The 288,358-nt window shown below is 38.8% G+C and overlaps 7 protein-coding genes across 27 annotated transcripts in view; 6 read left to right on the forward strand and 1 right to left on the reverse strand.

Annotated features, from left to right (window-relative positions):
- Positions 1-3,813, forward strand: part of phb2a (prohibitin 2a) — a 9,379-nt gene extending 5,566 nt beyond the window's left edge. Inside the window, exons 7-10 of the mRNA XM_056744425.1 lie at positions 1,707-1,810; positions 2,365-2,442; positions 2,867-2,943; positions 3,347-3,813. Coding sequence (XP_056600403.1) covers positions 1,707-1,810; positions 2,365-2,442; positions 2,867-2,943; positions 3,347-3,365 — 278 coding nt within the window. The 3' untranslated portion in view covers positions 3,366-3,813. The remainder of the gene's footprint in view (positions 1-1,706; positions 1,811-2,364; positions 2,443-2,866; positions 2,944-3,346) is intronic.
- Positions 3,814-18,514: 14,701 nt separating this feature from the next.
- ptmab (prothymosin alpha b) lies at positions 18,515-21,698 on the forward strand. The gene is made up of 5 exons (XM_056744494.1): positions 18,515-18,673; positions 20,571-20,636; positions 20,733-20,814; positions 20,899-20,987; positions 21,087-21,698. The coding sequence occupies exons 1-5, from the start codon at positions 18,629-18,631 to the stop codon at positions 21,129-21,131; spliced, it is 327 nt and encodes a 108-aa protein (XP_056600472.1). The 5' UTR covers positions 18,515-18,628; the 3' UTR covers positions 21,132-21,698.
- A 17,208-nt stretch (positions 21,699-38,906) lies between these two features.
- Positions 38,907-125,608, forward strand: dlg1b (discs large MAGUK scaffold protein 1b). 15 transcript variants are annotated; one of them, XM_056744002.1, is made up of 25 exons: positions 38,907-39,563; positions 39,898-40,029; positions 50,814-50,980; positions 80,548-80,715; positions 86,543-86,659; positions 98,449-98,502; positions 101,051-101,101; positions 102,128-102,252; positions 104,693-104,862; positions 106,953-107,089; positions 107,186-107,330; positions 110,572-110,698; positions 111,656-111,812; positions 111,947-112,049; positions 112,720-112,834; positions 113,078-113,254; positions 113,377-113,443; positions 115,575-115,674; positions 117,278-117,319; positions 118,715-118,765; positions 118,886-118,987; positions 122,433-122,605; positions 122,783-122,892; positions 123,153-123,244; positions 123,903-124,955. In XM_056744002.1, exons 1-25 carry the CDS (start codon positions 39,545-39,547, stop codon positions 124,007-124,009), a joined length of 2,808 nt encoding a protein of 935 aa, XP_056599980.1. In that variant the 5' UTR covers positions 38,907-39,544; the 3' UTR covers positions 124,010-124,955. The 15 variants fall into 15 exon arrangements, with proteins under 15 accessions (XP_056599980.1, XP_056599982.1, XP_056599986.1 ...); XM_056744004.1 differs by having other exon boundaries at positions 115,578-115,674; XM_056744008.1 differs by lacking the exon at positions 115,575-115,674 and adding an exon at positions 115,965-115,998 and having other exon boundaries at positions 38,908-39,563.
- Positions 125,609-126,436: 828 nt separating this feature from the next.
- Positions 126,437-127,158, reverse strand: ncbp2as2 (NCBP2 antisense 2 (head to head)). Its single transcript, XM_056744121.1, has 2 exons — positions 127,047-127,158; positions 126,437-126,966 (listed from the first exon to the last, which is right to left on the reverse strand). The coding sequence occupies exon 2, from the start codon at positions 126,957-126,959 to the stop codon at positions 126,645-126,647; it is 315 nt and encodes a 104-aa protein (XP_056600099.1). The 5' UTR covers positions 126,960-126,966; positions 127,047-127,158; the 3' UTR covers positions 126,437-126,644.
- Positions 127,159-131,511: 4,353 nt separating this feature from the next.
- On the forward strand, positions 131,512-142,165 carry tfr1a (transferrin receptor 1a). Of its 3 annotated transcripts, none has more exons than XM_056743808.1 (18): positions 131,512-131,601; positions 133,280-133,330; positions 133,618-133,852; positions 134,535-134,712; positions 134,823-135,042; positions 135,339-135,461; positions 135,538-135,633; positions 135,756-135,895; positions 136,004-136,170; positions 136,263-136,382; positions 136,625-136,710; positions 138,621-138,684; positions 139,054-139,121; positions 139,432-139,502; positions 139,598-139,682; positions 139,794-140,021; positions 140,139-140,291; positions 140,419-142,165. In XM_056743808.1, the coding sequence occupies exons 2-18, from the start codon at positions 133,298-133,300 to the stop codon at positions 140,659-140,661; spliced, it is 2,310 nt and encodes a 769-aa protein (XP_056599786.1). In that variant the 5' UTR covers positions 131,512-131,601; positions 133,280-133,297; the 3' UTR covers positions 140,662-142,165. The 3 variants fall into 3 exon arrangements, with proteins under 3 accessions (XP_056599786.1, XP_056599787.1, XP_056599785.1); XM_056743809.1 differs by lacking the exon at positions 131,512-131,601 and adding an exon at positions 132,627-132,809; XM_056743807.1 differs by lacking the exon at positions 131,512-131,601 and adding an exon at positions 132,909-133,121.
- Positions 142,166-143,538: 1,373 nt separating this feature from the next.
- On the forward strand, positions 143,539-194,481 carry tnk2b (tyrosine kinase, non-receptor, 2b). Of its 5 annotated transcripts, XM_056743848.1 has the most exons (16): positions 143,539-143,759; positions 153,176-153,362; positions 178,592-178,769; positions 180,813-180,883; positions 184,916-185,128; positions 186,031-186,183; positions 186,487-186,764; positions 187,034-187,160; positions 187,311-187,552; positions 187,779-187,973; positions 188,894-188,985; positions 189,224-189,268; positions 189,713-191,097; positions 191,919-192,014; positions 192,420-192,547; positions 193,570-194,481. In XM_056743848.1, the coding sequence occupies exons 3-16, from the start codon at positions 178,607-178,609 to the stop codon at positions 193,574-193,576; spliced, it is 3,195 nt and encodes a 1,064-aa protein (XP_056599826.1). In that variant the 5' UTR covers positions 143,539-143,759; positions 153,176-153,362; positions 178,592-178,606; the 3' UTR covers positions 193,577-194,481. The 5 variants fall into 5 exon arrangements, with proteins under 5 accessions (XP_056599826.1, XP_056599822.1, XP_056599821.1 ...); XM_056743844.1 differs by lacking the exons at positions 143,539-143,759; positions 153,176-153,362 and adding an exon at positions 167,445-167,581; XM_056743843.1 differs by lacking the exons at positions 143,539-143,759; positions 153,176-153,362 and adding an exon at positions 173,252-174,042.
- Positions 194,482-236,468: 41,987 nt separating this feature from the next.
- tmtopsa (teleost multiple tissue opsin a) lies at positions 236,469-273,816 on the forward strand. The gene is made up of 4 exons (XM_056743736.1): positions 236,469-236,917; positions 246,092-246,420; positions 265,238-265,471; positions 273,203-273,816. Exons 1-4 carry the CDS (start codon positions 236,545-236,547, stop codon positions 273,452-273,454), a joined length of 1,188 nt encoding a protein of 395 aa, XP_056599714.1. The 5' UTR covers positions 236,469-236,544; the 3' UTR covers positions 273,455-273,816.
- The last annotated feature ends 14,542 nt before the right edge of the window (positions 273,817-288,358 follow it).

Consider the following 288,358-nt stretch of genomic DNA (forward strand, 5'->3'; position numbering starts at 1 on the left):
GTTTTGTAAGCCTATATGCAATGTGTTTGCATGCAGTAACAAATTATAAATAGAGCTTGTAAGTTAAAAGTATTTGCAAAAAGTTAAACCATTATAGATGTAATTGTTTAATAAAAGGTATGATTTTAAATTAACTTGGTTAAAAAAAATTGAAGTGATCTTCCTCAGGAAAAACAATGTTTGATCGTAAATTTTGAATTGTGGCTTGGTCCAAAAAACACAATCAGCCTGTCTGAATACCACTTTAATTTTATGCTTTTTTGTCTGTTTCCCACAAATGATTGCACCCCTGAGCGGCCAGATGTTTTGGCAAATACTGTCCTCATAAGCGTTAAATGATGTTAGTTTAACCGAACCGCCTATAATTAAACAAATGGGCAAAATATCAGGATATGATCAAGTTTTCTAGGGAAATAAACGTGTAATGGACGTGACAAAAAATGGACACGGTTTTTGGGAGATGACAAACTTTGTAGGATTTCTGTGAACTAAATTGCACAAACCTGAAGCAATTGTACCCAACAAATGGAGAAGAGATGCTTCTTCATAGAACTGAAAATAGTTACTTATTTTCATGTGCCCATTTAAGAGGAATATGTACCAATATGGATGTGAAAATCCTGAAAATGGCGCTATTAAAAATCATGCACTTAAATAAAACAAATGCTTTAGAAAACTTAAGGACATTAGATGGCTATTCAAACCACCAAATTTTTTAATATGCGCTTTCAGTATATAAAAGACTTAATTTTTTATGGTAAGGTTGACATTTTCATAGAATAGCCCAAATGTTTTTTGTCAAGTTTTTTTTTTTTGAAGTGTAGTTTAAATTTTGTTGGTTTGATAAACTGTATTGTGAGATTTCCTCTCCAGCAAACTGTGGGCTTCTTGAAAGACTTGAATTTGGAATATATTATAATTTATGTGTGTAGTTTACGACATTGCATTTCTTATTTACCCTTGTCAAATTGTAATGCACTATATTAGTGATAATACCAGTATCTTGACTGTTTAATATATTCCCATAACAAAAACAACGATAACACTTTATAATGGTTGTATTTGTTAACATTAGTAAATTCATTAATTAACCTTAACTATATAAACCAATAACGTTTTTCTGGATTTATTAATCCTTGTTTACAGTTCTGGGTTCACCATTGACTACCATAGTAGGAAAAATTGCTATATACATGTCTTTGTTCTGTTGAACACAGAAGACATTTTTAAGAATTAAGAAAAGCAAACAGTTCTGGGGCACTTTATAATTTTTTCTATCTATGGCAGTCAATGGTGGCAAGGAACTGTTACTGGTTACAAGCATTCTCGTACTCATAAAGGCGAGTAAATGATGACAGAATTTTTGGGTGAACTGTTCCTTTAATGTCAATACAATTGTTTATGTTAGTACATGGAGCCTAAACTACTGTTAACACAGTGCTGTCCAAACTAAAACAATGTGCGTTAATGTGTTTCAGCATGTTGTTCCAAATTACATTGGCTTATTTTAATACAGTCCACTAGGAGGCGCTCATGTCATTTTATGATTTTGTTCAGTTCTTGCTGTCTTGGCCAAACAACAACACAAAATTGTTTCTGTGGGGAAGCAGTGAAATGCCATGTTGTGTTTTCCTCTCTTAAAAAATTAACATTGGAACATTGTCTGTGTGATGTTTTTTTTAAACCTGTCTGTTGTTGATGTGCAGCCCAGCAGGAGGCCCAGAGGGCTCAGTTCTACGTTGAGAAAGCCAAACAAGACCAGAGACAAAAGATTATCCAGGCTGAGGGTGAAGCCGAGGCTGCTAAAATGGTATGCCCCTTTTTTCTCCTCGCCATTTAACCACAGAAACATTGAAATCATCGAAATAATGTATCTGTTTCATCTGCTGAGGCTTTAACCTTTGCTAAGGGGTTTAACCTTAAATGCATGTATAAGCACCTTATTTCATGTAACTGTTATTGTGTTTTATTTCTTTGAGTGGCAGATCACTGTAACTATCAGATATAAATAATGAATGCTGCTTCTGTGCTATTAAGCCTCTGTAAATTGTTGCAGTCATATATCTATGTTACTTCAAGTGTTACGCCCTCAGTCTTAACAGCATGTCAAACAAACAAAACATTTGAAAGCATTTGTTTTCTTCACTTTCGTGTATCAAGGGCACTTCATCTAATTGTTCTGCTTTCCAGAAGCGTCAGGTCATTTGTTTGTTTGAAATGACTTTGCAGCTAGATTCATTCCTGCTGATTTGATGCAATTGCGTTTGTAAAATGGGCCGCAGGTTTGGCTGTCTGCTGACGGCGAACAAGGTCTCAAGCATGGGTCATTTGTTTTGTTTGTAACTGTGTGTTTTTGCACTCCAGTTGGGTCAAGCTGTGACGAAGAACCCTGGCTACCTAAAACTCAGACGTATCAGAGCAGCACAGAATATTGCCAAAACGGTAGGGCATGCCTTTGTACTTTAATGGCTCACATGATCATTTATGTATTGAGTGATTTATAATGGCTTCATTAAGAATTTTAAACAGTGGTCACATGACTGCAACCAGTTTCATCTTAGTTGTTTTAATTGCATTTTTTTGTTCATCAAATTGGGTTAACTTAAAATATCTTTAACCTGTGTATTCAAATGAGTGAAAATATTGGAAAATGAAACAAATATATAAGAAACAAAACTCCTTTGTAATTGAAATAATTAGGAAAGTAGAGAGCATTTTAACGAATATATCTCATTTCAAATTGCATGGAACATACATATAACTTTTGTTATGTTAATTATGTCAATTTGCTATTCCAAGCATTGCCCTTTTTATATAATCTGAGGATACTTTTATCATGTACTGTAATATATATTCTTGTCACCAGGTGTCAGCGTCTCAGAATAAGGTGTACCTGAGTGCAGACAATTTGGTCTTAAACCTCCAGGACGATTCCTTTAACAAGTAAGATCTTTATTGCAAACTTATTCTGTTCACAGGACATGTTTCCTAACTCCAATCAACCTTCATTTTGAAAAATAATTGAAATACCAATTCAAAAAACAAATCATCTCAGTTGTGACATTTGTCATTCACTGTTCAGAGAGCAGTGCAGGTCAGCTTGCCCTGATCTGCCGAGTTGATGTTTTTCTAGCTGCTTTTATTCTGCGTCACATATCCAATAGCAGTTTCACATGCATTGTTTCTTTCTTCTTATTAAAGTCACAGGATAAACCAAAAACTTAAATTTTCCCATACATTACACAACATGTACAGTATACATTGTCTAAAAGCATTATTTTATATCAAAGCCCGATGTTAGCATGGATGCCTCAATGGTAATGTGTACATTTGTCTTTTGTTGCAGCCTGTCATTGGGAAAGTAGGAAGCATCATTCATGGGCAACATATGCATTCCATATGTTAGCAGTTTGCTGAACCACTGTATTATACCTTCATTATAAATAGGACTGTGTACCCTTGGAAAGACCTGGTTGGGATGGACCTTACGCGTATACCCATTTTACACAGGTGTTTGACATTGAGCAAGGCTTAGTTGGTGAATTCAGCTCTAGATTTGGCTCTATAGTATCCGTTGGCATTAAATGCTAACATTGTTCATAATAATATGTATTTTTCAAAACATTTGAAACAATAAATGGCCATGTCTAAAGACATGTAAGATTTAGGGCCTGTCAGGTAAATAGTTGCTTGTTGACTGTTTACAGAACATACTTTTTTCTAAACAGTTTAATGTGATTCCTATGAAGCTGTTGATTGTCCTATATAAGGTGTGATAAAAGAAAGTTTGATTAAATAAAGTTTTCAAGACTTCTTGTGTCTACTTGAATCATGTAGTGATGTTTGGAATTGAAATACATGGCTTTAGCATATATAGGAAGCAAACAATCAAATATATCCAATAATATTATTAGCGATAAAAAGTTATATTTTACATCATTACAGCCACTCAAAGAATTCAAATTTCAGATGTATTCAACGATATCAAACCTCAGGAGTGACAAAGTCATCCAACAGCAATGCAAAAGACACAAGAAAAAAATAAAAACGAGATGATCACACCATTTTTTTTTAAATACATGTACAAAAATGACTGTTGTGTTGCTTAAAAGTAAATATATTAACTTGTTTTCTTTGCAGAGCATCTTTACTGTTTCTCCAGCTTTCATTTACTGCAAATAGAAAAAAAAAAATGAAATTTGGGAGAAATATTGTTAGTTTACAGGATGTAACAAAAATGTGTTTTACTTAAAAACATACCAATAAATAGTACATTTTAAATTAATAAAAACTGAATTGAATGATAAATTAAGCTTCTTAATTCCACATTGACAGCCTGCAACAAGATGTCAATAATACTGGTCCAGAAGCACTTCCTGTTTTAGTTATTTTCCTATACTCTTATCTCTTAAAGATGTCAGATTCATTTAAACATTTTGATTCCGTTCCATTTGTTTTGTTCTAACACAGAATAGTTAATCTCAAATTAGCATTTTTTTCCTTTAGTTTATGTTTTTCTTAGAAATGCTCAGCCTTTGTTGAAATATGCCGTAAGATACATGAACCGCGCTGTATTGTTTATTTCAGTCAAGTGGGGAATTTTGTATCTTTAGGTTGTTATTCAGTAGAAAATACACTTGAGTCAAGATAACAGAGTTGCCTATTGTGATTCTGAAGAACAAACACCAAATCTGTACTATAAACATTGAGTACACACAAAATGGGCCTTGAAATGTGCATACACTATCTTTTTTATTTGTAGAAATATGTGCACACCCTACAGACGCTATTTACTCTACAAGGAAGAAATCTAGACAAGGTCTTGCATGTTCCTTATAAAAACGGCGCCAGTAGATGGCACCAATATAACGACCGAATTGCGTTAAAAAAATGTCCTCTCCTGAGAAACCAAGGAACTAAATGTAGCAGTGCCAGGGGACTTTTCTCCTGATTCATTTGCTGTCATTGTTTGTAGCTCTGACCAATGGATTTGCTGTAATCTCAAGAGCATGTGTCAACATGAAACAGGGTCTCTTGAGTCTCATCTCTTCAGGAGGGGCTCATATCATTAACCCACTGGTAATGTTTTATGTTTGGGAGGAGATTGTTGAGAGGCGGGGCCAGTGAAAATGAAAAGGCCACTCCTCTTTCTAACAGCCAATAACATTTAGTGGTATTTTTTGAATGTGGCAAACCTTAAAGGGTGTGTGGATGTTTACAGTTTGTGATTTTCCTCATTTGGATAATAGCTTTAAACGCTTCTAATGAACTCCTTTAAAACATTTATTTTATTGTAACATCTTTAATATCCAGTGCATCTGACCTCATTCTCAAACAGGGTAATCCAAAACAGGTCCAGGTTTGATAAGCTGAGCATGCTGCGCTTTAATATGCAAATGCACGCAGACAAGAAGACCGTCACGTCCCACCCCTCTCTTTCCTCAATACCCTCATGCCTTGCCCCTCCCCTCCAGAGCAATGCATAAACAAGAGCTGCTTAGCGCTCAGCTGGTCTGTCTCCATGGAAACGCTGACCTCACGCTGGGACAAGAGATCTGGGCCAGTCACCATGGCGATTCGCCGGGACAGTAGACTTGATCTCTCTTACCTCTAGCACTGTGCACTTAATAGCAGCTTTGCGGCTATTTCTGGAGGTCAGCAGCACAACATCCTTACCTCATGCTTTTTCCTCACCGTTCCATCTGCATATATTTGTTAAGCGCTGTTACCACTGCTGACAAGAACCGTTTAAGCACTTGCTAACTATGGGCTCACGCTAGATGTGTGACCTATATCCCACATCAAAGTCATGATGCTCTGCAGTAAGCGCATGTCTGCGGTGTCCTTGCCTCTCCACAGATCTACAGAAATGCACACTGAAGTATCTGCCTAGTCGTTTGTGATTAACTACGTTTTATATATTATAATTCTTAGCATTTTTTAAGCATGGTATACAGGAAAAGCCAATATCGATGTCATAAAATGAAAAGCGCTCTTATTTAAATCATATAGATCCTAGATTATCCTGCAGTTATACTTAAAAGATATGATAGATGAGATTGAAATTATTACAAAATTGCATTGTTCTAGGTAGCTGTGATATGTGAATACAGGAGTTTTTAAATCTAGAGCTATCCGAGTCAATCCCAGTTAATCCTAAAGTAAGTAAACGTTGTACAACAATACAAAGTATTGCTTGGTTATGCAGAATCTAAAGGTCTCTTGTTTCAGGTTGAATTTACTCCCCTTGAGATGAATTGATAAATTGGTGCTGTCCATAGTCAGCGTAGGCCTCCGCAGTAATTTACTGTGTGGATTTAATTAACCTGTTTCCTTTTACTGGCACCCTCATTATGGTGTCAAAAGGGATTCGGAAAACTTGCCCTAGTTTGGTTAATGTTCTTCCTTTTACGTCTTCGTTTTTCATCATATTGCCATAGTTTGTCACATTGTAGAATCACCTGTTCAGAGATTTGGCCTGGCTTTCGTTTTTCACAATGTATGAGTTCTCTGTACATGTTTTCTATCTACAGTACATTTATGTTGTTTCACATCCGTATACATTTACACTTAGTCATTTAGCAGACGTTTTTATCCAAAGCGACTTACAAGTTGGGTAAACAATGGAAGCAATTGGGGTCAAACATTAGGACAACAAAAGAAATTAGAGCAATAAAAACATGTCTCACAAAGCTTACTGCAGTGTACAGAGCCAAGTTTAGTTTATCTAAGCTTGAATATGGATGCATTTTTTTTGATAATGAAGAAAAGATATAGAAATCAGAAATGATCCCTTTATTATCCCTTTATTAAAGGGATAGATCACACAAAAACTACAATTCTGTCATCATTTCTTCCCCCCATGTCATGTCAAACCTATAGTACTTTTTTTTCTACAGAACACAAAAGGAGATATTTGAAAGAATGTTGATAAATGAAAAACCATTGACTTGCAGTTGTTTATTGTCGATACAATAGATGTCAATGGGGACCGCCAATTTTTGATAATCAACATTTTTCAAAATATCTTCTTTTGTGTTTTGCAGAAGAAAGACCCCTTTAATGTATGTATGTAACATCATGTTGGTTTTGGAACAACTGTAAAAATGTGTCATTATTTATTCACCTTGTCATTGAAAACCTGTATATGACTCTCTATTCTGTGGAACTTAAAAGAAGATATTTTGTGAAATGCGTTTTTGTGTCCATACAAAGTCAATGGGGTCCAGTGTTATTTGATTATCTGCATTCTTCAAAATATCTTCTTTTGTGTTTTGTTGAAGAAAGAAAGTCATACAGGTTTGAACTGACATGAGAGTGAGTAAATTATTATAACATTCTAATATTTGGGAGAACTATCAATTTATGGACAGATTAGTAATTTCAGGTAAACCATATATAGTGGTGTTATTGCATATCCATAGGCTCACAAAAACAGAAAAGGGTGCTATTGTTTTCTCCAACGGAGCATCATTTTTTTCTTCTTCAAAGAAGGATTTCGTTTTTGCCACCTGAGGGAACACTTATGTCTTTGTTTCCCTCCAGAAGAACAGGAAAGCTAAGCGAAATACTGGAAGTGTGTTAACCTCTGGTTCACATGTAAGTGTGAAATTTGAACTGTACCTCTTTGTGTGTACAGCAGTAACTTTCACACTTCATGGAGGTGTAACGCAACAGCGATCCGCTGTGCCGTCTCAAAGCATTAAGAAAAACTGAAGGAACTGGAATTTTGTACTGAACAAAAGCATCCATAGCGGTTCTGAACCGAAAACCATTTAAAATGCAATCTTTCTTGTCCAGTTAAACTTGTCTCTGTCTGCACAACCTGCTCTTTGTAAAAACGCATGTGGGTTTTATCGTCTTTGTCCAGAGCAGTACCAGCAGCTTCCTCTTTCATTGTATGTCAGGAAGCAGACCTTTGGTCCCTTCATGTCGGTTCCCACAGGTGCAGCGTTTGCACATCAGTCAGAGCACATGGCAGGCCTCTGTGAATGTGAAACTATAGTTTTAATAGCGACTGGCATAACGTCTCTACTACATCATCTTGTTTGTAAAACTCCTCACAAAATGTTGCTAATGGTGCTATTTTGGGTCTTAATTTTCCATCTTGCTGAATTTAACTCCATAATGTGTCTCCTGCTGAACAAAATCAAAGTTCCTATTATAGCAGGTTCGCTCAACAGTCATGTCGGCAACGCCTCTGGGTAGCTTCATCCTGTCATTATTTCTAGAGGAGTGCTTCTGTCTGCTCAAACAGGGAAAGACCAGTTTCTTCAGAACTTTTTCTCAACATTAGACTTCAATAACATACTCTGTGTCATTTTTATAAACAATAAGAACAATAACATCAGACAACAATCATATTTATTTTCATGAAAAAAAATAGTGTTAACAGACAAAGTGACTAGCTCTGTCAATTGTTTCTTTAATCTTTTTGTGATGTATAGAATAGGTGTACAGTTATTAAACATCTCAGTTTTATGTTGTTTAGTGGGAAGGAAAAGGACACAATTACATGTCACAGGATCTGTGGTGGTCTCTGGCCTCCCTTATGTTTTGGGTTGAACAGAGCCCTGTGTGTTTATCAGGTTCACTCCCCCTAATGGCTGTGTGTCTGGCACAGATGGTGAGCACTGAGGGTCTCCAGGCTTTGACGTGAGTCAGGGCTGATTAACTTGGTCTCTCCGGGCTCTTCCCCTGTGAGATTACATGGCCTAAAGCCAATAAGCAGGACTTTGCTGTATGATGACTTACTTTACTTTAAACAGAATGGGCATATTAGAGTTGTGCATTAAAACACATTGTACTAATAGGTGAACAATACCATGCTTGACATTTTTGTAATGCAGATGTTCTATGTATCTAAGGCATTAGATTTCCACAAATTACATTTTTATACATTCGGTTATCAAAATTAGCTCTCGGTTCATAAACATGATGACTGTTATTAACACAACACGTCATTCAGACACTAAATATTACTTTTATTTTAACCATGCTGTGTTAATGGACTACCACTTTTGGGATGAATATTTAATGCACGGATCAGCAGGACACTCCCATGCTTCTGTTGCTGGCCCCTAAGGGTTTCCAGTTACAAGGAGAAGGGAGGGGCCGCAAAGGGTGGGAGGACCATAGACCTGAAGTTCTCCATCCTTCATCTAGTATGTTTCATTGTTTGACCATTTGGTTTACACATTTAAAAAGATTTGTGAATGATCACAAGACATGTTTAACATTTGAGTAAACACTTTTGGAAGATTCTTGATATAATATTTGGTGATCAATCTTCGGTAAAAGTCCTAAATAATTATTTACACATCCTGTAAATAAATGATTTTGAAAAATAACAGTTAAGGGATTTTAACAATAAATATGATATATATTTATATTTAAATTATCAAACATCTTTTAAGTTTGAAACTTCTTAAGAGACTCAAACCCTCTGGCAACATCTATGACAACCCATTATGTCTATGAGATGGACTATTTTTCATTGTTTTTGTAAAATATGTGAAAGTAGTATTAAAGGGGTTTAAGTAATGATGACGAACTGTACCATCAGAAACGCCACAGACATCGACAGTACTTTTATTTTAAAAGAAGTTATAAAAAGAAAATGATATAATGTAGCAGGAAAAACAAGGAAAACTCCTCAGGATTTTAAAGCATGTAACAACATGATCTACTGCACCTGTTACATTCCTTTCAACCACTGGTTAAATTATAACTGTAATGGGTGTTGTCAAGCTCACTTAATTGTTATTCAAAAGTGACAACAGACATGTAGGCTACTTTCCACAACGATCAAACGCTTTTGAATAAATAAATTATATCTTTAACATAAAAGCTCAAAATAATAAAGAATAAAACTAAATTTGGTTGGAGGTTGATAATCTCATAGCGGATCCGGATCCATATGGATCGATGACCCGTGATTTCGCGCTTGCCTGCGGTTGTTAGGTCGGGTTTCAGTGTCCTCTAGCTCGCTTCTGTCCGCCATTTCGCGCTCTTCTGCGGGGCTCTTCGCAAGTCGCGTCATGGAAGAACAATAAAGCGTCTTTGTTTCACTGCAGTTGTGACGCCTGGAAGGATTCAAAAAAACGTGTCGCGCGCTATAATAAACGCAGACAAACATCGAAATACATGATACACGGCGAATACCAATAAACATAAACAATATACGCGATTTCTCGTTTTTTTTGTGATTTATTTTGCATCTTCCCAGTTGGGGATTAGACACGGAGCAGAATCACTTTTTCATTACAGTCATTCACATTTATTCAATAGTTGACGCTTTCATCCGAAGACAGAGAAAACGCGAGCAGGAGCCAACAAGAAGCTCTATAGAAATGCCAAATTTGGTTGTATTTTTATTGCAACAGTTCCACATTACAGATTAAATAAATTAAAGTATGCCTATTTAATATTGAAATGTCAGCTAGGACCTTGAAACAACAAATTGGACTAATAATATGTTGCGCCATTCTAAATGCAAGGCAAATCGTACAAATGCCAATGGATGCATACACATACACACACACACAAACACATATATATATGTATGTATGTATGTATGTATGTAGGCCTATCTGTATAGCCTATATACATATAGATATACACAAACACACATATGTTTATATATAATAATGACTATATATATAGATATCCTCGTTAAAGTTCTGTCTCATTTTGAAGCACATCTTCAGAGACATATGGGTGGGACACAATTGCTTTGTCGGGTTGTTAAAGATCCTGTATTGTGTTTTAAGGGTCCAAACCCTAATACATCACAAAAGCAAGGAAAGGGTTGTCTCTATACTTGCATTTAGCATTTCACATGGTTGTATTTAAATGAAAGCTATACAGCCAGACCACATTCTAAGTGAATTGCTTTAATGGCCTTTGCTTTTGTGCAAAGTGCAAGGCATGGAATGAATATTCAGAAGACGTCTGACCATTTCTGAACAAAACTTGATCTTCATTTATCTATAGTCATACTGCTTAACCAGCAGACTCTTACTTTACATGCTTAATGTGGAAGAGATCAGGCAGTGTGTGGTCCCACTCCCAGCTTTACTTTTTGATATCGGTTGACTGCGACCCTTACAACTTTCATGAACGATATATAGACTGGAATTTTTGAATAGTTATTTCTTGGTATGTAATGTCACAAAGATTACACTAGATGGTACTAAACTGCTTTCACGATATATTAACACTTAGGGGACTACAGAGGACATGTTTAGTATGGATGACATTTTGTGCTGATATATGGAAAGACTGATTTACAAAAAACACAATTTAGGTCATAAGTCAATTCACAGATGCCATCTTTTTTTCTTTAAAACAATTGCCATCCTTATATAGAAAATAAAATGTGAAATATTAAATAGAAATTCAACGTTTGGCTATAAATGGTTTTATTCATCTGAGGTAAACAGATCCTTACGGGTTTATGTAGTGTTTCTTATGAAATGGCATTGATTTAGAAAGATTAAATTTATGAATTCTGAGAGTAATTTATCTATTCATTACATTTCTGTAAAAAACTAAAATAAATATTTAGAATATTAAATATATGATTTATTAGGCATATGAATACATTTTAAATGCCGGCTCATAAAGCCAACACTACATCAACTCAGCACTTTACCTTAATGTCTTCATTCCAAAAATGTATAAATATTATTCTTGATTTCTAATTTCCGCTGGATTACCATATCATGGTTTGTTTCATTTGTATTTATATATGTTTTGTAGTTCTGTTATGTTAAACTTCAATTGAGAGTCCAAGACGTTTGGGTCACTCTTGTATGTGTTACTGTATCTGACCACAAGAGGAGGCTAGAGTATTGAGATAAGAGGCACGTTTATATCACAGGGCCAGATCACGGTGAGATTTTTTTATGTCATTATAACTCTTCCTGTGGCAGCTTGTTTCATGCTGCTCAGACTCAACTGTAAGTTAGTGGGAGGAACACTTCAATTCGATACTCATTGGTCACTTTTGCTTGGGTTTAAATCATCATACGAATATGATTAAATGCGGAAACGTTCTTAAATAATTCTAGACTATTAAGAAATAAGCCCCACTTTGTTGTGACTAAGTTTGTATATAGGCTATTGACAGTGAATAAACGGCTGAGATCAAAGTCCAGCTCTCTCTTGAATAACTTACAAAACCTTGCCCACGTGCTCCATTTTGATCAAAGTATAGTGTAAAACTGTAAATATAAAAAATATGTAAAAGAATATTGCTGCGTCCTAATTCGTCTACTTATACTATGCACCAAAAGTATGTAATGTTTTTGTTATGGAAAAGGATATTCATTCTAGTGTGTAGCAAAACAATATGCACTGTCTGGGACAAACTAACAGGAAACGAAAGTGGCTGTTGTTGCCAAGACAAAATTGTGGCCATTAACTGTCACACACATCAAAATACAGCTCTCCTTTCCATTTAAGTATTTATGCATTGTTTCATATGAAATGTTAACTCTGTGCTTACATTTATTAATTTAGTGACTCATCAGTTATTTAATTTTGTGAATGTTGTGGAGCATCACTTACCAGTACATTTTGCTTTATTTTACTGACATTTCTGTTAATGCTAAAATGTAATTTAATGCAGTGCGAAATGTAAAATACAGGTAAAGCAACTGTAAAAAACGAATACGGAAAATTTCTTCATGTTAATACAGTATATTGTGATTCATCTTTACAATTTTTTTAGAGTGTGGAATCCATGGGAATGTTTTTCTTGACCTCAGTTATTGTGTGGAAGACATTGGTGTCAGTGTACATTTTAGAATAATATTAACTAAAGGAATACCTTTGATCCCCTGCTTTATGCATTTCATGTGCTCTTTATAAAAACGTTACAAAACTGTTTAAATAAAGTTATCCTAAATCTGAAATTGTTTTAAGACAGGTCTCTTAACCTTTCTTACACCCCAATTTTCATAATAATCTTACACAGAGCAAACGTTTTAGTGACACTTTTTCCTCACGCTGGTTTGTGTACAAACTATAAGACTGATACAGTGTCACAAATGGTACTACTCTTAAGACATGTATACAATAGACCCAGTTCTTCTCCCCAAGGCCCAATCACTGTTTCTCTCTATTATTTTTGTTCTCTATGTGACTGTGAATGCTTCTTATTAAAGTTGATGAAAAAACACACAAAGTGGCCCTTATCCCTGAAACATTCCTATAGTTTTATCGCACAATGTGTATTGCAGCTGAGGACAGGCCTTTTTTTAACATCATGCGAATGAAAGGAAATTTGTCCATCGGATGAAAATGTTTCATATTTTGATACTGTTTGTTGTGTATTGGTTAGACATGAATCACAGTACAGAAAATCAGCCGAGCGGTTTCAAACGTGCTTTGAGCTCAACAGCTAAATTGTCTTTTCAATTGACCTTATGTGGCAAGATGTGAGGGGTGAACAAATGAGGAAAGTATTTACAAGTGCTGTAAAAAAATCGGGGGTTGAGGATGGGGGAATCAGGAGATCACTCCAGGGGATCAAAAGGCCACAGTTGCTGTGGGAATTCAAGGACATGGTTTTATAGTTTGTTTATAATAAATCTAATTTATAATTTAGCAATTTAGACTATGGAGAATTTAGTTCCCTTTGAAGGTTTCAGCAACAAACATTGATTAGGTCAGTAACATTTAGTATGTAGGCCTACTCAGGGCATCCATAAATTTGATCCCTTTGGCTTCACTTTGAGCTTAGAAAATTTGTGTGTTAATGTCGTATTGTTAAAAAATGTTGTTGTATGTTTCTTATAATTTTTGTTGCAATATCTTTTTATCGTGTTGCTCACTCTTTCCTTGATCATAATTTCTCTACAATATAAACTGATTTATTTGAGTTGTAATACTATGAACATGGGTGACAGCACATCAGTAATTCACAATTATGAAAATAATTCATAGCTTTGGGCAATGAAGCTAATGCTCCATACTATTACTCACTAATGCACCATATATTTATACTCTATCATAAGTATACCCTTATGTTAAAGGGGTCATATGGCACGAACAGGTGTTTTTCTGTGTCTTTGGTGTGTTATAAGTTGCCCATGCATGTATTAGACACGTAAAATTGCAAAAATTTAAGTGTCAGAATATAAGATGCATTCTATCTAAAAGTGAATGCTCACCCAGACCTGCCTGAAACACCTCGTACAACTACACCCCCACAAATCTACGTCAGTTCGTGGTATGATTTGACTAATGCCGCCCAAATGTATACGCAAGTAATGTGGGCATACCTGTCAATACAATTGCTTTTGAACCTGATGTACCAAATATGGTAAGAGGCGTTACATTTCCGTCATATGTTTGCAGTATTCGACCAATCACTACAAACTGGTTAACTGGTCAATCATAGCACACCTCGATTTTTAGAGCGATGAGCTTTGCTTAAAATCTGAGCGTTTAAAGAGAGGCAGGGCAAAGAGGAGATAAAAACATGCACGGTATGTGGAAAATACAGCGTTTGTAAACCTTAAATCGTGTAATCACTAATCACATTGCATAACATCTAAACTAACGATAATATTAGTTTTAGCCGTGACTCCTTTAAAGTACACTATGTTTTAATATACAAATGGAATTTATGATGAAGTAATTTGAGCTTAGCCACTTAAAAGGAGGATTTATACACAATGGAGGCATAAATGTGCAAATTAGCATGTTTTAAAATATAAATGAAAACATATTCCTTTTACCTTTGGCCTTGATTTATACTTTCACCAAACTTTTACTGGGTGCTACCTATCTAACTCGTAATATATACATAAATATGATTTGAATCTCTAGCTGAAAAAGTCATATGTGACGGTGTTAGTGGGCTGTACAAATTAACGTGTGGAAGACTGAAAAACAGAACCGTGTAAGTTTAGATGTCATATATGTTTGGTCCAAATATGTTACCAAACACTGATGGGACTTTAAACAATATGGGGCCCAAATGCATTGAATAAGCATTGCAGTACAGTACAAAGAGTTTTGCCTGAAGTCCTAAACTTGATACATATCAATTACTACTAATACTTTCACAAAATCACTTTTAAGTTACTTCCCGAGTCAAAACGTGCTATAAGAAAAGATGAGAAAACTTCCTGAAGCTATTGCTTTATATCTTGTTTTTCTGGCTGAAAACTGAAGCATCATCAGAAATCTCTGGAGCATTCAGATCCTTCTCAAACCTTTAAATATTGTTTATGTGGTTATTGCTAAAATATTATTGTCGGTTATGTCTTACCTTATAAGCCTATGTAATAACTTTGCATTCCAAGCGACTATCTTTATTGAAAAAATGAATTGCCCCATGAATTGCAAACAAATGGTATCAATATGAAAATAACCCTGCTTACTACTGAATGCATCAGAAGTTAAAATTGAAGAATCATACCTAATTTTGCATTAAGGAAATAAAGACAATAATGTTCTCTTCTAAGCATTTCAAAATACATTAACATTAACCCACTAAACTTATCATCAATGATTATTATTGATTGATAGTTTGTGAGTCATTCTTCTAAAATAATTTACATGGTCTGTATAAATCTGACAGTAGACTCAGAAGTCAACCCTTATTATTTGTTTACAAACCTGCCATACAATCTGTAGAGCTCTGTGTATATTGCTATATATATATATAGTTTATAAGACTTGAAGTATTAATCAAAGATGTGATCATAGTGCAGCCACAGTGATGTGGTCAAAGTTATCTTTAAATGAAAGGGTGTTAAATTATTAAGTATACTTGTCAAAGTTGACATGCACTTTTTAATACTTTCTATTGGTTAGATATTTGAAAGTGACACTCGGTGACAAACAATTCATGACAAAAAATAAAATCCCTAAATATGGAGATCAAGGTTTCAAAAGGATATGTATCATAAAGTACATTGCTGTTCCTAAAATGGTAAGAATATTACAGTTGTCTTCTGAGACTACAAGTCAAATTACTTGCCAATTGTTACATCCTCTCTAAGGAAGAATTGTTAGTCTCTAAGAAAATAATTACTATATATGCAATTGTCTACTCGGGATTACCATTATGTGCGCAATCTTTTGCTCTCATTAAGCTTAAAATACACCAGGCCATAGTTATTACTTTCCAATGAGCATTTTCTCATAACACATTTGTTGAATAACATTCCTGCAGAGGAATTTCAACACTGATCACCCATCAAATCTCATATTGCACTTTACAGGAATACAAAGATAAAATTGTCATCTCCACATCTACCTCATTCAGTAATGAAAATAAAAAGAAAACCTATAAAAGATTAAATTAGACAATGATAATGATATCGCCATAAAGATGAGATGTCAATAGCTGCTATAATATGTACCTCCCACTAGAGGGAACATGTCCTGTTTCAGAATAAGATGTGTTTTATGAGAGAGAAAAATACACAGATGGCGATAAATAACCATATTTAATGAGAACCATGAGAAACTAACAGTTAAGGAATGCACATTGATAGGATTGTGTTCTAAGGCCAGACAACGCTCCATGTAACACTGCTTGCACGTGTCTGGATATCTTGCAAAAGCAATTTTCTGCCATTTCCAGAAGACTGCACTTGTCCAAAGCTCAGAGTGAGAAGCATTTATTTGAGTTGCTTCTTTCACAGCAGTGCTTTCCCCTTCCACGTCTCCCCGACAGGTCCGCACATGCACTCTCCTCACTCCTCTCCTCTCTAACCTTGTACAGCAATATACATCTGCCTCAGGGGAGATCTGCAGGAGCAGCAGGAAATGTGGCCTAACGCACATGTGACTGGGCTGCTCTGGCATGCCCAGGTGCTCTAGAGAAGGGGATGACAGAACTAAGGTGAAGCATTAGGTGTGACATATAGGGTTTAGATTCTGTCTGTAAGTAATTGTAGAATAATAGCCCTACTAATACTGGAAAGAGAGGTTAAATATATGTTATATTATACTAATAAAATTATCAGTAAATGTTACCCAACATAGAATTGTCATGACCAGAAGTTGACAAACTTGTACTTTTGGCCCACTGTCTATGCGCTTAGCAACCTCCATTTCCCTATTTTTGTTAACTAAATGTTCAGATTAACATGGTAGTGGATATTTGGTGACAAACTCATTTTTTTGGCACTCCGTAAATTCAAGTCTATTGTCCTATTTTTGTTAAACAGATGTTTTGGTCCATGTTTTGGTGATGATTATACTGCTTTTCCTTTTGGACACTACAGAAATAGCCTAATATTTCGATCCAATATTTAATGCAAGTTGCGTTAATATCACTGAGGTTTATTTAGCGGAATCCCTTCAAATAGCGTCCCATCGATTTGATCTGCTCTCACACCGCCATGCACGTCCGAAGTCTTCCAAAATCCGTTTGCCGTGCTTTGCTACAAACTCTGGGTCATTTCTTTGATTGACTTCTCTTCCGTCCAATAGTTTAACGCAAAGCGTCAACTGTGGGCCGTGACCGTCTGAGCAGCCAATCAGATGCGCTCGGCTGCAAGAAGCCTCGTCATCAAAGTAGAATTTGAATGTAGGTTATGGTGAACTATCCGAAATTCCCCTCCCCTCTATGTTCTCTGGCGAGGTTATGGCTTCTGCTTTGTTTAAATGTTATTCATCTCGAATAATTAAGCCACAACGTGTCTTTTAATTTCTAAATGTGTTTATTTTCACAAAGCCCATGTTTAAAAGATGTGAACGCATATCTATAAAGCATACGGCGCATTTGATTGGATCTTATTTGCGTGCATCGTGTTGCTGTTTGTTAATGAAATTTGACAAACAACCAAATATAGACGTTTTGTTCTTGTAGGGGTTGTGGTACTAAGAGCTACCTGTCCCGATGAAGATTTCGTCTGGTTTGTGCATATGTTTTCTCAATCTCGTTTCTCAGAGAATAAAAATCGATCAAAAGAGCCGTTTCTGCGTTTACTCGCAGTGCTAAATTTAGCGCGAAATTCACGGAAAGGGGAGGGGCCGCACCTGGCACGAAAACACCGCTTCCCAAATACCGCCCTGTTACCCCGTGCTTTAAAAAAATCGTTCATGTGTCAGTGGCTCGAGCACTTTGGCGTGTAAACTCCTGATCGAAAATGCGCGTGAGGTGTTTGAGGATCAGTAAGCAGTTCATTGACAGATCAAACGTGTTACGTGTTAACTAAGTCTTGAAATGAACTTGAAACAGTGTCACGACTTCTGATGTAAGACTTGGCTTGTCGTAACAATTTATTTGTTGAGGAAACGTGGAATAACGTTGTACAGATACGTCCACTGCGAGAAAAGCGGAGGTTGGAGGTGTGTCTTCTTGGTCGGCTCGGCTCTGTCGAAATACCGGCTGGGGGTGTGTCATTTTACGTTTAGAAATACTTTCCATTGTTCCACTCTAATGCCCTACAGCCACACCTCCTCAGACCCTGCGGACCAATCACAATGAGACGACTGCCTCCAAAACTCCGCCCATAAATCTATATTAAAGCCTCCTTCATCACATGCCGTCGGCATTAGAAAGCTTCATTACAATAGTGTTTCTTGGAGGAGACAGGCGGATTATTTTTGCATTTTTCTCCGTTCCTAATTTTATTGCCACACAATATTAACTATGGCAGATACGAAAGTTGATTCCGCGAAGGAGATCTCCGCAAAGGTAAGATATGCCTTCAGATGAACGAAATCTCCTTCAAACCATTTCTCCGTTTCATTTGTATCACACTTCAGATTTCATGTGAAAGCGTGGGTTATTTTTGGAGGTAGTTTAGCCGGAAAGAGCCGATTCCGGATTATGACGAGTGCGGAGAACGAACGCGGTGTAGCCGTTCAAGTGATTTAAATGTACATTGTTTTAAATTGATACATTGTAATGACTTATTATAGCGCGTGCGGAATTCAAGCGCAGTTTCTCATTGTCCGGAATGTAACAGTCTACGCGCGCGGGTTCTTTGTTTATACAAGCGTGTCGGTTCTCCTTTGAACAGCGGCGATGTTAATCGAGGACGTTACCCGCTTTACCGTAATAAAGCAAGGTTGCTTAAGCGTATAATTCTTTCGCGATGCGCTTCACATGTCTTCTTCGGCATATTAAAGGTTACACAATTTTACTCGTTCTTTCTAACTTCTCATTTTATAGCCTATCTACGTTCTTTAACAACTTCTCACTGCGTTGAGTTTTCGTTTAGCTACTGTACGTCTGTTCATTCATTACCGGCTAGCGTGTTGATAACAAACATTACCGCGGGATTGGGAATTGGTCGATGTTTTCGAGGTTTAAAGTTTGCCGGTTTGTCTCCGCGGCTTCGAGTCAAACAGATTGTTCAAAACTAATCGAAATATGAATCGCTTGTGCACCTGCTGGAATTTTGCACACCAGTTCGTGATCATTTTGATGAAGTGCTGGTCGACTCGGCTTTTAACTACATGTCCGATAATGGATGTTTCTGATGCAGACGATACGCGGAACTCCGAATGACGCCGCAATGCATCCGTTTTCGAATCTAAATGCTACATTTGTAAAGTTTGATCATTTTTGACTTGCACGGAGTAAGGAAATAATGTATTTGAGATCCGAACGGTTTGATAAAAAAGAAATTGTAGTGGCGATGCAGACTTGCACTTCAGCGCCTTTTAAACCAATCACGGCAGGTGAACGCGCAGCGTTCGTCTAATCTGTCAAATTATGTCAGCGGCATGTTGCGACGAGTTAATTTTCTCTATCTACGACGGCAACGTGGGCTCCTTGGTTTATTAGTTTGAAGACAGGCGTCGGTGAAAATGTATGGGGGCGGTCCTAGTTGATGTGCTTGATAAACGGCTTAAGAGCTAAAGATTATATAAACGAATGAATGATAATGTTTCTAAGCGTATAATATATTTAACTTGGCGGGGTAGGGTTTAAATGGACATGCGTTGGGGCGAAATCAAAGAACACATTTTTGCTTCACTTTCCTATTTTTCTGCGACTGCGCGACCTAAATCCAGTTTAACTTGACGGCGGTGATGACTGGCGCACCGAACTCTGTCGTGTTCTGGGTAGGTGGGTGGACGGTGAAAGCCACGCGTGTTCTTCCTTTGTCCTTAGTATAGTTCGGCATCAGCTCACTGACCCACAATGATCCCATGGTTTTTAAATATCTACTTGTTTGGTAGCATAAACATCCCGTTTGGGATTTGCGTTTAAACGAGTACCGAAACGATGAAATATGGTTATGCTTCTAAATCGTTTAAATTCAATATCCACATTAGCTGAATTGCACTAAAGTGTCAGATTACAAACGAGGCCGCTCGGTTAGAGGCGGGAGCAGGAGTCGTTGACGGACAGCAAAAGGCTTTGCTTCAGCCAATGAGGTGTCAATGTCAGACGGTGTCGTTAGAGGTGCAATTTAAACGTGTGCGCATAGGGGGCGTTTTGCTCACGTCAATCGTAATCTTCACTGACACTGCCTATTGGCCACAGATGGCTCCAATCTGACGAGGTTGAACGTTTCGGCACGTTGGTCAGTTAATGTTTACACTAAACATATTTTTTTAATCTTCTATTTTTTTTATAGGACCTGAAGGAAAAGAAGCTTCTTGAGGAGGAAAAGGAAAATGGAAAGGAGACAACTAATGGAAAGGTGAATTATCTACTTGGCTAATTTAGTTCTTATCTACTTAAGATTTTTGTGTTTTGTGTCATTAGAATTCCGATTTAACCCACAATTTATGATCAGGAGAATGAAGAGAATGGAGAGCCAGAAATTGATGATGAGGAGGAAGATGAAGTGGATGAGGAAGACGAAGAGGAAGGAGAAGGTTGGCGAAACATTTTTTTTCATGTGACAAAACGAAGATGTTTGAAAATGTCATAATTGCATGGCTAATGATCCATCCCTGCAGGTGATGAGGATGAGGATGATGAGGAAGATGATGATGATCTCGGTGGAGGAACAAAACGAGCGGCAGAGGATGATGACGAAGATGATGAGGTATGGGCATGAACAGTAAAGCTAAGCAATGCTTTTTATCTTGTTGCGTCGTTAATAAAAGCAATGCACTTTTAATAATGCATTTTTTTCTCCGGTCAGGACGATGTTGACCCCAAGAAGAAGAAGACGGAAGATGATGATTAAGGGAGGATTTCATACTTCTGAGCAGGTGTATATGCCTCTGCTTTAACGCAACCGTTTAAGCCAGTGGCATACAGGACTCAAATACATAAAACATGGTCATTTTCAAGTTTGTCAACCAACTGACCCCAATTCAAAATTTTCTAGAGGATCGACCACAACCCAGATTTGCAATGAAATACACAAGACAAGGATTTGTTTGTATTTTTATTTACATTTTATATTTTTGTACATATTGTGAAGAGATCAGTCACTTTATCATGATCTCCTGTGACCAAAACGGTGCTTCTTTATGAAATTTTACTTGTCTGACCATGTCTCGATGTTTCAAAATAAGACAACATGTAAAAATTTACAGCCATTGAACTCTTGAGCATTCCAGTAAATTTTATGTATGATCTTTAGTTGTACCATAAACTTGTTTTTGTATGGGAGGGCTAGGCCAAAGAAAAGGAGTTTTGGTTTCTTTTATTTTCTTTTGTCTACATTATTTGTTTTACCTGGGCCTGTTTGTTGTATGTGTGAAGTTTGTTGTTCAACAATAAACTTTTATTTTGTGAGTGATAACCACTTTTTGTTTCGGACCTCTGTAAATTATCAGATGCCAAAACTTAACTTGGTTAAAATGAATTATGCAAAGAGCAATACAGATCTAATGTCAGTACTTTAAACTATTGTATAATTCATAGAATCTATTAACATCTGATGAGCTGCTTCCATCAAGTCAATTCATAAAAAGCACATCCTTCCTTCCTTAATGCCTTGATGAGAAGCTCTATACTTGTTGTTATACTCTTTCCTACACCAACCTATACATTTAGAATGTCAAGTAGATGAGGTTCATTAAAAGATGCTTTATTTTAAGGCCACCTAAACAAAGAGGGTATGACTAACATATAACTCAAGCTTTAATCTTTAAGGTCAAGTGGGTGACAAAAACAATACAAAGAATAAAAGTGACTCATCAACTGCTTTTAGGAAAAAGAAAATTCTTCTAAACAGTTTTGTGATCAGAGCAATGTCTGTTTTGTTTGCCAGCAGAAGCCTATGATTTCAACTAGAGGTTTTTCCATCAGTAGTGCTAAATCTCATGGCTGATTTAAATCCAGTTTCTCAGAGGATATTAATTCTGCCTCGAAGCTTTTAACACAGACACACTTTACAACTGCATCCTCATTCTGGTATTTCCTCACAAGACTTTTAAAAGCAATGTAGATGGCTCTGTAAATGTGTACTTAACGTGTATGTTGTCTGAGTAATGTACTATTTTGTGCCATGGCTAATATTTCAGGCTTACACGTCAGAGTCAGTTATCAAGTGAAAGTGTGTATGAGAATAAAGCAACCACATAATTTTTGGACCGGTTTGCTCTCATGGCTGTTTTAATAAATCTTGGTGCACAAGAGAAACAGGAGAAGAAATCCACTCATCTTCCATGATTGAATGTGTACAGCAACAGTATCTTAACCTTTGATATAAAGTGCCTTATTACTCTTTTCCCAAACTCACATTACCTAGTTTTTGGTGTGTAAGCATGCGCTTTGATCTTGATAACAGTTGAGCTGCTCAGTCTAGACCAGATGGCAGCTGTCGACCAGCCTTCACTGAAGTGTATCTCAATATGCAGGCAGCAGCTTGAGTGCGAGACTTCAGCAATACTATTGGTATGTGACAAGAGCAAGACACCAATCTATCAAACACAAGGCCTACAAGTTAATTCATGTCATCATTTTGGCTCCTAATGTTCAGTGACCTCAAAAATATAATTTGGCCTGTCTTGATAGAAAGCTCAGAGAAGACACATATCTTATGCATAAAAACGTTTGTGATAATACAAGAACGTATTTTCAGTAGTTCCACTATGGAGGAAGTGAAAATGAGAATTGTTTTTAAAAACATGCATTAAATAACAGCAGCAAGTTCACACATTCAAACTTACATGAATGAAATTGCAGCTCTTATTTTTCTCCAGCAAACTGTAGACTAGTATAGATATAATTATATTTGATCTAAATCTTAGGTTCAAGTAATGAGATTAATTATATTGATTAATTCTTCTCTTACCAAAGACGTTGACATAATAAGAGTCCTGTGGATCGATGGATTCCCCGTTAGCTCTCCTCAATCCGTTTACATGTGTTCCGTTGAACAGAAATAGCCTATAACATATACATATCTTTGTTTAATTTAAAGTCGTCTGAAAAATGACGTTTAAAACAGCCCACCATGTCTAGGATCGTTTTATAACAATTCAATCACATCGATGTGCAGACCGCATGTGTTCTCGGTTGATCTGACAGCAGAATGTGAAGCTCTCAGTTGTGGAAACACGCGCTGTTTGATTCCTTTCTCACGTCCTCTCCTCCCGCCTACTGGTGATCTTTGGTATTGGACAGTAACTAAATTGAACCAGATAAATACTCTGAATCAGATTAACAGTGAGTTAATTCGCCCAGTGAGTGCACACAAGGCAAGGCAAGGCAAGTTTATTTATATAGCACATTTCATACACAAGGGCAATTCAAAGCGCTTTACATAAAATGATTGACAGAAAGAAATAAAACGTTTCTTTAAAATGCAAATGATTTAAGATCACAAATACTTTAGATTTTAAGAAACAATAAAACAGCAATAAAATTGATTAAAAATGTGAGTGTATATATAAAAAGAATAAGAGCAAAATACACAGAAATGTGTTGTGGTCCCAGGAGCTATGAGTCGAACAAATGAAATAAAATATAAAATATATAATAGGCAATACAAACATTTATGCTATTAAAATATATAAATAATAATAGTTTAAATTAAGATATTATAAAATAAGCCTAATATTTAATAAGAAACTAAAATATTTTGCCATTTTACTGTATGGAACCAGTTGTAAACACACACGTTTTACACAGAAACAAATGGTTCATAGTTAATTAAGCACAAATTGAATAAAGCACAGCTAGCTAGTGTCACTCTCTGATAGAAAACCTGTTTTAATAAATAATGAAGATATGTTTATTTTCAGATTGTTGTATATTTAAAAAAATTGGTTTTAAAAAGAAGATATCTGAATTTAAATAGACATTATAAGTAATTTAACCTTAAAGTGATAGTTCACCCAATATAAAAATTCTGTCAATTCTGTTAACACATGTAATTTCAGACCTTTATGACTTAAGTTCATCCACATAGCATAATAAAAAGATATTTAGAAGAATGTTGTTAACTGGCCGCCTTTCATTTGCATTGGTTTTGTGTCCATGCAATAGAAGTGAATTGGGACCAGTGCTGTTTGTTTACCAACATTCTACAGACCACGATACAATGATTTTCAATCTATTTAAAAGGATACTGTGGTATCAATCTATTTAAAATAACTTTTCTTCAACATTCACATGACTTCTACCAAACTTTATCATCAAGCAATTGTTAGTTTAACTTTACCTTTCATCAATGGTAAGTTCCAAAGCCATTTTTTTACACCCTATACAAATGCAGGTGGCCGTTTCCCTTTTTAAAATAGAGACATGACCAGCTGTACCCATTGGGGCATTGAATTGGTCATTTAAAAAAACACCCAGGAAAAAAGGAAACTTTGGGGGTGGGGGGGTGTTTGAACCCACCCTGTCGCTGCCACCACCCCATTGACCCCAGCACACCAGCTCGCCTTTTGTTACCTCACCTTTTAAAGCAAAACAAGATTTTGCTTGGTAACGTATATAGTCAAGGGACATCTTGTAGTGGATACGGCAAAAGCCACTGAGAGCAACACCAGGGGACGATATTAATTGCCCCTGAAGGCAATGCTGTGTCTGCTTGTCCAACCCAATGAGATTAATTGGAGCGAGTGTCCTGGGAAAACAAGATGGGTTTGAAATAAGGTCGAGATGTACATCTCTCTTGTTTTTGGGTCCCCTTGTATAAGTGTTAAAGGGATAGTTCAGCCCCAAATTAAAATTCTGTCATCATTTATCACTGTGTTGATCAACACCTGTATATGATTCTTTATTCTGTTAATTTAGATATTTTGAGAAATGTCTCAGCAGTTCTGTGTCCATAAAATGGAAGTCAAGTACTGTGTGGTTGCCAGTGTTCTTTCAGTTTTGTATTCTGCAGAAGTAAGTCATACAGGTTTGGAATAAAGTTACTCCATTGGGATTTAGTGGTTTCAACAAGTTGCCATTGGTTTCCATTTGCCATCAAAATAAACCAACACATTACCAGTACAGACCGATGGAGACTATTATAGATTCCAGCAAAACTAGCAGTCGTAACCATTAAATCCATTAAAATCTCTCAGATTTTTTCTGAAGTGTACAAAGAATGTGTTTAAATAAAAAGTCAGTCTTCCGCTCCGTTGGCTGTTGAGCCTCATCGGTTTTGTATCCTGTCGCCATATGTGTGTTTGTCCACTAGGTGACACATTTGCACAGCAATCGCACTTTGACACAACGTATCAGAATTTCTCGGGACGCTCCACATTTCGGCTTCTCTTGATCCATATGTGCGTGCACGGAGGGACAATCGCGGCGGATGACGCCATCTCCTCCCACCTCTCGACCACAGGGAACGACTCTTGCTTTCTAATATTAGCTTTTGGTAGGATTCCAGAGTGTGAGTCTATGTGTGTGTGAGCTGATGGTGAAGAGCGCGTCTCTAGCAGTGTCTGTGCGTGCGACAGCGGCACTGATCCTATTCCAAGCTTGGCTGTTAATCGGCTTAGATATCCTTGTATGTCGTGTCTTCCTCCATCCTTCTTCCTGCGTTTGTCATACCTCTCTGTCAGATCACAGAGCAAAAAGCATCATCTACTGCAGGTAGAAACTATAACCTTCAAGTCAGCACCAATCGTGGAGACGATTTATTAATAATAAAATACAAAAATGGCATAATAATGGCGTGAAGGAAATCAATTTGGGAAACATATTTATTGAGCCAAAGGGGTTTCCCTTTCCATAAAGGCTTGTCTGACATGGAGTCTCTGGTGGTTTTTTGTCCTTCAGACCACCGTTGGTAAATTTTCACCATCGCTGACCTGGAGTAGCTCACTGGTCTTATCTCAGAGATACTCAGACCTTGACAAAATAAATTGGCCTTTGTCAATTTTGCTCAGACCATCAGATCTATTTGGGTTCTAATATATGGCCTTGATAGGAGATACTCTACACTGTAAAAATCCCATAATTTTACAGCTTATTTATAAGAAAAACAGGTAAAACATTTAATTTTACCCGTATTTTTTTACCGTTTTACTGCCCCAGCTGCATTTTTTACAGAATTCTTTTACAGTCTACTTTTTGAAATACGGTAAAAAACACCAAGTTACAGAAAAGACTAGAAAAACCGGGGAAGTATCATTTTAGGTGAAAAACAGTTAATTTATGGAATATTTACCATAAAATGTAGTTTTTTTACAGGATTTTTTATAGTGATTCACTTCACCTGTAAATGGTTATAAGGATTTGTGTCGTGACATATAGACAGTGACTGTGATCTTAATAATCATTTTTACTGATATTACTGATGAAGTGTAGAATACTACACTTGATAATATCATAGTAATTCAGTGGCAGTATTTGGCTGACACCTCAAGTTAGAACCAGTTTTGTATTGAGTCAAAATCATAACATTCGTATTCCTACATTCAAGATGAATTGGGAACGATAGCATTATTAATTTATTAAAAAAAACTCTGAATATTGCAATATCTTTATCATAAATTATTTTGGCCACAATAATCACATAGTGTCAGCCCCAAATCTATAATTAGGGTAGTGTTAGGTTAAAGCCCAACTTCAAGTCTACCTTCATTAAATAACTTTTTTGTATTTTTGGCTTTGGAACTAGTTTTACAGTTACAGTTTATTTTGGATTTTTTTTCTTTAAAAGTTTTTACCGTATTTCAAAAATAGTCTTTAAAATAAAACAGTTAAATGATTTAAATTGTACAGTTATTTAAAGTGATAGCTTGGGTCTAGTTTTTGGCATTTTTGTCACCCATCAGGTGAAAATGATAAGTCAAGTTATAACACATGTGATGAATGATGTGTTAAAAAGAAGTATGAGCAAAACATAATGATATTTAACAATGTCTCAATAAAAAAACAGACTGCTGTTGATCTTGATTTAACAGACGTTCAGCATAAAGCTAACAGATGTCCTTTATCTCCTTAAAGCTGCTCAATAAAACATCCTGTGAAATTCAATAATTCAGTTTGTGAAGGGCAGACAGATATTTCTCTGTTCACTCCTTGCTGTTCACCTTATCAGACTCCCCCACACATACGATAATCTGAGAGACAGAGATTGAAGATCAGATCCCGATCTGAGTTAATTAAATAAAGGAAAAGATTTGCTAGGAATTTGTAAACACAATGACAAGGTGGACTTGGTAACAGTCAGTTACAGTAAGTGCTATTTCCTACGCTGTGTATATTTTCAAGGGCAGTGTACCTGTTGTGTGAGAGGGCTGTTGATCCAGCATGCTGTGTGTGTATAATTGAAGAAGCGGGTTCCAGTTGAATGGGCAGAGTCCTCAGTAGCAGGCCCATAGCCAGGGGAGGTTTGGGTGGTTGGAACGACTGTTTTTTTGTGATGAAAAGGTGTCCTTATATGTCCTTAATGTGCCCTAATAATTGCCAATAATTAGAATCATGGGCATCGGAAGCACAAAAAATATTATTGCAAAAGCGTAATTGCTATGTCAGTAGCTTCAGTGGCGCAATGAGCAAGTCGTATGACAAATACAATTAGTTTTGACGCTATCAACAGGTTTGAATCCACCTTTCGCCAAACTAACTTGTACATTTTCACATCACATATCATATCTATAAGGCATTTCTTTTTCAACAACGTATGGGAACATTTTCATTTTTATTTTGAGCATTTTTAACGATACATGATCTCACAGCATGCCATTGTCAGCTTTAGTCACATAAATCATAAAGACAGTGAAACTGCGGGGTGGCTAGTGTAACAGAGACCAGTGAGAGAGAGTTGTGCAAGTAAACATTACTCCCCGACTTCAAGAGTTGTTCTATCGACAGATGCTTCCTCTTTGTTAGAGTGCTCGTCTCCTATAGAAAATGTGAAGCCGACGTCACGCCCTATGTTGCATGTTACGGTGGCGCTGCCATCTTGGGAGGATAATACTCTACTGCTATTATTGTTTAGATGTGTACCGTTACGTGTTCTTTTTTATATATGGAGAAATCGAAAGTGAAATTACCATGGGCTTTTCCTGAATGACTCTGCGTAATGCTATTGCAGTTTTTTAACGGCTCTCCTGTTTTTGCCAAGTGGTTGATATTCTTCAGACAACATCATGTTGAGTCTGGGACAACATTTAAATCAACCAATCAGATTTCTGAAGTAATTTTACAGTTTATTTTAAGTTTAATCTTCCAACCAGGATTAGGTGCTTCTAGACCATTGTTTTTCACTTACCATAACCCTCTGATTGTAGGGCTAAGTTATGGTTAGGGTTGGGATTTGATGTGGGTTTAGGTTTTATTTATAAAAAAATTGTCCTTAGGTCAATAAAATATGTTGTCCTGGGTACATCAACCCATTGGCAAAATCAGGTCAAGCTTTTTTAACACAGCAAGACCGACCTACCATAGTTATTTTTCCTAATCAAACAAGAAAAACAAAACACTGCATTGAACACACTTACAGCCTTCCTCCCAAGATGGCGCAACCTTCAACATGGCGTGTCATTGATTAACAAGCTCTATACCGGACAGACACTGGTTCGAGACCCGCTCGGAGCAATTAGGCATTTCGTAAAACCACTAGCCACAGTATCAAGCCTTGTTTATATTAACATAATAAGTTTATCATTTGTTAACTTTATTATTCATTACATTTGTTAAAGTTGAACGATTTATAGCATTTATCGGTTAGTTTTAGGTATAATTATTGACACCCCACCTGGCACGTGAAGAACGTAGGAAATGCACCGGAAGCCAGACTGTCATCATGGCCGTGTTGCAGGACGAGGAGCTTGTAACGTCTGCTGTGGCCATGGAGGAGGAGCCAGGGGAAACCACTGAGGAGCCAGGGGCTCCAGCTCTGGTGGCTGGCCATCAGGCTCTGAGAAGTCCATAAGCATTAGCAGGTCCACCAGGCGAGCCTGGAGATCTCGTGCTCTGAGGGGCTGGGTAGCTCAGGAGCAAAGAAATTCAGAAGGTCGGGGAAGTTTTGGCCGTTTTGGACCTCCATATTCTCCCTGTGTCGAGGAGCAGACTTTTATGAGTGATGAGGCGCTCGCTTGGGCGAGCAACGAGGCGCCGGCTTGGGTGACAGCTGGGTGGCGGAGGAGTGAGGTATGAACCCGGGGTAAGACGGAAGGAACCCACCGTTAACGACTGGTGCTGGACGACCATGGCTCAAGTCCCCATCAGCCCTCCCGACGCAGAATTCAGAGCCATCCGCTTGGAGGACTTGATTTATGAAGTCCTCCAGGGGATACTCATCTGCGTAGGGGAGCATGATGGGGACAGGCAGATCGTCGTCCAGAACAGTCAAAAACACACGTTTGAGTGTGGTATAGTACCAACTCATCCGGAAACACACCTCAATGGACTCCTCCATGTGGATCTCCACAGGCCGTCCATCTTGCCGCAAGTCCATGTAAATGGCCTCTGGAGAGAAGGTATAGGTATCCACTTCTAAGGTCCACTATTCTGTCACGTGTAGAAATGTAAGCTTCAGTGCAAGTTCCATCAGGAAGACTCCTCACGTCATAATTAATTACTGGCATAATTAATTACTGGCAGGGGCTCCGCCTTATCTTCTGGCAGGAACTTCTAGAATCATTTTACTATGATACCTTCATTGGATAGGGTCTACGCCCAAAATCTCTTAACATTATAATAACATCTATTGTTGAAAAAATATCATTTATCGTGTGTTTCCTGAGACTTTCTGGTAGAATTTAGGAACTATCAAAGAGCAGTATCTCCAGAATAGGTTTTTAATAAGAAATCCAATTGACAAGAGCCACACGGCACTAGAAACCCACGTAAGCAAAACAATAGCGGACAATAAACAAAAGGGACAGAACTTACTCTGCAGGCTCTCTATCTGTCTGTATATCTATCTATCTGTATGTCTGTGTTTCTGTCTATCTATCTACAACCATTAAATTGAATGTAAATGCAAGACCATAAAACATGTACAACTGTAAGTATGATAAAGCAACTTCGTGACCTTGATATCATAGAATTTGATCAGATGTATTCAAATGAGGGCAGGGGGTCAGCAGAGCTCAGTGCAGCCTCGCCAAGCCATTGATCTTTCATGACATGTCGTTGTAAAGTGTGGTTGCCCCACCCTTTCAGAAAGTGCAGTGGGAACTGAGAGCTGCATTATGGGTAAAATGTGGTTGTGTGGTATGCTAATAATACTTCTGTTGCTGTGTGCTGAGATCTAAAGCATGAACTATACAAAGTTCTTCTAATCTTGATCGCTGTTAAATTTGAAGTGTACTATAGTGTTTCTTTATTCTCTATTTTACATTTATATTATTTGCAAGGTGATCTGATTAAATGTCAATATCTTTCCTTTCTGTAGATGGCTCATCTTTCTCCCAACCTAACCCATATCAAGGGTGGAATATTTAAATGCAAGTTTCTTCTCTATTTTCCTTAACTATTAAGGAAAAGGTTCACCAAAAATACATATTCTGTTAAAATATGCTTCTCATGTTATACAAAAAAGTGGTAATGCACCACAATGACCTTATTATATATGGAGATGGTGGTCTAGTGGGTTAAACCACTGAACTGGTAAATCAAAGGTTGCTGGTTCGATCCCAGCAGCCACCACCAGTGTGTCCTTGAGCAAGACACTTTACTCCATGTTGCTCCAGGAGGATTGTCCCTGTAATAAGTGCACTGTAAGTCGCTTTGGATAAAAGCGTCTGCCAAAAAAAAAAAAAAAAAAAAAGACTATTCCCCTCTGCTACCCACTTGAGGGGCGCAATCCATTTTGGGAACCCAAACCTCTGATCTTAAGGTCCCTGCATCGCACATCATGGCCACACTGTAGAGGTAAGGGATGTTTTTACACGTGTCCTTACAGAAACCCCCAAGGGGTGTTTTTCCAGCTCTACTTTTTACATTTTCTATTTAAAGTATTGCAACATATCGCAAATGTGTATCGTATGGAAATACAGAGCAATATATTGTAAAAACACACCACAGTAAAGAGACTGTCTGGCTTTTTAAACTGAGAGCACAGGGGTAACTACACCCCCGTGTGGTTGCCAAATTCAACTTGAAAGTATAGAATAAGACCTTGGGCCTCATGTATAAAACTAAACAATTTTATTATTTAATCTTTAAATTTAACGATTAAAGATTTTATTCTTTTAAAGTGTGTATACAAACAGCCAAGAGTGTCTGTACGTTGTGTGCATACTAAATTTAGTTTTTAAAATCCTGATATGTGAAAAATTGCACACATTTTAATCCCCATTTTGTGCATTATCAGTGTCCATTTGAAACCTTGGATGTCCAAATTTGCTGTCTAATAATGATTCATGGCAAAAAGACTAAAATAAATAAAAGTCACAAGAGATACAAGAAGGACAGCAGAGATATATCCATTAATCTTTAAATTCTAAAAATGACCTGTTAATCATGACAATCACAAAAGTCATACATATGTATAACTTTAAATTTAAAGGCCCAAATTAGGGTCCATTGAGACAAAACATTTTGGTTTGCTGCTCTTAAGTGAAAAACAATACACTAGAAGAGGATTATGATGTTTCTGTATTCTGTATTTCTTCTTTTCTATCATCATCTGGAGGACTTCAAAGGCAAGCTTCAATAGGATAGAGCAGAAGTGCTTGAAGAGAATGTGCACAATGAATAGCTAATTTCCCGCTCAGGAGAAAATAAGGCATAGGCAATTTGGGATTAGCATAACCAAAGGCTACATCAAACGGCTGGTTCTGCTCAAACAGGGCAGGTCAGATGAGAGCAAAATCTGGACATAAAGGGTGTTGTTCTGTAAACATTGGTGTGTAATGTGTAGTTGCAACAAACCTACTTAAGTACAACCAAATGGCATCTGTTATCAAACAATACTAGACCTTTTAGGACAAACCTTCCTGTTCTGAGCCCTTTTGAAAATTACGGGCTCCTGGTTTTGGTCATCTTATTCCATGGCATTCGTACATTTTTAAGTTTGTTTTACTGTAAGTGTCCAAATACGGGGGACCACTTAAAGGGACAGTTCCCTTCTTTCGTAATTTACTCTCCCTCCAAATATGCATATATCTCGGCATATATAAGATCTTTGGAAGAATGCTTGTGACTAAAACAGTTCTTGCCAGCATTGACTACCATAATAGGAAAAATTACGATGGTATTCAGAGGTGCCTCAGAACTGCTTCTGTCCTGCATTCTTCAAAATATCTTCTTTTATGTTCAACAGAACAAAAATTATATAAAGCAATTTCCCCTTCTATGGTAGTCAATGATATAGCCAAGCACTGTTTGGTTACAAGCATTCTTCCCAAAAAATTCTCTGTGTTCATTAGAACAAAGAAATGAACCTCAGAGTGGGTGTAAATAAAGACATTATTTTGATGTTTGGCATATATTCGCTCACTCCTCTCCCTACCGTTTGAAACTTTACAACGGCTGACAGAACATGGCGAATTATATGCAAGGGGACCCGCGGGTGTATTTAGATAGAAATAGCTCATTCTAAGGTAGTAAAAACCTAACGCTTCATTGTGCAAGTTCTTTTTCTACCTCTGAAGACATAGTAATGTTAGGAATAATTAATGATAGGCCGTATAAAGTAAAACACGTCTGTTACTGAAGCCGCTGGTTAGCTTGTTCAGGTGTGTTTTATCAGAGCTGGGCTCTGTTTAACTGAAAGTTAAACCAATCAGATTGAAGCATTCAACAGCCCCACGGTATAAGTATTTTAAATTTCTGAAAATAGATCCTCCAAAAAATGACACACTGTACCTTTAAGTATTTTAACTAAAATGTCCACAAAGGAAGATAAATGTTATCTAATCTAAAATTACTTCCTGTAACACAGGCCCACCCCACCTTTTCCCCATTAGATCACATTACTGGAGTCACTCACGGATGGCTCTGTTTGAGAAACAGGCTTGATGTTTCCCCCACCTTAGTGTGCTACTGTTTCAGGGCATCTCGGTCCAAATGTATGTGCAGTTCATTTCCACTTTTCTTTAAATGCTTCCCAAGTTTAAGTGGGAATTGTAATTCGTGTTAAAGTTATGCACTAATCCAAGACAAGGATTTTAATCTACAGAACAATTCAGAGACTGCGCTGAAAACTTGCTTAACAGGTAAACTGAATGGATTCATAAACCACTGAAGGGTGTGTTGGTACGTATTGTGTTCGGGTGTCATTGCGCATGCTTAAACAAATATGTGTGCAGTGCAGCACAACCTCTCGCACTATAACACACTCTTACATTCACACAATGGGGCCTTCCCTCTCAGCTCATTGTACTAAACAGAAGGAGCTTTTGTACAGCCTGGTACACGGTGGCCGACCCGAGAGTGCCAAAGAGGTTCCACTGTGCTCCTTCTCTTCTATTTTGTTCTTCAATTCACTTTTTCTCAACAGCAACCGGACACCAGGGATCTCTGTGCCTTCCATTAGTGGAAACCGCTTTCTGACCAGAGCTCATTCACTGCTGTTTCTGGCACAAGGCCCCATTTCTCCTTATGTGGGATATGGGCATAGCACCACAGACCTGGTCAACTCCCAAAGCACACTCTCACACCACACACACACGGATCTGAAGAACGTAGACTCATACTTTGCTCTGCCTCTCTGGTTGGATTAAATGTGTTTTGGCTAGACTGCTTTGTATGCATTGACCTCAGTGGAAAGTCTAAGACAGAGCAGACTAGCCACAGGAATGCAGCGCCTTTTTATACACCAACCAACTATTTAAATTTAAATGAATAATGTCTTTATTTTTTTTATAAATGTAAGTCTAGATACTGTCTACTTTTTTACATGATTTGTTTAAAATGTCAAAAGGAGTTTAGTCATACTTTACATGATATATTGTCAAGCAATGCCAAGTTTTTGCAACAAGTGTAAGGATTATTGTTAGTGTTATGATTTAACATTTTCTCCATTACTTTGTCATCAAAAGATTTTGAGAAATGTCTTGTCTTCTCCGAGAAAACACCTCTGCTGTACAAGAATGTCTAGCCGGTTTGACTCCCTTACTGGGATTGACTCACTTTTACTCATAATGAGTGTTCTGTGTCTGTCAAATGTATGAATGCAAATGTTATTTGGTGGCCAGCAGATTCAGACATCTGAACACAGACATAGCATGCCATTAAGGGTCATGGGCATATGAAGGTCTGCTAAAGACCTGATGATGACATGACGTGACCTTTTTGATGTTAACTTTGTATAAACAATCATGTGCATTTTGTATGCACACAAACACACTTACACAAATGTGTCCAGTCACTTGAATTACAACACAAATGCATTTTACAGACACATGTTCTAAATATCATAATGCTAGAGGTATTTTAAAAGAAGACATTTCTAATTCTTATGGACTCTAAAGAGAACTTGCGTTACGTAAAGGAGTATCCAGTATGTCCTATCAGATGAGTGTGTTTATTTTGAAGGATACATACTGTAATGAAACTGATATATATATCCTGTCAGCCCCTTGAATGGAGTCTAGAATAAAAAAACAGACAGCTCTGACCCATAAATATATCAGACAACGAAACTGATGTGAGGGAGTGAGTGAATGTGCTGTGCCAGAAATGGATCTTATTTCTTACAATAGCTTTTTCATGTAGTCACTCTGCGTTAAAGACCCAGTTTACTTTTCTAGAGCAGTTTTAAGAGCAAAATTACTGCCCAAATACTATTTTCCTTAATACAATGTCTTTGGTGCACACATACATGGTTACATGTCTATGGAGTCCTATATACAGTACATTTAATCCAACATTGCACATCTGTTTTATGGCATTAGTTTATCTTCTATTGATGTGTTCTCTGTTATTCTGGGATTAATCCCTGAGGTCAAAGAAGCTAATTCAAACCATTATCTGACTGCCGCTGGGATGTGTCCAAATCAAGAGCAAAATCAAGCGTGCTCAGATTATACGGAAAAAAGGCAGGCCTGTCCCTGACCATAATAAATTGTTTCCCATTATGAAAAACATAATGGGGCAACTAAACATGATTATTATTATTTCTAACCTTTGAAAGATACCAACATGACATTTATCCAAACGAAACGATCAGTAATAAAGGCTTGATTTACAATTTTTAAGTCACACCACTTCTGTAGCATCATGGTTGATTTAAAGTCCTACTGAAAAACCAACAGGTCAGTGTATAATTTTGTTGCTGTCGGGCGGAAATCTTGCATCTCCAAAACCATTTCAGTTTTTTGTGGAAATGGAAGAATCACTATTCTTTAATTAAACACAGAGTTGTCAAAATCTAGAGATTTCTGCAGACAGCCACAATATTGTATATGTTCCAATTTATAAACTGTTTATATATTTCTCTTTATCAGCATTTTCTGTAATTCAGCACATGGAGTATTTGCAAAAACATTTTTTATATGTTATGAAAATTGACAACTGATGGACGTCTTACGCCGCACAATCCAAGCATTGTGAGTAAATAACATGATGTTTGTTTTTCAGTATATGTCTGTGTCAGATGATCAGTGTTATATAATGCCATAATACAGCTATTGTCAAAACATCATTTTCATGAATATTGGTTGACAGATAAGCAGAAAAATATAGTCAAGAAAAATATAATTGTATTGCAGTTATATTTAATAAATATAATTGTATTGCGATTTTCTAAACTAAATTGATTTTCATATTCGTCTATAGCATATTCAATTTACAATCACTATCTTCCACTGAAGACTAGCTTTTGGTTTCATAAATTGTTTATAAAATGTGCTTATGTTTTCCCCATTGATCTTTCTGTTTTCTCTGTACTTGACAATATGCTATCTGTCGAATTATCTAGTCTTATCTTGTGATTTTTCTTGTATTCTACTTGTGAATATTTGACATTCTGTACATTGCTGTAATAGCTGAGCTATTTGAAGGTGCTGTTACCACTGCTTGTGTACTGTAGGTTCACAGTGCAGAATGGTGGCACTTGGCACAGCAACCCATCCACTTCAATCATTGTGTTTTGGTTTGGCACATAATATTGCACAATGCATGTTACGGCTCTCCTCTCCCTAGTGCTCTGTTGGGGATGCTGGGATGTAGATAAGATATACTGACTTGTGTATTAATACTGCTGTGGGAGATTACATTAACAGACTTATTTTATGATGTAAGGTGAGATTTGCAGGGTGCCATCTGGCCATTCACAAACACCCTAAGCCCCTTCCCCTATCATCTAATCATAAACATGATCAAGGGGCTTGAATAGATTACAAGGAAAACTCAGCTCACTCACTATTAATGCAGAGGACTATCTATCCAAGTGAAATCACAAAACTTTATGAAATGGTTCAAGTGGCACCTTGAAAAATCTAAATGCTAAATGTGTCTATTGAATGATAACAGCTTGAAAATGAATCCATTTATTTACTAGTGCAATGATGTACTGTAAAAATCACAGCAGATGATTTATCATAGTATGACATAATCTTAATAGGACAAGTGTTTTTCTTATAACTGTTGTTACTCACATTAAGGAGGGACCGCTAAGATGCTGCACGTACGGTAGACAAGCTCTTACTCAGGATCGATCATGTTCTGGCATCCTGACAGGCCGCTGACATTACGCCAAAGATTTATTGTGTTTACAGGCTGGGATTTGTTTAATAGGCCATCATCACATTATCAGAATAAATTTAAATTACATACCACGCTGCCGTACGATTACCATAATATAAAAAGGATTGATGCTAATAAGTTGGGCAATATTGGCAATCATGATTTCAATACAGCATCCGCAAATTATCATCATCATGAACCAAAAACATTCAAATTAAACAGTTAACACCGTTTGTGTTCGCAGAGGAACTGCTGCTCCCTTTGAAATCTCACTTCTAATAACAATGTCCCTGAACCGTTTTCATTTCATGTCCCTTGTTGTTGACAAAATTTCATGTCACTGCTCACCAACGCTGCTGCCAAAATACTGATTTATGCCAAGATTAATTGTGAGCAATTTGTCCAGAGATGAAAGCAAAACATCTGCTATAATCACTGTGCAATATGAGAGAGCCAGACGGGATGGACATGTGCTGGGAAGAGCCAATGTTATATTACTTACAAATCCACATTCTGTCATAGATAGTGTGTCCAGTTGCAAATATTAAAACATGTTGATTACATCCACAGAGTTCATTTATATAAAACACAAGGAATTTGAACCAACAACGTATTAAATAAGACACCAACAATCTAACTGCCAGAAACCCAACTCTACAAAGGGGAAATGTCTATGTTCATCGCCAATATTGAACGTATACGTGTGAACAAAGGTCACTATACAAGACCAACATCAAAACATAAATACACATTCGCCAATCCAGTGATGCAATGCAAACCTGACTGCTTGTGTTTGCTGTGTTGAAGAGGAGGTTGCCTCTACGAGATCAGAGAGGGTCATTCATAAAACATGATCATCTAAAAATAAAATCCGCTTTTACCATGACGACTTTCTAATCTGGGCCACCGCTTTGGTTGTTTGTGTCAATTCATGTTATCTTTTATTTGACATGTTCTGTGTACAGATGATCCATTGACGTTGGGGTGTAAACTTTCTGGTACGGAAAAGGGATAGAACACAAAAACTCAAATTCTGTATATGACTCTTTCATTTTCCGTGGAACACAAAATATATCAAAAAAATATCTCAGTGGTTTTTTGTTCAAACTATGGACCAAAGGGGGCAATGGGGGTCAATGTTGTTTGGTTATACATTTTTTGAAGAATATTTATTTGCATTCTGCAGAAAAAAGAAAGTCAGGCTCAGTAAACGATGAAAGAAGTTTAATTTGGGTAAACTATGAAATTAATATTGGAAGAGTAATTTTGTTTATTTTATTCATGTTTATGTGTTGTTCATGTTATTTCCCAGTCTTACATTTTTGCAATAGTTAATAATTTACTGTATAATTTATAGTACCTCCGTCTAACTTATTACTATTACAGCTATTATATGCCGTTGCCCTGTGCAGACAATTCTTTTTTGATTTTAGTGCAAAAAACTATTTATAAATTTAGCACCTAATTATACATTTCATCCAAATACAACACCGGCATAAATTAAGACCAAAATCTGTGTTTCAATATCACACGTCTGCATATTCTAAAATAGAAATATCCTATAAGGTTGAACATTAAACCTCTGGATTAACACAGACAACATCGTTCAGCACCCAGGATCAGGTTCTGCATAGCTTTACATAATGCTCCCTCAGTTGAGCTTCTAGGTGAAAAGCGAACTTCTTGGCAGTGGAGTGGTTTGGTAATCAGATCTTGTGTATTCACACTTCAATTGCACTGAACGCATGGGAAAGACTTGACCAGAATGAAGCAATACGTTTATCAACCCCTTTAATTATTTTACGACTAATGCCTATATCCTGGTAAGGACCCGTTTTATACCACCTGCCTACTAGAACAAGCGAGTCTCCTTTAAGGAAGTGTCAAGTCTCACCTTCCCAACCCTGAGCTGAAAGGTAGCTCGGTTCCATGATTGGGCGGTCAAGGGTAGGGTCTGGAACCACGTGACATTCTTCCAACCCTGGGACGCCATTTTGGAGGAAAGTTTGGAATTTCTGACACATAGGAAGAAAAAAGAGGAGGAGATAACGCAAGAAGTTTGACGTTTAGGAAAACAATCTCCGTTCCTCCGAAGAGGGAGAACAATGAACTGCGGACGCGTTGATTTGAATCGCCTGTGTTTACGCAGAGCCCGTGCAAGCGATTGCCAGTGAGGTGTATATTTGCAGTTTGAGGAGTTTTTTGAAAGCCCCCCTGCAACTGGCGGCGGCGGCGTTTGTGCAGTCTTTCCCCCGCAGGCGCGGAGGCTGAATCTCGGCGTCTGTGTGTCTTCTGAATGGCAGCGCAGGGCTGTCAGCGGAGTACAGTTCAGTACTCTGGTGTCGCGCGACTGTCAGCTTGAAGAAGTGCAGCAGCTTGCGCTCGACTCACACAATCCAACGGCTTGTTTTCATATCAACCCGGACTATCCTGTTGATTACCGGGTAGATATTTGAGTTTCATGCCAACTGCGTCCAAGTGACCCCTCTTTTATACTTTGGAAGGACTCGTGCGGAGGTAACGTTAACGTTAGGAGTGCTTTATTATCGAGTGTGTTGTGGGTTTGCGAGCTCCGCGGGACCGGTTATTGTGCACGAGCCCAACCGAAACATGCCAGTCAGGAAGAAAGGTAAGAATGATATTTAAAGAACTCAGCAAAACTCATTCAAACTCATTAGGACATTATCAACAAAACTCTTATTTAAACTTATTCAACCGTGTTAACTGCAGATGTAGTTTATGTAATAAGTTAGTGCGACTTTGTTGTTCGTTAGACGCTTCTTTCAGGATTTTCAAAACAAGACTTGTCGAAGTATGAAAAATATAAGTATGTGTTATTCACCTTCCTGGTTATCTAGAGATGCTGAATGGAGAAAAAAGCGTCGTGTGCTGTCATACGACATTTGACGTTATGCTTGCTGCAGTATGAAACTCACGACGACTTTGATGTGTGTTTTGTATAGATGCACAGCGGGCTCTGTTACTGCTGGAGGAATACCGGTCCAAACTAGGTAACACTGAAGACAGACAACTGAGAAGCTCCATCCAGAGAGTCATTGACATCTTCCAGAGTAACCTCTTCCAGGCCCTCATAGGTACAGTAATCTTACCTACTCAAAGTGAAAGTACTGTGTCATGCTGCAATTGGTATCACCAGCTCTTCATGGTAGCACTTCATATACTTAGTCACTCTGATGTCATGTCTCTATCGATTTGGTTTATGGTTTTGTATCAGGAAACGTTGTATTTACAACACTAAACTTAACTAAACTAAAAGTTTTGAGGTCTGTATGAACTGCCATAATTGGGAACATAACTTTCCCTCCAGGAGTTTGGTGGTGGCTTGTAATTGCACTGAGGTGTTTAGTTGTAAAAGCCAATCGAGAGCTATGTGTTACTTGAACCATCCTGTCATTTAATAAGAATGGCCACAGTTTTCAGTTAAGTGAGAACTTACTGACATACAGTTGACCTCAATACAAAAGCTAACTTCACACTAAATTATGTTGGGTTACATATAACCCAACAATCAACCCAACTATGGATTGGTATAGCACCTTCCCAACTGTTGATTATTTTAACCCATTGAATTGGGTTGAAAGGCAGCTGGGTTAAAAGTTACCCAACTATGGGTTGGTGTTGCACCTTCCCTACTGTGGGTTGTTTCAACCCAATAAATTGGGTAATGTTTTCTACTCAGCCAGTTGAGTCAAAATTATCCAACAGTTTTTGTATTCATGTCATTTTCTTTATTAACAAAAACAAATTGTATTCAAATTAAGATAATTTATTTCAAGGACAATTAGTATGTTTAAAAGTACAATAAATGTTTTAAAAAGTGTATTTTAATGACAAATATTAACTAATAAGGCAACATAAATTCAGTAAAGTTTCTGACTACAAATCCTTGAAAAATAACATAACAATATGTTTATTTCAAGAGTAACGTTACACAAAAATGTAACACAAGAAACAACCATTCCAGCCCCATTTAAATTCAAGTATTGAACAATGTCCACTCCACGTGACGGGTTTCAAACTCGGATCTCCCAATGAGGCATATACGTTACCGTACTAAACACTGGACCACCTGCAATTTTGAATCACGCCTGTTAAACAAGAGAAACACATTGAACATAATTTAAACCCTTTTAAAGATAAATCTAACTGCATATGATGGCACGGTTGGTTTCAATGACTTCGGGCAGCTTTTTATAACGTGTCACACTTGCGTCAAATTTTTGACTAACAAATAATGTTATAATAAATAAACAGTAAAAATAACTCAGATGTAGGTCACATTTCAGATGAAAGCGTTGAATTTCGAATATAGGAAATCTTTTCATCGTAATATAACTTCGACTCGTATAACTGTTTAGACTATTACAGACCAGCAAACCAAAAGCTGACGAAGCTCGCATTACTTTTAATAACGAAATTCAATTCAAATGATCAAATTTTCATGCACAACGATAGATGATAGGTAAAAATATTGATAAAAAACTAATTTCTCCTAATAAATATAACAATTTGTCATAGTTGTAAGCTGCTCTTTCCTGAGACGATTTAAATCTCCCACGTCAGGTGTGCGTCAACTGTCAGTGAAAATGACCCAGCCTATAACCCAGCGAACTGGGTTACACAAAAAGGCTGAGGAAAATAACCCGATAAAATGACCCAACCTGTAACCCATCGAACTGGGTTAGACAAAAACTACCTAACGCTGGAAAAATAACCAAATAAAATGACCCACTCGATTGGGTTAAAAATAACCCAATGATTTTTACTGTGTTGTTTCTACAATTTGTACTTTAAAGGATTTTTATACGGTGTAACTATTACTTAATTTTGGATTTCTGGTTGTACATACATTTATTTCTAGCAGTTTATGGTGAGAAACAGCAGTACAGTGTTTCTTAGTTCTCTCAGGTCTGCCGTTAACAAACTAGGCAACCACAAGGAATGTTGAACAGCCTGTTTGAGTTTCTCTGGGGTTGACTGGCGGTGTGCCAGTGACTCCATGTTTTTGACCCTAAAGGTTTGGAGGCTCCCTCTTATAACTTAATCTTGTACTTTCCATATAAAAAGCATTGAAATTTATCTTTGGCTTATGTTATCTCGCTTTCACCTCACAGTAAGTATTCTCAAACGGAGCTGTCACTTAAGGTGGAAGTATTGTCCGTCCATCCGCATGATGCAATTTTCGTCATCAGAAGGGTCCGCTGGTGTCCGCACTCCCCGTCCGGATGCAGCCCGTTTTTTGGCAGTTTTTCGCATGTGTTGAACTTTAGACAAACCGTCACAAACTGTGTCGGTTTGTGCGCAAGACGGACACGGACGCGGAAAGTCAAGTATGCCCGCGGCTTTATTCAGATATGGATAATCTTTCCTCAAATATTAGCACAGAAAAGGTCAAACAGTTAGCAGATTCTCTATTTAGATGCTGAGTTGTCTTGCATCTTGTAGAATTCAGATTGAAACCCCAATAAAGCCTTATTCAGACGGTAATTGTTTCTCATAGGAACGTAAGATATTTTCACCATTTACAGGAGTCCATTGGTGATTTTATTGCCATCCTAATCCAGAATGTCTGTGTTTTTTTCTCCCACGGCCTGTAGAAAAATCCCCAGCCGGAAATCCAAGGTTGTGTGGTTATTTAATTGTTGTCCGAATCCACATCTCCTGAGTTTATAACCGGTGTTAAATCCAAAATACCCGTTTGTAAATCCATTCTGACCACTTAAAAGCACCGTATAGTGTTACTCTTCAGATGGTTCATAGATTACAGTGTCTGAAGCATTAAAAAATGGCAGCATAAACAGCACAACATGACTCACATAACGTCACATCACACGCGCACCTGAAGTGCTTCAGAGAGAAGGCAAAAAGTGCACAATGTTGTGTGGTTAACGTGGATCTACACAAATAAATGTAAACTCTTTACAGCTTCGAATGACATCATATGTGTCTGAATGATAAGTTTTGGCTGTTAAAGTGATCGCGAAGATATTCACACACAAACACAAGTTCACATAAGTTCTATCTAACTTGACCGATAGATCAGGATCGCTGCTTCACTACACAGAGTGGGAGAGGATAAGAACAGAAAGAAGACAACAAAAAACATCAAAACCTTAGAAATTGGCATTTTAAAATATCGATTTTATTACATTATAATTATTATATACGTTCAAATTGTCATGTGACTAAGCAAGTGAGTAGTGCATTTTCAAGTTTCGTAAGATTACAAAATAAAACCGCCACTGTGAATTTATTTCTGTCAGAACACATGAGTTTTATCACAGAGGAGCCATGCAGAATTATTTTTATAGACGTCCTCATGAGAAGCAATTACCTCCCGAATAGGGCTAAAGTCTCTAAACTAAGTCCTAGAGACATGCGCCCTTTACTAATCCTTTTGCAGATTCTTGGTGGTCTGGGAGAAATATTACAAACACCTTAATTGGTTGTCACAAGACCACATGTCATATTTGCTCTCATTGTCCAGGCTGAAGCTCTACAGAGTATTGTTATGAGTGTGTCTCAGCAGTTTCTGTTCTTTCTGTTCAGTGTTCTGTATCTTAGAAAGCCATCTTATTCTAAGCTGCTGTAATGAATCGTTGTGCTCCACATTGCTGGATAAGTTCATACATCATGCATGTGAAGGAGTACACGCTCTTACCATTTCAATCGTGCTTTCAAACTTGTGTCCAGAAATCCATCTACTTTTGTGTCCTGCATGCACACATGTTCTCCTTTGAAGTGATAAAAGCATTGGCATGACGGTTTCCAATTTGACTTCCTCAGATATGCATTCTAAAGGACAAACAAAATATACATTTACATTTATTCATTTGGCAGACGCTTTTATCCAAAGTGACTTACAAGTAGGAGAGCATATAAACATTTTGTCAACATGCTAAACAGTACTGTTAGTTTACAAGGCCATGCTACTAGGAGGATCAAATCTGGAGTAAGCAAAGGAGAGAATGAACAACAACAATTTTTTTTTTTTAAACATACAGACAGACAGTCAGACAGTTGTAAAATCAAATTACATTGACAAATGTAATCCGTCTGTTGACATGATTACCCCAGTTCTAATCCTTTGGCTGATGATTTACGGTGGTTTCTCTCGGAGAGCAGTAACTGCAGACTCAGTGCGTGTCTCTCAATGATTAGAGCCTTAAGATCCCTCCCAGGATACCAGGGAACAAGAGTTAACCAGAGCAGTGCAGGTCTCCTGCATGAGAATGTGGGCCACAAGGTTTACTCTTGACAGAATTCCCGCTTCAGGAGTTTCCAGTCGAAAATGAGACTCTGAGTTGGGGTTGAAAGTTTAAATCACATTATCTAAAGTAGATAATAGCAAGGTCTCAGTTCACACACAGAAGGACCTTCTTTTATAAGCTCTTAGTGCTTAATAAAGAGTAGAGTGGTGAATTTGATATCTTCAGGCTGGTATCCTCCTAATCTTTCTTTTTTGCAGTCCTGCTTGGAACTGAATATTTAGAAACCATTTCTTCAAATAGATAGGAAGCTTCCCCTAAATCACATTGTAATCACTCAACCAGCTTGGATGAGCGGCAGGCCAGCCACACAAAAAGATAAAACAAGCTATAATCTTTTTTGTATTAATGATTTCATCATTCGGCTGATTGTTGTTTTGTAAATGACTGCAATCTCTAAAGTTGAGTCAAAAGTGTGTAAGAGACCCATCAGATAATGAAGACATGTTTTTGAGGTAAAGAGAAGTGACAGGCACTGTGCAATGCAGAAATGTTATCCTGTGGCTATGGAGGTCTGTTAATCAGATATCAATACAGCACTCTGTTTAGAGACTGCTTTACCACAGACCTCATTCCTGAGGGAGAAGAGTGAATGTGAGACTCGGAGAAACCTGGGAATTGGCTGATAGTTACGGATCTGTTTTGACTGTCTCGGTGGGAAGGATTTGTCTCGGATGATCTTTGAATATCACAAATTTAAGGAGAATAATTCCAGTCAAAGGTCTTTCACTTTTTTTGATTATTTTATTTTGATTTAGTTGTGTCTGACATTGGTTACTTGAGGTGCAAGAATATGTTTGGTTAGTTAATAATTAATGATTAATAAAATCTTCTGCAAGGATGATTTGTCTTTATCTTATCATATTGCTTGTTTTTTAATGATTGATGTATTATTTGTTTTAATTTTTTGACCTAGCAAATTTTCAGGTGGTCTTTATGGTTTTATTGTAAAATAAATTGTAAAGACACCTACTGTTAACCCAATATTTAAAACTGAAACCTCGTAGTATTTTTTCTTGTTCTTAGTTAAATGATTGTCTGAGCAGTCCTCATGCAGTGAAAGTGGAAATGGATGCAATAAAATGACAAAATAAAAGCATGCAATTAAAAATGTACAGCTTTGCGATATGTTATGTCTTCTGATTTGAGAACACTTGAAATAAATATAGTGCAGCCTTTTTCTGCTCCTTGCCATTACAAGTTCTCTTCCACTTTCATTGTGTGATAAAGATGTTTTTGGAACAAAATTTGATTTTTATAGGTAAACAAGGCCTATCCCTTTAAGTGATTTGTGACTGAAGCCATCGTTTAGCTTTCTTCTAGGCAGGATGAAGATTTAATGAATATTTTAAACCTAATTCTAAAAATACATTTAGTTTCTGCATATTGCATTTTATGATGTGTACCTATTTAGACTGTATATCTGACACCTTGGGGCTATTATGATATTATAAACATTTTGTAATGTGACGCCAGCGAGACCATTTGTTTTAACAACTGCCTTGATGTGTCGTGGTAGTATTACTAAAATAGCCGGAGATTAGAAGTGTTTGAGTTTCAGTTTTATCATGCACATCACATTGTGTACTGAGTGACACAAAAGATCGAGTCACTGCACTGACGTAAATTAACAGCACGCCTTGATACCATTTCTATCACAGTCAATGAAGTGCATTCAGTATTATCCTATTATAAACTGATTCTCAAATAATGACTAAAACTCTTTGTAGCCACCAAGAGGCTGCTGCCTGATGTGTACTCATTAATAGTTTGCCTGAATCATAACCTCATCTAATGTCACACTGATTTGCTCTAGAGACCGGATTAAAGATTGAACTCACAAAGCTGCCTCGCTGGTTATTACTTTTCTTCATCGTATGTATTTTTTTATCCTGACTGACCAAAAGCTTGTAGGCAGGCATGCTGTTGTCCGCACTGTTTAATCTGATGGAACGTGATTTTGAAGTCAAAGGCCTGATGTAGAAAACCTATAGTCTGACTAGTGTATTAAATTGCATGAAAGAGCACTCTTTTCATTTTAAGATCATGTCTGCTTTACTATGTTTGTTCTTTGGTTTTATACCAGGATAGTCTACACAAAGTTTTTTTTAAGAATATTAAAAATCAGCATAGCGGTATATGAGAGATTTGCTGAGAGTTACACATATTTTTTGCCCGTCTGCTTTTTTTATGCACTTCAATGAGATTTAAAAATGATGTTATGAAATATTCTTATTAAAATTAAATCTATCCTGGTGTAGTGGACAATGTGTGAATGCATACTTTTATATGATGCATTTTAAATGTCTGAGTCATGATGATTCAGGATTTCAGAAATTACATTTTATCATTAAAACCACCCAACTATAGCTTCAATAAGATGCATTGATTGGCAATCTATTTTTTACTTATTTTTTGACATCTTTAAGGTCCTGACACAAGTGTTGTGTTTAATGATGATGTGACATACCTTTAAAAATATGTTTTAAGACTCCTGAATTCACTCCCAGTGGCCGCCCCAACCACAATACAAAACATATTCCTAAATGTAATGGTAGACAACAGTTTTGGCATTGCCATTAATACTGAGAGCATACAGTTATTACTATTTATTATAGAGCCAAATAGAAAACTACACAATTCAACTCCAATTACCCTGCAAATTCAGTTAAAAGAACTGTTTAAAAGAACTCCTTCGCTGGCGGCGAAGGAGTTAAGGGCTGCATATTTTTCGCATATTTTAATTCCAAACTGAAATTTGTAGTGTATGTGCATGCAATTCCTTCTTCCCTGTGTATAATGAACACTTTTGTGTTGAAAAAATGGCAAAACATTTTAAGACTGTCATAAGACACATACTATAATAATTTACAGTATACATCGTTTTTATTCTTGACATGTTTTCAAATATTCCTCTAATTCAGGAGTGTGCAATTAATCCCGAGGGGCCACATGAGAAATGGGACAGTTAATTTTCAATTCTGCTCAATATTGAATTTATGGCTTTTAAAATGCATATAAATATCTGATCTGTTCTAACTCTTTTATATTTTAAAAAGAAATGCCACCGCCATTAATACTTTCCTGCACCTCTCTCTACCCTTTGTGCATTTCATGGGTTATACATGTACATACTAGAAATCAGATGTGTAATATTCAGTTTTAGAAATAAAACATTGTAATAATACAATGCGAGTTAGAAATTTGGCATTGCAAATCTCAAATTAATCTATATTGTATCCATTGTGAGCCATATTTACAATTATTCTGGTTCTCGAATCTGATTGGCTTAGAGCCATGCCATATTTCACCCGTATCACTACGGGAACTATAGGAACTATGACGGGAACCATTTCACAAGTCAGGCTTATAATAAGTGAAAGTAAAAGCAGTCTCTCTAATAGCATTTCACAGCAATAGTGACCGATTGCAGAACAGCAGAACCATATATCACAGCCGTATCTCTTTCTCAGCGCTCAGGACTGAAGTGTCTCGACACACGCTTTTGATAATAGAGATTGCCATGTCATGCTATAGTAAACCAAAGCTCACAACACACGTCCCCCCTCTGTGCTTCAAAAGACACAAGACGCGAACGCAGCGGTTTAACCTGTCCACCTAGCTAGCGCAATAGCGCATCTCTCCCTCTCTTTTCATTTTTACCTACGTGTGCTCCATTGCAGATTTTTTTTGTATTACATCAAATTAGTAATTTTCACTGGAATGCAATGTTATTGAATACATTTAAAAAACGCCTCCCGGGCCGGATGAAATTGCTTGGGGGCCCGGATGTGGCTCGCGAGTCGTAGTTTGCCCATTTTTGGACTAACCGCTCTCACAAGCCCTTCGCTAAAGTGACGGTGTTGCCAGATCTTCATCGAAAAAACAGCAAACAAAGACAAGCCGAAAATAAACGTAAAATATCCCAAAAAATTACACATGGTGCAAACATAGTGCAAATATACATTAAGATAAGGGTTGTAACAGTTCAAATTACCCACGGTACGGTCAGTGTCACAGTTTCGGTTCGGTTTGTGCTATGTTCAGGGAAAAGTGACTACTGACAAATAAAAATAAGAACAAATAATCAAGCTACAAGTAACAGCACCAATAAAACAACAGAGCAAAGCAGAAAATAAAATAAAATAAGATACTGTATAATATACCTTTTAAGGTATAAATGGATTAAAGTTATCAAATAAAACATAACATTGCATATGTACAAATTAAATAAGATGAATCCTTACTGAAGTTGCAGAAGCTAGTAAGTCACAAGAAGTGAGTGATTTCCTTGACTTTTAACAGACAGCAGGAATATGCTGCTGTGGCTTCAAGAGGAATGAAACATATCCAGTACACTGATACTGTACACATGCGTTGTTTTTGTCTGTTTCGTCCATTCAATTAAGACATAACCTACTATGTTGATTGAGATACTCGACAAAAGGGGCATGTTGACCTACTTCATGTGCGAATTTGTCAGTTTAAGCGCTTCAAAGACAACTCAATATTTGAGCAATGTCTGAGACTTTCCTTGTGCGCACTTCGGATCTTCTAACAGCGCTCAAGAAAGTTCTTGTGCATCATCTTGCACTTAAATGTTTAAATTAGCAAGGCTTGAATAATTTTAGTTTAAACAGCATTACCCGGGTGATGATAGCATAAATGGCTGGTCTTATTGCAGCATCCGTCAATCCTATTGAAATTTGTCTACATTATTTGATTTGCTCTAGGTATTAAATGTGTATCTAACAACAAAAATACATTAGCTGAGCTTTATCAGTCTGTTTTACGCAATATAATTAATAATTATAACGAACCATATTAAAAAATGCGTCGTCAGATTTAAGATGAGCCGCTGTCCAAGCATGTTGGACCACGTGCCAAACCGTTGGTGGAGAACCTTTCGATTCATTTTTGTTTACAGAGAACCGTTACACCCCTAATTAAGATTCAACAGTTCCAAGAGGGATCATCGTAATAATCATATTGCATTATTTTACATGTAAACCTAACTTAATAAGAAAAATGTATAGTGATTGATCAACATGTAATCTAAAGAAAAGGCTAAATTTAAAGCAGAGCTATCATGCTATGCCATGGTGTAAAGGAGATGAGGAGGTTGAGTTCGTATTCTACAGTACATAACTAGTTTATTTTATTTTTTATGGTGCTACGCCAATTTCCATGTTGATTAAATAATAAAATAATAATAAAATTATTAATGTTTAAAAAAAATATTTTTGGTTGTGGGCCAATGGGGTGGCCAGTGTTTTTTGGGGGGTAGCCACTGTTCCCTCCCACAAGCACATGTCAGATTATAGTCCAGGAAACCTCAAACGGCACAATTACACAGTGCTTTCCCAAAACGGCAACATCTCTATTTGAACAGGCCATTGTATTTTTGTTAATAATTTCATTGTGTAGTTCACTAGATAGATTCAGTCTTTGTTTCTCTCTTTTGTTTTGTTTTGGATTTGCATGACCGAGAGGTCAGTCAGATTTGTTGTGATAGCCTCAAGCCTTCTCTAAAGACTTAGAAGCTCATTTCAGACCTAGGAATTTAAAATGCTTGGTCTAAATTATAAATGGTCAAAGAACAAATGCCGACTCGGTTCCCTAACAAGCCTGCAATCATTTTTCAGATGAGGTGTGAGGTTTACTAGGCTCAGTTTTTCAAAGGGAAACCAGAGATGTGGGAATCACCCCCACCAGTGTGCATTATAAAAATATTTATTTTCATTTCCGTGGAGCTCCATGTGATACTGCGTGTATTTTCAGCCCTGTTACCCAATCTCTGCCATGCATAGAAGATTTATATCCCTGCTATTTTCTCTCTTGGCCAAATGTTGAGCAGCATAGCCATCCACAACACTGCACACACTGTCATTTCCCCTTTGCTTGTGAAAAGGACTGCTTCCCTAAATTATTTTAAACTGTTCCTCTGCATTTTGCTTGTTTTGCTTTCTGTTTGTTAAAGTATAAATAAAAGTATAAACAAAGTTCTTGGGGGGTCCTTCTGTTGTTTTATTAGAGAATGCTTGTTGACATCTGTATCATATGTAATTGTGACCTGTTGTAACAGCTGTGAACAACCTTTATAAGCTTCAGTGACCTCTAACGTTGGTTTACTCCTTGCTGTTGTTAATCATTTTTAAACTGATTTTCACTTTTATAGCCATTTATACTCCTTCATTACATCTGTAAAGTGTGAATATTTGAGCATTCATATCACATTTGTGATTTATTTCAATTATATTTAATATTTCCTTTATATATTCATTGCCTTGCATTTTTTAAGTATATTTGGATTCATTGGAACTTGAGTTTTCTAAATAATTTCCTTGATTATTCCCTTGACCCCTGGTTAGTTTATAAATTGAACCTGTTGATTTAACGCACTTGCAACATTTGCTTTTTTTACATGAGAATTATGTATTAAATTAAATCGTTTTAATCTAATTCTAAATGTTTAAGGGCTTAAGTTTCTACATATGTTTAAAGGCCACTGTAATTTTTTGCTTTTTGCACCCAGACATGCATGTTGCAGAAATATTTGCGTTTGAAAGTCTGTCCTACTCTTTTAACAGATATCCAGGAATTTTATGAAGTGACCTTATTGGATAATAATCCGAGATGTGGGGAATCTATCAAAGTGCCCGATGCAATGCTTCCAGTGAACCTGTGGGATTACTCCAGCATTCCAAGCACAACTGTGACTTCAGACACCCTGCCCAGTCTTAGCACCAGCATAGAGGTAAGAGTGCCCCAACCTGTGTGTGGATTTGGCTAGCTGACCAGCTCATTTCTTATTGTCAGAATTAGATAACTGGTGAACAGTGCTCAGTATATGGTTTGATTTTATATAAATTACAATTTTATAGAAACTTTTTTTGTTTGTGTCGAGACGATATCATGCTGTCCAATGCCTGCTTGAACATTTTCAGCAACTCGCAAACATCTCGCTTGGAAAAGAAATGAAAGTGTTTCACATTGTTTATTGGGGACACATTGCAATCTTAAATGAAATGGTATTTCTTAAGCAGTGCATTTGTTCAGTAGGTGCGCCAAAGTGTCATTGAATCATGACTATGTCTCCACTATGAAGCACATATGCTTGTGTTTCACACCCTCTGTGTAATCATTAGTCAAGCCTTCTGAGAAACCGATATCCTACTCTGCATGTTATCAAGACAGGCCTCATTGTGCTGCTTTCTTGTAGTTCAGTGTAATCTTGCATAGCATACTTGAAGTCATTGCAGGCTAATGCATTATATTCACAGAAACGATCTGTAAAGACTCTGTATCCTATCCTCATGGATTCAGAGAGAGGGCATTTATGGCTGGCTGGCTTTGCATGACATGCTGAGAACAAATACGACACAGGAGTCTTTACTCCATGTGGCACTAACACGCAGAGACCTTCAGACTATGGCTGCCCGATGTGTGTTCATTCAATCTTCATTTAAGAACTTCGTTCGATAACACATTTAAAAACTAGAAGAGTGAAGAACTGTGATTGATAGGGTAAATGCTTGAATGTATAGAGTTTTGAATTTAACCTATTATATATCACGTTAGAAATTGAGTGTAGCTCCAAATATTCTACATTCAGTTTCATTCAAGTTAGATTTAAGTTTGTAAACATTTTTGCCCCTTTGTAAAGCTGAATAGGTCTTTTTTACCTTATTGGAAGGTACTATATTTTGATGGGCATCTGCTCAGATTTTCAAGTGTAGCTTGCAGTGTAGACATATCATGACAACATAGACTGTCACATTTGTTTATTTATAAAAGGACAGATTACTATATCTTATTTTAGCAAAGCAGCATTGCATCCAGGAATAAACGGCATAATGGTGGAAATGACCCCCTGAGTGACCAGTATCTTATCAACAGTAATGGAGTACAACAGGTTTTAGACCAACAAATCCAGACCCAGTTAAGCCTGATTTTACTAAGTTTGAACAGTGTTTATTATGGCTTAAGAATGAATTTATAAGATACTAAAAATACCTTTACCACCCCCTAATCTTAGCCACAGGCTGAAAAATTGAATTATTAGAGACTTGGTTACATCAATGCAAAAATCACTTATTCTGTATAATTCCGAATTGTCGTCAGCTCTATTTGACATTGTTTTCTAATATGTTGTTATAAAATAAACAAAAAATGAATAGTTGCACATCTTCAAGCTTTTAGTGGAATGTAGGTTTATTTTAACAAACTGTCCTCTCTGCTGTATATTTCAATGTCCTCTCTCTTTTCCCTTTTGTTTCTTTCTGTGTTAATAATCGCCACTTTCAGGACTCTCCCCTCCTAAATGAAATTCTTCATGTGCTCGCTAAAGCGAGATCTTCCTCAATTGAGCTGGAACAAGTAAGTATAAGGCCGGCACGGGTCTGGTGGGTTGGGCATACCCCATGGCCGCATGTCCTGGCCGCTCATTCCCCATGCCTCGTCAGTTGGGTTTGTTCTAAGAATAAAGGGACTTGTGTCATTGTGCTCCATTCATTTGGGCATGTCTCATGGGTCTTGGGTCTACTGTGGACCTAGATCACAGCATCATGAGTGGAATATCATAAGATTTGTCAGGTTTTGGTGACCAGCTTCTGAGTGGCATTTTTACAATGATGATTTCAATGATGTTTTAGCAGCCTCACTTTTATACAGGCCTAATTATGTGAATGTGATCAGCCTGATATTGCTGATAAGAATATATAATTGGTTTTCGTATTACAACTTGAAAAAATATGTTATAATTACCAAAGATTTTTCCAATTGTGAAAATGCCAGTTTGGTAACACCAATATTTAATGGTCTTAACCCACTAGGACTATATGATAACATTCCTGTTAAAAATATGTAAGCTACCAGCAGATTTTGTATTTTTGCTTGTTTCAAGTTTCCTATTATAAGCACAATTATTGTTTTATAAAACAAAACTGTTCTGGAAAGCTTCAAGTCTATTTGCATGTTTGATACCAGGCAGATTCATTGTGTAAATTGTTACTCATTTTGTTACTCAATGTTTGCATTTATTTGGTTCATTTAAGATTCTCAGAGGCTGAAAGGTTTGTGTCATCGCTTTGTGATAATTGATTTAATTGTGGATAGGCATTAGAGATGTTTATTTCTAGTTTTGCTTTTCTTTGATGCTTTTCCGTTCGCGTTTCCTTGAAAACCTCCATGCCACTGCAGCGTGCCCAAGTACAAAGCCTTCTTCTAAAGGGAAGTGCTAATCACTGTGCAGTGTGCACATCAAATATTTATTATTACGCTGCATTTCAAAGAAATCTACCATTCACTACAGTATGAGCTATATTAAGCTTGCTTTTACACCGTCTGTTCAGTGTTAAAATGTGTGTGAGGTGACTGATGGTGGGACTGCATTTGCTGGGATCATGCTTCAGATTTGCAAAAACAGTTTCTCTGTTGGACATGAGAATTTTGAGTTGTCACTTTCAAATCTGTTTCGGTGTCATTTTTTTGGAAGATGTGGCTCAGTTGTGCATGAATTGCTTAATGGTTAATGTTCAGGAATTTACTACCATTAATTTCAAGTAAATTAAACTTTAAAGAGTATTGAAGCTCACCACACTGCATGGGCAGCAAAACTTAAGGTAACATAGCAGATTTGATATCGTTTGATGTTATCTGATGCTGACAAGCGGTCAAAGATGTCACAGACACCTGGGGATGAACCCAATAACCTCAACGGACCCCCGCCTTTCTGCATTAGTGCTGCATAAACACAACAGAGGTCATGAAGTTAAGGTTGTTTTGAAGCATGATGCTTTTGTAAGAAATCAATTTTAGCCATCTCGATGATACAGATCCAATTCTTGCGGACAATAAGTCGTTGTTTGCGTTAACGAAGCAATAGGATGCAAGTGTTGCCCGGTGTAAACTTAAGTTAAATTATGGTTGTGTTTGTAAACTTAAGTTGTGGTGTGATGGCGCATGCTCTCAGTCTTAAGCAATTCTCTGTTTTCTGTGAACCGAAATGGCCAACATGGAGAACAAATTCAGATAGATAGTCTTAATTTTTCGTCGTATAATGAGGAGTATTAGGGAGCCACGGATTTTTTCACTTTGATTATTGGGAGATGCTCAGAGCTGCGCTTTGAGATGCTGAGGGGCACGAGGTCGCGATAGGACAGGATGGATTGCATTTATATTGTAACAACTAAGATAAGCGCATTTATTCACAATGATTTATTTGCATTCTCTGTGGCATATTCCGCATCTGTTAGGGCATTTTTTCTTAGTTTGCCTTATTGCATTAAGCTTGTATACAATAAATAACGTTGTTGAGACAGTGATTAACACACTTTCGTTTATATCAGAATAAACTGAGTTAAAGTTTAAAGTAGTTAAAATCATGACCCTTCCGCCCATATTGGTTTACCATCTCAGAATCTATTTAACTTCCAAATGAATTAATATTTTGTTAAGCAATGTTTTTTTAATATATATATATATATATATATATATATATTGATAATAACCCTATCATTTCCATATTTTAAATGCTGCCAGACACCTGGGCTCTACTGAGGCTATATTGTCCAGAATCTGCTTTATAAGTGCAGAATATCAGCTAAATATCAAGTTTTATTTCTAGAATCCCTCATACCACAATATTGTGAGAGTTCCTTTTGAAACCACTGATTACATTACCACTGATGTGATGTCACAATATTTATTTTAGTACTTCATTCCACTCTGGATTCTCACTGAATTTATAGGAATCTTAAATTTCCATATTAAAGTATTTCATTATCTGTTCATGGAGTACTGAACACAAAATGCTGAATGGCAATTTTTTTCAAGAAAGGCTGCAACCGGTTTTACATCCATCCATCCATCCATTTTCTACCGCTTATCCGAACTACCTCGGGTCACGGGGAGCCTGCGCCTATCTCAGGAGTCTTTGGGCATCAAGGCAGGATACACCCTGGATGGAGTGCCAACCCATCGCAGGGCACACACACTCACTCATTCACTCACGCACTCACACCCTACGGACAATTTTTCCAGAGATGCCAATCAACCTACCATGCATGTCTTTGGACCAGGGGAGGAAACCGGAGTACCCGGAGGAAACCCCTGAGGCACGGGGAGAACATGCAAACTCCACACACACAAGTCGGAAGCGGGAATCGAACCTCCAACCCTGGAGGTGTGAGGCGAACGTGCTAACCACTAAGCCACCGTGCCCCCCCGGTTTTACATAATCTGGCAAATTGTGTTGAATTATGCTTCAATAAAACATTTTCATGTCACCCTTGTGATTTCCAGCCGGGAAATTTGGCCATGATATATTATACTGCATGTATGATTTTGTGCTCTGACACAAAATCTTACAAAAGATTCTGATCACACAGGTATGGCATAAACTACTTTTTTGGTATAAGCTTGATGGATATATTAACAAAGTGAGACTATTGAGAAAAGTGCAGTGCAAAGAGTGCGTGGTCCAGCTCCAGCAGTCTGTATTAATGCTTTACCTCCAAATAGTGCTGTAAAGTTCTCAGCAATAATCATTTTATTAATCGATAGTAATATGCATAGATTGTACTGTACTTGGTGACCAAGGAATTCTCATTTTGAAAATTAACCTGGCTCTGTTGTCAGAAGTGTTGCTTCTGCTCAAAGGTTTTTTTAAAGTTGTGTGGGAGTTCACGTTATCTCTTTTTGCCTTTTCATAATCCCTGAACCCTGATACTCCCACCCTTCGATCAGAGAGCCTGGTTGTGAGTTGTAACGGCTGTCACAAGGCATGGGCTCCAATTGTGCGCAGTGACTGCATGTTTTCTGCATGCATGACTGCCCATGCTTATGTCTCCTCTGGTTGTTGCCTTCTTGAGGCTTGTCAAAGTTGCAGTTCAAAACACATAGATTTCCATCTGGACTGCACATCGACTTTGCAGTAACAGGGGCTCAAAGATGGAAGAAAACTATTTCTGCATACATCAACGTTTCTTGAAAAAAGATCCAAAGGCACACAAATGGCTTGTAGGTACAATTATAATAATCTGAATGCTTACTTACTATGTTAAATGACCGCCTACCCTTCACCTTCGTCGCCAATATACATTCTAAAAGGTATTTATCATAAATCCTCAGGCCCGGTAATCTCAGCAGTGCCAAAGACCTCTAAGAAATCTGTATAAGATCTGTAAAAATCTTAGACCAGCCCGGGGGAATAAACAGACACAAGTGATTCAACTCATTTGAGCATGTGTATAAGCTCTTTGAATATTGTTTAGTAGGCCTCATTGAGAATTGCTATAACAAAGCCTCAATCAAATGTCATTCTACACATTATCTCCATCCACACAAATGACTGACTCATTGGCTCTGATCTAGACCATTCCTCCTCTGGGCATTAGAGTCTACTCTAATCACTTCAGTCAAATAAATTACATCTCATCTGCCAGACTATGAGTAGTTCTTCAGAAATATTTACATTTACATTTATGCTTTTGGCAGACGCTTTTATCCAAAGCGACATTACATTGCTTTATCCTATACATTTTACATAGGTATTTGCAATCCCCTGGGATCGAACCCACAACCTTGCTCTTACCACTGAGCTACAAGGAATTGATTCTGAGGCAGAAAATAAACTATACCTCGAAGTTTGTACTTTTTGGAGTAATAATATCCTGAGCGGTCTCAAAACATTAATATTAAATGCTTTGCAAACAACCATGAATGTAATTTTTATATGAATGCAAAGCTCTTAACAGTACCATGTAGTTGAGGTCTCTCAGGTCCCTGCTTGCCAAGTCATTATGTACATAGGGATGAAGGATTTATTTTTCTTCTTATGCATTTTGTTGCTCAGAAAACAATCAAGTCTTATCTAAAGTAAAGAGTTTGAGGCCAAGAACCTGCTGGTCAGCTCTGAAAGTTCACTCTTTTATTTATTGACAAGATCAAACCAGGTTAAAGGTGGGGGGAGTAAATATTCAAAGGAGCAAACTGTCATGAAAGTACACTGACCTTTGTGTTTCAACTTATTGTGTTAGTTCAGATGTTTCAGAGATGTATAGAGACTGTATTGCTTTTGGTTTGTAGTAAATATAATGAAAATGTGATGGTCAAAACCAGAAATACAATGTTTGAGGTGTTAAAAGGTGCTTAAAAACATTTTTATTTACATCAGTTGGATGGGAGTGCTGAAGATAAAAATGACCGCATACTGTAAATAAAGAATATTAAAATGATGTTGTCAAAGACACCCAATAGGCATTTTGAAGAATCAGTCTTCTAAAAGAATCTGTGATATGGGATGGTTTGGTTTTCACCAAATAGATGCTAAACAAAATTCGGTAACAGATGCCCTTGTGACACGTTACATGTATTTACTTCAGTATTACCTAATTATGCATAAGTACATGTAACTGACCATGAACCAAACCCTTATCCTAACCTATGCCTATATTAAGTACATATAGATAACTTCTATTACTCCGTACTTAAATGTATAGTAACACTGTAACACAGGCACTGTAAAATAAAGTGTAACCCAAAATTCTATAAAAATATTTTAAGTGGAATTATGGTATTCGTGTATCTAATCCTTGTCTGATATTTTTCCTTAAGCAAACAATTTCCCCGTGATCTCATGATGTCATTCCTGCTGAGTTCTTGTCATGTTTCAACTATTCAACATGCAGTGTTAGTCTGATCGGACATAAGAAAAGTGCAGCTTTCCTTTGCTTTGTTTACCAGAGGGCTGTTGTAAATGTCATGGGAGTGGAGTGGATTGGAATGAGGAGTCTCATGTGATCTTTGCAGTGCAGATGCTGACACCTCCACAGGGATCACTGCAATATCTTCCCTGCTTTCAGATCTGCTCACAAACAGAGTCATTGTGAGATCTGTCATGGGATTTCAGCCACGTACCACAGTTAGCTGAATAGTAATTGTAGGGCTTTGTCTCTCCACTACCTGTGAATCAGTCACATGGAGGTTTCATTCTTACTTTAGGACAGTGTTGCAAATTTAAAACGTCATTGTTTTTCCTCGAGAAGCAGTTGACACTTCTGATATTTATACAGCTTTGTTAGTGAGGACAATTTAGGCAAGACTTTTGAATGAATTTGATTCCCTCTCCTTGCATTATATGACTAAAATTTCATTGACAGCAGATGATGCAAAATAAAGACTCAGTGTGGTCATTTGAGCTGCACACAGTTTCTAGAAGTAGGACCACAAAGAAACAATTTTAGCACCACTTTTCAACCTGTGTGACTCAGAATCTCTCTGTGTTGTCTGTAAAGGGCTCAGTGCATGTTATGTAATAGTCTGACGATATATGCAAATCCCAAACCCATAGCATTCTGTTCATGAAGTATAGATTTAGTCCACAGGGGGGAGCTGTGTGCATTTAATTCACACTCCCCAAAGGGATCCTCATGGGCACAGCTCACTTATCTGCCCACCACTGCAGATCTAGCGCAGACTGACATCCATGGAGGTGGAGATTTGCAATTAAGTCCATGATTAGTTCTGTGATCTATTGCTCACCATGTAAGAATAAGAATGTGATTGAAACAAGAATTTGATTATCGGTAAATTTGGTCTGAATGGAGGGTAGATATTACTGGCTGAAACCGAGAATTTGTATTGTTGTTTTGGTACACAACAGTCTGTACCATAGTAACAACCTAAATGAAAGTGCATTTCAGGAAAATATCTGCTTGAGCCTGAAAACAAGATGAACTTTGATTCTAAGTTAAGATCAAGATTTAAAAAATGTGTCCAATGTTACCAATCACAGTCGCCCAGATGAAAATGCTTTTGGTTAAATTTGATGGAGAAGTTTGATGTTCTTTTTAGCTCCTTTGCTATTTCTAGCAGTTTTGGTGGTTCCTTTTACGCGGTTACAGATTGTACCTTTAAAAAAATACTGGAAACAGAAATCAGTGAATCATAGACTAGAGCCACAGATGATGTTAGCAAATTTAATATTTGTGGAGCTCTTATGCCCATTCCCAATTCTATTTTATACCCCTTCACCCACCCATCGCCCCTTGAAACAGAGTGGCAATGGGAAGGGCTAAAAACATTCCCCTAAGACATGGGACACCATTATGACACTGTCATGCATCATAATAATACGTCACTGATCCTACATAGATGCCCAATGTTTATCACACACTTCCAAGATGCAACCGGTGCAACGCACAGCTACCGTTCCCTCACGGCCCTCGTCCCGCTCTGCTTGTCACAATCAGTTTCATGGATTACAGCCGAAAAAGTGACCCAGAACTTTTTCGTCAAAAGCAGCTCACCACACACCCTCCATTCGCCGTTTCCGGTGTGCGGTCGAAAGGGCCGGGGAAGGTGTAGCGCGTTTTGCTTAACCTGGTGATTGTGTGGATCTCTCCCTCTGTCCATTCAGGCAATCGTAGGGCGATCGCGAACAGACAACCCGGTCTGTTCGCAGCATTGGTCGGAGGCTCGGAGCGCGTTCTGCTTCCCCTGGTTTGTGATTTCATCCAGAGACGGCCATGGTTACAATAACATTTTTGTATTTGTATGTTTCTGTTCTATCGTGCATCAGTAATGTGTTACGTTAGCAAAATGTAGCTACTTTTTATAAACACTTCAGGTATTCTAGACAAGAAACTGAAGACAACATTAAATTTAACATAAACAAGATTATTATTTGTTGTTTAAATAAAAAAATAAAGGCTTACATTATACTCGCATGAGCAGCCATGTTGTCAAATGTTACACCCCTTTGTTTGAAGTGAAGTTCGTCTGTTTCGTCCGTTCACTTAAGACATAACCTACTATGTTGGTTAAGATACTCGACAAGAGGGGCATGTTGACCTACTTCATTTGTCTGTTTAAGCACTTCAAAGAAAACTCAATATTTGCGCCATGGCTTTCCTTATGCACGCTTCGGATCTTCTCGCAGTGCCAAAGCAGGTTTTCTTGTGCATCATCTTGCACTTAAATGTTTAAATTTGAGTATAGTTTAAACAGCAACATGTGCTGTCCAGGTCTCACCTGCACTTGTTTTGCAGCAGAGAGCGAAGATTTTACCTTAGTTTTTGCAACTTTACAGTCTTGTGCCACATTGTCCGTCCATTTAAAAAACCTCTCTGTCTTTCCTATACAGTGGCGTGACATAATAAGACAGAAAGTAAAAAAAAACCCTGACAGAAAAGATAAAGGTTTAAGTGTCCTACATTTTACTCATACATAGATATTTTTGTTTGGAAAATGCTTGAAAGCACAAGTGTGGACAAAGAGCGTTTTTAAAAGGAAAACTCTGATTTTAAATGAAAACATTTTAATGTGGACATGGTCTAAGATAACGTTTAAAGAGTGGCCCTGACGTGCATGGGTCATGACCCACTAGTGGGTAGCACATGTGAATAAGATGGGTCGAATGGGCGTTTCATGCATGCTCTAAACACGTGCCAGCCCATTTTTATATCAAAGCGCACCCACGCGCTGACTCTCGCATGGCCGTATGGACTGTATATGACGTAAAGCGTGATTAAAAAAATATCGATAGTAGAGGTTGGACTATCGATACACTATTGTGAAAAACAATATTGCGATAGTTTGCTGTGTCGATTATTTTGCAAAGCCCTAATACATTTGTGCTATTCAAAGTGAAGGATGCCATAATCGTCTCTGTGACATAGCATGCATACATTAAGATGATCTGTATTCGTGAGTAAGGTTTGCCAGCATTAGTTGCGTGTTCGCACTGAGTGACGCAAGTGTAATCGGAATGGCAGGATCTGACTCACACTTGAATAGTGAGACACGCAGACAACCAAAGTAACTTTAAATGCTGTAAATGGTGCCAGGAGTTTAACTGGCACATTGACTCACTGTAATGTGTAGATTAGTGTGAAAAAGGAACTTAATATGGCAAAAAATGATTGCAGTAATATTTTTTACAAGTAATATTGCTGCGCTTACCGAATATAGTGCCATTTAAACACATGTTGTGATGACTGAATATGAAGTGGATCTTAATAGCTCCTCTTGGCTTGACTGCTGTTTTCCTGAAGCAAAGTCATTTGAGAGATGTTTGTCATTGGAGACCATCCCCCATGTTACTATGCCCTACTGCCCAGTGGTTTGTCTTGTGGGACTGTTCCACGAGCATCTTATTATAGATAATGAAAGGAAAATGACAAGAATAATTGATTTAAAAGAGCACATGAAGCTTTCTCTCTTGTAATGCTATAGACTGTATTCTCCATGTCGTATGAAAAAGGTCAGAGAATGACTGTCCAGTCAGCTGCCAATGACATTCTGTGGTCTTATTGGCCAGATTCCGAGCTTCCCCTCCCCCCTTTCTCTCCTCCGTGCAAACATCCATGAAGTCACTCCATTATCGCTCCTCCTCCATAGATGGTTATGAGTTTGTCCGTTTTCTGTTCTTCCGTCTCACTGGTAACCGCTACAGATTTTTCTCTCAATGTATTAAATGATGTAAAGCACCCACGCTGAGAATCTCAACCCAACTCATGTTTAACGGAGCCCATGTGACAAACCCCACGCGCTGCAAAAGCTTAGCTTCCCCTCCCACCTTCCCCTCTCATCTCTCCTCCTCTTCTCTTGCTCTCCTCACTTCTCTCCGCTCATTGTGCTCGCTGTGGCATTCTTCATCCCTCTTTTGGAAAAGAGCCGGGTGCCTCATGCGCGTCTTGCGTGATGGATAAGCGTCATGGATAACTGAAAGAGCTAAAAACTGGACGTATACTCGCTCAGACAGACAGCATGGCTCCAACGGGGCCTCTGTGTAAACATCTCCACTGTGACCGACAGCTGTGAGTTCGCCTGTCAAGAAGGTGAATAAGGGAGCGTAGAAGACCAGTAGCAGCACAGAAAGGCATTTTCCATTGTGAGCAAGTGAAGCAGAAGACGACCAAGAGACATCAGACGAAAGGAGCAGTGGCAAAGGAGAGGGGAAAGTGTGGACAACTCGCTGGATGAAGGAAGCAGACTGGCTGTCCCTTCCCTGGCGTGATGGAGTGAGACAAGGAATGAGGGTGGATGGTGAGAGCGGGCAGCAGCAGCAGCAGTGGAGGGGCCGGAGGAGGAGGTGCAGGGGGAGGTGGTGGAGCAGGAGGTGGCCGGAGAGGCAGGAGCAAGTATCGCTCGAGGAGGCGATTCTCCGGCTCCTCTGTGGCCGAGCGGCTCAGCTGCAATAGCGGCGAGAAAATGTCGCCCAGCATCAGGAAGTTAGACTGTTTCTCGCCCATGCTGTGCCACTGTAAAGTGGCCTGTACGAACAGCACCATCTCGCTCATGTTTGGATGCAAGGTGGGTGGCAAGAGTTGTTGGCAACAGTTTATTCTCACCAGATGCAAGAAAAGAGACTGAACCGCAAGCCACACGTATAATCAACTTGATGAGATAAGAGTTGTCTTAGAGACCTCTTCTATAGCTAAAGGTAGGGATATATAAGTATGTATAGTAGTTGGAAGTGTTTGACTGGTGGTATTAATGCACTTTGAGCACCCTGAACCAATAGCTATCAGTGCATATGCCAGTGATGTCTTTTTCCAATTTGACAGATCTTTCTCTTTTAATCAGTCATTGGCTTATCTCTGCTCTGACTCTAGTTAACACTCTCTGCTCTCCAGTAAGCATTCTTTTTATACTGATGGAGATTGTATGCATTTCATTGTATGAGCTCAGGGTAAAGCCCGTGGCTCATTAATGAGAGTGTGTCACAGTAATACTGTATGTTAGCTCTGGCATAAACACACCAGAAGAACTTCCTGATTAAAAATTTCACTGGGTTAACTTGCAGAATTACATGTACGAAACACCACCATGTTATACTGATCCATTGGACTGAAACTGAAATGTCATTCCTTACAATATTCGATTTGTGCATTGGTTCATATACATTGATAGGGAGAGACTGTATTTTGACTACACATGTATATTGTACAATATGTAGATTTTGGTTCCAAAATGAGATAACTCTGTTTAAAAAAAATAAAAAATCATGTTTTTTATTATGTTATCATGTTTTATTGTGTTAATTAGCTGTATCTTTTGAGTTATTGTGGCTCAAATCAAAACAAAGCACCTGCCGTTTGATTGATATTAAATGGAATGTACAATGATAAAAAAAGATTTAAGATTTTCTTTTAAACGGAGTTATCTCGTTTTGGAACCAAACTCTTCATATGTTGAAAGGGACAGTTTTGCCAAAAACAGATATTCATTTACTCATCCATGAGTTGTTCCAAATCCAGTTCCATTGAAAGATATTTGGAAGAATGCGTGTAACCAAGCAGTTCTTGTCCACCATTGACTACCATAGTAGGAAAAATTACAATGGTAGTAAAGAGTGCCCCAGAACGGTTTGCTTTCCTACATTGTTCAAAATATCTTTTTTTGTGTTCAACAGAACAAAACAATTCGAAATTTTATTTTTCTTACTATTGTAGTCAATGGTGGCCAAAAACTTTTTAGTCACAAGCATTCTTTAAAAACATGTTTCTCTGTGTTCATCATAACAAATAAATTTGTACAGATATGAAACAACTTGAGGTTGAGTAAATGATGACAGACAAGCTGAGTGATGCAAACAGTGAAATGATACAGTGCTGAGAAATCTTGGCACACTTTGGTCTAGTTTCTAAACCAAACTAGAGGACTGTGGCAAACTGTTCTATAAGTTGTGTTGTGATGGCATTGCTGTTTGACCTTTGTAAATCAGCGACACGTTGTAGTGGCTGATAATGGTTAAGTGTTTTTATCAGACTCTCAAATATTTCACTTTTGCCCACACTTATGCCTGATGATTTTGTATTTATTCAAATGACTATTTAGTCACTAAAACTAGAAGTATATTATTGGAATAACATTTGCAGTATTTAACTATAGGGTCCTTTTGGCTTCTGGCGTGATTGCTGTCTGTATTTTGCCGTATGGTGTCCAACCATGCCACCTCGAATGATGGCGTTAACCTCATAATCCGTAATGCACAGACCAAAGGATTACATGTCATCTGCTCTGCATGGGATTTATGTTCAATTAGAATTCATTATTAATTTATTTGATCTCTCTAGAACGTGTTAATCTTTTTGTGCAATTCTGAAATGGAGCAAGATCATTGTGTGTAGATTTTTTACAATAAAAAAAAAAAAATTCACAGCATTTTTTTAACCTGAGGTGAAAACAGCAGTGTGACAGTGATGCATGAAAGCATCATCCTTTTCTTGCCTTTGAACCGCTGCACTCCTAAATACTAATTTCTTAGTCAATTGTCCTTTGTTCCAGAACACACTGGCTGAATGTACGATTTCTATTTTTAGATTCTTAAAGAAGATAGGATTTTATGATAGCTTTGTTTGCCTTCTTGTCTCTGTCACTTTCTGTCTTGAGACTTCGATTTAACAATGGCGAGACTTGGCTACATACCCCATTTATCAGCAGCACATCAACCAAGTTGACATGTATGAACAAACAGTTAGAATCCAAAAGTAGCACTTCTCAAGCACCATAATAGCAAAACCTGAATTTGTGAGTAAATAAAATACAGTGTGCAAGAGACCACTAAATAATCATATTTTAATAGAGACCAAATCATATTTTGGAATTTAAAATCATTTTTTATCCCCAATTTTTTAAAATAAAGTTTGAGAAAAGTATTTTAGCATTTAGATTTTTAACCCTTTCGTAATAAGCTCATGAAAGATCAGATGAAAAAACCTGTTAATAGGGCCTAAAGCATATTTTACATAATGCTATAAAAACCATTAATAAACACTTAGTAGGTTGTTATATGATCATCATATTTATATTGTTTACAATGTTTTTGTTGAGAAAAACATGCACATAAATGTTCAGATGAAAGTTTGAGTTAGTCTGTCAACAGTGTCTGCACAGAAACCCTTGGGCTTCTTCGCAGCGCAGCACGATTACGGCAGGTGCACACAGCCTTGTTTTAAAGGTTGTTTAGCGATCAAGTTTATCAAAGGGCTGTGTTTCGTGTTAATAGTTTTGATAAAAGTAATTTCAAGTTTAAACTGGGTTCGAAGCAGACAACGCTATTCTCGCATTTGACCTTAAGATTGGTGATTAGGACTCTTGCATTCATCGATGATTTAGCTAAAGACAAATAGTAGGCCTATTTTTAGTTTTTACATTTACTAATGAACAAATATTACTCGCTTAACTTTATTTGTTTTCACAGCCAAATTATTTACGATTTATTATAGATATTTGTCATCACGGCATTGTTTCTGCCCTTTGTTCACACAGGGTGCTTTTCGGGACTGATCCTGTTAATGTTAATATAAGGGTTGTCACGGTGCCATAAACATATCTTACGATACTATACCTTATGAAATATCACAGTACTTGGTAGTATTGCGATGCTGTGTCATTTTCAAAAAAACATGCACGGATCAAAAAATGAAACATGGTGTATTTAGTGAACTGTATTATACTGCACACTACAATATTTGTAGTCTTACCTATATTAATTGTATAATTTTTACCAAATACTGTAATATACTGTAATATGTACTGTGGTAAGATTAAAAAACACTAGGGTCTAGTAATTTTAGCAACATTTACTGCAGTAATTACTAAATAATATTTTTTAAAAGTTTTTCCATGTTTTCAAAGCTTTGATTGTGTTTTTTGGCTGTTTAACAATGGATTAAAAAAAGTTAAACGGAGTTAAATGGAGTTCAATTTTTTTTTATATTTCACATATTTCAAGTCTATCGTCCACAGCTGTCTCTCTTCTCACGAAACGACTTCTTTTCTTCTGGTTTCTTCAAAGTACCGCCTTCCGAAACCCTCTGATTGGTAAAGCTGACCAGGTCTGTCGTGATTGGTTCAAAAGTGGTTAAAAGTGTGTGAAGATGTCCCATCCATACCATCTCAGCGAGTTCCGCTCCTCAAGCTGTTGTGATTGGTCGGTCCCCCTCTCAGTGCACGTGAATTCATAAGCTTTGGCTTTTAGCAATAAACAGTAACAATTGCGTCAACTTCACTTCATCAGTTAAAAACATGCGGATCGATCAAAGTGTAACAGAGGTCTGCTAGTGCATACTCAAACAATCTTTGTTAGAGATCACGTTTTTTCTAATATGGCGAGGGAAATTACACCGGTCCGAATGGCGTCAGGCCGGTTATCACTTATAACAGAAACGTTAGTTTTGCCTTTTTATATTGGACCCGAGTTGGATAATAAACCAAACAGATTGACTAGGAGACTGCAAGCAGGACTTCAGAGGACGTTTTATAGAAGTGTTTTAGACAGAAGGATGCGCACACACACACAATATCAGTGTATTACACAGAACAGCTTTCACAGCCGATGTTAAAGGTCTTGGAAGCTGTTATTTGATCCTTGGTTATATTAGAATTTGTGTAGCTGAATTCTTATTACCAGCTGTAGGACTGTGATGAAAGTGAAAGTAGTTTAGCGCATAGCTCAGTCAAATGTTCACAATATCTGATAACCGAATACTACTCCAGTTCTTCCTCTTCTCTGAGGAAGGCCTCGCCCCTTTTTTGGCGTATTCCTTCAAGTGGTCTATTCCATTGGGTGGAGGTTATTAAAAGTACTCGGAAAACTGACATCATGTACCCGGGAAGTAGAGGGGTGTTGTCAATTCCAGCCGTTCTCTGTAGTCCTTTAAAAGGGAATTCTGTTAAAGACAATATCTCGCTTGGGATTTAACTTTGAGCTTTATCCTTCTTCAGGTATCATTTATGCTATAATATCAATATTACACAATAACAAAAGTTTGAAAAATGCGATCGCGGGTAATGGCCGCTATAACATTGTAACTAATTCAATCAATGTGCAACAAATTGCATTTATAGCAATGCTGAAAATGGAAAATGTTAGGCTTACTTTAAATGTGACTAAAATGGCTATTAGGTGGCGGCATTTTGTTTTTGTGTCAGTGAATCATTCAACCAAATCGTTCAAAACAGCCGATTCATTCAAGAATGAAGCAAGTGTCTTGATTAATGACTCACTGAATCATTATCTCCGAGTCAAAAAGACGGATGAAAGTGTTCAAATGAACGTAAATGCGCATATGCAACATCAGTTGCGGCACTACGATACTACCGATTGAAAAACAGAGCGGCATGCCACCGTAGCACCATTACACCCTGCAACCTTAGTTAGGTCCATTTTCTGGAATCACTTTTTGGATTATTCCGGGATGCCTTTGCGTTCACAAAGAAGGCATTCTGGCAATTTTCCGGGATCAGCGGTCTGTGTGAATGGGGTTTATGTATAGAGGCGTTTTATCGCTACACTGTAAAACCGGATAAGTTAATATAACTCAAAAAAATTGTTGAAACTGATTACATCGAAAATTTTAAGTGATACTAACTAAATTTTATAAGTTAAAGAAACATAATTTTTTTAAGTAAATGGTACTAGATAATTGTAAGTTATATTAACTAAATTGTATAAGTTAAAGAAACATAATTTTTTTGAGTAAATGGTACTAGGTAATTTTAACGGGCACTTACTTACTATTACAAGTTAATTTAACACTATTAGTTAAGTAATTTTATAAGGTGTTTATGGGTTCACATTACCTATTAAAATTAATTAAAGATAACTTAAATGTTTATGTTACAATACAATTTATTTTACCATCATAAAAACATTTTAGTTTTTATTTTACCTTCATAAAATGATTTTAGTTTTAATATCTCAGTAACAAATTACTCACTTTATTCATTTTTGTACCTTTTTAGATTTACATTATCAAGTAATTAAATTGCTAACTATAACACATTCTGAAAGAAAAATAACGGTTAACAGACAATTTAAATGCGAGTTACTCTTTTATTAAGTAATCACAAAGCATCAACATCAAAACATGTCTGTCAAATGGAAATACTTCTATACAGTGCAAGGCCCTTGAGAAATGGGCTGAGATAACAATCACTTTTAGAAGTGGACAATATGGATATCTGGATATCACCCAGCTCTGGGCCTTAGCTTCCCATCCTCCAGACCCATCAGGACTTTCTGGGTGAAGTTAAATGTGTTGGCCAGTTCTTTTGGGTAACTTAGGTCCAAGGCGTAAGTTAGCCCAAAAAGCATGGCAAATGCATCAGCCAATGTGGAAAAATCAATAACCATGGTACCCTCAAGTACAACTGCAATCTTCTCTGGGCAGAAGAACGTGGCATCTGATGAATTGCCACTAATGGAGAGGAGACCAAGTGGTACTGCATCAATGTCTGGTTCATCAGATTGCTCAACCTGAAGACAAGAACAGAGAACTGTTACTCTAAACTTCCAAAGGATGATTGCTAATAAGTGACATATATTTACATCTATTTCAAACCATTCTATCCCATACAGTAACTACAATTCTAATTAATATATTAAAAACATGGAACTAGAACCAGGATGACATCTGAATGGTAAGGGAGATTATTGGTAATAATCAGCTTACATCCCACGTCTTGAGAAAGTTGGAGTCGTCCTCTTGTAGATAGGTGGGGAGAGCACGGAGGACGGCAGCTTGTCGTACATGGACGTCCACGTTTTCCTTCAGAGAGAGAATTAGAGACTGGAGTTTGAGAATCTTGATTTAACATGGAATAAAATCTGCACAGCAACACAATACTATGCATCTACCTCTCAAATGTCTGTAAGTACAACCAAAATATTTAAAAACCCACTGCAGTTTCTTTATCAGGCATCAAGAAGTGTAACCAACTGACCTGGAGGTCATATATCCTGAAGAGCTGACTCAGTACTTCAGACACTTTCCCTGTGCGAGCAGCTTTCTTTCTGAACAAGCTCAGAGAGATTGAGAACTTAGTTAGGTTGTAATATTTGCCAAAATACTAGGAAAAATATGTGAATACACACAATGCTAAATCAGTTATGTAACTTATTAGGCATTATGCTCAGTCAAACAAACCTTTAAATATTTTTTTTAAACTGCACAATTTGCTTTTTGAAATGTCAAATTTTAAGCAAGAACAAAAATGTCTCCGCTAAATAACACAAGCTACTGGTGTGGCTTGGGCAATAAATACCTTTCCTTACAAAATTTTTTTACAACACATGGAACAAAGTGCATCAAATTATTGTCAAACCTCTATGAAAACCACTAGTTGTCTATTCATGCGTGCCAATTCACAGCCCGCCATTTTGAGGTCGTTAAAATATGTTGCCCGAAAACGATTTAATGTGAAAACCGATGCTGATGCAAAAAGACAGACTTTGATATATTTTTAAACACGAAATACAATTCAATCCATTTTACCTTTAGTGAGGCAGGATAAAATGTCTCGAGACATTCTTACTCAAATGCATAAAATACATTAACTGCTAAGACACTAAAACTTTGCAGCAGGAACTTAAAATTTGCTTTTTGAAATGTCAAATTTTAAGCAAGAACAAAAATGTCTCTGCTAAATAACACAAGCTACTGGTGTGGCTTGGCCAAACTATTTAAATAGAATTTATAAATACCTTTCCTTACAATTTTTTTTCCAACACATGGAACACAGTGCATCAAATTATTGTCAAACCTCTATGAAAACCACTAACGTTAGTTGTCTATTCATGCGTGCCAATTCACAGCCCGCCATTTTGAGGTCATTAAAATGTGTTGCCCGAAAATGTTTTAATGTGAAAACCGATGCATTAACGGATGCAAAAAGACAGACTTTGATAGATTTATATATTTTTAAACACGAAATACAATTCAATCCATTTTACTTTTAGTGAGGCAGGATAAAATGTCTCGAGACATTGTTACTCGCTTTGAAAATGCATAAATTACATTAACTGCTAAGACACTAAAACTTTGCAGAAAATAAAACCAGGAACTTACCAGATTAGCGTGCCCAAAAAGAAGAGGAATAAAATGGATGGCAGCACAACGAAGAAAATCTTGTCACCAGCTGGTTCAGAAAATTGCATGGCACTTTTCTCATCAAAGGTCCTCACAGACAACACCGCAGCAAATTCCCGATCGAAAAAGATCTCCTCCTATGCTATTTTTATAAAATAAGATCGAGTTATTCACGTGTTGCAAACTTAGATTTATCAAATTGTCATCATAAGCAAGTCAGGGAAGCAACAAAAACATGGCGTGTTTTCGCGAACTTGCAACTGCTACTAGAGGGAGGAGCACGTACGCACGTGGGTGACGTCAGACGGGAGTATAGTAAAACTATTTGAGTGCACTGACAAAAACAAATTAAAGCATTTGAGTGCTGTACACTTAGAACTTCACTTTCGTTTTAATTACACAGAAAATTAAAGGCGAATGAACGTTTTTATTTTTTTGAGTAATTACAACCCATTTTATTTATCTAAGTTTTACTGTTTGGTTTTACAGTGTACTGAGAAGAAAAGACAAATAAAGACATTTTATGTTCGATGTTCCAAGGCTTAAATCAATCATCATCTGCTGTCTTTTTGTTACATCAGTGACACCGAATGCCTCCCTATGTAATGGAGGACAAAATAATTCTGTTTACTGAATGTCTTTATCCTAATCCTAAAGGATAAGTTTATGTTTTAGTGAGTGGGATGTTGCCAGTGTAATTTGGAAGAGACCTTTTGAGAAACATTTAGAACTTATTTTAATACTAACGTCTAACTTCACTTTTTTCTTAAATTGCAAACTGATACATGATGAAAGCTCCAAGCTTGACTAGGAAATAACTTATTTTTAATCTTAAAAAGTTTCTTCTGTACAGTACACGTTTTAGTGGAAAAATGTCTTGTGTTTAGCATTTATTTTCAGAACAATTCTTTTTTTGTTTTTATACAGATACCTGGCTTTTTGCGTTTACATTTGGTAGTAATAGAATCCTTTATATTTTGATCATGCCTGTGACGAGTCTCCCTTAGCACAATCAGCGTCGCCATGGAAACAGAGGGTTTCATTGAGGCGCAGCTGCCGGTCGTTAGGAAATAATGAGAGGCAGCATAAAAGCCTGACAAACCCAAAGCAGAGGGAGGTACGACTCCATGGTATGCAGGCTTTAACGTGTCTCTTCCCTTTTCGTAAGCAGGCTCGGACTAACGACCGGCAGTTCGCCTTGGGATCGAGTCACAAAGGAACACGGGGAAGAACACACACCAGCTGGAGATCACCACGAGCTTTACGAGCTCACCTCACCTCTAAACCTCCCGGACCGAAGTCACCCAGTCACGGACACCTGGGAGATCCTTCACGGCCACGGGAACACATATTCCTTTAAATAAATTCCCCTCCGGAGTGTGTGTGTTTAAGTTCTGGTGTACGTGTCATTTCTCCACCCGCCACACTGGTGGAGAATGCGGGCGTATTGGTGAGAAAACGACACGTACCAAACCATTAACAACTCTTTTCGTGGTTTGTTTTTCCAGATCGGTTCTCTCTCCTATCACCTCTGAATTATGGAAGACCTTGCCCGTCGACTCACGGAGATCAGTGTACGACAGCAACAGCTGGTCGAGGTTCTCACCACGAGACAAGACCGTACTGAGCGGGCCATGGAGAAAATGAGTGAGTGTATAGCAGCGCGGGTACCGTTACCAGAGGATCGGACCAATGCTCACCGTCTGCTAACCAAGTTGACCGAGCAAGATGATGTGGAAGCATACCTTCATCTGTTTGAGGTCATCGCGACTCGGGAGGGCTGGACTCGGGCAAATTGGGCGAAAATCCTTGCTCCATTCCTCGCGGGAGAGGCCCAACGTGCATACTACGCTCTACCGACTCCCGCCAATGAAGACTATGATACCCTCAAGGCGGAAATCATGGCCCGAGTAGGATTATCTCCGATTAGTGCGGCCCAGAAGTTTTTTCAGTGGACGTACGAGGAGCAGCTCCCGGTGAGACACCAAGCCACACAACTTTCAAGGATTGCTCACCTATGGTTATTGGCGGACAACCCCTCGGCATCTCAAGTGGCCGAAAGGGTGGTAGTGGACCGTCTCCTAAGAGCCCTCCCTAGACGTCTACGCCACGCCGTTGGCATGCGAGGACCCACCACCATGAAGGAAATGGTGGAGTCGGTAGAGCTTGCCGAGGCATCAGCAGGCCGTGAGGTAGGAGAGAGAACAGGACCACCACCCCGGAGAATGACCCCGCCATGGCGACCATCGGAGGGCACCTCTCGACCAGGCAACAGACCGGCAAATCTTAACCCAGAGGACGAACCCATGCCTACAGACCGAACCCAACCAAGCGCTCGCTCCTGGCTGTCGGGATGTGGACAACACGGACCCACCCTCCCTGGAGCTCCCAGAAGAATTGTCCACATTAACGGTCAGGCTATAACCGCCACCCTAGACTCGGGGAGTTCGGTAACGCTGGCCCAACCAGGAGTCCTTCCGGCTCAAGCTAAGAAGACTACAAGAATACCAGTCATGTGCGTCCACGGCGATATTCGACAAGTCCCAAGCTACCGAATTACATTGTCTACTCAACAAGGAGCCTGGGAGATGGATGTAGGAGAGGTCGAAGACCTTCCAGTGCCAATATTGCTGGGCCGGGACTATCCTGCGTTTGACCAGCTGCTGGCGGCATCCTACAAGAACGCCGATAAGGGGATGGGTCGTCGCCACCGTCGCCAACGACCGAAGCCGAAGGAACACCGAAAGGCGCTACTGGCTACGGAAAGCGAAAGGGAGGGTAAGTGTTCAGACCCTAACCTCTTCTCTACACTATTCCAGCAGATAACCGGAGGAGGATCCTTTGGTAAGGAACAGAGAGAGGATGACCGGCTGAGGAACTGCTGGAACCAAGTGAGGATGGTAGAAGAGGAGGTTCGATTACCGGGTCCCCACCCCCTCCCGTACTTCATTGTCCGGAACGGTCTGTTGTACTGTGTCGCACAAAGACGGGGGGAGGAGAAACATCTACTGGTGGTACCGAAGGGGAAGACTGATACTATCTTAGAACTGGCACACACCCACCCCATGGCCGGCCACCTGGGACCCGCCAATACAACGCAACGTATTCGAGACCGATTCCATTGGCCCGGCCTGGAAGCCGAGGTCAAGAGGTATTGCCAGGCCTGCCCAGTGTGCCAGAAGACTTCCCCTAAGAAACCTCCCCCCAGTCCCCTCATTCCATTACCCATCATCGAGGTGCCCTTCGAACGTGTGGGAATGGACCTGATAGGACCGCTGCCTAAGTCTGCCCGGGGACATGAACACATCCTAGTCATTGTCGATTACGCCACGCGGTATCCGGAAGCCATACCGCTGAGGAAGGCCACCTCTAAGGCCATTGCGAAGGAGCTATTTCTTCTTTTCAGCCGGGTGGGTATCCCCTCGGAGATCCTGACTGACCAGGGGACTCCATTTATGTCCCGGTTGATGGCAGACCTCTGCCACCTACTCCAGGTGAAACAACTCCGCACCTCAGTTTATCACCCTCAGACAGACGGCTTGGTGGAGAGGTTCAACCAAACCTTGAAGAGGATGCTGAGGCGGGTGGTGGCAGAGGATGGGCGCGACTGGGACCTTATGCTCCCGTACGTGCTCTTTGGAGTGAGGGAAGTACCCCAAGCATCCACTGGATTCACACCCTTTGAACTGCTGTTCGGCCGACAGCCAAGAGGACTACTAGATGTTGCCAAAGAAGCCTGGGAACATCAACCAGCCCCGCACCGAACCCTCATTGAGCATGTACAGGAAATGAAGACGCGGATAGACCGAGTGATGCCCTTGGTCCGGGAACACCTCTCCGAGGCCCAGCGTGCCCAACGAAGGTGGTATGACCGGACTGCACAGCCTCGAGAGTTCGTACCTGGGGATCGAGTGATGTTACTTCTCCCAACGGCGACTTCTAAATTTCTGGCATCCTGGAAGGGACCATATAATGTCGTCGAGAGGCTGGGGCCGGTCAACTACCGGATCCGTCAACCGGGACGCCGCAAGGAGGACCAGTTATACCATGTCAACTTGTTGAAGAAATGGGTAGCACCACCGACCCAGACGGCGGCGTTTGCGGAGTCAGGACCACCGGAAATACCCATGGGGGAACATCTATCAGCCCTTCAAAAACAAGACCTCAGGTCCCTGGTCAGTCAGTTTGAGGACGTTTTCTCCGAGAGGCCCGGGCAGACAAGGATTATTCAGCATGAGATTCGGACACCCCCCGGTCTCATAGTCAGGCAGCGTCCTTATCGGGTCCCTGAGGCTCGTCGGCTGGCGATAGAGGAGGAGATCACCAGGATGAGGCAGTTGGGGGTTATAGAGGCATCCCGCAGCCCTTGGTCGAGCCCTATTGTGATGGTTCCCAAGCCCGACGGCACCCTCCGTTTTTGTAATGATTTTCGTCGATTGAACGAGGTATCTAGTTTTGATGGGTACCCCATGCCCCGGGTGGATGAGCTTCTGGAGCGTCTGGGAAAGGCCCGGTATATCTCCACCTTGGACTTGACGAAAGGGTACTGGCAGGTACCTCTGGCTCCAGAAGCTAGGGAAAAGACAGCCTTCAGTACGCCCTCTGGACACTGGCAGTACCGGGTACTACCGTTTGGGCTCCATGGGGCCCCTGCCACGTTCCAGAGGATGATGGATGTCCTTATACGTCCTCACCAAGCATATGCCGCGGCCTACATAGATGATCTAGTCATCCACTCGGAGGCATGGGAGGACCACATAGATAGATTACGGAGGGTACTGGTCGACTTAAGGAAGGCAGGGTTGACGGCGAACCCACGGAAGTGTCACCTGGGGCTCGACGAGGCTCAGTACCTGGGTTTTCGAGTGGGAAGGGGTCTGATCCAACCCCAAGAGAGAAAGGTGGAGGCGGTCAAGAAAGCCCTCCGACCTCAGAATAAGACCCAGGTACGAGCCTTTCTGGGGCTGGCGGGATACTACAGATGCTTCATCCCCAACTTCTCATCAATCGCCAGCCCCCTGACCGACCTGACCAAAAAGGGACAGCCGGAGAAGATTCTATGGACGGCAGAAGCGAATCAAGCCTTTCGAGCCCTGAAGGAGGCTCTCTCGTCGTCCCCAATACTTCATGCTCCCGACTATAGCTGTCCCTTCATCCTCCAGACCGACGCATCGGACACAGGCCTAGGCGCAGTGTTGTCTCAGAACTACGGGGGTGAAGAACACCCGGTGGTATATATAAGTAAGAAACTCAACCCCGCTGAGACACGCTACGCCACGGTCGAAAAGGAGGCCCTGGCGATCAAGTGGGCAGTCCTGGAGCTCAGGTATTACCTTCTGGGAAGAAGCTTCACTTTGGTTACAGACCATGCCCCACTTCAATGGATGGCCAAAGCAAAGGACACAAATGCGCGGATCACTCGCTGGTTCCTAGCGCTCCAGGACTTCCACTTCACTGTGATACACCGAGCCGGGGCCTCCCATGGCAATGCGGACGGTCTGTCGAGGATGTGGTCAGGTTGGACATCCCGGTCAGGTAAGCGACATCCACCCCCCTTACAACCACATTCTTCCATGGACAGGAGGTCCCGCCGACCCATGACAACGCTTAGGGGGGGGGGATGTGACGAGTCTCCCTTAGCACAATCAGCGTCGCCATGGAAACAGAGGGTTTCATTGAGGCGCAGCTGCCGGTCGTTAGGAAATAATGAGAGGCAGCATAAAAGCCTGACAAACCCAAAGCAGAGGGAGGTACGACTCCATGGTATGCAGGCTTTAACGTGTCTCTTCCCTTTTCGTAAGCAGGCTCGGACTAACGACCGGCAGTTCGCCTTGGGATCGAGTCACAAAGGAACACGGGGAAGAACACACACCAGCTGGAGATCACCACGAGCTTTACGAGCTCACCTCACCTCTAAACCTCCCGGACCGAAGTCACCCAGTCACGGACACCTGGGAGATCCTTCACGGCCACGGGAACACATATTCCTTTAAATAAATTCCCCTCCGGGGTGTGTGTGTTTAAGTTCTGGTGTACGTGTCATTTCTCCACCCGCCACAATGCCTTAGGAATTTTTGTAGTTTAGTACATTTCTGGTTTATTTTGATGTTTTCAAGAATGAAGGTACATGTAACACAAGACACAAGTTGCATTTCCTGTTAGTTAACACAAGGCCGGGTGAATTCATCATGTCCTATTAATATGAATAAAACATTTTTTGTAAATAATTTCCTAGAAATTATTTTCCTGCCAGTCACAACTATAACTTTAGTAGGATCAGGTGTTTCATATATTAAATTCTGATGAACTGGGGCTCTTTATTATTTTTGATTGTAATATGAGGTCTACTTATCACGTTTGCATGGTTTTTACGTCCAAAAACATCAAAATCAATAAGTAATAGGCTATTTTCAGCACAGGTTTTGAGACCAGCTCTGCAAATGCAGAGTGTGCCGCATTGAAGACACTTGGAAGTAAACGGCCACCGCTTTGATTGGATAGCAGTTTGCATAATTGGAGCCTTCTGTGAATTTGGTTCGAGACTTAACGTTAGGTTACACATTAGCACCATTCAAAGTTTTTGCATGGCATTAGTATTATCTGGATACCACCTGTGATATTTCATGTGATGCATTCGCACAGGATGATTTTACTCAAATTTAATGACTTATTTCCCGGATGTGATGACAAGGCTTTGCGTATTATTTATATTGCCTATACTTTGACAGTACCTGTCCGCATTTGAGACCAGGGATCCCGAACTGGACAAAATAAACCACAATCGCGGGTCTCAAATGTTATGAGAGTTTCCATGATAAATAAACAAACAGGTGACTCCCTGTAACTTTTGGAAATCACCCAGCACCCAAAAATAATACAAAATACTTCAAAACAGCCTCAATTATTCGCAAACGGTGGATAAAACCTTGAAAAATTATATATGAGCCCACCAAATCACAGAGATCCCAATTCGCACAGGCTTAAGATCACAGACTGCCTCTGCAATTAATACAAATGACTGGAGGTCCCTATGTGATACTAATCTCGTGCGAATAGTGCTCAGGGCACATCAAGTGATCTCTAACAAAACATAGTGACGTATAGTACAAAAATGTTTTACTCATAGGAGATTGCTGTGCCATTCCTATTGGATCCAATATTGAACGCACAGCACTGCTTTTTAATTTTCAACTCTCCACAAATTCAATATTAAGTGCACTGGACATGCCTGTGCTTAAATAGGGAGCTGATGTTAAAACCTGTGAGCAACTACTCGTAAGCAACATCCCACCTGCCAGTATGACCAATAAGACCTCGCTCTGACAAGCATCAGTTAAAAACAGGTTCTTAGAGTGCATTAGAGGTGCATTAGAGAAATGAGAGAAATTGTTTGTACGTCGTTTTTTAGGTTGTAATAGACAGATTCATTGGACGGCATGCTTTCAGTGTAAGAAGGCAATCCTTTCTGTGTATTTCTAAAACAACCAGGAACCTCCGAGTCATATTTGATGAACAGCTGTCCTTCAATCATCACATTGCAAATACAACGTGGTCATCAATACGCCTTATTCAACGTTAGAAAGGTTAGACCCTATCTTACTGATCATGCGGCACAACTCCTTGTCCAGGCCCTGTTAATCTCAAAGTTGGATTACTGCAATGCTCTCCTTGCTGGTCTTCCTGCAAAGGCTATCAAACCCGTCCAGCTGGTTCACAACACGGCAGTATGCCTCATCTTCCAACATCCCAGATGTGCTCATGTGTCTTCCCTTATCATCTCTCTCCACTGGCTACCGGGTGAAGCCTGTATCAGATTTACGTCACTAATGCTTGCCTACAGGGCTATCACTGGATCTTCTCCGGCATACTTTCACACACTCCTACACCCTATCAAGAACCCTGCGTTCAGCAAACCAGCGGCGTCTTGTATTGCCTTCTCTGGGGGCAGTAAATCGCTATCCAGCTCATTCTCCTCCACAACTCCTTTTCTGGTGGAACATTCTTCCTAACTCAGTCCGGTCAACCAAATCTCTCACAACATTAAAAATACTACTTAATACCCATTGCTTTTGTGAATACTTGACAGAAAAAGAAAAAAACTAACCCTCTCTCTTTCAACAGGTGTTGATCTAGCTTTTGTTGAAACTAGTAACTTTGTATTAGCACGTATTGTATTATTGCTCCTGTATGACAAATCGCTTATTGCTCCCTGAACTCTCTGTAAGTCGCTTTGGATAAAAGCGTCTGCTACATGACTAAATGTAAATATAAATGTCTTCAGCCTTCGTGTCTTTCAGCAAATCAGATGGGCGGTGGGCGGGCATTGCTCTAGGCCAGGGGAAAGAGTGGTGTGTTACAACAGAGGAGAGTGCATTAGAGCCAAATAGCGTGTTTCAAAAATAAATAAATGTATCTGCAAATCAGCTTTGAAATTGGCAATGAAAAAGTCTAGAGCAACCTCTGGTGCAGCCTCATGTTGAGCTGTGGCTGTTGGGATTTTTTTATCGGGATTCCAGTCCTCAGTGCTGGAGTATCAGGTGTTTCCCAGAAAAGCCTCAGATTGAATAGTGAGCTGCCTACCTCATCCACAGAGGACCATGAGTCAATTGTGAGTGGTCGTGGTTGCCAGGAGATCCTCCTCCTTCTGTGCTCAGCAGGGAAGACTGAGAGTTCTTCCCTTCTATCATGTGCATCCTCCCACCTGCTCTATACACTGAACACCTCCAAAACAACCCTAATGATAGGAATTCTTTATGCTAGTCTTACCAATAAAACCATTAAGGGATGTTCAGGGGGCATTGTATATCATGGCTGTATTGTAAGATAAAACATAACCTCCTGAGCTCTGTGGACATACATTAAAAATACGTGTATTTTAGAAAACCCTGTGACTTTAGATTGTTCACTAGGGTTAGTGACAGGGTTTGGTTACTTAATGTCAGTTTAAAGAAATATTTCAGTTAAAACTGTTTAGAAAATAGCATTCCACTGGCTTCAAAGGTTCCAATGAATCAAATGAATAATTTGCTGTTCTTCTAGTCAGCTTATGCATCAAGGGGATTTATAACAGTATATCAGTATTCCCATCATGGAGTGGATACCCATTAAAATCAAAGTATATTACAGAGCAGCCCATACTGTTGATCATTGTCTTCACACTGCATCTTAAATGTGCTGTTTGTCATGTCCAAACATACTTGAAGTGAAGGTGATGCATCCCACGTAGGCCTGTACATTTAAGAAGGTTAATAGAATATGCAGTTGAAAAAACTCGCTTTGACAAACTAATGAAGTTATGGTACGTGTTGGCATTTGCACACATTTTGCCAAATGCACAAATGCAAATACGCTCACTAATTATACATCAAGCAAATGCTTACAGCTGGCTTAGTGAGCTGGTCCAATAATCCTGGTGTCAGCTCTAAATAAGAGCTGTTGAATCATAGGTTCACCTATAGTGAGTAGTCAGTGTCTGATAAGCCTGTTGCCATAGCAACTGTGCCCATCCTCTGCCTGGGTGGAAACAACTCATCAGCTACCTTTCTGTGTAAGCAGATACCACTGTATTACTGAGGCAGGGGAACCACCGTCTTTGTTTTAGGCCGGGGGAATTCAGCCAAACCCAAAACATTGACATTTTACATGTCTTTTATGGTTGTGGATTGTCATTTTTGGGAATGGGATAAAATCCAGAAATAATTTACTCAAGCTTGTTTCGTTTTATTTGCCCTTTATCAGTTTATTTAGTCTGTATAAGCCCATTTCTTGAAACTACATCTGTTTACCAGTTACATATTTCCTGTTTACTAGGGATGCAACAATACATCTCACCCACGATCCAGTACGAACTCGGTTTGGTTATGATGGCTTTGCACATTAAAAAGTTTTTCCTTTGTTCTATGCTTATGTGACAGGAACAGTAAAAAAAGTTAAGAAGAAATTGTTTTTTTTACTGAAATTCTCAGTAAATTCGGCATGACTTTCATTAAACAGACTTTGTCATGCAGTTGTAGACACTCTTTCTGCATGTGCTTAGAGCAATGTGAACGTGCTGCTTTAGTATACAGTTTAAAAATACATTCTTGATGTGCCAAATTCGGACATTATCACTTTAGTACAACAGCCATACAATCTAGCCAGACCGGGTCTTCTCGTGCTGCAAGCTCCTGGGTTTATCTATATCACTGCGCAGACATACAGAGAAACACAGACAGAGTCAGTTCAGAGTGTAATTAAACTGGAAATTCACTTGACGTGGATGTCGTGAATGAATATAAGTGAGATAATGAAATGTGTGGAGATTCTTTCAGACCGTCATATTTTTTCTTTCATTCCGATATGTGTACCAGTTCTCACAGAGAATAAGACTAAATTCTCTAATCTGTAAATAAAATTCTCAAATCTCAGTTGTTTTATCTGACACGTCTATTGTTCTGTGCAGAAGTACAGGCAGCATGATGAAGATACAGGATCTCCACAGGAGCAGAGTTCGCCTCAGCTTACCGATGAGGCTCCTGAGCCAGAGCTGGTCCAGGTGGCAGAGAAAAACCTCTCCCAGATTGAGAATGTCCATGGCTACGTGGCACAGGCACATATCTCCCCAATGAAGGTATGCCCCCAAAGCCTTGAAATATGGATTTGCAGTTTAGTTTTCCTGTTTCAACATTTGCCATGTTGTCAATCACATCGTTGTGTAAATTCTTTGCCATACTTTTTGTTTTAACTCTTGTGTGCCTCAGCCCTCTCTCTCATTTCTCTCTCTCTCTTACACACACACAAACACATTTTAGAATGTCTTATGCTTTCATAGGTCCCTTAGTAGTATTTCTATTTGGTCAGCCATTTTTGCTGCATGCTACGAGTGCATTTTGCTACATTACATTATTTGCTACATTCACATAATCTATTCTACTGTATATTCATTATTACTGGTCAAATTGCTCAGTACTCAGTAAAGATGTTGTAAATGATGATTACGTGGTCATTGTGTATCATGTTTCGATTTTAAACCATAGTGCACTGAATGGTTATTTTTTCAGATTAGGGATTACTAGCCACATGTGTGTCTATGGCTGGGCGGTATGTTGTTTTCAATCCTTTTTATTGCTATAAAATTATCTAAAGACTTGTAAGACATTTTTTTCGGCGTTCATACCCCTTTTTCTGCCGATGCCGAGTGGACATGCAAATTCACTCCCTGACATAGATGGACATAATGAAAAACAGAAATACCATGATACTCAAGGTGGTGCTGCGCAACTTCATGCTGCTGACACGCTTTTACGTAAATATATTATTTGCTGACGAAATGATTATGAGACTGTCACGCTGCACAACCAAACAGCACGGAGACTGCCATTATCGTTTGGGGAATACAGACTGAAAACTTAATACCCCTGCGTATGACGTCATCTTTTTAGAAAACGCAGAGTTACACGGAAACGGTCCACCCTTTAGATTTATGACCTCGCAGCTTTTCCCTCAGTCCTGATCTGAGTCTATGCAAGCAGCACACACAGATTTCAAATAGCATCTGCCACTACTTATAACCTTCACTGCTCACACTTAAATCTGTTACTTTTCATTCCTCAAGCCCACATCACAACCCATCATCCATCTCAGACACACCTTCACCAAGTCAATACGGTTACGTCCCAGACTGTTGTGAGAGTCACCATGAAATCTCCTTATAGAGCCTTTAATTAGCACTTTTACCCTGACTTTAGCTATACTTTACCCTCCATATTCAGAATAATGAGCAATGTTTTCTATTGGTCTTTCAAAGTTTGGTTGCTTTCTAAATGTGATTTAGCTGTCTCTGTTCCTTAAAGCAATTGACCCTTCGCAAAACCCCGTCCCGCTTCATTTCTGTTGCTATGTCCGACAAGCTTTCGGTATCAGCCATGTGCTCCCAATGTAAATTTCTGTACTCTTTGGGAAAATAGGGAAGAATTTATGGAAAAATGACATGTTGATTTCAGACAGAAAGGTCTGCAATATGCATTCGAGGGATACATTCAGGATTTGAGATAACTGTAACAATGAGTATACCTATATTTGCATCCACACCAGCTGACAATAACGTTACGTTAAATCTAAACTCGCTGCAGTATGCTACTCCTGTCACGCTTATGGATGTATAGCTAACCTAAATGTGGTGTATTAAGTGTTTATATTTACTACAAAATTTTGATTTACAGGCATGTAAAAAGCTTCCAAATAAAAAAATCTACACGATTTCGCCATTAATACGCAACTCAGCGCTTAAATATAGGGCCTAATAAATGCATAAAAATGCAAACCAAAATATTTATTTATCACTACAAATAATTTAAAATATATATCTGTCCGTTGATTTTGTGTTGATTAGTGACACAAACTATTATTTTGAAAGAATAAAAATATGCAAGTACTTACGAGGTCAAAGGTCAACAAAGAAGATGCTCTCTTTAAGCACACGCATGGTAAAGCATCATCGGTGTTGCTTTGGTTTTTGACTTTATGAAGGATTTTTATTGGAAAAAAACATGTTTATCGGTATAATGTATAGATTTTGCATTCTAGTTTTGAGATGACTTTTGGAAAAATTTGCCTTTCATGGGAATTTGTCACTGGTGTTACACCAATGACAGAAAACTAAATGCAAATAATAAACAATTAAATAATGAACAAGATTCAAGTTGCCCATTATTATTGGTAACAATGTAATCATGCCGGTGAACACTAATCATACAATTTTAGTCATGAAAACTGAATTACTTTATTTTACTGTTTGAAGTCAGAAAGTCACTGTTTTTTGAGAATGAACCAGTAAGGACAATTTTAGAGAGAGAGTTACTTCAGGCAGAGTTTTGGTCGGCCTTGATCCTTCTTTTTTGAAAACGAAAGTAAACCTAAATATTTGTTCAGTAAAGAAAAGAATTACAGTCCATCAGTGTTATTTGCTTGCTCATACTTGTTAGTAATATATCAATAAGTATTATATTTCACCTTAAGGCCTGATTCACATTTTGCGTCTTTTCCTCGCGCATATTCGTTGTTTTAACAATTTTCTAGGCGCGTTGGCGCCACATCGAGATGGAAATAGTTCAACTTTTCGGAGTTCGTTTTCCGCACAGTTTTAGAGGCGAAATGTAGATCGGGCCTCGAACACCACTTCCTGAACGCTTCCGTCTGTAATAAATACATTAATGATTCCAACAATATTGTGTCAGTGACTGGAGAGATAGAGAAAGACCAAAAAGCTGTTGGATGCTTAAACGTTTATTGAACAAAAGGAACAAACTAAACAATTGACATCCGAGGCGGGACTCGGGTAGTTAACAGGGCAAGACCACATCTGGGTCAGACAGGCAGAGGTCAGAGTGAGAGCGCCAACTTGAGAACCGGACAGGCAGGGGTCAACCGAGGCGCGGATGTTACAACAGGAGAGAAAGGCAACAGGGGTACCATGCAGGCAGAAGTCAAACCGCTAAAGCAGTCCAGGTAGCAAAAGGCGGCGATCACCAACAAAGGAAGCTGCGCACACACTAGGCACAAAGCAGCAGAATCCGACTAGGCAAGATATATGTGAGTCCTGGGCAAGGCAAAAAGCAAAAACAGCAAAACACAATAGCAAAGGGAAAAAGAGCAGAGGGGAATATAAAGGGAAGGAATTAATGAGGAGAAAACGAACAGGTGCGCCAGAGAGCGTAATGGGTGAGTGAGAGCAGCTGTGCAAGAACGCACATGGAAGTGACAGCCAAACCAAAACAAAAGAAAATAGAGAGTTAGCAAGGATCAAACCCGAGTCCTGACATATCGTGTCTTTTATCTGTATTTGTATAGTTGTAATGTGACTCCGCTATACTCCTTCATTTAGAAAGATTTTATAAGAAGAAGCTATAACTTTTTTTAAGTTTATCGTTATAGTGTAAATTTCCATTAAAGCTGGTTATATATCTCTCCGTTAACTATTACAATCATAAAAAATAATTTTTTTCCAGGGCTGAACAATTAATTGCATTTGCGATTAAATCACAAATTGATTAAAAAAATTCTAATCTCAAAGAATGGGATTAACTACGGGGATGTACAATTTGATGCAACCCTGCTCGGAGAAGACCGGTACCATCTCAAAAGCATTGAAAATCCAATGGAAATGCCACGCGGCTTTCTCCAAAAGTATGCGGGACGGGAGCTTGCTCTCTCGTGGTGACTGCTTACGAGTGAAGAGAGCGCGCTTCCCGCGCGTCTGCATTTAAAATAATGAATTTGTACATTGACCTGTTATACAATGCCCTCAGGCTCGACAGAACGTGGCAATGTGGCGTCAGTTTTGTGGTACTATTTTGGCTGAAATGTTTGGATGATGATGAGCAGTGTCGGGTGTTGTGTGTGCTAATATTAATGCTACCTCAACGGGCAAGACTACTAACGTCATGCATCACTTACACAATCATAAAAGAAAATATATAAGATGTATATTAATAGTTTACATTTTAATTTATTATTTAAAGATTGTCTAGTAAGTAAACTAAAGTATTTTAGTTTTAATCAACATGTTTATCATATGTTTATGACAGTGATTCTGCATTATCAAATTAATGAGTGTGGTAAAGCCACAGTTATGTTTTATTTCTGTAATCTGCACTTTAGTTTCTGAGATTAATGATTAATGACTCATGTTATACCAAGTTTATTTGTCACTGATTTTTGTCATGATAATTAGGTTTGTCGTACAAAATGCCGGTCAGTCACGGAGGCACATAATATCGGCGTTATGATTGGTCAGATCGCCTGTCAATCAAACTACTTGCGAAGGGTCAATTCCAAGGTCATGGGGTTTGCATCCCAAGCAGAGGTTGCGCTAGACTTTTTCCATTTTCCCTCATTTTGACGGAAAAAGGCTCGTAAAAAATCTGTCATAATCTTTTTTGATCCGTCACTGTGGTGAAAGGTGACATTACTTGCTAGTTTGCATGTTTGTGACGTCATCGCGACGTACACGTTCTTTGAACTTACTGTATTTTAATACCCAATAAAGCTGACGTCGTTAACATATTTAATGTTTCTAATATCAGACATAAAATACTAGTTATTGACAAATGTTCATACGTCCAGGCAGTAACAATGACAAGTGCTTAGGCCGTTTTGTAATCATTCATTCACTCAATTACAAGTAACTTTAAGCTGCTGTTAGGAGAAGACGAAGAGGAACATTTTTCCACTCACTGAAAATTAAGGTTTATCCAAAATGACGGTAGTCGCTGAAGGAAAAAAGCCTGTAAACACCGCAACACTGGTTTAGTTGCCTCATTTATAAGAATTTTTTTACGGGCCCCGTCTGTCAATTTGCAACGACGTTGCACATAACTGTACAGGGGTTGTTTACTCGGGTGCGTTATCAAAATGTTGACGCGTGTCAATCGCCCTCAAATACTATGGCAGACCCCAAGGGAGTGTGAACTCCCAAGCGACAGAAAGAGGGAGTAAGTGACGCAGTCAGAGTTTTGCACATGTTTTTACATGCGACATGTGAACGGTCCTTACATATATATGATAATACAGTTGTCAAACATTAAACATTTATTTACTTACATTGCGCTCGTCGTTTGTTACACTCTAAAAAAAATTCTAGGCCCATATGCAACTGCATACCTATCATATACAGACGCTACGCCACTGATCCTAGGATGTCTTCTTTCACTGTAGCCGAGTCATTTTTCAAGATATTAAACACCTGAGGTGGAATATAATATATTAATAATATTCACATAGCTCTGAGTTACAAACTAGAAGATAGCGCCATTCCTAGTGATTAATCACCTGCCATTTTTTGTTGTACTAAGTCAAAATTATATAAAAAAAATTGTAGATTTGTTTCTTTCTTTACCCCTGACAGCAGCGGAGGGTTCTGTTGCCACCTTGTGTTACACTGAAATCATTGCAGGTGCAGACCGCTCAAGCTCATAGTAAGGGTGCTGTATAAACAAAAACACATTTTCCTTATCTGGTGAAGTTCAAAGCTGACATTCTATATTCATATTAATGTATTTACATTGATGTTATGGCGTAAGTTTGTCTTTTGTATGTTATAACAGCCATCATAGTCCACACCGTTGCCACGTTGGATTAACATTTCCATCTCAGTGATACATTAAGTCTATGGTTCGTCCTTATCACTCTCCGTTTTGCCAACTCTAAAAGGCTGTGTCTCAGACCTAGTGAGCTGCCTACCTATACAGCATTTTTTTATATCCAAGGTATGTTTGCGTATCATATGATACATTTTGGGTAGAATTTGTATCACCTAAGAACCCCAAAACACTGTGTACAATGGGTAGGCAGCCTACTAGTGTAAGTTTTAAAATATTATTTAATATGCTGCTTATAGACACTTTTAACCCAAGTTCAAGTCTGTATTGTAATTCGCTGAGTTCAATGCCCCTCTGTAGGTTGAATCACTGGAATGCATCTTCGATGGGCCGTCTACTGTAGTGAATGAGGAGAGTACCCCTCCTCCACTTACTCCCCTCTCCAACCCGTACCCTCAAAGTCCTGTGACCGTCCAGGTAACAGTCATGCCTCAAACATGCCAAGCAGCATTCGCCATCTCCGTGTGTTACTGGTAGTTAAGTGCAGCCAAACTGCAGCTTGCCAGTTCTGTGTTTGTCATATGGCTGTCAGTCATGTGCGGTCTAGTGTTGGTCATCTCTGTGAGATTAGCGTGATCAATCAGCTTCATGATGAGTCGCATATCTTTTAGCAGGCAGGCTTAATGCTCGCGCTACAGTGTGATATCACCCCATCACACTATGTACCCCCTTTTTCCTTTATTTACGTGCATGTTCGTCTAGAGTCTGTAGCGTCTAAAACTATCACCATGTATTAAATGCAACAGGCTGTGTTTTGTTGGGGCGAAAGCTGTTGACCCTGCTTTCTTTTGGTGCCTGCTGTCATGCATTGAATGCTCCTCTGCTTCCATACCGCATGGCTAATGTTTATTTACATTTGGCCATTCGCCTCTATATATCATGGTCGTCTTATCATCACCATATATACTAACTGGCTTTGTAACTCTGTCTCATAACTCTGTCTCCTCTCCTGCAATAAACTGGTGTGTGGTGGGGGTTCTGGTGCAATATGGCTTCCGTCGCATCATCCAGGTGGATGCTCCACATTGGTGGTGTTTGAGGAGATTCCCCCCTTTCAGTGTAAAGCTCTTTAAGTACCCAGAAAAGTGCTAAATAAAAATGTGATGAATTAATATTATTATTATCATCCGTGAAAGCTATGTATTCTAGTTCAAATCTGATGCCTGTAAAATGTTACGCTGGAGGTGGTTCTGTATGATCAATAGCAATTCCTTTTTATCGTGGATTTTGGCATTAGGTAGAATTAGGTTATGACTTACTACTACTACTACTTATATAGTGAAAGTTCATATTAGAGGTCGACTGATTGATTTAAATTATGTTTTATTAACAAAGTTCGGGAGGAGCATGTGCAGATAATTAACTCGGCTAGCTTTCGATTAACAATCACAGCAATTATCCTAACAGCCTATAAGTAGTCAAGCCACCTCACCTCCTTTCTCTCGGACGTTTCGCAACATCCCTCATCCACCTCGACTCCACACCACAAGCCCATTTTTACCTCCGCATCCTACATTCAGCTTTTTTTATCATTTTCACTTAACTTTAGGCCCACTAGCCAAATGAAGTAACCAGTCTTACTTAATGACAGTGGTGTAAAGTATTGGAGTAAATGTAATTAGTTACTGTACTGAAGTATCTTTTTGCCTACTTTGTAGTTGTACTGAGTATTAAAGATATTAGCAACTTTTACTCTCTAACTTACTACATTTTTTAACAAGTATCTGTACTCTTTACACCACTACATTTGTAACGACGAATGCAATACAATTACTATTTTAGTTTTGCGGCACCTATCTTTTTTTGCTGCAGTTTATTTTTGCTACAAAATAATTAATATTGCCATTTACAGAGCATTGAAGGTACTATAATCTTGTGGATTTTGCACTAACTAACTTAAACTTGTCAACATGGCTTCTTTATGTCAATACGAGTGCAGTATCAGGTAGTTGTCAATCGCTGGAGGGTTTATATGTGAAATGAGGACATGATTGCAGCTGGCGATGAGGCCAAAACCAGCATGTCCAGTGCAAAAAGCTTTGACTTTTTAATTCTACTTAACTTTATTTTATTTATCCATTATATTGAAGAGACATTTTGAAGGAGTTTGGTTTACTTATGAGCACTTGAGCTAAAATGAGTCTTGGGTGTTTGTAATCGACGTAGGTTATGGTGTCAACCATGATTGGTTGCAATTTTGAGGTGTTCAGTCTTATTATGATTTAAGAAAATAAATAAGACTGTTTCTTGTTTTTCACTAACACGTATCTTTTCTGTTAAGGACTAGTGGTTCTTTGAGCCTACATTCAGTATGAGTAAAATACTCAAGTACTGTTAAAATCAGATACTCTATTACATAGGTATGGTTTTCAGGTACTCAGGAAAAACCCTTATAACACTGTGGTTGCCTGCTAACTATTTAACTACCTGATAAACTACCTGATAACTTCAAGAAAATGGTAAGACTTTAATTCTGTTTATCCTTCGTTCTTAGTCTAGCCTTGTATATTTCATTGATTAAATATGATGGTACTTGAGAATGCGAGTAACTTTTTGGAACTCTATTGTTATCGGTCATCGGCTGGCCAGATTTAAAAAAAATCGGTATCGGTTGACCTCTAGTTCATATCCAGGCCTACAAATGGTTTGCAATTTCTTCCTATGGACGTATAAGAAAAGGCAGTGTCGTTATGGATTTGTGAGGATTTGTCCTTCAATCACTGTTCTTATACAAATCACGAGTCTTGCGCTGATTCCCGTCAGTGACGTCAGTCCTGATGTATCTCCCCACGAGCCGAACTTGAATGGCTTGATCACACATTAATGAAATCATCAGACGAGCGCGTCACATGCGAAAAGGTGGAAGTGCCAGAGCACCGTCTCTGGAATCTACTGCATCAGAAAGGGATTTCCACAAGCGCAGGAGACGATGCTGCCCTGCTTTATTTCTAAAGCAGTATGAAGAAGAAGGGGAAGGTCAGCACTGCCAAGTGATAAAAGAGAAGACGAGACATTCACAAGGAGGCACAGGCACACTGCAGCCGTTTGTCAGAGAGGTTGAAAGGCGTAGCATCGGAGTGTGCGCTGCGTCGCAAGCCTCTGGAGTTATTTCATTCAAGCAATCAGAGAGGAGCAGAGTCAGTGTCAGCCGAGCCAAGCATCCAGTCTCGCTCTCTGAGCTTCTTGCTGAGTCATTTTGAAGAGGCGATCGCAGGCACCTGCAGCCGTCTGCGCTGCTCTGCTCTGAGCTCACATCCCAGCACTGCACAGCCGCGATCAGATCAGCGTGCCAGGAGCTGCATAAGCCTCGGCAGTGAGAGAGGGAAAGAGAGAGAGACGAAGAAGGTGAACCGAGGAGCGTGTTAGGGGCTGCAGAGATTGTGAAGCACTTGAATTCTGCTGCAGTTTTGCATGTGTCAGGCAGCTTCAGTCTCTGTGTTTTCCTCTGTCTCTCTCTCTCTATACGCCCAGATACCTGTGAGTTTCCATCATCTACAGGCATGAAATGGGCAGAGACTGGCTTTGAGATGCCTGCGTGAGTAAAGGTGGAGGGGGCAGGTCAGAGTCGGGAAGGGAACGCTATTTCATCAGAGCGTGAACCCCACGCGCGCCAGCCTCAGCCCACAATGCTCAATTCTGTGTGGTATGCTAAAAAGATGGGTCGGCGGATCATGGGAACCCTAAGAAGAACCAAGAGGCGGCGTCTGCACTTGTTGGTAGGTGTGGAACTCCGCAACAGGAAAACACTCAGACGGCTGCGTGTCAATCATTGCGCAATCATCAAAAGTAAAACTGAAATGATATACGCTTATACTTTGTTTTCCACATCGACATAAGTTAGTTAATTTTGTGTTGTGTATCTTATTAATCTATTCAATAATTGTTTATTATATGCTAGCTCACGGTTGTGTAGTAGTTGCGTCAGATTACGTAGAACATGTCTTCTCCAATTTAATATTTATAAGACTGTTAGCTAAGGCGTACCTTAACAAATCAGAGGTGCGTCACTTTTTGGGTGGTACTTTGTAGTGGCACTGATTGACATGCTGTTTGGTAAGGCCTCTGTAAGGGGCTTTGTTATAAACAAGCATTCATCTGGGGTACATTGCAGCATTCACCTGCTTGAATGTGATGTCAGTGTTTTCCGCTGAGGAAATGTGAAAGCACATATCTCTTCCCTCTGCTGCCTGGCAACCTGCGTGCCTCTGTCATGCAGCAGTGCTCACAGCGCCTTACACACATAGTGCACGCTGTGGAAAGTACATGGTACAGATGTGAATAGCAGCAGTGCTTTGCCACCGATGCAATTGTGGTTGCTGGACACCCTGGAATGCTTAGTTTGATTTACTTTGATGGTCCATAGTTGCTAAATGATGCATGTTAAATGCTATCAAAGGCATGTCATATGTTGTGATTACCTATGATAGCAGCGATGTTGCTGGGTTTACTTTTTGTTGTGTATGTATATGTAATGCCATGCATCAATATTTAGTTTCTGATGTAATGTAGAATGTCCTTTATACACCGATAAAAGACAGTATATATATATATATATATATATATATATATATATTTACAGTAAATAGGAGTATTTAATATAGAAAACAGTAAATCAGTTAAAAATAAAGGGATACTTCACCCAAAAATTACTCCAGATTGTTTCAAACCTGTATACATTTCTTTGGTCTGCTGAATGTGAAGGAAGTTATTTAGAATTATGTCAGTAAGAGATCTCATCCCACCTTGACTCACATAATGTTTATTTTCCCTACTATGGGGCGATTCACATTTTGCATCTTTTGTGCGCACATATTCATTATTTTAAATGTAGACACGCGGCACGTGCACTCAAATAGGGAGCAATGCATTCGGGACATTCAACCAAATATCTTCCTTTGTGTTTAGCAGAACAAAGAAATGAATACCGGTTTGGAACAATCCGAGTAAATGATGACAGAATTTTTAGTTTTTGGTGATCTATCCCTTTCAGTGTTTAGATAGACGCCCACATTGAATCTGCACCCGCAGATTCAGCATATGGCATCATGGATTTTGGCCAAATTGATATGTTCATCATTAAAAAAATTCAATACCAAGAGTTTAGAATATAACTTTTTCTTTGACTATTTCAGCATGTCTACATTTTCCAGAAAACTCATAATTCAGTTCTCAAATCCGTAAAGAAAAACAATTCAGATGTCCAGGCCAGATAGGAAGACGAATCTAAATTAAACAATTCGGGCACAACCTTGAAACAATTTGTTTGTAGAAATTTTTAATAAATCTACTTTAACCACTAAACATCTACAGATCATAAACTCAATGATTTATTTTGAACCATACCATACATGTGTTGGAGTTGGAAACCTGTGAGACAAATCTAATTTGCAATCGATCCATATATTGATGGATTAATGATTTATGGGTCACAGTATTGTGCGAGGACATTATTAGTCGCTGTACTTTCATGTTCTCGAAACTGAATGAGCTTTTATTAGAAGACTGAATAAGGGGAATAAACAGTCACAGGAATAGCTAAAATGACATCAGTAGATCATGACTTTACTTTCATTATCTATTTAGAAGGTGACCAGCAGTCTGACCTCATCAATGACTGGCCCAATTTGTCTGCCTTTGTGTGGCCTATGGAAGATTTGAAAGCTAATATCCCACGCGAGGTGCCCATTCAATGAGCACAAAAGTTGGCATGACTAATGCTTGATGTTTCTGTTGCACCAGCACACATGCCTTTCGTTATCTCATTCTTTTTACTCTTTACAGACACTGAGTTGTCTGTTCTAGCATGTAACCTTTCTTTATGTCCATGGAGTTCCTGCAGCACTCTGTGTTACAGTGTGATGGTCTTTTTGTCAATTAGCAAGATGACAGGATGCCTCGGTTCTGCGAGGTGACTCTAAATGGGTTTTCGGGTGATCTCTTTAGACATGCAGACGGTGTGTTCAGAGGTAATTTTCTAGGTATTATTGATGTCCTGCCATATCTACTGGAATAGCTTCGCAGGGAGGAGGAGCTTTGGTGGTGTTTTGGTGGCTAAAAGCCGATACTTCAGTGTAAATCAATGGTGTTGACATGCAAAAAAGGCCCTTTATCTGATTATCTGAGGGTCCGAGACACTATCACAGGTCTTGAGCCAGCATGGTGTTAACACTCGACTGACAATGTTTTCGTACCATCCAGTCCATGCTGTAAGCTCTAGTGCGCTAATGAATATGTCAACAGATGATGCTGAATTGCGTGTTTACTGTGGCTTCTGGTGCGAGACAGGGGACCGGAGCCTGCACGGGAAATCCTTCTGGCTCTTTTAGATGTGCGAGCAGTTGCCATGGCTTTAAGCTCCCAGGGGAGTGGAGGCAGAGCCTGGTGACAAAATCAGCCAACTCATCCGGCACCTGTGGCACATCTACGAAGCTGTTGAACGGTTGTGGTTTCTTTGGAGAGGGTGCGGGTAAAGATCGGGCGCTACATGCACACCATCTGATCTGGCCATGTGGAATACTCTGTATGTTTACACACAAACTCACTTTATGGGTTTTGTAGCTGTTGGTAGTTTTTTTTTGGTGGTCTCAAGTTATTATTGACAACTTATTCCTCCAATGTTTTTATGCGCATCCAGTTTTTCACTTTGTAGCAAGTTTTTTATGCTTGAAAGCAGTGTTGATTGGGCAGAGAGACATTTCCAATTGGACTTGGACAGGCAGCTGTTATTCTTTCGATGGCCTTCAAATTTAGCATCTTGAAGGCAGAGAATTGCACAGATGGCTTCAGTGAGACAAAGTAGTGCCAGCACGTAATTTGTCCAGCCAGTGATCACCATCTTTGACTCTGCTCCCCCATCTACTCATGACTGATGAAAGAGCAGCCTACTTTGCTTAGAAATATTCACTTTCTTCTTCGCTTGGAATGTGTTCAGCGGTGGATCTGCTCCGATACCACGCTGGATGGTTGTTAACGTTTCACAGATCAAGTTTTGTATGGACACGGCACACTTAAGGCTTTGTTCAGATGAAAACTCCTGATATGCCCAGCACAGGAAGCCACACTCATAATTAAGGAAGTTGTTTGGAGACGCTCTCAGACTCCAGCCCGACTTGTTTTCCTGTGTTTGTTATCGACACGCTTCTGAGAGCTGACTGCGTACATCAACAGTTCATCTGCAGCAATGAACTACATCTTCGGTGGAAACACCCCGTATTCCAGGGGAAGTCGTGGCAGCAGTAACAGTTCGGCCCATGGTAGCTCAGGTGGACCCAGGTTTAGGCAGTGGTCCATACGTAGCTCTTCTGAGGAAGCTGCAAAACAGAGCCCGTCCCGCTGGCATCGGGTGCTCACTACCCTTACTCGCCTCAATACCTTCACCGACTGTATTGTGTCAAGAGCAAGTCCGGTAAGTTTTGCAGCTCATGTAAAAGGTGCCAGATTTTACAGTGCGCAAGGCCGCTCTGTACTGTCAGTAATTTTGTAGATGTAAGGTCAATAGAGGTTTTTTATGGGAGTATAGAAAACTGTTGTTTCATTTTACAAATCATGCAAACCGTAACAAATATACATATGGAAGAATGGGAAATGTAAGGAAAATATAAAAATATACTGCAGAAATACTATGTGAGATATTGGCTGGCTTACGAGTTACAGGCTATTCAGAATGTTTAGTAATTCTAAATATTTGTTTATGTCTCATAAAACAAGTATCTTAAACATAGAAAAAAGGGAAAAACCATCTCTAAACAATGGGGAATTCACAATCCCAGTTCTGAAAAGCAAAACATTTCCTTTGAAATATTCTAATGTTTTTCAGGGACAGTCTTTACATGTTATCATTTATGTTGATCTATCTTTAATATGTTTGATAAATGTTTACATATTTTTCAGAATGTACAGTGTGTGTGTGTGTGTGTGTGAACCATGTACGAAGGCTGGAAAGTACACATCCAGGTCGTGTTGTATTAGAAAAATACTACCATTAGCAAATTTTCCATTGGTTTTAGTTCATTTTTATCACAATTAAAAAAAAATGTAAAATAATATGAAAAGGTAACTAGAATCATCTAATTTGGACCAAGTATAGATGTACTTTATATAGTTCAAATAACAGTCAGTTTCAACATTTCAAAGGGACTCTTTGATGCAAATTTGTGTTGTCCATTTATTATTGTTGGTCTTTTGTAATTGGTCAAGATCACTAAAGCAAAATTGAGTGCAGTGTATAGTGTATGTCCAGTAGGTGGCATTGGAGTTGCAGTTTTGAGTGACAATTCTTTATACTTGCAATCCACTGTGACATGTGCAATTGCTCATAATATGGATATATATTTTCATTCATATTTAAGGGACCCACGATTATCGTGATATTATCATCTTTATTGTTTAATGAAGTACAAGCAAATAGATAATGTTCACCCCTCCGTGCAGAAATCTGATTTTACAGATTGGCAGTGTAACACAAACAAGGGTTTAACCTGCTGATTGTGTGGAAGTTCATCAGAGCAGATGCAAATGTTGAAGCAGTGCTCATTAACAGCCCAGCAGTCTCAGGCTTATCAATTTAAATCCACTTATAAAATCAGCCTCCAATCCAATCATCCGGGTTGTCATGTCAACCCTGCTATTCTAGATCATTTTGTATAATTTATCTATTGGTAATAGATTTCCCAAAGGACAGATCCTTGCATTCATACTCTATTTCATACCATCTGTCGCAAAGTGTTCGTATGTAATATGCATTAGTTTCTATGCTATTTCCAATGTTTCTTTCCAGTCAGTGGCCCACTTAAAACAAGCCTGCGTGTTTAGCTCATCAAGATCTAATTTACTTTAATATTAAATTATATTAGTTTTAGATGTTATTACATTCAACCTGACTGTGAAACCATAGAACATGAGATAAAATCCCCCCACATTGTTGTTTAAAGGATGATGAACCCTTCTCTTTCATGATAAATATCGCAAGTGCCATCTTTGGATATGTAGGTGACAAGGTGTTCACTATATGGATCTTACTCATGCTAGGATAAAGACGCTGTCTCTTGTTGGCATGGTTTCTGTGGGCTGGCTTTGTATGTGAATCGGAGCTCAGCATTGATTATTCATGCCAGGAAAAAGCCCCTCCACGCCTGATGGCTGTGCCCATTGGAGCTCTCTAATTGGCATGAGAATGCGAAGAGTTGAGAGGAACGGTGTACTAGAGATGCAGAGAGCAAGAGGGTCGATGTGCACATGACTGCCTGGACTAAATTTCCCTGCACAAAGCCAAGGTGCTGTACCAAAACACCTCCTCATCGTCGACCTCGTGCTTGACACCGCTGCATCGCATTTTGTCCATGTGATGAAAATGACAACCTTCTACTCCGGCCACGAGTACGCCGGACGGAGGGCGGAAAGCTGCGAGAGGTCCATTCAAGAGAAAAGGAACGCCTCGCATCCACAAGTCAACTTCAGGCAGAACGTGCTGCCCGCCTCAATCCTCAAACAATCGCATCTCCAGAAGATTGTGACCCCGGATGGCTACATCCACCCAGCCAGCTACAGCTCCTGCACCCTTCCTTCAAACATAGCAAAGACCAGGACCAAGTTCCTTAATTTGCGTGACAGCGTGAAGAAAAGTCCCACCAAGAGCACGGCTAAATCTAGCGGGTCGGGGGAGAGGTTTTCGGGCAGGGTTGACACTCTCAGGGCCCTGGTTTCATTTGAAAAGGTATGTTAAAGAAGTGAGGAAACGTGTTTGGACATTGTCTTCATTGATCATTGGGTCGGCTTCTTTTCTGCTGTCTGTGGTGTCATCAGAATTGTATTCCTCCTTTGATCTCAGGTTTATGATTGGTATACGAAATATCTTTTTAGTGGTGGTGCTGATGTTATGCTTTTGCAGTGGTTGGTTTTATTCATCGGCGTCTGAATTTGATCTGCTCCACTTGACATGGAAGTCACTATCCAATATTGTTATAGTCGCTCTATTAAGCTTTTATGCTTAATTTCTTTGCAATTTGTCCAGTGTTTTTATCATAAACATGAGTTTTTGTATATTATATGTGCATGGAATCTTTTCTCAAACGTCATGTATTGTCAGCTTGTTTTTCAAGCACATCTGCTGATGTAATGTTTTTCCATGTTAATCCATTTAAAGCAATTAATCCCACAATTAAAGGTCTATAGTGGACGGGTAAAGTGGGAATCCAGTCGATGCTATTGACAAGCTCTAATTTTAGTCTCTGTGTGTTTGGGGTTGAGGTACTATGACAAAGTGCCTAGAGTATTGTTCTCGCCTTCAGTTAGGGTCACGCTTAATGAAGGTTTTTCAACAGACCTTGCATGTGTGTATCGGTTATTATTATAAGCCTTTTTATTTGTCTCCGCATCATTTTCAGATTTTCATAGTGATTTCTCTGATTTCACAATAAATATTACAGTGTGCCGTGTCTAAAATAAATATAAACATCGTTTATTTGCATGGCCTAAAATGTTAAAAGATATTTTGCCTTTAGATAGTATATGTGAGCTGCAGATACATTGTCCGGGCAGAATGAGCTGTATGTCTGATAAAATGTATTCACTTGAAAGCACAACAGAACCCTTCTGCTGTCTTTATCGTAACATGCATTACATTCAAGAAACTTGCGTCATTTTGAACATACAGTACCTCGACAAGCACCTCAAGAAAGAGTTTTTCCTGTACACACCATTAATATGTTTTTTTAAAACAAACGTTTTCATTTATTCTTCTCAGGATTCATTTATCTGTTCCAGGCTATGTGTGACAACGTCTGTATATTTTACATTGAATTCAAGATATAGATAGGTCGAATATCGATTCTTGATTTACCTCAAGGCATTTCTTCCAGATAGTTACAAAGTAAATTCATGAAGTCTATTCATGTTGTTCATCATTGGCTGAGGTGGTCTAAGTGAGGGGTGAGTGTGGGGGCCAACCAGAAAGACAAACTCTTCCAAGCCCCTCCTTCCAGACTGCACTGTATGTCAGAGTCTGACGTGGACATCTGCCCTGTCATAGTGATACAGTATGTGAAAGCCCATGAGTTTGTAGAGAAAGCTTCTGCCACTTGTCTTTTCATCTCACAGCTCAGTAAACAAGCAGCAGGAGTTATTTTCACACAAGTTTACATTCATGCATGTAATTTGGGATTCCAGCTTCATACCATCTGCATCTACTGTATGCAGAAGTAAGTGTTGCGAATTTGCACTCTTGCAGCGTGCAAGGCTTTTATGATTTACCATGAAACAGGGAAGACGTTTCCCCCAAAACACTCAAATAACATTAGCAGTAACAACCCTTACATTTACATTACATCATCTCATTTTCATGCTTTTTTCTATTTTCCACTCATCTGTAATTCTTAGATAAATGAACGGAGCATCTTTCAGCTCCCCACTGTGACCCCTCAAGTTTTCATTCATACAGATACCCACCTGCACCCATCTCATCTGGGGGTCCTATGCAATTCTGTGCTGTTGTGTTGTTGTGTGTGTATGTGACCTGACCTCTCCCCTTCCATGCTATTGTTCAGCAGACAGATGCTGTCCCACCCTCCACTCTCATAATCCCCGTGATCCCAATCTCCACTGTCCCCGCGGAGCCCGCTGTCATCCCTCCATCGACGTCACAGGTCTTTTTTTTGTCTTTCTCTATATTCACTCTCCCCCCTCCCCTCTTTTTTGCTCTCTTTCTGTTGGTCATTTTTTGATCCCTGCCATTCCACTGCTCGCTGATGGGGCTGAAGGATTATCAGCCCCAGAGTCGGGTAAAGTATGACTGCTTTCCTTGACTAATAGCATCTGCGTGTCGACCAGCCGGAGGAAGTGGAAAGCCCCAAAGAAAGACAGACAGACCGATTCGAGCGAGCAAGAGAGGGAGCTTGAGAGGGGTTTAATTTTAGGCTACTTTGGGCACGTAATAGCATTTATGCTTCAGCATTGCATGTCCTGCAGTCTAAAACGGCATGTACGTACGTATGCTGGCTGCGTTGTATTAATCTGGTGCGAGTGCCAGTGCTGGTATATGTAGCGTCATGTGGAGAGTAAGTGAATGTACCTTTGCTACGTAGAACGCTGCAAGCTTAACACTTTGGCTTTTCTTACAGTAGTTACTGCATCTACTAAACACATTTGGCTCTTGGTGCAATTTGGATGAAACTGAAAATATGATGCGTTAACTGGAACACTTTCTCTTACAGGCAAATCCGCCTCCTGTCGTGGTTAATACAGAGAGTTTGGATTCAGCCCCATATGTAAGTGTCATTTTGTCTTTTCATTTACACCTATTTTCAGATTCATGGAACTCTGAGAGTTATGTCTGTTGTTGGAAAATTGGAAAAAGGTTTTGCGGTGGGACTTTTAAGTCAACACAAGGCAGCATTCCCACCTAATTTTACTGTAAACATGTTTACTAGCAACTTGACTATCATTAAAAATGTACGTCGGAACGTGGATAGTTCATCCGCAGTAATTTCTTGTGCTAGTTTCTCCATTATAAAGTCGCTGACCCCTAGTGTCTTAGGGTTTAACATTAGCGAAACGCTTTGAATATCATTTCCGAGGTCCATTAGTCAAGTGTGGCGTTCATTCAGCACTGTGCTGAAATGACATCTCCTTCATTTGTTTTCCGCTTCATTTCCCTTGAGTCTGCCCGTGGAGTAATAAGGTCAGTAGTCTTGATTGTGGCACTCGGGGGCACCATGTCTGTTTTTCTGGCCCCTCACACACAACCTTCACTTTAGCTCATGCTGCCTCAGCAACGGCGCTCACTGTGAGGAGCATACGGAGCCTCGCGGGACTCGCTGCCGCTTGGTCTTCTGTGATCGGGGAGGGTAATTGACTCCATGTGGAAATTATGTTGTGAAGGCAAGTAGGGAGGGAATAATGTTTGATGGCGGTGTTGGAGAATGAAATCAGACGAATGTCTATCACTGAATTTATTGAATTACGTAAAGGTCTGAAGATTGATGAGCTATGATGTAGAAAATCAATAAACACCAATGAATCCCCATCAAATTAATGATTAATAATGTGCTGTACCTGTGCAAATGAAGTCAATGTTCAGATTGGCCTTTGAAATGTGGCACTGTCCATGGTGCTGAGACCTGTAGCAAACCGGACAGCTACAGCGCTAATGAGTACACAAGGCCAAATTCCTGTATACAGTACATTACGTAATGAAAGCTGAATTATAGAAAATTACTTTGACTGCATTCATTGCACCATCATTGGATAGACTTCAGTTTTGTATTTTTAAGTTTGTCGCTGTAGATGTACACAGGTATGTGTCTCTTTACTTTATTCTAGAACTAAAGTATATATTGATATACATTATGTCATTTATGAAATGTAACACTAAAACACTAGAAGCAATTGGAACAACATAAGGACAAAGCAATAGCAGAATAGAAGAATAGCAGCACAATATTTTGGATGTTCTCTGCAATCTAGTAGTGTGCATACTTTCTCTTAGGACATCAGATTTGAATGATGCGTTATATGAGCCATCAGGGAGCTTAATTGGACATATATGGATATATTTCACCACCTTGACATGTCTATGTTTATCTTTTCTTAATGTATTTTTTGATTTACCAACTGTTTATCGGTTTGAAAGTTATATATATATATATATATATATATATATATATATATATATATATATATATATATATATATATAACAATATTATTAACAAATTTCAAATAAATTTGTTGATTCTGTTTGAATTTATTTGCAGTAAATGAAACCTGTTTCTCCAGGTCAAGATAACATAAAAGATGCTCTGTATTTTTTTTATACCTCAAATACTGCAAAGAAAAGTTTTATTTAAGGAAAAAATAGTAACGTTTGTACATATATTTAGGAAAGGTTAAAAAAATATATTGATAACCTGGATTTTTATCATATTTTTCATGTCTTGTCATTTTGTCAGTCTTTCACATTGCTGCTGGATGACTTTGTCACTCCTGAGGTTTTATTTTGTTTAAATTCAATAGACACTGGACTGGAATGACCACAATACATTTAGAAATGATGATTAAATTAAAATTTGGAATGGCCTCTTAATTTTTTCCACAGCTATATATAATGCACAAAGTTACAGCTGTAGGTCACTGTTCTCTGAGTATCACACGTACTGCGTTTCATATTAGCACCCATTTTCACAGGTTACAGTGTTAACAGCAGAGGTGTGAACCACGCAGTGTTCAACCCTAGAAGCATCCTATTTGCTAAGCTGATTATGCAGTTTGTGTGAATCAGTCTTTATGCACGGCTCACAACGTAGTGTGAACACCTTGATCGTGGTCACAAAATTGCACAGGCGTGGGATTTTCATTTTAATGTTATTTTATGAAGGAGATTAATTTATTGTTGTCCTTTGGTTACTGCCGAAGAGACAGTCCGTCTTGATGAAGTGTGTTTCTATGAAACACGTGCCACATTATGGTTGTATGGACAGTGTTGGCTTTCAAAGTAACCAAATGTGTTTAGTTTTACCAGCTGATTCGAAATTGTAATCATGTGCCGTTTGAGTAGCTACCTAACATATAGTATATGCTTCTATTAAAAAAAAAAAGAAGGGAAAGCAAATCAGTGTTTGTGATTGAAAAGGGTTACAGCAGATGGGTCTATTTGTATTGATACGTTTTTATGAATGAACATCATGTCTGTTTTGAATCCAACAGACAGCATTTCACACTTATCCATGACTTGATCTTGTTATAGTATAGAATAAATGACGGCAAATGTGACTTTTAAAATACACAATTTGTGCCTGATATTTTGTTTTGTTCACAGGTTAACGGTACAGAGGCTGACTTTGAGTATGAGGAGATTACGCTTGAAAGGGTGAGTGGTGTTAATTTTGTTCTCTGTCGGTGTCTTTGCTGTAATACAGATCAGATCACTAATAAACAGCACTTGTCTCATGGATGGACCGTGGAATCTACAGTCTGAAACAACGGTTTTAATCCTTTCTTAACAGTTAGTGTTCAACACAGACTCTGATTACTCTGTCTGTACATCTCCCTCTGCCATCCTAAAGTACATGCAGCAACACAGCACATGCTTGAAATACTCAATTGAGTTAGAATTCATGTACTAACTCAAAGCATGAATAAAATGCCAGGGCCATTAGCAGACGAGATAGAACGAGAAACGCTCTCCGTAGAGTTACCAGGGAGCAAAAATGAGAACCATCTTGCCTTCCACAGTCAAGACTTAATCCCCAACTCTGCCTAAGGCTCACCCCCTCCATTCTCATCTGCTTTTTGTGACCCAGTTCAGCGCTGCTCTGTACTGCACATTTATTAACTCTGCATAAATAAACAAATCTTCTCCACAAGCTGTCGCCAGCTCAACTTGATGCCTGCTTCTTTTTGCCTTGTTGGCTAAATGCACAGCTGAGCGCACGTAGTCTGCGCTCATTCATCTCTTAATGTTATTCGTCTTGCACGATGACTGAAAGTAGTTCATTCGTGTTGCCTGAAAATCCAGATTATAATCTACTCTACTGAGTTTTGTTGAGTCTTGAGTATTGATCTGCAAACAAGTTTTGAGTGGTACGGTAAAAGGTAGAAACTAAATTAGTCTTTATTGTATTAAGAGTATGATGGGTAATATCTGCTCTTTTTAAAAATGCTGATGCATCACTGTTTATTTTAATAACATGCTGTACATTATTTGTGATATGTAGGTTATACTTTAGCAACAGTACTGATGTAGAGTGTTATGGTTTATCGATAATCAAATGTGGCTTTAAATATCATATTAATATATTAATTTAAGAAACATGACAGATGAGTCAGTGACAAATTGGATGTTGATATTTTGAAATCCCAGCCTCTGAGGACAGCTTTCTATTTCCATATACAGGGAAATTCAGGGCTGGGCTTCAGTATCGCTGGTGGCACAGATAACCCTCACATTGGTGAAGACCCTAGTATATTCATCACTAAAGTCATCCCTGGGGGCGCTGCAGCTCAGGACGGGAGATTACGGTAAGATTCAAACTCATGTTTCCTGTTACTGTTCTACACTGCAAAAGATTTTAAAACCACAGAACTACAAAAAATAGTTTTCTTGCTTACTCAACTTTTGATGAAGTAGTCTATCTCAACTAAATTTTCCTACTGATTACAAAAAAAAGAAAAATCAGCTGAACCAATGTGAAATAATTTATAAGATTTCCACCCAACCCAAAATATGATTTTTTCTTATATTATTTGTATTACGTTATAGACATGCCCTGACATAAGTCTAATGAAGACAGACCAAAACATTGGTTCAATAATTGCTCAAGCAGTTTGTGTTGAATCAACTTTCAGTGGTTGGAGCACGGGGTTATGCACTTAGACCTCAGCACCAGTTACACGAACATAATTCATGGTGACAATCATGAAACATCATTCATTAAAACACAACTGTTAATACAACAGGCAGCTACATAAATAAAGTTAGCAAACACTTAAACAATTTAATAAAAATGTGATTCAAAACTGAACTAAATATGCCACAATGCATGCTTGGAACTTTTCGTTGAGTTTATATCATTTTGCAAGTTTTGGACAAAAACTTGAGTATCTACATTCTGTCAACAAGATAATCTCTGTTAGCAACACGCTGAGGACAAATTTTCTTCAGTACACACAAAATATTATATTGGCTCCTTCTACAAAAAATGTATTTTACAAGTAACCTAATGACCTTTGTAAGATGAACATATTCAAGTAAAAATTTTTACAGTGCTGTATTCTATATTTTTCTATCAAATGGGAACCAACGACAGAAAAAGTATGACAATGACAATCTTAATGCTATTGCAAACGATAACATTTGATAGACTTTTCTGTTTCAGCATGATTGCTCATGTACACAAACCAAGATTCATAAAGAAACATTTTATTGCATTCTAAAATGGAAGACCCCACACCTGAACCACACTGAACACCTTTGGGATGAGTTGGAACGCTGGATGAGAGCCAGGCGCTTTTAGTTCATGACCTCACTGAGGCTCATGTGTCTCAATGGGATCAAATGCCCACAAAATTGTTCCAACATATGCCATCCCAGAAGAGAGAAAGCTGTTAGGGAAGAACAACTGCCCATAAATAACAATGTTTTGTCAAATAACAAGCAAATCTAGATGTCACATTTTGATGTCTACATTCTTTTGATCCTATCACAAAAAAAAAATTTGGAATGGTTTTGCTTGATGTGATTTTGTCACATTTAAAACAGGTAACAACTTGGTTTCATATTTGTACAGTGTATGTAATGAAATGGCATTCATACATTGAAGAGTTCCAATAATTTTGAGGACAGCTGCATGTTTATAGTACAGGAAGATGCGCTTTAATAAATGCTTTTTTAACTGTCAATTTAAATCAACTAGATATGTATTGGCTTTTGATTGAAGTTGTAATGCACTGACCATGCATTGTAATATATTTCCTCATGCATTGTACTGTGTATGAATGGATTTGTCCTGTTGGAGTGGTGTTACTAAGCGATAGAGCCCTCCAGTATTTCAGTGCTGTCAGAGGCTCATTAAAGCAGTCCTGCTGACTGCATCACACTGACAGGCAGAAAGAGAAAGAGAGTAAAGAGTCAGCCCTGCTGCTGGGTCCTCAATGTATTTCCTCATTCAATTATGTGTGTGAGAGAGAGTTAATGAACGCTTGTCATAAAGGCTATTGAATACTTTACAAAATGTATAATTTGTATCATTTAAGTTTGCTTTGAACGGCTTATTAACTTATTTTTACAGTCTGCGGACAATATGTTTTTTCCCAGAATGACAATGAGTCACTGAGGGTTGTGTGATGAATTACGGGTCACTGTTTGTGTGATTTTTGTGTCAGAGTGGTCAATATACTTAAGATATTCGGATTCTGACGTGTTTGTACAACTAGGATATGTACAGTGTGTTTGTGGTAAAGCTGTAGTCATTCAATCTTGATTTATTTTTATGGATTGGTATGTCTACATAAAGTAGAAAAAATTATTAAGAAATTATAATTATAACTTGCATTTTAGGACACAAGATCTTGGAAAGTATGAAATAAAAATTGACACTGTTCTCTTAATATATGTTTATGCTTCATTGGTGCTGTAAAATAAAATCTTAATCTTATCAAAATTTACTAGTTTGCTTCTCCTCTTATCAGCTGATATCACCATTCCCTCTTACTTGTTCAACCCTGTCCCTGTAACCGCTTGTCCATCAAAATGTCAACATGTTTTACCCTCCACTTAAATCCCAGCTCATTCGCTTTCTTTTACTCATTTCACTGACTGTCAAATCACTGAAGATGGTAATGACTCGTTTTTATGCCCTGTGCTGTTTCAACCGTTCTGGGTTGGTTAGAAATAAATAAACGCGTAAACTTGTCCAAGTTAGTATCTGTGTCTGTAAAACCTGTGTTGTTCTTCACACAGGGTGAATGACGTGATTCTACGAGTGAACGAGGTGGACGTCAGGGACGTGACCCACAGTAAGGCAGTGGAGGCCTTGAAGGAGGCAGGGTCACTGGTCAAACTGTACGTCAGGAGGAGAAAGTCTGCGTCAGAGAAGATCACGGAGATCAAGCTCGTTAAAGGACCCAAAGGTACAGTTATACCACCTCACTCATTTCTGTCACTGAACAGCAACGCTTCTGATTGGTATATTGTATACCAAATTGTACACCCAACATTAACTTGAACTAGAAGCATTTACATCAGATTTTGAATTTTACACTTGAAATAGTTAATCTGGGCTATTTTAAACCTGGATTATCTTGCATTTTATTGAACACTGTTAATACTTCACATTGGTTTAGTAACTTTGTTGATAAATAAATAAATATGCATGTTTTCTTGTCACATTGACATTGTTAACTGTTTTCCTCAGAGTTGCAGAAACTAAGAGTTTGAATGTTTTTTTACTCATACATTCATAAATATTATTTTTGATTTTTTAAAGGGCCGCTTACCCAGGGGTTTTCTGTGATGTAAAAATAGAACAAGGCATTAAGGTGCCTTGTTCTATTTGCCTTGTTCTCAGAAAGTTACAGCTCACAATACACCACATATCTTTCATAACAATATTTTGAACATGGCCATTTGTGGCTGCAATGGAAAACGCGCCGTTTTTAAATGCAAATGAGCTTCTGCTTCCGTCCCCGAATGCAAAATATGGTTGAGCGCTTACACATGTGCTTTGGATGACATCAAGACAAGCAATATGGTGGAGAGCGCTATTACATCTGTTAAGCCTTGCCCAACCAAAACCATACAGTAACTGCAATACAAATCACCTTAATGCCTTGTTCATAAATACAAATTAATTGGAAAAGACAAAAACACAGATAGAACAACATATGCTGACCCTTTACTGTATGAAATAGCCATTGATGATTAATCATGTGCTTGCATAATACTAACAGACATAAACACGGATATATGGATATTTATGCATTCAGAGTACTTGTATATGACAGAAAGGTATGTAAAGATCAGCTACCAGGTGTTATTACGTTGTGAGTAGCAATTTCTGCGTAACCTTATTGTTTTACAAATGCAAAATCTGTTTCTATTCGCTCTAAGTATTGTCACACTTAGGACATACAAGAAAACACTGAACTCACCTAGAAAGACACTGCTATAACTTTCTTTCGTTGTAATGAATAAGCTTTACAGAAATTACGTCGCTCACAAGTCTTCAGAACCGATGTGATCGATACGTTTACCACTAACGTTTCAACATAACACCTTTCTTTGGACCATGTCTCAGGTTTAGACGCGAATATGTAAACAACAGCCGCTAACATGCAAAACACATTATTTAAGAAAAGCGATTTAAAAACGATGTGTTATAAATCTTCATCTAGAGATGAAGCTTGATCAGCTGGTACTGATCCACTCTTGAGAATTGTTCTGTTTGGCGAAACCCATGCTACTGACAGGCCACCGTGTCCCGGAGCTAAGATTTTTCAACCTTTTGTTAACAAACAATGTTAAGACATCATGTCATCATGGCCCATTAAAAAAGTCACGAACAGGCAATTTAGTTTAATCATTTGTAAATATAATGTCATATATGTTACTAAAAGACATATTTGTATTTAATTTGTCAAATGTGTTAATTAACCTGGACAAGAATCAACAGAATACATTTTTCAAATGAAGTTGACAGTGTAGCTCCTCAAAAATAATAGTTTTGGTTACATCAGATGAAATGTGCAGTTTTCGAGGTGTTCATTTATTGTTGATCTGAGCCTTTAATCCTCAGTGTAATGCAGGGAAGGCAACAGGAGTGCTGCTAAATCACTTCTTGGATTTCATATCTGATCAGAGTAGAGAGCATACAAATTTTCAGCTCACATGCCTTTAAAGAAAAACGTACACGTATATCAGGAGTAACAGGCAAACACATGCACGACCGGGCTATTTTCGGACCAGCCACAACATGCCGCAGTGTTCTACACAAAAACTGTAAAGACTTTAAGCTGCTGTTGCCATGGAAACACTCCCCTCCCTTGGCTTCAGACGGTTTTCTCTTATAATTTATGCAATAATTTGGCTCTCACTGACTTTAAAGATAGTGATTTAAAGTTGATAATGTTCAGAATGGCAGATGTTGTTAAAGTCGATATTTAATTGATAACATTTTTATCCTCATCATTTTTTTCTGTTGTTTTTTCCTTGTGTATCTCAGGTCTTGGTTTCAGTATAGCAGGAGGTGTTGGAAACCAGCACATCCCCGGGGACAATAGCATCTACGTGACAAAAATTATCGAAGGTGGAGCCGCACATAAAGATGGAAGACTACAAATAGGAGACAAACTTCTTGCTGTAAGGAGGACTTGCTGTTTTTTCTCATTCATGATAATGTCATGCATGGTAACATACTGTATATTAAATAGTTATGTGTGCGTTGATTTGTCTTAGGTGAATAGCTTCTGCCTGGAAGAGGTTACCCATGAGAATGCCGTGACTGCCTTGAAAAATACCCCAGACGTGGTCTTCTTAAAAGTGGCAAAACCCAACAGTGTCTTCGTTAATGACAGTTTCGCCCCACCTGACATCACCAACTGTGAGTTTAACCACCCATGAGCTCCCATAAAGTGAATCACTGCCTGTATTGATAGGGATAAAATTAACAGTAACCACAGTGTTCATCCTCAAGTGATTTTCTATAAACATAGTGTGTTTGATGGTCGTCTTTCTGAAGTTTGGGGATTTTTTTCGACTGTTAGTAGTCTCACTATTATTTGTATTCAGTTTTCGCTAACATGGAATTGCAGGACATTCACATGTAATGCTAATGTAGTGATATCAAAGCAATCAGGGAAATGTGAAAAAAAAACAGGATAAACTGTTTGTACAGAGCACTGTGGTGTGAGGCCGGGCAGTGAGCGTATTGATCTGTGCTCTGTTCGTTGGCCTGCCAGCGGGAGCACTAATAGCCGCAGAGGGGGGACTAAACTACTATCGATTACTCCCGCCTGGCAAGCAGCCATCAAAGTCTACATCGTGTCTATCTTAGTGCAGGGGAGGTGAAGGTACAACTGCACGAATGCTCCGTTGTGTGTCTTCCTGGGGAAACGAGTCAAAATAATGTCACAGGCTGTGACCCGGCTGGCTCTGCGCAAGTGTCTTTTTGGAAAACATTCGTTTTGTGTGATATAGTGATTTGTCTCTTTTTATGGAATAGTCAGGGTGAACACAGATGAAAATTTCCTCAATGCCTATCAGCTGTGCCAGGGTTTTCCTATGCATTGAGCTCTAAACGTCAAACTTAATCCATTGATTGCAGGTCATACTCCATTAGCTGCTGACCTTTTTAACTCTTTCGCCGCAAGCCTTTAAAAATAAAGTTGCCAGCGCCAGCGTTTTTTAACATTTTCAATAAATTTCGATGGCTCACAGTACATTTTCTGTAATTAATTTATATCAAATGAAAGAATAGAGTCTCAGCTTTCAAAGAAAAAAAAACTATTCTTCTATATTCATTTGTTCTTTTTTATCACCCCTTAGATGTGGGTAGGTTTCTTCAAAAATGCCTCACTTTGATTAAACAGCTGAGATATTTAAAATTTTTTGGTCAAAGATTCCACCCAGATTCCACTCAGAACAATCATTAAAAACAGACAAAACATATATGTTCAAGGTTCAGAGCTTCTGTACTTTTTCCAAAGGTGTTTAACAGCGCCACCTTCTGTATAACAGTACAAACACCGATTGCCGTAAAAACTCGTCTTTGGCGGAACGGACTCATCCTTGGTTTTAAAAATAGCACATATAAGTTGAACAGCAATTATATTAATAGACCCATCTGATTGGTCCATTGTTTTAAACTACATTTACCTGCTAGCAAGAGTGAAAAGCAGGCAACAGGCAGATGTGGAAGACGCATTTCTTCATAGACCAACAAATCAATGTAAGAGCAGCAGATGTTGGCGTTTAGAGATCCATTGCCTGATAAAAGCCATGTGAAAGAGACTTTAGCTTTCATGGCCCCACAAATTTTGACCTCTAGCACCCTGTACCTGTAGACATTTAAAGATGAGGACGTGCTTGTCTCTCTTGTATAAAATTCCTGGTAGGCTTGTTTTGAGAGCCACTTTTGAAAGCTGAACCTATCCGGCCCATTGGTGCTCTCTGTGCATATACATAATCAAGCACTACACTCCTTAGCACTCCAATGACTCCTTGACCCCAGAGGCACCATAAGACACAAACACACGTGATACGACAGCACTCAGTTAGATACAGTTTCATCGTAAGGGGCTCTTGATCTCTCTGCATCCACAGATATACCCTGCAAAAGTCCCTTTAGACACACTTGCCTCTAAGCCTTAAACAGGCATGTAATAACATGAGGGTGAGTCAGTAACGACAGGATTTTATATCTAGTGGAACTGTTTATTGGAGCACATGGACGCATGGAGCAGTGAAGACACATCTACAATAGACACAGTTTAATGTTGCTAGTAAACACACACAGCAACCCTGACACTAGCCCGGTGGAGTCAGGAGACAAGGATGCTTAGCTCCGCTTGACTTTTAGGTGTGAAAGACCATTTGCAAATTCAATCTTGGCTGGATTCATATGGTCAAGCCAGAATTGCTGATTCAAGCAGCAATATCCTAATGCAGGGGAGAAGGCAGCATGTGGAACGATGCCACAGCGTCCGCAGAGAACCAACCCGAGTTAATGAATGAGAAATAATTCCTTTTAAGTGAGCTCATCGACCAGCAGTCCAGTTCAAAATAAAAGTAAGGCTTGTTAAATACAACAGAGGAAATTCTCTCACTCAGTGTCTATATATTTTTTCTTTTTGTCTGTTGGTTTGTATGGAGGGGTATAGAGGAGTCATTGTATCCTTAGATTCTATTTGTGTTGCTGTGGAGAGCCATAAAGCATGCATTTCACCATCTGTTGGCCGTTTTTATCGCACCGCTCTGCTCTGCCTGGAAGTGAAGAGAGGTTTCTGCAGCTAAGCTTCACGTCAGAGGACACAGTACAGTACTGTTTGTGGATAGAAAGTTGCTGCTCTGGGACACCTGGAGCTAAATAATTATCTCACAATCATCATGGAGCTCATAGTGATCGGTGCCTGGAACAGCAAAATAAGATCAGGATAGACTTAATAAAACATTAAAAGATAAAAAAATGAGATTTCTAGATTTTTTTACATCATAATGTTATTCTCGAAGTAGATGCTATATTGTGGTATTTGATACTTATGCTCTGAGAGCACATATTAGGTCTGATCGCTTCTGATTCACTGTTTTATCTGATCACATGTCAGAGTAGTGTACAGTGGTAACTAGGAAGAAACCACTTTTTCTCATAGGTTTGTATTTTTGAAGCATTCATTTTATAACGTGAGGAGAGGAGATTTGAACTACTTTGCGAATATAATGTCTATTTCATCATTATACAAACAAAAACGACGCTTGCTTAAACCAACCGGGCGCAGTGGTCCTGTAATCTTTTTGCCATGAGCCGAGATGACGGTCTGCTTAGAGAGACCCAGAGGTCACCTTAGAAAAGTTTAGGCTCCGTTTCATCATGACCCCCAGGTCTTTTTCTCCCACATGGATGTCTGTGTAAACAGAGCCTCTGGGGAGGCCCTGGTGCTAAAAGCACAACTCAAGATATCATTTACTGTCAAAGTGCTTTAAAACCTATGCCACCTGAAGAGCATGTAGTTGTGCAGGTTAGTATAGTGGACAAGTTTAACCTGGGACTTGAAAAGCTGTAAAAACAAGCAAGAAATGCTTGTTCTTTGAATCGTCTTCATGTTGATACCTGTTTTCTGTTCCAGCCTATTCCCAGCACATGGAAAATCATATCAACCCCCCAACCTATCTGAGCCAGCCGCTGCCCCCTGTGCATTCAGGACCCTATTCCCCGACCCCAAAGACCATGGTGGGGGATGATGATGTCACCAGGTACGGTTTTGCTTGGTTGTTTTGTTATTAATTGGCAACCAGAATGTTTTTCCTTGCTTCCTCATCAATGCTCCATATTCATCCTTTATTCCCGGCCTGCATAATGCTCCGGAGATAAATGATGTGAAATGTACAGGTGCTCACCCATGGTGGAAGCAGCTCGGTGTTTGACATTCTTCAGCATATCTCTCCTGCTTTATATCTCCTCTGTTGCTCAAGGTCTTTATAGTTTCTCACTGAATCCTGTCAATGTGAGATATCACTCACATAAAGCAGCATCCTCTGCTGTGAACTAGAAATGACAAAATGAAAGAAAAGTTCTAGATAAATTGGTCATCCTGGATGGGAGAGTTTAAAAACGGCATATAAAAACATTTTATGCAAAGCAACGCAACACCAGACCTTTAGACAGATAGAAAAATCTGGCAAGACACGTCATCGCCGATTTAGCGATTTGATAAGCTCCAAATTTAGCCTGTTGACTTCATGCGTCGGTTCATTTTTGTTAAAACTAGGATGCATCATCAAAGCCTCTTAGGCGGTCTGCCAGAAAATGAATAAACAAGATTGTCGTAATCCAACAGAACAAACGATTCTATTAATCTGTCCATTTAGATGCGAATGAGGATTTGAAATTAGATCAACAATCAAACATCCACAAAGTAGCCTCAAAAGGAGAATGTGTGCCATTCTAGATGCCATTGTATTTTAGTCGTGTGTAATGGTCCTTAGACAAGGAAGCTAATGTGATAAAAATGGCATTTGACCTTATAGTGCTTATATTTTCAGTTGCAAGATGTATTACAGAGCTGAGTTAGAACAGCAGTGCCTCCAAGAGGCCAGATAAATACACTAATCCTGTACTCTTGAATAAAAAAACGAAAAGACATTATTGCCTTTCATTGTCTGCACCGTACCTTAACGCACAATTTGGATTGGTATCTTTCTGTGATGCAGGGAGCCCAGGAAGGTTGTACTGCATCGGGGCACCACAGGACTCGGTTTTAACATTGTGGGTGGTGAGGATGGAGAGGGCATCTTTATCTCCTTCATCCTTGCTGGAGGCCCTGCAGACCTGTGCGGAGAGCTCAGTAAAGGAGACCGTCTGGTGTCTGTGAGTATCCAGGACAGCCCACGAAAATCGTACTTGAAATCAGAGGGCTGTTTTTCACCATACACAACAGACGTTCTTAGCTCAGCATTCATGTGATATACATCACTGTCACTGCTTGATCTCTTGATGCACAGGTGAATGGAATAGACCTCCGCGGTGCCACTCACGAACAGGCAGCGGCAACCCTGAAGAATGCCGGACAAACTGTTACCATTCTGGCCCAGTACAGACCAGAAGGTAAGTCGCTTTTACGGTTGGGCGATGTCACCGTCAATCATTTTGAGAGCTCATTCAAAATAAATAAGAAATCAATCATTTGACTCATTTCCTAAGATCAGAGTTAATAAATAAACCTTGTTTTCTTCGTTCTTGTGTGTTTGGATATTGAGTCATCTAAAGTTGATGATATAACCTGTACTTACAATACATTATTGTGCTGTTACACATACTTCTTTATGCATCTCCTGGAAAAACGTTCAATATACTTTTAACTTTAACAGCAGACATGTTCATATTAGCTATTTTAGGGACAATGAAGTTCGATAAAATGGTCTTGAATGCTTATTACATGGGGCTCGGGAATGCTTGATTCCGATTGGTCAGTCACATTATTCTGAGGTCACTCTTTTGTAAAACAACCACTACCCACACAGAAAGTTTCCTAAATAGCTCCTACATGGAGTCAATGTTTACATTTACCTGAGTAAATTTCTTTCAGATTTCTTTCAATTTCCAATAAATCAAATGTTTACATATATTTATTAATTCATTTTAAAGTAATTCATTAACAAGATAAGATTCTTTAGTAAGTCATTCTCTTATAATAAACAAAGATTAGATCGTCCTGTCTGGGTTTGTGATCATGACCAGCAGCAGAACACTGGACATTGATGTTATTTTTTTATAGAGTACAGCCGATTTGAGGCCAAGATCCATGACCTCCGAGAGCAGATGATGAACAGCAGCATCAGTTCAGGCTCAGGATCACTGAGGACCAGTCAGAAGAGATCATTATATGTTAGGTACCAGATTGACACTGCACGACACTATACAATAAACACAAATATGCCAATTCCGTAATCAGATTTAAAAAAATGATATGACTTACATTTACAGTTCAGTAAGTTTATGTATTAAGTCAGAGATTTGTGGCCATTTTAAAAGCTTTTTCTCTTGCTTTGCCACATGTGCTTAAACCTAAAGTATGAGAGTTTATAATCTGTTAAATGGACCCAGTTTCGACTCTGCTCACTGTGTTTTTGCAGGGCACTGTTCGATTATGATAAAACTAAGGATTCAGGGCTGCCCAGCCAAGGCTTAAACTTTAAGTTTGGGGACATCTTGCATGTCGTGAACGCTTCAGACGATGAGTGGTGGCAGGCACGGCAGGTCACTCCTCAGGGAGAGGTGGAGGAGATGGGCGTCATTCCCAGCAAGAGAAGGTGGGTGAATAAAACAAAAACACTATAAAAAAAGAGCAAGTACCAGTGTTTGCAATGTCATACATCTCAACTTTGATCACATATTGTTTCATTAAAGCAATCATAACATGTTTTCATTCAAGGGTGGAGAAGAAGGAAAGAGCCAGGTTAAAGACAGTCAAATTTAACTCCAAGTCACGGGAGAAAGTAGTGAGTAAAGCATTCCTGCATGTTGTATAAATACATACATATACTTACATAAACAATAAGCTATTGATAATATCACATATGAACAGTTTTATATAATATAATGAAATCTCAGCTCAGTTCCAAAACTTATTGAGATGCTCATATTGACATCTGCTTTCCAAGCAGCCCTAACAATTAAGTCTATTTAGTTTTAAAGTTTGGTGCAAAGACAATGATGGAGTGCTTTGAACATAAAATAACATTGCACAAACAAAGAAAGAGTTAAACAGTCCACTTTGAATTATACTGAAGTGTTGTTTAGATCAGTAGGCCACATAAGAATGTGGATAGGCTCTATTAAAATCTTCCATTGTCTAGCTAGGCAACTCACAATTTTTTGGAACGTTGCATTGTAATATTATAGATTTAATGTCCATTAGAGTAAATATGATATTTTCTTCACTCTTGAGAAATTGTTACGGCATTTAAAAAACATTATGCCTTTAAAATCAGTTTAAAATAGCAAATGGTAATGTTCCTACCTCTGTGAGAGTTTGACCATTTGATATTAACCCACATGTAATAATGCTCAGTCAGTATGTTCAGTGGAACGGTAATGGACTGGATGTCATGAACTAATAAGTCTTCCACGAACGATCCGATCGTAATTAACAGCATGTGTAACTGCAAGTGCTGCAAGCCCGAAAGGGGCCGTTCTGTAACATATAACCGTACTGTAAAGCATCAGTAACTCATTTTAAGACATAGAGGTCGAAAGACCAGACCTTTAGCCACAGCACATTCTGTCTAACATGCCAATGAAAGCAATGCATGATAGGAAAACGAAGGACAAATACGCTTGCCATTGATGTTTGACTGCTTGTCTATCCGAATGCACCCTTACCTCTAATCTGTATCCTCACACTTTCCTCCTTTTATTAACCACGCAATCCCCCTTCCTGTAGCGCAGCAGGTAGAGCATCAAATTTATGGGTTTGAATGCCAGGGAATGCACGTTGCATTGTAAATTTAATGGAAGTCACTTGCAAAGAATGCAAATGCTCATAAAAACACCTGTAACAGATTTACAGCCATGTGGTCTTATTTATCCAAACAGACATATGGTCTGAATTGCATTTCCTTGCCCTTGTACAAAAAAATCCAAATGTTTTTTTTGTCCTGGTGTTGCTGCAATGAAGAAAAGAACAACTACAGTATCAAAGTATTCACATGCGTCCACATGCTTCTGGCACACTCACAAAGCTTCTTACCCCGCATGCAAATACTGCCACCCTATCTGTCTGCTTTCAGGAGCTTTCTCTCTTGTGTTTGAGATTTCCTGCTGCTAGATGCTTCTTTTGGGTCTATGGCTCAAATCTATTTGTCCATTCTTCATGCATTCCAGATTCAATTCTGACTTTGTGATGTCATCCAACAGTTTACACCATCTATTAGAAATTGACAATTTTGTGATATTGCTTTTATACAACAGTGTTAAAGTGATAGTTCATCCAAGAATGAAAATACTATCATTTCAAACCTGTATGACTTTCCTTCTCTCACAGAACACAAAAGGAGATATTTTGAAGACTGTTGAAAACTGGCACCCATTCACTTGCACTGGTTTTGTGTCCCTACAATAGAAGTGAACGGGTGCCGGGGCTGTTCGGGTACCAACATTCTTCAAAATATCTTCTTTTGTGTTCTTCAGAAGAAATAAAGTCACACAGGTATGAAATGACATAAGGGTTACTAAATGCTGACAAAAAATCTTCCAAGCACTTGCTATACACTGACATGAAACTGTGTGAAGTAGAGCAGCTTTTTTCTTTCTGTTCAGTTTTATTATAACTTTGATCCAATTCCACTCCAGTAAAAAAATTTAGATAATGAAACATCCCAGTGCGGTTACATTAAATATCAGTTCTCCTTAAAAAAATGACTTGTCCTATCAAATTAAGCAACCAGAACTGTTGTATAAATGCATCTTGAATCACATATGATGACAGTTGCCTTTGACCTGAAACTGTACGAGCTACCAGAGGTCCACAAAGCCCAGAGCAGAACAGTCATCTTTATTTTCTCCATACGGACATTAGACAGCCCACTTCCCTGCCCTTCTTTTCTTTTGCCCTGCTCTTCTCTTCCTCAGCAGTCCCTCAATGACAAGCGTAAAAAGAACCTCTTTTCCCGCAAGTTCCCATTCTACAAGAACAAGGAGACGAGTGAGCAGGAAACGAGCGATGTGGACCGTAAGTACAGACAGTCCTGCTGCTAAAAGTGGCACCACAGCTCAATGCTGGGCAAGAATAGGGTAGAAGGTCAGAAAGACAGAGGTGGGCACTACTCCACTGGGCACAACAGGCATCAGATCTCTCTTTAGACACAACAATAGTAGGTTTTGAGCATCAGATAACAGCGGACTCCAGAGCTTTGTGTTTTGGTGCCTGCTGTGCCTAGTGGCTGGAACAGGCCTGCGAATGTCTCAGTAACCTATGTACTCTTGTGGTTGTTGTTTTTCTTGTTGCTTCCTTGCTGACAGGACAATCCAGACGACATGCTTTCCAAAGGCCAGAGTAAGTGTTTCACCGCAGATGATCGCTTGGTCAACTGTGGACCAGATCGCCTCTCTGTTTCTTTCACATCTCTCAGTCCATCACATAGCTCATACTGATTTCTTTTCAGAGAGCACATTTAGTTTGTCCCAGAGTCCAAAAGCTTCTGTATTTGTTTGAAACACCAGACACACTGTTCTCTATTTGGTGGCATTGGTGTGGGTGAAGGGTTTTTGCTGTCTGTCCCATTGTGGTTGTGGAATCTCCTGTCAGTACCTGAATTTGATGTTACAGTATTCTAAAAATATACAGACGGGGAAAAACATAAGATACCATTAAGAACTATTTGCAATTTTTCTGAATTTACTATTTATAGGTATATGTTTAGGTAAAATTTTCTTTTTTGTTTTATTCTGTGTACTACTGACAATATTTCTCCTGAATTTTAAATAAAAATATTGTTTCTATTTGCATTTATTTGCAGAACATGCTCTGTATTTTTCAGACCTCAAAAACGGCAAAGAAAACAAGTTAATTTTAATTTATAAGCCATAAAACAGTTATCTTAGGACATGTATTAAGGAAAAGTTCAAAAGCAGTTTTTATGTGAAAACCCGTGTGTCTTTCACATTGCTGTTGGATGACTATGTCACTCCTGAGATTCGATTTTGTTGAAATTCATCAGACACTGGACTAGAAATGCTGTTAATTCAAATTTGGAAAGGTTTTTTTATTTCCCCCCGGCTGCATATATAGTCATATATAACTGTACTGCCATATAAAGTATTTATGGTGTCAAAAGTTTTGAATTTTATTTGCTATTATATATTCTAGATTTCAGTCTCATCAGAATATTCAATGAAAACTGTCATTTACTCACCATCGTGTTTCTCAAAAACATGACTTTAATTTATATCTGCTTGTTTGTGTAGAATGTTGCATGGTTAATTTGATTGTTTGGGGCTTAAAACCTTTGGTAGCTGCTTTTATTGTATGCAAAAAATCTCTTTAAAAGTGAAGTCAGATGTGTTGTGAGTTATATGAGGATGAGTAAATGCATGACCATATTTTCATTTGGTAGTGTATTGAGCCTTGAAACACCTTACACTGGATTGTACACACTGTATTGTGCCCACTATACTGTACACTAAAGTGTGCTGTGACCCTCTAGTGGAGTGTGTGTGCACTCCTCCATAGTGAAAGTCAAGGCTGGTATTTCTCTTTTTTTGTAGTCACTTCATAAATCATGTTCTGCAGTTTTTGGTTTTCAACATCCATTTTCCCTCTGTTATGATTTCAGAGCATGTCACCTCTAATGCCAGTGATAGTGAGAGTAGTTACCGTAAGTTTTTCCATTCACTGAACGCTTCGTCCGTCGTTCCCGTCTGTTTTCCTTCCACGTATTTAACACTGTTATGCTCTTATATCTCTTATGTGTACGAAGGATCTGTAGTGCATACACAATAACATATTATCCCTCTTAAAATGTGGTAAAACATACACCGGTGTTAAATAAAATAACATCAAGCAGTGTTATTCAGGGCTTCAGAAGAGTTTACATTGCTCAGCAGATGCCCACCCCTCTTCTATCTGAGCAGCACTGCAGTGAGACAGACTGGGTTATGTTCCTGGAGCCACACAGATACAATACCAAAATCAATCAGTGAGCCCTCCGCCAGCCCCTGGCTCAGTCTCCATGGCAACCGTGCACCCCCATCACCTTCCAGTCCTTGCCCCTCTTTCTCTCTCTGTCAGAGACAGTTAGAGTCACAGCGGTGCTATATCTAAGCCACTCTAAAGATATTACTATACCATCTCACGGGAGTCAGATATTACACACACAACTGCAGTGCAGACAGTAAGAGAGGGCTGGGTATCGCCAACCTCATCGCCATACGATACAGATGTGAAATGCATGTCACGATTTAATACGTCATGGCGCAATACAACATCATTATTATAATGTAGCAATGTAAGCTGTGTAAAATGTGCGAGAGAGACTCGATCAGATTGATCTCTCATTTTTGTCCAAAACGTCACTCCATAGAGTTGCTTTAACTACCCTGAGTATTACATCATCTAATGTAGACTTGTGTCTTATGTTTTACTTAGTAATATATCGAAAAATATATAAATGCGAACATTAAATGTTGAGAAAAGCAGAATATTAGCTAGTTAATCATTGTGTCGCACGTGATTTGCGTTCTAACACTTATGACCTTGTTTTGCTGGAATGTATAATGAATGAAGAACGAATGTATTAATAAGATTTTGTGCTTAAAGTACTCTGCATGCTAATATGCTCTATTACATCACAGGCCCTTATGAACTCTATTCTAATTTAAAGAACATTGTTCATTCATTTAAAACAAACCAGTATCTGCCTCTAACCCATAATGCACTGACGGGCAGTCAGGCCTGCTGAGATCCGCAGAAAGAGCTCCACTTTAATCATTATGACAGTCTCGCACCAACCGTGACTGAGGACTCCGTCACTTTAACACCATACACGTGTGTAGCAGAGAGGACCTCTAGCGGCCACAAAGCTGTTGTTACAATATCATAGGTTTAAACTGCATGGAAAGAAAAATATAACAGCCTTTTAACACTGCATCATACTCAGGAAGTGTAATGTGCTTGGCCTCATTCCTTTTTCACATTATGATACTAACACAAACCACACTCAAATGTTTTCTTATTCGGGGGGCTAAACTGTACATGCCTGTTTTTTCATCAGGTGGTCAAGAGGAATATGTGCTGTCCTACGAGCCAGTCTGTCAACAGGAAGGTACAATGCTAAATGAATAAATCTGAATATCTAAATGATTGAAGAGATGAATGAATTTTCATTATAATACATAAACACGGTTTGAGTCGGCTTGTTTACTCTGACGCCCTCTTTTCTCAGTTAACTACGCACGACCCGTGATCATCTTGGGTCCGATGAAGGACAGAGTAAATGATGACCTGATATCAGAATTCCCCGACAAATTTGGCTCTTGTGTTCCCCGTAAGTATCTGTACATAGTGTGATGATCATCAAGTCGGAACGCATCATTATAGTTGCTGTAACAAATATTGTGTATTTACAAAAATATCAAGTGTAAAAGACACCCCAGGCTGCAGGTTAAAGAGGTCATATAGGGTCACGAGTTCCACTTTTTCTGTCTTAATTTTTACATTTAGTAAACACAGGTTGTCTCTCAATTTTCCTGTGACGTGACAGCGTGGCGCATTGTGATACTTCACAGCTGGTATTTATCAAAAACAGGCAAATCCACTTTAATTGTTAAATACGGTCTAAAATTCAAACAATGTAGCAACTCATAATGTAAAAACTGCACATAATGTAATAAGTATTACATTATTACTGTAATAAAATGCTCTTAATGTGATCATTTTCTCAAAACGCAATCAAATCTCGAGCTCATAAAATAAAGACAGGTTTAAACTAACTACGAAATGCACCAGACTTAAGTATTCATGCAAAAATAAGAAAAGTAATAAGAATAAGAATAACTATTAATATTATTATCATTGTACATGAAATTAGCAGTTATATAGAATAAGTAGAGTAAAGATAAACTTTAGGGAGGGGACATTGTTTCTCCATGGAGTTCATCGAGTAAATGGAAGTGTCTGTGTTTGGCTACACTGTTCAACAAATGTGTTATTATTAAAATTACAACTAAGGGTTTTCGTGAGAGTGTTAAGAGACAATAAACTGTCTTCCTTTTTGATTTAAAATGTGATGTTACTTAAATAAAGGAATAGTTGACAATCCTACTTTACATGTTTTAAACAATTAGATTATGTTCATACTATAGCCATGCATTAAATGCATGTCCATGACTTAGTGCAGTTTGCCAACTTGTCAGGTAATGTCAGTGGTATGATGACAATGACAGTGGTTAGTTACATGTAAAGATATTTTAGTTTTTTTGTCAAAATTATTGCAAGGAACAACTGAGTTGAACCTACATAACTCAACTTCCTTGAATTGAAGGCATTTTTTATGAACAAATGTAAAAAAAAAGTCTCAGGCAATGGCAGCACGGAACTCGGGTTAAATGAACATTTCTTCACTTTAACAGAAGTTGTAACATGAAGCTACATGAGAGGATACATTGAAAAATAAAGCACAACTAACAATCACCCATCATTTCTGCGCCTAATAAACTGTTTCCTCCAGGACAATCTTCTGTATAACAGCCTGTGAAGAACTTGTCAGCTACAATGTTTACATCACGTTCACCTCAGGAAGATAAAATTGTCTCTATCAGGGATGTCAACAATTAATCGATGATCGATTTTTGATAAAATATGTATTTGATTAAAGCTATCAATGGTCTATCAAGCAATTTTAATATGATGCATTTTAATATGCTTTTATTATGATCCAAACATTAAAAGTACATTAATACAGAAACAAAACCATGTCATTCAACATAGAAAGTAATAGAAATTTAGTAATAACTAAGTCATGGTTAATTATAATTTCCCCAGATATTTTTTCATATAGTGCACTGCGCTTTGACAGAGCTGGGGGACACGAGGAGGAAATATTTCATTCCTACAACTTGTTAATTCATTACTACAATTTAGTAATTTGTCAAATGAGGAACTAAGAAAAATCAGGAACGAATGAATAAGTCATAGGAACAAGTTCTTAATTCATGGCAACAAAACATTTTATTTTCCACCCACAGACCACAGTAAGGAATGCAAATACAGGGATTAAAAATGAATGACAAGAAAATAAACCTGCGAAAATAAAGAGCGAGTCTAAGAAAATTTGGGAAAAGAAACTATAAGTATTATAAAGTTTGTGGAAATTTCTGACCAACTGGCAAAACAGAACACAAAGGCATATTACAAAGCAGCTTTACAGGAGAAAATAAGAAAAACAGAAAATCACAGAAAAGGTATAAACACAGGGCATGGTGTTTATAGACAAAGCAAGATCATTCTAATTAATAATATCTAATAAAAGCAGTGTCACCATGAGCAAGCTAACAGGGCAATGTGGAGAGGAACCCAAACTCCAAGATAAATAAATGGAGTAAAAAACCTCCGGGGAAACCGGTCTCAGTCAGGAGGGCCAGGTCTCCTCTGATGCGTCACAGCTGCACGCAGTGACTTAGATTAAAAGTTACGGAGTCAGTGTTTATAAAAAATACGGAGATCTTATTAGTTGTGATTTAGGATATTACATTTGTTGAAACTGTATAGGTCTAATTTTGTCTTATTTTGTGATCGATATCAGACAACATAGGAATGTTAAAAGCAGGGAAAATGGCATAGTGTAACTGAGTGCTGCTATAATTTAAAGTACCTGTATATATGAACCAATATATGAATTTAGCATGTTTCTAAATGTCTACGAACATATTAAGGAATTGTTTAGATCTAATACTGTAGAATTATTACATACAGCTAATTTAAAACTGCTGTCATGTGATGTAAGTTTAGTTCTAATACTAAGTATTGTAAAATAAACATTAATGTGACAGGTAGTCCGTCTTTGCTCTTGGTTGGGGATGGAATTGCCTGAAACTGGAGCTGTGGTTGTCAATTGGAGTAATCTCTAGTTAGGGATTGCCATATGATGTTCATCTGGGCCTGGCGTAATCTCTACATTCCTCGGGATAGGTGGGGCAGGAAGGCAGAAAAAGAAGAATTAGCATAGCTGCTCTTCATTAGTTTTTTGTAGTAATTTAGTCCATCCATTTAAATTGTGAGAGTGTGTCTGACCCTCGAATGGTATAGAAAAGGCTATTCCAGAGTTTAGGTGCTGCGTATGAGAAAGCTTGACCCCCTTTGTTAGATTTAGTTATTCCAGGTGTTATCAAAAGTCCGGAGTTTTGAGATCTTAGAGAGCGTGATGGGTTGTAGTGTAATAGAAGCTCTATTATGTAGGTAGGGGCTAAACCGTTAGGGCTTTAGAAGTAATTAAAATAACTTTAAAGTTAATACAATCCTTTATGGGTAACCAGATAAAATGGGGGTTATGTGATCGTATTTTCTGAACCTGGTTAGAACTCTGACAGCTGGATCTGAACTAACTGTAGTGTGTTTATTGATGAAGCAGGGGAACCACTAAGTAGTGCATTACAATAGTCAAGTCTTGAGGTCACAAATGCATGAATAAGCTTTTCTGTGTCAACAACACGGAATTAGCTTCAGTCATCTTCAACCCTTGAAATGTTGCCTATGTTTTCTAATAATGTTGTCAAGGGATGTTATCGGAGGTCCTCAGCCTTTGCTGCTTAAAAAAAAAAATCTAAATTTATTGAAACTAACTTTGTTCAAGTTTCAGCCGTTTGAACCTGCAACCTCCCTTACAGAATCTCTGGATTAAAAAATAAAGTTCAAAAAGTATAAAAGCATGTTTGTATAATAATGAAGTTTGTAATACATGAAACAAAAATACAGCATGTGCTCTCTTGTCTCAGATACAACAAGGCCAAAGCGTGATTACGAGGTGGACGCCAGAGACTACCACTTTGTTGTGTCTAGAGAGCAGATGGAGAAAGACATACTGGAGCACAAGTTCATTGAGGCGGGCCAGTACAACAATCACCTGTATGGAACCAGCGTGCAGTCTGTCAGAGAGGTGGCCGAAAAGGTGAGATCAAATCTATTTATCTTCATACAGGATTTATTACCCATTCTAACGTAATTGTGACCATTAAAACTACATGCTGAATATAATATAACTGTGTATTCTAGACTGCATTTGAGGGATGTAGCTCAGCTATATATTTTCGAGTGTAAAACATGACTTTTTATGTGAATTCCTCAGGGCAAACACTGCATTCTAGATGTATCAGGCAATGCTATCAAGAGACTCCAAGTGGCTCTGCTTTACCCCATCGCTATTTTCATCAAACCCAAATCAATGGAAAACATCATGTGAGTAGAGAATAAAGACCAAGCTAGTGCTTTAACAGAAGATATAATCCAGAAAAACACTCTATCAATGACTAATACATTACTTGTGTCTTTCTAGACTGCCCATTCTGCTGTCATTGTGTCATATACCATAAACTGTCGAACCCATAAAGTCATGGCCAAATCTCTTTCTCAGACTTGCTCTTAACCGCCAGCTATGTAACACAAGACAATGAAATAAGTGTAATGTGTAATTTGGGTGCGATGTGCTTGTTCCTCAGGGAGATGAACAAAAGATTCACGGAGGAACAAGGCAGGAAGACATATGATAGAGCAATGAAGCTGGAACAGGAGTTTATGGAGCATTTCACAGGTCTGTCATGTCATGTCTGAAATACAAACAATACATTACATATAGACCTGCTTTATGATGTATGTTGGCTGGACACTATGGATGTGCACAACTACATGTATAAAACCATCGTAGTCCTCAAAAATTGGGATTATGCGTAGTAGCATTGCTCAAAGCAGCTAAAAACTACATGAGAAATTAGAATTTGTTTATATTTATTTAGATTTGCTAGCTGGACTGTATGTGCTTCACAGGGATTACATTTAGATACAGTAACTATACAGTAACTATACCAAAAACAATAGCATCATTATATGGTTCTTGGAGGATTAGTAGATCCATCCTAATTGTAAAAGTGTATCGTCTTTATATGAAGAGTTTGGTTATAAAATGAGATAACTCCATTTTTAAATTTGTTAAAAAAATTGTATTGTGCATTACAATTATTATCAATCAAACAGCAGTTGGTTTGCTTTGATTTAAGCCATAATAACTCAAAAAATACAGCTAACCGACACAATAAAACGCTATAAAAACATGATAACCTAATAAAAAACATGATTTTTGAAATATTAAAAAAATGCAATTATCTCATTTTGGAACCAAACTCTTCATATATTTCATTGCATGTTTTCGTTGTCAATGATGTTACCTCACGGTGATCATCTCTGGTTTGCAGCCATTGTTCAAGGGGACACTTTGGAAGAGATCTACGATCAAGTAAAGCAGATCATTGAGGAACAGTCTGGACCATTCATCTGGATACAGTCCAAGGAGAAACTATGAACACCTTCAGGAGTTTGTCATCCCTCTCTCTTTGCCTGATTTATTTATTGATTCTGTCCTCTTTTTTTTTTGTTAATTTTTATTTTTCATAATCTCAGTTGGGCGTCTCCAAGTGACATGCATTCAACATATTAATTCCAGCATACTTCACTCTCTGTTTAGTCCTACTTCTTCACCTCCTGACTTTGAGCTCCTCCAGTAGCGGTTTAAAGAAAAGAGGATCAACCTTTTTCAGATCTCAACTGCTTCCAAGCTTACAGAAAGCTACAGTATGTTAGACCAGCATCTGTTATCCAGGGTTTCGGAAACGGTACAGTTCCTTAATGTTTAAGGGAGGTTACTTTGTAAGGAAAAAGAGTGGATTTTGTTTTCTTTCGTTGTTGTCTTTTTTGTGGTGTAAGATTGTGATATGAAGCTTGGGTCTCAGGCATTGGACTTGTAAAATGGTGAATAACACAAAAAGCAAAACTTTGCACGTTCTAGCTATTAGGACCAGGTGTTCTTTGCTCTTTCTTTATTGTCGTTCATTTCCATCATAATCCACTATGTTCAGTACTTTAATCTTATTCTCTTTTCCCTTTATTGTTGTATTGGCATGCTTATTGTTCTCCTCATTCTAAATGTCTGCGTTATGGAGCCGTCGTGTTTAGATGATGTCCGGCCGCACGGAGGCAAGACGTGGGCCGCCGTTGTTTTAGAATGTTGGAGTCTACAATCAGTGTCTTACACGGAGTACGTGTTTTCAACACTCATGATTTACATTTAGGAAAGTCTGCCATTTGTAAGGAACTGATATTTTTAAGAGATGTCTTCACACATCCTTGGCAATAAAGTGCCAGCGCATATGTGGAAGAAATTTATTGTACAATGAGATCTTAACAGATATTTAACCCTCCATAAACTGCCTATTTTGTTATAATAAAAGTCTATATTGAGCTTTACTTGAGCACGATTATGATGGGAGTTATTTTTTTGGCATCGTAAAATGTATATTAGAGCAAGAGATTTAAAAACAAAATAGTAGGAATATATTTTTTCCTTTTTCTGTTTCCACCCGCTGTTTATTTTAATAAACTGCAAGAGATGGGAGAGAGGGGACCACATCAGTAGATTGGAAATAGAGACTAGCAGATGATGAATGCGATATTTCAGTGCCGTCACATTCCGACAGCTACTTCTCGCACTTCCTCCTCTCTGTCTGCCCACCACTTCAACGTAATCTGCTCAAGTGTGCTACATCAGAGTTTTAACAGGGTGGAGGAGAATGCTCTGTCTGATTCCCCCTCTCAGACGCAAACCGATTCAGAAAGATGAAAAGCTTCTCGAAGCTGTCGAGGCAAACTGAACGCACCACAGAGACTCATTTTTCTAAACTTGTCCTGAAGAGGGGGACGTCTGCTCTTCCCACGGCATTATTGTTTTCTATACTAAGACTGCTTGTTGTACCACCTCACCACCTCTGCTTTTTAGGGACATTTTTGGACTGGCATAAATGAAACATGTAAATAACCTACTGATCTGATTCATTCCATTGATCCAAATGAACAAGAGGAGAATGGTTAATTCAAGAAAATAAAACAAAATGTTTCTCATAATGCACAGTGCTAGTGTGAGTGTTCCTTCAGATGGGGGATGACGTATATTTAAGTGCTGCGCTATCTGCAGTGCAGTATACTGTGTAGCTGTTCTAGGATCAGCAACTGGCTTTCCTTTTTGTTCTTACTGACCACAATATTGTTGTGTGACCATTAATTCACATGGAAAGTTGATTAAATCAAGGCAAAAAGTGAAATAGTGTCTGAAATTTAGCACCCCACCACCAATGCAAGTATGACATTGATTTTTCCAGTTCTCTTACACACTTTGATGTCATTTGCAAATAGTACCGTTAAAATATGTGGATTACAAATACAAGTATTGTACAAAAATAAAGAATGTGATGTTTTTCAGAGGATGGGGTGCTTATAACAAGTGCTACAAATACTTTAAAAAACATTTTTTTTAACAGGGACTCTGTTTTACACCAAATGTTTTGTGAGCAAAATTCTAGGGATAGTTAAATAAAATAAAAATTCTGTTATTTATTCAAAACCTGGATGACTCCGTGAACTCGGAAGATATTCTGAGACATGTCTCAGTGCTTTTGCATCCAATGGAAGTAAAGGGGGGCAATGTTGTTTGGTTTGTTTTGGTCTGCAAGAGAAAAGTCATACAGGTTTGGAATAACTTCGGGCCGAGTAACAGATGAAAGAATTGTCATTTTGGTGATCTATACCTTAACACAGGTTTCCTATCGGTTCTTTATATATGGCTTATGGGACAAGTGCGTGTAGATTTTAAAAATGACTAAATTAACTCTCCCTAAGTAGACATGCATCATACAAGCCTAAATGTTTAAATTAAATAACAAATTGACTCGTAAGCGTATTTATATAATCCCATACTATTTATTATACAAATCACATGGCACTTACACAAACCATATTTTTTCATATGACAGTGTTTACAGTAATAATTTAAACATGTCTGTCGGGCAATAAAACATCATCTGCTGATGCAGCTGACAGAAAAAACATTCTGAATGGAGTTCATAAATTCACAAATAGCAGCTCGTGGTCAAAGTTGACTTTATCGGTCACTTTTTGTCTTTGATCTGTCTGCTGGCGTCTCTCATCCCGTCTTTTACTTCCTTTACAAACGTGTTCCGAAGCCTTGTTGCTCTCCGACCCAATTCCTGCACATCTCTTGGCATCTTTGATGACTCTTCTCGTACCTGGCGGACGGTTTCTGACCTCAGCAGCTTAGTCGACGCTTCTTTCCCTGCGATCTGTGCTTTAGTTATGGCGAAGGCCGTGATCTGGGCTGCCCGTCTGATGGGTCGAGACTCGGCCAGTTTCTCAACCACTTGAGCGTTATTTATCAATGCGTTGAAGATCCGCCTAAGCACCATTTTGAACCTGATATAAACTTAACGTTAATCCGGTTTATTTTTCAAATACAGTTTAAATGAGCTATTTGTTATTTAATAAGAAAGTACCTCTAAGAAGTTCAAGGTTGAAATGTATGTAATCAAATGGCTGGCTTTCTGACTCTAGCGAGCACCCGTACTGAACTGTCCTTCAACGACGCCTGGTATCAGTGGGTACGGCACGACAGCGCCCCCTAATGCCGTGGAGGAAAATCATTTGAAAGACAAAACATCAATGAAAGATGCAATTAATCCGTGTTTATTTTCATACTTTATTTATACTTTAATCTAAGTTTAGTGAAAAACACTACACTAGGAGTCAGTAGTGATCTAATTTCAGGTTTTATTCAATCTAATAATAATTCCCATCATGCATTTCATTTTGCATTGCATTGTATTAATTGAATTCATAAAAGAGCCGTCTTTGTGAGTTTGGTCTGTAGAGTGGAGATAGTTTATCTTCCGGGAACATAGTTAAACACACATGTTCAGTATGATGCACTTTCAATTGCATCAGCTTTGGGGGTGTGTCATTTTAGATCAGGGTGAAGTGAATTTATGAAAGATTCTTCACTTCCAACATTGGAGGCTGATTTAGTTTCACATCTGAGTGTTTCGTGTTCTTCACAATAGAACGTTATTGTTTTTGTTTATGTAAAGCTGTTCCATTTGTTGTTTCCTTAATGCCCGGATCTCTTAATACTTGAGGTTTACAGCAGCTTTGGGCTTCAGTGAAAAGAGAGAATTACAATTCACTTGCGCCACTGCGATTTTAAGACTCTACAGATCTGACCTGCTCATGGGAACTCTAAAGTCTCTTTTTGTAAAGAAATGTATGTTATTCATATACTAACCTTAATACCACTTATTGTTGTGAAGAAATACCAAGGATGGACAATCCTTTTGAGCTAAGTATTCAACTAAGAACTACTACAGAAATATACAAAGATGGGAATCATTCATGTCTAGAGCTCAAATAGTGAGGCGCCGGTTACAGCACTGTTTAATATTTTATACTAAGGTGGACTTTTAACAAATCAGCTGCAGCAGTCAAACACAACAACTTTAAAATATGCGTGATTTGAACGCTGTCTGAATTGACATGCTCGCAGGCACTTTCCATTAAACTCTATGAACTCTGTGAAGGAAGACCATTTCAAAGTGTTCTCACAATGCTTGCTGCTGAGAATAAAACAATCACTGAGCTTCACCTCTGACCAAATAAAACATTAAGGAATCACTATGTTCTTCAAAACACAGTGTGTCCTGCTGAAATCTCTGCTATCACTTACATTGACGGTGCAGCACTGTTTCATATTTCAACCTAATGAACTTACTTTTTAAATAAGTTAAAAAACAGAACTTTTGTGTGAAATGTAGACCTGATTTTTTTTGGAAAAAATAAATATTTTCCAATTCTGTTTGGTGACACTAGTAGTGCAGAAATTATATACAGTACTTTGGCTATTCTAATTTACAAGCGCAATTTTATCCAGACGTTTGACTTACAGACTGTTTTTTTCTCTGATCTCACCCCTCTGGTGTGCCAAACCTCTCCCCCCACGTGCGGGACACTGATAACAGGATCTTCTGAGAAAGTGAGGAAGTTTTTACAGACTTTGGGTGTGTTCCTGTAAAACGACCAACAGAAAGTAGCGGGAAAGACTTATGTGCATAGAAAATGCTCATAGTGGAGGTGTGCGGCCATGAAGCTGAATCTTCTCATTGCAGGTCACAGTGTTCTTTTACCATGTCAGCAGGGTTTGGTGCCCATGAAAACAAAAGTCCTTGAACAGAATCAGACACAGCTGTCCCTCTCCTGCAGTACAAGAGACCGCAGTCAGACTACAGCAGCTTTCAACTGGTCAGTAAGACACAACGAAGATGTTTCAATTGTACAGCCAAAACGTTCAGGTTATGGTTTGCGCTGAACTTTGAGCCAATAACCGTGGGATGTGGAATAAATAATCTCACACTGTAAAAATAAAGGTTCTCAAATTCTCTTTAGTTCCTTGGATGCCACACTGTTAAAACCCCATTGAGAATCTCTAGCCAACCTTTCAGTTTTGTGTGAGTTCCTGTAAGAGCTCTAATGATGGTCTGTGGTTTCCCCACTAAGGGAAAGTTATAAAGCACTTGATGTATATATTGGAGTTCCTCGAGTACATATTTGAAACGCCTTTGAAGGGTTTTGAGAAGGAATGCTGTGTGTTGTTTTTAAAATAAAAGTTCAGCCAAGAATGAAAATTCTGTCCCCATTTACTCACCTTCTTGTCATTTCAAATTTTGATGAATTTCTTTCTTCTGCGCACCGCGATAAAATATTTTAAGGAAAGTCGGTAACTGATCAGCACTTGCCCGCATTCACTTGTATTGAATGGACACAAAACGTGAGTGAAAGGGTTCCACTTAACAACATTCTTCAAAATATCTTCTTTTGTGTTCTGCAGAGGGTGAATAGATGATGACAGAATCTTCATTTTGGTTGAACTATCACTTTAACACAATACTGAAGGATTCCTTCCTAGGCATCTGACATGAGTTTTTCAAATGCCAGAATTCAATTCTGAGGCACCGAAAACAACAATTTTCATATAATTATAGTTTATGGTCAAAACAGACTGATGTTCTCATGGAAGCTCTGGTAGATCGGTGTGTGGCCCTGCACAGGTGGATGAGGCTGATCATGAGTTTCTCTCAGACTCAAATCCTGTTGTAAGTGTTTACAATTAAACACAGATGGCTGTATCGGGGGATTTGTTTGTTTATGAGCTTTTATCTGTTGAACTACTTCGATACAGCAGACATGAGAAACATCTTGCGGGAACAAAGAATCACTGTGAAATGACAGTGAGAATGTATGAAGCGCTTGTATGAACATGAGTTTTATTTCATGGGAAAGAGGTGAGGAGCAAACGAGCTCGCTTTGGTAACCATTACACTGTATGTGTGATTTATTCTATTTAATTTGCACAGCCAGGTCAACAGAAAATGCTAACGGCGTGTTTAATGAACCTGTGGTGTACACATAAATAACCTTTTATTGTCTGAGTCCAAAGATACATCTGTTCCAAGAACATTTGCTTTCCTATTTTCAACATTTCACTGAAGACTACACAAAAAACATTGTAAATTGTTTTAATGCTGATGTTCCCATCAAATCACACACTATACAGAAACATATGTTAAAATCTAGATATTTAACACAACTGTGCCAAAATACACAATATAGAAACAAAACATCTGTTTACCAGCTAGTCTTAAATTTTTTATTAACGACTAAATTTACTGTACTGTATTGGAAAGGAGGGTTTAATTTGTATCAGTAAAGTAGTTATAGTGGTATCAGAGACCACCTGTTGTGTCTTGAAAAATGTTTTTTTTCAATGTTGACAATAGAGTTGTGAATAAAAGCCTTTGTCCTTGTAAACATAAAACACTAAACTGTAATCGGGCATTATTATTCCATAAAAGATCATAAAGGGGGTGGTACTGTTTTGGTTCCAATATTATCATTGGGCCCTTGAGCAGGTTCCTTTAGGACTCATGCTGCCTGTGAGCTGTTTTGACTAAGAGGTTGGTTTAATAAGTAAATTATCTTCAGTCCCAGTTTGAACTTTATAAGTCAACGACCTGCACGGATTTATACATTTTATGAATGCATTATATTACAAAGATTCTACTGATCTAAATGCTTTTTCATTTAACACTGTACATTTTGCAATGTGCATAAGCATCATTTTGAACAAAAAAAACGTGAAGAATATTTCTCACGATTTATGACAACAGTGATGATTTCCTATAGGCTTAATAGCTACACCGCTTCTATAACGTCATCATATATACATATGCATGATACATAAGCTTCTGCATTAAGTAGAAAGTGCATTAAGTCTCTCAAACATTTACAGACACAGTTTAAATCAGCTTAAGTTACACCATTTAACATTTCTTCCGTAGTATTTTTACAGGTGCTGCTCAAATGTGAAAAAAACCCACATTGGTTGTGCGTTCTGATCTTTCCACCACCACCTCCTGGAAAATCTGTCCCAGGTTGGATTACTTTGGCATCTGTGTTCTTTATTTCTGGTGTAATTTTTTGCTGATCGGGCACTTAAAAAAAAAAATACACAATTATTTAAATATAAAGATTCAACATACAAGACCCAATTTCCACGTATTACAGTACACATATCGGTAGACCTATTATTTTGCAGCATGTTGCTAAATTCTGTTTTTATGTTTTGAGAATATAGTTGAAGTTTATAAGATTTCAACACATTTAAAATACAAATTTGGGCTTTACTACCTTATACAATGAGAGACTTCATTCAGTTAATAATAAGTAAATAACCTTTTTTTATTAGGCAGAAATCTAGCCTACAAACATGAATAGGAAAAATAATCGTTTCTCAAAATATGACACAATAAAAATGATACAAAGGTGCAGTAAAACATAGATTAATGAAAGTTTAATTGGCACATTGCACATGGGATGTGACGCCATCGAAACCCGCCTCCGGTTCTGTTCAAGGTTAAATGAGAGGCTCAAAGTACTCGCGATATAGAGAGCGTGCACGATCGTGACATTCGCCTTCACGAAGGCTGGAGCTTTAAAACGTCGGTAAGGCTTTTTAGACCTTGTGGTCTATTAATATAAATGTCATGTTTGCGGATTTCTATGTGTGACTTATAAGAAAACGAATGAAAAGTGTTGCTTGCAGAAGAGTACGTTATTTGACTAAACAACATTTGAAAGGTCCACGACAGATAGCATCACCTTGCGCAAAAAAGTCAGCCTTTTTTATAAGAATATTTTATACATTTTTAATTATATTTCCACGTTTTAAAAATGTTAAGTTTAAAAATTGAAAAGAAAAAAAGTGATTTACTTTCTTGGTCGAGTCGTTTTGATATAGAGTTACTAAAATTGTGCTTTGCTTTGAGATTGAGTGCCGGGCGGGTGGATTTGACGTTTTTATTGCGTCTTTCAACTTGTCCTTCACAGCGAGTTTGATCCCTTAACCTTGCACTGGGCTAAATGAATTGACATTATTAAATCGCATGGGGATATCTCAAACGAAGCAGGTGATTTCATTGTAAAAAATGTTTCACTACTGTTACAACTGACCTTCATGGTTTGAACCCAGTGTATGCACTTTTATTTAGTAAAGAATAAAAGAGTAAAGTCAGATTATATTTATATTGTAACAATGCAGCAGGTTTAATTTGAAAGGTTTTCCCACTGTGTGATCCTCACATGATCTGGTGGAGTTTTTAATCTTCTTGTATCTGCACATTCTTGGCCAGGTTTTGATTGTGATCCAGAATAATTTTGACATCAGTCTGTGGGTTTAGAAAGACACAATTAGGCTATGTATTTATAACATCATGAGAGACTATTTTAAAACAGGACTAAATAAAACAAGTTCATGCTACTTGAAGTACTTCACAGGAAAAATGATTTATGTGGCTGTGACATTGAGTCACATGCTAGCTTATGTAGTGGGGTCTATTGTGGTAATGGATTAATCCACCGGCACTCTCTTAGAAAATCTTACAAAGTGCAGCCGATTTGCCAAAGCAGAATATGTATGTAGGACTATTTTGTTTTAGAAGTGTGATTATTGTAATGATTCTCTTTTTTCTCTCACTTAATAGGTTATTTTTTAGGTTATTTTAGTTTTTTCTTATTTGGTTCTCATTGTTTCCACTCAAATACTCGCACATTCAGACAAGGTGTTGTATAAGAATTAGAGGAGCCTACTGAAGTTCATAAGAGTTTCCGTGGAAAATATATTGGAGGTTGAACAAGATCGAGCCCCAACTGACGTGAGCATTGCTTTGATCTGATTGTGTGTTTTTTTCTTTGCGTGTTTCTTTTGGGTGTAACCCGAATTAATATTCATATCTCTAGCATACATGTGTCTGAGAAGAGTCCAGAGCTGGCCACGAATGGGTGACTTCTTAATTTTTTAAGGCTTCTTTTTATGCGTTTAGTTATTCCTGAACATCTTGAGATGTTTCTTTCATTGTTATTCTTTCGTGGTTGAGGGTGTCTCGAGGACACGTGTTTATCCGTCTGGGTTTTTTTTTGGTTAACCTTCAATCTTATAAAAAAAGGAAAGAGCTCACAAAATTCCTGTAGGTGTTTATGCAAGCAATCACAAGTCTGTCTCTATTGACACATAACACTTCAAGTACAACGTGTTTTTCTACGATAGTTGGTGTATTTTTTAACATTAATGTGTTATCCTTAACTGAAGATTAAATGTTTTGTGTTTTCTTTTGTCTTCTTGTAGTAATTCTTTGAAGCCACAATGGATCAAGCCAGGACAACAATATCCAAAATTGTAAGATAGACTTTTCGTTGACATTTTAAGCCATCTTATCTCTTAAATGACTGAACAATTACATTTGTGAGGTATTGAAAAATAAACACATACTGTAAGATGAATAAAAAGTAGGAACATCAAAGATCAAGAAGTCAAGTTGTGGGAAAAAATGCTCCCTACCTAGTTGGAAACATGAAATCTTAGACGCACCATACACACCCTCATGACTTGAGGGGCTTTTGAGTGTTTTCACAGTGAAGCGAGCACTGTATTTCCTACCTTAATCTTATAATTATACTTTCCAGTTCAATGGGGAGCCACGCTCTTATACGCGCTTTAACCTGACCCAGAACATGGAGGGTGAAAACAGCCAGGTGGAGATGAAGCTCTCCTCAGACATGGATGAGGAGGTAGAGGCCAATGGAGTTGGAGAAAATATGAAGAAACATAATGGTCCATATTACCCCAGCAAGCTAAGCCAGCGCTCTCCCAAAACCATCTGCTGCATTGTCATTGGCATTCTGCTACTCTTCATTTCTGGTAAGAAAATGTGCGGTTACTATTAACAGTATCTACACACTTGTTCTGTATTTATAGGCTGCGGGAAGTTGTTCATACAGGCTCATATATTTTCCCAAATTAATGTTGAAACACATCAGCATTTTTGCCAAATCTCCTAATGCTGGCCAATATATAAGTGGCCATCGAAATGTAATTTGCAGGGTCATCTGGGTACTTTGAGTCATCTTGACCGGTGCAGTTTAACATAAATATGCATATATAACATATCCATGACCGCACACTCAAAAATTACAATTCTGTTACCATTTATCCCCCCTCAGATTGTTCCAAACCTGTATACATTTCTTTGTTCTGCTAAACAAAACTCAAGATATTTGGAAGAATGTCAGTTACCAAACAGATCTCATACTCCATTGACTCCTATAGTATTTATTTTCCCCACGATGGCAGTAAATGGGGGTTGAGATCTGTTTGGTTACTGACATTCTTCCAAATATCTTCCTTTGGGTTTAGCAGAACAGATAAATGTATACAGGTTTGGAACAACCTGAGGGTGAGTAAAGGATGTGTAAATGATCTCTCTAAATATGAGAAAAAATTGTATATGTTCTTTTTCTAAATACCTGTCACCATAAACATGCATCATTTTCTGATTTCCAATAAAGTTTTAAGCATTTCGTGTTTATTTTTTGTCTTTTAGGATACCTCATTGGTTACCTGTCTCACAGAAGTAAAAACAACACAAAGGATGTTACTTGTCCGGACACTGTGGATAATATCCCCGGAATACCAGATGCACCTGTGTTTATGGACTGGAGTGATATAAGAGCGTTGCTGAAGAAAAAACTAACAGCCTCCAACATTAAAGACACCCTTAGGTAATTTTATACACACACACACTACTGTACTGTTAGTTTTTCCATACTGTAAATTGAGAGTTTACCCAAGCTGAGCATGTTTCTAAATCTTTATTTTTTCTCTCCCGCAGGGAATTCTCTAGTGCGAACCACCAGGCAGGAACGTCTGGAGATGAGCAACTGGCTAATAACATCGTGGAAAAATTCAAAGCTCTTCGAATGACCCAATGGACGGATGAGCACTATGTTAAAATTGTACCTACTTCCTCAAATAACAGAGTGCTGTTCCGTGGTAACGCTGTTGGATCAACCGAGGGCTTTTTGGCTTACAGTGCAGCTAGAACAGCGGAGGTTAGTAAATTAAACACTTTCACAAGCTTTTCTTAAAAAAAAAAAAAACGTAGTCTAGGTTACATTCTTGTGCCGCTCCAATCCCATACTGTATGTTCTTTCTTCTGTGAAACACAAAAGGGGGTTTTAGACTGATTATTAAGGTTGCATTTTATACAGTTTACAATAAAAGAGTGTATTGAGCCTTGACTGTATTCAAGAAAGAACCCTGATACAGTATGTGGTGATGTTGTGATGCCTTTTTGAATTGTAAGGTTTTGCAGACTGCATTAAACTACACCTGATTTGTTGTTTAGGGTCCTGCTCTCTATGCTCACTATGGAAGACCAGAAGACTTCAGACGTCTTGAAGACATGAAAGTCAACGTGAATGGAACGGTTGTCTTGGTCAGAGCTGGAAAAATAGGTTTTGCTGAGAAGGTCAGTGCTTTTATTGCATTTTATAATTTAAATGTCTACCTACAGTATTCATTGTGTTTTTATTGGCATCTTACAGGTTGCTAATGCTGAGAGATTAAAAGCCAGTGCTGTGTTGATCTACCCAGACCTTGTTGACTATAAAATTAATGACGACACTGCTCTTTTTGGCCATGTAAGTATATACTGATGGATGTTTTTAATCTTATCATTTGAAAACTGTCTGTTATGACATTATTTGTTTATTTAGAAGGGCTTGTGAAGTTGATTTTCTATCTTCCTGTCACTTTCAAATAGGTTCATCTTGGAACTGGTGATCCCTACACTCCAGGATTCCCTTCCTTCAATCATACCCAGTTTCCTCCGGCTCGCTCCTCCGGCCTGCCCAATATTCCAGCTCAGACTATCACCATAAAACAGGCTACTGAAATCATGAAGTACATTTTAATATTTCACCATCCTTTTTTCATTCGTTGCGTTTTACACCATTGTAATTTTTCATTGTTTACATATGTTGTCACTTCTTTTGATCCGTCTATAAACAGGAAGATGGGCGGACAGGTTTCTCATGACTGGAGGGATGGACTTCTGAGGGATGTCAACTATAATCTTGGTGATAATAGGGATGTTATCACAGTCGAAGTAAACAATGCCCTCACTGAGAAGAAAATCCACAATGTGTTTGGAGTCATTAAAGGCTACGTGGATGAAGGTATTCTGTCAAATTATACACGAAATCAAGCCTGTGTGTGAACAAAAGAGTTATTCCTGGTCACTAATCACATGGTTTTCGACCTGATTTAGACCAGTATGTTTTGATTGGAGCGCAGAGGGATGCCTGGGGCTCTGGATATGCCAAAAGCACAGTTGGTACTAGTCTGCTGGTTGAGTTGGCCAAAACTATCACCAACATGATCAAGAATGGTACATTTTTAAAAATAGTATATTGAATATATAGGTTGAAAGTAGTTTTAACATGTTGTACTAGGTCTTAAATTAATTTCACATCGCTAAGAATTTTCCCATGAATAACAAAATTCATATAACATATAAAAGTGTACATATATTATACACATGATTTTAATGTTTGAATATAAAAATAATTTCATTTTTTAATTATAAAAATGTCTACAACTAAATAAACCATCTGCGACTTTTCTTCTCAGATGGACTCAGGCCAAAGAGAAGCATAGTGTTTGCTAGTTGGAGTGCTGGTGAATATGGACATGTTGGCGCCACAGAGTGGTTGGAGGTATGAATGGATTTCCGACTATATTTAATAAAATAATAGCTTCTTACTGAACACTGTGCAGTAAACACTGTGTGCTGGCATGTTAAAATATCATAATACAAGTGGTTCTTAAACTTTTCCTCTCAAAGAAACTTCACGACACAAAATCAATCTTCGACATTTCATCAAAACCTGATATTTTATTTAAATTTATGATCAATTCTTTATTTTATAAAATGTTAGAAAATTGTTGGTGCTGTTTTGCAATGATAAATGTTTAACATCCGAGTAAAGTCAAATTGAAACGTGTGTTCTGAGTTGTCACACAACAGAAAAGTGTGTTATTAACCACCCAGCCAAATTTGCATGACGAAAAAAGCATCCAAGTAAATGAAATAAGTTATCAAAATCTTGGAAAAATAAGCAGGACTCTGCTCTAGAACGCTGGGGGTGTGGCACCGAAGCCACACCCACTCGATACGCTCAACCTGAGTCCCCAGCCCAGTAGGCTATATGTGAATTATATGAATACGTTTTATGGGAAGATTTGAATTAGAAAATTCAGGAGCAGGTTAAAAGGTATGCGAATTTGGCGTGCTGTCTGGAGAGAGGGCTCCGAGCCCGGCAGTTTCTTCCCAACACGGTGTACTCTCCCCATGTCCGGGGGGGGAAGGCTCCGGGCCCGGTATTAGCCCGAACTCAGAGCGCGTTGTGGTTACAAGTGGCGCCCGGCAGTGTTCAAAGATAGCATTTGTGCAAGGTGGCAGCTTGGAGAGAAGAGAGACTTCTTAACGGAAGTCTTATTTGAATTATAAACAGAGAGCGTCTTTACGATAACCAATAACATTTAAAAACTACAATTCTAATTTCTCGCTAGAAATGCAATCAAAAGTTATTGAAAGTGAAAATTAAACGTACATCTATACGAGACTATGCTCCAGCAGGCGTTTTGGGCACCATTTTTAATTTTTCAAGCTTGAGCCTTCTCGAACTCGCATGTTGTTATGGAAACGACAGGTCTCCGTCATTGGTTAGCTGTATAAAGGATTTTCCTGTGCTTGACAGGATGTTTTTTCAGAAACCTTTAACTTTTTTCCAACTTCATAAGACACTCTGAGCTGAAAAAGATGCCGGCGCTGGTGTTCAATAAAGAAGTCAAGATCTGAACACAGACAGCTCTGTCTATTTGTAGTGGTTCTCTCTTTAATGAGCCAGTCGTGGATAATGGTTAGAGAGTAGGACTCGTGACCAGAAGGTTGCTGGTTTGATTCTCAGGGCCGGCAGGATACGACTCACACAAAGTCACATTTTGGATATGGGTCACCATATCTGACAAAGAGGTCACTTTCACTGTTTTTCACTTTCAATTTAGCTGATCATGTATATGCTGATATTTTTAAAAGCGAACCAGCCGTGTGGATTGTCTGTTATGTGGCGTGAGTTTTGTTTAGTTGGGCAGAGTGAGAGCATGAAAGCGTGTGTGAAAAGCTTAACACCCTGAGCTCGTTATTGAGCAGACACCTGATGCTAGGCGCTCTAGTGATAGGGGAGGGGCCATTGCATCATCGATCTCCTGTTTTAGCCCCGCCCAAATAATCCTGAAAAGAGGACTGGTGAAAAACTTTTTAACGGTTTAACTCCATAATTCAGTACTACATACTTCTGAGTCTTTGTATTGTGTTTCAGCAATACATTTCTAACATCTATAATGTGTTTAGAAACCATTCTCAGAATTCTTTTTACTGGGACTAAAACAGTTGAAGGGTATGCTACAGTACTGTCTCATGACCTCATCACATTGCTTGATGGGTAATATATTGGATTGTGACACTAATTACTTCAGATTATGGAGCATTGGTGTGATATTCCAACATTATTTTGCAGACATCAGTTTAACTATTGACTAAATGTTGTGGCTTTTGTATTCACAGGGCTACTTGACTTCGTTAAATATGAAAGTGGTTTCTTATATCAGCCTCGACGGAGTTGTTTCAGGTTTGTAAAAAGTAATTTTGTGAGGAACAACATTGCATTTAAAGATATAGTTCACCCAAAACTGGAAATTCTGTCATAATTTTACTCACCTTCAGATTGTTCCAAACATGTTTACATTTCTTTGTTCTGCTAAACACAAAAGAAGATATTTGGAAGAATGTCAGTTCCCCATATCTATTTTCGCTACTAAATCAGGGAAGAGATCTGCTCGGACATTCTTACAAATATCTTCCTTTGTGTTGAGCAGAACAAAGAAATATATACAGGTTTGGTTCTGAGGGTCAGTTAAATGAACACAGCATTTTCATTTTAGGGGGAACTATCAATAAGATTGAATTTGATGCTGATTATCTGAAATCTGTTTTTTAGGTTCTGATTCTTTCAAAGCGTCTGCCAGCCCACTCTTGTATGACTTAATTGAAAGTACTATGAAACAGGTGATGATTTCCAAGAAATTGAACTGGTCCAAATCCAAGATCTGTAGATCTTGAATACTGCAAAGAAACAAGTTCATATTCATGTTTAAACAACACAACAATAATGTTTAAACATGTATTTGATGACTAGTTTAAGAATGTACATGTTTTTTTCTGCACAACTTTCATGCATCTTTGCACAGAATGACAATTTTTTTTATTTTACTTAAACATAGAACATAACCTTGTAGCGGTCTCTTAATTTTCTATATTGCTGTATATACTGTATACATTAAATATATATTACTTTCTATAATTTATTTTTATACAGGTCTCCTTTCCTGGCGATGAAACCAAATCCCTCCACGAGCAGTTTTCTGCATCCAACTGGGAAAAGTCCATGTATGTTTGTCCTCCATTGCACACGCTAAAGACGTTTACTTTAAGGATGTTTTGTTGTCCGAGATCATAGTTTTGACATGAATTTTCTTTCACAGAATAGAACCCATGCGTTTGTTTGACTCCATCTACACGTTCCAAACTTTCACTGGTGTCCCGTCATTCTCGTTTCGATTTACTTCGGTAAGCTCTGACACTGCTGTTGGGCTGTAATATAAACTCAAATACATTCGTCTAGAGTCATGATTAATGGTAGAAATTCAGGTCAACCTCTGCCTCTGATTTTTTTTTTAGAGTTCAAAGCAGTACCCATATGACACCCTTGAAGATACTGAAAAGAATTTGGATCGGTACACTTTTGACAAAACTCTCAAACTGGCCAAGGCAGCGGGCGAGGTGGCGGGGCTGGTTACTCTTCGCCTTGTACATGACCACTTGATCAGGCTGAATGTGGCAAAGTATACCAATATCATTCGCAATCATGTGTCCCAAATCAGGTCTAAAGTTGAATCACTCCAAGGGGTGAGTCAGTCGCTTCTTATGAGAAAAGCTTGGTAAAAACCCAGCTGAACTTATATGCCAAACCTTTTTTTAATACAAAAATGCAGAGCTTTAATACACTTTATTTACTCTTCACAGTCAGGACGCCTACCAAACAATTTGACTATGCTGTGGCTTCTGTCAGCTCAAGGCTCATATGATCGCGCCGCCAGCACCCTTCTTACTTCCATACACAACAGCGATCTTGGTGACCTGGAGCAGTGTCGCATCCTCAACAGACGCATCATGAGGGTGAGTAACATCCATTTTCTTTAAATGCTCCTCCGCTGCAGTCTTTTGGCATTGCCGCCGTAGAAACCGAGCAGCGGTTCTGACAAGTAAGGTTATGTAGGCATTAATGTCACGTGTCTGTTTGAAGGTGGAAGGAACCCTCCTTTCCCCGTTTGTGTCTCCGCGGGAGACTCCATTCCGGCACATTCTTCTCGGCTCTGGTGAGCATACTCTGGCAGCTCTGTTGGATCACCTCAACGCCATTAAAGAAGGCCTAGAATCTGCCGACGTGGACCAATTCAAGAACCAGTTTGCTTTGGCCACTTGGACCATCCAAGGCTGTGCCAACACACTTGCTGGTGAAGTGTGGAATTTGGATAATCAAATTTAGGCGAAAAGATCTCTCCCTTTACACTCTAAGCATCACTCAATATCTAAGAGGACGTTAAAAATAATTCAAATTGTATGGTGCTCCATTATTAATATTACCGGTTTACCTCAGTGTTTTTCAGTGAGACTGCAGTCAAAATTACGTTTAACTTAGTTTGTGGAGTACATTAAAACCTAGTTTAGACTTGTTACAAATTTGGAATGTATTACTGTTTTGTTATTTTCTTTGACACTCCTTATAAGGAACTTCCAGAGTAATGCCTGCCAGTCTGGAGTTGAAGTTTGATGATTTACAATCGACCTTTGTCAACTTAATGCCTGTATCCAACTCACCGGTGCTCTTACAACCCCTTTAAAGGCATGATATTTCCATCAGGTTTTCGGTTGATACTCTATTTTGGATAAATGTCTATTAACAGGTAAATTCTGACATATATTACAAAATGGAAGTAGGAAGAAGCCTTGATATGTGGCTTTGAAATCTCTATTTATTAGTTTTTTATTTATCAGTGACAGAGATCACTATAAATAGCTTTTGTAACGCCTTTTTTACCAAATGTATAATTATCGGAAGCAGTGCCTTCCATAATTATGACAGTTATACTGTCGAAATGTGAAAGCAGCATCTGCTATGGAGATAACTTTGTTTTAAAAGCTATGACCAGAGACTGACACGGTGCACTAAACTACAGCAACAACATAACAATTGGCAGCACGTAACCGGTATATTTAACTTAGATGAAATAACAGTCTCTACAGTATTCCTCTTAAAACAATGTTATACCTGATCCAGAATCATTATCGGGAGCAGTGCCTTCCATAATGCGAAGATGATGAAGGTAGTTTTTGCCTACCGATGTGCTGATATCGAGGGCAGTGCCCCTCATATTTCACTGTGGTGTGGATTTTATTATCGGGAACAGTGTTTCCCATGATGTACAAATCGTCAGTATTCACACACTCTTACCGTGCTAGATATCTGTTGTGAGTCATGTGATCTATTGTCAGTTTGTCATTCAACAATCAAGTGCTCTTTCCTTTTCTGCCTGGGATTCATCAACTGAGGAACGAGTGAAGAGCACAAACTAGAAATGTTCTGTGCGTGATTTAGTGAAGGATTTCTATAAGATTCTGTTCTTTCATTCGGTTTCCACCATTTTGTTTCTGATGTAATATTTTACTAATGCGTGAAATGTATATTAGGACTTAAGCTTGTTAGAAAATTGTCTTTTCTGTTTTTTGATTTCATTCTTTTTTTTGCTTTGTGTGTATTTGACTAGCAAATCAAATTGAGGTTATACATTGAAACGCTTCAGATAATTGCTTCATAGTTCATCTCTGATGCATCATTAATGTATATCAAGAGCAATCTATTTGAATTGGGGTGCAAGTGGAAATATTATGCAATGAAACATGTGTGATTTTGAAATGTGTGCTGTTTGAACAGAACATGCTTAATAGTGAAAAGATGAAAGTAGAGATTAAACATTATCTGCTTACAAGTTTCACTGTTTTACGACTGTCTCGGACCACTGTGATGCTGATGCATTGGACTAAAAATTAAATTCAAATAAAACCCTGAGTATTCAAATATCAGGTAGGTATTCAGAACTAGGCAGGAAGAGATCCAAATTGTCCTACAAATGAGTCCAGGGTGATGTCAAACACAAACATGTTACAGTATGGCAAACCAAATCATTAAGCAAGTGAGGAGATCAAAAGCAGGTTGAAACCACTGTAAATGCTGAAGTAAACACTGAAGCAGAGAGAAGAGCAGCGGCACATAGACAGATCATAAATGTGTTGTGAATGTCGAATGTGCAGTGGATCCAAACCCATTAAGGGTCTAAACATTAGAGAGAGAAATAGAGAAAATCAGGCTGGATTCCGGAAATGTATGCAGACATTGTACCTGTCATGGTGTGTAATGTTTAAAGTAGCTTTGTTGTTAATTCCTAGACTTATTCTCATGTAAAATCGGATTATGATTGATAATTGAACTGGTCATATCAAATGTTTTTACTCATAATGCTGATTTACATTTAAATAGACTAGACATGTCAATCAAATTAAACAACTACATTGTGCATAATAAATAATACATAAATAAATACTATTAATAAATAAATACTGACAATATGCTTTGTGTTGGTTTAACCTTTCTGGATGTTGGAAATGTCTTCAGTAAATATTAGATTCAGTGAATTGTACTATTTTGAAAATTGAACATATACAATACCACTACAGTCTCAGATTTTCTAAATGTATTTAATATTTATTAACAGATATACAAACTGTATGTCTTTGCGGTTGTAAGGTACAATGCAATGTTTTATAATGCCCACATGGTGAAGCTAGAGCACTCTTATTGAATGTGATTTTATTATCGTCATAAGCATTATTCCGAGGTTGATTTTAATTCACTCCTCTATAGACTTCATATAATGTCTCGTAAAAATATACCCCTAGAGTAAGAAACATGCTGATGCTTCTTTTCATTTAATATTTTTTTATCAAAATACACGTCCCCAAATCTTGTATTTTCGTCTATAATGCATATCTGTAAATTATGATTGTAACTTATCTGAACTGTTTTAAACTAATCGAACTAATTGAGTGATATTAATTATCAAATGTATCAGAAAACATTAATCAGTGACAACGAACATCTTTACATTACATTAAATCAAAGTAAGTGGACTTAATGAACACATTTCACAGATTGTTTTTATAAGATTTGTGTTCTTTTTGTTTCCTACGAATTTTGTTATTTAATAATCCACATTAGTTGTGGTGAAGCCTCGGGTTTGCGGTCATAATAATAGTGTCGTGTCTCTTTAAGAGTGGGTTGTCAATAGAAGCGTGTACAAGCAGAAAGATTGGGTAATGACGCGCTGCTGCGCTTCACCGACAGAATCGTGAGCTAGAAATGTACGACAAACCGACACGGGTTGTAAAGCGACAACTATATGACGAGAACAGTTTACACGTTAAAGTACACAGTTGTACATCGCCGTTCAAGCACAGGAGCGACTTGAACTGAAGTTTTGTTCAATCTCCAGACACCTGGCGTTCGCGAGAGAACCGTCAGTCTGACAGGTAGGACTGTCACACATTATCACTACACTTTGCCTTTTGTGTCACTGATGTAAAACACCCATTTAATAGATTCTAGCGTCTTTTGATAGTCGTATACATGACTTCAAAGAGTAAGGTTTGTTTTCAGTGTTTTCTCAAGCTGCCTAGATGTTGCTCTCAAAGTTTTAGCGTAACGTTAATTTAACGTTAACGTTACCAGTGCGTGAGTCAATTGTGTGGCGGCAAATAAGCTCTTTACTGCTGAAAATAGCCATCCTCCCTCACGGATAAAACATAACACGTACACGTTGTTAAAATGTGTAAGGTCTAGTGTTACTGTTCGAAAATGTGAACTTCACTGAAAGACTCTCGTCTTAAATTTACAAAGTAAATATTAGTACCCGCATGTTAACATAATTATGCTTCAGACGTGAGTGAGGAGGCCTCACAATTTGTGGCTTTAAAAATGACCACCAAAAGAGCCCACCTTTCCTTGAATGGGAAATAAACTCTTGCTTTCGGATGCAAAGCATGGTTTTCTTTTTTTTCTGCTTCCATGCATCTTCAGTAACTTGCCATTAAAAGCCACAGTCTCATCATTGCCATTGTTTTTTTCATTACGTCCACTTTCAGCGAGAAGAGAAAGACTCACTTGTGATCAATGCTGAATTACAGTCTTGCAGGACAAGAGGTTGATTCAAGATGAAGAATGTATGGCTGCTGTATAGTTCAGTGCACACACACACACCGCAGCTTTTGCTCTTAACCTAGTTTGCAGAGGCATCTAGTAAGTCCGAGTGGGTTGTGTAATGAGTATTATAAAAAGTGTCATTATTTGTATTATTGCAGCACAGCGTGAGTCATCCAGGCCTGCAGGTACGGGTGTGTTTCTTAGAGGTGTAGATTCCTTCTGCAGACTTTCAGTGTCTTTGCACCGTAATTAACACTTTGAGGCCTTCTTTGCAGTAAGTTGTTCACTTAATCGTGTATTTGTGTTAGGGATGCACAATACATTTTCGGGTCATATCGGTTTGGCTGATAAATTATCATTTTTAATGTTATCAGTATCCGCGGATAATCCAATTTAGGCCGATTTATTAAAGCCGATAAATCATAAATCACTTCCTCTGGTCAAACGTCTTCAGCTTCTGTTAAAATACAGTACAGTACTATTTCTCTGTTATGATCATTCACTTACTCTTATTAGCATAACATTGTTGATGTTTACATTTTACTTTTTTACATTTTTATGCATTTGGCAGACGCTTTTATCCAAAGCGACTTACATTGCATTATCCTATACATTTATACTTAGGTATCTGCAATCGAACCCACAACCTTGTGTTGTTAACGCAATGCTCTTACCACGGAGCTACAGGAAAGCTGTAGGTACAGTATGTAGATTTTTATGAATGTGTAAATTATAGGAACAAAAGCATACTGTTTGAAGCCCACTGCTGTCTGAATGCCTGTCTTGAGACCGCAAGATGTGGATTTTAAAAACATTTTCTAGGTTACTCTGGAAGAAAAATGTATTATTTGATTATTTAACATAAACTCTACCAGAAAATGTTGAAGGTTAAATAATCGTTAACTAGTGTAAAGTATGCTTGGCACATGATTTTCAGGGGGGCAAAAGAGAACTAATAGTTACCTACTGCAGTGAATGTTTTCAACTTAAAGGAGTTTTCCATAGTTTGCCTTTTGTTTCAGTCTTAGAGGATTTTATAGTAATATTTAGATGGCGGTTATTGACTTCCAATGGCAAAGAAGTATTGACTATCGACCAAAATTTACATATCGGTGCATCCCTAATTTGTAGTGGCTTTGCGGTTTTAGGGCCCTCTCAGGGTGCAACCTTGATTGCCAGTGTGGAGTGTGTAGGAGCTAATGCTGTTGTTCAATAAGTGCTGCCTCTAGGCCTTGTATCTCTGTCTAGGTGTGATAAGCATCCCTGCGTGTAAAGGCAAGCCAGCCCGCAAAAGCCGCAGCCACTCGTCTCTTTACTTTTCAAGAAAAGAGTTGACTGAAGACAAGCATCTTTTCGCCCAGAGGAAGATTGAGGCTTTGTGTTCTGCGATACCTACAAACCAAGGGGCTGACTTTGCAGAACAGACCTGTAGAGGCATGAAGAAATTGAAACGTAGCTAGAGCGACGTAAGAATGAGATCTACGTTTCACTGGAACTAAGCCATTCAAAATATAATCATTGGACATAATTGATCCCAGGATATGCAACTAGTTGTCCGTGGAAGTCTTGCAGGGTGTCTTAAATTAAAAAATATGATATATATTTTATTGTGTTGTTCATCAATATTGTATTTGTAAAATATTTTTTGTTTTAACTTTGTAAATTGTGAAACTGAATTCATATTGGGTTGGCTCCAAGTATCACAAAACTATTAAAGATATGTAAAGAATGATTAATCATATACAGATAAGCCTTTAAATGAGGATTGAGAAATTCCGGAAGCAAGCTGATAACCAAAACCATACATGTGTTTTCAGCACATTACTGACAACGAAGAAGATTGGACAATTGGACAGACTTTGTTAGTATTGGAGCACTTACCTTCAATGGCCCTGTTCCCAAACTTAACAGCAAAATCCCTTTACTACTGAGCCTATCCGTCCCTGTAAAATTTTGACCACATGCTAGACTTTTTATGGCCAGGACCTTACAATATAAACAGCCAGCTGGAATTTGCTGGACAAGGAGCTGGAATCTTCTACGAGTGTCAAAATCACGTCCTCTTTTGGAAAATTTTACCCCCTAGACTCTCATTTTTCTTTCGCATGAGTGTGTCATTTAGGAGTAAAGTATTCTGACCTGTCAATTTCACATCACTTATTACTCTACTCCTGCTTATTGACTAGAATTCAGTACAGAGGAGTGGTTGCTTTTTTTAAATGCATCCATGTGACTTTTTCTTGCTCTGATTCATTTATCGCATTTTTTTAATATTTTATTATCCGCGAGGGAAACATAAAAGGCTGCAGTATGTCCAGAATTCTGCTGCTAGGGTACTTACCTCGACCAGGTGCAGTGCTCACATTATTCCACTTCTACACAGTCTTCTTTTTAATAATCCCTTCTTGTAAAGTTGTACTTTACATATATATATAATTAATAATCTGTATTTTTATGTATCATTTTGTAAAATTGTATTCTTTGTTGGTGTTATTTGTATGCACCATGGGTCTGAGAGTAATGCAACTTCAATCCTCTATATCTTTGTACTGTACAAAGCAGACTTTGTGAAAACTTTATTTTCTTGACATGTCTAGCTTATCTCTCCAATATCTCATATACTCTCATGTGACCATTAAAATGATAAAAAATATATTATATTGTGTTCTGCAGAAGAAAGAAAGTGATACAGGTTTAAGATGATAACATGGCAGGTTTTTTCCTGCATAGAGAAATTGGAGGCAGCCGCCTCAGTCAAACTATGTGCCCCCTCTGACTCTCGGCAAAATTATGTCAATTGTCTTCACAAAGAACACTATAGGCATTAAAGAGCACGTTCCCTGTGATCCCATTTTCAACCTTTAGTTAGTGTGTAATGTTGCTGTTAGAGCATAAATAATACCTGCAAAATGATAAAGCTCAAAAATAAGTGACCAGCGAGATATTGTCTTCAACAGAATAAAAGATAATCAATGGTCAAATAACTGCTTCCATGACTTTAACATCGGCTGTGAAAGCTGTTTTGTGTAATACACTGATTTTGTGTGTGTGTGCGCTTACCTCTTAAACACTTCTATGAAACATCCTTTGAAGTCCTGCTTGCAAAGGTCTCCTGGTCAATCTGCTTGTTTTATTATCCAACTCGGGTCCAATATAAAAAGGCAAAACTAACGCTTCTGTTATTAGTGATAATTAATATAACCGGTCTTACGCCATTCGGTCCGGTGTCATTTCCCTCGTCACAGTAGGAAAACAAATTGTGATCTCTAACAAAGATTGACGTTGTCACATGCACTAGCAGACCTCCGTTACACTTCGATGGATCCGCATGTTTTTAGATGATAAAGTGAAGTTGACGCCATTGTTACTGTTTATTGCTCAAAGCCAAAGTTTATGAATACGTGCACTGAGAGTCTGATAGTGTATGGGTCAGACTTCTTCACAAATCTTTCTGAATTAACGTGTTGTGCATCATTGTAATGTTTTTAGCTGTGAAGTTGCTCGTTGAAAAGTTGAATCGCGTTATACTGCACATAGCGAGTTCGCCATTATTAACGCATAATGCGATCAGAACGACTCGCAAACAAATGACTCCTTTGAACCGATTCGTTTAAACGGTATGTGAGAGATCAGCGAATCATTCAAAGCTCAGTGAACCACAAGGGAATGTAGGATAATTTAGCAAGACTCAAGACTTAATTATGGGCGGAAGTTAGTTGAAAAGGATAAAAAGCTTATATAAAAAACGTTTCTGTCAAGGTGAACACTTTATATAACTTATTATTACTTGTCATTTTTATAAAAAAAATTAACTAGAATACAATTGTTTTGTTAAGCCACTTAAAGGGACTGTGGGCCTACACACGCGTTACAACACTTCAGCCTCATTTTTAGCCAGGAAAAACACTGGAGGCTGAGTGAATGATGACAGAATTTTCATTTCGATCACTTTAACTTCCATAGTTTATAAATTTTCTAATATCTCTTTACCTTGCTATAGTTAAGGAAAAAAAGTAGATGTTGGGGTGCAACTAAACAACATGTTTTGTCAAATGTGAGTGACTGTAATTCCAGTGTTCATTTAGTGAGCGGCAGACACTGCAACACTGGATAAGTCATTTCTGCCATAAATGACTTTTTTGCATTGAAATCTTCCTGCTCCACCTTGTAGAGCATGTGCTGACCAGTTATCCCATTTTTTAGTTTTCCAGGTTTTGTTTGCAAATGGTTGTGGCAACCAGGTTTTGTCTTGATTTAGTAGGTTTCCATTACAGATACGAGAAATCCATACATTTATTGGAGAAAGGAGCTTGCGCGATATAACAAATAATGTAGTTCTAATTTTGATTGTAAATCTTCAATAAAGTGATCCTCCCCTAAAACCATGACGTTATGTAGCTAAACACACATGTAATGATGACAGGGATTACTCAGCACAACTCCCCATGATTCATCATTGATGACGAGAGCGTAATGTTTAGATATCATTCATAAATGGTAATGAATTGTCTGACTTCCCACACAGTCTGTGAGCAGTCAGGCCTGTGCTTTACTCCCTATTGTACAGTTACAGAATCCTACATTCACTCTGTGTTTACTCAAGTACCTCCAATTCATTTTTCAAATACATGAGCACTCTGTCAACCAACTCCCTGTGGGTACATTTCACATTGTTTGGCTGCATATCAATAGTCTATGTGATAGGGCTTCTCGATTATGACAAAAATAATAATCACTGTTATTTTGGCCAATATTGAGGTCCCAATTATTTAACACGATTACTCATTACCTTTAATAACCACATAAAAAAACTGAAAAAACTTGCCTTTTAAACTGTGAATTCTACTGACTTTTTTGTAAAAATAGCACAGATGAACCACGTGGAAAGTGGTGCGCTTTATATGTGGTTAGATAACATTTATAAATATTTATAATCCGGTGGATTTATACCACAAGAAAAGAAAGGATCCATGCAAAATGGAATGCGGCACAATACTTGTTTTAACTTGATTATTTTGTTTTTGTAATTGTTGATGGGCAAAGTTGACGATTAGATTCATTTCGATTAATTGCACAGCCCTACCATGTGACATAAAGTGATGTTTTTCTAACTTATCAGCAAAGCTATCGCTCAGGCTAACTTCCTTATTTGATTCATTCTACTCATTTGTGATGCTGTGGGCCAAATGCGAACAACAATGACTTGCTGTATTTAATTTGGTTGTCCGTCATGAAATGGTATTGTATTGAATGTTCCGGTTCTTATGTAGTTACTGAGGCGATGATGGAAGTTTATGGCACAGTGAATGATTGTTGTTATTGTGGTACAGTGAATGAAGACCACAGAGCAACATGGCATTGTGCCCTTCTCTTGGTGCCATGATGTAAGTGGCACCAGTGTTTTCAAATGTGCACACACACACACACATATACACACACACACACACACACACACACACATAAGCATGCACATACACACTAGTTATAGAGTTGTTGTTGTTGTTGTTGTTGTTGTTGTGGTTGTTGTTTTTGCCTTGAAGCTGTGTGCACTATCAAGCTGGAAACCATCTCTACAGGATCTTATAGTGTGATGGTTAGATCAGTGTTAGTTTGGTAAAATGGTTTCCTCCACCTACGCCCTTAACCCAGACCTTTTACTTAAACTCTAATAACATAATGTTTGTGTTTTGGCTGGAAAAGTCAGCCATCGGCCATCACTCCCCGCAAAAGGGCTTTTACCCAGCGCTGCAGAGGAAATCAAGCACTGTGTATACTTCTCGGAGGACAAAAGTGCTCTTTGTGTGCTTGGAGAGTAGAATGGGATGGTGTGTCTGTACTGCCTGTTCCTCACTGTAGGTGGAGGTTTACTGGCTAAGTGAATTAGACCGATTCAAGGCCTGGCGTCTGGTGGCATTCCTGAACTTCCCACTGACTAGTGACTTAGCACAAGCTCCACCCGCTGACCACTGCACCTCCCATACATGCCACTGCCCGCCTGATGTGTCATGTCTGACATCACAGATGTCATAGAAGCTAAACATATACATACTTATGCCAGCCTACGGTGTGGTTTTGAATTAAACACGGACAGGGTCATATATTGTATATTCGTGATATGTTAGTGTGATATGTTTAAAGTGTAACTTTGGTTTATGGAGTGTCCAACAAGTTTACGTACAAACACTGTGTAAAAGCACTTTCATTTTCTAATAATATTATCACCTAGTTTCTTGACTGACTCTCAAATGATTTGTTCGGCGATTCATCAGTCTAATCCCCTCCTTTCTGTCAGCCTACTCTGATCTGATTGGTCAGATGGTCTAGTCTTCTTTGATTGGTCTTCTGGGTGCAGCGGGCATTACTTGGACTTTCGCAAATCTGACCCGGAGCTGAAATTGGAGCAACAGATGACTCTGCCTATAACTTTGTTATTCCTTCACTTTCGGCTTTACAACTTAGCAGACTGATTACAATCACACACAGCAACATTAAGGCACGGGTATACTTGACTTTCCGCCTCCGTGTCCATCTCGCGCACAGATGCGTCGGACAAGTTCGACACATGCGCAGTACAAATGTGTATGTATACTCCACCATACCGTCAGAGGGCAGCACTGAGCTGCGTTATTCACAGGCCGCCTGCAAATTAATGATAGAAGAAGTGTGGCTCGACCATTGCAGATGACAGAGATACAATTAAGCGTCCTGAACACATCTTGATACTCTCTGAAGCTTGAATTATTTTAGATATTTTATAGAATCTCCTCACACAAACGCTCATCGTATTCCCTCTCCATTGTACTCAAACTCTTTGTTGTAGTGTTTTGGCTCCTCTGTTATACGCGTTTCGTTCAGGTGTGCGGACGTTTGCGGACACTTTTGGTGACTTAAATTGCGCCATGTGGACGGAGTGCGAACGAGGAGGAACGGACTATACCTGCGGCTTTACACACGGCATGAAATTTAATTTTATGGACATTGTTATATTTACTCTTTAAGTTTGTGTAGGTACATTTATTAGAGAACATTATTCTATATCCTTTCACATAGGCATGTGTACTTTTATGAGATGGTTACTGTTTACATTTGGATATAATAATGGATACGACTACTAGTGTAGGATAAAAATTTCAATTATTTTATGAAAGACACTGTATGTATGTATGTCTCTGTTTGTCAGTGCTAAATAGAGAATGATACTGAGATTGGATTACAATCCCCAGAGAAGAGATTTCACTTTCAGTTTCTCTGCAGGTGTGTGTAACCCAGTCTGGTTCACGCATACATACACTGACAACCAGTTTGTCTTGCCAGTCGATTTCTTTCCTTACTTTGCATTTAAATTACTTATTTTGTCTGTAAAAGTCCTTTACTTAGTTTAGCTGCAGGGTTTCAGTCTGGCCATAACTTTAGAGTAATTTTAGTGAGTACAGCAACATTTTTTCAACAAATGTTCCCAGAATAAGTTTTGTTTAATAAAAGCTGGATATGTGTCTCTCTTTGTTGCTTAGTGTTGTAAATAAACCCACTAAATACTGGGTGGTCTATAAAACAGTTGCAAATGTCCCCATTCTGAATGAGGCTAAACTGAAACTCTGGTGTCAAATTAAATAGTTTTTAAGATTTGAGGATACAAATGATTTTAACAGGTGCGCTTGCGTCTTGTTGTACTGAAAGACATGTTTCTAGGTTATGGTAAACACAGATGTATGTCCTCTCTGTGGAGTGATTACTGTGCATTTATATACGGGGTTGATGGGTGTCTTTTAGCAGAACTTTGAATGGTGTGAGTGTTTCATTGCTGTGTTCCCTTATCCCTCAGTCTCAGCAGGCCTGAACTATGTGTGGGTGTGCGGGTGTATTCATGCAGAGTAGAGTCACTGTACAATCAGCAGTTCTCTGTTTGATCATAGTGCAGACGTTTCATATGAGTGGACAAGAACCCTATACAGCACTGCCAGGGAATATATTTAAATACATACCGGCGGTGATGAGACATGAGGGTGTTGACGTCTAGAGAAAGAACTGCAGTGTTGTTCCACTGAAGAAATATTGATTGCATTTGTGCTTGAAGCAAGTGGTGAAACTTTGGTCTCTGGGTTCAAGGGAGAGAGCCAGACTTAGAGTAGGGCAAACTTGAGACATTCAAATCTGTATAAATTTCTTCTGATGAACACTAGATATTTTGAAGAATGCTTGTAACCAAACAATTATTGACTACCATAGTAGGAAAAATTGCTTTACACAATTCTATTTTCTGTTGAACACAAAAGAAGATATTTTGAAGAATGTAGGAGAGCAAACAGTTTTCAGGCACTTTGGGCTACCATTGTAATTTTTCCTACTATGGTAGTCAATGGTGGCCAAGAAGTGTTTGGTTAGAAGCATTTTTCCAAATATATTTCTCTGTGTTCAACCGAACAGAAATTTACACCGAATTTAAAAACTCGAGGGTGAGTAAATGATGATGACAGAATTTTCATTTTTGGGTGAACTGTCCCTTTAAAGGAAATACTTCTCAAAAATCACATGCTCTCAAACTGAGTTTTATCCAGTCATTTGCCCAGATGTACTTAATGCAAAACATAAGTAAAAAGCGAGAGAGCTGTAGATGTCTTGAAGGAATGTGAAGAAATATTATCTCAGAGCACATATTTTCTGTTTAATGCTCCTCTGTGGATTTTTAATCTATGGAATTCACAGGCAGCTTGACATTACAGTGAATGTGTTTGACTCTGTCTTATAGTTACATTGGATCCTGATGGATGGAGATGTGTACGATGGTGTGACGGACATAGCAGCCAGCGAAACCAGCCACTGCTCGGAGGGCTTGCTGGAGTGCTGTGTGTGAAAGATTGACACCCACACATACATACACCCTCGCTTTCCATAAACAAAAGTGACCAAAAGTACTCCTAAAGAGTGAAGAGCCGGTAAGACCACACACTACATTGTGCTCAGATCATCATAATCGCGTGTTTGGATTATACTACACTACTTCAGTCCATCATTTTGCCACGAATCGGTCTGCAATTTAGGGCTGTTGATATAATTCACAGACTGTTATGGAAAATCTTGCAAAGTTTTGGAAAATCTTGCAATGTATGGTAGTGTCACAAAGAAAAATTGAAAATCTTTTTAGTGATTTTGTGGCTTTGAATGAGAAGTAGTAAATCCATCTGAGAGCTATCAAGTATTTGCAACAGGGGCTATTGTGTGTCTGCATATGTGTGTGTGTTATGTTATATGTATCACTGTACTGTACTGTACACATGCCACAGGGCTCTCACTCTGTCCCATCCATCATGAGCTCTGTGGAGGGTGAAATGGAGAATGAAGGTGAGCGCGCTGTATCTTATTACTCTATGGACTAAAGTGCCTGGAACTCCGTCATTTGAGTCTGCATGCTGTCTTTGTTGGCCTGAATCAAGCACCCCTTGTGTGGTCTGCAGCCTTGACCTGACCCATGATGTAGTCCCCTATAAAGCTGCTTCAATATTCACTCTCGTACCTGATTTTATAGTACTGGACTACTTTATTGTAAAAACATCCCCAAGGCTGTGCTCACAGCATTATTGTTGGCCGTAATAGTGGTTGCGGTTTATCTAGAAGACGTATTTTTTAACACACAGCGGTCAACTGTTTTCTACATAAACGGGGAAGCCATTACGTCAGTCCTAGATTGCTGACCGATGAGAGCTACTTTTTTCCCCGAAATCACGTCACACAAAAACTGTCCAGTGCTTATTTAGGCTGAGGTAAACTGATGGCGTGTGTGTGGCTGTCTGTCTGAGTCCTTGGCACGTCTTCACGGTCTCTGAGTCTGAAGAAGTGTAGCAGTCAGGAGAAACATCTGTGTGTGTCATAAGCATTCAGTGATGAATGTAGGGAGGAAATTATCTCAGGCTGAGTGTAATTACTGAATGCTTATCTGCTCTGCACGGCTCCTATTCTAGTCCAACAGCTCTATAATTAGAATGGGGTTTTAAAGAGTTCATTACCAACAGACTTAGATTTTTATCTGGAGGTGGAACAGGGCTCCCATACAGTGCACCTGCTTAAACATGCCTTTGTCTTTGAAAAATGACTCCCATTCCCTCCCAATCCCGTGTTGTGTTTATTTGACGTTATTTACTTGCTCTTGGTGTCTTCAGGTCTTTATGCAACGCGACTTTGGTGGGAGAAGCAGCGCTCGCGGAGCGGAAAGTGTTTTAAAGAAGCGCATTTGTTGCAAAATAAACATAGAGGATATTGTAGCAAGATCATCAACATAAATGTCCCCAGTGCATGTGATGTGTACAGCTCGGCTATGAAGACGCACTGCTCAATTTAAAGAATAACCACCCACACCAAAGCAAATAGGAGAGGATACAGAGATAGCGCAACTAGAACTGAGATCAAAATTATAACACATAGTTTATTTCTATAAAGGGTATATTTGTTTATAAAGTTGAGTATCACATTGTTGTTACGTGTTGTTGTCTCAACCACTCCTGCTGATATTCAATGAGTGAAAGTTAATAAATGTTACTAGATCTAAATGTTCTGAATACTAAGTAAAGTGCTTTACCTTTTTTTCTGTCCGGTAAAACAATAAACAATTATATTTTAGCTTTATTAAAACTTAGAGCTTAAATATATAAGGTAGCATTACAGAAACTAAAAAATTATTTAGGTGGTGGTCTAATATATTTTTTAAGATCTGTGTATGTGGACAAGTTCAAACTGGAAATAATAAAAATGATAGAAGTCTATAATGATAGAAGTGTAAATGTATTTGTGACTGCACACACTGCTGTGCTTTTCATGCCACCCGTCTTATGATCAGAATTCTTAACACAGCAAATCTTGTATTGGTTTTGATTTTGATACAGTGGTGGTTTCAGATAATGTTTTATAATGAGGTGGTAAACCCGTACAGCCCCGATTATTGATAAAGATACATTTATGAGTGTCAGAACTGAGAGGCGACTGCTCACAGAGGATGGGGGGTTTAGTTCCCATCAGTGGAAGTGTGTCTATTTTTACCTCATAGGAAGTGTGTCTATGTGTGCTGAAATAGCAGTGAGCGTGCTTCTTGTGGAGTGGTGTTGCAAATGCCTGGAGGGACTGGAGAGCCAAGACCGACAGCTCCAGTGCTTTGCATGATGTTAGGAGGAGGGAGCTCGCAGCATGATGTTATTTTAACCACTATCTGTCACTTCCTGTGTGTCGCCCATGCCCCCTCCCTAATCCATTTCTCAGTCCATCTCTTGAAATGGACCAGCATCGCCTTACAGTGCCCAATCTCAAGGCCATATGTCAGTGGTGACAAACCTACCTGGAGTGCTCTGATTGTGGTACTTGGGATTGTTGGTTTGTAGATGTGCACTTCTATCAGAGAAAGAGAGAGAAAGAGAGATAGTGAGATGAGAGAGAATGAAGATTAAGCATACCTATTATCGCAGGAGTGTTGAATTAGATACTTTCAATTCTTTAAACAAATTATTTAATACTAACGCATAATATTTATTGAGCGCTAACATTTAAAAATTTTTTTAGTTGGGCTATATGTCTGTCGCTCTCATTGTTACATCGGGTTACACATTGACAAAATCAGCCCTCTGTCATATAACACTGAGTAGGAAATGATGCAACAGCCCAGGTCTCTTACCGCACACCCACACACACTTTTATGTTTTGTGGTGTGCATATGATAGCCACCCACACGGTCAAAAATCCATTAAAAAGTCACTCCTGCGTGCAATTGAGCAACCACAGACTTTCATTTTAAAGATGAGATAACACACGCAGTTTCTGCAAATCTCATATTAAAGCGGCCCTGAACCAATGTGTCATGCATACTGACTTTTTTACAATATTAAACGTGGTGTCTTCTCATGCTTATTATGGTCAACTTGTCCAAAACTGAGTAGGGCACATTACGTTGTATTTCTGTGCTCGATACACTCTCCCAGCGATCGTACAGGTTTCGGAAAGTTTTTTCAAACATATAAAGATGTTTGTAACAACCTTTCTTAGTCCCTTATTGGACAATTCTCCCGAAAAACACGACGCACGGCCACAGGACAGCAGGAGAAGGAGCATGCGCAGACGTCACTTTCACTTGTATGCAGGAGAGAGCGCATACGTTCGCGAAGTTCAGGTGTTTGTTTGTTCACTGCATTTGGGTGATAAATGTTATATAAACTCTGGATATAATGCTGGATTCGGAGATCGTTTGAAACTTATATATGGAGCCGTCCCAGCACTAAAAGATGCCTGAAATTAACCAAATGCGGTGAGTGAAACTGATGTCTTTTTTGTCGACAATGGGTGCGCACGTTCTTTGGTTCAGCCTACCCCTCCTCCCCGTATGCGCCGTAATGCTGTATCTATCTTTTATAAATATGACCAAACTTAATACTCTTCGAAGATATGAAGTATGCAATAATACTCTATAAGTATTCATGAGATTTGCAGCAACCTTGTGTGTAACACCAGCTTTAATCTTGAGTACCAATACAGTAGTATTACATTCTTTGTATATACAGCGGGGAAAATAAGACGCCTCTCCATACAAGAGGCGTCTAGAAGCTGTAATCACCAACAAAGGCTTTTCTACAAAGTATTAAATAAAGTGTGTTCAATACTTATTCCCAGTGTCATATCACTTTATTTATTATGACTGAACTTGTATACTGAAATGTTCTGATTTCTTTGTATGAATTCAATATTTGGCTTGATGATTACATCTGGTGGAAATTTTGTGTCAATAGCCCACTTAGAAATCCCCTTACTGATAAAAATGCTGGTGTGTCAAATACTTATTTTCCCCGCTGTATTTAGTTTGATCAAATTGATAAGAGACCGATACAGCTGTACAATTATTTTCTTCCTGAAGGTGTACAGGGGGGTGGTACTACACCACAAGCACAAAATCAGCACGAGCACACAATACATCATCGCATTATCCCTGAATAGCTGTTGTTATGTTAAAGCATGCGGTTCATGTCTGGCATCTTTGAGCACTGAGACGGTTCCCTCTCATCAGTTTCCAAACGATCTCCAAATCCAATGTTATATCCACCGTTAATATAACATTCATCACAGAAATGCAGTGAGCAAATAAACACAGCTAAACTTCCATCAGCTGAGTGAAGTGTCATTGATGCGTGTGCTCTTACTCAAGCTGACTGGTTGATGCTTGGACGTGCTCTTTCGCTCACTGGTTAAAGCATGGGCGTGCTTTACTGGGAGTATTGTCCAATAAGGGACTAAGAACCCATGTTACGAAGAGGGAATCCATGTTCAATTTTTTTTTTCCAAAGCCTGTATGATCCCTTGTGGAGTGAATCAAGCACAGAAATAGGCCAGTGGTGGCCTACAATATCCCATATCTTCACTCGCTAATACAGACTTATGTATCCGCCAGATCCCTGAAACGTCTGAAACGTCTGAAAACACCTCACCGACAAGTTCTGACTTCTATCTCTTTTCTACTCTTACTATCCATACAAAAAAAATATTTGTATACTGCGGTGGGCTATATGAGACCAGTTTTACTGCCCTTATGCTTTTTGTTGTCCTTACGTTGTTCCAATTGCTTCCATTGTTAAGCTCATTTGTAAGTCGCTTTGGTTAAAATTACCTAATGTAAATACTACTTCATACTTTCAACGCTTTTTTGACAAAATTGTTAAAAGTCCAAAAAGATGATAGTAATCTTTTGTGGCTGTCAGTATTTCTGCATGTGAAGTGTTTTGTCTTTCATTTTGTGCCTTTCTCCTTATATGGCTAATTCACTCTAACTTCCTGTCAGCTGATTGTCTCTGTCTGCTCACCTGGCTTGGCGTGTCTCTAAGGACCTGGTTAACTCAGAAGAGTAAACACAGAGCTCATGACCTCATTCCTATGCATTTCACACACTTGTACACAGAAAGAGTATTACTTATGCCTGACCATTTTGACATGAAGTTTTTATGGACTACAACAATGCACCATTCATGCTGCCCACAGATGGGTACTTGCATGTAGTTATAATGGGTGAAATTTGAGTTACAAACTTTACCACTCTGTGTTGAGGATCTAATTTTAGAGAGATGGTCTCCAGTGAAAGGTGGTGCGCGGTTATTAACATCTATCTTTTGGGGAAATGGGATTAGCTGTGATTCAGTATGTTTCACATGTGCAAGTGCCTCTATGTGAGAGTATGTTGTCTTGCCATACTGTTAATACGTTTGGTGGTCCTTTGGGAAAAGTTGACATTGTCAATACACAATCTTTTTGTCAAATTGTAAACAAATGATATCGGAATAAATTCATGTTTTTAAAAGAACAAAACTTGGTTTTTAGGAGGATCATTTTGCAGAAATGCAGTATAATATACAAAACTATTTCTTGAGACGTGTATAAAGACCTTACATAATGAACCGTTATCTTTCTCATACCTTAGAATAGGCTGTTTATATCTACATACAGAGTGGGCCTACATACATTGAATTCGCCGCCATGTTTTGTTCAGCAGCCCTAACTAGACAAAGAACTCTAGGTGCATTTCCTAACCCTGCAGTATAGTGGTGAAACGGATCGCGGATGATCCGTGATCTGTACGGATCGTACTCTACGATTCGGAATACATGTGACCCGCGGATTAAATGTCAGTTTATTCATCATTGAGTAAAAGCGCGCTCTCTCTACAGTTTCTGAACGAGTACAATATTAAAGCAGTACCAGATAAAAAATGACGCTTAAAACTGCTCCGTCACACAGCTAATATTACAACAAAAACAACAACATACCTTGGTTCTAACAAACATAAAAACAAACGTTACTCACATACTGATCCGAATCAAAGCGATCTCCTCGGTAATTTTAAGACGATCTTTCCTCCAAAGCCTCTCTGCTGGAAATTATCTCCTAAAAGCCTTCTACAGGTCCTAACGCATCTCTGCTGGAAAGTCTTTATAATATTAGCGAAGGTCCTAACTCCTGCCAGACTTTTATCCTTCTTTTTATACTTAAAATCCACAGACCTTTTATTTTATGTAATAAATAAGACATCGCTTTTCTACAGTCTTTCTAATGCCCGCTTGATCTCTTCCCTGCATCAACATGTCATGCTGTAGCAGCCGACAACATCTTTTTATACTTTGGTGGCCACCTTCATGTTTGGACTGAGGGATTGGTTGCAAATCTATAATACAACGCCAGAGGCCGCTGTAAATCAAAAACTGCGCCTTTAAAATAATTTTTATTTCCACAACAACTAGATTAAAGGGAACATGTCATATGTAAAGATTGATTTACCTATTTATCTTTTTTTCCTATACATGTAAATGTTTCTGATAAACCTAGCCTGGCAGTTCATCCTCCATGAGCCTTATATGATTTTTCCTGCTCTGCTGCCTTCAGTGGCCATTGTGTGCACTGCACAAGCCCATGCTATTTTCAGGAACCATTGCACTTGTCACATAAAGTGGATGGAGGAGGAGTAAACGAGCCAGGTGAATCTGTTATTGAATGAACCATGAGCTCTACTGTCGCAGTCATTGCAGTGATGCAATACCATAGATATCACTGATATATTTGTTTTTAAGTATTTGGGATTGTTAAAATTAGTTAATTCAATACTCAATGTGTCATTAAATCCAAGTGAAATAAGCATGTCAGTTTGATTGAATTTGTGTTTTTATTGCGCATCCAGGCAGCAGTGAGCACAAGACATTGAGACACAGGTTGCGTGCGAGCATTAAGTTTTGTCCGTTTTGGGAGATGTGGCACACACATGGAGAGTTGCGATGCGGAGCCAGGCGTGAGCACTTAACAAGCATCAACAGACACGGGCAGTGCATGTGCGTCGAGGTCAAAGCCATTTAGGAGAGGCGCTGTTTTGGATGGCGTGTCGCATGGAGCCATGGACGAGTATGAGAAGTATTCAAATACACAAGCTGCACATGCACTCTTCTAAAATGACAATAGTGAACATGCATCATGATGAGATAAAATGAGCAATATAACAATCATGTAGCAATTATAACATAAGAATGTATAATTTCCTTTCTCCAAAAAAGCAGAAGTGATTGGAGATCGGAGTTGCGCTCACTCAAGCCGGTCAGAGAGAGGGTGTCATGCTCTGGCGCACATCACACGCGCCAATTATTTCACATCGTACCCTTTTGTGATTTGCTGATCGCAACGTTTCACATCGCGTTTTGATTAATCGCACAGCCTTAGCCTCGTGTAGCGCGTTGCACTCATTGCTTACAGTTTGTTGCTTGTGCTTATTGTCTAACTGCCTTCAAGGGTGACACAGCTTGGTGCCGTCACTCCAGAGCGGTGGAATTATGTAAGGACCTCAGAATACACCTGGGTCACCCCGTCCCCTCCGCTCTGCACTAGAGATCAGTAATCCCCTCGCCTCGCGTCTCCTCTTAAACCACACCTGTCAAATACACATACACAAACGGTGCTATCCTGGCTCACATGGACTGACTAGGGCTTCCTCTAAAGATATCACAAAAGCAGAGATTAGTCAGGCCGCACACACACTTTATATGTCCTTACCCTATCCACTTCTGGCTGTAGTTACATGTAATTGCAATGCTTTCTAGAAAATGGTGTTAAAGGGATACTTCACCCCAAAATGAACATTCTACCATGAATTACCCCCCCCCCCCAAGTTGTTCCAATCCTGTATATATTTCTTTTTCATGTTGAACACAAAGATAGATATTTGGACGAATGTTAGCAACCGACATTTCTGGGACATTATTGACTCATAGAAAACATTTAAATGGTCACAAAAGGTGCTCTAGAGCTGTTTGTCTCCTAAATTCTTAAAATATCTCGTTAAGTGTTCAACAGAACAAATAAATTATGTCCCTTATGCACAGGGAAAAAAAGTGGTTCACGCAAGTCACATGGGCAGTATGAAACCCCTGGTGGGTCATAACTTGCGAAGCTCACAAACAGATGAAAACAAATAAAGTTAAGCGAGTAATCTTTGTTCGTCAGTAAATGGAAAACTTAAAAATAGGCCTACTATTTGTCCAAAGCTAAATCATGGATGAAGGCAACAGTACTTTTATCAAAACTATTGACATGAAAATACACAATGCTTCAATAAACTTGATCGTTTGCCAACCCTTAAAACATAGCTGTGTGCACCTGCCATGCTCCGGCTGCGCTGCAGAGAATCCCACGAGTTTCACTGCAGACAATGTTGACAGACTAACTCCAACATTTATGTGCTAGGTTTTTCTCAACAAAAATATTGTAAACAATATAAAAATGATGATCATATGTGACCCTGGATCACAAAACCAGTAGCACGGGAAAAATTTTAGTAAGACAAAAATACATTGTATAGGGGGAAAATTATCGATTTTTCTTTAATCGTTAGGATATTAAGTAAAGACCATGTTCCATAAAGATATTTTGTAAATTTCCTACCTTAAATATATAAAAACTTTATTTTTGTGAGTGGATGGCCTGCCACAGTTCCCCTGATTAACAACTTCAAAAGCAATTTTCTCAATATTTAGATTCCAGATTTTTAAACGGTAGTATCATATTCTTACAACCTCTATATCCATAGAAAGCTTATTTATTTAGCTTTCAGATTATATAAAAATCTCAATATCGAAAAATTGACCGATAAGACTGGTTTTCTTGTCCAGGGTCACATATACCGAGAGAGAGAATAGCGTTGAGCGCTCGCAACTGTACAATGAATTAAGCTGTTTTAAAAATAGTAAAATAAATATGTAAATGGCAATCATTAAAGATTGTTTTGATTATAGTGTTGTTGGCCGTGACAAAAAAAGCAATATGGAAAACAGACATCACATTGATGTTTTTATGAGAAGTATAAAAATGTTTTGGTTAATTTTGAAACTATGGGGGAGGAAATTAGACTATGTCGGCCCCCTTAGTCTAAATAATGAATGGGATACACTGGATAGAAGAGGTATCACTATCGATACACTATCGAAAAAAAATGATTGGGATAGTAAATGTTTCAATGGTTTTGCACAGCCCTACCAGAAATTTCAGTTGCTAACATTTTTAAATATATATTTCTGTGTTAATCAGAAAACATTTTAACGGGTTTGGAAAAACTTGAGGGTGACTTTTCATTTTTGTGTGTAGTATGCTTTAATTGGCTGTGTCAGAAATGTGCTGGGTTGCTTTCAAACCAAAGCTTTTTGGTCTGGTCTTTCTTTCTAGATCCTTTGTTTTGTTATGTTTGCATAGTCAATTTGCATAGTGTTAGTGTTTAAACATATTTAAAAATATAGTTTAAATATTTGCATTTCTTTTCAGGTGAAGGAGGGTCAGAAATGATCCAATATATGCAAAGTTGGAATCATGCGTTTTTAGATTAAGGTTAAAGCTTAAAACAGTTTTGGAGGTTTGACAGGCTTGAAACAATCTGAGGGTGAGTAAATGATTACAGAATTGTCATGTTTGGGTGAACTATCACTTTAAACCCTTGCAAAGGGAAAAGTGACAACCAGCAGTAACAGGAGCCTGATTGGATTGTCATGTGAGTATTTTAATACAATTGATGGTACATATAGAATCTCCTTTGTAGCATGGAGCCTCTTGAAATCTGATTTCTATGCTGCATGTTAGTTCATTGCTTCTATTGTTTACCTCATTTGTAAATTGCGTTGGATAAAAGCGCCTGCTAAATGACTAAATGGTCTGGATATTGTATTGATCTGCAACAGTCTCTGTTTAATATGCAGCTGGAAAACATATTTTCCACTGTGTACAGTACCTAGTACCTGATACTTTTTTTAGTACCACCTCGATAGATAGCATACCGATAGCATACCGATACCAAAATGTGACGTGTTTACACACATATCACTGAAATGGGCGGAGAGATCCATTACCAGCGTCACTGGATTTGCAACACACGAATATGCATTTTAATACGTAATATTGGCAGTTCGTTGTATGCTTCGTTACAGTAATATAGAGATTAAGACACCTTAACGCAATGCTAAATGCTGTATAAGCTTACCCTTGTGCGCCGTAAAGCAAACTAAATGATCTTTGTCTGCTCTTTGCTGTAAGATTTCCCAAATTCTTTGGTATTTTCGGAGTATTTTGTTTGCTGCAATCCGCCATCGATATGCTCCATTACTCCTGTGTTGTGTGTATGTTTATGTCGCGTTCACAATGATGCTACGGCAGTAGAGGCGGAGCAACTATGGCGATAAATTAATAATCCCCACCCACTTTGAAACTGTATTAAACTGCAGTGGAAAAGGAAACAAAGCCGAAGTGAAGTGAGCTGTACTGAACCGAGTCGTACTAAACCTGACGGTACCATGCAGTGGAAAAGCGCCATTAGAAGCACTATGGTGATGAACTCCAACATTCACTCTCATACAACATACAACTCTACATTATATGTGAATACTATCTCACATTTTTCAATATGCCGTATTTTTAGAAGCTACTATTGTGGCTAGTATTTTGTGTCAAGTCATGTTCTAGGATTCTCACATAAGCGCAGCCAAGTGTTGTTGATAAGGAGAGAAATTTCCATCGGCCTGGCAGATAAAGTTATCCTGAAAAGTGAAAAAAAGTGAAAAGTGAATGAAGACGCTGTCTGTGTGACATTGATTTGCGCAGTTATTGCCCGGCAGCAGGAGAATATCCCCTAACAGTGGGTGGGGGAGGGGGGTATGTGGGTGAAGTGGGATTTAATGACATTGCTGTTGATGCTTCAGCCATCTGCTCCCGTAGAGAGAGTCCTGATGCAAATAGAGCTTAAACATACCGAGAGACATGAGAATAGAGACCTGGCACTAATACGGCTCTGCTTTTTAATTTGTGAGTAGAGATGAATGACCAGGACAGAATAAAAGGGAAACATTGCATTGATTTAGAAGATGTGTTGTTGAAACCTTGTCTGTTGCCCTACTAGCATTAGAGAAGATACGGAGAGTATCTGAATCTGATTTTGATTTCACGCTGTTTTATGAGAAAAGAAATATATGAAAGAGAGATTGTGAAATTATCTTATGCCAAAACACAGACTCAACTCTTCCTTAGTGCACAATGTTTGAACTGTTCTGAGATATGCAGGTGATGAGAAGGCTGGAAAAACAACACATACAAAACACCACCAGTCAAAAGTTTGGGATCACATGACAAAAATGTTTCTCATGCTCTTCTTAAAAATCTTTTAATTTGAAGGTGTATATTTAAATTTACATGTGTTGACAAAAATCAAGCGTGATGGTAATCAACATTATTCAATAGTCATACAAAACAGACTAGACTGCGGTCTATATAAGTTGCATTTCTTTGCTCCTTATCATCTGCTTAATCGTGTTGCACTTAAAACCCACCTCCATCCCCATCTCCTCCTTATCTGCCTGTATCTTCAGATCTTTATATTTAATCCTGTTACGCATCAGGACCTGTTCTGGTTCCCCAGGGGGGGGACATGTATTGCTGCGCTCCTGCTATGTCCATGCAAAGCTGCATGGACGGCAGAGAGTTTGCCCAGAACAGTTTCATTCTGCCAAACTAAATATATGCGATCGTTAAATAATTGACGACAGTGGTCCCGACAGAAATATAATTGTGCCAACATATTAATTTCTTTCTAGAAACTACATTTTTATGACCGGTAGTGTATATACTGACTGTTGAACTCTTGATAGTTGGGGTGGTTTTTAATCAACTTTAGCGGGAGAACAAAACCCATCATTTGCATATGAAAACCTCTTAATGGATGAGATTGAGAGAAATGTGAGAGTGGATTGGCAGCGTGACAGTGATCTTTGTCAGAGGAACACATTGTACCATCTTGTGTTCACACCTGAGTTAGTAATGGGAGACATAAACGATATAAACGATACAAATTGGCCTACCATAGAGATTTTAATTCTATTGCACTATCGCGATAATGCATGTTGATGACGCAATCTACCCGCAAAATTTAGAGCCACGAGCTGCAGCCGGCTGCAAGGAATCATCATATTCGTCATCTTGAATAAACATGGCTGAAAGCGTCAGCGAAACAGAGGAGCTTGTGAAAAAGACCGGTGCAACATCTATTATTTGGACTTGGTTTGGATTTAAGCCGTCCGACGAACAGCAGAAAAATATACTCTGTAGAGTGTGTGGGGCAAAAGTTCCAGCTAAGAGCGGTAACACGACTAATCTGTTCTACCACCTCAAAACTAAACATGTCGTTGAATACCAGCATTGCCAGGCAATGCAGCCAACCGCAAGATCCAGTACGAAGAACGCAGGACAGAAAAAAACAGGAACTGACCCAAACCTCAATCCAACACTCATTTTCAAAAGGTACTCCTTATATTAGGAAGAGCCAGCGATGGATTGAAATTACCAGGGCCATAACTGTTTACTGTATATATGGCATGGCACTATTGTAAAGAAACTTTAATACTTTAAAAAAATTCTTTAGTTTTTGTATATGTTTCTTATACTGAAAGTATTTTATTTCTTTATTTATTTTTTGCTTTCATTTAGCACTTTATAATGTTTTCATTTGAAATATATGTGCCCTACACTTTGAAGAATTTTCTTTATTTAAAATAGCCATGCCTAATACTGGAAGTATATCCCTAATTCATAGTGTCCTTTCCTTTATTAACAAAACACCAGTTTTAATTTCATTAGGAGAACAAAATGTTTAATACCAAATGGGTTACCTCGGCTGCAGGTACTGCAAGTATCTCTGCATTTACACAAAATAATTTTCTTTGCCTAATTAATACTGGAAGTATTTTCAGTACAGTGTATGTTCCTTAAATAAAAAGACACCAGTTTTTCTGTTCTCTGCAATTTGGGTGGCATTTAAGAACCAAGGACTTAAACTAAGTATAGTGCCTTTTAGAAGGAAATAATTTTATATTCATCTGCAACATTTTTTTTGTATAATTACAGTTTTGCTTTTGCACAATAAATGTTCTCAAAACGACATACGTTTCTTTATTTCTTTAAAAAAAAATACATTTAGCAGTTTGGCTTTCCTAAGGGTCTGTGTAACCTGTTCTGAAATGGTTCTATTATAATTTATATATATATTGCAATATATATATAGTTATCGCAAGAGGCTGCAATGTATATTGCAATATGGATTTTAGGCCATATCGCCCATCCCTAACCTGAGTTGAGGAAATGGTTTCCTCTAACAGTGTTGAAACAGGAAGTTTCATGCAGTACCCACTGTTCTGTTAAATGAAGCTTAAATGTCATAGATTTAAAACCTGGGCATGTCTTGCAAAACCTTAGTCATGCCAGTACAGCACTAGAAGCTAACACAGCATCTACTGAAACGGTCAAAAGAGAAAAGATCACTGACTGAGTGGACTGAAAAACAAGCAGGTTTGGTGACATCTTTAGGTCAGTCAGAGAGAGTGTGAAGCGAGCATCCACATGGACCTGATTTTTCTCTCTCTCTTCTTATTTTCGCTGATTTTCACTCTCTCACTCAAGCACATTTGCTCACTTGATTGAAGTGTACTCATGAAGAAGAGCCCGGGTGCGTTCTGATTGGTCGAAAGCCTCAAGCCCACTGCTCACTGGCGAGTGCACTTGACGAGGCAGCCTCTGTGTTGTCAGGGGAAACCTCTCACTGCAGTGGCAGGAACCGCCAGCCAGGGCTTAAAAAAACAAGGGGAAGGAGTAGGAGGAAGAAATGAAATGAGAAAACATGACAACAATAACAAGGGATTAGCCCATGGCATCAGCTGAGCCATCATTAAAAAAGATCTCTCACCACACACAGCTGTTTCAGAGGCAAAGGGGAGGGATGGAGCGTTTCAGATATCTCATTGAAGCAGCCAGATTGAAAAAAACACTCAGGAAAAGGAGGACGTACGATCTGCTTTGTGCATAGTAGCATATGGAAATGTGTGTGGATGTGACAGACTCTTCTCACTGATATTGTGATCACACATCAATAGAAACTGACACTGCATCCAGAACCAAGGTATCAGTTGACTTAAGAGGAGTATAAATTAGTGGTGTCCTGAGCGCAGAGGAATAGACCACATCCATTTCCATTTGAATTCGAGGGCTGATGAGCAACGCAGCTTGACTCTTCGATGACCTTAACATGGGGGACACTGCAGAATACCAGCGTCTGCCCAGTGATGGCGATGAGGACGAGGTACTAGGGACCGCAGCTCTTTTAACATGCTATAAAACCATCCAGATAACTGATAATAATCTTGCTGATGTATTTATATTTTGATTGTTTATTCTATGATGTGACATATAATCCTTTGATGTGTTTGTTATAACCACATGCAATAAAAAATTATGCTTTGAGTTGTCTGTAAGATGCCACGATAACCTACATGCACAAAAGTTGTCATGTGACACGGTTCTTAGCATGGAGATGGGAGTCCTAAATTTGCTCCTTTCACCGTCTAACATGTGAACGAACTGTGTGTGAGGCCAGAAACAGCTAAATGAGGATGTATTCTTTTGTGACTTTTTCAGTCTTTAGTCTGATAAACAGTCAATACAAATCTGAAAGTGTCTGTGTGTTTACATAGATGTTTGCTTGGTTGTGGCTGTCAGACATTAGTGATGCTTGTCCTAAAACCTCACAGGTTTTTTATTTAAATTCTGAAATATAAAACAGTAGAAGTCTGTTAATGGATGAATGTGTGGTGTGTGCAAACCGTTGTTTGTGGTTGCATTTTCTCACATCAAACACTATGACTCTATCCTTCTGTGATACCCAGATGAGAGCTTACACCTCTTTCATTTTTGTATTTCTTTATATCCTGTCCTTTAGATCTCTCTCCTCCAGTTATCATCCTGTCATTTCTGTTCATGTCTTTCCAGCTGTGCTTCTACCTCTAGGTTCTCTTTGTGTTGTGTTTGTAAATATGATGAACTCATTCCTCTAACAGGCCGGTTTCTTGAGTTTTTCTGTCGTATGTGGATTATCAGAGGACTTTTGGGATGTTTGTCTGTGTGTGGGGAGCTTAGCCCAGGCGGTGATCTTTAATTGTGAAAAGGGGCAAATGAGGCGGCTGGTGCTCATCCTGAGTTGGATCTCAAAGCTTCAGCAAAAAAATCCAATCCCTGACCTACAAACACATATACAAACAAAAAGTATTCTGATTCTTAGGGATCAGAAATAAGACCCTAATTTAAATATCCGAACAAGTCATCAAAAAGGTAACAATGAATTACTTGACATTAATGCTTGTCCGCGACAAGTTAATGTTTTGTATGGGGAAGTGAGAGGGAATTTTTTTTATTTTTTATTTTACCCGAATGGACGAGTAACTTGAAAAAAATAAACATAGGTCTGTGCTAAGAATTATAAGAATAGGTGCATTGGACAGAGATACAGGTTTGTTTAAGTTGCCTTCATCGTGCTTGTGTGTGCCATTAATCAATGAGTCCATATTACTAGATGCGGACGTGGAATCCTGTTATTTAAATATGTCATCTGGCTTTTCTGTTCTGTGTGTCAGTGAGTGAATGAGGTGCACAGATTAACAAACTACAGAGGTGATGGTCGAGGATTTGCCTGCGTCTGAATTGTATGAGGATATAAACACATAAACTTCATCTCCAGAGTTTCTCTGAGAGTTTATTTTACCAGCATTTTACCGTTTGAATGAAGCTTACTAAGCACATTAAACCTCAAGCGTCTTTCCGACGACCTTTCAAAATAAAAGTCCTGTTAACTAGAAGACTCAAATACTGTAGTATTTCCTAAAGGAAATAGGTTCAAGGTAGTGATGCACGGATCGTCTCATCACCCGTGGGCCACAGCAACAGCAGTAGCGGCTACGTGAAGTGCAAGATTCTATGGTTCATAAGCGATGGCTGTTGCCAGTTTACAGGTTTCCAAGCACTTTTAGGCTGAAATAAAGCCTGTTTTCATTTACTTTACAATGCCTAGTATGTATTTTTAATTGTTGCGGGGCAGGGCGGGTTGTAAAAAATAGATGCAGTGCTGCGGGCTGCTAATTTCATAAAAGCGGGTTGGAAAAAACCTGACCCAGGAAACACTAATCTACACTACAGTATCTAGAAATTTCACTGTAGTTTTCTATATTAAATAACTTTGCTATATACTTTAACTGTAGTATACTACAGTAATTTATGTGGACAAATATACCTTTATTGTCTAAAATTATATGGCCCTAATTTATCCATCTGAATGTAAAATAAATGTCATTTGTCAGTTACCTGCCTATTCATGTGATTAACTGCACTTTATATTTTTTAATGATGACAGCAGACGTTCTATACTTGTGCTCAGCTGTTTGGCCTCTGATACAAAACTTTAACTTTCTTTGCACATAGCACTGGTGCTACAGATGTTTAAAGGGTTATGGCTAAAATTAATATTAGTTTGCTTTAGATGTAATGCAATGTGTATACACGATTTAAGGTACAAAAACGCTGTATTTTCCACATGCCCTGCATGTTTGTATCTCCTCTTTGCCCGGCCTCCCTGACACCTGATTTTTTACAAAGCTCATTAATCTGAAAAGCGAGGTGTGCTATGATTGGCCAGTTACCCAGTGCGTAGTGATTGGTCAAATACTGCAAGCGTGAGATTGGAAAGTAACGCCTCCTACCATACTTGGAACAACAGGTTCTAAAGCAATTGTCCTGGCAGGTTTGCCCACCATACTTGTTTATACATTTGGGCAGTCTTAGTCAAATCATACCACGAACTGATGTAGATTTGTGGAGGTGTAGTTACATGAGGTGTTTCAGGCAGGTCTGGGTGAGCATTCACTTTTAGACAGAATGCATCTTTTGTTCCGACACTTTTATTTTATAAATTTTCCTTAAGACACAGAAAAACACGTATTCGCGCCATATGACCCCTTTAAGGTACAGCTCGACACTAACAATAATTACTGCTAGCCTTTGTTCTTTAGCAATCATGGAGAGTGTTAAGAAATTTAGGTTGCAGCAGTGAACTATGCACTATGAAACAATTATATTGACACTTTTAATGAAACATAATTTTTTGTCATCTGAAAAGTAACATTTGTACTCAGGCAAGAAAATGACAAATTTACTAACCACATGACAACGCTTAATGTCAACCCTGACCTGTTTAGTTTCTGCCTCTGACAGGGATTGTTGTTTAATAGAAACATGTGGTAATCTGTTTAGACATTTTTTTTTTTTAATTCATCCTTCATGAGATTACCATGTGAACATTTAACACTGGAGCCAGTCACGGTTACTATTGCTGCTGTCCTGTCGTGAATGTGTTGTGAACAACTTGGTGCACATAAGAGAGATGTTAGGACTCAATAGTGACTTCATTTCATTTGCTATCTGGGTGTGAGAGACAGCCTAAGAGTGCTCTAGGGTCTCTTCAGTAACATGTGTGCTTGTATGGGGTCCTTTTGGAATAATCGCTGAGAATATAATCTGTTTAACAGTGTTGGAAAAGCTACAGTAAAGCTAAGGCCATGTGGGGGCGTCATACTTTCTTGTCGTTCTGCTGTTGCTATACTACTTTTATATTATTACCGTAACATAATTGATTTTTCAATGAAAGGGAATATCTTCTAGAGCTGGTTTAAATGTGAGCTTTTCCTTGTCTCATTCTGTCTCCAATGACAAGCTCTTCTGTGTGATTGCTGCCCTCTGGTGGTGTGAGAGCAATGCAGCTTGGAGACAATTGTCCAGACAGAGGACCAATGCAACAGATACAGTATTTGTGTAATTAAATGGATAAATATGTCTCATGGGTTTAACACAGTAGGGTCCCTTGTGACTGCATTTTGCCTTCGACTGGATTCCTGAAAAAGGACCTACTGTAAGAGCGAGTGTGGATTTTTCTTGTGAGGTGCTACATATGGAGGTGTTGTGTGAATTTAGCTCATCCGGTCTAAATGTGGTCAGCGTTAACTCCAGTTCACCAACCATAAACACACATTGAAGAAAGTCTTCAGTGATTTATCATTGCTATGTTTATTTGGAGTGAAAGTTTCATCTGGTCGAATGACTTGTTTACTGGAATACAGGTCATTTTAATTCGTTATTTTGTAATGTACTTCATCCTTTTACTTTAATGATTTATCTTTGAAAGTTCTCATTGGATGAAAATCTGACTTTTTCCCCATTTAAGTGCTATAATTGGGACCACAATGCATCTAACAACTCAAAAAAGGTGAAAAACAAGAACCCAGTAAGTTTGTTTTGGTGTGCCCTTCCATGCAAGCATGCGAGAAATCAAGCCGTTATGATTTCGTGCCTGTTGTGACATAGAGGGTGGCTCTAGGAAGGACATGCTGCTGTAACATGGCCGCAGCAGGGGCAGTGTAATCACGCAGCGCAATGATTGCATGTGGAAATAGGCTAACTTCAGTCAACATATACAAGTTACCTAGCTTGGGACTCATTTCAGGCGCTGCGTGATAACACTGCGTCTGCAAACTTTCTTGATTATTACGCCGGAATAGGAGTATAGTTCCTAATGAAATTGGCCTAGAAAATGTCTTAATAATACACGATACAACTACAGAAGAGCCAAGTTTTAAATTGGAATAATATCGAAACTCTTTGGTCATTTTTGAACGCGATCCCACGGGTCTAATTGGATTCAATGATCTATGCTAAGCTATGCTTAAAGTGTCATTGCCAGACCTGGAGATCGGAAGAATACATTCCAAAACGGTAAAACTCAACTTATTAACTCTTGGGGAAGTTGGAATTTTTTCCCGAAAAAGTGGAATGTTCCTTTAAGTGTACAGGCATTTTTGGGGCATGCTTTGCATGTCCTTCTTCGATAAGTCACCAGAACATTCCTCCTGCATTAGCTGCATGGTATGAAGCTGCGCTGGAAATATTTTGTGTGAGAGCAGTAATTGAAGTCAGATTGTTTATGAGACGCAGGGCCCAGCTTTACATCCTCTGTCCCTGCTCACCACATCTTCTCTCTAAAGGTCTTTGCACATACAGTCCAAAAATTTTGCATGCTTTTTTCGTATTTGGCTCTCGTTTGTAAGGTGTCTCTGAATTGTTAAAGAGGCCATTCAAAATGCTTGACGGATGCAAAAAACGCAGAAAATCGAACCAGACGAAAATATCGGAGGCAGTTTGTAAATGTGATTGACACAACGTGAGGTCGTATTTATTTTTTAACGTGTGGAAATTTCGGAAACAAATTTTGGACTCAATGTGCAAAGGGCTTAACTCAGGGGAAAAAGAAACATGACTCAACTGACATTAGTCTGTGAGCTTGATGATCAGTGGGGAATATGTGAGAGAAGAGACGTAAATAAAGTATAAATGGTTTATTCTGGCAGGGATGATGAAGCCAAATCATCCTCTTCACATTTTGGAGGAGGAAGAGGAAGGGGGAGGAGAAAAATTTGGAATGGGTTTGTTTACAGGAGGTCGAGATAACATTATTTGAGGGATTCAGGCAAGAGAATTCCACGAACCAAATAAAGAAGAAAAGTGGAGCCTTGTGGGAGTTCAGAACAGGGTGTGGATATAGAGAAGGGGAGAGAGAATCAAAAGAGAGTTGTGGTGACTTAGTGAGAGAGAGAGAGAGCTAGAGATAGGAGGGGATCTGGTGGTGTTCAGGAGGGGGATTTGTTAAGAGCCCAACATATGGGAGGAACACAGGAAATGAGCTCTCCATCCTGCAGTTAAATCTGACCTTTTGGCTCATGATCAAATGCTCCTCCATCCGAATACCATAGAGTCTCTGTCCTGGCACGGGCTGGAAGAGAGAGAGGGGTAGAGAAGGGGCAGTTTCCCCATGTCTGTTTGCTAGTTGCAGGAATTATACAGACACGCAGTAGAGAGAGGGAGAGAGAGAGAAAAAGTCTGAGATGCTCCTCCTGCTCCAGATCAACACATCCCCTTCTGACATAAACATGTGCACACTGAGGAAAAAAGCAAGTACCTTTTTCATCTAAACAGAGCACAAGGGCACAACATTGTCTCTCAGCTTTGCTGCTGTTTTGATTTTCTTATCGCCGGAAGTGTGTCTGTCATCGGTGTGAGGAAATTGTGGAGAGACGAAACTGTCGTAATAATAGCTCGACTGACCGGATAAATAGAAAAATGGAAAACCCACGGAAATTATTATATTCCAATATCAATTCTTTTTACCTTTACTTTTGAAAATCAAATAAGGAGGACTTTGCATCTCACTTCTTCTGGCTCATTCTAGAGACTGGAGTGTAAACCTTCTGGATGTTTTAACTAGGCTGCCAGTGAACCGTTCCTTTTGGCAGGTCCCTCTCTGGTGTTTTTTTCCCTCGCTCCACCAGTTCCCCTCATGCAATTTCTCTGGCATGTGTTCTTGAACTCAACACTATCGCTGAGCTTTGAGTAAAGGAGCTTAATGTGGATTGTCCCACGATGGAATGTAGTTTGTGGGCTGCACAAGCTGGGGAGACCTTCGAACTGAGGAGACCTTCACAGCTTTGGAGCTGTCGCTTGACGGATGCAGCTCCCATATTGGACCCTGTTCTCCAGAAAAAGTGTCTAGGACTTATAGACCAAGTATTTATTTTGTGAATTTAGGTGTGTCTTTGAATCTTCATGATGAGACGTTTTGACAAGCTCAAAAAATCATTCCCATTTCTTGCCCATTTCCATGTGTACAGAGTAAGTCTGGTTTTTATTCTCTTTTTGCTCTGCATGCTGGCATTGGGTATGGATTTGGGAACTTCTAGACCGTTATTTGTGTGTGTGTACTTGTTCATGTCAACTGTGTTGGTGTAAAACCGCACTATGTCTTACATGTGCTAGAGCTTAGCTGTGCGCATGGATTTCATCGGACCATTCCAGAGCCTGACCCCAACAATACCTCTGACCATCACATTGCATAACTTTAGACCATCGTGTGCAACAGTTCCCCCTTGATTTATTATGAGCGTACTGTGTTTCAAATGTGTTATTTTGCACTGTTCAGTAAAGTTAGCATATATTATTCCAAACCCTGTTGAATCTATAAAGTATTATGACCACAATGATGACATCATGATTACTAGCACCACAGTGTTGACATTGACGGTTGTTGATTTCTTGTGTACCTTGTCTTGACCATAAAAACCTAATATTCTAGCTTGGTTTGGTGTGCAGGGTGTAGTCACACTTGGTCCTTGGATAGAAGCCATGAGTCACAACCATGGCAAAAGTTCCCTTGGGTTTAGCGGCTGCAGCCTTCTTATACCACAGGCATTACTTCACACTGCACTAGCTTCATTTGTTGTCATGACTTTGCTTCTGTTTTACTGTTTCTGCAACAGTGCTGTGCGAAGCCAGACAGTCTTTTCATGTCTGGGCGATACTGGCTGCTGGCATAATGTTTTTTTGCCTTATGGTATGCTAAGTCAAGCATTATTATTACCAAGATAATGTTATTATAATTAATTTGGTATGCACTTGTATGTAGGAAAGCAGCTCTTCAGCATATTGCTGAAAAGATGAGTTGATAGAAGATGCAGCCCATAGACAGTACCAGGTAAATGAGAGTGGATGAGATTTCAGCCACACATATCAAAGATGCTTTGGCACTATGACTGTAAGGACAGATTACTTGAGTTACCATGTGGCCAAGAAGGATTGTGGATAGTTGACAAAGACAAAGCTGTATGTAATACAAGTTGATATTTCATTCTGAGGGTATAGACAAATACATTTTGAGAGTCACAGGTGCCTTTTGAAGTTTCTACCTTCTGTGAAGTGTAATTTGAGTTGAATTTAGAATTTAGTTTTTTTTGGATCTGATTTTGGCTTTAGATATTTTGACCAATTACATTTTTTATTTTATAATAAACAATTATCCAAATCCCGTTTTTGTACATCTCATTATGATAAAAAATGCATGGATTGGTCTTTACATTGTTTAGTGTTTTAGCCTTGCGCAACAAAGTTTCCCCTCAAAAGTTTTTTGGATTACAGTATGTGTCCTGCATGTGCAGCTTATCATTCCTTATTCATTTATCGAGGTTTAATAAGCAAAGGGTCAATGGTCTTGCTCTCACACTGCTGTAATGGAAATGCAAATGTAAAGATTTACAGATCTGTACATGTGAAAATACAGCTTCGCAAAGAAATTAAAATTTCATCACGACTGGCAGTAGTTGACTACGTTGGCTTTAGACTTCCATTTTCTATTCTTTTTTTTCACACATTCTGTCTGTTCCACAGCAAACATGTCAACGGTATGTTCTGAGATATGTCTAAACTTTGACGTCAGAGCCCTTCATTATTTGTCTGTTTTTGAGCCAGCAGAGTGGAATAGTAATGGGCATGTAGGGAGATAGCATTGGCTGCTTTCCCAGTTTAAGTGTGAAAAGTTTCAGGGTAGTTCATTCTGGAGAGTGTGGGGAGCTCTGATTCCTGAAAGTTGATTTGTGAAACTATATATATACCTTGCAGACACTGTGAAGGATAAGCCAAGAATAACTTCTATTGCTTATATACATCTAGGCACAACAATATCTTAGAGACTTGGGGGTGGACAACGACTTGGCCATGCCCAGCAGCAAGCCAGAACACTCTAGGATAATTTACCTAAGCATGAACCACATTTTAACTAAAGTTATTTTCACTGTATGAGGAAATGCACACATGAACTTCATTTCCAAAATTGGTCTGAGAGTTTAATTCACAAGCATTCTAAAGCTACAGTCAGACACACAAGGGAACTCAAGCGTACTCATGAGGACCCGACAAAGTAAATGTCAGTTTTACGAACACTAAAATGACAAAATGCTATTGTGTTATTTACTGTAGTATTTACTGTAGCAAATGTAGCATTCTTGCAGTAAATTAAAGAGTATTGTATTACTATTACAATGTCCTTAAATTACATTTCATGCAGTGTGTAATGTTGCTGTGTGTGATTGTAGGCAGCCTGGCTAGTTGTAAAGCCGAACGTGAACGAATAACAAAGTTATTGGGTTGGGAAAAGGAGTCGAATCTGAATCACGCAATTAAATTTTCTTTCGTTCTAATTTCAGTTCCGGGTCAGATTTGCGTCACTCGGTGTAATGCCTACCTATATTCCATTTGCGACGCTGTATGCGGTAGACCAATCACAGCAGACTTGACCATCTGACCAATCAGATCAGAGTACACTAAGAGAAAAGAGGGAATTAGACAAATAAATCGCTGAACGAATAATTTGAGAGTCAGTCAAGAGGTGAGGTTATAATAACTGCATATTATTAGAAAATGAAAGTGTTTTTACTAGGGCTGTCAACATTAACGCGTTAAGGCATGCGTTAATTCAATTTCACTATAAGTTTGCGATTAATCGCAGTTAATCTCACAAAAAGAGTGATTAATCGCAATTAAATTGTTTAATCTATTGAGACTAATTTCACTCATTGTATGTACGTAAACATGTTGTTGGACAACCCATAAAACAAAGTATTTACTCTTTAAAAAAAAACTATAGTAAACACGGTAAATATTTTAATATTTATTATAGTAAGGTTCAAAAACACTGTAATATTAGGAATTTTATTGTGTACTGTATAAGTATACTACAGTATTTATGTGGACAATTATATTACTATTGTCTATTTAAAAAGGAAAACAAAGAACTTTTGGTAAACCAAAAATTTTACAGCCCTAATTTATCCTTTTGTCTGTAACATTAATGTAATTTTGCAGTTACCTGCCTATTCATGTGATAAACTTTACTTTTATTTTTTAACGATGACAACAGACGCTTTATACTTCTGCTACAAAACTGTTTGGCCAGTGCTACAAAATTTTAAACCTCTGTAGCACCAGTGCTAAATGCAAAAAAAGTTAACTTATGTGTCCTGAAGTTGAGTGTGTGGAAATGCAAATAAGAAGAAGGGAGCTAGACTTCACAGGACTTTCAGTGTGGGAGAGTATCTGAATGTACTTTGAAAGTGGAAGTCCAGCTATTGATGGTTAACTTGAAGTCAAAAAGGCCCTGACCCCTGTCGCCCATGACTTTCTATGTGTCAACACAGGAAGCACTTTTTAGCTCAAAGGGCTCATTGTTGCCTCTAGCCCTCCTGACATTCATTCAATATACCTGTTGACTTTATAACCCCTCTTTTTGCTGTAACGGAAGCTTACCAAGAGATCCAACTTACTTTACCCAAGTGTGATTTTTTGAAGAGTTGTACTCTTATCTTGTTGACAGGAATTTGTATGTGTTCGCTCAGTGTAATCTTTGAAGTTTAACGCCTGCTCACTTTGTATTAGATTCAACTTTTTCCTTATCGTGGATAGACAAAGACTCAATAATTGTTCAAAGGTTGGGTTTATTTTCCTCTACAATTGATATTTCTCTGAAGACAATAAATCTTTCCTGCCTTAATGTTGTTGAGTGACGGACCACAAGGCCTCCAGAGAAAGTAAGTGTGTCAGAGAGAAAGAATACTAGTGTGTGAATGAGTAAAGGGGGAGAGAGAGTGAAAATTGAAAGCAGCTGATATCCAGCATGCTCTTCCAACAGAGAAAAACAGAGCATGGAAAACAGTAGCACACTCTTATTTGTCCCTAAGCTTCAACCATTGCCAGTGTTCTTCCATTGATATTTTTCCATTTCTTGGTAGCAAAAGAGAATAGGGATGTTCTTTGTTTTATTAGAGAAACAATGAATTAAAGTTTGTTTTTGTGTAAGAAGTGGAATTGGAGATGCTGTAGCTGCTATAGAGAGGTAAGGCCATTATTAGTTGGTTTGATTTAAAGGTGTGGAGTTGCTTCTTTGGGGAGACATTAAATGGCTTAGAGAGCGGCTCGTTGCATGTGGCCTGGGACAGAGCCAATGCCATCTGTGTTTTATGAACTTCAGGTGTGCGTTTTCACTTGTGTGTGCTCACCAGATGTGATCTGTGGTTAAACAGCGAAAGTATCTTATTTTTTTAGCTATTTTTGCAGCGTACCCTGACCTAAAACAAATTTGATAGCATATGAAATGTGCAATAGAAATTTTGCACTCCGGATGGACACTAGCATTTTTTGACTAATGAGTTGGGGATTTATTATTTTGTTAGGAATGGTTACGTTTGGTTGAGGGTTTTTTGAAAAGTCATTTCTCCAGCATATTTGTGACTTGGTTGAAGGAAAAGCATTGTGTGTAATGCATAGCGTGTATGAAGAATAAGAAGCGGCCCATAGGGTATTGTTTGGTGTTCATTAGTCTCTTGTGTTTCTGCAGAAGCTGGGCAGTAGCATGCAGTGTGAGGAGGGCACTGAGTGGCTGCTGGAGCTGCTGATGGAAGTGCAGTTGCAGCAGTTCTTACTGCGCATCCGTGATGAGCTCAACGTTACGCGCCTTTCACACTTTGACTATGTAAAAAATGAGGACCTGGAGAAGATTGGGATGGGCCGTCCAGGTAAGTGGTGATCTCTTTCTCTCTGTCCTTCTCCCCCCTTTTGTCGCTCTGCTTCTTGTTTCTCTTTACTCTTTCTGGACTGTTTTTCAGTTTCCAATACCAAATCAGATACACTTTACTGCAGTGTCCAGTAGTTGTTTTCTAAAAGGTTTTGTGAAGCGTAATCTGTTTGTGACTTTCACTTTGAGGTTATTATTCAAGCAGGCAGTAATTGCGAATAGACATTTACATTTATAATGAATATAGAGCAGTTAAAGGTTGATTTTGCCGAAGTTGCTGTCAGCCTACCATACTGTATTTACATTTGCAAGGCATTGATGATATTTTTTAATTTATTTTACTTTGCAGAAGTTCTGATACTTATTGTTTTCTTTATCCGTGTCAACACATGAATCAAAGGTCAGTAATAGTATGAATATCAGTGAAGGTTTGCTGGCTGCTGTTTTAAAAACACACACACTATAAGCGGGGAACCAATCACGACAGACCTGGTCAGCTTTACCAATCAAAGCGTTTTGGAAGGAGGGACTTTATATAGGCCGGAAGAAATCCAGTCGTTTTGTTAGAAGAAGGACAGCGGTTAACAATAGACTTGAAATATGTGAAATAAAAAGCGTATTTAAATTAGAAACATGAACATCCATTGTTAAACACCCAAACAACACAATCAAAGCTTCAAAAACAGCAAAAGAATGGCTCCTTTACTTATAGAACAAAAGAAAAGAGGAATTCAATGTGTTTCGTAGCTTTACCGAGAATTCTTCTGTATTTAATTTTAAATTTAGCAGTAAAGACTGTAAAGAGAACTTCATTCAATTTATGTATATCTGCTACATGTTAGACGGGATAGCCGTCAATTATAGTGTTCAATGGCTCTAGTTAATGTTAAAAGAAATAACAAATAACAAGTAATAATACAGACATCAGTTGCAGTGTTAATATCAGAATGTTGACTTTTATTTCATTTTCATTTTCAATATTATACTGTTAAAGAACTTTTTTGTTTCTACATGAATTGAAGACTAAATGTGATATTAAAAGTATATCAGTAAAGTTTTTTTGAGTGAGTGGATGGCTCACCCATAAGTTTTGTCGTCCAGGGTCAAATAAAGAAAATAACACAGTGAATGTGGACCCATGAACCTCTGCTGCAACTGCTCCTCTGTAAAGCGGAGGGCTTTATTTTACTGTTAAATGCAACACAAGCTTTGAGCGTCTGCCAAATCTTAATCGTCGTGTCAGTCCACACACAGTTCTCAGCCTTTGTATGAGAACTAAAGGCTGCAAATGTAATATACCTTAAGCCAGGCTGCTCTCCTTAAGATCATTACACGCCTCTCCTATGCTATCACTTTTCTCATGTCTTGGTAACACGTTGTTGACCCGTTGCACCCTCTCATCTGTCACTCCTTACAGTCTCTTTTCGTTTGTTTTTTAGGGGTTACATTTACGGTAGTTGAATTTATATGATCCTGATCATGTATAATATATAGTGTATAATAGGGCTGGGCTATATGGCAAAGATGTAAACTCGATAATTTTTTTCATATAGGGAACAATATTTATTCACATATATAATTTGTTAATGTTGCCAGCTTTGAGAGTATCCTAACAATGGATGAAGCCAGTAGATGCTCTAGTAGATGGGGTTTAATGCTTTCAGTGAACCCATAAAGACATGCATTAACATTTCCTCAATAATGCATATTACGTACATGATTCAATCTTTTAATATATCTCATTTATTTCAATACTTCTGTAATCAGAGAAGGACGGCGCTGGTGTCTTTTGGCGTATGTTTTATTTCATGTTATGCATCAGCTTGTGTTAGGGGATAAGTCAACATTGCATATAAAAACGTTTGTGCTTGCCTTTACAATGAGTAGCAGGCCAACTCCCTTGAAGTCATGTTCGTCACTAGATAAGTTGCTGCTTCCAACCATGTTTTCCTCTGCGTGTTGAGCTTTCTTTGCCTTAACTTGAATCTGTAATCTGCAGGGTTCTTTTAACACTAAATTATATTGTTTGCTTTCTTTTGGACAGGGCAGAGACGCCTGTGGGAGGCAGTGAAGAGAAGGAAAACCATGTGCAAGCGCAAGTCTTGGATGAGCAAGGTATGTCAACATATCCTCACACACAATTACAGATTAATGAGGCTTGAGGTCCAGGTCACATCTCAAACACATTCACACTCTCTCCCACACTAGCACTAGTTTCAGTTCAGCCGGACTAGACCTAATTTCCTTCACCAGACATCTCACATTTACCCTCACACACTCTTCAAAGCTTTCTCTTGGACTGTCTCTTATTGAACCTGAAATAAATACATCTAAAACTAATATTCAAAGCACTTGACCTAGACAATTCTTGCAGCCTTTCATCTTTTCCACAACACACTTGATAGCTTGTGTCAATCCAAGTTCACAGTAATGATACTTTTTGACTCGGTCTTTGTGGAGTTTTCATAACAAACATCATGGTGATCAGGTGAAGGCATTAGTTTTCAATTTTCCACTTATTTCTATTATAAACTGATGTCTATTGTCTAACTAATCTTTGCATACAGAGAAGCTGAAATATCTTGTATGTGCCTTGTTGGCAGTTTCTGTAGTTTCTTGTGTCTATGTAGTTGGTCGCTGAGTGTTAAATCAGGTAGTTTTAGCTCAGGCCTGCCACTTAAGCAGGAAGCGCCTTAAATTGGCGTCAGTCACACGCAATAAATCGGAACAATGTCAGTCATTCTCTATGGTTGGTGTGTGAGTTCGTTTGCGGATAGTTTCAGAGTGTAGGCCTAGAGGAAATGAATTAAGTGGTAAGGCTTGCTGAATTGGATGCACCCCACTTCTTGTTTTGTTAATAGTCCCTTTTTACTAGTTGTTAATATAACTTCTTTGAGGATTGGTAAAGACTGTATGTTCTCTTTCTTATTTGTTTAATAAATAACTGAAGGAATCAGTTCTTAGATATGTTTAGCTAGATTCTTACTGTATTTAGTTTTAAACATTTAGGGCCAGATTTACTAACAGCTTGTGGCAGCACAGATGTCTGTTTTGGTGTAAAAAAAAACTACTGTTGGTATTTACTAGGCTGACCTCATTGCATATGCAATATTTAAATTAATTACGCAACACAATTTACTAAGGTTTGGGCTCTTCATTTCACTGGTATTTGCAGCTTTATTCAATAGCAAAAAAACAATGCCTTAAACCTTGCTTGCCTTAAAAAATGCTGGCTGTGTTGCTTTCTCCCTCTTTCCAGGGCACTAGGGAGTTTGCGCTCCTCATTTGAGCGTGCTTGACGCAAGTCAACATTGAAGTAACGAACCTGACTTAACGGCCGATTGTAATATCCTATTAGGCACACTACAAAATGCTGAAACGAGACAAAAACATGACCAGACCTTCACTAGTTCATCCTAAACCGCATGGCATTGAATCAGGTGCCTATTAAAATAACAATATTATTTGAAATGCATAAATAAATTCTTGCACTTTTATTCTTTCCTATATTCAACATCTGTAATTTGACGTCTGTGTCTGTAGCTACACAAAAAGTCAAAGGAATAGTGCTGACATTTGTCATTCCAAACCCAAATGCTCTTGAAAGATGTATTTCAGTCTGGTTATATTTATATAAAAATCTCAATTGACCATGTGTTTGCTCATCACTGATAAACATGAAAAGACTTTTTAGCTATTGTTATCTAATTTTGCACTCAAATTGTTCTAAAATGCACATTTGTAGCTCAAGAAAATATTTTCTTGTTTGGGACAAAGTCAGTTTTGGGACCTCTGTATTTCTAAAATCCTGCGTCTGGAAAGTCTCCTGCGAAGTCTGGATGTTTGAGTCTGGAAAAGTATTGAATTTCGAAATGGAAAATGTGTAGGAACCCTGTTTACATGCATTGCATTTATTATGAATAAGGTTTTTTGGGGCGATTCTTGTTGATCTGGAAAAAAGTTATTTGAAGCATGTTGTGGCTCAAAATATTTTAAATTCATGACACCATAAACTGACCTGAATAAATATACAGTAGGCCTCTTCTGAGCTGTTTCTGTGTAGCTGGTTATAGCATGGCCGTGGTGTGAGAGTTGTTTTCAGAGGGCTAGATGTCTGACCAAAGACCTCATCGGAGCCAGAGTCAGTTTTAAACCACATAAATAGCAATACTGCAATTGCAGTTAAAACAGGCAGATTTATTCATTCAACTTTATTTATGTTGATCTGCACCGCTCTGTTTTTAATCTTGTGTTTTTGTGCCCTTAAATTAGCCTCAGTTTGTTCTGTGTGTGCGCTTTGTGTTTTAATGGTACCTCATTTATAACATTGTGTGTACATATAGCCAAGGCTAGAATTAGAAGAGACCACAGAATGAGTCTGCCACTTTCCACATCATTTAAAATTCTTTTCTCCCATATATTTAAGGATGATGGACTGATGGATGTGTGTGTGTGCATCTTCATTTTCAGTGTGTTTGAGGGAAAGTGTGTAAGTGGGAGTGATACACACTCAGGGTCGAGTGGAATGATTGCTGTTGTCTAAACCATCAGTACACAGGGCACATTCCTCTTTCTGTTGGATGAGAGGACAGCTTGACCCTTAGCACCAGAAACTTCACTTTCATGTTAACTGAAATGCACACAGATCCACTCTAGCACCTGTATGAAAGAAACACACATACGGACACATTCATTTCCTGTGTGAGCTGTGTGGAGGGTTTAATTTTCACCTTTGGCTCGGGCCTACAGGAAGTGGCCAGTGGGTATGAGAGCTTTCTAAAATTACCTGTTTATTTCCGTTCCTGGCACAGAGAGCAGACCAAGTAATCTGCCTCCTCACTCCACTGCGTGCTTATGTGTGCGTGCAGTCAGGAGCATGCTTTCAGCTATGTTTACACTTATCCTCAGTAAGTGTTCTTCTCAGTAAGCGTTTTAAGTATAGCTTTCACATAAACGTGTGGAGGTGTATATGATTTTTAAAGGGTTTTAGGTTTTTCACCCGATCTGAAATTTCGATCCAAAGTCACTAGGCAGCGCAGAAATGGGAGGAGCCTATTTCACTAAAGTTCTTATAACACGTGAAATCAAAATCCAAATCAACCTCCTTTAAATGGATGTGACAAAATGAACCTGAAAAGCGGATTTTCATTATGTGTACTATATGTGCATGTGTGTCTAAGCATGCATGGTCTGTAAGAACCATTACAGACTATATCTGTCATATTTCTGGGCGTGGGGAGTATCGTTCATCGGGGGTGTGTTAGGGTGCGAGTCTTGAGCCTACTAGATGAAGGCAAAGGTGTCTCATGTGTATGTGTGCCTGGATTTGCTAACTCATGGAGGCATTTGACAGTGTGTAATGTATGTATGTTTACTGTGTGTATAGTTATCAGACGATAGCCTGGGGTTCAAGGCTCTGTCTGAATCCACTGCATTTACACTCGTCCCTGTTGAGCTCTGCTATTTTCAGTCTGTCCATCAAATCCCACAAGGCAAAAGACTTAAAATTGGATTCTTCTTTATTTCTTTTTCATTTTGTTTTCTGCATGCTTTCTCTCTCTGTGATCCAAGTTTTTTTATTTGTTAATAGTTTGTAGTAAATCTAGCTTCTGCTCTTAATATTAAATACCACCTTTGGGTTACCCCTCACCCTTTCACCTTCCCATCCTCTTCATATCTGTGAGTTTACAGCCTCTGGCTTCCCTCAGCCTACACTCTGGTTTTGATAGTCCGGATCTTTACGACCGACCCCCAGGCTCCTCATACAAAGTGCCTCAAGTACCAATAAACAAATGAAAAGAACAGCACCATCTAGGATTGGCTTCGCTCACTGGGATTTTAACTGCTGTCCTTTTCATGGTTTTGTGGTTTGCATTGTATTAAAATGTGTCTGGTTTAGTAGGTTTATTGAACATCCAGAATGGAGCTGAATACAAGGCCCTCAAGACAGATTTAGAATAAATATCTTCACAAAACAATGCTAAAAGACTTTATGTGAGTGGCTCTAGCAGCAAACATCTTTAGATACACAAAAGTACAAAAAAAGATATCTGAAAATGTAGGACATCAGTTTCGGGGAACATGTGTAATGCCACAGCTTTTTATTTGGTACCTCTGGTTCTTCACTTTCATATTTTTGTTTCTCAGGTATTCAGCGGTAAAAGACCAGAAGGAGAATTCAATCCCCAGCCGGCCAGTACGTTCCGGAAACCTTCCCCCACACCGCCTCCATTAGATGGCCAGCAACAAGCCCTCACCTGCCTGATTAGTGAAAAAGACTTGGCCCTCTTTGAGAAACTGGGCGACGGTTCCTTCGGCGTGGTCAAACGTGGAGAGTGGTTCACACCAAATGGGAGAGTGGTGAGTGAAAGGAAGCAAGTGTTTGGGTTTTGTTTAAAACAGACTTTGCAGATGCAGAATTCATGGACAGGTCAGGCTCAAGCTGTGTATATGTGATGGATGTTTATTCTCAAAATCTCCATGACTCTCATTTTATGAAGTGGTAAACACCATCACAAGCTAATGCCTGAAGCAAATGTTTGGCAAAAACAGCGTTGCAATCTTAGATCTTCACGAGATTGGCTTTCAGTCACCTTGTATCTGTGGTCCCTCCTGTCCCCTTAACTGTTCCAAGGCTCAATGTGAACATCCTGTTTCGGACCTGATCTCTATGTGTCATTGTAGCAGCTGTGTTCTCCAGAGGAGGCTGGTGGGAGAGATGGGGCCTCTAATGACCTGTTGAGGGGTCAGATGTCATGTGAACTGAGCCGGAGGCTGTAGTGATAGTGTGTGTTGTGCACCAAAGTCTTCTTTCAACATGGGAGACATCCACAGCCATCTGTGCTGATCAAACACTGCTCCGTTACACTATAGAGAGAAGAGATTTGTATAAACTGTCTGCTCTTGTGATACATGTGATATTCAGACATGCTCATGGTTATAGCCTTTTTTATTTGACATGAACTCACGCAGTAATGTAGATGGGTCTGGTCCTAATTTAAGCAGTTCTAATTTTGGCAGACAGTTGTTACATGATTCCTTTAAAATGTGAGACTGGCTTGGAGGGAATAGCATTGCTCTGTGATTGTTCTATGAGCTCCAGCTATGCCAGTAACATTGTAAACACAGCTCTCACAGGGGGTCATTAGCATGTGTGTGGATTCTGATGTGTACAGGTCAGTCCAGATGTCTTAGCTCTCAAAGACAGATCAGTGAGGACCCGTTATGAATTTGTCCTCCTTCTTTCAACGTGTCCTTTTCAGCTTAATGTGGCAGTGAAGTGTCTGAAGACTGATGTGCTTAGCCAGCCAGATGCTCTGGACGACTTCATCCGGGAGGTCAATGCCATGCATTCCCTCGACCACCAGAACCTCATCCGTCTCTACGGAGTCGTCCTCACGCACCCCATGAAGATGGTGAGTGTTTGTGTTTCACGTCTAAATCAATTCAGCGGCAAAGACAGGGTGCTAAAATCTCAAGGTCTTGAGAAGGGAGAGTGTGGGCTAAAATAAGGCCTGACATTTGCATGCTCTCTCAGACTCATTATTTGCTGACGTTGACTTCTGGAGTTATTTCTGATAGGCAGTGTTCATTGTCTCCTGTGGTAAGATGCTTCTTGTCAGGTCACGTTTCCATTTGGGACAAAAATGAAACGGTATACATTCTCCCCTTTACACTCGATCCCTTTTTAAATAAATTTGCATCTTTATTTCTCAAAGGTGACTGAGCTCGCACCTCTGGGGTCCATGCTGGATCGTTTGCGGAAGACCCTGGGCCATTTCCTCATTTACACCCTGTGTCAGTACACCATCCAGATTGCAAATGGCATGGCTTACCTAGAATCCAAACGCTTTATCCATCGGGACCTCGCTGCTAGAAACATTCTGCTGGCTTCCAATGAGGTGGTCAAAATCGGAGACTTTGGGCTGATGAGGGCGCTGCCTAAGAATGATGACCATTATGTCATGCAAGAGCATCGCAAAGTCCCGTTCGCATGGTGAGACATTTCTATCTGAATCCCCATTTGTTGAACTCTGCTCCTCTTTGACCACGAATTAGTTTTAATAGAGCAACCAATCTGTCAAATGATTTAGTTTATTTTGTACTGGCAAGCTGGTGCTTATGAGTGCTTCTGTATAGGCCCATTATTTCGTTATCCTGTTTTTAAAAAGGAACTCTGCATGATGCTTGTCACTATAATTGACCTTATATTTTTTGACCTAATTTCTACATGTTTTATTGATTGGTTTTGATTAATTTGTCTAGGTGTGCCCCAGAGAGTCTGAAGACACGCACATTTTCTCATGCCACGGACACATGGATGTTTGGTGTGACGTTGTGGGAGATGTTTACCTATGGACAGGAGCCCTGGCTGGGCCTGAATGGTAGTCAGGTACAACCTCCTTACACTTTAAAGTTGCAGTCACTCATAACAATGACATGACAGTGACATCTTTGAAGCCCAAATTAAATCTCCCTTACAAAGGCAACATTAATTTAATACATAAAACAAGACATGAACATCTGTTTTTGTACGTGACAGATACTCCACAAAATTGATAAGGAAGGTGAAAGGCTGCCTAAACCAGAGGACTGTCCTCAGGACATCTACAATGTCATGATGCAATGCTGGGCTCAGAAACTAGATGACAGGCCAACCTTTGTAGCTCTAAGGGAATTTCTGGTGGAGACCCTGCCAATAGAAATGAGGGCACTACAAGACTTTGATGAGCCTGACAAGCTTCAAATCCAGATGAATGATGTTATTACGATCATTGACGGCAGGTGAGTCCGAACAGAACCCACTGGAGTGAAACAATGCACTTCCTTTTCAACAACATAGTGATTCTCTTAACATGCTATTTTTGTGAATTAGGTAAGAAGTTAATAAAGTTAGAAAAAAATCTATAGAAAAATCCGTTTTATGGCATTATAGACACAGTGACTACAATAAATAAGGCATGGAGATATATTCTAGTTCTTCTTTAGACATCCTCTGTATCCTGTACAGGGCAGAGAACTACTGGTGGAAAGGTCAGAATAAGCGCACCCTGAAGGTTGGTCAGTTTCCTAGGAACACTGTAACGTCAGTCACGGGTCTGTCTGCCCATGATATAAGCCGTCCACTAAAGAACAGCTTCATCCACACGGGCCATGGAGACACTAACCCCCACCACTGCTGGGGCTTTCCTGACAAGATCGATGAGTATGTCCTGCTTGTGTTTATTAAATTATGTCTGTGTCTTTTTTTACCAGCCGATGCTATAATTTATACAGTAAAATCACTGAAAGAGAAAGTTTGGCAATTTGGCGATTATGTTTTCTCTTTATATGCTTTATTGCTTTCATTTTTTATTCATTAAATAACTTGCATCTTTAAATTGATTTCAAAGTTTGTCACAATCGTTCCGTTTCGAAACAAATGAAATAGTCCCAACTTTTTTTGAGACTTGTAAGCAGGCGTCAAATTTGAAATGAGCTCACTTTGGGCATACAATGGTAAATTTTTTTAGTTAAAACATTTTTAAGTTCTCTATGTTCTATTGGGGATAAAATAGTGGCTCATGTGATTTGAGCCACTATTTTAGTCTTTTCAGTTTTCATTTTATTCCAATTTTAAATCCAACATTTAAATATTCCGCTGCTTTTAACATAATAAAAGCATACATCGCTTGGTGAATTTGAAGTGAGATTTTTCTTGCAGTAACAGGGTGTAAAGGAATTGCTATACAGCACAATATAACATCCAAATGAAATATGAGAAGAGACACCTTGTAGGACACATTGGATAACAATGGTAAATTCATTTACATGTAGCCATGGTCATGACAAGTGATGACAAACGATTGCAGAAGTGTTTGCTTCCTCAGCACTAGAGGGCAGTAAATACAACAGTCTTTATTCTATAAATTTGGCTCTATTGACTGATCGCATGGCTGTAACTGCTTCAATAAAACATCCAGTGAAAAATAACCTCCACAATTGTTTTACTACTTTGGTTATACAGAGTTTCATCAGCTTTTCCAATAGCATGCTTCCAGAGAAAGTAATTTGAGATCTAAGATGTGGTATCCTACATACACAGAGGGGCTGCTAAATGCATCTGTCATTCTGTTGCATTTTTAGTCTTTATCTTGGTAACCCCATGGATCCTCCAGATGTGCTGGGGTTGGAATTGAATTCTGCGAGACCAACTCAACTTCCTGGACGTTCTAAAAGTGAGTGAATGCCTTTTAATATGACATCTAAACATTATTTAACTGTTCCCATGCTTATTAAAAACAGGCCTTTTCGGTTTGTTAGTTTTCAGTTCACTGCTGCTTTAAATATGGTTCCTCAATGCTTTTGTGCAACCTTCTATTTTGTGCTACCTTCTTTTAAACTTACTTTCTTTTCTTTCTTAACCCCTATTTTTGCACATGTCTTTTCTTTCTCTCTTGCTTGCTCACTCTGAAGAGGAGGCTCCCCCTCGACCCCCTCAGCCATCTTTGCTGTTTAAGAGTAAGTGTGGACCCTCGGTTCAGTTTAAGCACTGCTCATGCCCCCTCTGTTCACTTTTAGCACCCCCCCTTAAAGGTACATCAACTGTATTGTACACTTTTTCTTGCCATCTAATTTTCCCTCTTTCTCATTTGCTCCTGTTTTTGCTGTGATGTCATCGCAATGAAGTTCATTCTCAGCCTGGATTTCTTTCGCATCCTTTCTTAGGCTTGAATTTCTTGTTGTGTGAAAACTTTACTTGAATGAGAACTTTATCCCATGCTCTTGATTTTTGCTGTCAATGACTAATTCAAGTTTGCTAGGGGACAGTGTATATAGTAATTGTTATTTTTGTCTTCTGGCCCAAAAAATGTAACACCGGCTCTGACAGAAGCACCTGCACTGCGTCAGTAAAAATGTGTTGCAGTGATACATTTTTTTGTGTTCTTTTGTCAAAATTACCAGAACCCTGCTATGATGCTGTTACTGATGATGAGGACCAAACTTCCATAGGCCTTCGCCGACTCTCTTTAAAGAAAAAGGGCCTTAAGCTCAAACCAGGCGCTTGGGTTTCTGCTACCAAGTTAGGTGAACGTTCTGTTTACGGTGTGCGGACTCAAGGGGGCAGCACTCCAACAGAAGTGTCTCTCATAGACTTCGGAGAAGAGCTCCCATCGGCTACACCCTCTCCTGTAGTGGAGATGCAAATCCCCACACTTGCTAAGCTGGCACTTGAAGGAGAAAATATCTTAGACAAAACTCCTCCTCAGAGCCCCTCGCGCTTTTTACCTCGTCCCCTTCACCCTACCCCAGTTGTGGACTGGGACGCCCGACCCCTCCCTCCACCCCCAGCCTATGACGATGTAGCACAAGATGAGGATGACATTGAAGTGAGCTCCATCAACAGTGCGGATCGAGGACCTGATGAACAGTGCTCTCAGTTTACGCCTTGCTCCCCCACTGGGAAGGGTAATCCTCACGTAGAAGACAATTTGTTTTTGCCCTACAGCCAGAGCCATGCCTGTACAATATCACAGTCCACTGAGATTTTCCAGGAGCTGCAACAGGAGTGTATGAGGCATCTCAATGTGCCTGTGAACTCTACCAGCCCAGGTCTGGAGACACACCGCCAGATTATCCTAACTCTTTCTGAAGACAAACCCCAGATACCACCACGCATACCCATCCCACCCCGCCCGGTCAAGCGCACAGGGGGCGAGTATGCACGCTGGTCTGGTGAGCTCTCTCCGGTCTCCGGAAATGAGGAGGACAAGGAGCGTCCACCCCAGATCCCCCCACGGGAACCCCTCTCCCAGCCGGGCTCACGCACACCCAGTCCACACGTGGGCTCGCCGCAGACCCGCGGCAGCCTCTGCTCTTCCGCTTCTATTTATGGCTCATCCTACCTCTCCACCTCACCTGCTAAACTCATGCCAACCACTCAGAGCTTTGCCTCCGATCCCAAATATGCTGCTCCTAAGGTCATTCAGGCACAGGGCAAAGACAAGGAAACAGTTAAAGGACCTTGCATTCTGCCTATTGTACGCGACGGCAAAAAAGTCAGCAACACTCACTACTACCTCCTACCCGAGAGGCCTCTATATCTAGATCGCTATGATAAGTTCTTTAGAGAGGCGGAGAGTGGCGAGGAGAAGAAGCAGGTGAACACAGCCACCGTCAAGCCCATGGTTCATCAACACGTTGAGCTCAAGTCCAATTTTTCCTCCAATAACAACAGCACTCTGACTGTCTCCGGATGTAGAGGGGGATTGAAGAACTCTCTCAGCCTGTCCAGAGTAAGCACTGATGGATATTTTAGCAGAGCGGACACCCACGACAAACTCCTACTAGTGAGTGATTTACCGTTTTTTGTGTGTTTCACATTGTTTTTATGACTTAATTTAACTTAGGGATTTTTTTAGTAGGGCTGTCAACAGTAACGCGTTAATGCATGCAATTTTTTTTTTTTAATTGACGCGTTAATAATAATTAAAGCAATTAACGCAACATCCGTCTGTTTTTTCACGCTCGTATTCATGCAAAGGCTTTTAAACCACTTAAGCAAGATTTGAAACAGTTGCTCTGACGCGTTCAGTACAGACAGACACCTTTTAGCTGCGGGACGTGGCAAAACGCTACACGACAGCGATCTAGTCTGGTGTTTACAGTCACGGGCTGAAGGCTGAGTCAGTGAATCGCAGTCAGACGGCGCAGCACGAGTGTTAAGTTCTCTTTTGTGCTTGAATGACCAAAACTCAAATGCAAACTCAAAACACAAGATTATGCCAGACAGACTGTTTTGTCTAGCCTTTTAGTTAGCACAGACTTAAACGTGTTCACATTAAATCTTAATGCAAAGAGTTGTGAAAACGAGAGCGGTTTCAGATCTGTGTAGAGAGACAGCTCTTAAAGGGGCTACGTTCTTAAACCTGTGGCTGTGACTCCTGTCACTAATGTTGATCAAATAACTAAATATTATTTGTCTTTAAAGATTATAACTAAGATGATTAATCAGATCAATTTTTTTATTTGATTGACTGCACTAGTTTATAGTCATTCAAACAACTTTAGACACTAGCATATGTTTTAAAATAATGAGCTTTCTCCATTTACATCCAAGCGTAATATTCATCCCATTATAAAGTTGATTGGTTAGATTTACTCTGTTTAGGTACAGGAGGCCGTCCACGGAGTGACCATTGAAGAATGTCAGACAGCTTTACAGAATCACAGCTGGAATGTGCAGAAAGCTGTGCAATACTTAAAGGTACAGTACCTGCTGTTCTAACTCTGATTGGCTGGTTAGTTTTAATTCCAAATGAATCGATACCGTAGGCAAGCAGACACGCATAGAGAGCGGAAAACTTCCTTATTCCGTGGCACGGATCAAAGTAAAAAACAAGTAAATTTTGCTATATTCCGTGATGAAATGGCTCTTTATAGCCATTAACCTCATAACTGTTATTTTTAATGTTTTTTAAACTGTTCATCTTTTTTGTATAATAAAACATTTATGGTCTAGCTAACTGGTTCATAAACTGCCTAGTGAGTCTCTAAGGTTAATGGGGATTTAAAGCCTTAAAAACAACACTAGCAAAACAATACAATCTTTTATATGAAATTGCCTTTTTTTCTTTAAACTCTTTTTATTTTTTCTTTCACTGGTCCTCAGGTGGAGCAGCTCTTCTGTCTGGGGCTGAAGACAAGGCTGGAGTGTCATAATATGCTAGAGATGTATGACTGGAACTTGGAGTTAGCCAGCACACAATTGTTGGACTCATGTGGCTCAGTCAAACTGAGGTAGGCAACTTTTTCCGCTTGTTGTTCTGCGCTGCCATCTACTGGTTATTCAATTCTTTATCTTTTGCATGATACTTGAACTGTTGTTCTGAAAATTTATTAACTGGTGTCATAACTCATAGTGTCATTAAAGCAGACTCTTTTCCTCCAAACTCTTCGATTTCTTTTGTACAGATGGCAAACGATTGATTTGCCATAAACCAAATTGTTTTCCAGCCAGATCGTTTTTCTGTTTAATTAACTTGTCTCACTCAAGCATAACTGCTCATGCTAGAATTCACCAGTACAGTTGGTGGTGCTTTTAAATGTCCCGCCACTTGATGCTTTAAAACTTTACAGAAATACTGGACCATCTGGACCAACACTGACTGTTACATTTACTCATTTAGTGATTCATTCTGAGGAGAAAGGGACATGAGAAGAATTGCATGATTGTTTAGGGAAGTGCATAACACTGAGATGTCAAAGAGGAATAATACTGTAAACAATTTTTTACAGTAGTGAAATTGTAGTAAAATCAACAATCTTGCAGGCAGAAGAACATTTATTATGGAGTGCATACTTGTACCTGGTGTTTCCAATAAATACATTTCAGTCTCTAACCTTATACATAGCAATTATGCCCTAGAGCCTGCTTTTGCCAGTTCCAATCACTTTCGGTTTCTATCTGAAATTACCATCTGTTTTATACACTTCTGCTGTATAAAAATATCTAGACGGGGGCTGAGTTTACAAAAATCATTAAGTGTTTATCTGTGTGTGCGTGTGTGTGTTATCCCACGTCAGCACATTTCGTTGTATTGCTGCTTGTAAAAAAGGAACATCACAACAGGACTAGGACTGCATTTCAGGGTGTTTTCCTGGCGTCTTTGTTTAGTTTTTAATTGTAGGATTTACACTTTAAAATGCTTATGTAATGTTCTCTACTATTTTTTATCTGCTACTCACATTCTTACATCTGCTGACTTTGAGCTGTGTAGTTTGTTTATGTTTATATCACAATCTTTTTATTCCCCTTACAGGCGATGATACATTGGAAAAGCCTGATGGCCGAAAAGACTTTTGAGATATCTTCATAGCACATTTTACCTCCACTCCAGCGCCGGATATGACTTTATCTGTCTGTATACACATGAGACAGTGACTGCGCTCCTCTGGCGTCTGGCCAAAAATCCCTTTCTAGGGTACAATACTGAGTTCACAGGTCAACGTTTATAGAACCTGCTCTTGTTGTTCCAGTTGATAGTGACTGATGGAAAAGGTGCTGCTTGTCTTTCTTACAATTATTTTCATAGAGAATTTTCTACAAGTAGGAGGTGAAGAAAGACACTTGAAAGCTTATATAAATGTCTTTATACAGTACTGTCGGATGTTTTGGCTATACATTTGCATTTGATACGTTTGAGTTCTTGGTTCTTATCAGATATTTGTTGTTAGATTTTTGTGTGTGTGTGGATCACCTGCATCAAAGAAAGAGTACAAACTCTTCCAACTTAAAGTGATAGTTCACTATTATGGTTCATTTCCTCCACCTCTCATCATCAAACCTGTATGACTTTCTTAAGCAGAACACAAAATAAGATATTTTGATGAAAGTTAACTGGCCCCCATTCACTTGCATTGATTTCGTGTTCATACAATAGAAGGGAATAGGGACTAGTGCTGGTTACCAACTTTATTCAAAATATCTTAGTTTGTGTTCTGCAGAAAAAATAAAGTCATAAAGGTTTGAAATGACAAGAGTGTGAGGAATTTTTCTTTTTTGGGTGAACTATTCCTTTAAGGCTGTATGTATGTTGTATTTAACAAGTTATGTGTTAAAATTTCTGTGTCACATGTTGACATCGATGTACGACCCTCTGCCTTTTCTGTATTTTCTCTTCACTACTAAGCTTTATGCATCACCATAAATGACTAGTTTTTAGTGAAACCCACTTTTCTCCTGTCAATAATTAGTCACACAGCTATGCTTATATTGTTTGTTGATTTGCACAATGCTGCTTCCAGTATGTTTTATGAGAGGAAAACCCTTGTAAACACACCAGACGACCTCCAAAGCACAAATAAGTGAACTTGTTGCTTGTCTTTGTAATTCAGTCAATTACCTGTGTTTTATTTAATGAGTAATACTGTTAACATGTTTTAGTTGGGTTGACTGCACCGTACCCATCTATAATAGTGAGACTGTTGTACCATGTTGTTTAAGCCATACTTCATTCCAGACTCGCGTTTCGTAAGATCTTCTATCCATGGTAAGGTATTTTCAATCTCCTTGAGATAAATAAATGAAGACAGACCATGTACAACAGATTCACAGAAACAGCAATGTCTAATAGTTTTGTTCTGTCGGTTGTAGCACACGTGTAAATGTTTAAATGTGTATGGGTGGGTATCATATACAGTAGATGCTGCTTCTGTGTGCATGCTGGAACATTGTCCACATTGTGCCGTCCTACATCCCTGCAATCTAGGAAGGGGGCTTATAGTGTTTGTTACTCTGGCAACCTCGGTGTTGTTTTTGATGGGACATCATTTCCCCCAGAGGATACGTCATGCACCCTGCTGCTTCAAGCACAGTGACTGCTTCTGTGATCATCTGACGAATCAGTTAGCAGTTTAAACAAGCCCTTGTCCTACCGTATGCTGTTGGAGTTTTAGTAAGACTCTAGTAGGCTTGTTGAGTTCCTGTTCATGTGTTATAATTTGTCCTTTTATCTCCGGTCCAGTCTATCTATGTGCTCTGAATAGCTTTACGAATTAGAACCTTTGTGTCCTAATTGTTTTAGATGCATAATGATGCAACGTTTATAAAGTGTATAATACTATTATATAAATGTATTTTTTATTAAAAATGACTATTTTTCTATCTTTTTCTATTGACGTGTCTTCCATTTCATTGTTGCATTGAGTTTTCCTCTTCAGATCCCTCAGAAACCATTGGAATTCATTAACGTTGTAAGTTGATTTAGCAGCAAAGAGTTATTCTGTTACATAACACAATGAAAATATGTAAGCTGGACCCAGAGGCACATGCATTTATGGTGGTTCTTTGCCAAAAGTTTGTTGCACACCCTCCTCATCTGATTATCTCCTGTGTTGGCAGCTCACTGATGAGGCCCTCAGAGGATCAGATCATTTATCTTGTTGCTTCAGGCTATTGTTCAGTGTCCCAACACTCCCGCAAATTATTAATACGTGCCATCCTGATTATGACTGCATGCATGAACTAACTTTTGGCAGTGCGCCTCACTGAACCCCTGAGAAATATGTTTGTGCTGTACTCTGATTTTGAAAGTGGGAACATACCTTTTCTACGTAACACTTCTTTCCTTCCGTCAAACAAAATATATAGCTCAGTTCTCTTGTCTAGTCCAACAAGTGTTACACGATTCTCTGGAAAACTCCAATTGGTTAATTACTCCAGCCATGTGATATTTCTCATTAACCACCCCACTTCCAGTAGTATCAGCATTATAATAAGCTGGATAATGCGTTATTGCAAAATGAACCCGGTATCATCCTGAAGGACTGTACATTGTACCTTCTGTATTCAGTGCTGGTTTAATGAGCTGAGGCGCTGACTGACGGGTTCCCATAAACAGACGTAACTGTCACCAGTGCACCCACAATCTCCAATTTAAATGTTATAAACAAGAATAAAAGTCATAGACTGCACGATTATGCTATTGTTTGCTCAAACTTTTTAATAGATGCGCACTGCAATTGTATTTTTGCCTAAAGATTTATTGATGTTGAGTGATTGCTGTGCAGTGGCATAGAGTGATGGCAGAGCAGATGGTGAGGACAGAATCAGATGACTGTGAAATGCACTTTAGTGAGATCATGCTTTAAAACAACTGAAGTCAGACAGAAAGCCTATAGACAGATGATTAGTTGCTCCGATGCTAATTTTTTAAAACTGTGTTAGTGGCTGCATCAGGTCACAATGTCAACTCTTCCATTATTCAACTGCTTTGTCTATATTTATAGTGGTATTTATTTATTTATTTTAATCTCTGTATAGGGACAGTTCACCCCCCCAAAAAACTTCTGCAATCATTTACTCATTTGGAGAAATTTGTTCCACATTTGCATAAAAATGCTTTATAAATGTCTTAGTTCTGTTGAACACAAAATATATTTTGAAGAATGTAGGAAAGCCAGTGACATATGGGGCACTTTTGACTTACTTTGTCATTCGTCCTACTAGTCAGTGGTGGCCAGGAATTGTTTGCTTACAAGCATTCTTCCAAATATCTTTCTTGTTCCAAATCTGTATAAATTTCATTGATGTTTGGAAAACTCGAAGGTGAGCAAATTACGACAGAATTTTTATTTTTGGGTGGACTATCCCTTTAACTCTGTTTAGACTATTTTTGTTCTCTTTGTATGAGTATGTGTGAAGGTGACCTCAGGTGTTGAACATGCGGTTTGATATTCAAGGATATGAGCCTTGTTGCCTTGAAGATGTGAGCCCACAGTCTTGTCTATGAATAATTCTGTGCATAAACTCTGTTGGTCTTTACTTTTCATGTCATGCAATGCTAGCAGCTCATTAATTGTAGTTTTAAGCATTGCAGTATTCCTGTGGGCTCAGGTGCAGCGCTTGTTGTGCTTGTCGTCTATGTGAGGAAATGTTTTTTACCTCATCTCCAACGCTTTGTGTGTGTGTGTGTGTGTGTGTGTGTGTATACATTTTTATGTGCCTTATATGTACCTATTTATAGTTACATGTTCACATTTGGCAGGTGCTTTTATCAATCGTGATCTACAATGCATTGTGAGGTATAAATGTTATCACTTGATGAGGTTTTTGCTCTAAACGGCTCATTCACTATCAAAAAATCAGTGAGTGTCTATAGAATAACTTCTATATAACTGTTCTCTTTGAACATGAATAATTGTACAGTATGTATTGTTATTAATTGGCATTAAGTTTTAAGTCAACTTAAGTCTTTGTATATTCGTGTTGAAGGATTTGAGACATTTATAGTGCAATCTGATGGTTTCCTTTGTAATTCATTTTATTGACTTTAAATAATTGGGGATGTTGTGGTACTGGTGTGTGAGCTGCAAATTTTCTGCATCATTCTCTACAATATTTCCAAAATGCATCACAATCTATATTTTGTCCTATTTATTTTCAACATAAATCACTATTATTAGTCACCTTTTATATTTGTCACTTGTTTTGAGTATAGAAAATATCAAACCAATAAGAAACTATCAAAACGTGCTTGTCAACGCAGAATTTAGTCATTTAAAGAGGACGGTGTTTTTCCATTCCATAAAAAATTGGAAAGGACAGCAACGATCTGCAATATGCATGTCGCTTTGGGAAGTCCCGTTGTGAAAAGGATTACAAATTACAAATGCAATTGAACCAATTAATTTAAGCTTTTAATTAAAAACTTTTATCTGTAATTTACATCATGTTGTTTGTGAACAAAACCAATGTAAATAACTTCTTAACAATCTACTTCACTCTAAAATGCCAAACAGCAATATTGAAACCTTATGAATGCTTCTCACTTCTAATAGTCTAACAATTTCTATTGTATGGATTCCTTTTAAGTGAAGTAAACCTGCAGTGATGTATGTACAGTATGGATCTGTTGTAGGCACTTTCCCTGGGAGGGAATGAATTTCCCTGCTGAGTCTAATAATGAAGAATGTGCAATGCTCACAACAACAGCATGTACAGTATGTAGACTTTTTATGATAGTACAGGTGTACGATCTGCAGGTATGATGTTATGTTGAGATATTGGTGGATCAGGTAGTTTGAGTGCTCACATTGACCGTTTAACCGTTAACCGATCAAAAATTTGACCGGTTAATACTGTCAGTTAAACGATTTAAAATGTATATTTATTTGAAGTTTAATAATATTAATAATCTTTTTTATAATAAAAATAATGTAATAATACGTTTTTACATAACTATTACATCGTACATGTTTTTAGTTTTCTGTATGGTGAAAGAAAAACATGCTAAGCATTAACTCACGAGCGTACAGACGCGTGCGACAGGGTGTAAATGCCCTCCGAAACTTTTCTAGATTAAAATCCGATCACGAAACTGGACACGTGTAATTCATGTGATTGTTGAGGCCACATTTGTTCTTCTAAGTTCTTTGTTTCAAATGAAGACACAGGACGATCGCGCTCACAATGCGCTGTGACATTATCTGTCTTCCCGGCGTCTGTCTACGGCTCAGCAAAGCTCATAGTGGAACAACTGCAATGGAATTTCGGTGCTAGCCATCAATTTATCCTTTACATAAACTTGTCTCATGTAGCCTATAGCATCGGCTGCCCGTGCGCTTTGGAAAGGAGAAGATAACGGCGCGACCGGTGGTTTCCCCGACTTCTTTTACACGTGACGTAAAAATACGAATGTGAAATATGAATCAATAAAAAATTGTATTTTGGGTGGTATAGCAGATCGGATTTATATATGATTAGCTAAGACTGACTGGTGGAAAGCAAATGTGACGCGCTTCTCGAGGCGTTATTTCTATATTCCCGGGACATCAGTGTGTAACAATCCCGTTTGTCACTTACCTGGTTTTCCACGATTTCCCCTGTTTTTGCCCATGGACGCTATTTTGTACACGCTCCCTTATTTTGACTGTTTCTTATGTAGTTCATCCCCTTCACCTGTTAGCCCATCTGTCTTAGGTTCTCCCCTAATAGTTCAGAACTTAGTCAATTATTGTGTTTCAGTTGTTGTTCTAGTTTCTCTTGTCTGATATCTTGGAAATTTCAGCATCTGTTTTTGGATTTTTTTGCTTGTTGTTCTCTAGATTAAAACCTCTTCACTGGAACTCGGTGGTGTTCTCATCTGTCCGATCTCAACGCATTACGTGCCCTCTGAAAGGGTGTTTTCTGCCGCGGGTCGAATTATCATCAAGCTCCCGACTGTCATAACAACACATAAACATGTTACTTTATTAAATAAAATTCCAAGCTTTGGATTGAGTTAGGCCTAATTTTTTTTTGATGAGAACACTTTCCCGGTTCTTCTGTGTTTTTGTTTTGTCATTTAATTTTTTCTGTTTTTTTCTTGCCTGTTTGTTTTATGCTTTGGATTTATATAATTTAGTTTTTCTCCGTTGTTCAAAACGCCGCAGGTTCGTGAAAATGTGATAAAATGTGAACGGAGGTGCTGTTGTTGATTTTTTTCGTTGTGTTGCTGTTTGCATGTTAAAATAAATCTCTGAAATAAATGTTTGTATTTTTTACGTGTCACTGACCCTCGTTAACTCTAGCTGTGTTCTCTTTTCGAAGGCCATTCGAAATGAGACGCAGAATGTATATATATTTTTTTATTCCGATTTATTATTAAAATCGTATCGGTTAACGGTCAATGTTCGGATAACGAGTATCGGTTGTCGGTTAGGGAAATTAACCGAAATGAGCATCCCTAGTTTGAGACCGTAAACATGTTTTAGCTGTATGGCTTCTGGTGGTTTTGTTTACAAGCTTCAGTTCTGGATCAGATTTGGCCTGCAAGGCAACAAATCCTTGAGCTTTTTTCATGTTGTGTCAATGTATAAATACTACAGGATATGCCAAAGATTTAAGATTTTTATTTGTCACATACACAGTTATATAGAGCATATTCAACCAGCAGTGAAATGTAGGTCAGGTCAGCTCCAAAGCTGCATTTGTTAAATAAACAATATAACGTTAAAGGTATACATATCTACAGTATATAGAGAATCCATGGTCTTGCTGAAGGTATAATCAGATTTATTAGTTACAAAATAAAGGTTTAACGTCATTTAGTGACCGGTTGGAATCCTATAAAACTACAGTATAACAAGAATTCAGTTTGTCAGGTTTTCACCGGTTTCCAACATTCATTGCTGTTCGCACAGTACGTTTGTGTCTTTGTGTGTCGAACCTGCCAGAGTAGATTATTTCCTTACCTATACAGGCTGTGGTGCACGTCAGCATGAATCAGCGTATTTCATGATTCATGGCTTCACATTAAGTCAAATCTCAAAACTTTGATGTGTCACAGAATACTTCAATATGGCATATATGCACGATAAGCGATTCACTCTCTGGATGTGGATTATATCTTTTATAGTGCATTAGCATTGCTACTGTCTACTCCTTTACATGCTGTGAAATTGAATCTGGAATATTCATCTAATGCATGTTCTTTTCAACTTCATGTGTATTGGTAACCTCTCTTTCCAAACCCTTGTGCAAATGTGAATAAATATGAAAACGCGCAGGTACGTTTCAGCAAGTTTTTTTAAACCTTACAATAACCACAAAAGTTAAAATGTCAAATTTGAGGGGGTACATGAAGCATTTAGCAATAAATGCATCTTTTCAGATAAACTGTACATACAGATAACCATAGTAACAGTAGGCTTCACACAACTATGATCTTTATTGGATGGCACATTGCTATTCTCTAAATAGGGGAGAACAGGGACCAAATGAACTATTTTCTCAGATCCCTGACTACATTTCCATTCCAGGCACAGCATGTAACGCTTGACGGAGCTGCCGATTATTACACGATTTCGTCACCAGTTTCTCCACTGAGGTCTGGAAAGCAGTTTTTGAGTGCACAAAGAAAACGTGCTGAAAATGTTATACTTTCATCCCCGCTCTACCCTGTACTATCATTATTTATCACTTTATTATAGATTTGCTCTACATAAGTGTTACTTTTAAAGTCATTGTAAATTGGAATGAACGTATTCACATTATCTCACAGAAGTGACTACACCCCTCACATTTTAGTAAATTTTATATATTTTCATCTGACAACACTACATTATAACTAAGTGTCATTTCTTCAAAGTAGTGAGTGTACAGCTTGTAAATCAGTGTAAATTTGCGGGCGCCTCAGAAGAACTCAAAACACAGACATTAATGTCTAAACCGCTGGCAACCAAAGTGAGTACACCCCGAAGTAAAAATGTCCAAATGTGAGTGGTGTACTCACTTCTGTGAGATACTGTATATGCTTTTGTGTACGCTTCCCAACAGTAAACACATCAAGTATGTTATGCACACAGATATTTATTTATTTATTCTCACACCCTTTTGATTTCCAGTGAGCATCTCAAACAGTGAAGTTTGACCACAGGCCTTCCAGGTTGCTGGAAGTATGTTGTCTGTTGATGCACAAAGAGCATAACCAGACCATCTGCGTTCTCTCCTGCTGTGTTTTTAAAGTGGGTTGATGCCATTGACACCTCCACAGAGGGGATTTCAACATACTGCTTGTATTGATCTGCCCTTCACAGTTCTTTGGTGAATTTCCTAGAGTATGTGTGTGTATACTTACACCTGCAGATATTACCTCTCCAGATGATCAACAGTAAGAATACTCCAGAGAGTGGCCCCCTTCCAATTCCTAAGGCTCCTTTCCCATTTCATGCGTCATATAAACCCTTGACACCCAGACTGTGACCTCTTTGCTGTTTGACGCCTCATTTCTCATGCTCTCTAGACATGTCCGATGCACAACCATGAAGTTGAGATTAGTCAGCACGTCCATTGAGAGCCTTAGGTAATCATGTTGGCCGATATGAGAGCGAGATCATCTGGGACGGCACTTATCTTTAAAGCCCCCATAACGCAGAGGTGGTTGAGGGTTCTAGTTATGGCCTGCTATCGACAACCCCATCTTCCTCGAGATCCTGTGAAAATTGGTTGGAGATCCATTAGACCTTCTGTAATGGAGAAAATGATGGAGTGGTAAAAATAATTACTGGCAGTATTACCTTGATTGCATGGTCATTAACCTGGAACTGACATTAGGGCAGTTTTTTTTTAAATTTGAAAGGAGGAATTCAATCAACTATAAAAATTCTCATTATTTATTCAACCTCGTGTTGTTCCAAACTCTTGTACGTTTGAAATCTAGAACTTGAATCACACAAAATAAATAGATGAATTGAGGATTCTTCATTCCTTCTTTTTTCTCCATTTGGTTTTATGTATTCTGCAGTTTTGAACTTCAACGTTCAGTATCCAAAAGACAAAAAATGCTTGTGCGAACATTGCGAGGTTATGAAACAGCTGAAAATATGTAAAATATCTTAAAGCGGTCAGCTCCATCATATTCAAGAAATAAATATTTACATTTAATCATTTAACAGATGCTTTTGTCCAAAGCGTCTTACAGAGAGTTCAGGGAGCAATAAGCGATATGTCGTACAGGAACAATAATACTTTAGGTGCTTATACAAAGTTAAATTCAAAGTTGAGAGAAAGAGAGAGGGTTATTTAAGCCCGACATTTATATAACAATTCAACTCTAACATTTAAATAACATTCATAGACTTAAATATTGACCTCAGGTTTCCTACTCTCTTAGAAATAAAGGTGCTTAAAAAGTTCTTCACGGCGATGCTATTGAAGAACCATTTTTTGTTTCCACAAAGAACCATCCCTTTCTGACTTTTTATAATCTGAAGAACTTTATTCTCCACAAAGAACCTTTTGGGAAACTGAAAGGTTCTTCAGATGTTTAAGGTTCTCTATGGCACCAAAAGGTTCTTCTATGGCACCAAAAGGTTCTTCTATGGCATCGAAGAACCTTTTGAAGCACCTTTTTTTAGTATAGATTTACTTTTCATGGTTCTATTTGTAACCCTATTTACGAGGTAGTAATAATGTACATAGGTTTAATAGTCTAGAGTAGTCGTAGAGATTTCAATAAATACAATTTGGACCAGAATCAGAAGACGCTAAATTGTTAAGAGCCTAAGAATTGAATATCAATAAAACATGCCACACCAGAATGACAGTTTACGCAACCTGTATTAATTTCACAGGGTGGAACATACATACAAGAAAAAAACACATTCATGAAAAATAACAAACTAAAATAATAAAGTGCGCACGTAAATAAACCCCTCTCTGTTCAGTATCATTGAGCCAAGTTGATCCTCGGTTCGACCTGCCTTGGTTGAGAGTTCAGTTTCACCGTTGGGGCCCTTTTATTTTACTTGTGATAGTGTTTGTCCTACCACCATGAAGATGAAGAAGGTGATCCTGGCAATCCGTCTAAAGCCAGAGTCACAAACACGGTTGGCTCGCCACCCAGCCACCCGGACTGGGAATCTATGACTCGCTGTGAGAACGCCTGGAACGTTTGGATCTATATCACTCCGTGGAAAGGATCACTGCACGATGTTTCCAGCTCTTTACCAAAACCTGACCATTTTAACGGAATTCACTGCCTTTAGCTCCGTGACAACAGTGGATTCAGGCACAGCTTTCGTTTACACTCAAGCAGATAACGCAACCTCCTATGCTCGAATGCAAGCGCCAAAAGAACGTGCAGTGACGCGAAACTAGAGGTGTAACCGTAACGGAGCCTAGCTAGCAGCTGATTGGTCAGCTCAGTGCCTCGTAGAATTTACCCATTGGCTCACTGACAAATGCATCAAAAATCCAAAATTAAAGTTAACCCTTTCGTGACTGGGTTAGACAGCTAATTGGGGTTTCTCATTATTTAACCTGGCTACACTCTCCCCCTTTGAACTCATGTACGTCCCTGTACATGGCAATGGTTGAACTGTTTGTATCTCAGGGTACAAAACAGAAGGATACGAGTTCTCACCCTCACTTAAAATGTCAGCCACAGCTGTAGTTAACCCCTGAAAGAATGATTTAACAACTGTGACAAAGGGGTTTCCAAGTTCAGTATATTCAAGTCTCTTTGATGGCTGACGGTTTCTCTCTGATCTCCTAAGTGTTGTATCCATTATTTCCTCTTCTGGTTCTTTACTTGCATTGCGACTCATATCCTTTTCACTATTTAACATGTCAAGGAACACTGGAAGCTGCTCAATTTGGATGTCATCATCAAGTAAGTTTTGTTCCTCCACAGGGTTTTTACTATCAGGCAAGTTACTTTCGGTCATAACGATTTCATCAGCTTGTTCATCAAACATTGCTCTTTCGGTAAGTAGGTCATCAGTGTCGTAGTGGTGACAGTTAGGATCATTAAGTGTGAGGGGACTGTCTGAGGCACCATTGGACATATCAGGTGGCCTGAAGAGGGACTTCAGGAGTCTGGTCGATACTGTTCGCAACGCATCGCCCACGGCGAGGATCATCGTATCAGGGCCGCTTCCAACTTACCGACGAGGGAACGAAAAGTTCAGTAGACTATTTACGCTTAATAATTGGTTAATGTCATGGTGTATTGAACAGAAGCTGCTCTTTGTAAATAATTTTGATCTGTTCTGGGAGCGACCAAGGCTTTTCCGCCCCGACGGGCTGCACCCCAGCAGCATTGGAGCGGAAATTCTGTCTGACAACATCTCAAAGACGCTACGCACCATTTGACTAGTAAGTACAAATTTTAACTACAGTCTGTGTTCTTCTCACCCAACTGTTAAGAATGTTACTGCTTTCAAATGCATAGAGACTGTGTCTGTCCCCCGAATAATACAACCAAATAATAATTTATTTAAAAGTCAGAGAAAAAATCTTATCATGATTAAACCAAAAGACAATATATTTAATGAGCAAAACCAACGCCTAAAGTTTGGGCTACTTAATATTAGATCACTAAATTCAAAGGCAGTTATTGTAAATGAAATGATCACAGACAACAGTTTTGATATACTTTGCCTCACTGAAACCTGGCTTAAGCCAAATGATTATTTTGGTCTAAATGAGTCTACTCCTCCAAGCTACGGTTATATTCATGAGCCACGTCCGGTTGGTCGAGGTGGTGGTGTCGCAACAATATTTAGAGACTTTCTTACCGTTACTCGGAGAACAATGCATACATTTAAATCATTTGAAATGCTTGCGTTGAACATAACAGTTCCAAACAAAAGTAAAAAATCATTGGTCTCTCTTACATTGGTTACTGTGTATAGACCCCCTGGGCCTTACACTAATTTTCTGATAGAGTTCGCAGACTTCTTATCGGATCTATTGGTTAACGTCGATAAAGTACTGATTGTTGGAGATTTTAATATCCACGTAGACAGTGCTAACGATCCATTAGCTGTGGCGTTTAAAGAACTACTAGACTCTTGTGGTGTAACACAATACATCAATAGACCTACTCATCGCCTTAATCATACCCTAGACTTGATTATATCTCACAGAGCCGATCTAACCAATATCGATATTATACCTCAAAGCGACGATGTTTCCGATCACCATCTTATAATATGTACACTGCGCACTGCAGAAATCAGTTGTATATCTCGTTATCGACAAGGTAGAACAATCACCTCAACTACTAAAGATAGTTTCGTAAAGAACTTGCCAGATCTGACTTCTCTAATAACCTTTCCAACGAATATAAAATTGCTCGATGACATGACCAGCAACATGGGCACTATTTTCTCTAATACATTAGAAGCGGTCGCACCTATGAAGTCAAAAAGGATAAATGAAAAGAACATAGCACCATGGTATGATAACACCACTCGCGCCCTAAAAAGAGAAACGCGTAAACTGGAGCGAAAATGGAAACAAACCCAATTAGTGGTCTTTAAAATTGCATGGAAAGAGAGTGCAAGCTGTTACAAAAAGGCACTAAAAGCAGCAAAAGCCGAGCACTTCCGTAACCTCATAGAAAATAACAAAAACAATCCAAGGTTTTTATTTAGTACAATTGCTAAATTAACAAACAAACAGACTCCACCTGACCTGGGTATTCCGCCGCACCTTGGTAGCAATGAATTCATGAAATTTTTTACAGAGAAAATCGAAATAATACGAGACAACATAGCTAAAACCAAACCTCCAAGTTTGTCGGAAGAATTAGTTTCAACCGTCACCCAAAAAGAAAAGCTAGAGTGTTTTTCTCCTATAAATCAGGAAGATTTAATTAAAATTATTGCAACATCCAAACCGACGACATGCTTATTAGACCCCATTCCGACTACTTTATTAAAAGAGTTACTACCTGCTGTAATTGAGCCCATTTGTAACATAATCAACTCGTCTATTAATCTAGGACATGTCCCAGGACCCTTTAAACTGGCTGTAATTAAGCCTCTTATCAAAAAACCAAATTTAGACCCAAATGAACTTGGAAGCTATAGACCGATTTCAAATCTCCCGTACTTGTCTAAAATACTAGAAAAAGTAGTGTCAACTCAACTGTGTACCTTCCTACAAAATAATGACATGCACGAAAAGTTTCAGTCTGGCTTTAGACCGCATCACAGCACTGAAACTGCGCTCGTTAGAATTACAAATGACCTTCTTATTGCTTCAGATAAAGGAAACATCTCACTCTTAGTCCTGCTTGACCTTAGTGCTGCTTTCGATACTGTAGACCATAAAATACTACTAGATCGTTTACACCATTATATCGGTATTCAGGGACAGGCACTGCAATGGTTCAGATCTTACTTAACAGACCGATATCAATACGTCCATTTAAATGGGAAATCGTCAAATCTTACGCAAGTCAATTATGGATTACCACAGGGATCGGTTTTAGGACCCTTGCTTTTCTCCATATACATGCTGCCCCTCTGCAACATTATTAGAAAACATGGAATTAGCTTCCACTGTTATGCAGATGATACTCAGCTATATATCTCATCAAGACCAGATGATTCCTTTAAGCTATCCAAACTGGCAGAGTGCATCGAGGACATAAAACAATGGATGACTAGTAATTTCCTCCTTTTAAACTCTAGCAAAACAGAAATATTACTTATAGCACCAAAATTAAGTAAACCGAATATCTCCGATTACAGCCTGCAAATTGAAAGCTGCACTGTTACTCCAACAAATACAGTTAAAGACCTAGGCGTTATATTAGACGGCAACCTGTCATTTAAAAATCACATCTCAAATATCACAAAAACAGCCTTCTTCCACCTTAGAAATGTTGCCAAATTACGAAATAGTTTATGTGTTGCAGACGCAGAAAAGCTTATTCATGCATTTGTGACCTCACGGCTTGACTATTGTAATGCTCTACTTAGTGGTTGTCCTGTATCATCGATAAACAAACTACAGTTAGTTCAGAATGCAGCTGCCAGAGTTCTTACTAGGTCAAGAAAATACGATCACATAACCCCAGTTTTATCATCGCTTCACTGGCTACCCATTAAGTATCGCATTGATTTTAAAATTATTTTAATTACTTACAAAGCCCTGAACGGTTTAGCACCTACTTACTTAACCGAGCTTTTATCACGTTACAACCCATCACGCTCGCTGAGATCTCAAAACTTAGGACTTTTGACAATACCTAGAATAACAAAATCCACCAAAGGTGGACGAGCTTTCTCATACGTAGCACCTAAACTCTGGAATAGCCTTCCTGATACTATTCGAGGGTCAGACACACTCTCCCAATTTAAATCTAGATTAAAGACACATCTTTTCAGCCAAGCTTTCACTTAATGCATAGTTAATGAACAGCAGCTACGCTAATTATTCTCTTTATTCTCTTTCCGCCTCTGCCTCGGGATGCCCATCCCGAGGTAGGAAGAAGTTCCACCATGTCCAGACGACCGACAGATGCCCATCCCGAGGTAGGAAGAAGTTCCACCATGTCCAGACGACCGACAGATGCCCATCCCCAATTTGAGATTACACCAGATACAGCTGCAGACTGACTGACCATCCCAGCTCCATCTAAGGCAATTCCACCAGCTGCCAAGAGAAATATGACCATCGGACCATCCCAGCTCAGACCACTACATCCCCAACCAAGAGCAAAGACGGACTATTTGTCTTATTAATGCTGAAGTTACAATATTTGGTATTAAATGCTAAACTAAAATCACATGTCACCAGTCTGAGTGCAGCTATGACACGTCAGAGGGGATCTGGCCCTCCCGGTTGAGCCTGGTTTCTCCCGAGGTTTTTTTCTCCATTAATCAATCATTGGAGTTTGGGTTCCTCGCCACAGCAGGGCAGTGTTGGCCTGCTCACCGGGAGACTGCATTCATTCATTTATTTATTTAGAAATTAGATGTTATTTATTAGAATGAACTTACTCGTTGTATAAATACCATGCACTGTGCTGTGTTTTAACTTTTCTGTTTTTCTTGTTTGCCCCTGTAAAGCTGCTTTGAAACAATACACATTGTGAAAAGCGCTATATAAAAATAAACTTGAACTTGTTAACTTCAGCAGTGCAATCTACATTTTGAACATTCACAGGACAATTGCCTGGAGGTTCAGTATGCCGTTTATCCTGCACAGTAAGCATGGTTGGATTAGGCTGCACTAGACTGTCATGGACTGTGGTACACTGAGCATTTGGGGGTTCTCTGAAATAGTAAACAGGAATGATTTCATCTTCATCGTCTGAGAAATTATTCTCATCCACAATAGGATTTGCACGGGTGGCTGGCCTGCGCCTTGTGGGCTGCTGGTCAGACGTCTTGTTGACCTCTGTAGTCAGGTAACCACATGGAAGGAGTAAGTCCCTATGCAGTGTTCTCAAAGGACCATCCTGATTTTCAGGTTTGACTGTATATACGGGCAGGGTACCTGCTCTCCTCACCACCACGTGGACAATTGACTCCCACTTGTCTGAAATCTTATGTTTTCCTCGAATGCGAACGTTTCTGACCAATACTCTGTCTCCAGCTTCCAAGTCCGAAACAGTCACACGCCTGTCATACCTCATTTTGTTCTTGTGTGCTATCTTTGCAGCATTTTCAATTGCTATCTTGTAGCTGTCTTCAAGTCGTGACTTAAGGTTTTGCACATACTCTGCGTGTGATGTTTGCTGACCCCCTTGCACTGGCAATCTAAACGCCAAATCAACCGGCAGACGAGGCTGACGACCAAACATCAGTTCATATGGTGTGAATCCGGTCACCTCATTCCTGGTGCAATTATAGGCGTGGACCAGAGGTTTTACAAAATCACGCCAACGAGATTTCTCTGGGCTTTCAAGAGTACCTAGCATGTCTAGTAAGGTGCGATTAAATCGCTCAACGGGATTGCCCCTAGGGTGGTATGGGGTTGTTCTTACTTTGTGTATGCCGGTCACTCGACAGAGCTCTTTTATTGTGTTGGACTCGAAATCACGTCCTTGATCACTGTGTAACCTTTCTGGCATTCCATAGTGTACCATAAAGTTCTCCCACAGACACTTTGCCACTGTGCGGGCCTTTTGGTTAGGTGTTGGTATGGCAACCGCAAACTTAGTAAAGTGATCTGTAATCACCAGTATGTCTTTGGTCCCACTTTTGTCAGGTTCAAGGGAGAGGAAGTCCATACAGAGGAGCTCAAGGGGTCTGGTGGTGTTAATGTTTACCAAAGGCGCAGCTCTCTCAGGTAGCGCCTTCCTCCTTACACACCTGCCACATGTTTTGACTTTTCTCTCAACATCCGAAGCCATTTTTGGCCAAAAGAATCTGGTTCTTACAAGATCCAGTGTGCGGTCAACCCCCATATGACCCATATGATTGTGTAGGCTGGTCAAAACTGAGTCACGCAGGTCAGCTGGGAGCACAAACTGATAAAAGGTCTGAGAGCCCACTTGGCGCCTCCGGTACAAACTGTTATTACGGAGTTCAAGGCGATTTAACTCCCTCAACAACAGTGGAAGCTCAGTGAGTTCATGTCGCAAGGTTGGGGGTGGTTTTTCTCCCCGCTCGATCTGGGAAATGACATGCTTTATACTTTGATCAGCTCTTTGTTTACTCGCAAGCTCTGCCTCAGTTAGGTGGGGGATAACTGGCAACCCACCAAGGTGATCTTCTTGCCCATAACTGTCAGGCACAGCAGTAGCTGAGATGGCAAGAGTTTCAACTAAAGCAACACCATCTGAAGAATCTGGGCCATCATAACTGACACTGTAAATGAGCTGTCTCTCACAGATTGCTTGCACAACAGTTTGATCTACTGCATCTATATTTTCTGGATCAGAGAGGTGGCCCTGAGTAAACTGTCTTATGCGCTCTCTCTCTTTTTGGGATTTAAGATCATCAACCAGCTGCCCATGAGGCCTGCGGGACAGTCCATCTGCATCGCCATTTTGCTTTCCTGGACGATAGAGAAGTTTGAATGAGAAAGTGGACAGTGCTGCCAGCCACCTATAGCTTGTCGCATCAAGTTTCGCTGTGGTCAGTATGTATGTCAGCGGATTGCTGTCAGTAACAACAGTGAAGTGGTTGCCGTAGAGATAATCACTGAACTTTTCTGTCACCGACCACTTGAGTGCTAAAAATTCCAACTTGTGTGCTGGATAGCGACTCTCACTCCTTGACAATCCTCTGCTTGCATAGCCTATGACTCGACATTGACCCTCCTGTTCCTGATACAAAACAGCACCGAGTCCAGTGGTGCTTGCATCAGTGTGGAGAACATAGGGCGTCTGGGGATCAGCAAAACCTAACACAGGGGCGGAAGTAAGGCTCTCAATCACCAGGTCAAATGCCTGCTGGCAAGCGGGTGTCCAACGACTCCCAAAGACCTCCTTTGGGTTGCGGTACTGACCTGCTTTCTCATCTGACTTTAATTTCCTGTGAGAAGGTGGGTAACCAGAGGTTAGATTGTGGAGGGGCTTAACGATGTTAGAGTAGCCCTTAACAAACCTCCTGTAGTACCCAGCAAACCCAAGAAAAGATCTCAACTCTCGCAGGTTGTTTGGGACCGGCCACGTCTTAAGGGCAGCAATCTTCTCCGGATCAGTCTCGACTCCATTCCTGGAAACTACATGCCCAAGATAACGGACTGACGTCTGGAAGAAGACACACTTTTCACGTGATAATTTCAACCCGAACTCTCTAAGGCGTGTGAGCACCTTCATCAGCCTTTCTTCATGCTCTTCTAGAGTCCTTGAGAACACAATCAGGTCGTCAATAAAGACTAGAACATCCTTTAAATGCATGTCCCCCATGCACTTTTCCATTAGTCTTTGGAAAGTGCTAGGTGCATTAGTCACTCCCTGAGGCATTCGGTTAAATTCCCAGAACCCAAGCGGACACACGAATGCGGTCTTTGGTTTGTCTGCTTCCTCAACTTCGATCTGGTAATAACCAGACTTTAAATCAAGGACGGAGAACCACTGGGAACCACTGAGCGCTGAGAATGTGTCTTCCAGCTTTGGAAGAGAGTATGCATCTTTTATGGTCTGGAGATTGAGACGCCTGTAGTCTATGCACAATCGGACTTGGCCATTCTTTTTCCTGACCACTACTATAGGTGACGAAAACGGTGACACTGACTCTCTGATGACTCCTGCATCAAGAAGCTCCTGAATGTGTTTGCGAACAGCTTCGATGTCTTGGGGGTGTATTGGTCTTGCACGCTGTTTAAAAGGAGTTTCATCTGAGAGTTTTATGTTGTGTGCCACCTTATCTGTTCTGCCAAAATCCAAGTCATGTTGTGCAAACACGTCGGGCATGTTGTTGAGCTGCTGAGTGATGCGATCTCTCCATTCAGATGGAATTGGGGACTCACCGAAATTCAAGTTTAAGTTGTGCTTGCTGCTTGACTGTGCCTCTGGTGACTTTGAGAGGGGTTCTGATTGTTTTACTACACTGTGCTCCTGTAACAAGATGCTCTGGTAAGCACTTATCTCTGCAATCGCACATTTAGCGGGAATGACTATATCATGGTCAGACTCATTACTGATGACCACTGGTAGCTTATAGGGCCGCTGCTGGGGAATGTCGACTAAACTAGCTGTAACCAGCAAGCCACCCGGCAAGGAGGGTAATGATGGTTGCTCAATGACTACAAACTTCTCATTCTGCAAGCAACAAGCTACAGCAACTCCCTCAACTACTACAGTTTCACCAGCTGGGATGATTTTAGAACTTCTGCCTTGCAATGTTACTACACTGGGTTGACTGTTGTTGGTTTGTTTTTGTCTAAGCTCAAGACATTTAAGAACTGCTCTATAGCCATGTGGGATTGGTTGATGGCGTGTCAATCCGGCTTCAAAGTACATGTCATACAGTACATCAAGCGTATTGGTGCCTATAAGCACAAGAGACTCTGAAGTGGCTCGAATGTCAGGAACTACCAAAGCGAGTGTATTTACATCCATTGACGCTCCAATAAACTCTTTTGGAAAAGTTACAGTCATTTCTATGTAACCCAGATAGGGTACGGACTGTCCATTTGCTCCTTCCACCTCCAAGAGATCATGTAGTGGCTTAATCTCCTGCTCTGGAAAGTGCTGTTCATAAAATGACCGGGGAACTGTTGTTACTTGGGAACCCGTATCTAGTAGGCAGCTGACTTCTTCACCTTTTATGCTGACTTCAGCAGTGCTCTTGGTACCGACCAACCCCTTAGGGAGTTTAAAAGGGTGGTTCTTACTTGAATGTTTTAGATTAGCACATGCTTCAGCCTTGTCTTTACCGTTTACGTCTGAGGGACGTTGTTGACTCTCTTCAGTCCCTGTTTGTCCCCCAACAGGAACTGCTAGTCGTTTAAAGGCAAGTTAAGACTGTTTTGTGCGTCCCACATTCGCTGCTTCTCCTCTAACTGTTTTTTCTTTTCAGCTACTAGAACAGGGTTTCCCCTGTCTGTGCAAACTGGGGCAATGTGCCCATCCTCCCCACAGTTAAAGCAGTACCAAGGCCTGGGTCTGAAATTCTGCTTTTTCTTGGCCTGTTTTAGCATGTCTTTGTTTGCACGGTCTAGTTTTTGTACTTTGCCTGGACTTTTCCCTGCTGCTTCCCTGTTATCAACCCCCTTTGTCCGTTCCTGTGCCATCAAATAGGTTAATTGGCTTTGTAAACTGGCTACTTGTCTCCCAAGATCCTCAATAACACTGAGACTGACCTCTGACTTCTCTCTTGACTCTGCACAGGCCCACGCACTTTGGAGCTGAAGCTGGCCACGTTGCCTGGTGGTGCCAATGTGTTTTTTCATGCGACTAGCTTTAGCTAACTGTCTGTCTTCTTCTGTTCTTAGTAACAGCAAGAGGTCAGTAAATGAAGGGGGGTTGCTTTTCTTCTGCTCAAGTTGTAGGCAAGAAAGTAACGAATTGTCCCAGCATCCTCTACAGAACTGTTTAAGTAGCTGTTTATCTACATCGGCCGGTGCAGCCCCACCCCTTCTCACAGCTAGGTTCAATGCTAATTGCAGTCGGTGAAGATAAGTGGAGGGTTTCTCACCCGGGTCTTGAAGGGTGTTCATAAACTGGGCAAAAAGTTCTTCCCCATCCTCAACAGTACCAAAGGCTGAGTCCAAGAGCTGCAGGTAAGCGATGGGGGGTGATCCAGGCCGTAGCCCTTTGACCACATCGGCTGCAGGTGAAAATAAACATTCAAGAATTCTTCTAGAAATCTGAAGATGGGACATGCTGGGATCATTTAAAAGCAGTTCGATGTGTGAGCGCCAAGTGTCGTAATCAGCTTCATTACTGGGTCTGGGAATCTTTCCAGAAAAGGAACGAAGCCTCACTGGAGATTGCAAGTGTGGGCTTACACCTTCACTCCTTACGATATGCTCAACTACCACCTTCTGTATCTCTGCTGGGTTTATGTCACTTACTGAAAGGGACGGAGCTTTTCCTCCATTAGTGAACAGGACTGAATCAGTGGCATTTAAGCAATTTCCTTCCCGTGGGGCATTCAAGAGTGAGACTAGGGGCTGTTGATCTTCAGGGGTAGGGGGTTGAAGTATCAAAACTGCGGTCTCAACATGTGAAGGGGGGACTTCTATGCCTACGGGTTTCATAGCTTCAATATCTTCACCAATCTGAGACATCATCTCTTTCAACACCTCCCCATAGTCTTTGCCACTTAGCTTGGCTAAGCCCTTTAACTCAGCTAGATACGTTTTTGTAGCATTACTGCCAATCTGCGTAGTGTACACACTGCTTAATGCTTTAACAACATATTTAGCACATGGATCACCCTGCACTGTGTGCGTGTATGGCAAAAGTGGCTCTAAGGTCGCTAAAGCTGACCCGCTCGAAAACTCAATGATCAGGTTTTGGTAAAATTCTGATTTAGAATCATCAACGAGAAGGGCTCCTTCGATGGAACCGTACTCCCTAAGGAAGTCTACAACTTGCTCATCCTGATCTGCTACCTGTGTTACCCCACTAACAATCACTGAATTTGGAATTATAACACCTGACTTCTGTATGAAATCCATTTTGCATATTCTTTCAATATTGATATTCAATGTCTCTGGCTCCTGGCTGGCTCGCCAATTATGTAACCCTATTTACGAGGTAGTAATAATGTACATAGGTTTAATAGTCTAGAGTAGTCGTAGAGATTTCAATAAATACAATTTGGACCAGAATCAGAAGACGCTAAATTGTTAAGAGCCTAAGAATTGAATATCAATAAAACATGCCACACCAGAATGACAGTTTACGCAACCTGTATTAATTTCACAGGGTGGAACATACATACAAGAAAAAAACACATTCATGAAAAATAACAAACTAAAATAATAAAGTGCGCACGTAAATAAACCCCTCTCTGTTCAGTATCATTGAGCCAAGTTGATCCTCGGTTCGACCTGCCTTGGTTGAGAGTTCAGTTTCACCGTTGGGGCCCTTTTATTTTACTTGTGATAGTGTTTGTCCTACCACCATGAAGATGAAGAAGGTGATCCTGGCAATCCGTCTAAAGCCAGAGTCACAAACACGGTTGGCTCGCCACCCAGCCACCCGGACTGGGAATCTATGACTCGCTGTGAGAACGCCTGGAACGTTTGGATCTATATCACTCCGTGGAAAGGATCACTGCACGATGTTTCCAGCTCTTTACCAAAACCTGACCATTTTAACGGAATTCACTGCCTTTAGCTCCGTGACAACAGTGGATTCAGGCACAGCTTTCGTTTACACTCAAGCAGATAACGCAACCTCCTATGCTCGAATGCAAGCGCCAAAAGAACGTGCAGTGACGCGAAACTAGAGGTGTAACCGTAACGGAGCCTAGCTAGCAGCTGATTGGTCAGCTCAGTGCCTCGTAGAATTTACCCATTGGCTCACTGACAAATGCATCAAAAATCCAAAATTAAAGTTAACCCTTTCGTGACTGGGTTAGACAGCTAATTGGGGTTTCTCATTATTTAACCTGGCTACATATTAGTAATCAACTGTCCAGTATGAAGACAAAAACTTTTTAGGAAGAAATGTTTGCGGACAAAAACAGGAAAACCTCTCTTGAATCAATCAATTCCATCAATAACACATCCTGGGATTAACATTGGGGCAGACATAAAACAGGTGCCACTCAAACCGATGCCAATAATGGTATTAGTTACCTCACCTTAAGATATTTTGTTTAAATCTTTCTTCTATCTTGTATTAGCTCGCAAGCTCTTTTTACTTCAATAATGTCTGCTTTCAATGTATTATGGTTGTAAAACTGGGTACATATGTGTGTGTTAAATCTTTTTGTCTTATCTTCACACCTGATTCTTGCCTGGTCTCCTATTTAGATAAAAAAATCAATGCGCTCCCTCTGCTCACAGGCTGACCGTGTTGAACCAGAGCTGTTTTTTCCTGTGGATAGAAAGAACAGAGAAAAACGTTAAAGAAACAACTCTGCTTGGCTGAGCCAGAGGAAGCGGCAGAAGAGAATCCATGAGGAACAAACTCTCTCTAAATTACCTTTTGTGTCCTGCCAAGACCCATAAATCTAATTTACTCCACCATTGTTGTAAGTAAAAAAAGAACAAATCAATGTCACCTTGTTTGCAATCTATTAAACTTCTGTTCGAATACTGCAGTAGGTCTGCTTTTAGTCCACAACAGTATAATAGAGTAATACATGCATTTATTTAGAAAGCATTATTGTTTATCTTTCACAAAATATTATTGAACACACTTGTTCCACATAGGTTAAAATACTTTATTAAATTAAATTATAGGACAATTTTTTTTCTTGAACTTAAAGTGCTCTATTTTCACAAATTCATTTAGTACTTAGAAGTACTAAAGACTATATTTTCAGTATATTATCTCAACAACCTTCATAAATTAATCTTAAAATTAAAAAAATGCCTCTAAACCTAACGTCACTGGCACGAAAGGAAATCGTACAAAAATGTCCTAATTAGATTGTATGAATTAGCCAAAATAAGCCACAGCAGAGAAAATGGTTGCGTTTTTGCTGAGATTGTGTAGCATTGTGTAGTGCACCTTTTTTTACATGTCATACAATACAATGCGCTTAAAGAATACATCTATCCTGGGAATCGAAAATGTGTATGTCATTGCCAGTGCTATAATATATTTACTACTGTGAGAAAGATGTTTATGCATTTGGCAGATGCTTTTATTCAAAGCGACATACAGTGCATTTGATGAATATTTTATCACTTTGTGGGTTCCCTTTGGGAATTAAACCAATGACCTTGGCATTGCAAGCATCATGATCTAAGCTGAGCGACAGAAAGTAAATTACATTTGTATTACATTAGATGCTCTGAAGCGCATTACAGAGAGTGTGCAAATTTTGTGTTTGTGTGTGAATTAGAGTGTGTCACAAGACTATGCTTTCTCCAAAACTCTTTAAATCCTGTTCTGGTTACCACACCAGTCCTTCAGCTGATTGTAAACTGTATGTTTTGGAGGATTTATAATAAAGGGAGAGTAAGAAAGGAAAAACGGAAATAAATAGGAGAAAGACATACTGCCTCAGTTGAATTGATTGTTTCTAGCAGAAGAGGCTTTTAGACTGCAGGCCACCTAGATGAAGCTCCTCTATCCTGTCGGAGACTATCCATTATCGGTTTCATGGGAGGCAGCACAAAGGGAAAGTGCAGTTCATCGCAACTAATCTACAACTAGAATATGTGTAGAAAAGGGCCCTTAATGTTTCGAAAAGATTTGAGGATGAGCATTTGATTGGAAGAACACATAAACCCCTCCCTCAATCTCATGCTATTGGTTGTGCTAATATTGCCATATCGATCAGTTTGGAATGCTCTAACGAACAATACTGTTTTAGGGATCAATATTTTGATTAAATCTTTTTTTCAATTCGATGTATTTCCAAGAAACAGATACAACACTAGATAGTATATTTTGTTAACAAGAAGGCTGGTCAGAAGGGTCGATATCGCTGAAGAACATTTAATACCAAAATTCAGTCCTCAAAATTATAAAATTTCCCACAAGATTTTACAAAATCTTAATGAGCATACTTGGCTGAATATGTGAAAGTCATACAAAGTCACAATATATCTTCAGCTGTAGTGTGAAAGCCGTGTTTGCTCATGTGTTCTTCACACAAGTGCTTCAGCACTATACTGCGTCTAAATCAAGCGACCCTGATTGCTCGGAATTATGCAAATCATATGCAAATTTTATATCATCAATAAAAAAATATGATAATTTCAACATATATAGAATGAGATTTATTCTAATTCAGTGTCACATATAGAACAGCCCTTAAGCTGATTTATTCTATATGTAGATCAAGTATGCTGAATGTCATATATTGATAAAATGCAGTGTAATAAAAAAGTAGAGAACATATGAGATAATTTGCAATAACCAATTTATTTATTTTATTTTCTAAAATCATGTTTATTTATTGTGCATTCCAAGTAATATCAATAAAATGTTTTTTGGGGGGGGGTGTTTTAAGTAATAATAACAAAATAAACCTAACACATGATAACACAATAACATAATAAAACATTATTACATATTACAAAACTGTTATTGCAATAGTGTCCTCAGAAAACACATAATAGAGTTACAAATATTATAAAAAAAATACTTTTTAAAATAAATTACAATAGTGAACACTGACATGTGATGAATCTCTATACAGTTTAGCCTGCAGGAGGGTAGGTCCTATGGACATTAACTATACAGAACGACCCATTAGGACCCATTGCTGCTGCCGTCTGGTCGGCGCTAAAGAGCACTGAGCACTAAAACAGTCAGATATAGGAAATGTTTCTTCCCTCAGGCCACCACCTCATGAACAGTTAAATGTTCTACTGTGCAATAAAAACAAATGCAATACACAACTATATACTCATATTTATTATACATATGTCATTGATATAATATAATATATAATTTATAAACAGAGTAGGCTATAATTTGTATATAGCACATCTGTACATACAATATGAAGTGAAAGTGACCTATTTGTCAGATATGGTGACCCACACCTGAAGCAGTGGGCAGCTATCACTGCAGCCCCCGGGGAGCAAGAAGGGGTAAGGTGCCTTGCTCAAGGGCACCTCAGTTATTACCCGCCGGCCCAGAGAATTGAATATATAACCGATTGTCCTTTTGTCAAGTATTTTCCTTTTTGTATTGTCTCTCACATATATTTTTTTTAATGTTTTGTTTCCTGTGCCTTGTCACTTTTTTAAACTGTTTGTGCACAGGAAGCTTCTGGCACTAAGACAAACTCCTTGTGTTTCCAAGCACACTTATCAATAAAGCTCTTTCTGATTCTGATAAAGTCAAGTAATTAACACTGCGCACACACACACACACACTGTATAAATACAAGCTGACTTCTGCGTTGTGATTTGCAAGAATAATAAAAATGCTCTTCCCAAAACTTTGTTTATAACCCTTACACAGCAAAAAACAACAGTTTGGAAAATGTCAGCAGATCCCACAGTGAGTGTGTGTGTGTGTGACTACAAGCCTTCAGGTCCTTGAAAATGGCATGCAGCAGACTTGATTGACTTGCACTATATTGCTCCGTAATTTACAATATACATTCTGCTTATGAGTACTGATAAACAAAGACAGCCATGATGAAAAAATGCATGTCTTCATAGTAGACGAAGTTCACATAACATGTTTTAGCCATGCATAGCCCATGAGAAATGAAAATCACAAAAAAAAGAGATTAAATTGAGAGCGAATGGAAACTCTCACCTCTCATGCTTGTCAGCTACATTATATCTTCTGACACAAAGACAACAGTGATCTCAGTAAAACCGCTCCACGTATGCCCAACCTCATTTTTATTAAAAGGGTCTAACTTTTAGATAGAATGCATCTTTTGTTCCGACACTTTCAATTTTGCAATTTCACGTGTATAATACATGCATGGGCAATTTATAACACCAAAGACAGAAAAACACGTATTTGCATCATATGACCCCTTTAAAACCTGCAAAACCAGGAGATATCACATTGTCTCTTGAAGGGACTTATAATGTCACCTTGTGATTAAACTACCAGATGTTAGCCTGATGAAAGAACAAGTGCCTCTCAGCCTTCAAATCCAGTGGAATTCTGTATTCACTCATTACCTCAAGTGAATTACAGTCTGCACAGCTTCTGCATGGCTGAGCAGACAAAGGCAAAGCGCATCTGTGTGTATTTTATACAGCCTCTGCTATCATTTGCTCTCTGTCAGTAACGTCTCTATCTGGACCTGTCTGTAATTTGCGGTCTGTGCCCCTGTGGATTGCGCTAAGGCTGCTCATGTGCTCTGATGTGCGTGACTATGTGCTTGAGCTGATGGGAGAATGTGAGGTTTTCATTAAGTGTAGTGTAGTTCAGTTCCTGAATTTGAATTGAGGTACATTTTTCTTTCGTTCTTATTCAAATTCAATGCTTGTCTTAAGCCACCGAAACACAAAAATGAGGACAACATTTCGTGTATTTGAGACTATAATAGGTGCAGTTTTACTGAGGGAACTCGTATGACACAATGATCTATGCTGCCTGATATAAATGTCAACATATACTATACTGTACGTGTACAATATGCATAAATTAAATAATGCAAAATATAGTGAACAATATTATGCATGCTGGAAAAGTCAGATAAGAGAACTACTGTATCTCTTTAAATTCAAAAGCATAAATGTTGTTGGATAGAAACTGTGGTTATTCAAGGTGATGGCTTTGGGTGAGGATGGACGTCAGTTTGCATAGGAAGAGATGTTCTCTGAGAATGCAGTGAATGTCATCACCCCTCTCAGGAATATGTCATTCTCTAATGCATTTGAGAAAGGAAGGTCATCTATAAATATTTTAATCTCTCTTAGTCACCCTGTCCACTCTTTTGACCTCCCTGATTTTGTTAAACAATCTGGACCTTGTGCATTCAAAGGGCCCATCTAAAATGACCTGTAATGTCCCTATTCTTTATTAACCCAGGGTTACAACATCATTTCCTGTAACTGCTGACTGTTTATTTTCCTAAAATCCCATAAGACAGGAAAACAACAAATTACATGTAGAGCAAAAGGGGACTCTTATTTCTATGAATATATCTTCTGCGTCTCACATTATATCCAAAGACTGCTGTAATATTACATTTCTCCATGTTGTTTCAAAAACGGTCTCAGCGGTGTCTCATGTTATGCTTATATTTACCAAAAAAGTTTCAGATAACAAACTAATTACGACTTAAATTATGACTAAAATTATTATAAATAAATAAATAACCTGAGATATTCTGATCACATATGTTTTACTACTCAATACTCTCACTGTATCAACAAATGACTCATTTGTGCATATTTTTATTGCTTGTAAACAATTTTAGATCAAGCGGAGAAACATTACAGCCAGAGACACTTCCAAACTCTTGCCTATTGGGAGAAAATGGTCTCTTAGGGAGACCTCATTTTGGATTTGGAGTTAACATTTTGCACTGCATTATATTGCATTTAAGCATTAACGGAAATGTCTGTAAAATAAAGGAAAATGCACTGGGCCGCATTTCCCAAAACCTTCTGAAAGCTCCGTCGTTCTTAAGTTATACCTTAAGCTGTATCTTAGCGTTAATATGTGTTTCCCAAACGTTCTTAGTTAAGTATACCTTCTGTAAGTCATATGTTCGTACTGTTGGTCTGGAGCGCTCTTAGCTATACCTTATCACTGTGAAGAGTGCATCAGCTAGCAACCCAAAGAATTTTGAGTATATTTAAAGCAAAAGATTGTGGTATAAAGTTTACTGCAATACAGCAAATGTTTTGGCTGTAAATGCGCCGCTTGCGCATCCAGTGTCCAAGCATAATAAACGTGTGAACTATACAACTAATTGTTAGTTATTGGAATAAACTTTTAATGCACCTCAACAGCATGAGATTGTGGGTTCGCACACTCATTTCACAATTAAACAATATCCATGGATGGATTTAGTTTGCAGTTTGGTTTATTTCTATCCTATGAGTCCTAACAGATGCAACTTCAACTATTTCTAAAGTGCTTATTTTATGAAGAATGCCTCTATCTCACACAACGCAGTGAGGCAGTCCCTGTATAGAGTGAATAATTGATTTTCGAATGATCGATATTCATTAATTCAGCACCACCACCATGGACAGCACCTGGTAACGTGGGACGTAGAAAAGTTAACCCATAAGGTACAGTTCGGGGAACACGCCGAAAAGATATAACTTGAGTTAAGGTGTGCCTTTAGAGTCTTCGTAGCGTGCTAATAGACAACGTTATCGGGAAACGCAGCCCTTGTAAATTTCTGCCAGTACTTTATCCCGTTTCCTACAGAATGTTTATTGTATGTGTATGGCTAAAGTTCAACATTTATAATATATAAAACTTGTATAGCCTATTTGTATTATTTATTTGAAATGTATTTTAAGTTTCAAAATATAGTATGTTTTTTTTTTCCTAAATAAAACATTTACATCTTTCTATAATAGCTAAAAAAATATTATAGCTGAACACGGACTTCCAAGTCCATGACATAAATGCAACACACTCTACTGATCAGACTGTCATTTTGAACCCATTTTGAAAGGTCCAGTGTGTCATTTTTTGTTGGAGAAGTTGACAGAAATGAGATAATAAACATAACTGTGTCTTCGAAGGATTACAAAGACCTTACATAATGAAGCGTTATGTTTTTATTACCTTAAAATTAGCAATTTCTATCTACATCCACTGCAGGTTCCCTTGCATGGAATTCACCATGTTCTTTCTACAGTAGCCCTAAATGGACAAACTGCTCTACAGGGCGTGTTTCGTAAATACATGACTTCAAATACTTTGACAAAGAAGCAAAAACGTGTCCATGTCAGCCACCGTAGTGCTTCAAAAGGGTGGAGGGAGGGGTAGAGTGAGCCGTTGAACGCAATTTGCAACCTCACCACTAGATGCTTCTAAACTCTCCACATTGCTCCTTTAATATTAATGTGACAAATATGATTAAGAAATTAATAATGATGTCCAATACATTCAAATGTTTACAATTACAAGACATAAAAACATATCACAGTACTGGCCCAATATGCGGTAGCAATTTCAGAGGCTGTTTAATAATTTCTTTAGTCTGCTGCCAATCTAAATGTCTTTTGTGTGATGTGCCTGGATTATGCTATGGAAACTTAATTCTATGCAATCTGCAAAATAGCACGCTCAGTACAATGAACATGATAATTCTATTCTGCTTAATTTAACATGCAAACCAAAGTCACAGTATTTAGACTTAAACCAGGTATTCTGGCACAGAATCAACTGAGGAGTCTGTCTGAACCCATGGAGGAGCTATAATGCCTGTTGTTCCATAGGGACCTCTTGTCCTGTGATTAACACCTCCGGTTGTGTGTGCAAAAAGCCATCCATCTGTTTTCACACATATCTCTCTTTGCAAGCCCAGCCCTGTGCCTGTTTGAATTATTATCACTCAATGGATTTGATGAGTATCTCTCTTTCTCTCTTCTGGTGGTGAGGGCACATGTGATGTTTATCTGATCGATTGTTTATAGATTTTTGGCCAGTGAAGTGCATGTGGGAATGTTTGAGGGGGATGCAGTTACTGTATGTAGGCCTACTATACTGTGTATATATTTATTGAAGTTTTTGAAGTAATTTCACAAGAAGTGCATCAGGTATATACATTCTATGATCGTCGATATCAATTTTGTGAGCAAAACCTTGGATGTCTGCAGTACTTTTCAATAAATGGGGTACTGTGCACCAGCCCTTATTTTGCCACAGTATACTACACTTTCTGCCATGAAACAACACAGATGCTAGTTAACGGAAAAGGCGCTAGTTCATACAATCGAAAAGGCTGATGTTATTACACTGGGATGCTATCCATGCTTGGGGTTTCTCCTAAACCAAATGATTCATGGATAATGCAATATAAATTACTTCACCACGAGTGGAAATCTGAGCTTCAAAACAGGTTTTCTTCTTGACAAAATAAGTTTCTTATAATACTCTAAATCTTCCTCCACCATCAATCCTCTATTTGGACTGTAATCCCAGGATATGTTTTTATCCCACACTTAACTTTAATGTGCAAATACTCAATAAGTAAACTTAATTTTAAACTTTCAGCTACAACCAACAAATGCTTTAGCTTGGGGACTTATTTATAAGCATACTTTCTTACCACAGAGGCTTTGTTTCTTGAAAACTGGTTTGAGAAGGGATTGGTGTTGTTGAATCAGCTTTTTGACAATAATGGTGTTTTATTCAGCTACACTGATTTTGTACTGAAATACCAATTTCCAGTTGCCTGAAAGAATTCCATAGTTTTCAAACTTTCAAAAAACGTTGGACCAATTACTGCTCTGCTCTCGGTGCGATGTGCAGGCAGCGTGTCAGTGGCGGACAGAGAGCAGTTACCTGGAGATATTCGTTATTGTGGCAATCTAATTCACATTACTACTGTAAAGTTTTGTCACAGGTGAATGTGAAATGACTTCACTGGAACCGATCAAACAGCTCCCGGTCTGTGTGCAAGCTCATGTGTTTTGGAGGAGGCGTGGCTTTGAAAGGTGATTCGTGGGAGGGATTGCATGATTGCACTGCTAGCAGGCAAACGTTAGCATTTACCAAATGATCTATTCTGCCTTTAACTTATATCTAGATACAACTTCAAAATCTACAAATATGAAAGAAATTAAAACACATCTCTCAATTTTTCTTCCCCCCTTAATATAGATGTATATTCCTGTCTCTATTTAAATGCTGTAATGCTGTTTGTAATTTGTACGGAAAGCTAATTGTATGTTGACTCGTTGTTGTTTATTTTCTATGTACAATTGTAATCAAAAATCTGTTTCTTCCATTTTGCCTCCAGCATCTGGCGAAATTCAGATGACATCAGAGTTGCAATATAATCAGAACACAAGCTCTTTCTTGACGTGTTCTGTTATTTATTTAATAAAGCACATTTTAAGATTTAAGGTTCTCTGTAAGACCCTTTTCTTATCCACCTTTGGGATGAGTTGACATTTTTATGAATAATAATAATAATATGCATAGACATTTAACCAAAACCTTTCAATGCTTTGGCTTGATGTAGCCCAACAAAGAAACATTGCTTCATCCAATGGCATGCGTTGTTGTAAGATATATTCCAGTGTGGGAATCCCATTTACTGGTTCATGAAATAGGAAAATAAAGTGCTATTGTAGAGTACCTGTATGATTTTATGGCTCTGGTTTGAGTTACAACTCTTTTGATCTGCTTTCCCTTAGAGAGTCACAAACAGGTTTAGATGAACATGATTTTGAGAAACACTAAGAGGAGCTAAACATACCACATTCTTTAAATAACTGTTAGTCGTGACAACTCCTGTCAACATTCAAAAGCAAACATAACTTTCAATTGACTAAGAAGTTTTAATGATGGATTATGATTTATACTTCCCTCACCTCTACAAAAACTATCAGTGTTTCTCTTGCACTTATCATAAGGTTGCCTGATGACGGTGACAATAAGTAGATAATTTCTTATCTGTGTATTTGGTACAACACCACATTTTTGTCATCATGAACAGTCAAGTCTTTGGAATACAGATACAGGATGGCTTTTCTTGATCCCTTGGTCCATTTACATAAGCAGGGGTTTGATAAATGACTCTGCAGTGCCCTGATGACCCAGTCGAACATGCAGACCACTGAAGCCCCATTATATTCAAAAGAGAATGCTGCACGTCTACATCAGTAACCTCAAGAGATGAAACCTTCTCCAGTAAATGAACTCCTGGTGAAAATGAGTAAATGTAAAAGCTTTTCTTAAACTAATGAGATCATTAGCAAAGCGACCTAGACCTATTTCTCTTTTCTAAAAAGTCCTCTTTCCTACTGTTAGCTAACATGTATGTATACAGCACAGTCTCTCAGGTTGTGTTTGGTTCTCGGCGTTACCTCCGTCTCGTGAAGGTTATAGTGGGGAAAGGTTAGCTGACAGAAACTGTACTTAACATGCTGGAGTCATACTGTAAAAGCCCCCTAAGCATGCCTGACAAGCATGAGACAGGCTAACCATATCCTTCCTTTCTCCTCCACACCTGCCCACATCTGTGAGCTTCAACACGCTCTCATTCACATTCCACACACACAGCTTTCTCGCAGTACAATTCATGCAATGGCTTTATCGGGCCTTTGATCATTCCGGTCGGTCTGGGAGATGTCATCCGGCAGGTGCCCTTTATTACATATGTGAGGGACTACCGGTTAAACAGGTCTGAGGTCCGTGCCAGGAATTCCGGCCAGTTAGACAGAAAAAAAATGCACGGCAAGTCCTCATGGAGTGTAAACAAGTTTTCCACACACCTGGTATATATTATTGAAAACAGTGTAGAAATCCAGGTCTTTGAAGCATGTTAGCATAGGAATGCTGGATGAAGATATGAATAATTTATCTAAACCTTAAGCTTTAGTTGTTGGTGTCAAAACTACTTTGTCTTCTAACATTCAATGAGATCCTTTGCAAAATACTGGTTGTTGTTTCGTAATAACTGAGAGAGAAAGACAAACACTCGCTTTAATTTAAAGACCTGTCATCCCATGAAAACCCACGAAATCGTACAGTAACAGTACGCTATTCAGACATTTGGCAGGAACAGAACAGGGTTGAGTTTCCCGAAACCTTCTTAACGCTTCGTCGTTCTTAAGTTATACCTTAAGATGTACCTTATCGGTAATACGTGTTTCCCGAAACCCTCTTAGTTAAGTATACCTTCTGCAAGTCATACTTTCGTAAGGTTGGTATGGACCGCTCTAAGCTATACCTTATCACCTTTGATGGTTCATACCGCTATGCAAAAAGCTTTTCTACATCGCAGTTTAATTTCACATATAAAATTTTATATTAAATTCTATTTAGTATTAAATTTACATTTTTACTTCAACTTAGTTTTAATTTTACAAATAAAATACTCGGGTTTAATACACTCAATGTAGGCTATTGAAGTGTTTTCATAAATAAAATATTCATACACTGATGCTTGTTAGCGTTTTTAATCACAGCCTTTTATCCCAAGGCACATCAGCTGGCAAATCATTTGACAGGAAAGGCGTAGGGAATGAATGTTATGGGGAGTTTGGTCAAACTATGGCAGTGAGACAGCGAATAGTTCTCTTAAATCAAAGACGGCGCCGTCCGCAGTACCAGTTAGTGTATTTCATTAGAGAACATTTTAGTCCCCTGGCTATCATGTCAGAAGAGAAAAATTCTTCACAAATTTAGCACGGGAGCAAATTCTGCAGCTCCTGCATCTTGTTGGCCCAACTTTGTGGAGACAAACTCGACAGAGATATCCCCTCAGCCCCAAAATCTGCTGCTGCATGGGGGGAATTTGTTTTTATGCAAGGGGGAGTTTCCTGGAGGGGTTTGGGGGGGATGAATACGGACCTTGGTGTGGCGGTGCGTTCACTAAGTGACAAACTTATTAGTTCAGTTCATCTTTATTCATCCCCGAAGGCAATTTGGAACAACAATCCCAGTTGTTTTACTTCCCTGGTTAACAATCCTCTCAAGACAGTTCTTGTTTTTCACATTTAGAGAATTAAACCAGCACAACAGTGAAAAAGATAACATTGACTCAATAAAGGATCTGTAGAACATGCACAACAATGTTTTCTCCACATTAAATTACCTTAGTTTCCGCAAACAATACAATCTTTGCTGCCCCCTCTTACTCAAAGCCCCAGTATTGGGAGAAAAGGACAATTTATCATCCAAAACTGTACCCAAGTACTTGTACTGTTCAACGCTGTTGTACTGTTAAGGGAAGCTGTGGCTGCAGACGAAGTTGTTTGTGTAATTTGTTAGTACTGAGAAGGAAGATACGCACACCTTTATAATACTGTAAATGGTTTAATACTTATACAATTGCGAGGAGGAGAAAAGTAAAGCAGGAATAAAAGGTCCTCAGTCTCATTCCTATCCTTTCACAAATACACTTGTGTGCCTACATATTGTAAGATAACACACATATTTGCAGTAATAAAGTTTATCTAAGGGTATTGTTTTATAACAATTGTGTTTTGTTATTCTAGGCACAGCTACAGTGGATAAAAATAAGGTGCCAAATAACAGGCAGTTTTTATTGTCAAACCGTGGTACTAAATAGTTTTACAGTTTAAAGAAAAGGAAAAACAATCTATCTTGTTGTGTCGCCTCATAACCTCATGTGTCACAGAAAACCTTCTAAGTAGAGACAGTTAAATAGTGCAAGCAAGGCCCTTACTGTACTTCAGAACTGGGCCACTTCAGTTCAGCTCTGCCCTTTTATTGTCTGACTTATTCAAGTCATTTTCAGTTTCAATAGAAAATGTTGTTTACTGTAACTATATCAATGGGGACAAGGCTGTTACGTATTTAAAATTCAAAATTTGAGCGACTGTATTTCATTAGTTACTTTTCAATGGGCTGTAATCAAATTAAAGTTACATACAAAACGTATTTTAGATTACTAAAGTAATTACTATTTAATTTTAATGTCATTTATTTAATTCAAACATTAATATAAACCGTAACAGGCAATTAATGTAAACAGCAATCTGTGTGTCACAGTTCTCTTCTGTTTCTCCCCGTGATTCCCCCTCGGACTTCATTCCCCACGATCCTCCAAGCTCCCTCACCTGTTTTGTGTATGTAATTATCACACCTGCCCGTCATCTGCCTCATCATGGACTTGTATATATTCACACTCTGTTCTCCCCTTCATTGTCGAGTCTCAAATGTGTAAGTACATATAGCACTAAATGGTCATTAAAGTGTGCCTTGTGTCTTCTCCTAGGATGTGCCGTTACACTGTGATTTTTTTTTTTTCTGACATACACTTATTGTGGCCTCTCCACTTTTCCTCTAGATTCTGGGACCTTGATTTCCAAATGAAAGGCAAAATTTACTTTCATCTGAAAAGAGGACTTTGGTCCACTGTGTATTCTGAAGTCCACAATCAACGCAGCCATCTAAAACGAAATTTTAGAGCACTTCATGCTTCCTTCTGCTGACAAGCTTTATGGAGATGCTGATTTTATTTTCCAGCAGGACTTGGCACCTGCCCACACTGCCAAAGGTACCAAAAGCTGGTTTAATGGACCATGGTGGTACTGTGCTTGATTGGCCAGCAAACCCGCATGACCTGAACCCCATAGAGAATCTTTAGGTATTGTCAGGGGGAAGATGAGACACCAGACCCAACAATGCAGATGACCTGAAGGCCGCTGTCAAAGCAACCTGGGCTTCCATTACACCTGAGCTGATTGCCTCCATACCACGCCACATTGATGCAGTAATTCATGCAAAAGGGGACCAAACCAAATATTGAGTGCATAGAAATTAACATAATTTGCAGTAGCCTGACATTTCTGTTTAAAATATCATTTTTTTCCTATTGAGCTAATGTAATGTTCTCATTTTCTGAGACACTGAATTTAGGGTTTTCGTTATCTGTTAACCATAATCATCAAATTTTCAAGAATAAAGGCTTGAAATATTTCACTATGTGTAATGAATCTATATATTATATGGGTTTCACTTTTTGAAATGATTGCCAAAAATATTGACCTTTTTCATATTTTTTTTTAGATGTACCTGTATAATGTCCAATGAGGGAAAACTGTAAAACTGATGTTGTTTAAAATAATATGCAGTTGAAAAACCAAGTTCTCTGTTTGGTGATTTCTTTGTTTTATTTAATTTATTAGTATTCCAAAGTAATCTAAAGTATTAAGATTAAATTCCAAAATGTTTGTAATCTAACGAAATACGTTGCAGATTACGTGTTTTGTAATATAGTGAAATACATTTTAAAAGTAACCTTCCCAGCCCTGAATGGTGACATACTGTAGACATAAAATGTTTTTTAAGATACTTGTAAATCCTATAGACCTTGTTCACAACTGTTAAAAAACTAAAGTTTTTTTTTTTGTAGACAAAACTGACAAAAGCCAACATTTCTTTCATTAAATACAATTTTAGTAAAAAATAGTTTGGATTACTTGGGCCAAATAATAAAACGCAGACAAGAGCCCAAAATGAATATATTTTTAATACTGTTTAAAAAGCTTCCTAGGGTGAGACCTCACGAAATTGGCTGAAAAATGGCATGGCTACGATTTTGTAAATTCAATAGCAAAGCATGACCACTTAAAATGATATTTAAAAACTTAATTCAAAATATGAGCTGGTTAGCTGGGAGATCCTCGGAGTGAACTGAACGTGTCAGTATTTTCACTGTATTTCTAATGAGACCACACCAGATATTCACATGTGGAATTTTCTCATACAGATAAATGCACACATTACACAAATCCAAACATTTGCATGATAATTGCTTATTTTTGCACATTGCCTTGCACTCATGTCTGCAAAAAGACAATGTTTCCTCTATACTGACATTCTAATATAATGTCATACATATTTCCTGTTCTGCTTTGAGAAGCAAAATGTGTGGTGTCAAGGTGTTAATTATGTCTATAAGTTATGACAGGGTTGGAGCCAGCCCTTTGGCATGCTTTAATCGTATCTGTGTAAAGCAGATGCTCTGCCCTTTTAATTTTGTGAAGCAAAAAAGGGACATCCATTCTAAAACTCCAACCAATTGGGATTGCACTAATGTTTCATTATGGCTGAATGAATAGTACAGTGGAAACATTTTAATCAAACATTAACCAGACGTTTAATGCCATGTGAGTGATCAAAGGTGACCCAGTTGTGTATAGGTTTGTCACATAGAGAAATTAAATATGTGCATTTTCGTGCAGATGATATATGCACTTCACTAAATGCACAATTCAAGCATAATTTTGTCAACAAGGTGGCTAAGTCAATGTCGTTGTCAGTAGTAAAGGATAAAGTGGCTCCCTATGTGGAGAGAGGTGAGAAGGTTGGTGAGACCCAGCATGAGAGTGTTCATTTTTCGCTCCACGTCCATTTATAAAGTACACTGCTAGTTTTTTCTAGACAAAGTGCACAACCCTCTGAAGATCTACAATCAAATATCATTAGGTAGTTTTTCCTAAACTTTCTATTAGAACCCCTAATGAATGAAGCTCAAGCAGTATATCAAGAGTTCTAAGACTCTTTCATGTTTCACCCCATGTTACCACCCTAGACGGGGGAAACATGAAATTAGGATATGAACCTAGGACCTTTTGTGTGTGTGGGGGGGGGGATGTGTTACAACCGTCTAAGTATGCAGGAGACATTAGGTTTCTTCCTGGACAGAGACACACACAAACTCCCCCCACAAATAAACAGACGTAGAGGGTTGTAACAAGTATAATAATGGCAATTAATTCATTATTTTAAACAAAATGCAATCAAAACTATAGCAGCAAAACAGCTTCCTATCAAACTAAAAAAGCTTGAAAAATAGTTAATTGAATTGATAGAGACATTCTATGAAATGAGGATTTATCTACAGTATGTCAAATCTATTAACACATGCACATATACTCTATGTTTCCTTACAAGTGTCACCAATTTACTGTATTTTAAGCTAAAAGGCAGTTTATAGAGATATTTTATAAAGAAGAGGCCTCATACTTGGAAACACAGCTTACAAAAACAATTAAACACAATTAGATGTAAATTGTCCGTCTTAAATCTGGCAACAGAAGGGCACAAGTGAATTTAAATGATGCAGTTCTGCATTATACAGTAAGTGCCTTGTCCAGGTTAGTTGATGTTTAATGGAGGCCATTCGTTCAAGCAGGGGGCAGTAATCTTAATTGCAGACACAATTAAGATTACTCAATGGCACGGCTCCTGCCAGGTACAGACGGCTGGGCTAGCAGATATCCTGGGTGGGCATATACCCCAACCACACATAAATAGCTGCAGAAAAATTAAGAGACCACTTTAAAAGTAATTTTATTTCTGATAAGAATGTGTTATATTAAAATGATATTTTTTGTGTATTTCTGTGAACTTCTGACAATTTGGAAAAAAACTGGTTAAAAGAACAGTTGATCTGAAAAAAATATGATCTGCGTTTAATACACTGAAACATCGCAGAAAAAAAACATGTTAATATTCAGTTTTAAACAACACAAAACTAATGTTTGTACATGTATTAGATGTATAACCCTGATTTCTAAAATGAGTTTATTATCATTCTCTCAGTCCTTCATATTGCTGTTGTCGCTCTTGAGGTTTGATTTTGTAGGAATTCAAACACTGCAATATGACTGCAATGCATTTAGGATTGAAATGATTTATGATCTTATAAATATAAAAACGGGCATTCATTACAGAAGAAGGCAAAATTAAAATAAAATAATTGTCGTTGATTATTGCCCTGTATGTAGCTATAAATTAATCTGATATTACTGCACAGTTCATTTACAAACTCAAAGCAAGCGTGCAGTGCACCTTAAATTCCTTTGAACAGTATTTTGCTCCCAGCTGTAGCATGCTTCTCTGTTACAAGCTTAAGCCGCTCACTGAGTGAAGAGTGACATTGCGTTCAGCCTATAGAAAATTCTGCAATTATTGGTGTAATTTTTTTATTCTCATTGGGTGGCAAAACAGGCGTTTAGGTGGGCTCAGACCACCCCTGCCCATGCCCATCCTTAATTAATTCAATACCAGAACCCTGTTAACTTTAACACATCCTTATTATACATTTATGGTCAGTCATCTCACTTTAATGGCGAAGGTCCATTGTGCTATCTATAAACGTAAGAGTCTGGAGCACAGTAGTTCAGTGAGCGACCCTGTAGAGGACAAGTGAATGGATGTTCTCCAAGCCTCTTACCACCACTCTGGGTTTGTAGTGCCTGCTGTTAGTTTGACATACTGTAGGTTTACAATACAGTAGTTTCTCAAAATGTCTTTGGTTAGGTTTAGTGTGTGCGCTGCATTGGAATTATAATCTTGAATGTGCCTCGTATTTGTTCAAAATCAAAACTGATACCTGGTTGTTAGGCAATTGGTTAAACACATTAATCATATCACATCAATACATTTCTAGCTGATTTACAATCCTGTTGCAGAATATCACTTTCTTCAATAGTCTTGATTACCAATCTACCAAGGTTACCACCAACAAAGCACATCACAAAGGCTCCTGTTTTATTGTGAAGGATATTTTGTAATTCTGAGCTTTGACCAGGCTTGTGTCTTGTTCTTTATGAGCATCAGATAAAACTGTTTTTACCATGTATTACTGTTTTAACGTGTATGATGCGATACTAACCAAAGGACTCTTTGTACGGATAAAAGGAGTCCTTCCTCTTTCAGTGTACCTTATGTGACTGCATTCTTGATTTATCTTTCTTGTGCTTGCTGTCTCTGTCCCTCCGCCCATTAAACACATCACAGATCAGATCAGATAGGATCAACACACACATCTGGAACCCTGCAAGTCAGTGAAAACCATACTGCTGTCTGTTGAGTTAATTTAACAGAAAGGCACACATTTGATCTTCAAACAGTTTAGAAAGTCAACGTTTGTTCCAGTGGTAGAGCTTGTGTAAGTGTATTTTTAAAACAGTACAATGATTATTTCAATGCATTTTATAAATTGATTCATTTATTTACAATTTCCTAAACACCACCTCCAGTGGACATATGTGTCTGTTTGTACAAATATGTTTGTGTAGACTATACTGCATGTGTTCAGTCATTTGCATTTTCTGTTCTCTGCAAGTTAAACACTAGATTAATGTTCTCATGCACACTCTGCAATCTGCATGAAAGATGTTTCTAAACTGCTTTAGCATTATTTATTCAGTGACAATATCCGCACTTTAAGGGTATACAGTTCTCCACCAAGCGAAACTGAAAGTTGGTTGGATTAGCTAAAAATCCCACTATCGTACATTTTTATGGTCATTTGCATACAATTGAACTACAATATGATTACAGTGTGAAATGTGCTTTTACAGATTGTATGATAGGTCACTTTACCTCATAAAGTGCTGGCATGTGCAAAGCCACAAAACCACTTTCAATAGACAAGTGCCATTTCAATTGCAATGTATTGACTTGAAACCGCATTTAATAGCACTAACTTAGTTTATAAGTTATGTTGAAACATAGCCTAAGTATCCTCTAGGGAACCACTACAACTAGTGCTGGTGGTTTGTTCCATGCCTAATAAACAGAAGGCTTGAAAATTAATGCTTGAAACTCTAAAAATATCAGTAGGCAGATAGATTTTTGCAAGGAGGAGTTTGAAAACAAACAAAGCCCACAATTGTATCAGGGGCAAGTCAGCCTATATATATTTTATATAGCCTATATATATATTTTTTGTTATTTTGTTAGATCTATATGGGCAGTGTTGGGTGTAAATAGTTACTAAGTAATTAGTTACTGTATTTTAATTACTTTTCCCTTGAAAAAGTAAAGTAAGGGATTACTCATATGTTTTCTGTAATGTAATTACAGTTACTTTTGATTTACTTAAACTAAATACTTTGTGAAATATATGCGTGTGCAATAGTGTAATTGACATCAAAATTCAAAGTCTTACTTTAAAATCTATGCTCACGTTTGTAATACTTTGGTCAGTTAATAATATTATTTATTTGAATGATTTAAATAAGCCGTTTCATGTCTATCCTTGAATCACTTAACTAATCAATGTCGATGTAGGATATAGAAAGTAATTAGTATTGAGTAACTAAATACTTTTTGGACAGAGTAATTTGGACAGTAATCTAATTACACTATCGAATATGTATTGAGTAACTAGTAATTAATTACTTTTTCAGAGTAACTTACCCAACACTGTATATGGGGCGGATTAACTGTCATTCATAAATTCTTGTTACACCACGACCAAGGAACAAAGAGAATTTTAATCAGTGCAACAAATCACAAGGTTATAAAAAGGTGTCGAGCCGGAACACGTGAGGATTAGGTGTGCACACTCAGACTGCAAAACCATTTCAACACATGCAATGCAAATGTAATATGAACAGAGCTTTCATGAGATGCTCAATCAGAATAATTTACTTTAGGAAACCATAAATCATGACCTATGGGCTTCTCTTAGAAGTATCCTGATATCTTTTTTAAAGGAGTAATGAATTAACACATCAATTCTAACCAGAGTTTTTGTTATATAAGAGGGAATCGTATTCAAGCAAACATCCTGTAAGTGTCAGATCTGAAAACGCCCTTGTTACTGAAATAACAAGTGTTATACAAAATATTGTGCAGTCAGTGCCTGGTCGTGGAAGAACACAGTCGCAGCATTACCTTCCTTCCGATTCCGACATCAGTAATGCGTGGTTGAAGTTTAAGTTTTAAAGACGTTCCAGAGCATGTGGGTAAAACATTGAGCGTTTGTTCACTTCATTTCACCTTGGATTCCTTTTAGGACAAGGCACAGGTCCACGCTGGATTTGCTGAGAGACTAAAATTAAAAAGCAGTGCTGTGCCTTCAATATTGGATCCGACAGGAAAGTCGCAGCAATCGTATTCGAGTAATCTATGCATCATTAGTGCTTTGTAACAGATCACTGGATATGCCTTGATAGCCCTATTCACACGTGATTAGTATTACCTGGGGACCTCTAGTTATTTGTAATAATTCGAGGTTGTCTGTGATCTTAATTCCATGCGAATCGGCCATTTCTGTAGTTGTAAAGTAAAATTCACCCCACAAATGACCTACGATATTTTAACACCGTGGTCCTGTGATAATATTAATCCCGTGCGAATCGGCATCTCTGTGACTCATATATAATTTTTCAAGGTTTTATCCAATGTTGGCGAATAAGTGAGGCTGTTTTTAAGTGTTTTAATATTATTTCAGGTGCTGGGTCATATCCATAACTTACCTGCCAACACTGTCATTTATTTATTTACCATGGAAACTCTCCCAACATTTGAGACCCGCGATCGTGGTGATCTTCTGTCCAATCCGCGATCACTGGTCTCAAATGCTGACAGGTACGGTCATATATCATTACACACCATACAACTATAGGCTATACAAACTATACGCAAAGCCTTGCCATCACATGCGGGAAATAAGTCATTAAATTCACTTATAAATCACACGTGGTACCTAGATAATACTTATCCCGTGCGAATAGAGCTAATGTGTAACCTAACGTTACGTGTATAAACAAATTCACGGAAGGCTCCAACTAAGTTTACTACCCAAAATGCTATCCAAATAATGCAGTGGGCATTCAAAGTCTTCAATGTGGAACGCCCATTAAAAATGAGCGTTTGTTTTGCCGGCCTCAAAGCCTGGGTGGAAAATGGCTTATTACTTTTGATTTGGATGTTTTTTTAAGTTAAAAACCACACAAACGTCATGAGTAGACCTCATACAACAGTATAAAACAATGAACAAGGCCATTTCATAACACCTTTAAGTTCAGAATCGGCTACATTAATTCAGCACCAAGGACAGCGCACAACCGTGTTGAAAATGAATCGATCAAAACTGACATGTCAGACTTTTCTCCAGTAATACACCGAGCATTTCACACATGATAAAAGTTTTGCAAGCCGTTTAATGTGATAACTGTCTTGTGACAACACCGAGGTCCACAGACCGATTTTTGGATTGGAGGTTCGTTCTCGTAACCTGCATCTCGCGTCTTGTAAGCCTCAGTGGAGCAGACAAGCTCATACGTCAGCTGAGAAGGAGGGCACACTCAGATAAACACGGTACACATCCACTGCATACGAGGTGTGTAGTCACCACACGGTGGAGCAAAGCAACGCCAAAGTAGTTTTCCTCTTGTGATTAACCGAGCAACAAAGTTCAGCAACTGCAACAAATCGCCGTCTCTTCTTAAAAGAGCGAAACACGTCTGCAAATAACATTTCTCAACACGGATTGTAATCACTTATTAAAACGCAAATTAAAGTTTCGTTTTCTAATAGAAAATAAACGAGCAACTGTTGTTCAATGTGCACTTAGAACGGATTGCGATGATTGTGTCCAACCTGAGTGTGCTCAGTTGTAGGAGGACGAATAGCGCGCTGTGTCTCAGTGCAGTTGATGGACATCTGGAAGCTTCCTCCTCTTATCGCACCCTGAGCCCCACCGGGCACCTGCTCGTGGCGTTGTGCTTGGGCTTAATCGGCTCTTTAGGATTCCTCAACAATTTACTGGTTCTTGTGCTTTTCTGCCGCTACAAGGTGCTGCGGTCACCCATCAACTTTCTGCTAGTGAATATATCCTTGAGCGATTTTCTGGTATGTCTGTTGGGCACTCCGTTCAGCTTCGCGGCGAGCACTCAAGGGCGATGGCTCATCGGGCACAGTGGATGTGTGTGGTATGGATTTGCCAACTCGTTGTTAGGTGAGTGTGTCTGGCAAAACGACGTTTTTAATATTTTTTTATGTATGTGCGATTCGCTGTTCCGTTGCTACCGCAGGCATTACTGGATTACATTTCGTAAAATTATGACAAATAAGACAATCAATCGAAACCGGCGAGTCATAAAAATGCAGTTTTGTATCCAGATTTACACTATTTGTACTTTCAACTATAGGTAGGACAGAAACAACAGAACATAAAGGACATTTTCTGTTTTTCACCCGAATGGAAGAAATCAGTACGCAGTAATCTCAGTGTACTTTTTTAGACAGAATGGATAGACTGGGGACGGTTGCAACACTTTTTGTATTGAGACTTTTTCAGTAGAAAGCCTAAATTTTATTATGTAACACCCACATCTGTCAGCTACCCACCTACACTCCTGAAACATGCTTATGATAATACATGCATCATTTATACCTGAACAGTCAAATGTTGCAACTGACCCCATAACAGGGGACAGTTACAACACTCCACAGGAGTGGTTACAACATTAATTAAAATGTAATAAAGGTATTCTGTAACATAATTTTGCAAATTCTTTACTTTATTTGTGAACAAACAGAGTCTTTAAAAATTTAAACTGGCAAAATATTTTAAATAGAAAACAAGATACTGAAAATGTAGCCTACTGAAATACTTGTGCGCAGTTCTCTGAACTGAACTGTGTTGTGTTGTGTTGTGTTGTTATGTTGTGTGTGAACGGTTAAATTTATTGTATAAAGACATAAACAAACATATTTCCAAGTAATGAGTAACAAACCATGTTAATTATTTTTGTATTATTATTATTATTGTTGTTATTATAATTGTTAGGCTATCTTTTTAATATAGGCTATTTTGTGGTCTAGTCTGACAGTACATTATCTACTTTAAAAGGCTATTGAAGGAGTTCTTTATTATTCCATAAAATTATAATTGTGTTATGCAAATACACTGTAAAAACTAATTTGTATACTATTCTTAATGAAATTGTGCAAAATCATTCTCTTGATTCAATAAAGTAAGCTTAACTAAACTGTGATAAAAAATTACCTTTAACTTGCCTGCTTTCACCAGGTCATCATTCAGGTCCTATGTCACACACTGTCGAGCAAATACCGGTGACAATTTAGTGACCTGTATTTAGCGAGTTTCAGACCTCTTTTGTCCACGAGAGATGCACAGATTTCACTCAGCTGGAATAGGAAGTTTTCTTAGCATCTATTTTGTGCAGTGTGTTCGCAGCGGATAAGCTATATATACAGTTGACTGAAATTCAGGCGATTCATCAACCTGTACAACACAGAATTTGAGCATCTGTCACTGTTACTGACTGTTTGGCTTCACAAACATTACCATAGTACATCTATGCGGCCTGTAAGTATATTTTCATTGTAAAAGACTTCGCTACGGATTAACGCGGGTTGAGTTTGTCTTGTGTTTGTGATCTGCAAATGCAGACATGCGTGCAATGTGAAAAAAGACAACATAAATCCTAATAATCAGTAATTATGTTCCAACTAGAGGCGACAAATATCGTGTTTATAATGGGATTTATTGTCTTTGTTTTGTCGCGACGAGACGTGGCTTAACACTGGTGGATCAAGAAGGGCCACAGCACTCGCATTATTTATGTTACCATTCCTTGTTGTAAGGCGAGCTTGTTTCTGTCTCACACAAACTCTGTATGATGTATATGGTTGTTTGTATATAGTCTTTATAAGGTTGTATATAAAAGGTAAAACAGTTATGTGACAGTTCAGTTTAGTTCAGTTATAAAATGCCTGCTAGTCTGCATGCTAAACCTATGAACCAAACACATATTGTAACTTTGTGTCGTAGTGAGTACAATTTTGACTGTATTATTTGTGTCCCCTTCAAAATTTGCTCTTGAGAAATTGTATGTTTATTGTCCCCCCTGCTGTTAAATTTATGCCCATGATTACGGGTTGCCTTTAAGCTCCCAGAGAACATGCACCACTCTTCTGAACAATGTTTACCACAAAATTGAAAAACATGTCAAACTCTTCTAAATATATCTAAGATAAGTGAACACTACACACTAACAAATCTTTAACCTTAATGAAAAACACACAGATATTTATATTCTTTCAGATGTACTCTCCAAATGCAATTTGACTCAAAGCATGCTGGGAATTGGAAATCCTTCTAAACCAATTGAGTTGAATTAACATGTTTAAATTAAGTTCATAGAACAAGGAGCAAATCATATGTATATGAATATGTATACACCCAAAATATGAACAAAATCAGACATTTCAACTCAACTGAATTTTAAAATGAAGGCACAAATTAAGCCAAAGTTTACTATTTACTAAAATAATCTCTCTCAGAGATAACCTTAAAGTATATGTTGAGTTCTTTTTCAATCCCTTAACATGACAATATTACAATAAGGGCATATATATATTTTCTACATTATCAAAAAAAACATTCATGCTTATTTAAGCTTTGATAAACTAAACTTGGCTCTGTACACTTAAGTAGGCTTTGTGAGACATGTTTTTATTGCTCTTATGCTTTTTGTTTTCCTAATGTTTGACCCCAATTGCTTCCATACCCAACTTGTAAGTCGCTTTGGATAAAAGCGTCTGCTAAATGACTAAATGTAAACACAAACAGTTTAAACAACAAGAGAAATATCATCTTGAAAAATCATATTGAAATTGCGTTGGCTAGAAGAAATCTCACGTATGTGAGATTTTTTTCTAGAAGGGTGAAGGGGCTAACTAACATGCAGTATGTGCATCATGACTCTAGTTCATTCCTGACCGTATGAATAAGCCATGTTCAGCTGTCCCATGTTGCAATCGCCCCATGTCTCCCCTACACATTTTGCGTGTCTTACAAACTCCTTTACGGACTCGACATCACCTGCAACATGAATAAAACTCTGGGATTGAATACGAGGCATGACTTATACTGACTTTTAATGTTAGTTTTGGTTTGAAAAACCTTGTGGTTTTAATAACAGGTGTATTCACAATAGCATGGATATTCGCCTACATCGGCAATGTTTCAAAACGTTTGAGGACCAAAAGGACCAATAGTTTGCATTTATACTGCATGATGTCTAAAGGTTGTTTAATTCTGTAAAGATCCCAAAGAAAAATGTTGGTTAGGTTATAAATGTTCAGGGCACGTACAGTAATAGCTGCTCGACACGGCTCCGTGGTCTTAACACAGGTCTTCTTAAGCGTATCGATGCGTTTGTTTAAAGCCACAATATGGAATATTTGGACCGCTAAATGGCGCACTTTCAAAACAACAACAAAAGGAGATCGCCCATCATGTTCATGGACGAGGAAATATATGAATTATGTTATCGTAATGAATTAGCTTACCTGTTTAAAGTCATACAGTCGTGGTTTTAAAAGTAAATTGGAACAAACCCACAGCATTTGCAAGTAATGTTATTGGCTACATATTTTTGTGCTACACATACTGTATTTCATAGGTTAACTGCATGCATAACTATTCAAATATTCTGTGCATGAGTATTTTGTGTAGCCTACAATAAAAAAATGTGCGTAGGCTAACTGTCTATTAAAACACATGCGAGAGCGAGTCTCTGTCGAGTCCAATTTGGTCGTGAAGCTCTATCCATTTAGAAAACGGCACGCCGATAATTAATCCTTGTTTTATTTCTTTGTGTGTCTACGTTTACACTATTTTGGGGTTTCCTTTACTCGGCAAAGAGTAATCGTGATCCATAAGAAGTAACAGAACAACCAATTCTGCATCCCAGAGGCTGTATAACCACTTCCGCATTTCTACAACCGGAAACTGAGGGTAGTGCGGAGCACCGGATATTAAGTCACTGATATGTGACAAAAAAAAGGGAGACAAGGGCCGTGGCATTATTTTAAATAGGAATTTCTCTGGATTTGCACATTCTTGGGAACATTTGGGATAATGTAAGTACACAACTGCATGATATATATTACACTGTGCAAGTGATTTTTGGATATTTCATAACAAAATTCTTCCTTATTGTGGCTTTAAAATAAACTTCTATTTGTATGACCAAATTTACTTGCGTATTTAAGTCTTTCCCCGCAGTAATAAAAAAAGATGCGGCTGCGCGTTAAGACAAAGGAAAAACACTAAAGATCTGACGACACTCACTGAAGACAACCGACTGTGCTGACGTGTTTACGCACCAAGACGGGCATTCACAAAATCGACGACGCAGATAATAATGATAGCAGGGGTAGGAACGGTATGGGTATTTGGCGTGCTGTCCAGGGAGCTGGCTCAGAGCTCACCCCCGGGGTCCAGCTGTAAAAAGCGAGCTCGGGGAGAGAAGCCGGGGAGGTGGAGGGATGTTGAATTACTTGTAGAGATTACGCTGGTAAGAATTTCTGGTTGATTTATGAGAAGGCTCGTTTGAGCTGATAGGGTAGATGTCGTGATTGCTGATAGCAAACTTGCTGAGTTTGATTATACTGAATTCTCCGGCTATCCTGAACTTTGTTAATAAAACATAATTTCAGGAGTTCACCTACGCAGATAATAACGTTATCAGGGGTAGGTAAGGTATGCGTATGTGGCGTGCTGTCCAGGGAGCTGGCGCTGAGCACGGCGGTTCCTTCTGAACCCGGAACACTATCTCCCTTATAGGGGAGAGTGCACCGAGCTTGGAAACTGCCGAACCCAGAGCTCACCCAAAAAGCGCAAAAAATACGCCAGACAGCAGCTGGGTCGTGCATACTCCCCCCAAAAATGGGAGGCTTCCTGGATGAAGGCTTGCGTTCGCTGTGGGGCTTGGGGTCGTGCAGACCCTAATGGTGCGAGTGTTGATGTGGCCTCCGGATGTGTGGGGCTCCTGCAAGTGGGGAGTCTGCTGTGATCGTGGACCGAGAACTGGCCCTTGCAGGGCGGCTAATGCTTTGGAGTTGGTGATATAGGATCTGCTGAAGCATGGGAATGGAGAATTGCTACATCCTCTTGCTGAGCGAATGGCGCTGAGTGGGTGGTGATATGGGTTCCTACTTTGGTGTAAGTCCTGCTAAAAGGTGGCTGGTGAGCAGTGGAGTGTAGAGGTGCATGCCCCTATAATGGGCGATGTTGCCTTGGTGATGGGATTCTGGAGGTGGATTCTGCTGAGGCAGACCACGGGATGGAAACACGGGCCCCAGCGGGGCGGTCACTGCGTTGATACTGGCTTAGGGGGGCTAAAAGTGGGTCTGCTGCGGCAGAGTAAGGGAGAAAGCACAGTTACTGGTTTCTGTAGAATTGGTGTCTGCTGTGGCAGAGCACAAGTTGGAAGCACAGGTCCCTGCGGTGGCGGGCGCTGGGCGATACTGGCTTCTGTAGAATTGGTGTCTGCTGTGCAGAGAATGGGTTGGAAGCATGGGGATTGGAGATTGAAGATATAGATGAAATGGTCTCTCCTGGCCTGATCAGTCTTGCCTTGTTTGATAAAAAAATTACATGGTTTCCGAATGGAGAACTGATAGATCCGAAATGATAGGATGAACAGGGATCGAAGTTGGATGGTGATTTCCCAGCCTCTGAGAAATCTGAAGAAAGCCAGGATGAACATGGCATAGAGTGTGCGTGCAGTGTGTGTGGTGTGATAGCCTCTGCGAAGGGTGGTATGCATTTTGTCAGAACTTCTATGGTGATGAGATGTCTGGCTTCTGGTTGGGCGGGTTGTGCTCTCTGGATGCCTTTGATAAGCATGGTAGCGTGGGAGCTGGCTATAGCTGGAGAGGATACATTGTAGATAAACCTGTGAAAAAGATTGAATTTTCAGGTTTCCTATAATTGAACAGGCTTGGAGATGTTTGGTTGTGTTGAGGTAAGAGATGAATGAAGTTATGAAGAGGAGAGAGAAATTTGGGAAGGGCAGGTTGTATATGCGATAAAATGCTTTGAAATTCCTTCATAGTGTAAGAAAGTAGGGTCCCAGGGAATCACGGGTTTGATCCCAGGGAATGCGCAGATTTTGTTTTATAGTATCATGTAATGTCAATCGCTTTGGACTAAAGCATCTGCCAAATGCATAAATGTAAATGTAAATATTTTTTGAGGATATTCTATACATTGTAAGACAAATTTATGTAGTAAACAGTAAATGACAAAAATGACTTTTGTGGTGTTTTATTTTTTAAACAACACAATGATGACTACATAACGACAATTGAGTTTTCACAGACTGGGTCACAATCATGTAATTTGTATTGAAAATGTGTTGAAATGTAAGGCCTAAGTTTTTACAATAACTTTGATTTACATTAGATCAGATAGAGATAATATATTAACCTTGCTAAAATCTTTACATGGCCCATTTGTTTTACCATTTGGTTAACTATTTAGCTAGGCACTTGGGGTATAGTGCCTTACATTATTTATTTGTCATTGCCTTTATATTGCTTATATCACCTAAAGGATTATTAGGAACATCTGTTCAATTTCTCATTAATGCAATTATGGTGGTGGTGTAATGGTGTGGGGGATGTTTTCTTGGCAGACTTTAGGCCCCTTAGTGGTAATTGGGCATCGATTAAATGCAACGGCCTACCTGAGCATTGTTTCTGACCATGTCCATCCCTTTATGACCACCATGTACCCGTCCTCTGATGGCTACTTCCAGCAGGATTATGCACCATGTCACAAAGCTCGAATCATTTTAAATTGGTTTCTTGAACATGACAATGAGTTCACTGTACTAAAATGGCCCCAACAGTCACCAGATCTCAACCCAATAGAGCATCTTTGGGATGCGGTGGAACGGGAGCTTCGTGCATCCCACAAATCTCCATCAACTGCAAGATGCTATCCTATCAATATGGGCCAACATTTTTAAAGAATGCTTTCAGCACCTTGTTGAATCAATGCCACGTAGAATTAAGGCAGTTCTGAAGGCGAAAGGGGGTCAAACACAATATTAGTATGGTGTTCTTAATAATCCTTTAGGTGAGTGTAAATTTCCTTATACCCAACCCACTGCATTCCCCTGTTACCCTGCTATCTGCTTGGCAGCAAAGGATCACCTAAGTCATATTTCCAAGTCCCATTTGAATAGAGCAGAGAATGTTTTTTGGCACAAGAAAGCTGCCAAACTGTCCGACAGATCAAAACAAATCAGATTTTATTGATTTGTTTTAGACATAATTGCCTTTATGCATCTTAACATAGTCAGAATATTAAATTTCGAAACCTCTTCTTCACTGCTTGAAATCTTATGTAATCTCTCAACAACCTCATCAAATTTATCTCCTCTGAGATACTGCGTGCACAATTTGTCATTATAATGAAAAAGGCTTCATGTCTCATAAAATATGTGTGGTTGTTGATTTCCTCCAGGTTCGGTGCGCTAAAGTAATCAGAAAATCATTTATTCTGCAGGGCTGTGTTCATAAGCAGAGGAACAGTGTAAAAGAGTTTTACCCTGTGGAGAATCAAAGTGGAAATAAGAACTCTTTACCTGTCCAGAATAAAGCCGTAGCCTATGTGATTAAAGCAAATCGAAAGCATATGATAATGTTACGGATGATACAGGTAATTATGGTTAAACTGTTAATAATAAATTGTTATAACAATAGTAAAATGAATAATACTCATCCAGCCAGTATTGTCTGAAAGAATTTTCCCTCAACACTGCAAAATTCCATAAGATTACTGTATCTGTTAAACTCAAACATTCTCCATCTGCACTATTTGTATCACAGTTTTCTTGCAAAGTCCAACATCTATTTAGTTTCCATTTAGCCTTAAGGTGTCACATTTCCATGGTACAGCATTTGACAGTCCAATGCATCTAGAGACCAAAATGTGCTCCCTAAAGTTTCAGAGTTGAGTTATTTGGTGGTCTAGCGGTTTAGTTAATGGATCAGCAATGGGACTGCAGAAGGATTCGATTTCAGTCATGGAGACACTGCACTCATATACCCTTGAGGTGGGCACTTAATTTCAGTGTATGTATTACACCTTCATAGCCACAAAGTTAGCCAACGTCAACATCACAGCCGGTCTTAGTCTTCTCCAACATTCACATATAGTGATTATAGTGTCACAAGGGATGCAGAAACCTCTTGAAAGATAATTGAGAAACCTTTGTAATTTAATTGCTTCAGAAACATCAAACCAAGATCTGCAACAATTAATCGATAAAATCAATAATAATCGATAGTGAAATTCGTTGTCACTTGTGAGCTGCACAGTTATAAATCAAGCGCGTCTTCTTCCCTTTTTAAAATGACCGTTTTAGATGCGTCTCTTCGTGCAACGTGAGATGTGCAGTTTTAAAGTCAGGCATGTTTTGCATTCATCTCTTCAAGCTGTGCAATTTTCAAGTTTAAAGGGGAAATGTGTGTTATATAACAAAAGATTTTATTATAAAGATTGTATTAGTAAAACTCAATTTGCAGCGTTTTCACTTTGCAAAGTACATGACTGGCTAAATTCCCTGATTTGGTGGTTTATTTAATTCAGAGGTGGAAAGTAGCAACGTACATTTACTTGAGTACTGTACTTAAGTACACTTTTCGAGTATTTGTACTTAAGTATTACTTTTTCTGTTTACTTTCTACTGTACTCCACTACATTTGAATGAAAAATATCTCACTTTTCATGGCACAAAAAGAATCCTTGGCCGACCCTCCCCTCGCTTCCACGTTTGGGAGAGACTATTGTCAGTTGCTTCTTATATGACACACCTAAATCAAAGCAAGGAATGTTAATTATGGCAACATTCACAACATTTTGGGAGAAGGCAAATTTGTTCAGTTGTGTAACTTTTCCCATATCTGATTTAGTTATTATAAGCGAAATATTTTACATTTTTATCCGATTAATCGAAAAAATTATCGCCCAACTCATCGATTATCAAAATAATCTTTAGTTGCAGCCCTAATCAAAACATCTATGAGGTGCAATGATGGACATTAAAATCATAGTGTACCACCACTCAAATGCAAACGTGTTAAAGTGTTTTTACATTGATTATTTCATTGACTCAACAATTGCTAAATTCAATGTATACGTGACTGGGTGTAACCCGACATGAATATCAAAGCTCTGACTTCTTTATTAGACCATCTCGAAGTGTAAACACATATTTCAATTTCATCATCTGTTTTTATTAATATGCTTAAGAGACCTCATATCGTAACATGATGAAATATTTGTGCTTATCCTCTGAAGGCATTGTATCCCTTATCTCGCTGGCCGTGCTGTCGTACGAACGCTACTGCACAATGATGGGCTCCACGGAAGCTGATGCCACAAACTACAGAAAGGTGGCAGGTGGAGTGGTGATGTCCTGGGTCTACTCTTTGATCTGGACTCTGCCTCCTCTCTTTGGCTGGAGCCGCTACGGACCTGAAGGCCCTGGTACCACCTGCTCTGTGGACTGGACGACCAATACAGCCAATAACATCTCTTACATCATTTGCCTCTTTATTTTCTGCCTAATTGTCCCGTTTCTGGTCATAGTCGTCTGCTATGGTAAGCTGCTGCATGCCATTAAACAGGTGAGTAAAACATACACGTTGTCCACTGCTGTTACTTGTGCAGAGTTTTGTGTATGTCCTTGGTTGTGAAGTATTTGATTAAGGTCAGAATATTTGTAATTTAGCAGCTGTTAATAGTCCACTCACTGCGGGGATCATCCTGAGGTTCTGTGCCTTTTGCAAGGGCACAAAGTTGGTAGGGGATTTCAGGGACTGTCTGGCTAGCCAAGATTCCTATAGGAAATGTCCACTCAGAATTAAAAATTGTCATCAAGTCATCACAACAGCACAAAACATAAGACTATAGAAAAGACCATATTGTATAAGTCATGCAATCCTTCATTTAAGTCTTATAAAGTAGTTGTTTTCAAACTTTAACGTTCCAAGGCCCCCCTTGAGGACGTTGCATCCCTTGTGGCACCCCGAATAAAGACTTAGAAGACTAATCTGCTAACACATGACGTACCAGTTACGTCATTTATTGGTAATTTTTGGTAATTTCTTGATTAACCAGCTGGCAACGTAGCTGGCACGTCCAACGCATCTAATTTTATTACTATTAAATGACCAATTCATGACCTCGCCTGCACGAACTCCTGACGTTCCACGGTAATCAAAAATGGTCCAGTTACATACTATATTCGTAGTATTTTAGTAATAACATGACCTACTTGTAATATGAAGTACACGTCCTAGGTACGTAAATTCCTTACCATTAAATCACCAATTCATAACGTCACATTACCTTCTCCTCACGTTGCAGGATAACCAAGAACGGTCAGTTACATAATATATTGGTTGTATTTCAATATCAACATGACCTGCTGGTAACTTAACTTCCAGGTCGCAAGCACGTAATTTCATTACCATTTAAATTAGCCCATGCTTTACATTGACAGTTCACACGACAATTGTGATGCTTGTTTAAAGTGTTTTTAGCCTTAACATTGTAAATCTGCCAGATTACAATGAGATTTAACACGCTATGCAGGCTCTGTGTTGTATGGGAATATTTACAGCACGTCTCCCCCCTTGGCTCAAGTTCAGAGTAACGCGCGCACAGCTGAACTGTGTCTGACAGGATCGCCCGTTTCTTCGAAGTTCTTTCACAACAGTGGATTCAAGAGTTGTATAAGTCACATTTTAAATGAAATATTTACTCGTAGGCTGACAGAACGCTGTCTGACAGGAGTAACAACGCTTTTTTGAGGTGCTTCTTTACTGACTGGAACAAAGTTCATCTGACATTAAATTTTGTTATAGCAGGTGAGAGACTCCCGTTGCTTTTCGACAAATGGTGTTATGAAAAAAATAAGAGTAGAGTGCCTGAAAGCACTGTTAAAGTTTTATTTTTTAAGGTACAGCGGCGGGATCATCACCAAGATAGAAATGTTTCCTCTGACAAAAAAAATCATTCAGGTAAGACCCTAAGTGATTTGTATGAAATGTATAAAATGTTCTTTAAGTAATTATCTGGTTTTATTTTTATATCATTTAGCACAGCTGGCTGTTAAGAGCAGAGTGACCTGGCAACCGGAATATCCACTGAAGACTGAAAACAGCAAAATAATGACAAAAGATCAACAACATCACATCAAGTAACAGTAATTTGAACGTGTTTTTGTTAATATTTATCTGTAAAAATTGTTTAAATATTTCGTAGCACGCTTAAATCATATGTACACTGTTATATGCTGTTTTATAACTATACATAGCTATTATTTATTTAAATAGCTGTTATATAAATGACTGTTAATTAACAATTTAATAATTTAATTCTTATTACAGTTGTTGAAGCAAAATAATAAAATGTTATTGGGTACTGTTGTACAATAAATGAACTGAATTTTGAGTATGGATTTTTCATATACCTCTGAACATATATTTATTGTATATGAATATATTAATAACGGTATGTCAACGATATGATTACGTAGCCTTATCTGAAGACAACACTTTCATTGTGACAACGTCATCTAGTAACGTTGTGACAACTGGAAAAGTGAAATTCCTGGTTTAGTTGCCACAACGTAATTTCGTGACGTTGTCAGTAAGTACAACGTTGTGACCCTGTCCTGATACATTGTCACAACGTTGCGGTTACGTAACAATCACGTGATATAGCTAGCTGGGTAGTCTTATACACAGAATTTTTATTAAACAAAAGACATATTTAATTATAAAATGCTGGAACATCATTATGTTGGTGGCCTTTATTGATGGTGGATTGGACAATTAAAATCAGGATAATTGACATATTTCATGAAATGCTTAAAAACCGTGGCCACCCAGTGGAAACTACTGTTCAAAAGCATGTGCAATGCTGAATGAGGAACCGAATGAAATTGTAATTTACTTTCCATCAAAGTACTAAAGCCATATTCACGTTTGCATTCTGCACATTGACAAAACACACCTACACACCTTAATACAGTATGATCAGTCAACAATAGATCCAAGGGGAATTCACACTATAGTGAAACCTTGCTGAAATCTGCAGAACTGATTTCTGTCCCTAATTCGGTCTATCTTTTATTAAGCTTTCAATGCAAACTTTGTGATTTACATCTATGGTTTGTATGCTAATTGTGTTTATTATATCAATTTACGGGGGGCACGGTGGCTTAGTGGTTAGCACGTTTGCCTCACACCTCCAGGGTTGGGGGTTCGATTCCCGCTTCCGACTTGTGTGTGTGGAGTTTGCATGTTCTCCCCGTGCCTCGGGGGTTTCCTCCGGGTACTCCGGTTTCCTCCCCTGATCCAAAGACATGCATGGTAGGTTGATTGGCATCTCTGGAAAAATTGTCCATAGGGTGTGAGTGCGTGAGTGAGTGAATGAGTGTGTGTGCCCTGCGATGGGTTGGCACTCCATCCAGGGTGTATCCTGCCTTGATGCCCGATGACTCCTGAGATAGGCACAGGCTCCCCGTGACCCGAGGTAGTTTGGATAAGCGGTAGAAAATGGAATGGAATATCAATTTACCATGGCTAAACATGTTTTTTAATGTGTAATTATAAGATATACTGTACAGTATGATAAGTAATTTAATATTTTCTGCAGTTATCAAAACCATTATACAGGCTTACTGTACAATATGAGAGAAAAATTGGTTCATGCAGTGTTCTAATAAATCCTTCATCTGGAGGATAAAACAGAAATTGCCAAAACCAAAACTGGGATGCTGTGCTAGGATCTGTTAACACTTTCATATGAGGTCTGAGAGCCTGATGATTATGTCAAGCAGTTCTCACCATCTGTGCCTCCATCTCTCATCCACATGCAAGCTCCTTTATGTGATGATACACCAATAGTTTTGGACTTGGATGTTATGGTGAGAGAAACTAACACAATCGATTGGTTTGTTGTAATTGAATTGTAATGAGGTCAGTGAACTCGAGGGGTATAACGGTAACATGTGGTCTGTGCATGTGCTGGGGCAACAATGGAAGAAAAAGCCAATCTCGTTCAATTGGGTGGGTCAAGCTTAATTCACTGAGCACTACACAAATCCACTGACCTTAATTTACCTTATAAATCCTTTTAATATACATCAATCGGCTTCATCGCAAGATCTTTCATGCAGAGGAGTTGAATCGAGCCTCTGATTGTAATTTGATGTTAATCTAGCAGCTGATCATCATATGAGTCCCTCTGCTTGTGCCAGCAATTTGTGAAATTAGTCACTGATGCCTTTCTTATTCGTTTAGGTCTGCAACACTTTGAAGTATGTCTTGTTCTTTTAAAAGCACTGTCCAAAGAAGAACTATGAGCAGAGAAAGTGTCAAACAACCTCGGTATGGTCACTTATGTTTTAAGGGATCTCTCGCTGTTGTGGTTCTTGTAATTATCAAAGTGTGACCTGAATTTGTGTTACGTTGCTCCACAATTAAATACCCCTGCTTCTCCCTCCGGGAGTATCAATCCAAATTCATCTGGGAGTCTTACGGAGGAATCAGGGCAGTTTTATCTCGACCCACTTTCTCATGCACTTATAATTGTTGCTTATGTGGGTGGGTATTAATTCTAGGGTCTAGATCTTTCAAGATCTTGCTAATCTCATTATTGACTTGACACTTTGTCTCCCCTCTGTCCTTTAGTGCTGAGAGCAGCGTTGAGGAGGCCTTTAGTAACTTAAAGCTAAACTACTTAGTAGTACCATTTCTTAACTTGGCATCATCTCTATTAAGAAAATCATATTTGTAATTCAATTTATTTTCCGAATTTGAATCAATTGACAGCCCTATTGTTTATATCACATTTTATCAATCATTAATATATCCATCTGTAGGCTTAGAAAGTGTGATTCAAGAGAATCATTTTGTTCAGAATCACCAAAAAATTGGGGTATTTTATAACGTCTAAGAACTCATCTCAACCAATCAGACTCAAGGTCCAGATCAGATATTTATATTATGCAACTTTAAATATATGTTTATTCTACTTCATTATTTACTTGCGTCTCATTTGCATATCATTTTTTTTACAAGCTGCTAAAAAGTTATGTTGTGTCCCTACAAATTACTCAGCATCACCCAAAAAGCACAAGTGAAGAATAAGTCAGCCACAATTTTGAATATAATTATAGTCAATTGTAATTATAGGCATAAGTGAATTTGTATCTTTCATAAGAGCAGAGCATTTACATTCACTGTCACACCTGCTGCATATTCATGACATTGAAGTGCTTTCTGCAGATTCCATAAAATTCACCGATTACCATAAGAGCAGAAATAAGTATGTGAGTGAAACATAACTGACTGATACACAATGCATCCATTTGTGTTGTAGGACAGCAGTAATTCAAAGGCTAAAAGGTTTCATTCAAAACATGATGTAGCTGTCATCCCTAATTAATTCTGCTATGTTCTGCATGCCATCTCTGTCACATCCATGATGAAAATAACTTTAAAATTATCACAGAAGATATAATCCGTCACATTTAAAATAGAAAATACCTGAGTATGTTCAAAAAGTAAGTTTTGTTTTTGAGAAGTTGTCATCAAAGGACTCAAAACATCACTGATTTGTACAGCGTACGTTGTGTGTTCATCTATGATTGCCTTGGGTGTTTATAGGACCTGCAGAAATAATCTATGCATTTAGTCTTATCAAGACTGATATTTTTCTAGTGGAATTAAGGGTGCATTGAAAGTAGGGCTGTATGATTTGGCCTAAAATCAAAACCTCGATAAATTGAACATTTTCTCTCGATTACAATTATTGAATTTTTTTATTTATTTTATTAATTAATTTTTTTTTCTTCGTTTTTTTTCTGCAGCTCACTGACGTAGTTCACTGACATGGTTTGTAGGGGAGAACAGGGACGAAAGAAACGCGGGACGAAAGTAAGATAGCAATTTACTCAGAGCCCTGACTACATTTGCATTCCAAGCTGTTACGTTACGTTCAGCATGCAACCTTTGACATTCCTGCCACATATCACGTGAACGAATTTAATAATTTAATACTTTTTTTGCAAAGATAAAAGACATAATGTGTTTGCAGTTACATATGAACAAAGTCATAGTCAGTTAAATGAATAAAACCAGAGTAACGCGAAAATATTTTTTAAGCTTGTATTGGTGTGTTACTTTCGTCCCTACTGATGGGGACGAAAGTAACAATGTGCAACTTATCTTCGAAGTGAAATTATACAAAAGTCATTCAACATTTGAACAAAAGACCACCTGGTATAGCTAGACCACACTTGTGAGTTACAGTTACTCACTTGTACACCAGGAATATTACACTGAATGCTCATTTGCACTAATGGACTACTGTTATAACTGCATTAACTCATCTACTGCACTGTAACTTTCATAACTGCATTACCTCATCTACTGCACTGTAACTTTCATAACTGCATTACCTCATCTACTGCACTGTAACTTCAATAACTGCACCAACTTCTCTACTGCTCTGTAACTCATCTATTGCATTACTGCATCTATTGCATAACTAACTGCATCTACTCATCTAATGCACTATAACTTCAATAACTGCATCTACTCATCTATTGCACTATTACTTCAATAACTGCATTAACTCATCTACTGCACTGTGACCTTAATAACCGCATTAACGCATCTACTGCACTGTAACTTCAATAACTGCATTAACTCATCTACTGCACTGTAACTTTCATTACTGCATTACCTCATCTACTGCACTGTAACTTCAATAACTGCACCAACTTCTCTACTGCTCTGTAACTCATCTATTGCATTACTGCATCTATTGCATAACTAACTGCATCTACTCATCTATTGCACTATAACTTCAATAACTGCATCTACTCATCTATTGCACTATTACTTCAATAACTGCATTAACTCATCTACTGCACTGTGACCTTAATAACCGCATTAACGCATCTACTGCACTGTAACTTCAATAACTGCATTAACTCATCTACTGCACTGTAACTTCAATAACTGCATTAACTTATCTACTGCACTGTAACTTCAATAACTGGACTAACTCATCTACTGCACTGTAACTTCAATAACTGCATTAACTCATCTACTGCACTGTAACTTCAATAACTGCATTAACGCATCTACTGCACTGTAACTTCAATAACTGCATTAACTCATCTACTGCACTGTAACTTCAATAACTGGACTAACTCATCTACTGCACTGTAAATTCAATAACTGCATTAACTCATCTACTGCACTGTAAATTCAATAACTGCATTAACTCATCTACTGCACTGTAACTTCAATAACTGCATTAACTCATCTACTGCACTGTAAATTCAATAACTGCATTAACTCATCTACTGCACTGTAACTTCAATAACTGCATTAACTCATCTACTGCACTGTAAATTCAATAACTGCATTAACTCATCTACTGCATTGTAAATTCAATAACTGCATTAACTCATCTACTGCACTGTAACTTCAATAACTGCATTAACTCATCTACTGCACTGTAACTTCAATAACTGGACTAACTCATCTACTGCACTGTAACTTCAATAACTGGACTAACTCATCTACTGCACTGTAACTTCAATAACCGCACTAACTCATCTACTGCACTGTAAATGTATAACTGCATCTACTCATGTAATGCACTATAACTTCAATAACTGCATTAACTCATGTACTGCACTGTACCTTTAATAACCGCATCAACTCATCTACTGCACTGTAACTTTAATAGCTAATGTCTGTAACTAAAGCACACTCAAGTCACTTGCTGTCATGAACTCTCATGTGAGACATGGCGTGGGAACCCAAGTGCAGGCAGAGGCAGGAACAAACAAGGAGGTGAAGGGGTTAACAGATTTATTTAACAAATAACAAGACTAACAAAACAGGTAAAACAAAACCCACGAGGGGGGAAACAAGACAGGATAATATATATATAAATAAAGACAAGGACACTAACCAACTAAACTAAGAAAACAAACACTGGATACAAACACTAAACTACACTTACTTTGACAAGGGAATACAGGAAACAGGAACAAGGACAACTTGGCATAGCGACGAGAACAAGAACATGTACAGCATTCAACGTACAAGAACACGTAATCACATTCAGCATAAACACATTCAATGCACGAGCAACGAGACAAAGAAACATGAGGAGTCTTTATAGGGGAGGTAATTAACACTAACTATGAAACAGGAGGGTTGGGCAATGACGCGACTTGAGGAGAGTATGGAAGACCGCAAGGGTCAAAAATATCTCTCCTCACACAAAACCATCAGGCAATGCCATGGCTCCACTTGAGACAAGAATAAAACATGACATGGTAGTGGAACCATGACATAAGCCCCCCCTTTAATGAACACCTCCAGGTGTTCATCAAGGGGTCACTAACAAGACAAGACTAACTTAGACAAGGACAAAAACCAGACAGACAAGCTAAACATAACAAGAGGCATACAAGACATGATTACGAAAGGGTTGGGGTGAGATAACAAAAATAACAGACATGGGAGGGGGGGCGGGGGCAAACAAGAAAACACAGGAAGTCCAGAAGGGGGAGGGCTGGGTGGGAAAGTTCCAGCCCTTGGGGACGCGCCAGGGCGCGGAGCCCCAGGGGACTTGACAGGGGTAGTCCTGGGGGGAACTGTCCTAGTCCCCTGCAGGACTGCAGGGCTAGTCCTCGGCTGGAATGCCAGGCTGGACCAGGGCTGGAAGGCCGACTGGATCGTCGGCTGGACAGGGCTTGGTGCTGACGGCGGCTGGGCAGCCGGACTTGACGGCGGCTGGGCAGCCGGACTTGACGGCGGCTGGGCAGCCGGACTTGACGGCGGCTGGGCAGCCGGACTTGACGGCGGCTGGGCAGCCGGACTTGACGGCGGCTGGGCAGCCGGACTTGACGGCGGCTGGGCAGCCGGACTTGACGGCGGCTGGGCAGCCGGACTTGACGGCGGCTGGGCAGCCGGACTTGACGGCGGCTGGGCAGCCGGACTTGACGGCGGCTGGGCAGCCGGACTTGACGGCGGCTGGGCAGCCGGACTTGACGGCGGCTGGGCAGCCGGACTTGACGGCGGCTGGGCAGCCGGACTTGACGGCGGCTGGGCAGCCGGACTTGACGGCGGCTGGGCAGCCGGACTTGACGGCGGCTGGGCAGCCGGACTTGACGGCGGCTGGGCAGCCGGACTTGACGGCGGCTGGGCAGCCGGACTTGACGGTCTCCTCTGGACCGGGCTTGGTGCCGGTGGCTGGACCGGGCTTGGTGCCGGTGGCTGGACCGGGCTTGGTGCCGGTGGCTGGACCGGGCTTGGTGCCGGTGGCTGGACCGGGCTTGGTGCCGGTGGCTGGACCGGGCTTGACTCGGGCGGCTGGGCAGCGACCTCTGGCGGCGGCTGGGCAGCGCTCTCTGACGGCGGCTGGGCAGCGCTCTCTGACGGCGGCTGGGCAGCGCTCTCTGACGGCGGCTGGGCAGCGCTCTCTGACGGCGGCTGGGCAGCGCTCTCTGACGGCGGCTGGGCAGCGCTCTCTGACGGCGGCTGGGCAGCGCTCTCTGACGGCGGCTGGGCAGCGCTCTCTGACGGCGGCTGGGCAGCGCTCTCTGACGGCGGCTGGGCAGCGCTCTCTGACGGCGGCTGGGCAGCGCTCTCTGACGGCGGCTGGGCAGCGCTCTCTGAAGGCGGCTGGGCAGCGCTCTCTGACGGCGGCTGGGCAGCGCTCTCTGACGGCGGCTGGGCAGCGCTCTCTGACGGCGGCTGGGCAGCGCTCTCTGACGGCGGCTGGGCAGCGCTCTCTGACGGCGGCTGGGCAGCGCTCTCTGACGGCGGCTGGGCAGCGCTCTCTGACGGCGGCTGGGCAGCGCTCTCTGACGGCGGCTGGGCAGCGCTCTCTGACGGCGGCTGGGCAGCGCTCTCTGACGGCGGCTGGGCAGCGACCTCTGACGGCGGCTGGGCAGCGACCTCTGACGGCGGCTGGGCAGCGACCTCTGACGGCGGCTGGGCAGCGACCTCCGGCGGCTGGGCAGCGACCTCCGGCGGCTGGGCAGCGACCTCCGGCGGCTGGGCAGCGACCTCCGGCGGCTGCTGGGCCGGGCTCGGTGCCGGACGGACCGTCACCTTCCCACAGCGCCCCCCCAAAAAATATTTGGGGTTTGACACCACCGGACTCGGGACCACAGGACTCGGGACCACAGGACTCGGGACCACAGGACTCGGGACCACAGGACTCGGGACCACAGGACTCGGGACCACAGGACTCGGGACCACAGGACTCCTGTCTGCCCTCCGTTGTCTCTTCTTCTTCAGCCGAGCCACCCGTCTGGTGGTCGGCTGAAGGAAGGACGTGAAGGGCAAAGCTGGTTCGGGGTTGGAGGCCTCAGAGGAAGACCCCGAAGAAGTTCTCCTCCCCCGCTTGCCACGGAGACCAGATGGTGGCGGTGAAGCTGCTGCGGATGAGGCGGAGGGAGCGGTGATGCCCATAACCCCGACCTGCAGGGTACGACCCTCCGGGATAGCGACCAGCGGAGATGGAAAACAGGACTGAACTGGGACCCTGGACTCCGACCTGTTCGTGGCATACCGCCACACGACATCGAAGTCCAGCGGTCTCAGCATCCTCATCTCCGCTGGTGACAGGATCCCTGAGGCCGCGGCTGAACAACACCGCCAACTCCTCCTCCCCAAAGACCACCTCCTCTGCGGCATCGAGGAACCTATCAACGTAGGTCCCCAGGTCGTCGTTACCTTGGCGGATACCGCAGAGGTGGCGTGCCTGGCGGGACCGCAAGCAGTTCACCTCGACTGCCTGCTGGGTTCGGTTTGGCTCGTGCATTCTGTCATGAACTCTCATGTGAGACATGGCGTGGGAACCCAAGTGCAGGCAGAGGCAGGAACAAACAAGGAGGTGAAGGGGTTAACAGATTTATTTAACAAATAACAAGACTAACAAAACAGGTAAAACAAAACCCACGAGGGGGAAAACAAGACAGGATAATATATATATAAATAAAGACAAGGACACTAACCAACTAAACTAAGAAAACAAACACTGGATACAAACACTAAACTACACTTACTTTGACAAGGGAATACAGGAAACAGGAACAAGGACAACTTGGCATAGCGACGAGAACAAGAACATGTACAGCATTCAACGTACAAGAACACGTAATCACATTCAGCATAAACACATTCAATGCACGAGCAACGAGACAAAGAAACATGAGGAGTCTTTATAGGGGAGGTAATTAACACTAACTATGAAACAGGAGGGTTGGGCAATGACGCGACTTGAGGAGAGTATGGAAGACCGCAAGGGTCAAAAATATCTCTCCTCACACAAAACCATCAGGCAATGCCATGGCTCCACTTGAGACAAGAATAAAACATGACATGGTAGTGGAACCATGACACTTGCACTATTGTATAGTCTATATTGTTATCTGTTCATAACCACCTGTGCATTAATGTTCCTTCTGTTTATATTGTTCATAGTACATACCGACTGTCATATTTTCATAGTACATGCCCATTGTATAGTATTTTCCTAATATTGTATTCTGTATTTATTCACACTGTATATCCTGCACTTGCTAATTGAACTTCTGGTTAGACCTAAACTACATTTCTTTACACTGTACTTGTATATGTGTAATGACAATAAAGTTGAATCTAATCTAATCTAATCTAATCTACAGACCACAACAAAAATATATCTCTTTCTGAAAAAAAATCTTATCATTTCTTATCAATCTTATCAAACATACGTTTCATGTTTGTGTGAAAAGCATTTGCAGAGTTTTGTATCAGTTTAGTGACGCGTTTCAGAAATATGGGAGTGGAGACAGAGACGGCTGATAATGCGCCCTGTTCATTTTCTTTATTTTACAAAATCACAACGTTTGGTTGTTATTGTGAGTGTACGCACGTAAAAGTAGACCACTTACAGTTTCTTATACTGTCTTACATGTATGTACGCCAAGAAGTAATGGAATATTTTTTGCTTTGATAAAAAAATTATGAGGTAGTGGCACCCGTTGACATGGATGTTAAAGGGAAAGAAATCGAAATAACCGACGTGGGAAAATTAGGTCGATTAGAGGTCCTGAATGTAGGTTTCGGTTACTTTTCGATGAATCGTCCAGCCCTAATTGAAAACGATTATTTACCCTGCCTTTGGACGTCTTTGTGAGTGGATATCAAAATTACAGAATTAAATTAAGTGCAGATGAAATGTAAAGGGAGAGACTATCAGGATTTCTTCCACCACATACAACCTATTCATAAAATCTACTCATAAAATCTATTCATAAAATCGCAGTATTTTCAAATAGAATGCTTTAAAAGCTGTGTTTGAATGTCACTCCATGCAGATCCTAAAGGGTTTTGATGTGGCCCATTACTCCATGTACAGATGGAGAGATGCTGAGATGTGGAGGGATGAAGAAATAACGTACTTTAAAGACGACTTCTTGCTGAAGAGAAGCATGAAGCACTCTGTGCTGGTGACAAGAGGTCCTGACAGGGTGAAGGATCCCTGTGTAAGCTAAAATGCAAAGATGTACAATCCATCACGTTTAGGCCAAAGAGACGAGATTGGCGGCAACTGCATGTGGAGCCTTAGTCACGGAGAAGACGCATCTCTGTTTCTTTTTCTTTCTCTTTTCAACCCTCTTTGAGTCAAAGCGAATGTTTGGCTTTGATACAGAGCACTAGGCAAATGTTTATAGCGAATAAAATATAAGCGTTCAAGGTTGCAGATATAAACGGGTAAATTCATGAGGGTGAGCAAATGTCAACAGAATTTATAAAGTTGCTACTTTAGTGAGTAACTCTTTAGCAAGTTCATAATTCTTTAGTACATCTTCTGGAGTTAGAGATCACAAATAATGTGCTTTGGTTCAATTTAGACTAGCTAGTTGGTGTCTTTACATTTATTAACTCTTGGCTTGTTAGGAATGGGCACCATCTCTCTGTTAGTTTGGCAGATGGTCTCATGGGTTGATTCAGCACTCTTGGGGAAGTGAGGCTTTGTTTGACTTTACCGGGATTCCAGTTCAAACAAGCAGGTCTCAGATGATGGTAGCAATGTGTTTATCTTTCCCCGAACAAACAGCAGTATGTCACTTTAGCTCTGCTCAGTCAACACACTTGTCTTCACGAGACCTACGAAGCCAGAGAACAGAATATGAAATCCAATTCAGAAAAATTGTGGGATGCAATATTACAGAGATTTGCATTCTAGAATAGCCTAAAGCCAGCACATCTGGTTGTTCGGACATCCACTACTGAGCTAATGAAGTATGATTATAAGTGTACATCTTGGGCTTATGTTCTTTCCTCTACTTTACAGTCCCGAACGCAGATTTTGATGCATCTTTGAATATAATCATCCACTTAGCTTTGGGTTGCTGTCTGTAAAGCAGTATTTGTTTCATAGTTCTGGCCTGATGTGAACAACCTTGTACCTATCTCTTGGTTACTAACTACCTCTGTGTTGACTTAAAACTTTACTGCAGTTGTGCACTCACAGGTCAGTAGGCAGAGATGACATTTACATCAATGCATTTGGCAGATGCTTTTCTCCAAAGCGATTTACATTGTAATATACTCTACATTACATTATACTAAACATTTGTTTTCTAAATATGTGCAATCCCTGGGATCGATTGCTAGCGCCGTGCTTTTACCTCTGAGCTACAGGATATATTACTTTACTTTTATGATTGGTTTTAATAAAGCTTGTTTTATGGAGACTATATGAGGGGTCCAGAAAGTGCTCCAATTAGAACTTTGACCAGAATTTAATTTTAACTTTAACTAACCGCAAGGACTTCACTTACAAAAAGGTTAATTTTGATAAGAATACTTAATCAAATTTAAAGTATATTTTAAAGTATACACACTTAAATATAAAGGTGCTTAGAAGGTTCCTTTCAGCGATGCCATAGAAGAACCATTTTTGGTTCCACAAAGAACCATTCAGTCAATGGTTCTTTAAAGAACCATCTCTTTCTTACTTTTTATAATCTTAAGAACCTTTTTTCGCCACAAAGAACCTAAATGAAATATAATATAATTATACCAAATATAATTTGTTATGTATTATAACCAAACATCAGGCCAGGTGCATGCTTCCGATGAAAGTGCTAGTACTAGGATACTTATATGTGTAATATTTCAAACTATTTGGATTAGAACATAAAAGTAGACTGAAAGTATAAGTTTTGAAAGTTTTAGTTCAATAGAATTATACTACTACCACACATGAATAAACTTCTTTGTAAGGGTTTCTGTGTACTACTTGCCTTGCAGCATTATTAATTTAAAAAATGTCAAACCGGAGAGGCCGTAGAGTTGATGATTTATTTCGTTGCAGAATTCATTATTATTACTATGATTTGCTCACTGATGGTTAGTCTTTCAAGAAAGAGAATCATAAATGTGATATTGGTCCAATTATGTTATTAAAGCAGTCATGTTTATTTTGTTCAGTTGTGAATGCGCTTTCACTAAATTACCTATTTCTATGTATTGAATAGAAGGCAGCTGTCTTTGCAAGCTAAATTGGTAATATTTTACTAACAGAATCTTGAGGTAATTTTATCTTTTAATGTAGAAGCCAGAGTTGTGTTGTTTTTGTTAGTCCAAAAACAACTTCAGTTTCCAGTTTTTAATATACTGCACAGTCTCTTTGATGCCAGTGGTTAACTATTGATTTTTTTTATAATTTGATTTGTTAAGTCTGACAACGATAGGATATAAAGTTTATTTTGCAACTCAATCGGAGATTGTTTGGCTATTTCAACACATCTGGTTTATGCTAAATTTCCCTCCATCACCTTAAATTAAATCCAGTCATTTTCTGAGCCTTTTATGTGTGTTACAGCTTATTTTCAATAAGTAAAGAGGGAATGTTTAATGGCTTTAATTTAGTGGATGATTACTTAAGTTGATATGAAATTTAAATGAGAGTGAATATGGATCTGGCTTGTGTCACAGAGCTCATGATTCTCTCTGCTCCCACTGAAAGAATTACAATACATTGTTCGCAAAATTTAAAACAGACCTGTTTCTTGTGTTTTTGTTCAGTAAAACACAAGTAATTTAATTATGCTTTCATACATAAATAATAATAGGATTATCAGTTCTGATTTTTTTTAAAAACTGGAAAAGGGGAAATGAATCATCTCAGTGTTGTTGCTTTAAAACTGATAAGGATAACTTAAATTTTAGACTAATTATTATACAATTCTGTTACTAATTTAGATGTCATGTCATGTGCACTACTACAATGATAGTTTTATGGTCCATTTTGAAGCTTAAAAGCTTGAGCCTCCATTAATTGTAACGGCATGGAAATGGGTGACCATTACAGTATTTCAAAATGTTTCCTTTCTGTTTTATTTATTACATACCCTCCAACTCTCTAAGTAACATTCTAATTTGTAGCCTGACAGTACAAGATTGTAAGTTACTGACCCAACAGTATGTTGACTGCCAGCGGTGGCCGATAACACCAAGGTTGTTTTGTGTGTTGGGGATAAAAATACAGTAAGTAGAATCAGCGGGGAAATGCGGCTTCCACTTTGTTTTCCAACCACAATTTAAATAGTGCAAAATGTCAATGGACTATGCCCATAAGGGAAAGACAAAACAAAAGGGTTTTTGTATTCTTATAAATCTTGAGGAAATAAAGAAAGTAAAAGGGCCTTGAGACCCTGGGCTGTCCAGGCTTTCATTGACTTCACAGGAAAGGTGATCAGATATGACTCTAGGTGCATCTTATCCCACACAGCCAGCAAAGTGAGAAGCCACATCCCTTCTTTTAATGAAAACCTGTCTTTGAGAGTGTGCATGTAGGACTGTGATTGGAGGGTCAGGGAGGTAATCTGCAACAATAGTTTAATGTAAATGTTTATTCTTTGTGTAGAATGACAATGGAGAGGGGAGGGTTGTTAGATGGTGTGGTGACGTGAACTTTTGAAATCTTAGGGCCTTTTTTTCACGATCTAAGCACATGATCTAAAGCGCAGTGCACTCAGAGCAAGTCCGGATCCACTTTTGCTAGTTTAACGACGGGAAATGGTCGGCGCCCCCAGGCGCATGGTCTATATGGGTTGTCCCGATTCTCTTAATGAGTAGTGGGTTTTTTTTGGGCATAACGTCTAATAAACCAATCAGGGTGTAATTCCCTTAATGGCAGTTGCGCTCGCGCCATGCACACTTCTCCAGAGAGGAAATGCATCTGAGGTTAAAGTGCGCGAGCAGATCATCTACATGACAAGGTGGATTTTTATATTTATGTACACAATAAAAATCCTTTACATTGTTTATATTTGGCATGTTTGTGTGCTGCTGCACTTCTTCACTTGTGGACCCGTCAAGAGGTTAATTTTCAGCCCAAAGTCCCAGCACATTTTGTATACACTGGAAGGCAAATTATGCATTTCAGACGTTTTCTTTGTTCTAGGTTAATGTGAAAGTAGAACAAGCCCAGCAAAGCACTCTTGTTTGATCTACTGTATCCAATAGTTTATTGATTAACAGTTACTTTTTAACAGAATAAATAAAAGTGAGACAAACAGCCACGACTTGTAAAATGACAAACGGCTGCTTGCCTGTACATGTCATAAATGTTTTTTTAAAGAAGCATGTGCTCAATATATTAAACCCATTTTGTGAATATTTTGCTGTATACAATATAATAAATACTTTGAAGACATTTGTTGTTTCTAATTTCACACCTGCTGAGTTGAGTTTTTGCATTAATAAACATCTGAGATTCAAAATGGAATGTGATAAAAATATATTAATTGTCATTGAGTAAATATGTACTATACATCCACCTTAGCCAACTGACAGAAATACAATTTTGAATTGTGAAGACAGTAGTCTCCTTAGGACACTGCTTGGATTTGCCCATCAGTCAGTTTAATAGACTTCATCAAATCTGTGACAGAATCTGAAACAGAAGCTGCTTAAGATAGGATACGGCAGAGAATGGACGGACTGTTCGAGGGAATAATGCAGTGATCTTAGACACAATGCGTTGAAGCTCAGAAGTTTTTTTTCTTTTCTCGGTTGTGTAAAATATTACTGTAATGATTCTTCACTAGGAAGTTTTTTCAAATCTTTTGTGCAATTGAAACTTCTTGTTTCTAAATGTATTTTTGTTTCACCTGTATCAATGTAAATATGCGAGAAAAGGCTTTCTCACACTGATCCAACAAACATGTGAAACCATCCTCACGTCAGTGGGAAACCCCTTTTGGTGTTTGATGGCTCAATTTGAATGACAATTCAGAATGTTAGTGTTGGTTGACATAGTTAAATTAACTATTTAACATAGTTAAATTGACAAAGTTAAATTTATAATTTTACCTAAAAAAACGAATTTATTTTTATGGCTATTCTGTTGATGTCATGCAGTGCATCCGGAAAGTATTCACAGAGCTTAACGTTTTCCACATTTCGTTATGTTAGATTAAGAATGGATTAAATTCATTATTTTCCTCAAAATTCTACAAACAATACCCCATAAAGACAATGTGAAATAAGTTTGTTTGAAATCTTTGCAAATGTATTAAAAATAAAAAACGCAAAAAGCACATGTGCATAAGTATTCACAGCCTTTTGCATGATACTCAAAATTGAGGTGCATCCTGTTTCCAATGATCTTCCTTGAGATGCTTCTACAACTTGATTTGAGTCCACCTGTGGTAAATTCTGTTAATTGGACATGATTTGTAGAGGCACACACCTGTCTATATAAGGTCCCACAGTTAACAGTGTATGTCTGAGCACAAACCACACCATGAAGTCCAAGGAATTGTCTGTAGACCGCCGAGACAGGATTGTATCAAGGCACAGATCTGGGAAAGGGTCCAGAAAACATTCTGCAGCATTGGTGGCACAGGGCACCATCCCAATAAGCACAGGGTCCTCCATCATCTGTGCATGGAAGAAGTTTGGAACCACCAGGACTCGTCCTAGAGCTGGTTGCCCGGCCAAACTGAGTGATCTGGGAAGAATTTAATCTATTTTGGAATAAGGCTGTAACATGACAAAATGTGGAAAAAGTGAAGCACTGTAAATACTTTCCGGATGCACTGTAAATACGTGGAGTGCAATTTCACCTTAGCCTATTGTAGAGATCAAAATGTTGTTATCAAAATTTGGACATTAACTATGTTGCTCTAGTTACGAGTTTCTAAAGAAATATCAAGGGGGGAGATTAATGTGTAAACTTTGAGAAGTTTTTAATTAGAAGTTAGAAGTGATATAGCCGACACATTGTAGCAGAGGGATGACTTTTAATGAATTTAAACAAAGTGATATTGCTGGAAACCTTATTACCATATTTGATTCATGCAATATTTTATAAATCCTTGAACCATCAGCATCCCTTTTGTAGTGGTTAAGCAATTTCATGGGAGGATCCCGATTTGCTCTTGATAAATTGCTTCTTCATTGATCTTCCTGGGGCAATCCAGTGAGAGCAATAGAACCATGTCAGCACCAATCAAGCAACGAGAGATTCTTATTTGTATCTGTTTTCAAACAGCTTGACCATGACTGTCGTTAACTATCATTAAATATACTCACCCTAAAATCGTTCCAATCCTGTACAAACTTCTTTGCTCTGATTAAAATTATTGTGAAGTCAGTAACCAAACGGATCTCTTCCCCCATTGACTGCCATAGTATAAAAAAAATACTATGGGAGTCAATGGGGGAAGAAATCTGCTCCCCTACTTATACAGATATCTTACTTGGTGTTTTGCAGAACAAAGAAATCGATACAGGTTTGGAATAATCTGAAGGCTAGTAAGTGATGCATGTTGCATTGTTGTGCTCGAAGTGTAAATTGAAGCTATAGATTTGACTAGAATTTAACAAGGTTTAGCAAAAGAATAACACATGCACAGAGCTTATTATGTGTATCAACAAAAACATTTTAAGGTAAGGTGAAGTAACGGCAGGTGTGGTAACCCATACTCAGAATTTGGATTTAAACTGTCAAACAAGTAATCACTACACTAGCGAGTTTTTTTGTGAATTTATAAGAATAAAACCCTATAGTAAAATATTCACTGATATACTGTTAGCATATCAAACATCACTTTTGGCCGCTACTGTACATAAACAAAAAGATGCCAAACCTTTTCTCGTTGTGTCACAAGCTAGCTGTTTTGGATTCGGAAATTGTTTTAATGGAAGACAAATCCCTAAATATAGAATTAAGGGATGAATCAGGCAGCATGAATTTAAAATCCTGTATGCAGATTAGATACTTATTTTATAGTAATAACGTGCTATACTATTTTAACCGTTAGGTTCTTTCGCAGATTTTCTAAATTGGCAATTGTTCTGATAATCTTTTATCTTCTGCTTAAAGGTCAGCAGTGTGAACACGCCTATGAGCCGCAAGCGAGAGCAACGGGTTCTTCTCATGGTGATCACCATGGTGATCTTCTATCTGCTCTGCTGGTTACCCTACGGGATCATGGCTCTGCTGGCCACTTTTGGAGGTCCAGGACTGGTGACTGTGGAAGCTAGCATTGTTCCCTCGATCCTAGCGAAATTCAGCACCGTCATCAACCCTGTCATCTACATTTTCATGAACAAACAGGTGAGCATGAAGAGGGAAGTAACATTGGTTGATGGATATTCATTTTAGGTTCATAAATAATACCCTGTCCTACATCAAATCTTCTGTATTTTCAGTACAGACAATGAAGGAAAATTGGCGGAAATCTGCAGCCTTTAGCTCGCAGATTAAAATGGGACATGCTTGAAACTTACTGATCTCTAAATTTTAAAGCTGTTCAGTCTGACGGAGGAAAGCTGGTTCCAGGAATGTTGTGGTCCAATCCGTCTACACTGTCTGCTTGACAAAAGCTTAAGGTGTGAGATGCGGTTAGTTTACTGGCATACTCTCATGTGAAACAATCCAATTCATTGTGCTTCTTGCACCATCAGTCAAAGTGTCAGCTGTGCGGTGTGGCACAGATGAAGAAGGTGGCGGGCCGTCTTCTCCACATGTGGTTTGAGATATGCTATTTAAGCAGGCACTTTAAGCAAAGTTATGTGTCAGCTGCAGTACTCAATGTTGACTACATTGTTCCTGAGATATTGTTTTGTGAGGGAAAGATTTTTTTAACCTCTTGTAAAGTGTACTATAGTTTTGTCTCAATGTAGCAAAGCAGTTCCTGATGGAATAAGATTAAAGCCCAGGCAAAGGTCATAAACGCTCTCAGCTTCAGCATAAAAAACACATCAGCGAGACCTGTGTTCAGGTACTGTGAAGACAACATTATTTAAGGCATATTGTACCACTATGTGCACGGCCCATTTGTGGTGCCGATATTGAAAGAGCAGTATTCAAAAACTTAATGTGGCATATAATGACGGCATGAGGCTGCTGTTCAGAGTGCCACGATGGAACAGTGCAAAGCCATATGTTAGTGTTGATGTGCCAACCTGCTCTGCTGTGTTGTGTAATCTTATGTACAGATGTATGTGCAGACAAACCCAGTACTTAGTTCAGTAAGGACCTTTTCTAGGTTGTGGAAGAATTGACGTTGTAGTTTATATCCAAATTCGTGATAAAGTGTATGTAGGTTTGTGTGTATCTCTGGACCGTGCGTGTCCTTAATAAAGTTTTGATTGATCGATTGATTGTTTACTCTAAATCCCAAATACTGTATGTTTCTCCCAAGGCAGCCGACTGTGGTTTGATGGATGGAGAGCCTGAGCTTGTCATTTGTCCTGTCTAGTGCTTTATTTGACCCAAATTGTACAACTTGCAGCTACACATTGCTCCTATACATTCTGGATAGTTTAGGGATACATTTCTGGGACCTCATTGACTACAATAGTATGAAAAAATAAAAGGGTAGTCAACGGTGTCTAGAACGGTTTGTTTTTCTAAATTCTTCCAAATATAAAAAAATGTTTATTTTTTCCTACCATGGTTGTCAATGATGTCCCAGAAATGTCAGTTGCTAACATTTTTACAAATATTTTGTTTTGAAGAGAACAATGACATTTATACAGGTTTGGAACAACTTGAGGGTGAGCAAATGATGACAGAATTTCCATTTTGGAGGGGAGTATCCCTTTATGGTAATGTTAGTATTCTTGTAGAAGATGATCAAATTTGACAATTAAACTCCAGTCTGATTTCACAGATTAAAAAAAGAGCTGAAAAGAGTGAAAAAGCTTTTTAACTCTTTCACCGCCATTGACGAGTTATCTCGTCATTTTAAAAAAACGCTTCCCCGCCAAAGACGAGTTTTTACGGCGTAAAACAGTGTTTTACTTAGTGTTAGTACTGTTTTACAGCAGGTGACGCTATTACACACCTTTGGGAAAAAGTACAGAATGTTTTAGCGGTTTTTAATGATTGTTCTGAATGTAATCTGGGCGGAATCTTTGACAAAACGTTAATTATCTCAGCTGTTTAATCAAAATGATGCATTTTTGTAGAAACCTACCCACATCTATGGAGTAAAGAAAAACGAACATAGAAGAATATGGTTTATTCGTTTGTAAGCTGAGACTCTGTTCTTTCATTTGACATATTGTTTGTCCATATATTCTTTACAGAAAATTTACTGTGAGCCATTAAAGTTGGGTGAAAATGTTAAAAAACACTGGCATAGGCTGGAACTTTTATTTTAAAGAGGCTGGTGGCGAATGAGTTAAAGATCCAGTCTTTTAACAATAACTTCAATATATAAATAACTGTTTTTTCATGATTATCACGAAGTCAGCAACCACCCAGCACACCATAAAGAAGACATTAGAAACATCATGACAGCAGATTTACATGTACATGAACAACACACACTTTCAGAAAACTGTCTAACACCATTCTGCTCTCTCCCCTTTCAATCTCACATTTTAATATAATGTCTTGTGTCCTGTCATTTTGAGGTTTCATCACACTGAATCCTGTTTTTTATTGTCCCTCATGAATCATCATGACATCAAACACATACTTTCATGCTGGTTGAAATGTAGATGCCTTGGAAAACACAGATATTGTTGTCCCGTAAACTTACGTTTCTACACTTTCACGATACATTTGTTCTGCGGAAGTTAATTAATCATGTGTAGGTCTCGATTCAGCGTTCCACTCTCACTTCTTTATAATATTTCAGTGACTGAGATGAAAACAGCATTCATCCTGCTTGATTAATTACCTCTTTGTTTTTATGTTCTTTGTCCCACAACCTGAAAATCTAACCTATTACATGTATCCTTTGTGTAGAAAGCAATCCCAGAACACAGGGCGACAAGCTGACCTCTCACTAGGCCTGTTACTAGAGCTCTGCTGTGAGTTACTTAGTTTAAAACCGAACAAACTCTAAAAGAGTGAAGAAACGTCATGTCATGATCACTGCATAGAGATGAAGCAAGACAACAAAGAAACTGGTGCAACATGTAAAATCATGCCTGTCATTGAGACCTTTCAAAAAGAGTTCAGTCACCCTTGTCAGATGTGATATAGTATCATATCTTCTGTCCTGCATTCAGTGGCACAGCTTTCATCTGCTGTCTGAAGGATCTCCTTGAGCAGTTTGCTGTTATAGATTTCAAACTTAAAGGCCCAAACTTAAAATCTTTTTATGAAAAGACTAACCTATAGTAGCTATTTCTCAGGTTCACACGTTCTTCCACAATCACACAGCACCAGAATACGGTTGTCAGTGTTAATGTGCTTCTATTAGGATAATATAAAATTGTGTCATCATTTACTCTCCCTCGTTTTTTTTCAAATCTGTATATGTTCTGATTTACACAGAGAAAGTTATTTGGAAGAATCAATAGTGCCACAGAACATTTTGCTTTCCTACATTCTTCAAAATATCTTTTGTGTTCAACAATGACAAAAACGCCAAAAAAAATCTTTAAAAAAAGAATTCTGGTAATCCAATCTAGTCTCAAAAAACAGGTAATTCCAGACACAGGTAAGTATTCCTCAGATGACAGGTACCGACAAGAGGTTAACAAATACTCAACCGAGGGGAAAAGGATAAGGGGAAACTTAAGTCCAAACAAATGAGTGCAGGTGCAGGGTAATCGATGGCGGGAAGTGCAAGGGATTCTGGGAAACGGAGTGGTGAAAGTGAAGGAGTGAAGCGATGAGGGAGCGCTGATACGGGGGCGTGACACTCTGCCACTGTGGACTGAAGGGCTTGGTGTTTCGACTCAGATCCATGGGTGTGGCTTGTTGGCTTTGACTAAATTCTTGGTGTTTCAATTCTTACGAAACCTTGACCCTAAACCAAACCCTAACTCTAACCATCTAAAATACCTTTAGATACCTGCCAAAAAATACGGTTGCGTGGTGACATCACATTTGAATCACCAAGGATTTAGTGAGAGCTGGGGACTGAAGAGTGCGCTAAATACCGCAGCCCGCCGCCGCTTTTATAATAAGAGTTTTTTTCTCCATTCAAATTTGGCTTGGCGGTTAATAACACACTATTCTGTTGTGTGACACACTTTAAGCTTCTCTAAGTGTACGCCCCTGATATTGGCTTTTGTGAAAGAGCAGCCACTCAATATGTCCTGCCCCAATTTTCTCGTTCCGTGGAAATTGCTTCAATGCAGTAAACAAAGCTGCAAATTTCAATGGACTTCAGTGGTTCTTTAATAGACAAACCTGTACATTTGAAAGGCTTGTCTACATACAGTACTTTTGGTCATGTTATTTAAAGATAAAGGACTACGATAGTTGTTGGTATAGAGGTATAGACATGCAGAGTGTTCAGTGCCATGCAATTTCAAATAGCTGATCTGTGTGAAAGTGAGCGATGTTTCAGGATATTCAACACACTCCAGTCGATGAAGAAAGATTCTCCTGTATGTCATTTTCAGTCTTCAATTCCTCCCAGCCCGTAACCATGGAAACTGTGAGTTGAGGCGAGTTGAAGACTAAAAATGCTGTACAGATACAAGTAACATTTTTTTTGTCCATCAACAATCATCAACAGAATGTGGGAACAGGACATCTCCGGTAAGTCTGGCTCTATGTCTTCCCCTATAGTGTTTGAAACTGTGGCTTGTGCTGGTGGTCTGAAACAGCAGATTTTCACTATTGATTCTCTGTAATCTTTAGACTGTCCACGACCAGAAACTGCTAGACAAAGAAAACGAGAATTTATAAATATGGATGTAATTCCATAGCAGGGCTGGGGAGTTACGAAATACATGTGACTTAGTTATGTATTTAAAATACAAAATTCTAAAGTTCTGCTCATTTTCATGCCCCTCGCAGAATATGCAAAATTATAATATTCTTTACAAAATAAGAGGGATGTGGGTTCATAGAAATTGCATATTAATTTTATTTAGTACTGTTCGGAATAAGCTATTATTCATATACTCCATGACACAATTTGAGCCAATTTATACAAATTGACACAAAAAATTGACATATCCTTGCATCTTTAATATCTGTGGTTACCTGAATTATCAACGACTGTTTTCATGTTTTGCTAGATCCTTGTTTAAGTAATTTGTTTAGGTAATTGCGACTTTTTATCTAACAGTTCTGACTTTTTCTTACAATTGCGAGTTTATAACTCACAAATCTGATTTATTTTCTCAGAATTGTGAGAGATATACACTCACAATTGCATCTGTCAGTCCAATGAGAGATAAAAAAACAATGACTTTTTCTCAGAATTGCGTGCTTGAGAAAAAAAAATCTTATAGTTAAAGTTATAAATTAAGAATTGCATGAAATAAACTTACTATACAAATGTCAAAATTGCGAGATCTAGCAATTATGAGTTTTCATGCAATTCTGATTTCATAACTTGCAACTGCGAGTTTAAATCTCGCAATTCTGAAAAAAAATAAAAATCAAAGTCCTCTGTTTGGTGATCCCTTTGTGTTACGAACCTTATCAGTATTCTAAAGTAGCCTACTTAGTTACAGAATTTTTGTAATCTAACGAAATACATTACAAATCACTTTTTAAAGCATGTATTTTGTTATCTGTAGTGAATACATTTTAAAAGTAACCTTCCCAGACCTGTACCATAGTGAGGTTTTAAGTAATACCGATTTTAAGGTCTGTTGTAGATAAACTGTGTTCCAAAAAATTTACAATCCATTTATGTGTCAGAGAGCAAAATGTTCTTGGCACTAGTGTTCCTGGAGCCATCGATATTTAATAACTCTTTCCCACAGTTGGGGAATAATTTGTAACATCTGAGATTTTATCAAACCAAATTAAGCAGCATCAGTGTCATATTAATTGCCGGATGGCAGCTGTTGCAGGAAAGGGGTGATTTCCTCTGTTTAATGAAGCTTATAATACATTACAAATTGAAGATTTGGTGACAAAGCTGAGCTCCAGAGACAAAAGTCATTACCTAGATAAATTCTGAGGTTAAACTCCTGTTTCTATTACAGCGTGATATCATTTTTTGTAATAGCTTGAATGGACGGAAACAGGGGAACAGCTATCATTTCAGAAGTGGAGAGTGAGGAATGTCAACTAAACACACTTGCCAAATATAGTAAAAGTGAAAGTGAACTATTTGTCAGGTATGGTGACCCATACACGAAATGTGACCTCTGCTTTTAACCCATCCAGTGAGTAGTGAACACACGCACAGCAAGTGGTGAACACACGTACACCCGAAACAGTGGGCAGCTATCACTGCAGCGCCCGGGGAGCAAGTAGGGGTAAGGTGCCTTGCTCAAGGGCACCTCAATCGTTACCTGCCGGCCCTGAGGATCGAACCGGCAACCTTCTGTAGCCTTCATTCATATAGTGAATGAATAAATTAAACAATTAATAATTTTGTGGTTGGATTGAGATTTGCCTCATTAGTCAAGGGTTAAAAGTGAAAACAGTCAAAAATCTGGCTTTTTAAATCCAGGATGCAAAAAAACCCTGCAATGATGAGTGACAAAACCAGAATTCTTATGAAATTTCAGTGAGGTTCAGTTTCTCTTTAAAAATGAATGATTGAACTCACCAACAGACCTCCTGTTATTATGTTCTCTGTCGAAAGACAACAACAGAGTGGCGCACAACAGTGGGATAGTTTTTCTAACGTGATTTGGGTTGGTTCTTCTTTGTTTGAAGGCTCTACTTGCTGATGGATTGTCAATATCTAGAACTTTCCAGAGTTTGCTTTGTTAATATATCATTGGACATTTCATCATTCCATTTCTTGAGGAAATGTAGTTGACTATAAGTATACATAATGCAGACAGCGTATACTAAGTTCACTACGTTTTCTTAAGGGAAGTGACATCAAACTGAGATACATTTTTTCCTGTGGAAATGAAAGTGAGGTCTTTATTTGTAGAACCTTCAATTTTTAAATGCGTTTGTTCTCAAACGTCATTGTAATAAATCTTACTGTAAATGTCATGAAATATTGACTTTTCACACCTGTACCACAACCTAATATCCAACAAAATATATTAGTTTGTGATATTCTTAATTTCCTTTCTTTTATCTTTCACGCTGTCCTTCGGCATTCAAGACGACATATGAAGCATTGATGTGATCTTTGAGATATTGTTTCTTTATTAAATATTTATATGTATATTTTGATATCTACAGTCTTCAAGAATCACATATATCTATTTTTGTTACAAAGACAGATTGAGTAATCAATACAGCACCATTAAAAGTTAAACCGGTCTGCTTCTGTTTTTCTCAACGAGCTTTGACCTGACTTTGATTATTTCTAGGACATTTCAGAGTTTCTTTGCATGTGTAACCTTTGTTACCTTGAACAATGTCCATTTTTCTCCCATCTGAATGGAATTGATAAAATTGACATTAATTACAGCTTTGGAAATTATTGAGCCAGTGTACATTATCAGCAATTATTTGATTGCAAATTGAATAATTGTTCGGTTTCAAAGTAAAATTTCATTAAGAGAAAATTGGATACCATTCCTAAATGCTACTGATGAATGTATAAAGGACAGCAGTCTCTTTCCAAATGGCAGTGCTGGAAATGGGGTCATGTGGACGAGATATGACCTTTTCTAATCACACTGTCAAAATGAGCTATAATTGTTGTGTGTGTCCAGCCGTGGTTAATGGGCTTATTCTTTTTGCTAAGAGAAAATGACTCATAAGAGATGTGAAGCTTTTGTGAAATGCAGGTACTGAAATGAATACGGCTGTTTTCATTTGCAAGGTCATACGAAATCAGAGCATTGCGAGAAAGTGAAATTGTACAATATACTTTTCATATTATACATTATTTTCATGCTAATTTATGCTAAACTAAGTGCATGAGTTGAATGCACTGCTCTTACTCTATCTAATGCCACTTCTTGTGTGTTTGTCTGGCTGTTTCCATGTTAGTTCTACAGGTGTTTCAGAGCCCTTGTGAAATGTGACAAACCCCAGCGAGGTTCCAGTCTCAAAAGTACTTCAAAGGCAACAAAAATTTTCCGGCCTGGGCGGCACATGGACAATGACTTTACTTTCTTCGTTGCCTCAGTGGGACACACGGTGGCCCCAAACCAGGCAAGTCCAGTGGAGGAGGAGAAGGTCTCTCCATCAGCGGATAATGCCAAACCTGTGGTGTCTCTGGTGGCCCATTACAATGGTTGAGAGCTATTCCTGCTTTAGAAATGTCAGCACTTGAAGAACATTTTTCACACATAATGAGGGAAATGCTGTTTGAGGTTTGGAGGACTTCACAGGGTTATGGAAAAATATTAGTCAAGAATGGAAAATGTGAAATCCCAAAGTGGGGGCAATTGTGTAAAGTGTTTTGTTTATGATGCTTATTACGCTGCATCCAACAACGGAAGCCTGAATTCTTGCAGTAAAATGTAGCAAGCTGTTTTTATTTTTTATATTCTTAGATTCTGAAGGTGTTAATACTGTTTCATAAACCTGAAAACAAGGGCTGAGAAACAAAGCTTAATATATGTAAAAATGTTCAAAAACATTCTCAAAAGAGTAATCAGCAAATCTTTGACGGACATTTTATTGCTTTTATAAGGGAATAAAACAAAAGGGGTTTCTACATAGGCATTTTTTTTTTCTTTTCAAAAGTAGGGAAGTTGGATATAAATTTTTTAAATGTCTTTAAACTGTTTGTATCTCCTGTGTTTTGTGTTGGATGAATTTGTTAAAGTGGCCATAACTCAGACAGTTTATTCATATTCATGTCTTTAGTTTGATCACATTTATCACTTCACTAACTAAAGCGGAACTTAAGCAAGTGCGGACCCATTGCCAACAAAACACAGACATATGATGCCCTATTCACATGTGATTAGTATTACCTTGGGACCTCTGGTCATTTGTAATAATTGCAGAGATTGTCTGTGATCTTAATCCCGTGCGAATCGGCCATGTCTGTAATTTGTAAAGTAAACATTCCTGCACAAATTACCTACCATATTTTGACGAACACCTAGGTCCTGTGATAATGTTAGTCCCATGCGAATCAGCATCTCTGTGATTTGGCGGGCTCATATATCATTTTTCAGGGTTTATCCACCGTTTGCGAATAATGGAGGCTGTTTTAAAGTGTTTTGATATTAATTTGGTTTCTGGGTCATTTCCATACAAGACTGGTGTTTTGACCGGGAGTCTCCCGTTTATTTATTTATCATGGAAACGCTTGTAACATTGTCAGCATTTGAGACCCGTGACCGCGAACCGGCCAGTAGATCACGGCGATCGTGGGTCTCAAATGCTGACAGGTACGTTTATATATCATTAAACAACTATAGGCTATACAAACTATACGCAAAGCCTTGCCATCACTTTCGGGAAATAAATCAGTAAATTTGAGTAAAATCACAGGCTTCACTTATACCGTGAAAATGCGCCACATGATCACAGACCATCTCTTCAATTATTACTAATGACCAGAAGTCCCCAGGTAATACTAATCCTGTGCGCACAGGGCTTTAGTTTCACTTACATCGTGCGGTTCATGTCCGGCATCTTTTGGCGATAAAACTGCACCATCTACCAGTTTCAAACGATCTCCAAATCCAGCGTTATATCCACCATTTATATAACATGCATTACTAAAATTCTGGGCTGGGCAGGCTATTTTGGCGGGCTATTTCTATCGCTTGCCGTGGGCGTGCTTTTCTGAGAGAATTGCCCAATAAGGGACTGAGGAAAGTAGTTAAGATACAGATTTTCATGTTCAAAATAGAAACTTTCCAAACCAATATAAACGCTAGGGGAGTGTAACGAGCACAGAAATACTACGTCATACTCCCAACTCGTTTTTTTTGACAAGTTGACCATGTCAAGCATGAGAAGACAGCACGTTTCACTTTGTAAGTCTGAATGCACCATTGCATCCCCCCTTTAAAATGACAGGTAACTTTTGAGATTTTGTCATTCTTGTGGTAAACAATGGACATTCTTGTCATTCTTGTGGTAAATGACACTACACTAGTCTGTCTCTGTTTAGATTGAATAAAGAAGAGACTATTGTGTTGTGCTGTAATACATTTATTTATGTTGTGCGTTCCTGTGGCTCAGTGGTTAAATCATGACATTTTAGCAACGCCAATCTCATGGGTTAAATCCCAGGGGATTGAACATACTTAGAAACAAAAAATGTATAGTACAATTCAATATTATCTACATTTATTTGCAGATTTAATCATTGATCATCCTGATTTTTTCTTAGTTATTAGCTTGTAGAAAACACGCACATTAGTACTTTGATTTTAGCTGTCAGGGTCCACTGTCTGCCCTCATTTACCACGGGACTACACTTCCCATAATCCTATGCACCTGTCTCACCTGATCCCTATCATCTGGACATATTTTGTTTATTTCCATCACCTGGACATCAATTGTTAATTCCCATCACCTGTCTACCCCTCGTTATCTGTCTTAAATTCTCGTTTTAGGTCATTTCTTTGTCTGGTATTGTATGTGTATGGTTTTGCCTCGTTGGATTATATTAAACGCTATTGGATTATCTGCGTTTCTCTAGTGGTCCCTGCATGAATCGTTACGTTAGCATACTTCACAGGCATCATCAACAAAAAAATACAGTACAACAATTAATTATTTTGAGCGCCAGTGAAGACACTCAGTTGTATCATTCAGTTAACATTAAATTAATCATGCTCTTCTGACACATTCCATACAGGAGCGTACATGTCTACAATGTAAGATTTTGTTTGAGATAAGCAGACCTTAAATTCAATGTGTATCTTCGTTACTACAGTTTGTGCATCCCAATCCGAAAGCGTGTTGCTATTGTCATCTGGAAACTGGAGGGGAATACAGGACCCTCAGCCATATTTTTGGGGTAGGCCTGAGCCCAGTGTTGAACTGTGTTTAAGAATTTTCCAACACAGTAATTACCATGCTGCTTCCACATGAGTTTTCATGTACTGACAAGTTGTTAGAAATGGCCAGAAATCGTTGGAGAGTACCACAATGTGTTGAAACCCAGATTCCGATAATTGCACCAGAGGACTATCCGCGAGACTATTTAAATCGGAAAGGCTGGCATTCAATTGTCCTGCAAGCAGTTGTGGATGGCAAAGGTCTTTTCTGGGATGTTTGTGTTGGATATCCAGGGAGTGTGCATGACGCCAGAGTTCTACGACAGTCACATTTGTGGGAGGTCCTAAGTGACAGGGAATTACTAGGGCAAAACAAAGTGTCCATCTCTGGCTGTGATGTTGGATATTACCTGATAGGTGGTCCGGCGTACACCATGCAGAATTGCCTCATGAAGCCCTTTTCAGACACTGGCAGACTAACCCCTGAACAACATACCTACAATTACAGACTGAGCAGTGCACGATCGGTTGTGGAGATGTCTTTTGGGAGATTAAAAGGACGATGGAGCTGCCTCTTAAAAAGAATCGACTGCAATCTGGAGCTGAGCAAGAGAATGGCACTGACCTGCTCCATAACATTTGTGAGAAACGTTGTGATAATTTCACGGAAGAGCACCCAGACAGGACAGAAAACATCCAGTGTCCTGTTCATACATTACCTGAACATGCCAACGCAGAAGGGGCTTCAGGGACATCAGAGCGGCATTAATGATGTACTTTAACAACATGATTATTTGAATTATTTTGGACATCAATGACCACATTTTTATTACACTGGCATTTCTGTTTGATGACATCTGGACTGTCACAAGTTACCCTTTATTCTCCCCTATTGATTAAAGAAACTGAACTGAAGACTTTTCTTTTCACTAAATTCTTAATTAATAAAAAAAAACAGGTCTGAATAAAGCTGTGCAAAATGTTAACTACAGTAAATAAACAAAACAGTTGTAAATAGTGTTGTGGCGAATTGGCCTTCCATCGCAGAAATAAAAATCTCAGAGACAAGGGTTCCAGTTGCCAAGAGTTTAAACTTTATTTGCCCGGGCAAGCAAAGTGGGATATTCAGAGTTCATCTGAAGGGATCCAACGAATACATATCTGACTCCATCATTTATACATTGTTTTCAAGTTGTTATCACAGTTTAACCAATCATGTGTGCATGACATCATCTTCTTCCTATCAGGTTTCATATGACATTACCTTTTAATTAGCCCGTCCCTCTGCGCTCATAGTTCCGGCCTACCATATTAGGATTTAATCGTAGCGTAAGCCTTTCAAAAACAAGTGCCCCTTTATCTTGACACTTTTCCGGGGGTTTCGGATGATACATGATTTACACTAGTTTTTATTAAAAATTAGCTCATGGTTTAGCGATATTGAGCTACCCAGTGTCCTTGTTTGTATGCGATTTAATTAAACTTCCCTAAAAAAGTGTGTGGGGAGTTCGTCTTGGTGTTAAAAGATATTTGGTGTGCGTGCAGATGTTCAAGTGTTCAGACTCATAACATTAACTTTGTTAAAATGAGCTCACTGTTTAGAGATACCAGCGTCCTTGACTCTATGCGACAAACCAAACTTCCTTATTAAAACTTTTGTGTGGTGTATGTGCAGTTAAGCTGTAAGCTGTTTGTTGTTCATGCAGGTGTTCAAGAGTTAAAACTTTACATGAGGCCCAATATTATTTCATAAGAATACATGAAACCTATAACTAACTAAATGTATCATTTTATGTAAGAAAACTTACTATAATAGAAAAACCACCATAAGTGCTACCGAAACTACAATCATTGCTAGCCTAGCTAGCATGCATACCCCGATATGAGAAATTAGTACCCCGAGAAACAGCTAAATGGGAAAAATCGAAAGAATGCAAAAAGACAACTTACCAGGGTCAGTGCAACTTTGCTGCAGTGAACCATCCACCATTGACTCGATTGATTATTGTTGAGTTATTGCCCGGTTCCCTGACATGCTGGTCTTTTGCCGAGGACAGAGTCCATAGGCGCGAAATGCGGGTTTCGACAGTGCCGACCATTGCCGCTTCAACTGAGGTCCTCTTTTATGTTATAGTCTTTCTTCAGTTTTTTAAGTTTGTTGCTAATCTGTTCGACGTTCCTTTCTAACCCGGCTGCAGCCATCTCACGCTGAATTTGTTGCAACGCAGGTTTCGTCCGTAAAGCTCCCTCTAATTTACTCTGTACTTCTGCAGAGGACCAGAGTGCAAGAAAACAGTTTGTTTCTTCCTCAAACCAGTGTTGCTTTTGTTATCCATCGTGAATTGTATTTAATTGAATTTCAAAAATGGCGGCCAGTGTTCATATGGGGTCACGGTAACCCAGCACCTGATGCTAGCAGTTCTTACTTCTCGCCCAGCAACGTTTTGGTGCTAGATGAGAACCGCTATTTCTGGTTCGGAGCTGGTGCTTTGGATGTGGAAAGACAAAGAACCGATTTGGAACTAGGCTCTGGCTCCGAACCTGCACCGAAACTGCCTTGGTGGAAAAGGGTTACGTGTAAGAGATGCTGGTCGAACAGTAGAGACAGGAAGGAAATGTAACCCAACAACAGCGGTAGGAGACCCAAAGGCAGCCCAAAACATAAGGACATTGTGGGACAAGTGCAACATGGCAGAGGGGGAATTGGGAACGTTGCGTTAATTTTGGTAATGTGTTGTAATGGTATGTCATACAAGACCGGGGGCAATGAGTGTGCATTAATGCAGTGGGTATGGTCCTGGCCTGATGGTTAGAGAGTCAGACTCATGACCAGAAGGTTGCCGATTCGATTCTCAGGGCCGGCGGATAACGACTGAGGTGCCTTTGAGTTGCATTGATAACTGCCCACTGCTTCTGGTGTATATGTGTTCACGACTTGAAGTGCGTCGGTTAACTCCAAGGATGGGTTAAATGCAGAGGTCACCATAGCTGACAAATAGGTCACTCTCAGAGGAAAGGTCCAGTGGAGGATAATCAAGAACTGGCCAGTGGTGCAGAAAGAAGAAGCCAATGGGTGTGCTTTAGGCGGATGGACACAGCATGGGCTGCCAGATGTCCTTGTAACAATGCCCCACACACCCAGGTCTGATAATGGCAAGGAAAGGTAAGTGTGCTATGTATTTCTATAATAATTTATCACCCAAACACAGAGGATCCCAACCCGAGGAACCAGTGAAAACTCCTTTCCTGTTTTTATATTTTTGACTGCTTCCCCTTGTCATGCTAAATGTCCTATTGGGCAATTCAACTGTGCGAATATATATTGTTTGTAAAATGTTGGTTCGGGTTCAATAAAGTTTTTTTGAAAGTATTGTCACTTCATGGTATAGCATTTGTTTGTTGTCACCTTTTTAGGACATTTGCCACTCCAAATGTCCTAAAAGATGGAGATGGTGGTCTAGTGGGTTAAACCACTCAACTGGTAAATCAAAGGTTGCTGGTTCGATCCCAGCAGCCACCACCAGTGTGTCCTTGAGCAAGACACTTTACTCCATGTTGCTCCAGGGGGATTGTCCCTGTAATAAGTGCACTGTAAGTCGCTTTGGATAAAAGTGTCGGCCAAATGCCTAAATGTAAATGTAAATGTTACTCCAAACAAGCAAATAGTCACAAGCATAATAAGAACTTATAATTTACAATGTCCTCTATCTAGAAGCCCATTTTCCTCCTGGTTGAGACCCTGATATCCATGTCTGTTCCCATTTCAGCACATTAAATCACACTTTAATCAAAGGTCCTTTTAAGAAGGACAAGACACTGCACACAGCCTCTACGGGCATCTTAATGCAGAAAATTGGTAAAAAACACAAGGTGTTTTGAGTCTTTGTGTGCATCAATCAGCATTAGTAAAGTCAAGAATGCAGTATCTCTAGAGCACATTTAAAGAGCACTTAAACGTGAGGACTAATCAACCAATCTCATGAGGGATTCATTCATGAGGGGTTAATTAACATTCTAATGTTATGTGCATGTTTTGCACAAGTTATGTTCATCACAAAGCAGTCGGTAAACTTCACAAATAACATAATAAGTTAACCTTCATAAAATTACAACTTAAGAAACTTTAATATATATTTGAAATGTCTCGAACATTATGATAATGTCACTGGTGTATCTAAAAGTAACTTTCTTTAGTTCTTTCAGTTCTTTCTTTAGAGGGCTGTGCCAATGTGGTATCTGAGAAACCTCATATGGTGCCTTGAGAATCTTTTAATTTTTACAGTTAGGGTGTGCACATAAATTATCCCTTTAGAATTCTGACAATTCTTTGAAAAATGCCCTGTTGAGTTTTCATTCAGCCTAACAAAACAAACGCATCCAGCTGTGATTCACAACACCAATTTCACTGAAATCCACAGGAGGCCCTTACTGTTTTTCAAATTTTGGAATTGAATAGCATGTCACACTATTAAGAGCCAAGCAAATTCAAGCATAGTGAAGGTGTTGGGTATTTTTTTTAGATGTAATAGTTTGGTATTACTTCTGTAATTATATGTGATGCTTGTTATTTTGGTTCTGTTTGAATAATGATCATTTTAGCGCAGGATGACAAGCTCTTCTGGAAGATCTGCAATTACTGCAAACACTTTAGTTGACAGTCAGTACTCTTCACTGTGTCAAAGAGAACATATCCCTTTCTTTCTTTTTTCCTTTTTCTTTTCCTTTCTTTCCTTCTTTCTTTCATTCTTTCATTCTTTCTTTCAAAAATGAAAATGATGTCATCCTTTACATACCCTCAAATTTTTGCAAACCTGCAAATTTCTTTGTTTGGAAATAAAGATATTTGGAAAATTTTTAGCAACTGACATTTCTGGGACATCACTCACTATCACTGGTGATAAAAGTATCTGAATGTTGTATTTTTCCAAAATGTTTAAGACTCCACACAAATCTTACATAAGGCTTTTTGATTTTATACTGACCTTGAGGAAATATTCCCTATACTGCTGCACACACTATCTAGGGCCCTTTCTCCACAGGGTGAAGACTTCAAGACTTTTGGTTGCTGTTTTCAGATGGCCTTCTTGGCTTCAAGTATAAAGATGACCTGATACTGTCCATTTGGCCTTGTTGTTGATTGGGCACTTGGCATGAAGTTTTCAACAACAAAGTATGTCATTCTCTACAGTTTACCAACCTTCTTATTTATAATGAATCATAATTATTTGTTTAATTAACTTTAATTTATAAACCCTTTCCATAATATTAAAGCTAATATAACAAGTCTATTCAAACAATTAGTGTTAAAGAGCATTTGTCCAGTAAATTTAATTTATAATATTTTTTTATATCTTTATTTAAAAAATCTCTTAATCTCTACTGAAAATCTCTTTCAGTAAAATACCAGAGTGATCCAATATAACTTCACAAAAAGTCAATTATATGAATTTTTTATTTTACATAGTGCTTTTTACAATTTTCGTTGTTACAAAGCAGCTGTACATGAAAACAGGTTGACTATAAGCAATACATTACATTCATAAAATAGAAAAGGTGTCAAGAGCAAATTGAATAGATACACTCTCATTTACACAAGATATAAAAATATACAGTGCACACACGAAGCAGAAGGTCACGCTCACACAGCGCAAATACAAGAAAATTGGCACACACTCAGCGAACACAGAGTAGAGAAACACACACACACATGCACAGACACACAACCCATACGCTTGCCCGCACATTGCACAACATCCACGCAGTGATACACGGACAGGTAATATATTGTCCAGACTATTAAATTCTACAAGCTGATGTCAGCAGCCCCCCGGCGAGCAAAACGAGTGCAGTCAGTGTGCAAACATTGCAGAGGAACCATAAACTCCAGTGGAGAGAAATAACCCTTGGGAGAACCCAGGCCCAGCCATGGAACCACTTCTCCTCTGGCACTACTGCTATATCTCTACAAGCATGACAGTGCTTGCCGACATAGGTTAAATAAACAAACAAACAAAAAAGAAATAAAAGATGTAAATGAAACATTTAATATTATCTTACAGTTTTCACATTTGCTAGGACACATTTCTCCATACTTCAGTGACTTTTGCAAAACTCTTCACACAGTGAGCACAAAGTAGTATATGTGAGCTAAACTGTGGAATAATTATCATTGCTTTGGCACAAAACGCATTCATTGACCATTTCTTTCAAATTTCATTAATTCTTTTCTCATTTAGACACATTAATTTCTAAAACTCTGTGACTAACTCTTACTAACTAATTTGCACACATCTACATACTCTTTTCAAAATTGTTAAACTTGAGTTCAAAACAATAAAATAATACAAAACTGAAAAAGACAGCAGTTTTCTGTATTTCTACAATGATATTTGATTGAAATGTATTTTGAATCTAAAAATGTAATGCTTTCAAAGAGTAATGCTTTCTACAGATATTTCCCACTGTAGCTAAAGACCTGCACATGTGTCACTTCTTTATGTTATTTCATTACCATCTATAAAAAAAGAGGAGAATTGATTTGCAGATATTCACAGTATCAGCATAACAACTATTTCAAGAGTCCTGAAAAAACATCAGGTAGTTGTACACTATCACTTTTGAGAGGAGCTCTGACCGAGTCAAGCAACTCAGGAAAGAATATGTGCAGGTAAAATACAGAACAGGTTTTTGACAAATACAAATTCACCCAAAGACATGTTTTAGGTGTAATGTATATTACTGTATGCTTATTCTTCTGTTGCCTTCTGGGTTCACGTAATTTAGAGAGTGATGGAGATTGAAAGCAGGCAAAACCCACACGTTTTCATCTTTGTGAAGCTGGTTTCAACTTAGTGTTACCCCTCGCCTTGTTCTTGCATGGGAAGAAAACCCTTGGGCTTTAAAGTACACACAAGGGGACCAGGTTTTTCCAAAAAATAAGAATTTATTTAAGACAGAGTTTATGAGAACAACAGATAAATTCTTCCATCGAAGACAAAACATATAACAAATGTTTCCTTCCCTCTCTCAACAGGTATAATTTATCTTTGGCCAAACCCAGATACAATGGCAGCCTAAACACAGGACCACTCCAGACCCAAAGTAATTAATATGTGAAAGTCCCCAAACTCATAATACAATTCAAACAAAAACAAATAACATAAAACATGCCAAAAGCAACACCACACCAAACCACACACAAGAGAGTAGTCCACGTGCGGTAGGTACCAATGTTGTCTGGAGCATGTCCTGATGGCCAGACAATGCAAGACTGGGAAGGGACATAAACAAACAAACAAACAAAGGAAAAAAAATACCCACCTCGCTGGTAAGTCCAATATACCACAATCATAGCCCTTATCTAGATTGGAAACGTGCGCCACCCACGTACAGGGACAGACCAGCGAAGTGAAAACCGAACCAAAAACAAAAAACAGGAGGAACAGCAAGCAACTACATCTACTACAAAGAAACACAGAAATACACTTTATTATTCAAATAACAATACAAATATTTATTTTAATCATGTTACCTTTAAAAACCTTTCAACCCTATATAAAAACAGTTTCAATTACCTGCAACACTGCCATCACCACTAACCCGATATCCTCAAACCATCCAGAATTACCGTCGGTCTATGAGGTTGTGACGCACGTATCTACATTTAAAAAGATTTGTGACTTAAAACAGGGCTGTGTGACCATGAAAACAACATTCAGCCTATCTGATCAAGGCACAAACGACAACGAGAGCACACCCACGCACTTGCAATCCAGACAAATGGACCGGACCTTTTGGCGTCCTGTCCAATGCCCGCTTATAAACCCCCAACCATGCACTCAGCCACGCCCTACACAAAAAAGAAGCTAGCTCACCGGCTACATTAGCCAAAACACAGAGGCGAGGAAGGAAACCTGATTGGGAAAAGAGCCACAGTGGATGTCCCAGGCCAGAGGGGTGCTAACATCACAATGTGTCCTGCAATATCCACTTATGGACTGCTGTCACAAAAGCCGCTAATTGGGAAGTTCTGGTAGGTGATGTAATGGAGGCTGTGAGGAGAAATCAGCCAACATTTACTATTGTATGGGACAATCTGGTTGACAATTTGGTTTGCAGCCCATTTCAGGATGGGGTCACTTTTCCTCCCTCCTAACTCTCCATTCCTCAACCCAATAGAGAAATTATTTTCCTTGTGGAGGTGGAAGGTTTATGACCACCATCCCCATGATCAAATGTCCCTTCTGGACGCATGCAGGACGCCTGGACATTCTGGATCAGCAGAAGATTGCAAGGGATGGATCAGTCATACAAAAAGTTTCTTTCCTTGGTGTATGGCCCTGGATGACATACGGTGTGATGTGGATGGGAATTTGTGGCCAAATGCAGAGAATTCAGTTGACTAGCATTCCTTCCATATCTGTGGATGGTATATCTCCCTCACAGTCGACTGCCGCCACACAAACATAATTAGACACGAAATAAAATCCAGGCCTGGTCCTCTCTCGTCGTACACTCCTGTCGCTCGTCCTTTTATGCTTCAGATCTCCTCATTGAGAGATGCGAGACCACTATTTTTCACTCATGTCACTGGCCTCGCGTCGATCCCTCACAGCTTTCGTCCCGCCTTGCTCATTACATTAACTGACAACCTTTACTAGTGTCAAGATTTTTTGTTTTGTTTTGACACATGAATGAAGTGTTTTGATAGTTTTAGTGAATTTTGAATGTAAAATGAACTGCTGTGCCAAGATGTACGCTTGTTAGGAGAGCTGTGTAAAGAGTTTTGCAAAAGTCACCAAAGTATTGAGAAATGTGTCATAGCAATTGTAAAAACAGTAACATTCTAATAGCTAATAGCAATTTTGTTGTGTAGTGGGGATGTGTAAGGTCGCCGCCATATACCCTCTTTCGCCTCTTTTTCAGTGCTTGTGTGGTCCCTTTACTCTTTATTTCTTCATGATGTTAATGGATAATTATAGATTAACAAAGTTCGGGAGAAGCCAGAGCATATAATTAAGACCGGCTTAAGTAGACCAAGATTCTTACCTGAAGCCATCTCAAAGGATAACACATCCCACCACCTCCCCGGCTCCTCTACTTGAGCTCATGTCGATAGCAGAACTCCAGGGGGTGAGTTCTGGGTTCGGCCGTTTCCGAGCTCGGCGCACTCGCCCCTATTGGGGGGCGGGAGCGTTCCGGGATCGGATGGAATCGGCGAGCTCGGAACCTGCCCCCCGGACAGCACGCCAAACACGCATACTTTTACTACCCCTGCTATCTTCATTATCTGCTCAGGTGAACTCGTGAAATGGATGGAGACTGTAGAATGCTGATGTGAGATAAACACACAAATAATAATAAAATTATATAATTCATAAAAGTAATACATTATATGCTAATTTTATTTACAGCACAGTTTTATTGATGAGGATTGAAACCCAGTGAACCAGTTATATTTTTTATCGATAAACCATTTAGGCATTACGGGTTCATATCTATGATACATTCATTTTTAATGCAGAACAGCACTTGCTGTTTAATGACTAGATTGTGTTCAACTCATTTTAAATGAAATATCCCGCAGACCTTTTGGGCTGCGAAAACACTTCTCAACTCAAACCTTTAAATAAATTCAACAAGAAAATCTCAAACCATTACTGATGATTCCAGCCTTGTGTCTTGTGAATAAACATGACACGATTCATTATTGATACAGTACATGGTCCCATATACCCAGTTATGCATTCTATGCTCAAATACTCCACAGAAAGGAATTATTTTCTTGGTTTCTGTTGCATAATGAAGTTAGCTGCCCTCTGTCTGACCAGGTGAATGCAAACGGCCGGCACATTTGCAGTCTTATTAGTGAAATATGTTCACCTTGAAACTTTTTAAGAAGAGCATAGCAGACTTTGGAGTTACTTTTTACTGTGAAAGGGAACTGGCTGTATTCCCATTTTATTTCTGTGCAAGTCGTACAATCCCTAGAATTACTCCACCGCTATCTCACCTCCATATCTCCTTCTCTCTCTCTCTTACACACACACTCATACTTTTCTATCCTGGCTCAAAGCAGATTCATTCATGCCTTATTAAATCAGTAATGGTCTCTATAAATCTTCAGCTTGAAACATCTGATAAACATCTGTAAAGACTTATTCAGTAAACTTTGTTGCCAATCATGCTTTTCTATATGAAAAATGTGCACAGGAATAGGAGAAAAATCACAAATTTCTTGTTACCTTATTTACTGTGAATCACCATTGGACCAGCTAGTGGTGAACATTTTTAAAATCTTTTTTCAAACTGTTATTATTTTTCAGTATTTTATCATGATAAAAAATTGTATATGCAAACCAGAATGACCTATAGAATATACAAGTTCCATATAACAAAACAGAACGATCTATACGTTTTCTAGAATCTATAAGTTGTGAAAACTTTACAAAGAGCAAAGTTTTAGACTTTTCTGTGTGAACTTCTTCAGGCACAAATCATTCTTTCAATCATTCTTACATGTTATTGGTTATAAACTTTCTGAAATCACAACATCCATTACATCCAATAAAACAAACATGATGTGTTGGCGATGCATCCGATCAGATAGAAAGGTCATAGATATCAGATGTCATTTAAAACATTGTTATCATAGCAAAATACTGTTGTTTTGGAATAAAAACGGTCATGAATGTATTCCAAAACCATATTTTAAATCTATGCTCGAAAGTCCAACAAAGTTCTGGAATGTGGTTGTATTGGTCTGAAAATTGCTTTAACTGCTTCTGTGGTCTTGTTTGAAAATGGTCTGCAATACTGTATAGTTTCTAGCAAAAGGGCATGTTCTTCGTCTCATACTCTACAACTTCTTATCATCTGTCATCGCAATCAAGCCTCTATTTCTTCATCAGTTTTCCCCGTATATTACTAGCTAATAAGGCTCATTATGCAGTAAACATGGCCAAATGAGAGCATGGGAGTGCAGACATCAGCTCTGGGTAACATAGGGCATAATCACGAAGAAAACAGATGGTACACTTCACCTGCTTTGCCATAAATCACCCCACCTCTAACATTTACTTCAAACTACAGTGGGATCAACACTTCATTCTTGCCCCATCTTTATCATCCACTCCCCCCATGAGAAAACATTGCTCATGTGTTTAGACAGGGCTTCCAACGGTTCTCTTGTCCCAAGACCTCCACCATCAGCACCTCTGTGTCTACAATTAATGATGATGCTGTTATTACTCCATACCTGAGCACTGTGTAGCTGAGAGCAAGTGATATACACTACTGCTAGTCAGATGTTCACCTTGACTCTTTCAAACAATGAACAGGTCTTTAATGCTTTTAAAGAAATATTATTTTAAACACATACAAATACGTCATCGATTGTTTGTTTTCAAATCTTGAATGCATTTTCCCTCAAAATTAAGAAGTGTGTTGGTTTGTTGTTTGCAGTTGGTCTTGTTTGCTCTAAACTTTGATAATCACTAACCAACGATATCAAAGAGAGATACTGTGAATCACACCCAACAAAAAAAATGTATCCTATTTTTCTTGTGTTATTCAATGGCAAAAACATTGACCTGTGCCTATCCTGCACAGCACTGGAACGCATTCGTTTTTTATTGAGTTGTTTGATTTCCTTACAAAAAAATCCTTATTTATTTTAATTGACGTATAAAGTGCACCTTAAACATTTCCCCGAAATATTTACAGAAAAGTACTGGCAGCAGTGGTTCCAGCCATTTACTGTAATTTTACAGGTTTGCAGCCGTTTTTCATTTAACAGTAGTGCTGTAATTCCACAGTAAAGTACTGGCAGCAATTTACCGTAATTGGGCAGTTTAAGTACTGTTTGTACTGTTATGTTATTTTATATTTACTCTACTGCCCAAATAGCAAATTAATACCTTATTTTTCCCAGAAATGGGCCATAGTGGCCCAATTTATTATAAAATATTGAATAATTGAAAAAAAAACAGAAACCAAGCAAATGCAAGTATTGTGTTTAATTGATGCTGAGAATAAAATCTAATCAAATGCAACAAAAATAAGTCAAAAGAGGTGCCAAAACACAATCAAACTAACATTAAGACAACAGAAAAATGCACAGAAACCATACCTGACAAATAGGTCACTTTCACACTTCACGTATAATGGCAACAAATAATGTCAAACAATAAAATAAAAGCAACACATGTAAATAGTAACACAATACAAAAAC

This window comes from Triplophysa dalaica, chromosome 3, assembly GCF_015846415.1.
Source record: "Triplophysa dalaica isolate WHDGS20190420 chromosome 3, ASM1584641v1, whole genome shotgun sequence".
Classification (NCBI taxonomy): Eukaryota; Metazoa; Chordata; class Actinopteri; order Cypriniformes; family Nemacheilidae; genus Triplophysa; species Triplophysa dalaica.

What these genes read in the sequence shown, in the direction of transcription:
- ptmab (XM_056744494.1), top strand. Translation starts at nt 18,629, where the DNA reads ATGGCAGATACGAAAGTTGATTCCGCGAAGGAGATCTCCGCAAAG. An exon ending in AGGAGACAACTAATGGAAAG is followed by an intron (nt 20,637 to 20,732) that starts GTGAATTATCTA and finishes ATTTATGATCAG; the next exon opens with GAGAATGAAGAGAATGGAGA. An exon ending in ATGATGACGAAGATGATGAG is followed by an intron (nt 20,988 to 21,086) that starts GTATGGGCATGA and finishes TTCTCCGGTCAG; the next exon opens with GACGATGTTGACCCCAAGAA.
- dlg1b (XM_056744002.1), top strand. An exon ending in GGGGATGATGATGTCACCAG is followed by an intron (nt 110,699 to 111,655) that starts GTACGGTTTTGC and finishes TCTGTGATGCAG; the next exon opens with GGAGCCCAGGAAGGTTGTAC. An exon ending in AAGAGATCATTATATGTTAG is followed by an intron (nt 112,835 to 113,077) that starts GTACCAGATTGA and finishes GTGTTTTTGCAG; the next exon opens with GGCACTGTTCGATTATGATA.
- ncbp2as2 (XM_056744121.1), bottom strand. Translation starts at nt 126,959, where the DNA reads ATGGTGCTTAGGCGGATCTTCAACGCATTGATAAATAACGCTCAAGTG.
- tfr1a (XM_056743808.1), top strand. Translation starts at nt 133,298, where the DNA reads ATGGATCAAGCCAGGACAACAATATCCAAAATT. An exon ending in CAGGCTACTGAAATCATGAA is followed by an intron (nt 135,896 to 136,003) that starts GTACATTTTAAT and finishes GTCTATAAACAG; the next exon opens with GAAGATGGGCGGACAGGTTT. An exon ending in CACCAACATGATCAAGAATG is followed by an intron (nt 136,383 to 136,624) that starts GTACATTTTTAA and finishes TTTTCTTCTCAG; the next exon opens with ATGGACTCAGGCCAAAGAGA.
- tnk2b (XM_056743843.1), top strand. Translation starts at nt 173,977, where the DNA reads ATGATGAGACGTTTTGACAAGCTCAAAAAATCATTCCCATTTCTTGCC. An exon ending in GATTGGGATGGGCCGTCCAG is followed by an intron (nt 178,770 to 180,812) that starts GTAAGTGGTGAT and finishes TCTTTTGGACAG; the next exon opens with GGCAGAGACGCCTGTGGGAG. An exon ending in GCCATCTTTGCTGTTTAAGA is followed by an intron (nt 189,269 to 189,712) that starts GTAAGTGTGGAC and finishes CAAAATTACCAG; the next exon opens with AACCCTGCTATGATGCTGTT.
- tmtopsa (XM_056743736.1), top strand. Translation starts at nt 236,545, where the DNA reads ATGATTGTGTCCAACCTGAGTGTGCTCAGTTGTAGGAGGACGAATAGC. An exon ending in TGCTGCATGCCATTAAACAG is followed by an intron (nt 246,421 to 265,237) that starts GTGAGTAAAACA and finishes TTCTGCTTAAAG; the next exon opens with GTCAGCAGTGTGAACACGCC. An exon ending in ACATTTTCATGAACAAACAG is followed by an intron (nt 265,472 to 273,202) that starts GTGAGCATGAAG and finishes TTTCCATGTTAG; the next exon opens with TTCTACAGGTGTTTCAGAGC.